The 246518-nt window shown below is 44.1% G+C and overlaps 1 protein-coding gene across 4 annotated transcripts; it reads right to left on the bottom strand.

Moving 5' to 3' along the window:
• Positions 1-10391: 10391 nt before the first annotated feature.
• LOC106609413 (synaptotagmin-1) lies at positions 10392-241350 on the bottom strand. 4 transcript variants are annotated; one of them, XM_014208212.2, is made up of 11 exons: positions 241254-241350; positions 167011-167061; positions 145159-145250; positions 64241-64423; positions 49940-50112; positions 46599-46724; positions 37939-38106; positions 36297-36464; positions 31220-31337; positions 17893-18026; positions 10392-14629 (listed from the first exon to the last, which is right to left on the bottom strand). In XM_014208212.2, exons 4-11 carry the CDS (start codon positions 64395-64397, stop codon positions 14423-14425), a joined length of 1251 nt encoding a protein of 416 aa, XP_014063687.1. In that variant the 5' UTR covers positions 64398-64423; positions 145159-145250; positions 167011-167061; positions 241254-241350; the 3' UTR covers positions 10392-14422. The 4 variants fall into 4 exon arrangements, with proteins under 4 accessions (XP_014063687.1, XP_014063690.1, XP_014063688.1 ...); XM_014208215.2 differs by having other exon boundaries at positions 46599-46715; XM_014208213.2 differs by lacking the exon at positions 241254-241350 and adding an exon at positions 168701-168980.
• Positions 241351-246518: the final 5168 nt, after the last annotated feature.

Genomic DNA, 246518 nt, shown 5'->3' with positions numbered 1-246518 from the left:
CTCAAACACAGTAATGTTATCTGATTAATTTCAGTTACTTCTGGATTATTTTACCCTTAAGAGGCATTAGAAGAAAACAAATGCATGTGTCATCATAGTGGTCGCTGACTTGTGATCAGACTCGCTCAGGTGGAACAAACTTAAACGTGTGCCTTTTTTCAATGTTGAATTGAATGTCATTGAGAAAACAGAAAGGTTTCAGAATGTTTTTTTTTCTCTAGTAAACATCCTTTCTGAATTTAAAAGTAATCCAAGAAGTAATCTAGTTTTTCTAAAGTATCTCTAATCTCAGAGCAAATCAAACTTTATTTGCCACATGCGCCGAATACAACAAGTGTAGACTTTACCAAGTAGGCTAAAATAAAAAGTAATAATAAAAAGTAACACAATAAGAATAAGAATAACAAGGCTATATACAGGGGACACCGGTACTGAGTCAATGTGCAGGGGTACAGGCTAGTTGAGGTAATCTGTACATGTAGGTGAGGGCGAAGTGACTATGCAGGTAGGTAATAAACAAACAGCGAGTAGCAGCAGTGTACGGGGGGGGCGATTGTTATGAATTGTTCAGCTGTGTAATGGCTTGGGGGTAGAAGCTGTTGAGGAGCCTTTTGGTCCTAGACTTGGCGCTCCGGTACCGCTTGCCGTGCGGTAGCAGAGAAAACAGTCTATAACTTGTGTGACTGGAGTCTCTGACAATTTTATGGGTTTTCCTCTGACACCGCCTATTATGTAGGCCCTGGATGGCAGGAAGCTTGGTCCCAGTGATGTACTGGGCCGTTCGCACTACCCTCTGTAGCGCCTTACGGTCAGATGCCGATCTGATTACAATATTTTAGCTGGTAACCTAACTGATTACAGTTATATTTTTATGTAATCAGATTAAATGTAACATGTAAATTACTCCCCAACCCTGATCTTCTGTGACCATGCTAAACGGCATGCGCCAAGAATATACTCTGCATTTTTGCCAACTACAGAGGAGTAGACTAGAGTGGCTCAGAGTTTAAGGCTGGTGTCCCAGGTTCTCCAATGCTTCCCCTCTTGGAAACTAGGCGAATTGCAACAACACTTGAATTCAACACTGGGTGAACAGGGAGTACAGGAGGGTGCTGGGTACACACCCCTGGGGGGGCCCCGTGTAGAGGATCAGAGTGGCGGAGGGATTGTTGCCTACCCTCACCACCTGGGGTCGGCCCGTCAGGAAATCTAGGATCCATTTGCACAGAGAGGAGTTCAGACCTTGAGCTTAGTGATGAACTCACATAGGTATTCCTCTTGTCCAGGTGGGATAGGGCGGTGTGCAGTCCAACAAAGATTGTGTAGTCCGTGGGTCTGTTGGGGTGGAATGCAAATTGTACTGCGTCAAGGGTGTAGGGTATGGTGGAGAGGATATGGTCCTTGACTAGCCTTTCAAAGCACTACATGATGACAAAGTGAGTGCTACAGGGTGATAGTCATTTAGTTCAGTTATCTTAGCTTGCTTGGGTACAGGAACGATGGTGATCATCTTGAAACAAGTGGGGATGACAGACTGGGTTAGGGAGAGTATGAAAATGTCAATAAACACTAGAGCCAGCTGGTCTGCGCACGCTCTGAACTAGGCTATATGATTTGAGCCTTCGCTAGAATGGCAATGGTTGTTAAGAATTGTTCTTGAACCTTCAACATAGAAATGCTACCAAAAATAATTTACAGAAACTCGTTATAAATGATGGAGTCATCCATGATTCACCAAATTATATTTTGAAAGAGGAAGCAAAATATTTTAAGCGTATGTTGTCTTTTCAGTCTCCTCCATTTCCACTGAATGATGCTAACTGTAAGGATTTCTTTCATAATAACAATAATAATAATGTAAAATTATCAAATTTACAGAAAGACCAGTGTGAAGGCCAACTTACAGAAGATTAACTTTTTGAGGCAGTTAAATCTTTTCATTCTGGAAAAACACCAGGGCTTGATGGTATACCGGTAGAGGTATATCAGACCTTTTTTGATGTACTCAAAGATCCATAATTAGCATGTTTTAATTACTCCTATTCAAATGGTAGACTTTCACGTACTCAACAAGAAGGTCTGATTTCCTTATTACTAAAACAAGACCCAGGTGGTAAGTATAAAGATCTAGTCCATTTAAAAAACTGGAGGCCTCTTACACTTCAATGTTGTGATGCAAAAATCCTGGCGAAATGCATAGCACATAGAATAAAAAAGGTTTTACCAGATATTGTTCATCCTGATCAGACAGGGTTTTTACATGGATGATATATTGGAGATAATATACGACAATTACTTGAAACAATTGAACATTATGAAACATCAAGATACCAGTCCTGGTCTTCATAGCAGATTTTTAAAAGGCATTTGATAAAGTATGACTAGAATTTATATATAAATGCCTGGATTACTTTAATTTAGGTGAATCTCTTATATAATGGGTTAAAGTTGTGTACAGCAACCCCAGATGTAAAATAGAAAATAATTGTTGCTTCTCAGAAAGTACTGAGCTTTTAAGAGGAGTAAAACAAGGCTGTCCGTTGTCTCCATATCTATTTATTATGGCCATTGAAATGCTAGCTATTCAAATTAGATCCAACAAGAACATCAAGGGGTAAGAAATCCAGGGGATAAAAACAAATGTGTCAATGTATGCCGATGACTCAAGTTTTTTCTTAAGTCCGCAATCTGGATCCCAGCACCGTCTTATTGAAGATCTTGATCACTTTTCTTGCCTCTCTGGACTAAAACCTAATTATGACAAGTGTACCACATTACGCATTGGATCGTTAAAAGACACAGTGTTTACACTACCCTGTAGTTTACAATAAAATGGGCGGATAGTGAAGTAGACATACTTGGTATTCACATCTCAAAAAAGATAAATTAACTTACCACAATCAATTTCAATAGAAAGTTTTCAAAAATAGACAAGATTCTGCAACCATGGAGAGGTAAATACTTGTCTAATTATGGAAAAATCACATTGATTAACTCTTTGGTCCTACCAGAGTTTACTTACTTACTAATGGCACTGCCTACTTCAGATGAATCATTTTTAAAATCATAATTATGATCAAAACATATTTATTTTTATTTGGAATTCTAAGCCAGACAAAATGAAACGTGCCTATTTATATAATGAATATGAGTTTGGGGGGCTAAAATGATGAAATATTAAAGCTTTAAACCTCTCACTAAAGCTTCACTCATACATAAATTATGCTTAAATCCAAAATGGTTCTCCAGTAGATTATTAAGAAAGGCTCATCCTTTGTTAAAAAAATGGCCTTTTGCATTTACATTTACATTTAAGTCATTTAGCAGACGCTCTTATCCAGAGCGACTTACAAATTGGTGCATTCACCTTATAATATCCAGTGGAACAACCACTTTACAATAGTGCATCTAAATCTTTTAAGGGGGGGGGTAGAAGGATTACTTTATCCTATCCTAGGTATTCCTTAAAGAGGTGGGGTTTCAGGTGTCTCCGGAAGGTGGTGATTGACTCCGCTGTCCTGGCGTCGTGAGGGAGCTTGTTCCACCATTGGGGTGCCAGAGCAGCGAACAGTTTTGACTGGGCTGAGCGGGAACTGTGCTTCCTCAGAGGTAGGGAGGCGAGCAGGCCAGAGGTGGATGAACGCAGTGCCCTTGTTTGGGTGTAGGGCCTGATCAGAGCCTTAAGGTACGGAGGTGCTGTTCCCCTCACAGCTCCGTAGGCAAGCACCATGGTCTTGTAGCGGATGCGAGCTTCGACTGGAAGCCAGTGGAGAGAGCGGAGGAGCGGGGTGACGTGAGAGAACTTGGGAAGGTTGAACACCAGACGGGCTGCGGCGTTCTGGATGAGTTGGAGGGGTTTAATGGCACAGGCAGGGACTTTATTTTTTTTAAATGGAACCTTTATTTAACTAGGCAAGTCAGTTAAGAACAAATTGTTATTTACAGCCTACCAGGGACGGCCAACCAGGGATTTCAGTCCAGCAACCTTTCGGTTACTGGCCCAACGCTCTAACCACTAGGCTATCTGCCACCCCTTTATACATATTACAACTTCTTATTTCCGACTAATTGAAAATTACATTTTGTTTAAAGTATCACCCTTTCTTAAACAAGCCATACAAAGATGGTTACAATTTCAATTTTATCCTCTAGAATAGGTAGAACATATATTACAACAAATGTTATTGTTAAACTCAAATATACTGATTAATTAAAAAACATTGTTTATGGAAAATTGTACATTTTTTAAAATGATGTTCATTAATGATATTATGAATAGAAATGGAGGGGTTATGTCACATACGCAGCTATCAAAAATATATGGGAATGTCTGCTCAATCAAAACTTACAACCAACTGATTGCAGCATTACCACAAAACTGGAAGAGGCAAGTGGAAAAGGGAGAAGGTAGGGAACTTATTTGCCTGCCAAATATTAAAGATACAAATTGGCTGAAAGGAATTGGCATAAATAGAGAAATATACGTTTCATTTGAGGACAAACATTTTGACAGCTGCACCATACAGGTTGAAATATAAATGGGAAGATAATTTTGATGTATTGATTCCATGGCACATGAACTGGAACAAATAACAACACTTGAGTCAACACTTTGAGTTTTTCAATTAAAATTATTATATACAATTCTTGCCTGCAACAGAATGCTATATATATCAGGAAATATAGGTTCGATCTCCATTGTCCCGGCAATAAACATATGAACGGCTACTAATGTTAATATCCAAGATGGCATAGCAGTCAGACGTCTTTTGTCCTCGTCTTGTCGTGTCCCGTGTATATATCTTTTTTTTTATTCTTTGCATATCTTTTAATATTTTTTTCTAAAACTCAACTTCAAAACACTCTCCTGCAACCCCCCTCACCCAATGTGGTGCGGATCAGTTTTTTTCTAAAGTATTATTCACCTCAAATCCGGAATCCCCCCAACAGAAGCTAGCCAGCTCACTAGCTAGTAGTCAGCTAACCATTGCTAGCGGTCATCAGCTAACCTTTAGCCCAGAAAGCTCTTGCCAGTTTGTACAAGGTGACTCAAAGCAGAGCATACCGGACCTATTTTCTCTCCATATCCCCGGATTCCTACCGCAAGCTCTGGACATTTTCACCTGGATCTTCGCAGCTAGCTAGCTGCTATCCGAGTACTGGCTAACATCGGTCCCGGAGCAAGCACCAATTAGCCTGGAGCTAGCCCATGCTAGGCCCTTTCTCCCGGCTAGCTAAAGACGCCCATCAGCCACTCCTGGGCTACGTATCCAACCCTTCTACTGCCGGTACGGGGCACGGAACCCCGTCGATCCTTCACGACTGGACTACGATGTAATTCTGCTTGAGGGGGTACTCAACTGGCCTCTACATCATGAACACCCCTGAATGCCCATCCGCTAACCACGGCCTGCTAGCTGCTAGCTGTCTAGAGGATATTGGACTGTTAGCTGTATAGATCCATCAGCCAATTTCTTGGGCCACTATACCTATTTTACCAATTGGACTTGGACCCCCCTGCTACTCGGAACCCTACTAATCCATCACGACTGGTCTATCGACGTCACTGCACGTGGAGACCAAAACAGACTTTCCTCCGTCGAGACGTCCCTCTAAGGCCCTTCTGCTAGCTTGCTAGCCCCGGCCTGCTAGCTGTCTGAATCGCCGTGTCTCCAGCCAGCCCAACCACTCACTGAACCCCTATTGATCACACGGTTACACATGCCTCTCCCTAATATCAATATGCCTTGTCCATTACTGTCCTGGTTAGTGATTATTGTCTTATTTCACTGTAGAGCCTCTAGCCCTGCTCAATATGCCTTAACCTACCATTTAGTTCCACCTCCCACATATGCGGTGACATCACCTGGTTTAAACGTCTCTAGAGACAATATCTTTCTTATCACTACTCAATGCCTAGGTTTACCTCCAATGTACTCACATCCTACCATACCTCTGTCTGTACATTATGCCTTGAATCTATTCTCTCACACCCAGAAACCCGCTCCTTTTACTCTCTGCTCTGAATGCACTAAACGACCAGTCCCGATAGCCTTTAGCCATACCCTTATTCTACTCCTCCTCTGTTCCTCTGATGATGTAGATGTTAATCCAGGCCCTGCAGTGCCTAGCTCCACTCCTACTCCCCAGGTGCTCTCATTTGTTGACTTCTGTAACCGTAAAAGCCTTGGTTTCATACATGTTAACATTAGAAGCCTCCTCCCTAAGTTTGTTTTATTCACTGCTTTAGCACACTCTGCCAACCCGGATGTCCTAGCCGTGTCGGAATCCTGGCTTAAGAAGTCCACAAAAACCCTGAAATTTCCATCCCTAACTATAACATTTTCCGACAAGATAGAACTGCCAAAGGGGGCGGTGTTGCAATCTACTGCAGAGATAGCCTGCAGAGTTCTGTCTTACTATCCAGGTCTGTACCCAAACAATTTAACTTCTACTTTTAAAAATCCATCTTTCCAGAAACAAGTCTCTCACTGTTGCCGCTTGCTATAGACCACCCTCTGCCCCCAGCTGTGCCCAGGACACCATATGTGAATTGATTGCCCCCAATCTAGCTTCAGAGCTTGTGCTGCTAGGTGACCTAAACTGTGACATGCTTAACACCCCGGGCATCCAACAATCTAAGATTGATGCCCTCAATCTCACACCAATTTGGGGTCATCCCTGTGGCTCAGTGTGTAGAGCATGGTGTTTGCAACGCCAGCATGGTATGTGCAACGCCAGGGTTGTGGGTTTGATTCCCACGGGGGGCCAGTACAAAAAAAAAAAATTTATGAAATGTATGTATTCACTACTGTAAGTTGCTCTGGATAAGGGTGTCTGCTAAATGACTAAAATGTAAAAATGTAAATGATCAATGAACCCACCAGGTACAACCCCAAATTTGTAAACACGGGCACCCTCATAGATATCATCCTAACCAACTTGCCCTCCAAATACACCTCTGCTGTTTTCAAACAAGATCTCAGCAATCACTACCTCATTGCCTGCATCCGTAATGGGACTGCGGTCAAACTTCAGTCAGCAGGACTTTCTAATTGACCTGGCCCGGATATCCTGGAAGGATATTGACCCCATTCTGTCTGTAGAGGGTGCCTGGTTATTCTTTAAAAGTGCCTTCCTCACCATCTTAAATAAGCATGCCCCATTCAAGAAATGTAGAACCAGGAACAGATATAGCCCTTGGTTCTCTCCAGACCTGACTGCCCTTGACCAGCACAAAAACATCCTCTGGCATTCTGCATTAGCATCGGACAGCCCCCGTGATATGCAACTTTTCAGTTAGGAACAAATATACATACACAGGCAGTTAGGAGGCTAAGGCTAGCTTTTTCAAGCAGAAATTTGCATCCTGTAGCACAAACTCAAAAAGGTTCTGGGACACTGTAAAGCCAACGGAGAATAAGAGCACCTCCTCCCAACTGCCCACTGCACTGAGGCTAGGAAACACTGTTACCACCGATAAATCCACTATAATTGACAATTTCAATAAGCATTTTTTTACGGCTGGCCATGCTTTGCACCTGGCTATCCCTACCCCGGTCAACAGCCCTGCGCCCCCCACAGCAACTCGCCCAAACCTCCCCCACTCCTCCTTCACCCAAATCCAGATAGCTGATGTTCTGAAAGAGCTGCAAAATCTGGACCTCGACAAATCAGCCGGGCTAGACAATCTCTTTCTAAAATTATCTGCAGAAATTTTTGCAACCCCTATTACTAGCCTGTTCAACCTCTCTTTCGTATCATCTGAGATTCCCATAGATTGGAAAGCTGCCGCGGTCATCCACCTCTTCAAAGGGGCAGACACTCTAGACCCAAACTGCTACAGACCTATATCTATTCTACCCTGCCTTTCTAAGGTCTTCGAAAGCCAAGTTAACAAACAGATTACCGACCATTTCGAATCCCACCGTACCTTCTCCGCTATGCGATCTGGTTTCAGAGCTGGTCATGGGTGCACCTCAGCCACGCTCAAGGTCCTAAACGATATCATAACCGCCATCGATAAGAGACATTACTGTGCAGCCGTATTCATCGACCTGGCTAAGGCTTTCGACACTGTCAATCACAACATTCTTATTGGCAGACTCAACAGCCTTGGTTTCTCAAATGATTGCCTCACCTGGTTCACCAACTTCTTCTCTGATAGAGTTCAGTATGTCAAATCGGAGGGCTTGTTGTCCGGACCTCTGGCAGTCTCTATGGGGGTGCCACAGGGTTCAATTCTCGGGCCGACTCTCTTCTCTTTTTACATCAATGATGTTGCTCTTGCTGCTGGTGATTCTTTGATCCACCTCTACGCAGACGACACCATTCTGTATACCTCTGGCCCTTCTTTGGACACTGTGTTAACTAACCTCCAGATGAGCTTCAATGCCATACAACTCTCCTTCCGTGGCCTCCAACTGCTCATAAATGCATGTAAAACTAAATGCATGCTCTTCAACCAATCGCTGCCTGCAGCTGCCCGCCCGTCCAGCATCACTACTCTTGATTGTTCTGACTTATGAGGACAACTACAAATACCTAGGTGTCTGGTTAGACTGTAAACTCTCCTTCCAGACTCACATTAAACATCTCCAATCCAAAATTAAATCTAGAATCGGCTTCATATTTTGCAACAAAGCATCCTACACTCATGCTGCCAAACATACCCTCGTAAAACTGACCATCCTACCAATCCTCGACTTCGGCAATGTCATTTACAAAATAGCCTCCAACACTCTACTCAACAAATTGGATGCAGTCTACCACTGTGCCATCCGTTTTGTCACCAAAGCCCCATATACTACCCACCACTGCGACCTGTATGCTCTCGTTGGCTGGCCCTCACTTCATACTCGTCGCCAAACCCACTGGCACTCGGTCATCTACATTTCTCTGCTAGGTAAAGCCCCGCCTTAGCCCTGCAGGTATATCTCAAAGGTCACCCCCAAAGCCAATTCTTCCTTTGGCCGCCGTTCCTTCCAGTTGTCTGCTGCCAATGACTGGAACGAACTGCAAAAAACACTAAAGCTGGAGACTCTTACCTCCCTCTCTAGCTTTAAGCACCAGCTGTCAGAGCAGATCACAGATCACTGCACCTGTACATAGCTCATCTGTAAATAGCCCATCCAATCAACCTCATCCCCATACTGTATTTATTTATCTTGCTCCTTTGCACCCTAGTATTTCTACTTGCACATTCATCTTCTGCACTTTCTACCATTCCAGTGTTGAATTGCTATATTGTAACTACTTCGGCACCATGGCCTATTTATTGCTTTACCTCTCTTATCCTACCTCATTTGCACATGCTGTAGATAGATTTTTCTACTGTATTATTGATTGTATGTTTGTTTATTCCATGTTTAACTCTGTGTTGTTGTATGTGTCGAACTGCTTTGCTTTATCTTGGCCAGGTCGCAGTTGCAAATGAGAACTTGTTCTCAACTAGCCTACCTGGTTAAATAAAGGGGAAATAAAATAAAAAATAAAAATGTTACTAATGTATCAAGTATACTGGATGAAGACTCAGAAGGTATGTGTTACTTCCTTTCACACTGTGTGTTCCCATTCACTTTCCCTTTGTTAGTCATTTGATAATGTCTGAATGATTGTAGGGTCATTCCATCTCAGAAAGCAAAATAAAGGATTTTGACACCCACCATCTCAGATTATTCTGAAATAATTTATGTTGTTAGAAACAGATAAGATTACCATTCATGCAACATTATTTTGTTGAAATATAATTGGATCACTGGGAAATTACGCTAATTGATTGCATCCAAATGTACCATTAAAATATATAGGGTTCATATAATATTCACTAAATATAGTAGCTAACATCCTTTCTAGCAATGAGTTAGAGATGAGGAATCCAAACGAATGGTCAAAAAGCCACACACAGACCCCCCATACCCCACACTGCTGCTACCCCAACAACCAGTATACATGATCAGTTCTCTATGTCTGACAAGTAGTATGAAGCTGTGGCTTGTAGTATTGCTTATCCATACTATGTAATGTATTCCCTGTGAATCTGAAGAGGTTTTTTTCCCCCCCTCATACATTGTTTTGTAATTTAAATCACTTGGATTATTTAGTGTGAATTTACCAGGTTTTGACCACTAGATGCTACTGTTGCTGCTATACTGCCACACTCTTTTACATGTTTCTGGTCTCGTGTTTATCAAATAGATCACAGCAATTCCTAGATTTGGCTCATAATGAAAATAAATCTAGGCTTCATAAGCACTCAATGTTTATTATTAATGATGAAGGCATGTGGTCTAAAATGTGAATGTCAGTATTATCTGCTCACACATCAAAATTCACATAAAACGTTGGTAAGTGAACCAAACCATCCGGAAAAAAAGAAGCACTTGAAAAGGTTCTGTATCAACAGGAAATAAAACATTTTTATTGATCATTTGTGTATATGAAGTTATATAACAACAGTCAAAAAACTCCACAGAGTGAATCACCACACAAAGTGAAACAAAACTGTAAAACACCTCATCAAAAATGAAGGTATACACAGCAATATACAGTAACTGTCAGCTCGCTGTCACCGCGAGCGATATGGCAGGAAAAACAGCCCAAACAGTTCTACAAGATTACAGAGAAAATGTCAACACAGAAAATACTCAAGCAGGCAGTTGATATACACAAAGGCAACTAGGATATTTCTACAGCATCAGACTCTAATACTTTACACAGCTTCATCTTGAAAGGTTAGAGTGGCTTTTTGTTGTCGTCATTTTAGAGAATCTTGTATGTTTCCGGTCACACAGTGAGATGTATGGGCTTTTCTTGAATAGGATGTGAGGGGTTTTGCTTCCATGATTTAGTAGGGGGGACCAGTAAGAGTAGCATGACATTGCAGCTAGTGGCTTTTCTTGTGGTACAGTAAGTTACACACCTCACAATCTGATCCTGTAATGCTGCTTCTTTCTGTAATGTCCGCCCCTCAAGCGTTTGACGCTTTCCTTTTCTTTTGTTGAAGCATTTTGATTTCCTTCCCCTTTAAATTGTGATTACAGCCTTTCTTTAGTGATTTAGTCATACCCCTATGGATCTGCTCATTCCGTTCAAATACTGAGCCTACGTTTTATCGTTTTTTGTAATTCATGATTTAAGGGATGCATAATAAATATGTTAAATGAAAAAATATATAGTTCAAGAGGGAATGTAATTCATTAGGGCACATACTGCTGTGACTAAATGTATGTTCAACGTTTCTGGAATGTATTATTTATCTGGGGAAGGTCTACCCAAAAGGGTATTTAAATAAATAAATTAAAACACACACAAATCAACATATTTTTGCAACAATGAAAGAAAAGTACCAACTACTAATCTCACAGTTAATCACCACAAACACACATACTGTACATTCAGAGTTTCCATTTCAAATATAAAAGTATTTTCAACAGGGTTGTAAACATAACTTATTCATAAAAAATAATCATAATTAGATATAGTATAGTAGATCAGGTTGATACAATGATGGATGAAGTTATCATGACAGGATGTGATACGTTTCAGTAATAATCATGACCATTTCAATATGATAAATAAATTACTTTTTGGAAAATGATGAAAATATGTACATATGTACTTTCAGAGGGTGAGGGGTCATTTAAAAATGTTTACGTGTGTGTGTGTGTGTGTGTGTGTGTGTGTGTGTGTGTGTGTGTGTGTGTGTGTGTGTGTGTGTGTGTGTGTGTGTGTGTGTGTGTGTGTGACATTTTGGTATTTCCCAATCCCAATATGTCCTGAAATTTCTGATGCTGGATCTGTGTGCAAGAAAAAACTTAACTGGATAGAAGGGAACCCTTAACAGAAGGATTTTAGATGTCAGACTCCAACCACCACAGAATCTACATGTGCTGTGTCCTAACCATCTCACTGGAGAGGAATACGTCTGACTTGATAGGAGTCAACTTTAAATATTCATTTTTTCTTGGGCAAACACAACCCACACAACACTATGGGATGGACATACAAGTATTGCACAGTGCTCAATGAAATGCTGTGTGAATCCCACCACTCTCGCTCTCCCATAAAACGTTCTATAACTCCTGTGTGTAGCCCTGTCAATCAACCAACCAGCCACTGCACAGTTATTAGAACTGACGATGCCACGCACTCTCTCAGCATGTGGAAGGGAAATATGGCAGTACAACGTCACTACAGAACAAACTTGTCGCTATTGATAAAGTCTACACCTCTAAGCACGCACGGCAGTCACAGTGATACACAAAGCTGTCCTCAGAGACGCCTATGGAATGACAAATAGCTTTTTCATAATAGTGCTATCAACTACACAATAACATTGAAAACATTTAGAAACTACTCCTGAAGCTAGCATCCAGTATATGCATGGAGATTCCTCCAAGATAAGAGACTTCATGGATTTCATGGATCCAAACGTCTTACTTATTCCTCTTATTGGACCCGTAGTAAAGGACATATAAACAAATATTATCACCTATGCAGACCATTAACTTTTACAGTTATTGTTTATATCCCATTGTTCTCTTGGTGTTGTACTAAGAGCCAACAATAGAAAACTGGCTAACTACGGTTTACTCAACGAAGAGATACAGTATATGGTTGTTGCTTTCATGTACTGTTCCTTTAAGTAAATACCAAGAACCAGTCGGACTCCTGGACAGAAGCTCCCCTGCGCATTGAGCGTCCTTAAATAAGGCCCGTCAACATAGTGTAAAGAAGTCAACAAGCTATTGCCGGTTAAAAGACATACAGTGCAAAACAGTAGCCGTATAGAAAGTAAGATTGGCAGTATAACATGGCTAGCTCTATTGCCACTGTGAGAAGGCAACACAAAGCAAAGACTGCTATTTAGGGCACCATGTGGAGCCAAATACATTGTTCCCGATAAACCAAAGCTACGACCACTACCTAGTGGGAGTGTGCATGGAGAGAAGGTTAGTATAGAAGGTTAGTATACATGTGTCACCTCCCTGAAAATGGCAGTGTTTAGAAACTCACTTTACCTCCAGTCAATATGTAAATCATATACTGACCCATCAAATCACTCACTTCAGCTTTAATCTAGATTAAATAGATTGAAGGCAAGGGAATGCTATCATAAGAGACAGCCCCATGGTGTTGGTAGATCTCCCCCCCATCCCAGCCTTTAGCAAATATTGTTTAAAAAATCATGCAGTTTACAAAAAAATCCGCTGAATTTATCTAAAAAATAGTCATCTAAAAGCTTAGAGTCTAAACTCTTTATTCCATCTATGGAGAACTTGAGACTCCAATGTCCTGAACATAATCCATTTCCAACAATAAGGCTATTGAAAGTAGGCTATAGAAAGTAAATATTGTTCAACAAGCTTAAGGACACAATGGCTACTGCTTGATTCTATTTCATATGGGGTCAGTTTCCGAGGGGGTTTGGCGGAATAGTCATTTGGGTTTAAGAGGACCGGTCTGTAAAAAGTAAGTAAATAAATAATTGAATGAAAAAAATGGCCTATCAAATGAGGACCTAGTTCACTTAAAAGTAACTGACTGTGTCACAAGGTGATGTCCTGCTTGAGGAAAAGGAAAAAGGCTAACCGGTTTGCATCGATTTGAGAGATCCTCCAAAACATTGTGTTTCAAGCAAAACAAATAGGTCCTCTGATGGAGAAATGTGTATAAAAAGGCGTATAAGAAACTATGTGCTTGTATACTATCCAGCAGCATATATTTTCCCATGAAACCATAGTAGTTAACGGCCTAGTTTTCTGTGTATTTCAACTTTTTTCTGCAATGGTTCATTAGTAAACATAAAGCCAGACACCGTCCTTTACAATGTGACTATACTTCCACTAGCATCTTACAGGTTGGAATTGCTTTCTTCTTCCTCTGGAATGCAATAAGGTCAAAATGTTTTATCCTGTAATATATAATATTGTCTCTCCTATATCTGCATTTACATAATTTAAAATAGAACATCTTATTAAAAACATCCAGATATACATAGATTAGGAAACAGGTAACAACATACCAACATAAACTAGAAATAATTTTTGTCTGCAGACTGATATATACAACTGTGGTACAATAAATGTCTTTCAGTCATGCGCTATCTATACAGATCATATTGCTTAAAAGAAGGGGGAATTTGGTTAGGGGGAATCAGGGCATAGAGATGAACAACATAGTCAGGGGCGGGGACTCCCAACCTGACAAATAGAAACACAAATCTGAACGTCAGGGCCTAGGGGTTTTGAAAGAACCATTGACAATTACAAAAGAAGGCGATAAGACAAGTAGTATGGAGTTGGTGGGAAGGATGGGTGTTGGCTGGATTGGTTTGACGGTGGATGGACCCATATATCACTGAGGTATTTACACATACTGGCTAAAGAGCACTATGGGGCAGGTGCTGAAAGGGCCCTGCCTATTTTTTTGTGGAGAGCTGAGCATCCACCTCCTCCTCCACCTTCAGCACGTGCCACTGGGCGATGGGTCTCCTGGGGTTGGCCAGCATATCCGACCAGTGGCGCAGCTCCGTCCCCGAGCTGTTGAGGCCCACAAAGACCTTGCCGATGGCATCGTTCTTGCCGATCTTGTCATAGTCCAGAACAGTTACAACAACTTGAACTTTCTGTAAGGGGAAAAGTAGGGAGGAAGACATTGGAAGAAATGATGAGTTTGTGGGATACACACACTGTACAGGTAACTAAAGTAATGTACTGGTAACATTTAAAGCTCACAGATTATAGTCATGGAAGTTTTATGATTTGTGTAGTGCTGAGAAGTTCTTGAGCACCCAGTATTCACCCAAAGTAACAGAGAATAATAATATTGTCTCAAGTCCCCAGACACCCTACTTCCTCTATTGAGCACAACGATGAAGGCTCTGCTCGGCGACCTACAGAACAACCTTGGCTAATTTCTCATATACCAAAAGCAGTACAATTAGAAGACAAGTGGGTGTAACCTCCACTCTGTCAAATGCTCCTGACTAACAGAGTGGCCTATTAGAGTGAAGAGTGATATGCTCCCTCGAAGAGCCAGTCCTAAGTGCTTATTAGCAGTATATACCATTTGAAGACTGGGCCTGAATCTTTCCAGAGCCAAACGCACAACAGATTGTAAGCTTACTCAGAGGTCAACCTTTCTGCCTCAGCATGTGTTTATTCAAAGTGTCTCAGCAATGAGGGGTGATCCGTGCATCATCTGCTGTAAGGGAATATGAATCGGCACACTAAGAGCTCTGATTAAGTTTCGATCCACATGAGAGAGGAGCTGTTCTACCTGTGTAGATGCCGAGTCACTGTTCTCCCAAAGCATGTAATGAAACGTTGCACCAAGTCCCTCAGCCTGTCAGTCAAGTGGCTTTTAAAGAGATAGTTGACCCCCTCAAATCACTTTTGAGGAATAACAACGACAGAGACACTTGTATTTGGGTTGTTCTATCCCTTTAAAGAGAAGGACCCTCTGTGGAGGCGGGAGTGTACTTAGCAGTATAGGCTTCCTCCACTGTCACCCCTCTGTCTCTCCAATGGGTATGGGATGTTCTGATTGGCATCCTCACAGGCTAGGCGGGGTTAGGCTGCGAATTGAAACGGAGGCACGTGGAACCCAACTCGTGGTTTGTGAGCTGTGAAGTGCTAAATCAATTTGAGGCAATTACTTTTTTATGCCTGGCGTTTTGACGCCCGCTCACAGATAATTCCCCCTTGGCCCAATTTGCATGCACTTTATCTTCTTTAATTCTCTGGGTCTAGTAGCTTTAAAGTGCTTTCTCATGAAGCCATTTGTTCTCAAACAGTGCGAGCGCCATACTAAACCGTACTCTATATACATTTCATTGCACTGGATAAAAAAAAGGTACTGACTTGCACCGTGAAGAAGAGATATTTTAATGTTCAAATGTAATCATACGCCAAAGGCATGTAATCAGTGATGTGTTGAGAATTGCATTACTTCTCACCACTCCCCTGTGCAGTTGTCTTGTAAACTTGTGACATTAAGGCATTTCATGAGAATGCAAATGGGGGGGGGAATTCCGACTCGAATTAAGCATGTGTAAATGGAAACATAATTCCTTTTTATGCACTTTTCTCTCTATGAGTATTCTGACCTTGAACTTAAGTATAAGAACAGCATTCTATTCACACACTATTCGTTTGGGGTGGAGATCAATGAAATGAAGGTGTGACGGAGGTGTGTCTACAAATACATTGCATTCTGAACTTGATTTAACTCCCTCATAATTCTACCACCTTTACGTGTGAAGAAACCATGAATAAGGTCGCGCGAACCTGCTGGTTCCAAGTGGGAAAAGCATCTACTTTCTTTTTTCTGATAGAAATAACAGCATTCTCCATGAACAGTAATTTATAAATTGATAAGAGCTATTGATGGGAACTAGGTAAATGAGTAATCCATTTGGAGAAGAGAATTGTAAATACACCATAGCAATTGTTTTAGATGATTTTTCCTTATGATCCATGGAGACAAATGTTAAACCAGTCATATGTTTTAGATGATTTTTCCTTGGATCCATGGAGACAAATGTTAAACCAGTCATATGGAAACAAACTGAAAATCATATCAACATGATATGTATTGTAGCCCCTTTCCCACAGTGAAGTAAGCTGTAAATAGCTGTGCCGTTAATCTGATTTCATTGTATGCCCTCATAATTTGCATAGATTAAATTTGGAGACCCAAGCTATAGGCTTTCTGTAGGGCCGAATCTGCCAAATTGTGCTTTAGAATGTTTTAATTCTATACCCAGGCATTTTGCAGTTTTATTTCACAATTTGTATTGTTAAATATTAGCCACTATCGGGAGCCACCGTCAGTAATAGCCACATACAGTTATAAATGTATGTTATAAATTTAAGGAAACTAAGGTGTTAGTTTCCTTAAATTTGTTGCCTACATTTTGAATGATTCCATTCCATTCCGTTTACTTTTCTTTCCTCTGTCATGTCCGTGTAGTTGTTCCTGAGGGTTGCTAGCATTAGTGGATCATATTAGGCTAACATTGTGCAATAATTTGGGACATGTAGCCTACATTATTGTACTCAGACCACACGTAGCAGTTTAAACCTGGAGCCTGGTGCATGGTTCACGATGACTGGACCGTTGTCATACAGTTCCATGATTAATGAAGATCAGGGTAGATTTCTAGGACTATTGTTCAACCCCTATAGTACACCTATTTCCACCTTCAAATATTTAATGGAATGAATTTGAGTATCTCAACTTTCATGTTGAATCAAATCACTATATTTTTGATTCATCAATATATTTTGTGTGTAAATGTGCTCCAAACCTGTTTAATATGATTTATATATACTTTCCTAACCATACATTTTGCTTAAATAATCTACAAGATCAGAGTATTTTTTTATCTACCAGTTGGTGCTGAAACTGAGACGAATATGCATATATATACAGTAGATGGCTTTCTTTCATTGATCCCTATATTCTGAACCCGTTCCTTCGATGTATTTTAGTCTATCGACAAAATAAAAATGTAAGGTATGCATTATGCGCCTGCATTAGGTAAGCCTGAATACCAACTACTGAGAAGTGCATAGGAAAGGCGTACATTTACTAAGTCTGAATCGGGCCGATGATGAATAGAGCCTGAGACTGATTATCCTGTACAGGCCAAAGAGCACACATTCACATGCTAATTTTAAGCCAGCAAATCACTCTTAGTAGCCACAAGCTTTGAACACAATCTCCTTGTCATTTGTCTCGGTGTTGGCTCTAAGTCTTATTTGAAGTATCCTTTAAAAAAACTTGACTTGCTGGTTTATGACTGAGCTCAATTAAATCCAGTCTTAATGCTTCAACAACATGGAGAGCTCCCAAGATGTGCATGGGGATGTACAACACCATTACCTGGATTTGTTCGAATGGCACTTCAAAGCTGAAGGACTCGTTGTAATAAGGGTTGAGGGTGTTCTTCTTGATTGTCGTCTTCTTCTTCTTCAGCCTCTTCCCATTCTGCATCAGGTGGATCTTCACGTAGGGATCTGAGGAAAGAAGAGAGGCCCAGGTTAGAACCTACTGCCACAAGGCATATACACCCTCCCTTTCTAGTGTATATACACTCATATGTTTTAGTCACACCTTGTCTGTCCCTTTATTTGGATATATCAACACGGACATGAATCACACAGTCTGATAATATTCACCGTACTTATATCTCTCTGGTCACCCCCAAAGCCAATTCCTCCTTTGGCCGTCTCTCCTTCCAGTTCTCTGCTGCCAATGACTGGAACGAACTACAAAAATCTCTGAAACTGGAAACACTTATCTCCCTGTCACAGTTGTTGTCGGTGAATGAGGACCAAAACGCAGCAGGTACGTGAATGCTCATCTTGATTTTTAATTACTCTCAAAATGAACATACAAAATAACAAACACGAAAAACGAACGAACGACAATAACAGTCTGACTAGGCACACGGCTAAGCACAGAACAATCACCCACCAATCACACACAAACACACCCTAATATATGGGACTCTCAATCAAAGGCAGATAGACAACACCTGCCTTCAACTGAGAGTCCCAACCCCAATTAACCAAACATAGAAACACACACACCAGACTAACCATAAAATACAAACACATAGACCATCCACCAAAAACCCGGAAATACTAAATCAAACACCCTTTACACAAACACACCACCCCGAACCACATAAAACAAATACCCCCTGCCACGCCCTGACCAACTACAAAACAATTAACCTTATATACTGGCCAGGACGTGACAGTACCCCCCCCTTAAAGGTGCTACCCCAGAAGAACCTTAACAAAAAATAACCCCAAGCAACACCAACAAAAAGTCCCCTTTTCTAAAGGGAGGGAAGGGAGGGTGGCTGCCGTCAACGACGGCACTGTGCTACACCCCCCTCCCCAACCCACCTATTTCTGGAGGTGGCTCTGGTTCCGGCCGTTCCAGGCTGTCGGGCCACTCTGGCATCGCCGAGGGGCAGTCGGGCCAGTCTGGCATCGCCGGGGGGCAGTCGGGGCAGTCTGGCAGTTCGGGACAGTCTGGGCAGTCTGGCAACTCGGGACAGTCTGGGCAGTCTGGCAACTCGGGACAGTCTGGGCAGTCTGGCCACTCGGGACAGTCTGGGCAGTCTGGCCACTCGGGACAGTCTGGCCACTCGGGACAGTCTGGGCAGTCTGGCCACTCGGGACAGTCTGGCAACTCGGGACAGTCTGGGCAGTCTGGCCACTCGGGACAGTCTGGCCACTCGGGACAGTCTGGGCAGTCTGGCCACTCGGGACAGTCTGGGCAGTCTGGCCACTCGGGACAGTCTGGGCAGTCTGGGCACTCGGGACAGTCTGGGCAGTCTGGCCACTCGGGACAGTCTGGGCACTCGGGACAGTCTGGGCAGTCTGGGCAGTCTGGCCACTCGGGGCAGTCGGGACAGTCTGGGCAGTCTGGGCAGTCTGGGCAGTTCAGGGCAGTCTGGCCACTCCGGCAGTTCAGGGCAGTCTGGCCGCTCCGGCAGTTCAGGGCAGTCTGGCCGCTCCGGCAGTTCAGGGCAGTCTGGCCGCTCCGGCAGTTCAGGGCAGTCTGGCCGCTCCGGCAGTTCAGGGCAGTCTGGCCGCTCCGGCAGTTCAGGGCAGTCTGGCCGCTCCGGCAGTTCAGGGCAGTCTGGCCGCTCCGGCAGTTCAGCGCAGTCTGGCCGCTCCGGCAGTTCAGCGCAGTCTGGCCGCTCCGGCAGTTCAGCGCAGTCTGGCCGCTCCGGCAGTTCAGCGCAGTCTGGCCGCTCCGGCAGTTCAGCGCAGTCTGGCCGCTCCGACGACTGTTGACTGGCGGGCAGCTCCGACGACTGTTGACTGGCGGGCAGCTCCGACGACTGTTGACTGGCGGGCAGCTCCGACGACTGACTGGCGGGCAGCTCCGACGACTGTTGACTGGCGGGCAGCTCCGACGACTGTTGACTGGCGGGCAGCTCCGACGACTGTTGACTGGCGGGCAGCTCCGACGACTGTTGACTGGCGGGCAGCTCCGACGACTGTTGACTGGCGGGCAGCTCCGACGACTGTTGACTGGCGGGCAGCTCTGACGACTGTTGACTGGTGAGGCTGGGTTTACGCACTTGCAGTTTAGTGCGGGGAGCGGGAACAGGACGAGTCGGACTGGGTGGACGCACTTCCGGGTCCGCACGAGAGACAGGAGCTGGAAACCCAGGGCTATGGAGGCGCACAGCCGGTCTAGATCTTACCTCCTGCACAACCCGCCTTGGCTGGATGGAACTAGTAGCCCTGTACGAGCGGGGTGCTCGTACAGGGCAGACTGGGCTGTGCAGGGGCCTGATGGTAGCCGTGCGTAGAGCGGGAGTTGGGTAGCCTGGTCCTCGGAGGCGTACCGGCGACCAGATGCGCTGCGCAGGCGTCCTCCTACCAGGCTGGATGCCCGCTCTAGCACGGCACCTGCGAGGGGCTGGAATAACGCGCACCGGACTGTGCGTGCGTATGGGTGAGATAGTGCGCTCCTCAGCGAAACATAGCGCTCTCCACCCCATACGCTCCTCCATATAACCACGGGTAGCTGGCTTCCGGCTCTTCCTTCGCCTAGCCAAACTACCCGTGTGCCCCCCCCAAAAAAATTATTGGGGGTGCCTCTTGTGCTTCTCCTTCAGCGCGTCCACTCTGGCCTCGTACCACCGCCTCTCTGCCTTGGCTGCCTCAATTTCCCACTGCGGGCGGCGATAATCCCCAGCCTGATGCCAGGGTCCGGCCCCGTCCAGAACTTCCTCCCAAGTCCACTTCTCCCGCCAGTCCAACTCGAACTCCGTCTGCTCCTTCCTCTGCTGCTTGGTCCTTTGGTGGTGGGTGATTCTGTCACGGTTGTTGTCGGTGAAGGAGGACCAAAACGCAGCAGGTACGTGAATGCTCATCTTGATTTTTAATTACTCTCAAAATGAACATACAAAATAACAAACACGAAAAACGAACGAACGACAATAACAGTCTGACTAGGCACACGGCTAAGCACAGAACAATCACCCACCAATCACACACACACAAACACACCCTAATATATGGGACTCTCAATCAAAGGCAGATAGACAACACCTGCCTTCAACTGAGAGTCCCAACCCCAATTAACCAAACATAGAAACACACACACCAGACTAACCATAAAATACAAACACATAGACCATCCACCAAAAACCCGGAAATACTAAATCAAACACCCTTTACACAAACACACCACCCCGAACCACATAAAACAAATACCCCCTGCCACGCCCTGACCAACTACAAAACAATTAACCTTATATACTGGCCAGGACGTGACACTCCCTCACTAGCTTTAAGCACCAGCTGTCAGAGCAGCTCACAGATCATTGCACCTGTACATAGCCCATCTATAATTTAGCCCAAACAACTACCCCTTCCCCTACTGTATTTATTTATTTTGCTCCTTTGCACCCCATTATTTCTATTCTACTTTGCACTTTCTTCTACTACAAATCTACCATTCCAGTGTTTTCCTTGCTATATTGTATTTACTTTGCCATCATGGCCTTTTTGCCTTTACCTCCCTTATCTCACCTCCTTTGCTCACATTGTATATAGACTTATTTTTCTACTGTATTATTGACTGTATGTTTGTTTTTACTCCATGTGTAACTCTGTGTTGTTGTATGTTGTCGAACTGCTTTGCTTTATCTTGGCCAGGTCACAATTGTAAATGAGAACTTGTTCTCAACTTGCCTACCTGGTTAAATAAAGGTGAAATAAAAAAAATAAAAAACTTACAAACCCATTTCAAATCATATGCAAGAGAAACAGAGTTGCACACAATTTCTATAAATAGAATTTCGCTGCTTTTTCAAGTGGCTCATGTTTTCACCACTTTCACTGGAGGGCCTCATTTCCGTTCCCCAATAATGAAGATTGAAGCCTCTCCAGAGTGGGCCTGCTGTGGCCGTCCCTGTGGATCCCCTCTCTCTGGTAATTAGGTCAAAAGGACCAGTAAAAGATGCGGACTCACCCATCAGCCTTCTTGCTTTATCATTGGCAATCAAGACGTTGGACTACCATGGCTAGCAATCCTGCTTTTTTTTTACTCCTTTCTGAATGCTAATGACAAGCGGGAAGTGGAGGGGGGAGAGGAGGGTGTGGAGTGGTACCCTGTTTGAGACAAGACACTTGGGTTTTGGAGAGCTAATGAGCCTTGGTAATGGACTGCCATTGAAACCAATTCGAGCTAGATAGTAGACACAGACTTATCTTAATGAAAACAGGTCACGCCATTTATCTTTGAAGATGAGACAGCGTTGTTGGTTCTAGGATCAACAAACACAAATAAATAGGATAGGATATGGCATGGTAATTGGGCTAAACGACCAATCACATTAAGGGAAACGGTGGCAGTTACAATTGAGCACCAGCATGGTAACGCATCAATGAAGCAAGGCATCAGTATCAATCCTCATAATGCTCTCTTGTTATAAAATACTGCTGGTCCTCATAATCTAGATGTATCTGTGGCTCCCAGATGACTTTATTAGGCTGTCTTTGATGCTCATGGAGTAGGGCTTTGTAGGTATTTGTTCCACAGTTTTGACTGTGGAACATCGGTGGGATTCCTAGCAATGGCAAACATCTGTTATCCAACTTAGAGGGAAAGGAGGGTACCTTGTCAGTTGTCCAACTGAATGTATTCAACTGAAATGTGTCTTCCGCATTTAACCCAACCCCTCTGAATCAGAGAGGTGCGGGGGGGCTGCAATAATTGACATCCATGTCTTCGGCGCCCGTGGAATAGTGGGTTAACTGCCTTGCTCAGGGGAAGAACAACAGATTGTTATCGGGGATTCAATCCAGCAACCTTCCGGTTACTGGCCCAACGCTCTAACCACTAGGCTAGGCTACCTGTGAATTTTCAGACTTGATTTGCCTTAATGAAAAATGTATCAACCCCTACAAGAATGTTAATTCACATAATAATTTACATTTCCTGTTGTTGCAGGCACATTTTCCTGCTGTAGAAAACTGTCTCAAATGAAGACCCTACATCTGTAAGAGCTGATTGCTCACTGGCAGGTTCATCCCATAGCTGTGTGCGCAGTGTACATCGAGAGACAGAGAAAAATAGAAGCAGAACCGAGAGAAAGAAAAAGAGATAAAGAAAGGCAATGGACAGAGGGAAAGAGAGAAAAAGAAAGGACGGTGACAAAGTGTGATAGCGAGAGAAAGACAGAGAGAACTGAGTGAACGAAGAGAGAGAGGGTGAATGAACAGAATGGAGAGAACAGCCAGAACAAAAAGAGAAAAATAGAGAGAGAGAAAGAGAATGCAGCCTCGAGAGCGGGTGTCCATTGTGACGTTTATTACTCTCCTGCGGTGCGGTGAGGGCTGTGCGATGATAAAAGAGACAGTGGATGAGAGGTGTGTGTTAGTGAATAGGCCCAGCAGTATCTAAATGGGAATCTTCTCCAGTGTCGGACTGTGAGCATCACACGGCCGTATCACCACTTTCTATCAGACTCTTCCATCAACAACCCCTTTGTTGGTTTTTTTCTCTTTCTTTTTTGTTGTGCGCAGTGAATTCTCTTCAACTGAGTTCCCTTCTTTATAGGTTCTACTAATGTCCCTGTAGGAAACTAAAGACGTGGCACGAGAGAGCCGATTACAAACAATCAGACTTCTACACCTTTGCTGTTGACGCTGATAGGAAGCTTTTCTAATAGGTAATGATTGGAGGTTAATGGAGGGAAGTTTGTGAACGAACTAAGTATGGTCCCCAAGGTCTCTGCGGAGGTTAGGCTCAATCCCCTTGGTTGGAACTGTCACAGCAGATTGATAACAGAGGCTGCTTCCGCTCCTGATCCATGGCTGTGACAGCTGTAACTCACACAGGCATTCACACGTGTACGCAATTCCGTTTAATGGCTAAGTATTTCTTCATCCCTGCTCCCGATCATCAGTTGCAACAGTCTTAAACCTGTGCAGAAATATTTTATCTCTGTATAAAAAAAGACCTCACATTCACAACCGAATGAATACATTCCAACTCCTTCCCATTCCAACCCTGTATCTGGCTACCTCTGCCTCATCTTGACCATCCACACAGGCCTGGGCCTGAATGACCAGCACTGGATAAATGAATCCCCCAATCCACAGAGACTGAGGCTGAATACACACAACAACAACATCCAGACAGGGTTATCACAGATAACCTATCCCTCCACCGTTAGAAAAACACCTGTGGTGTCCCTTGGCTTTCAGCCCTATTCTATCCAGACTCTACTTATCTCACCGCCAGGATTATTGGGTTTTGGACGGGCGACGCACCCCAACTCATATCCGGCTCATTTCGGCGTCTCGTCCCAGACAGCTCTAATCTCTGCCCATTTTGTGGATGAGTGGCCGCGGCAGCTGATGTGATGCGCCTGTCGCAAATAGAGAGAGAGAGAGAGAGAGAGAGAGAAAGAGCGCCGTCACCGTTCCTTGTGTCTGTCTACACTTTAGTATACGGAGGCAGATCCTTGCTGCAAGCGTGACAGTCACTCATCTGGATCACTGGCAATGGGCCGGGTTATAATGAAAAGATGCTGTGCCCATTTATAAAGAGTCCCCCTCCCTTTCCAGTGAACAGGAAGCAGCAGGTGTGTGAAGAAGTGGCTAACGGGGAGGACATGAGCAACGTCGGCTGCAGGTGTTTGTGGAGGAGACGATGCAGGCACCTGTCCCATGCGATCTGTCAGCGCAGCAGCCATAAAAGGACCTTTTCTATCCCAGCTGGCTCTGTGTCAAACAGATGACAGAGGACCTTTTAACATGACAGTGTGTACATCCAAAACAAACACATTATATTAATTCCCTACCGTTACAAGCCTATTTCAGCGTTACTGTGTGTTTACCCGTCGGTTTCAACAGAATCGCTTAGATTTAGGCTTTAAGCTTGTCGATAACTAGTCATTGCTGTATATTTTGGATTATAGGCCTAAGTGAAAGATAATAGCTATCAATGCCAATCATAATTAGTCTACTGAACGTGTGAAGACCAAACGGTAAAAACAGAAAGCTACTAGTAAACATGCACATTGGCTGCTTACTCGAGTGTGCTGTGTGTTGGCTTGCGGGGTCTGTGTACGAGATGCTGAACGAACGTCAACACAAGCAGGTTAAATATAGCTCAGCTGTCATCTTAGTTTCCCTCCCATCGTTCTGGATGGGCCATGGAGGAGGGGCACGCAGGGCCCCACTGTCATCTCGGTTTTACACACTTGGAGTTGACATGAATCATTCACATGCAACTAAGCTACGTCGCACACACACCACTGACCACGGAAAAACCCACACATGCCGCACACACACACACACACACACACACACACACACACTTCCAAACTTCTGCATTTCCCTAATCACCACCAAATTGGTTTTCCATTCGTTCATCATTATAATAACACCTGGCCTCATTGCTTTCCACACCTTGGCAGTGTAAATGACTGGAGTGGGGCTGCGAACCTGGAGCTCCCTTAAACAGCCGGGAAGTATGCATGAGAAACAAAACAAATAATATGGTCTCCAGCCGAGAGGCTTGATGGCATGCTGTGTGGTGAGGTGTGGGAGCACTGGGTGAGGGCAGTAAAGGTTCATTAATACTACAGGACTGGTTGATGTGATAACCTCCTCACTGAGGAGGTCCATTAACCTGTTATGAACAGCCTCACTATCCCCTGTGACAGAGAGAGAGAGAGAGGTGGAGAGAGAGGTAGAGAGAGAGAGAGAGAGAGAGAGAGAGAGAGAGAGAGAGAGAGAGAGATATGTAGAGAGAAAGAAAGAGAGAGAAAGAAAGAAAGAGATGGACATAGAGAGGGAGAAAGAGATAGACGTAGAGAGGGAGAGAGGGAGAGAGGGAGAGAGGGAGAGAGGTGGCACAGTGCAGACAGTACATCCATTATCTTAACAAGCATGTACTCATCCTCCAGTAACATCCACTGTGCTTCTGTATGTAACACACTGATACTATTCTATAGCACTATATTATTTACCACAACTGATTTGATTGGCTCTTGATAGTGCCTTTGGCTTTACACACTTTACACACTTCAGTGTACGTAGGTTGTCAGCATTGGTGCTGAGTTCTCTTTATTTGCTCACCTTTTATGTGTGGGGACATGGTCTATGTGCCCCGCAAACATACTTCACCCATAGAAATAGGCCGTTATCACATTGCTGCACACAGCCAGTGAAGAGCCCTGCGGCCTTGAGAAGTGACAACTACAGTTGAAGTCAGAAGTTTTATACACCTTAGCCAAATACATTTAAATTCCTGACATTTAATCCTAGTAAAAATTCCCTGTCTTAGGTCAGTTAGGATCACCACTTTATTTTAAGACTGTGAAATGTCAGAATAATAGTAGCGACAATGATTATTTTCAGCTTCTTTTTCTTTCATCACATTCCCAGTGGGTCAGAAGTTTACATACACTCAATTAGTATTTGGTAGCATTGCCTTTACATTGTTAAACTTGGGTCAAATGTTTCGGGTAGCCTTCCACAAGCTTCCCACAATAAGTTGGGTGAATTTTGGCCCATTCCTCCTGACAGAGTCAGGTTTGTAGGCCTCCTTACTCACACACACTTTTTCAGTTCTGCCCACAAATGTTATATAGGATTGAGGTCAGGGCATTGCAATGGCCACTCCCAAAACCTTGACTTTGTTGTCCTTAAGCCATTTTGCCACAACTTTGGAAGTATGCTTGGGGTCATTGTCCATTTGGAAGACCCATTTGCGACCAAGCTTTAACTTCCTGACTGATGTCTTGAGATGTTGCTTGCAAGCTTCCCCCTTTTTCCTCCAAACATAACGATGGTCATTATGGCCAAACAGTTCTATTTATGTTTCATCAGACTAGAGGACATTTCTCCAAAAGTACGATCCTTGTCCCCATGTGCAGTTGCAAACCGTAGTCGGACTTTTTTATGGCGTTTTGGAGCAGTGGCTTCTTCCTTGCTGAGCGGCCTTTCAAGTTATGTCCATATAGGACTCGTTTTACTGTGGATATAGATACTTTTGTACCTGTTTTCCTCCAGCATCTTTACAAGGTCATTTGATGTTGTTCTGGGATTGATTTGCACTTTACGCACCAAAGTACGTTCATCTCTAGGAGACAGAACTTCCTGAGCGGTATGACGGCTGCGTAGTCCCATGGTGTTTATCATTGCGTACTATTCTTTGTACAGATAAACGTGGTACCTTCAGGCGTTTGGAAATTGCTCCCAAGGACTTGTGGAGGTATACCATTTTTTTCTGAGGTCTTGGCTGATTTCTTTTGATTTTCCCATGATGTCAAGCAAAGAGGCACAGAGTTTGAAGGTAGGCCTTGAAATACATCCACAGGTACACCCCCAATTGACTCAAATGATGTCAATTAGCCTATCAGAAGCTTCTAAAGCCATGACATCATTTTCTGGAATTTTCCAAGCGGTTTAAACGCACAGGCAACTTAGTGTATGTAAACTTCTGACCCACTGGAAATGTGATACAGTGAAATAATATAAGTGAAATAATCTGTCTGTAAACAATTGTTGGAAAAATGACTTGTGTCATGCATAAAGTAGATGTCCTAACCGACTTGCCAAAACTGTAGTTTGTTTTCAAGAAATTTGTGGAATGGTTGAAAACGAGTTTTAATGACTCCAACCTAAGTGTATGTAAACTTCCGGCTTCAATTGTATTTTAATTCCACAGGTACTGGAGCTCTCTCCTGTAGTGAGTCATACTAGTGAGAGTTGTCACAATATATACTGTACTTAAATATAGGAACTCACCTTGAGTCTATAAGGTTACCTGTACATTTTCAGCAAAGATTATGAGAAAGACACAAGTATCTTGCCTACGATGGATTGTATGGTATATACTGCATTATAAGAGTCCCTCCAGGGATATAGTTCTGTTATGATAAGAAGAGGTTGTTGACAAAAAATAAACCTTCCACTGTGATTCAGGAGTGGCTCAGCTGAGAACTTTTAACGATGATTAGATTAGGTGCTCTTTTAAAACAAGTTTTGCTGCATAGCATGATACAGCGATTCTGGCTGTTACGATTTTTTGGGCAATCAGAAGAATTATGAATAATTATACATATTTTAATGAAAATAGCGGTGTCTCGTTTGCTGAGCAGTAATTAGGCTCGATAAACAGGACAGCAGTGGAGAAAAGGACCAATCCCAGACCATCAATTACTTGTCATCCTCCTCTAGTTCTGGCTGTGTCACGACGTGAGATAGTCACTAATTATTGTTATTATATACACGCGTGTTATTTAATTTATCTGGCAGACTTTGACGTCTATTCTCCTGGCAAAAAGACACTTCTGGAGAAGTTGACTCTTCAAACAATGGGCTAACTGAGATATAGTACTCTGGGATACCTTGTTAGATAAACTAAATTGGAACAAAATTTTGTTAGCTACAGGGGTCCAAAACAATATTTTCTTCCCTAAAGCGTGTATGGGAATTATGCTTGTTTGCTATTTGTTTATTTGGTTAGTCAAACCCAGAGGCGGAGCGAGGGAGAGATACCAGAGTATTGTCTCCTTTCAAAAGGAATGACAATGCTCTCTTTCAAAACTTGAACAAAACAAGCCAAGCACAAGCTATTCTTCAATTCAATTTTCTGATAACATTTAAAAAAGGTAAAATTGCTGTCATTGTGTTCAGCTTCACTACCTTGTTCATTGTTCGGTTGACATCAAAAACATGAGCGTCGAAATACGCTGTGTGAGTGGGAACAAGATGCCTGTTATCTAGCCTACTGTTTGGGACTTCAATAGGTGACATGAAAGTCGAACAATTGCTCCTATAATTCTCATTCCAGTAAAAACCCAGGTGAGAGTGTTTAGTACTTTACCGGTTGGATAGATTGGATAGACAGTGATGTGCCAATATGATTCTCAATAGGGTCTTGGCTAGAAATGATGTTATCCCCTTACAGATTTTATGATACAGTATGCTCATTTGAGTATACAATGAAAGATATATCCATACACACACTGACTGACACACTCTGACACACGCAACACACACACTAACACAGACCCACCTACAACAGTGTAGACAGTCTAATGTGCTATTAAAATGGAAATCATAGTTCGGAGCCTGAATCCAATGGCAACTGAGATGAAAACATGCTATTACCATACGTTAATAATTCAACCAGAAATCCCCAGACTTGGTTCCACTTTGACCTTTAAAACACACTAGATAAACCATGCACCAATTACCCTTGGCATATTGCATGTCAAGCCCAGCCAACCTTACTAACCACTTTCCTTCGGAATAAGTTTAAACTGCCTCCCTTCTATTACCTCATCAGCTTGATTGACAGCTTAGGATGTGGCCAATCCCATGATGCAAATGGCGACAGATGAGAGCTAATACTACGAGTGGAAAATGCAAGCGGGGGGGCATGGGTTCTGCCTTATGGCTACCAGGCACACTACTCTGACAGATGACGGAAGGTCCTGGGCTAGTGTGAGGTAGCGGTTCTGTTAGGCAAGTCAGGCACTGATGGCCTGCTAGGCTGTGAGGCACAGGGAGGGAGAATGGACTAGATGCATGGTAACTGAAGCCTGGAGAGGGTTAAGGTGAGGAGGAAGGACAGGGAGGAAGAGGAGGATAGGGGATTAGAAATGTTCCAAGGAATGGATAGGAGAGACCCAGGGAGAAGGGAGGGGTGGGGTGGACCCAGCTGTGGAAGGGGGGATTTGGGGGCTGGCGGGGGCTCTTTGTGGGGTGGAGTGATGAATGGTTCAGGTGGGCTCCTATTTCTAGCTCCTGAATGGCCCATATCACCAGGACCATACAGGAAATGTACACAGCTGGCTCTGCTTGCTAGAAGGGGCTCGCGCCCACATAGCCCTCCTTCCCAGAGGAAAGGTTTAGAAAATTAGATTTCTTTGCTTATCTCTGAGCGGTGCAGCAGCGAAAACTTTCTCCTGTCCACTTTCTCCTGTCCACCTTTCTGTGTAGAACAGTATTGGTGGTTTGATGGTGTGATGTTCCGAGGGAAGCATCATGGGAGAGTATCTGGTATCCATCATGGTGTTCTCTGGCCCTCAGGGAGAGTTCTGCCCCATGCTCACTGATGGATGGGAAGCTGCTCAACACTAGATGGATTACTCTCTGCAGTACACACACACCTGCACATGCTCAGGAGTATGTGCCATGTGTTGTGCGTGTGTGCTTGTGTGTGCGTGGAATGCGTGGTCACTATCGCAAATGGAACATTCTGTTAACGTGGCGTCAGGCTCGCTTTTCAGATTTGGTCAATTCATTAGAAATGTGTCTATGAGCCTCTACAGGTGCATTACTGAACCATGGCCGCAATGGCCAGGTGACTTTCCAAAGCTTTACTTCAGTCTAGTCCCTATGGGATCTCCTGCCAACATAAAGCAGGGTGTTCATTAGTGCCCACTGCAATCATTACTGTCCATGTGTATTTTCTCCCACGCAACAGCAGGTCTGCACAGTGGAGCCCAGTAACCACCACCCACACCCCTGATCCCTGGAGTACCTGGGTCTAACCACATGTTCTGTTGGCATCACATTGGCATTGTTCTGGAGGACAAAATGCAATTTCTATTGCTGTCCACATTTTGAAGGTAGAGTTTAGACATACATTAGTCACTTCAGATGCTATCTGTTATATCCTGCTAATATAATGGTGGGCAATGATTGGTAGAGGACTGTTGTTGTTTGAGAGAAATAGCTGCAGGAAAATAGGAGACACTGAAGTGATTGCTGCCGAAGATTTTCTCAGACAAAAGATGAGTCTGTCGCGTAGAAAGCCAGCGGGGAGTGAAAGCGCGGCACAATCAGAGCTCAAAGTCTCCAACAGACACCAATTTCCCAAAGTCCAACCTGACAAAACACTGGGCCCCACAATGACTCACCAAGCCTTCAGCAAAACCCCTAGAACAGCACAGAGAGGGGAGAGGGGAAAACAATGGTTTCTAATACATACTGTAACACCCTGAGAGCATTCATTACCAGAGAGAGAGAGAGTGGCTTTGACTGAGGGTTTCAAAATGACAGCCCCTCCTCTTGAGTGGACATGACACAGGTGAGAGCAGGTCTGGAGGTAAAATTCCTTACTACCATCTTAGGCCCCCTGGCTGTCAATCCTCTTGCCTGGCCATCCTTGTTGTGGCCCTCAGCTCTGCTCTGCTCACCTGACAAGCCTCCCACGTCCATCTTCTTCAGGTTCTTGGCCTCCAGGATGACCACGGTCAGCTTGCCGGCGGTGGGCACGTATCGCAGGGAGAAGCAGATATCACCCAGCTTCTCTTGCTGTGAGAGGAGAGAGAGAAAGGAGTCATGACCATAGCTAGGAATAAGGACGAAGGTGTCTGCTGACGTGACACATGGTTTGGGTGTGTAGTCTTGTCTGTATTAAAGCTTGAATGCTTTCACACGGATTCTGTTTTCCCATTTGGGTTTTCTTGGATCTATTTAGGACAGGGTTTCCCAACTGGTGGCCCGCGGGCCGAATTTGGCCCTTGGGTGAATTTTCTCCGCCCCCCCAAGTTCTGAGCAATTTTGTTTTGGGGGGGGACATAAAATAATGTAACAAAACACCAGGAATTCAGCTCCAAGAGATTTGAATTGAGTAAATCTGTCCCCAAGTATTCCCACACATAATAGAGATACATATGTTACCATATCCAAATATAATCAAGGTTTGAAATTCTTATGTTTTAGTCAAATATTATATATGTTTGAGCATCTTTTGGTCAATTTGACAAATTATTTGCAATTATGTTCCAGGACCCCCGACCATCCGCTCAAGAAAAAAACATCCCGCTGCTGAATGCAGTTGGAGGAACCCCTGTTGTAGAGGTTATTGGTTGAGGTTACAGCTGCTGAGAGACAGAACGTCATCAACCGTTCTCTTGTGTCATACACATCAACATAGATATAAACAATCGTAGTCACAGAGCGAACAGACTCAAAATGGGATTTATATTTCTGGAATTACGCATATTAACAAGTAGAACAGACTGACGCTCAGTAAGTGTCCCAGGTCCAACTTGAATTACACATGATTGGGCACAGCCACTATGAATAGACCTCATAAATCAAGGGACAAGGAGGCCTGAACATTGCTTTTTCTTTTATATACCAGAGGTCTTTTATCAAATTACAATCAAGACCGATTCCCTAATACAAAATATATGTGATGAGAATATAATACGGTTGCCAGATGTGAGTTGTATATGGGGCAGGTTAATTCTCAGCCTGGGTTGCCATTACTCAGTCAGTGTATCTAGCTGTGCCTGGCCTGTACACTCAGCCCAGAGCCGACGGGACTAAATAGACTCACTTTAATAACTGAGGCTCCAGCTTCATCAACATAAATACACACTCCTCCCGGGGAGATGTGGGCAGAGAGACTGAGAGAAAAAAAACACTGAAATAAATGATGCTTGTCTGAAGCCATCACAGTCTAATATATTCCAGGAATATCTGAGAAAGGCCAGCGCTGCCTTTTGAGCTGCTAGATCCTCTCCTGCCGAGAGCGCTCCATGTTTGACCCGCCAGGTTGAGGAGGATGTTTTCTCTATGTAAACACTGTTACACCACCGACGAGGAAGAGTCTAACATTTTGTAGTTAATAAAATGCATGGTCCGTTGTTCCCTCAGTCAACACGGGTGTGTTATTTCAAAGCAGGTAAATCCAATTGTCACCGCATCACTTTTCTTCTCGACAACAGACGCCGTTGTAAGTAACCTTTGTTTCTAGAAGAATACACAGTGGAAACAAACAAATTATGAAACCCCCTGATATGTTGATCATGCGTCGCTTAAAAAAGATTGGATTCCTTTTGAATTCATCTGGAATCCATCTGTTATTCTGGCAGTGTTTGACTTCATTTTAAAGTTATATGAACAGAATGCCGCCATGTTATCTTTACCACAGACCTACTGTATATGTAAGGGATAATCAACAAGGGTCTATGCATTCTGTAGAAAATAATGAACGATGTGGAACTTTCCACGGACTTGTATTCTTTTCCAGAGAACGGATAGAGCCCAGAGTTGATTATCCATTTTATACCATGGCTATAATTGAACACCTTTACTGCTACAAATGTGTTCATTTGCAGGTAGAAATGTGTTCAACATCCACTGTTTACTAGATAGCAAGTTTACTAGATAGATACAGTTGTTGCCTTGATAACCAAACAAACAGACTTGCTAGTTTAGTCCTAGCTTGCTATTATGAAAATCTAATTAAACAATGGCAATAATGTTTTCAATTCAAGTTTTGCTTTCAAAAGCAGCTCAAACATAGAACATATAAGAATGAACTATGGCCATTGAATTCTACAGTGCTGATATACCGTACATTATAGGGAAATAATCCATGCTCTAGAATGCCCATCAAGCCAATCATAAACGAGTATTCAACAATACCATGGTATAATTAAGCAATATGGCACGAGGGGGTGTGGTATATGGCCAATATACCAGGGCTAAGGTCTGTTTTTATGTTTTTACTGTTCTAATTCCGTGTGTAACCAGTATACCAATCAGCATTCAAGGCTCAAATCACCCAGTTTATAATTAAGCAATTAGGAACCTTGGGGGTTTGTGGTATATGGCCAATATACCATGGCTAAGGGCTGTGTCCAGGCAATTCGCGTTGCGTCGTGCATAAGAACAGCCCTTAGCCGTTGTATATTGGCCATATACCACACATCCTCAGGCCTTATTGCTTAAATGATACCCCGGAGGAAATATCTGGTTCAACATCCCTCTCACTCTGTGTGGATGCATATATTTGCATAGTTATGGGTAATGTGTCCATACATTTTTCTGAGTGGATATTGCAATTATTCTGAAGGACCAATTTTGCCCTTAGTCTAGTGTGGTCGTGCCAAACGTAGAAGCATGGGGAGAAATAGGAGTTGGCTATAGAGCACAAACAGATCTGGGACCAGACTAGTGGTTGGGCTGTTCAGAGCATCTCTTTAGCTAGCCGCTAGGACCTCGTTGGGTGTCATTTGCAGCCACTGGGGCACGGCTGATGTGTGAAAGATTCCTTTCAGCCACTGTTACACAAATTCAATGAGGACAGGAACTTCTTCTTGACCCTATTGTCTCTTATACACCCACAGAAGTTGCTTGGTGTGTCACATTATCCTTAAAGTCTTCGCATGATGATCACATTCCAACATTTGTATAATCATATAGTGTTTAACCTCTTGAGGATACCCTAGGATAGGGGGCGCTACAGCGCATTTTGAAAAAAAATCGTTCCCATTTTCAACGGCCTACTAATCAAACTCAGAAGCTAGGGCATGCATATACTTATTATATATGGATAGAAAACACTCTAAAGTTTCTAAAACTGTTTGAATGGTGTCTGTGAGTATAACAGAACTCAAATGGCAGTCAAAACCCCGAGACCGATTGAAACAGGAAGTGGAATTCCGAATTGTGGACTCGACTTCTCATCTTTCCCTATAAATCACACCGTTAACCATGGTTCAGTGAGCACTTCCTATTGCTTCCACTAGATGTCGCCAGTCTTTTCACAGTGGTTTGAGCCTTATACAGTCGAAACTCAGTGAATGAGACTCATTGGAAATTGGTCACAGGGGATGGGCCATCACCATTATGACGCCGGCGGCCATGTCTACCCCCACCTTTGGAAACGGTTTGAAAGGCAATGAAATCATCCCCCTCGAATCTTATTGGCTCTCTTGGTGTTACAGGCCCTGAAGATTAATGTTTTACAACGTTTGACATGTTTGAACGAACCTACAGGCGGGAGAATCTCATTTTATCCGGAACTTCAGCCCTGCGCTTGGAGAGAGCCCTAGGACGCGCTACCAACAGCAGGCTAATGGAACGTGAAGTATGGACTTTTTCGACCGAAAATACATCTGTTGTGGACCTGGGATGCTTTCTGATGAAGACAACTAAAGGTAGGCGATTATTGACAATATTATACAAGATGAGATGTGACATGCGATTGTTCCAAGATGGCGCCGAGCTCTGTATATTAGCTCATTTTCTGAGTATCGCATCTCCTTTTATCGCAAAGTGTGATTACCCAGTAAAGTTAATTTAAAATCTGGTATGACAGGTGTTCTCAAGAGATATTCATCTATAAATGTTAGATTGACAATATAAATTTAAAAAATCGTTATCGGATAGTAATTTAGGGAATTGTAGCATTGTTTACCGGGACGCATTTGAGGGGAAATTATTTAGTCAACGTCAGACGCCGATGTAAAATGCTGTTTTTATATATAAATATGACCTTTATTGAACAAAAGAATGCATGCATTGTATAACATGATGTCCTAGGTGTGTCATCTGATGAAGTTTGTAAAAGGTTAGTGCTGCATTTAGCTGTTTTTTTGATTATTTGTGATGCAAGTGGTTGGTCGGAAAATGGCTATGTTGCTGCTTTTTACGATGGACTCATCTAACATAATCTAATGATTTGCTTTTCCTGTAAAACCTTTTTGAAATCGGACGACGTGGGTCGATTCAGAAGAGGTGTATCTATAAAAAAATGATTTTTTTTAATGCTAATTGGCGATATGATTTTTCGCTGGATTTTGATCCCGCTGACGGGATGAGACGCTGATTAAGATGGTGCTCACAATGGTGAAAGTGGCCATTTCAAATCAAATCAAAACCTTCAGCGAAAGCCCACTCAAGTGAGCGACTACCACTTTAAGGGCATTAAGACAGTGTCTCAAACCTTGTGTGAAATGATCAGGTGTAGGTTGTCTGGTTCTGGAACAACGCTGCAGATTGAGATGTCCTTCCACTCTCTGGCACCACAGGTGTGAAAATGAACCTTTACATGAACCTAGCGTGCTGCTAAAAACACGGTTCCCCTAGCAACCCACGCTTAAATGCTGCACGGCGTAACATTTACCTTGAGCATTGTATCTCCTGCACACTTTAATTAATAGAATGAGAAGCATGGAGAGATGATTAAGTGACATTTTCTATGAGAGATGGAATACCCCCAACTACTGTTTGGCACTGAGCTCACTCTTCAATCCCAGGTAAAACGTTTTTAACATAGTCATACGATTGTTGTGTGATAAAATGTGTCATTTAACATGACTGATCGTGGATTTTCTAGAAATGAACTGTTACCTTGGTGACAACACTCCATACTGGTAGTCAACTGTCGTAACTTTGGGGAAGAAAATATTAGGAGTTTCTGATGTGTTGTTGTTATATTATATATATATATATATATGTTATATTATTTACCTCCTCCTTCTCGGCGCTCACAAGATCCCGCCACTCCTCTGTCACGTGACTAAAGTCAATCTTGTTCATGGGCAGCTTCACGTCTCCGATGGCATCGTGCTTGGAGAAGCGGTCAAAGTCATACACCGTCATCATCAGCGTCTTGCCTCCCAGCTCGACGTAGGGCACCTGGGGAGAACCATGAGGACTGAAGTTGTGCATATAATCACTAGAAGAGAGTCTGTCCGAACTTGAAACCTCTCTGTGTCTTCTGGTGGAACTTACTTATCTCAAACTAAGGATAAATTGAAGTAGTCTATTGTTGACAACTCTTGTAGCACAGTGGTGATAGTGGTGCTTTACAAAATGGCCGCCAGATTGGCACGCTGCATCAAAGCTACTTCCAGGCACTGGTATTACTTGTCAAGGAATAGAGGAGTTGTCGTGAGTTGGGGAAGTTCTGGTTCTAAAGCATTACAAATCAATCAACCCGCCTCCTCCTCCCTTCTCCTCCTCTCCTTCCTTCTCCAGTCCTGTCTGCGACGGACAGGCGGCAGGCAGTCTTATCTGCCAGAGATCCGGGGCGAATTCTTGATTGCCTCCAATTGAGGCAGACAAAGCTCATTATACACGGGGTCTTGTTACAACATGGTGACAAACTGCCTGATTGGCTAGAAAAGAGATAAGACTTCCGAAGTTTGTCCTTGACACCATCACCACCACGACCAAAGAACACTACTAGCTCCTTCATTTCTATAATGGAGCCACTTGTGATTACAAGTAGGTGCCGGTGGGATAAATAAAGCTTCACAGATCTACCATGTTTTCTGAATTACAAAATAAATATGCTACTGGTATTTAACCAATCTGGCAACCGGCATCCCCCCAGCCCCCCACATATGCTACATATTTATCGCTGCAGACAAACACCTGTTATCTTTTTACTGCTGGGTGAATACCACAACTCTTCCTCCACAGCTGAGATACTGTAGCTACAATCACATTTTCAAAACGGATGATTTCTTTGCTCAAATTTAGGCCAAATCAAAACAAGGAAGAGAGAGAGAATACGGAGAGATGGAAGTTTGCATCTGCCTGTGTGAATCCTGATCATACAGAGGCTGTGTGGACCAGGAGGCACTCTGTCAGCAGCTTGTTACTGGGCCAGCTGTGTGGACCAGGAGGTAGACTGTCAGCAGTTTGTTACTGGGACAGTTGTGTGGACCAGGAGGCAGTCTGTCAGCAGCTTGTTACTGGGCCAGCTATGGGGACCAGGAGGCTGTCTGTCAGCAGCTTGTTACGGGGGCCAGCTGCTTCATGTCTACACACCTTACCCGAGCGAACCCCACAGCATGCAAATGACTTTGTCATAGAATGAACAAACACAACCTGCTTAAACTACTGTGTGGTTTGTGTATTGTGTATTTGTCCTATTCCTTTAGAAATGTCTATTATTGCTATTATGGAATGCAAAATTTACTACTTCTACTACTACTACTACTACAACAACTAATACTACTACTAATACAACAACAGCAACTACTACTACTACTACTACTACTACTATGACTACTACTACTAATACTACTGCTGCACAAGACAAGGTTTGAGAGTTGCATGGGTGAAGTATTGTCTAGTCTACTCTTATACCTTGAATAAGTACCTTGAATTGGAACTGCTCGTTGAAGGTGGGGTTTAGGGTCTTCCTGTGGACCTTGGTCTCAAACTTCTTCTTCTTGTCAGGTAGCAGGTAGACCTTGACATAAGGGTCCGAGGTACCGCCCATGTCCATGGCTGGAAGGTCCGCTGCTTGGATGATCCCTACTATGAGCTGTGGAGAGGAAGGGTGGAGGGGAGACAATAGAGACTAGTCAGCACTACAGTCCTACCCACAGCAATACCAGAGCCTTGATATGACTGTCATCCCACCACCATTCTAACAGAGCACCAAGCTGTGGTTCAATTGGAATAACCCCCGGTCTCATCACTGGTGCAAAACACTAGGATGGAGAGACGCTACATGGCATGGGTTTAAAACGATCACCAGCAGAATTGAAGTCAAGAGCCTCTATAGTTTAGATTGAATTATAAGAAAGAGGCCCATCGGTAATCTCTTACAAAGGGACTCATCCATACCTTCTCATCTGTAACTCTTTACATTTCAAATCATGGAGGCAGGCCATAGGTGATATTAAAAGTAACGCTCATGTGAAAGCCACGGTGGTTTAAGCCAAAGCAGGACCTGTCAGAACTCTGCAGTGAGAGGCCTGTTCTCCACCACATCAGGCTGATAATTGATAACCATGCTGGGGGGCAGGGGAGGCTGATTGACCTGCCAGTCACAGCTGCTTCCTCCAAGGCCTATTGGGGCCGCCTAGTCAGTCAATCAACTTCCTGTCAGGCAGCCATCAACCGGCAATCTGGAGGGGGACCAGGGCACTCAACCATGGAGCTCTCCAGCAGTTGTCAGAGCCAGCCAGCATTGATTATTGGAGCTTGAGAAATAAGGCTAACCTCTGCCATCAAAACGCATGGATCGGTATAGCAACGAATGCTGGATCTCATCATAATTTGTGACCCGTGCTTTCGCAGTTCAGATCAGTGCTAAAGCAAGGCTCAGGGGAGATGGTGATGGGACTCCAGCTGTAGGAAGGGCTCCTGAGTGGCGCAGTGGTCTAAGGCACTGCATCTCAGTGCTAGAGGCATCACTACAGACCCTGGTTTGATTCCAGGCTGAATCACAACCGGCCATGATTGGGAGTCCCATAGGGCAGTGCACAATTGGCCTGCATTGGCTGTCATTGTAAATAAGAATTTGTTCTTAACTGACTTGCCTAGTTAAATAAAGGTTAAAAAAATGATGGGAGTGGGGGATGACTGTATGATGACACAATACAGAGGCCAAAGCAAATACTCCACGTACACTGCACAGGAACACAACATGGAAGGAACATAGATGGAACCCCCTCTGTCAATGGGGGTGATATTGTGCCAAAATGCACCCATGCTGATGCATAACATTCTCACAACATTGTTATTGTCACGCCCTGACCTGAGAGAGAGGGTTTGTTTCTCTATGTGGTTAGGTCAGGGTGTGGGGTGGGCATTCTATGTTTTGTATTTCTTTGTGTTGGGCCGAGTATGGTTCCTAACCAGAGGCAGCTGTCTATCGTTGTCTCTGATTAGGAACCATACTTAGGCAGCCTTTTTTCCCACCTGTGTTTGTGGGATCTTATTTTTGTATTGCTTGTGTGCCTACAGAATGTGACGGTTGTATTTTCTTTGTTCATTACTTTTTATCGTGTTCTGAGTAAATAAATCACAAGATGAACATATTCCACGCTGCACCTTGGTCGACTCCTTTTGACGAATGTGACAGTTATACACACAAAAAAGTTATATTCTTGTTATATACACTGAGCAGAGGTTAGAAACGGTTCAGGGAACAGAACCAAAATCCGGAAAATAATTACATTTTTCGAGGAACAGAACCAGAACCGAGAACGAAAGTGATCTACTGTATACTGTTCCGGAACAGAACATTATTTTAAAAGCATGGTAAGCGGTAAATAACGTTATTTTACATTCCAGGATTTTTTTCCAGTCCGACAAAAAATGCAACACGGTGCCCTCACTGTCACTCAGAAACGTATTCCAGTGCCTGCCAGAACATATTTTCCACTGTGTGTGTAGGCTACAGTACATGTCCCTCCCTCCCTCTAAACTATGCATAGTCTACTGTAGCTACTGGCGTTACAGGCGTGTTTCAGAAATTAGGGAGAGAGATGTTTAATTAGAGAACAATGGATTTGCCTTTTCAGTGCTAGTTAAGGATAGGTATCAAGTTTCACGTTGGATTTATTAACTACAAAAAGGTAAGAAGCGTTTTTATTATATTTCTGGTGCTGCTCTGCACACACAAGCTTGTTAGCCAGCTAGCTTGTTAGATAGCTCTGGTCTAGCTCTCGAAAACTCTAGGCAGCATTATGTGTAATGTAATGGAACTGAGAGTCATGCTCAAGGGCTAGCTCTGGTCCAATGTTAGTTAAGTCAACTGTCTGAAGTTCAACGTTCCTTCATAGAAGTCGCTCCTCCATAGGTATAATTCTGTGGGCCAAATTCAGATAACGCATGTCATAACAACAAGTTATCCAGCACTTCATGCCCAGCACTCCACAGCCTACACTACACTAGTCTGTCCAATGCAAGGCTAGGGTTGTATAGGAATGGATCCACTATACATTGGTGAAGTAATTTAATGTTGAGCTAAATGTGGATTTCAGAGGTCTAAAAAGGCACAAAAAGGAAAGATATCAAATGTTACTTTTTTTGGTTCGAACCGGTTCAGAACTTTATTTTGCTGGACGGAAGCAATGGATTGGAACAAAAGAAATGATGGTTCTGTTCAAAACGAAACGATTGGAAAATAACTGAGATTCCAACTCCTGAAACTGAGTGTACAAAACATTAGGAGCACCTTTGTAATATTGAGTTGCACCCCACTTTGCCCTCAAAACAGCCTCAATTTGTTGGGGCATGGACTCTACAAGGTGTCGAAAGCGTTCCACAGCGATGCTGGCCCATGTTGACTCCAAATGCTTTCCACAGTTGTGTCAAGTTGGCTGGTAGTGGATCTCTACCTCGAATAGCTTTTCCATCTCATCCCACAGATGCTCAAATGGATTGAGATCTGGTGACTGGGCAAGCCACTGCAGTCAGCTGAATTCACTGTCATGTCCGTGGATCCATTCCTATACAATGCTAGCTTTGTGGCATGGGGCATTCTCCTGCAGAAAAAAAAAATATTTGCAGATGGATACACTGATGCCATGAAGGGATGCACCTGATTGGCAATGATGTTCAGATATCCTGTGGAATTCAAATGTTGCTCCACTTTTATCAAGGGGCCCGATATGTGCCATGAAAACACACCCCACACTATCACACCACCATCCTGCAATGTTGACAGGTGGCATGATGGATGCATGTACCCATACCCTAGTCCTCCCATCAGCGTGAAACAGCAGGAACTGGGATTCATCAGACCAATGACTTTCAATGATTTTCCAATTCTCCAGTGTCCAGTGTTTTCATTCCTTAGCCCACTGCAACCTCAGTAAAGTCGTCGGCTGCCATACCCCATTCGTGTCAAGGTGCGATGAGTTTTGCATTCTTTTATGGGTCTTTGGGAACCAATGTTGTACTAGTCTGTCAGCTGACTAACTGTAGCCCGTCTGTTGCTCTGCACAATTCATGTCAGCCTCCTTTGTCCTCTTTCATCAATGACCAGTTTTTGACCAGTGGCCTGCTGTTGGCTGGATGTCCTTTGGGTGGTGTACCATTCTTGATACACACGGGAAACTGTTGAGCGTGAAAAACCCAGCAGTGTTGCAGTTCTTGACACACTCAAACCAGTGCACCTGACACTTACTACCATACCCCATTCAAAGGCACTTAAATATTTTGTCTTGCCCATTCACCCTCTGAATGGCACACATACACAATCCATGTCGCAATAGTCTCAAGGCTTAAAAATCCTTCTTAAACCTGTCTCCTCCCCTCCATCTATACTGATTGAAGTGAATTTAGCTGGTAACATCAATAAGGGATCATAACTTTCAGCTGGATACACCTGGTCAGTTTATGTCATGGAAAGAGCAGGTGTTCCTAATATGTTATACACTCAGTGTAGTTTGAACATAAAGCTAAAGCAACCCAAAGGGAACGACTAAGATACTGTACATGTATGTTCTTCAAAATGGATAAAAAATATTTTTGTTCTCTCACCCATCTACACACAATACCCCATAATGACAAAGTGAAAACATGTTTTTAGAAAAGTTAGCAAATGTATGAAAATTAAATACATTAATACGTAATTTACATAAGTATTCACACCCCTGAGGGAATACATGCTAGAATCACCTTTGTCAGTGTTTACAGCTGTGAGTCACTCTAGGTACGCCTCTAAGAGCTTTGCACACCTAGATTGTAAAAATCTTCAAGCTCTGTCAAATTAGTTCTTGATCATTGCTAGACAGCCATTTTCAAGTCTTGCCATAGATTTTCAAGCCAATTTAAGTCAAAACTGTAACTGGACCACTCAGAAACAATTAATGTCGTCTTGGTAAGCAGCTCCAGTGTACATTTGGCCTTGTGTTTTAGGTTATTGTCCTGCTGAAAGATGAAGTTCTCCCAGTGTCTGTTGGAAAGCAGACTGAACCAGGTTTTCCCTCTAGGATTTTGCCTGTGCTTGGCTCTATTCCGTTTCTTTTCATCCTAAAAAACTCCCTAGTCCTTGACGATGACAAGCATACCCATAACATGATGCAGCCACCACCATGGTTGAATATATGAGGAGTGGTACTCAGTGATGTGTTGGATGATTTGCCCCAAACATAACACTTTGTATTCAGGACATTAAGTTAATTTTTAGCAGTTTAACTTTTTGCAAACAGGATGCATGTTTTGGAATATTTTTTATTTTGTACAGGCTTCTTTCTTTTCACACTTTCATTTAGGTTAAATAATGTTGTTCATCTATCCTCAGTTTTGTCTTATTACAGCCATTAAACTCTGTAACTGGTGTGTGAATACTTTCTGAAGGCACTGTATGTACAATTATCCTGCCTGTCATTTACCAAAGACCTCACTGTGATGATATTGTAGCTTTTAAAAAAAATTCTGCAGAGCTCAAAATATTAACCAGCAGTCATCTCTATGCAAGTGTGTCGATTAATCATGACATGCTGTCCATTAGATTTCCCTACAGTTGTCCAGAGAGAAGCAGTGTCAGGTGTCCTGCTACACGGTGTCACACTGCATTTACTGTGAGCCTCCACCCACCTGGACTCATCTCCATCATCTCTAAGAGGATGATGGGACTGGAGGTCTGTGACGAAGACCGTTTACTTACTAGGTTTTACCTATTACAAAACTCAAATCAGATGTTCTGCTGTGAAACCACCTCTATTGTTTAATACAACACGTACAGAACACATGTCCACAGTCAAGAGTCAAACAGTCAGAATATTGCTGAATATTTCATAATATTTTAATGTTCTCAGAGGGACCAGTTGAGTCAAGTGTAGAAATGGGCCAACAGCTACACTAAACTGGATTATTAAAGGGTACTACTAAAGTGGATTATTAAAGGGTACTACGAAACTGGACAGTGGCATAAAGTTCTTAAGTAAAAATACTTTAAATTACTACTTAAGTAATATTTATATTTTTGACAACTTTTACTCCACCACATTCCTAAAGAAAAGTATGTACATTTTCCTACATACATTTTCCCTGACACCACAAAAGTAGTCGTTACATTTTGAATGCTTAATAAGACAGGAAAATGGTCCAATTCACACACTTATCAAGAGAACATCCCTGGTCATCCTACTGCCTCTGATCTGACAGACTTACTAAACACAAATGCTTCATTTGTAAATTAGTGCTGGAGTTTGCCTTTGACTATCCGTAAATTAAAAGAAACAAGAAATTGTGCCATTTAGATTGCCTAATAGAAGTAATTTTAAATGATTTACACTTTTACTTTTACTCTTGACACTGAAGTATATGTTTGCAATTACATTTACTTTTGATACTTAAGTATATTTAAACCCAAATACTTTGGGACTTTTACTCAAGTGGTATTTTACTGGGTGACTTTCACTTTAACTTGAGTCATTTCCTATTAAAGTATATTTACTTTTACTCAAGTATGACAATTAGGTAGTTTTTCCACCACTGAAACTTGATTATTAAAAGGTACTACTAAACTCGATTATTATAAGGTACTACTAAACTCGATTATTATAAGGGTACTACTAAACTGGTATATTAAAGGGTACTACTAAACTGGTTTATTAAAGGGTACTACTAAACTGGATTATTAAAAGGGTACTACTAAACTGGATTATTAAAAGGGTACTACTAATCTGGTTTATTAAAAGGGTACTATTCCAATCTGTGTTTGTGTTATATGATCCTCACGATACTGAAATCTGATCTGGCTTCTTTCACATTCCCCAGGTCTGTAAACCTGTGTGTGTGTTTAACGGAGGGGCAGCGTCCTGTCACAGAGAAGGGCCTGCTGGGTCGTAACCCTTCCCTGTGTGTGTGATATTGGCCGCTGATGGGAGGCTGGAGAACGGTATGCACCTGCAATTGTGACTAAGCCCCGGGCAGCACGTCCTGAAAGGAGTTGTTCCGATACTTCCTCCCTGGTCCCTCCCTACCATCACGGCTCCACATAGCCACACAAACACTGCACACTTCAAAGGAGAAAGTGAAAGCCCCAAGGGGATGGGAAAGGAGCTGTCATATTCCTCCTGTCTTCTCTTGCTTTTTGCTGGAGCCTCTGAGAATGTATTCTCTTTCAGAGGTCAATGGTAGAAGTACATTTGGAGAGACAGAGAAAGGTAATGGGGAAAAACTGTGGTTTTAATTATTCCTACCCAATATAAGGGAGACGGTAGACTCTCTTTTATGAATGCAGAGGGTCTCCTTTCGACCCATTAAAAGGGACATTACTATGATGTTGAAAGTGGGAAATAGCATATTATGTTTCCCATTATGGCTCTTTTGTGGATCATTTGTGGTGGAGCTGCTTTATACGGCCACCGTACTCTGGGTACCAAATCCTTTACTAACTTGTGCTCTCATTAAACCCCCACACCCCCATTCTAATAGAGGCCTGGGCCAGTAGCCATCACTGGTGCTTAACTAACAGAAACAGGCGGAGACATTTGACCATACTGGTCTTTCTCTTTCCTCCAGTCAGAGAGAGTCCCTGCTCTACTGAGCTGAGAAGGGCAGATTACCTTAAAACAAAACGAGAGTTTATCCTTCCTGTCCCCCCTGCTCCCCCCACTCCCTCTCCAAAGTCCTCAGCAGAGGACAAGAGAACAACTAGTGGAACAATTACCTGTGCCAGCCACTCTTCCTCAGACTAGGGCAGTCTTTTCACCGTGATTGCTTCTACTCTGTGGACCTGATCTGAAGACACAGGAGCTGAGTGAGTAGGGGGCTCTGTGGCTCTCTGCTGTAGCTGCTGCTGAACTGAAAGTGGGTCAGACTTACAATAGTCCCTGGTTCACTGGCTTTGTCCCTCAGCCTCAGAGCTGGGTACTGTCAGTGAGCGCCGGGCCCAATGATCCAGGTTTCTGTCACACACACAGTGACAACTGCCATCCATTCATTATGGATCCATTATGGAATTACAGTGCTTATTATTAATGGACCACTGTAATCACAGAGTCTCACAGAACAGAACAGACTGGTATGGTTTTACACTGCATGACAGCTCAGTAAACTACTGGGAATGGAGAAAGCTATATTGGACCCATTATATAAAATAAGTAATGTGACTAGTATTCAGTTAGTGCATTCGTCTTAAATGGTAATAAGGCTCTTTATCAGAATACATTTGACTGATATTATGATAATGACCATGACTATTATGGCCATAACAACTGAGTGCGTGAGGGATTATTGTGATTATTAATCCTCATGATTAGCATCATTACAGTCTGTTACCATCACTACATTCGCTAAAGCATTTTCATTTAAGGACAAACAGAGTGCTTGAGGGTCTTTCAGGGGAAAGTTGTGAAGCATGTGGAGAATCTCTAATGTTCCGAACGTGTGGATAATATAATATGGCGGTTGAGTGAACACTTTCACCCAACGTGACAAAGCAATCCACAGAGAACTGTCAACATACTATCCATTCAGCTCATGTGGGAATTGAACCCACACTAATCTCAGGCTGTCCGTCAGCTCTGTTAAAGACAGGGCGTTAGCAGGGCGCCAGTGAAGGACAGCAGAGCTTCCTCTTCACGCTGCCTTCCACCCTCCTCTATGATCTGTCACACAACATCTGGAAGTTGGTCTGCTCCTCAAGTCGCTCTGCTTTTTAAAACCCAGACGGAGGGCAAAAAAACAGAAGATGGATTCCATAGGGGACTGTGTTCCCAGAAATACCGAAATCCCAAGACGGGATTGTTTGCGAGCGGAGGAGTGATTCATTCACAAACCAACCCAACCACCGTGATCCTCTGGTGAGGTGTAGTTGATAAGCTCCGGTGAGCATGCTGCAGTTATAGGCATTCATTATAAACAGTGGTTATACAACAATGAACAGTAGGAGTATGTTCTGCATTACCTGGGTAGGCAACATTTTCTCAGTGTTTTTTTAAATGGATTGATGAGTCAATGGACCAACCACAGAGGAAGATGGGGGTGACCATACTTACGAAGGAGAGACGTTTCGGACAACAACGACAACGACAGAGAGAGTGGATATCAGAGGCGGACCCTTACCGTATTCTCGGTGAAATTGTAATCCAGGCTGAACTGTAATTTTCCCAGTTTCTCTTCCTCCTTGGGCTCGGGCTCTTTCTCTGTATCGGTCAGGCCTGTCTCAGCGTCATCCTCATCCTTCAAGGCCTGAAGGAGACACCCACCAACAGTCAGTGCCCTCCGTGTGCCGCCTGTGCCAGCCCCTTAGACGGCTGTCGCCCTGCCCCGCCCCGGGCCTGCCAGCGGGTGTGCCAGCGGGCCCATCTCCTGAAAAAAGCTGCCTCTCTTTGGGGGGATTATAATGGGGGGACAAGCACTAAAATACCACAGCGGTTAACACCAGGACATGCTCGTTGATGTGCTAGCCTCGGGCCGGGACCCCTGATGCAGTTCAATCAATATGTGGGTGTTTTGGTCTGAGGAGGCGAGGGGGGAGAGAGATCAAATGATAGAGCCAAAAGATGAGAGTAATGGGCAGGCAGAGGAGGGAGGAGGAGGGAGGGAGGGAGGGAGGGAGGGAGGAGGGAGAAAGAGAGCGAGAGAGAAAAGGAGAGGGGGAGAGGGAGAGAACGCTTCTGCAAACCACAAACGACAATACCCTTGATGTTATTTCAAGAAGATCAGTCTGTGGTGCTCAACAAATCAACAGGGAAATGTCAAGAGATGGCGAGAGTGAAGAAGAAGATGATGAAGAAGAAGAAGAGTGAGTTTTCCTTCGCTAGCCTGGTTCTGAGGGGATGCTGGTAGTGGTGGGGGAGAGGCGGGTTCGAGGCAGGGGGGGCAGTCAGTTTGTTATCGATAAGCATGCGATTAAAGAGGCAAAAACTAGCTCTCAAGTACATTCAGTGTCAAAGTTGCCTTCCAAAGGTCAGACATTGTCAGACTGTCATTGTTGCATGCAGGGCATTCTCAGTAAACAGAACAGTACTCTGGTTGTGACCCCCACATTCTCAGTTTACTTATCATTCACCCATCAGGAGACACAATCGCATTGTCAGAACCCTCAGCTGCATGTGTTACCCCCACGCCGATGGAAGCTATAAGCATCATGCCAGCAGTAGGTAGGTAGGTGTTGGTAAGAGATGTTGTCATGGTGATGGGGGGCCTGCCCTATTAGTGGTCAGGTTGCTGGTGTGAAAGCATCAAGGCTGAACAACATTGATTTGTTTGGAATTTGTACGGCCCATCTGAGTCCCCTCCTGGTGCAAGCCAACCTATTGTCAATTTTTCCCTAAGCAAAACTATAAATGTTTTTATTGTTTGTTCATTATTGCTTGCACACAGAGAGGAGAGGAGTATAGCTATTGACAGCCATGTTCAACACCCACAATGTGTATTAGCTATTAGACTGGGTTAAGTCAATGTCAAGTCAATCTGCCTGTTGGCTTCAGGTGAATGTATGTGAAACGTAAAGCTACTGTATGTCTAAACCTTACTACAGGTTTCAAAAGCAGTAACCGAGTAACTTAACCATTCTACTTTAGCTCATGGGCACATCTTCGTTTTAAAATGCAAAACAAAGATTGAAAAGGCGCCAGATGGAGAATCAATGTGGTTCAACCTTGTTAAAGCGCGCCCAGGGCTTCTTTCATACATATATATGTGCATGTGCAAGACTACGCACATATATAGAGCAGATATACATGTACTGTATGCATAGTTACATATATTTGGTTCTACAGGAGTAAGTTGTTGTCAAGAGGCTATCAAAACATCAGAGCAGCAGGCTTAAGGAGGATCCAACAACAATTGGGAACCTACCGCCAGTGACAATCCCGCACAGTCATCAGACACAACACAGATAAGGAGGACATAGAAGGAAGAAACACACATTAAAACAACCACACACAGGAGTTAACACAAGAGTCTGGGCACACCAGGAGAAATGACCGCTCGGGAGCCCATGGCCCCGCCTCTAGAATATCTAACCAATAGGTGTGTTGCATAAGTAACCGACAGGGGTGTTGTATTGGCAGTGTGTAGCCTAATTGCTTGACGTGTAGTCATAGCAGCTCCTAAATCAGTACAGGAAAAGTGGTCTATCCAAATAGAATTCATTCTAGATTGAAGTCATTTTAATTCTATGGGTGTATCTTACTAAAGCTTAAGATAAATCAGTGCTATTATAAAGCTTACCAACTGTAACCAGGAACAAGGACACAAGGCAGAGGCCTCTACAAATCAAAGAATTGTAAGCATTTCAACAATAAGCTCTTTGGTATGAATCAGATGAAACTTGTGCTCACTCCTTATCAGACTGTGTAACAGCTCTGCGTCTCTGGCCTGTGTAGCTATTCAATTCCCTACTCCTACATCATCTCACAGGGCTTTGTCCTCTACCCCAATTCAATGTCCCTGATTGATGATGTGAGCGGCGTTGGCGTGGACAGACTGCAAATTAAACAGACTTCGACAGAGAGGGGGGGGGTTGTTGGATTGAGAACCTTCGCTAATGCAATTAGTATTCTAACTGGGGTTAAAGAGCTGTGTGTTCCCTATTCTCTCTGTGTGCGTTGGAGAGGGAGGGCGGAATTAATTCACTCCCCTCGCTCGTAATTAGCTTATGTCATTTCTCTGGGTTGATACCACTGGCAATACAGCATACCGTACTCAGCGCTCATTGTTCTTAACACATTAAAATACTGAGAGGAACAGAAAGAGAGATTGAATTCTCTCTCTGAGGCGATAATAAATGGCAGGCTTCCTTAACAGTCCTGCAATCCGAGTGGATGGGGAGGAGTCATCGCAGACGCAACAATGTCAACACAGTCGTGTGTCATGTGTGTCCACTGGTCTTCATGGGGGAGAGTTTGGCCTAAACCAGGGGCAGGGCAAACTACGGCACGTGGGCCCTTTCAATTATTTTGGGTTAAAAAAAAAACACTCCAGGCCACACTTGAACCTTTAAAATTAGATAGAAACTATTAAAAAAAATCTGTGCGGCCCTCCGTTGAATTTTGGCCCACGAGCCAAAAAGATTGCCCACCCCTGGCCTAAACTATATGTATGTCCGATAAATTGTATAGTGAAATCGCTTTGTTATGTGAAGATTATTATTTTGAAATATACTGTATATGCATTTATTTATAGGTTTCAATCATCAATGAATGTCAGGTGCCGGGTAAGTGTAATAAAAGTCAATGATGTCATTTCTGGCTACAGTCAATCACAGATAATATGAAACTCGCAATGTATAAAAATGTATATAACTAAAATGTTTTACCTTGAAGTAAAAGGTATATACAGTATGTATAATGCAGTATAAAATACAGAACAACTTGGCATTATCAAATACTACTGTTGACTAACAAACTATTAACTCTAATCAATAACGTTCAATGGCAGTAGTACAAAGTCTTTACCTCGGTTTTTGCACCGTCGTTCACGTCCATCATGTTGATGGCATTCTTGCCCTTGTCTTTGCCCTTCTTTTTGTTCTTCTTCTTGAATATCCACTTCTTGCAGATGCAGAAGCAGCAGGAGAGGACCAGGACCACGGCCACGAAGGCGATGGAGACGATGGCCCAATTTGGCACTGGAGAGGGACACACAGGGACACAGGTTAGACGAGCTTATGTCAAAGATGAGGCCAAACCTGGATGAAGAAAACTGAACCATTGCTCCCACATTTTTCTCAAACAACCAAAAGTGCCTCGTTGAGAATATGGCACCATTGTCTGTTTCAAACAAGGCACGAGCTGACCAGAAATGCCTGGTCACCATCTCCCTGCATCTAACGAATGACTCTGATGGCGGGATGTGGAGCCTACTTGTTGAAGAAAGCGGCTGCAGCAGCAGCTGGAGTGAATGAGGACATAGAGGAAGACATAAGGATGTTGTCACGACTTCCGCCGAAGTCGATGCCCCTCCTTGTTCGGGCGGTGCTCGGGCGGTCGACGTCACCGGTCTTCTAGCCATCATTGATCCATTTTTCATTTTCCATTTGTTTTGTCTTGTCTTCCTACACACCTGGTTCCAATCCCATTCATTACATGTTGTGTATTTAACCCTCTGTTTCCCCTCATGTCCTTGTCAGAGATTGTTTGTTGTTATGTGCTCGTGTTGTTGGATTGGTACACGACGGGTTATTGTACCCATGTTTATTTTATTATGTACGTTGGTTTTAGAGTTTGTTTTTACTTTATTAAACTACTCCAGTTACACCAAGTTTGTTTCTCCTGCACCTGACTTCCCTGCCACCTCCACACACGACGTGGCAGATGTGGGATGGCAGGTCGCCTAGATGTTAAGAGCGTTGGGTCAGTAACCGTAAGGTCGCTGATTTGAATCCCAAGCCGACTAGGTGAAAAATCTGCTGATGTGCCCTTGAGCAAGGCACTTTGTTTTAATTGCTCCTGTAAGTCACTCTGGATAAGAGCGTCTGCTAAATGACTCAAATGTAAAGGTAATGTGCAGACGGAAGACTTTGCTCAACAGTGGTGGGTGGCAGCGTCCCCGATCTGCAGTCGAGACATGGACTCCTAACGATTGCCCTTGAATAGAGACGTTTTAAGCGTCCCGACGCTTCACTGAGCATCCTCGGCCAATTTAGTGGAAATAACAGAGGTTGGCATTTTCCACTTGCCATTTAAACAAAACATTTCTCTCTGACAACTGATACTTTCACACCAATCACGGGCACACAGGTCAGGGTGTAGAGGTAATTTGCAGGGCCTGTTGGAGAGCGACTTATCAACTGTAGCGTGACCGTGTCGAGTCAGTGGTTGCATGACCACTCATCACGTTCATGGGTTTTGACACTTCTCTCTCTCAAAGAGAGTTCCTATTCAGACGTTTGTCTTAGATTCAGCTCATACTAGCCAATTTCTGAGAACTTTCTTTGAGAGCTTTTGTCAAGTCAATTTCTTAGTATTGCTCGTGGATGTGACCTACTCGGCAAAGGGTACTAAAACAGCCATGGTCCGTTATGTTACTTTAATTGAGAATGTAATGACGTGTTTTTTTCCTCCCCACTGTAGGCCCTATTATATATAAGGCCGAATGGACTAAACAGTCCAGCTGAAAGCTCCAGTCAGTGCTGTCACAGGCAGACAGGGAGCCGCTCAGCTCCACAGCACAGTGATCACTCTAACAGCCTGCTGACAAACAGGGACGCCTATCTAAACAACAGGAGTCAGGCAGTTCTCCCCGACAGAACACTCACGCACACACAGCCACCAGCTATGCACGGCACAAAAGTGGGTTGGTAAATGTATCAGAGGAATGGTAGAGTGGCCAGACGTGCTGTAAATAATGAGGACAGAAACACAGTGTCAGACTGCTCCATTCTGGAGGGATAATTAAACATCAAACACCTTGCAACCCACACCTTTCAACAGAGAGGGCCACCAACAGCCCCATCAGCAAACAAAATATGTTTTTGTCAATATTTACCATGCACAAGATGGAGACCATATGGTAGATTCAGGCTGGTTTGATTTACTTTACCAACGAAGGATCTGATAATTAAACAGTTTTCCCACCTGTATAAATTCAAGCAAGCTACACTGAACAAAAATATAAACACAACATGAAAAGTGTTGTTCCAGTGTTTCATGAGATGAAATACATGTTTACATCCATGTTAGTGAGCATTTTCCTTTGCCAAGATAATCCATCCACCTGACAGGTGTGGCATATCAAGAAGCTGATTAAACAGCATGATCATTACACAGGTGCACCTTGTGCTGGGGACAATAAAAAGCCACTCTAAAATGTGCAGTTTTGTCAAACCAGTTTTGAGGGAGTGTGCAATTGGCATGCTGACTGCAGGAATGTCTACAAGAGCTGTTGCCAGAGAATTGAATGTTAATTTCCCTACCATAAGCCGCCTCCAACGTCATTTTAGAGAATTTGGCAGTATGTCCAACCGGCCTCACAACCGCAGACCATGTGTAACCACGCCAGCTCAGGACCTCCACATCTGGCTTCTTTACCTGGGGGATCGTCTGAGACCAGCCACCCAGACAGCTGATGAAACTGAGGAGTATTTCTGTCTGTAAAAATGCCTTTTTGTGTTGAAAAACTCATTCTAATTGGCTGGATCTAGCTCCCCAGTGGGTGGGCCTGGCTCCCAAGTGGGTGGGCCTATTCCCTCTCAGTCCACCCATGGCTGTGCCCCTGCCCAGTCATGTGAAATCCATAGATTAGGGCCTAATTCATTTATTTCAATTGACTGATTTCCTTATATGAACTGCATTTATATTTTTGTTCAGTATAATTACAGAATAATTACGACCATAGTAAAGATTACATGGTACATTTCCTCTCTGTACACTACTCAGAAACCTGTTGTGGTACTACTAACTCAATTCGTATGGAACACTGGGAGCCAATTGGCTTCATTGTAAATCCAACGTTTGTCACCTTTCAGTGCTACTTTGAAGACTCTATGTCTGCGGGCTACTAGAAAGAACCATCACAGGAGAAATATATGACGGTCTATTCTCCCTGGGGCTTTGGCTCGCCAGCACTTCACTGAATTTCCCTCACCGCCTCGCTGTCAGAGAGGAGGGAGGGGGAGAGAACAAAATCGATAAGCACTCTCCTTTAAGGAAAAACATTGAGTGATGCTCTAAAATAACTTTGGGATCTACAGCCTTGGCCTTGCCACAGTGGTGTGCTAATGGCAGTGGCAATCTTCCACCATTTTGAATTCGCTGTAGTCTCTCGAAAAACTGGTTTGCTGCTGCTCACAAAGTTGTTGAACGGTAAACAAGAAAACATTTGAAAAATAGAAAATATTGTTTTGAAATTTGTTTGTTATAATTGTTTTAGCGGTTAAACTATGTCACTTTGCGTTAGTATAGTAATTATCAATACCCATACATAATATAACACCTCGCTCTCCATCACTGACTCCATTTCCTCTTGCATCCTCGGTTGACCCTAAAGTCACAGGTTTAGGGCTGAGTTAAAACCTCTCCTCTGCTCCTTGGCCAAAGCAGGGGCAGCGGTCTGAGACTGATACCTTTGGGATACCACCACATGTTCCAGTGTTTGACTGGTCATTTTTTTCCCACACAGCCTGGCAGACTATCTTTTAATGGAAATGTCGGAGATATGGCAGGATCCTATTTCAGGCCTGAAAGCTGGGATGGAAAGTCATATTCCCACTGAAGGAACCGCAAAGCTGTGACACTTTTTGAAATGGGAGGTCTGATAAAATAATTTCTAACATCAATGACACAGCAGGAGTGTAAATAAATGAACTGATATAACAGTGGAATTTGGCATTATATTGACGAGGCAGACTGCACTGCAATTGGATTCCGTTGTGCATCATGAAATATAATGTTTTTAAATGGTACTGCAATCCTCTGTAGTTATTTACAATGTGTTGACATCAGCGGTACGTGAACGTTATAATGCACAGCCCACTGGTGTGAAATTCAATGCAATAACCCAGGCCTTGTTTTCTATACTTTTTTCTGCATGTATCTAATACTGCAAGACACTTTTGTGTTGCTTAATTAAAATAACCTGAGTCCCCGAAAGCAATAAAAGCTTTCCCTAATTAACTACATGGTGTGTCTATTCCCCCTTGAGACCGTGACGCCTGCGGGTGCACCGCACTTCAACTTTAAGCAGTAGTTATCTCTCGTTCCGCCACACACAACGGCGAACGGAAAACGATGGAGGCTCTGGATGATGGAATGCGTGTTCAGTGTTCACAGCTCCCGAGAAGAGGTGCAAATCACATTTATGCCGCCGTAGTCAAAAACCATCCAGCGAGCGGCAGCCAATACGCCACACAATGAGACGCCTCCTTGGCTTTCAGCTGTGAATATCAACGGCCAACTGATAAGTCTACCATCTTTCCTCCTCCAGATGCCTTCAAGGACACAGCAGGGCCTTTTGGCTCATTCGCTCCGAACCAGGAGGCTCCAGCTGCATTTGTCTGGCGCTCCGAGTCCCCAGCTTTCTTATCAAACCCATGTTTTTTTTCTTCCAGACAGAATTGATCTGATAACCGTCTGGAATGGGGACCATTGAAATATGACAGCTGAGTTATCAGACAGGGTTTTTTTAACAAAACCTTGCAGACTGCCAATGGCTATGGAACTCTTGACACACTGAACAATGCAAACAGGATGAGGGACTTTTGGTTGTAACACATCTTTTCAGACATACACTCTGGGATGAAGAAGAAAAGGTTACAGTAACTGAAAGGTATTCCTCTCACAAAGTCCGCCATTTTACTGAGCTTCTGTAAGAGTCTATTGGCTCTATTTAACAACAGCTTTTAAAGGAGTCGGTCATGACTTTAATTACATAGCAGAAAACAAATCATTCAGTCCACATTCATTCCGGTTATAGAATATGGGGATATTGTCTATATCGCTGGTTCCCAAACTTTTTATAGTCCCGTACCCTTCAAACATTCAACCTCCAGCTGCATACCCCTTCTAGCACCAGGGTCAGCGCACTCTCAAATGTTTTTTTTTTCCATCATTGTAGGCCTGCCACACACACACTATACGATACATTTATTAAACATAAGAGTGTGAGTTTTTGTCACAACCCGGCACGTGGGAAGTGACAAAGAGCTCTTATAGGGCTAGGGCACAAATAATAATATAATAATAATCAATCTTTTTGCTCTTTATTTAGCCATCTTACATATAAAACTTTATTTGTTCATCGAAAATTGTGCATAACTCACTCATAACCACAGGTTAATGAGAAGGGTGTGCTTGAAAGGATGCACATAACCTTGCAATGTTGGGTTGTATTGGAGAGAGTCTCAGTCTTAAATCATTTTCCACACACAGTCTGTGCCTGTATTTAGTTTTCATGCTAGTGAGGGCCGAGAATCCACTCTCACACAGGTACGTAGTTGCAAAGGGCATCAGTGTCTTAACAGCGAGATTTGCCAAGGCAGGATACTCTGAGCGTAGCCCAATCCAGAAATCTGGCAGTGGTTTCGGATTAAATTACATTTTCACAGAACCGCTTGTTGCAATTTCGATGAGGCTCTTTTGATCAGATATCGGTAAGTGGACTGGAGGCAGGGCATGAAAGGGATAACGAATCCAGTTGTTTGTGCCATTTGTTTCGGGAAAGTACCTGCGTAATTGCGCACCCAACTCACTCAGGTGCTTCGCTTTATCACATTTGACATTGTCCATAAGCTTGAGTTCATTTGCACACAAAAAATCATACAATGATGGAAATACCTGTGTGTTGTCCTTTTTAATGCAGACAGAGAAGAGCTCCAACTTCTTAATCATAGCCTCAATTTTGCCTCTGAATATAGTTGTGGAGAGTCCCTGTAATCCTAGATTCAGATCATTCAGGCGAGAAAAAACATCACCCAGATAGGCCAGTCGTGTGAGAAACTCATGATCACGCAAGCGGTACGACAAGTGAAAATTATGGTCAGTAAAGAAAACTTTAAGCTCGTCTTTCAATTTAAAAAAATGTGTCAATACTTTGCCCCTTGATAACCAGCACAATTCTGTATGTTGTAAAAGCGTTACATGGTCGCTGCCCATATCATTGCATAGTGCAGAAAATACACGAGAGTTCAGGGGCTTTGCTTTAACAAAGTGAACCATTTTCACTGTAGTGACCAAGACATCTTTCAAGCTGTCAGGCATTCCTTTGGCAGTATCTCGGTGTACCCAAGTGGCGTCGGGAGCAACTGCTTGCACACGCGTTACCACTCCACTTTGTCTCCCTGTCATGGCTTTTGCGCCAACAGTACAGATACCATCACATCTTGACTACCAAAGTCCATTTGATGTCACAAAGCTGTCCAGTACTTTAAAAATATCCTCTCCTGTTGTCCTGGTTTCCAGTGGTTTGCAGAAGAGGATGACTTCCTTAATTGACCCCCCCATAAACGTAACGGACATATACCAAGGGCTGTGTCAGGCCCGCCACGTCTGTTGACTCATCCAGCTGTAACACATAGAATTCACTGGAATGTATGAGAAGCAGTAATTGTTTCAAAACCTCTCCTGCCATCCCAGCTAGCACAGTGGACCTGGGCCGATTCCGGCTGAGAGTCGGGGCACTCGGCTGAGAGTGAGACTCGGCTGACGTAATGTGACCCGAGTCTGGGCCGCCTTCGGCAGTATTACTTATGGCTAGGATGTGGGGATTGAGCTCGGTCCAATTCCGGTGTGAGTTATCTGGCCCAAATGTATTACTTGGGGCTCGGGCCGATTGGGGCTACTCTGGCAGATGATTACACGGGCTGCTTTAAATAATTAACATTTCATTATTTATTTTTCCATATTTTCTCATTGTTTCTATGATTAAAAATATACAATTAACATTTTAAAGGAAATTCTTTAAGAATCCTGTGTAGTATTTTTGTATTTTCATACTTTGTGCAAGGCAATTGATAACCATTAAAAACTTTGTGGATGGAGCCTCCCCAGTGGCGCAGCAGTCTAAGACAGTGCGTCGCATTGCAAACTGCGTTACTACAGATGCTGGTTTGAGACCCATGCCGGCCGCGACCGGGAGACCCATGAGGCGACGCACAATTGGCCCAGCATCGTCTGAGTTAGGAGAGGGTTTGGCCGGCCAGGATGTCCTTGTCCCATCGCACTGTAGTGACTTCTGTGGGGGGCCAGGCGCATGCATGCTGACATGGTCACCAGGTGTATGGTGTTTCCTCCGACACAACCTGTTTTTTTTTTGTGGATCGGTAAAATTTGTATGTATAAAATAATAATATTTAAAATGACTAAATCGGAAGATGCTGGCAAAATCGGCTGAATTCCGGTAGACGGAAATGGCCCGATGTACTTGGGCCGATTCTGGGCAGTCATTCCTTTTGATTCTGGGTCGAGTCCGACACCCGATTCCGGGCTGATTCAATCAGTTCTGGCCCCCAGGAAGAGGGCCGGTTCTGGGCTGATTCCTCATTGCTAGCTGGGATGTCACTGATGCTTCGTGAAACAGTGTTGTTTGATGAAGCCATTGTCTGTATAGTTTTTTTGGCCTTATCCCCCAGCATTGTTCCAGCCATACCCGCGGCAGCTGGAAGTATTAAGTCCTCCACAATAGTATGGGGCTTCCTGTCCTAGCCACTCGGTAGCTCACCATATAAGACGCTTCTAGCCCCTTCTTATTAATGGTATCTGTTACTTTTATACATGTCTTACTACTCGAAAGTCGTTTTAATTCTCGCTCAAAAAACTCCCATGGCTTATTTTTCTAATTGCCATGTTTTGTTTCTAAACGTCTGCACAAGAGTGAAGGTTTCATCGAGTTGTGAGATAGTACTTTTGCACATATAACACACTGTGGGTGAACCCCAAATCAACGTAATTCTCATCATATTTGCACCTATTTGATGGGTCAACGTCCCTATCTGTTGTTTGGTGCTTTCCCAGACAAGGGGGCAGTAGCTCTTTGGCTGCATCAGATTATATAAATGGACTGTTGTGTGAAACACATTTTTATTTGGCGTACCCCCGACGGCATTGCGTATACCCCTAGGGGTTTGGGAATACCTGGTCTATATGAATGCCGTGCAGTGGCAGAGAGAACAGTCTATGACTAGGGTGGCTGGAGTCTTTGACAATTTTTAGGACCTACCTCTGACACCGCCTGGTATAAAGGTCCTGGATGGCAGGAAGCTTGGCCCCAGTGATGTACTGGGCCGTACACATCACCCTCTGTAGTGCCTTGCGGTTGGAGGCCGAGCAGTTTCCAAACCGGGCAGTGTTGCAACCAGTCAAGATGCTCTCGATGGCGCAGCTGTAGAATCTTTTGAGGATCTGAGGACCCAGGCCAAATCTTTTCAGTCTCCTGAGGGGAAATAGGTTTTGTTGTGCCCTCTTCATGACTGTCTTGGTGTGCTTGAACCATGTTAGTTTGTTGGTGATGGGGACACCAATGAACTTGAAGCTCTCAACCTGCTCCACTACAGCCCCATCGATGAGAATGGGGGCGTGCTCGGTCCTCCTTTTCCTTTCGTCCACAATCATCTCCTTTGTCTTGATCACGTTGAGAGAGAGGTTGTTGTCCTGGCACCACACGGCGAGGTCTCTGACCTCCTCCTTATAGGCTGTCTCGTCATTGTCGGTGATCAGGCTTACCACTGTTGTGTCATCGGCAAACTTAATGATAGTGTTGGAGTCGTGCCTGGCCGTGCAGTCATGAGTGAACATGGAGGACAGGAGCGGACTGAGCACGCACCCCTGAGGGGCCCCTGTGTTGAGGATCAGCGTGGCGGATGTGTTGTTACCTAGCCTTACCACTCGGGGAGCGGCCAGTCAGGAAGTATTATAGACGATTGGTTTAGTACACATCACTGTATTTTGTAACTTCACTGTTAACTTCATTGTTACTTAATTGTTAACTTATAGACGTACGAGATACCAGACCTGGTCTTAGGGTTGGCTAACTCTGGAGATCCCTACAATCTCCACTGAGTTACAGGTAGGTAAATCTGGTGGAATAATCTCCAAGGCTCTCTAAAATTGGACGAATTGGTGCCTCTGGGACAATTTAAAAGGCTGATTGAGGACCATTTTACTGAATGTTTGTTTTCTATGATTGTCACGTCCTGGCCAGTATAAGGGTTAATTGTTATTGTAGTTTGGTCAGGACGTGGCAGAGGGTATTTGGTTTATGTGGTTCGGGGTGGTGTTTTTTCTAAAAGGGGCATTTGATTTAAGTATTCCGGGGTTGTTGGGCACTGTTCCTTGTTTACGTATTTCTATGTTGATCTAGTTAGTTGTATGTCTATGTTTGGTTAATTGGGGTGGACTTCCAATTGAAGGCAGCTGTGTGGTGTTGCCTTTGATTGGAAGTCCTATATTAGTTGGGTGTGTTTGTTTGTGTAATTGTGGGAGATTGTTTCTTGTTTTGCCGAGTGAGCCTTTCAAGACTGTTTCGTTGTTCGTGTTGTTTTGGTGTGTTCATTCTGAGTTAATAAATGTCAAGATGAGCGTACACATACCTGCTGCGTTTTGGTCCTCCATTACCAACGACAACCGTGACAATGATTGTGTTTTGCTTTCAGTGTTTTGATATTAATATTCATGTAATATTGATGGGCATTATTGATGTGTATAGTGTATATTGATGGGTATTGTTCAAATCAAATTGTATTTGTCACATGAGCTGACAATAGCAGGTGTAGACTTTACCGTGAAACTCTTACTTATGAGCCCTTACTTACGAGCCCTAACCCAACAATGCAGAGTTAAAAAGTAACATTGATGTACAGTATATAGTGTATATTATTGTGTATAGTGTACATTGATGTGTATTGATGTCTATTGAAGTGATGCTCAACTGAGAGACACAACCACTTTCAGGTGTGGCAATAGATAGTGCAGGATCAGTCAAATCGGTGAGACAGAATAGGAATCATGGAAGCTAAAGGGCTCTATTTCATTGTCTAGTTTTGGAGCAGATTTCCATACTATCTCAATGGTACCGGTCACGGGGCAGAGGCAGTCTGAGGGAGTTGGAGCGGTTAGATGTTCCACGACGGGTGAGGTTGATGAGACGGGAGCATAGTAATCAGTCACTTGCGGACTGCCTCGGGGCATGTGGGGAGCTTCCTGCTTGTTATCACATTACCCATGGTCCTCTGAGGAGATACCGGCCTCCTTACATCTTTATATAGAGGATCCAATAGACTGGCAACAGTAGTGGGTAGGGGGGTGGGTGGTGTGTGATGATGTATCATGGTAATAGGCATGGCAACACAAACTAATATATTATGACAGCACACTGTTGGTCAATTAACCTTGACATTACATGTTGTTATGCCAACAAGAGCAGCACCCCCGGTCCTTGCCCTTTCCCACTGTGGGAACAACAACAACGACAGTGCAACAATAGCTGCAAACGGGGGTGATGAATATGTAACAGAACAAATAACCAGCTACACAAACTGGTATTTGTGGTAGGATGTACAGTATGTAAAACTAATGAGGAAGAAAGTGATTGAGTTTCGGACCAGGCCTCTGATTCCCTTCTTTGAAAGGCTACTCTGGGGGTGGGTGAGGTGGGAGGTAGTGTACTGGGCATGTCATTTTATTTGTTTGAACGCAAAATGGTCAAGCATCACACTGTTGATGAGGGGAGATCTCAACCTGCGCTCCATGGAGCACCCTCCTGACATGGGCCCAGGTGTGCGGGGGGGGCAAGCAGTTTGGTCCGAGGAGGGCTGTTCTTCCCTTCTGTAAGCTGCGAGCACTAAGTTTTGGTACCCCAGCCCCATCCTGCTGCCTCATGGCAGGCCTACTGGCTCAGTCCAAGGCCCGGGAGAGGACCGGGACTAGAGCCAGACAGAGAGGGACAGAGAAGTTTGTCTTTGCTGATCTACCTCCAGTCTAATCCTCAGGGGTGCTGTCATTTCTGAGCAGAATCTAAATGAAATAAACTACTCAGTAATTATTGTAAATCATTTTTTGAAATGTTAGCTTTCAGTCACCTGTACATCTAATTTTCTTTTAAAATACAAAACAGTCAATTTCGTAATGAGTAGGAATAGCTTTTAGTGTAATACCCACAGAAACAGGTGTGAAAAAAACCCACTAACCAGAAATGTCATTTTTGATACGTTTGTCTGTGTTATTTAGAGTAATGGCGGCGAGTGTGGAGACAGCAGTTATGGATCAAAGCATTTCTAACACTGAGAGGTTCATTATTGTCACTGAAAACAAAAACCTTTTGGTGTTTAGAGGGAGTGCTGGAAAATTCATTCCAGCGCCTCCCTCTGAGGTCACAAGGCCCTGAGCATGGTGTGGTGCGGCCCAACACAGATCCAGCTGCAGCAGATACACCCCTCTGAGTGTGGCCATGAGCTTTATGTGGTGCTCGCTACGGCATGACATGGTGTTCTCCATACAAGCCAATAATATCAGTATTCTGACCACAAACCTTTAGTGGTAAACTTGAAAGAGAGAAAAGTGGGACAGTCTGCATTCATCTCTACAAACATCCTGGTGGTGGCAATGCATGCTGGGATTGCAGATGGAACTACAGCAGGTAATGGAGGAAGTAACGCTTTTAATAACATCCTCTTTGTTGTAGGTACTCCTTGGTGGGAAATAGTTATGAGACAGCGAATGAGAAATTATTTGATTTGATTTATTAGGATCCCCATTAGCCGACGCAAATGGCAACAGATAGTCTTACTGGGCACGTATCAAAAAAGACATTACAGACAAAAGACTATACAATTTCCATACACTACATGTTAATGTTTTGAAATGTATGTGTGTGTGCATCTATCAGTTACACATACATGACAGTACTTACACACAACAAGTAGGTCACATGGGGGAGAGGCTTTGTGCATTGTGGGGTTGCTTTATTTATTTTTTTAAACCAGGTGTCACGCCCTGACCAGGTGAACTCTTCTATTTTGGTCAGGGTGTGGCATTTCTATAGTTTATTTTCTATGTTTTGGTATAGCCTTGCTTTGGGGCGTATTTCTATGTTGGGTTCTGTAGATTCCCAATCAGAGACAGCTGTCGCTAGTTGCCTCTGATTGGGGAATCATATTTAAGTTCCTTTTCCCCCCACGATGTTTGTGGGTTGTTGTCTCTTTTTGTTGGAGCAGTAGCGATACGTGTATTCTCTGTTTTGACCGTGTTATTTCAGTCTGTAATAAATAACATGAGTTCGCTCCCAGCTGCGCCTTGGTCCACTTCTTCCTTCCTGCACGACGATCGTTACACCAGGTTTGGTGGTTTAAAATACTTTTGAAAATGTATGAAGAAAACACTGAAGATTTTTGTAGAGATGCAATTCAACTCCATTTGAAAAACAGCCACTTCTAGCAGCATCAGCCAACAAGTGGGGCTGAAGAGGAGCTTCTGGCTCGGAGATTAATCCATGGATCTTTGTTAATGTCACAAGGCATTCCTCTGAGTTATACCAGATACAGCACAAGATGCCCAACTCTGACAACACCATGCATTCAGCTTTACCTCCAGGAATCAAGTCTTATAGATAACCATCTATTTCTATGTAGAGATACCCACAAGGAAAAATTTGCTATGGCAATGGATTAATTCTGTTTTATTCACGCTGCCTTCTCCCCTTGAATATTCCTTATTAATGCCCTGTCCCCATCCTGGGAGTAGCTGTATTGATATTCCCTGGCACAAACACGTCGCTGGACATTTATCAGGCTGGCAGCGCTCGGCGCGGAGCCCCTCGTTTTCTAGTTCTGACTGAGTGCTGGAGAAAAAACTGTAATTTAAACTCTACTATAATGGAGTGGCTTTTTTGGGGACTGCTTGCAGATAGCATCTCTGTCTGAGGTGCACCCAACAACCCCTTATTTAGTCGTTGTCCACATCACACAATGTGATAATTAGGGAGAGAGGTGGTACATGGGTTGTTCCAAAGCCTAATGGGCTGGTTGCCACCGTGTCATTGCCAAATACAGACAGTGAAATGAAGGAAAGACAGGGTGTTTTGGAAGGGTAACGCAACTCCATTGTGAGAGTGCTGAGGCACCAGGTTAGCTGTGCTGGCTAGGATTGGGGGGTGTAGTTTAGTAGCTAGATGTGGCAGGTAGCGTATCTTCAAGCCCTCTCACGGTGAAACAGTTCTGATATGAGGGACCATTACTCTGAGGCACAGGGGACATCAGAGTCACCCCCCTCCACAGTGTCTTCATTATGGCTTCCATATGCTCCTCAGTGGTGCTAATTTCATTGGAACACCCAATGGCTCCAACACACTTCTATGAGGAGACCAGAAAGTGTTTGTCGCTTGTCATTTGTCAATCAATGAAAGTCTATCTCTGGTCTGGTGGGGTAAAGGCAGCACATACTGTCCACGGACTACTGTCTAAAGCTTCTTCGGCTTTATTTCCCAAAGCAAATATGTTGTTGGTTTTAAATTAGCCTCCCCAGACGCAGGAGAAATCTCTCATCACTATCAGGCTCCCTGCGCTATGAATCTAGGACAGCATAATATGACAAGTGGCGTCATTCACGTTGGAGCTAAAGCAATAGAACCTCTCTTTTTCACGGGAGCCATTTCCTGACACAAGAATTACTTCCACATGAGCCGGTGGATATGTCTATGTTTAGGACTTGGGAGGCTGAATGCAACAACATCCACTGGATAAGTAGGTTGGGGTTTGGGATAAACAAAGGATTCTGCTGTCCCAGACTAACTGCTACTGTTCCACAGACATTACAGGCAAAGACAAGTGTCTCCTCCGAAATCACTGGGTGGAACATTTTTATATAGGAGTGATGGGTTGACAGTTGGTCAGGATTCCAATATGCTGTAGTCGTGTGTCTCCTGTCGGGGGAGGGTATTGATGGAGGGAAGAAACAGAGGGTGCCCAGCAATACAGACAACCTTGGAGATTGAAAAAGTGAATTTGCTTTGAGAAAACCAAAAATTTTGGAAATTAGACATACTTTCCAAACAAAACTCTAAAATCAACGCTGTTTGTTTTCTTGTCACCTCAAATGCCAAATGGGTTTCTAAAAGTAGTCACAGTACTTCTGAGTAATACCATCAGTCCCTATCCACAATCAGTGATAATGACCACTTGTACTTTGTTGATTGCAATTAGTCGCTAAAGAACAGATCCAAGGGTGCTGTAAGGCATTTATTTGTGAGATGTCTACAGGAAGTAACTACTCAACCAATCACCATCCTGTCACCGGGCAGGTTAGGGGACACCAACCACTAACATGACTCACGTGGGATTTTGTTGAGCTCATTCATGAACTTGTCCTTGAGCTTGGAGAAGTCCTCGCTGGATCCAGTGCCAGAGATGTCGGTAGCGTTGGCACCGACCGTGGAGGCAGTGGTGGACATCGGGGCCGCTGCCAGGGCTTCCCTTCGACTCTCAGCCATGGTGGTGGTGGGCAGCCAGGCAGAAGCTGGAGGAGAGATGGAGAAAGAATTGAGTTTAACACACCTAATTTAATATAGCTTTCACTGTACATATAATAAATAGATACAGAGAGAGAGGCAGATCGAAGATAGAACGAGAGAGAAAGAGAGACAGAGACAGAGTGAGAAAGAAAGACAAAGCAAGAGAGAGTCAGGTAAGATTAGCTGATTGTGACAGATGCCTTCCAGGGACAGTTTTCTCTGGCCCTGCTATAGATGAGTGAGTGGATGCTCCCTCTGTATGACTAGTTGCTGGCTCAGCCTGAGTAAACACACCTGGAAACCACAATGATCCTGCAGGGTTCAACCAGCAGTCCCAGGCAGATGAAGCTGGCTTCCACACCACACAAAGTCTGTGTCCCAAATGTAGGGAATAGGGTGGCATTTGGGACGTACACAAAGCCTCTAACACTTTCTACTTTAAGTGTGGACTTTTACGCCGTTGTCTATTCTAGTCATGCAAATGGACTCCCAGGCATGTGATTGGATTGAGAACAAATATAGTATTGCTAACCTTGATCCGATTGCCTTGTAGGTTTACTAAGTGTGCAGCGTATTCACAGGATTAGATTGTTAGCTGTTGCTCACTCACTTTGCAGGCATTGACAAGCCTGTTAGCATGAGGCAGTGTTGCTCACTCACTTTGCAGGCATTGACAAGCCTGTTAGCATGAGGCAGTGTTGTTCACACACTTTGGGTTTGCCTGCTGTTGTATGGGAACACGCTGTGAACGCACGAGAGGACTGTGTTCTCCAGCTGTGTTGTCAACACATATTTAATGACCCTGGCAGATTTGAAAAAGACATGCTTCAGGGTGTTGAACACAAATCAAATCAAATCAAATTGCATTTGTCACATGCGCCGAATACAACAGGTGTAGACCTTACAGTGAAATGCTTACTTGCAAGCCCTTAACCAACAATGCAGTTTTAAGAAAATACCTAAGAAGAAAAACAACTATTTAAAGACCAGCAGTTAATAGCGGGGCTATATACAGAGGGTACCGGTACAGAGTCAGTGTGCGGGGGCACCGGTATCGAGGTAATTAAGGTAATATGTACATGTAGGTAGAGTTATTAAAGTGGCTATGCATAGATAATAACAGAGAGTAAGAGCAGCGTGGTCCTGGATGGCAGGAAGCTTGGCCCTGGAGATGTACTGGGCCGTACGCACTACCCTCTGTAGTGCCTTGCGGTCAGAGGCCGAGCAGTTGCCATACCAGGCAGTAATACAACCAGTCAGGATGCTCTCGATGGTGCAGCTGTAAAACCTTTTGAGGATCTGAGGACCCATGATAAATCTTTTCAGTCTCCTGAGGGGGAATAGGTTTTGTCGTGCCCTCTTCACAACTCTCTTGGTGTACTTGGACCATGTTAGTTTGTTGGGGATGTGGACACCAAGGAATTTGAAGCTCTCAACCTGCTCTACTACAGCCACGTTGATGAGAATGGGGGCGTGCTCGGTCCTCCTTTTCCTGTAGTCCACGATAATCTCCTTTTGTTTTGATCATGTTGAGGGAGAGGTTGTTGTCCTTGCACCACACGGTCAGGTCTCTGACCTCGTTGTCAGTGATCAGGCCTACCACTGTTGTGTCATCAGCAAACTTAATGATGGTGTTGCAGTTGTGTCTGGCCATGCAGTCATGTGTGAACAGGGAGTACAGGAGGGAACTGAGCACGCACCCCTGAGAGGCCCCCGTGTTGAGGATCAGCGTGGCGGACGTGTCGTTACCTACCCTTACCACCTGGGGGCAGCCCGTTAGGAAGTCCAGGATCCAGTTGCAGAGGGAGGTGTTTAATCCCAGGGTCCTTAGCTTAGTGATGAGCTTTGAGGGCACTATGGTGTTGAACGCTGAGCTGCAGTCAATGAATATCATTCTCACATAGGTGTTCCTTTTGTCCAGGTGGGAAAGGGCAGTGTGGAGTGCAATAGAGATTGCATCATCTGTGGATCTGTTGGTGCGGTATGCAAATTGGAGTGGGTCTAGGGTTTCTGGGATAACGGTGTTGATGTGAGCCATGACCAGCCTTTCAAAGCATTTCATGGCTACAGACGTGAGTGCTATGGGTCAGTAGTCATTTAGGCAGGTTACCTTAGTGTTCTTGGGCACAGGGATTATGGTGGTCTGCTTGAAATATGTTGGTATTACAGATTCGGACAGGGAGAGTTTGAAAATGTCAGTGAAGACACTTCCCAGTTGGTCAGCGCATGCTCAGAGTACACGTCCTGGTAATCCATCTGGCCCTGCGGCCTTGTGAATGTTGACCTGTTTAAAGGTCTTACTCACATCGGCTGTGGAGAGCATGATCACACAGTCATCTGGAACAGTTGATGCTCTTATGCATGTTTCAGTGTTACTTTCCTCAAAGCGAGCATGGAAGTTATTTAGCTCGTCTGGTAGCCTCGTGTCACTGGGCAGCTCTCGGCTGTGCTTCCGTTTGTAGTCTGTAATAGTTAGCAAGCCCTGCCACATCCGACGAGGGTCGGAGCCGGTGTAGTACGATTCGATCTTTGTCCTGTATTGATGCTTTGCCTGTTTGATGGTTTGTCAGAGGGCATAGCGGGATTTCTTCTAAGCTTCCCGGATTAGAGTCCCGCACCTTGAAAGCGGCAGCTCTACCCTTTAGCTCAGTGCGAATGTTCCCTGTAATCCTTGGCTTCTGGTTGGGCTATGAACATACAGTCACTGTGGGGACGACTTCCTCAATGCACTTATTGATAAAGCCAGTGACTGATGTGGTGTACTCCTCAATGCCATCGGAAGAATCCCAGAACATATTCCAGTCTGTGCTAGCAAAATAGTCCTGTAGTTTAGCATCTGCTTCATCTGACCACTTTTTTATTAACCGAGTCACTGGTGGTTCATGCTTAAATTGTTCTTGTAAACTGGAATAAGGAGGATAGAATTATGGTCAGATTTGCCAAATGGTTGGCGAGGGAGAGCTTTGTACATGTCTCTGTATGTGGAGTAAAGGTTGTCTAGAATTTGTTTCCCTCTGGTTGCACATTTACAATGCTGATATTAATTAGGTAAAACTGATTTAAGTTTCCCTGCATTAAAGTTCCCGGCCACTAGGAGCGCCGCAATTGGATGAGCGTTTTTCTGTATGCTTATGGTGGTACACAGCTCATTGAGTGCGGTTTTAGTGCCAGCATCGGTCAATGGTGGTATGTAGACAGCTACGAAAAATACAGATGAAAACTCTCTAGGTAGATAGTGTGGTCTACAGCTTATCATGAGATACTCTACCTCTGGCGAACAAAATCTCGAGACTTCCTTAGATATCGTGAACCAGCTGTTGTTTACATATATGCATAGGCCCCCGCACTGTTTCTTACCAGAGGCTGCTGTTCTATCCTGCCGATAGAGTGTATACCCCGCCAGCTCTATGTTCTTAATGTCGTCGGTCAGCCATTACTTGGTGAAACATAAGATATTACAGTTTTTAATGTGCCGTTGGTAGGATGTACGTGCTTTCAGTTCATCCCATTTATTTTCCAGTGGTTGAACGTTAGCTAGCAGGACGGAAGGCAAAGGCAGATTAGCCATTCGGCGCCTAATCCTCACAAGGCATCCTGATCTCTTCCCGCAAAATCTCTGTTTCCTTCTTCAGCGAATGACAGGGATCTGGGCCTGTTCGGGTGTCTGTAAAACTCTTTGTCTAATCTGAGGTGAGTAATCGCAGTTCTGATGTCCAGAAGCTCTTTTCGGTCATGAGAGATGGTAGCAGCAACATTATGTTCAAAACAAGTCACGAACAATGCAAAAAAACTAACAAAATAGCATGGTTGGTTAAGAGCCGATAAGACGGCAGCCATCCCCTCCGGCGCCATCGTAGACAAGCAACGGTAATGACAATTTCTCATAATATACACCTACGGTTGAAGTCGGAAGTTTACATACAGCTTAGCAAAATGCATTTAAACTACATTTTTCACAATTCCTGACATTTAATCTTAGTAAAAATCCCCTGTCTTAGGTCAGTTAGGATCACCACTTTATTTTAAGAATGTGAAATGTCAGAATAAAAGTAGAGAATGATTTATTTCAACTTTTGTTTCATTCATCATATTCCCAGTGGGTCAGAAGTTTACATACACTCAATTAATATTTGGTAGCATTGCCTTTACATTGTTTATCTTGGGTCAAATGTTTCGGGTAGCCTTCCACAAGCTTCCCACAATAAGTTGGGTGAATTTTGGCCCATTCCTCCTGACAGAGCTGGTGTAACTGAGTCAGGTTTGTAGGCCTCCTTGCTCGCACACGCTTTTTCAGCTCTGCCCACACATTTTCTATAGGATGAGGTCAGGGATTTGTGATGACCACTCCAATGCCTTGACTTTGTTGCCCTTAAGCCATTTTCCACAAATTTGGAAGTATGCTTGGGTCCATTTGGAAGACCCATTTGTGACTAAGCTTTAACTTCCTGACTGATGTCTTGAGATGTTGCTTCAATATATCCACATCATTTTCCGTCCTCATGATGCCATCTATTTTGTGAAGTGCACCAGCCCCTCCTGCAGCAAAGCACCCCCACAACATGATGCTGCCATCTCCGTGCTTCATGGTTGGGATGGTATTCTTTGGCTTGCAAGCCTCCCCCTTTTTCCTCCAAACATAACGATGGTCATTATGGCCAAACAGTTCTATTTTTGTTTCATTAGACCATTTCTCCAAAAAGTACGATCTTTCTCCCCATGTGCAGTTGCAAACCGTAGTCTGACTTTTTTATGGCAGTTTTGAAGCAGTGGCTTCTTCCTTGCTGAGCGGCATTTTAAGGTTATGTCAATATAGGATATAAATACTTTTGTACCTGTTTCATCCAGCATCTTCACAAGGTCATTTGCTGTTGTTCTGGGATTGATTTTCACTTTTTGCACCAAAGTACATTAATCTCTAGGAGACAGAACGCGTCTCTCTCCTGAGTGGTGTGACGGCTGCGTGGTCCCATGGTGTTTATAATTGCATACTATTGTTTGTACAGATGAACGTGGTACCTTCAGGTGTTTGGAAATTGCTCCCAAGGATGAACCAGACTTGTGGAGGTTTACAAAAAATGTTCTGAGATCTTGGCTGATTTCTTTTGATTTTCCCATGATGTCAAGCAAAGAGGCACTGAGTTTGAAGGTAGGCCTTGAAATACATCCACAGGTACACCTCCAATTGACTCAAATGATGTCAATTAGCCTATCAGAAGATTCTAAAGCCATGACATAATTTTCTGGAATTTTCCAAGCTTTAAAGGCACAGTCAACTTAGTGTATGTAAACTTCTGAACCACTGGAATTGTGATACAGTGAATTATAAGTTAAATAATCTGTCTGTAAACAATTGTTGTAAAAATGACTTGTGTCATGCACAAAGTAGATGTCCTAACCGACTTGCCAAAACTATAGTTTGTTAACAAGAAATTTGTGGAGTGGTTGAAAAACGAGTTTTAATGACTCCAACCTAAGTGTATGTAAACTTCTGACTTCAACTATATAGGCTATTTTATAAAGGGTATACAATTGCATTGATGTTTTCTAACGCATATTCTAGCTTGGCTTGAAACCCCTCCCTGAAATCTTTGCTAATTTCTATGAATGAACACAGCAATGAGTGTTTCTGTGAGCCCTTTGAATCTCCCCTCTAGTTCAAAGTTCCGCCTACACCTTCATGTTCTCCCTGCCTTCCCTTGTCTCCCTTTGAAAGGCAGCATCGAGGTGAGTGTGGGGGCTGAGCCATGGAGAGGCACGACGGGCCACGACAGAGACACTTCAGTGCAGGCAGGGAGAGGACTTTCGGAATATAATGCTGCTCTCAGGAGAGAGTAGGGTATGTGGGAGGAGGCATCTTCTCTTCTATTGCAGATAGGATTGATCCCGTGGGAAGGGAATGGAAGGCATGTATTGTATTGTAGGCTTCAGGCGTGATGTTTTCATGTTCGTCCACGTCAAACTCCAATCCAAAGGGCGCTAATGCACACCTGCTAAAGTTTCCCGCTCTCCTAACAGGCGTGAGTGAGTCATAGGCTGAACAAAGGAGCTCCATCAAAGGGCTGTAATTACAAGAAACCCTGAGCAGAAAACAGCCACATTTAGGGGCACATTTGCATTGTGGGAACAAGAGAGACAATCTATCCACTTAGAGGCCAGATCAGGGTGGCGGGGCTGTCATTAAAGAGAACATCCGACACTTTGGGGCATTAGGGAGATCTTTGTGACACGCCCTGATGTTTGGTTGGCACCCCCCTTTCGGGCCCCTGTGAAGAGTACAGACCCACCTACCAGGCGAATGACCCATATAGCCACTTTGTCCTCAGCACAAAGGACGAAGGCCTAGATGCTAAACTGAAGTGACAGAGCTGAAATAAGTCATTTATCTATTTGCTCTCAGTCCATTTCTTATTCATATGCCCAGTTAATCAAAGAGAGGTAGTGGCTGATGTCGAGACAGAGACGTGATCAGATCATTTTGTTCCTCTGTTCTCTCTCAAGGTCAAAGCACCAAGTGATGGATGCTATTGGCTCTTTGCCTATAAACAGGCTCTTGGAGAATGAGTGGCTATAGGCTACATGATGTGGTAACTATGTAGTTGATATCGCTGTTGTATTAATGCATCACCACTGATGCGTTATAGAAAGACGTTCATAAACAAATTATCATCAAATGCTTAAAGGATTTAGTAACTTGGGCATAGCTCAAGGCAGCCATTTTAATGTTCTCTATGAGCAGGTGGTCACATAGGATGTGTAAAACACCTTGGATCATTGTGACATTACTGTCAAATGCATTATGCTTGGAGAGAGAATGTTCTCAGGCCTACTGTGAGTTTGAGACCATCCACAGAGACAGTGATGCTTCTCATCCCAGGATCATCCCAGAGTAATTGGGTTATTCTGTCTCAAATTCTATGTATACTTGTATAAACAAGTCTCATATAGAGGCTGAAGACCCTTGTGTGGCAGGTGACCGACTTGAACATGGAGTAGCATTCTGTTCTGGCTGGATGGCAGCTCATTTGCCTCTATGACCTTTTCCCCTTTCCATGGGCTATCATCGCCATAGCGATCTCCATTTCAACAGTAAGTCAATACCTGCCCTTTCAATTGCCTTTATTATAAACCAACTTCAAGCCAAAGCTAAATAATACATCACAGAGAGCATGTTAAATGATGCATGCCGATAAAATTCAGAAATGCCCTTTTAACACATAGCGTCAATTTTGTTATAATGAGAGCACTTCCTCTCACAGTCATGCACCAGCATGCCCACTCTGTTCCACTGCTGAGGCAACACGTCAAATGTACCTAGTCTGTCAGATACAAGGCCAGCTAAAATATCAGTACACCAAAGCCTGGAAATCTCTCAAATCAACATGCCATACAAAGATGGAGGATAATGGATTCAGGATAGTGGACAGATTAAAACACGACCAACTGCTTTTCGCTTTCAGTCGTTTTCCTCTAAGCACTTGAGGAAGCACAGCGAGTCTGAGTTTCTACTTCCCTTCTTCCATCTCAAAAGCTCATCCCTCTCGAGGTGTGCCATGCAGGTGTAAAAGCCCTACCCAATTACAGGATGGCCAGATGGCTTAGCAGGGCCCCCATCGCACCCTGCGCCTGGATGGCGGCGCCCCCAGACCAGACCAACTCCTCCCCACTACCCAGCCCGACTCTCTCTAACTGGGTCAGCTCCCTCCCTCCATGCTCAAAACCCCCACTCGGCCCTCTCCCAGGTGCAACACTGGCAATGCTGTTTATCTCTTCCTCTTTCTCTCTCCCTCTTTCTCTCTCCCTGTTTATTGCTTGAGAAAGATAGATATAGAGATACTGTAGAATTATTACTACTAGAAACATGTTCTTTAAGCTACCATCAAGGTTTAGGTTTGGAAAGAGTGCTGCTTTCATTCTGAGCCTGTTCTCCTGCAGGTTTCCCAATTTTTGCCAGGACTCTCAGCAGGCAGAGTGTTTTGGACTGTGCTGTTTGAGAAAATTACAAGGCTGCCAAATCGGCCGGGCTCTAAATCCATTTGAGATGAGAAGGAAAGCTGAAGCCAGGGAAGCCAGAGCGATGAGTATTGCAGTCAATTTCATCAGAGAAGAATCAAAAAGTTTACTTTCATGTGAAGGACATGAAAAAGAATGGGAGTGTCACATTTGTGTGTAGGAACGGACCAAGGCGCAGCGGGAGTATCATTCCACATATTTATTTATAATGTGAAACTATGCAAGACATACAATAAACCATAAACAAAACAACAAACCGTGACGAAGCACTAACTCAAAATAATCTCCCACAAAAGAAAGGTGGGAAAAACAACTACTTAAATATGATCCCCAATTAGAGACAACGATGACCAGCTGCCTCTAATTGGGGATCATCCAAAAACCCCAACATAGAAAAACAGAAACTAGACCCAAACAACATAGAAACATTAAACTAGAATAAACCCCCCCAGTCACGCCCTGACATACTCTACCATAGAAAATAAGAGCACACAATGGTCAGGACGTGACAGGGAGGAATATCCAATGACAGTGAGCCTTATGTGTAGACTCCATGAGTTAACTAGCCAGTTAATGTTTAATTATGTCCATTTAGCGAAGAGTTAAATGTTAGGGCTAGGCCCATTTTTTTCTAAATTTCTGCCTGAATGACATGCCCAAAGTAAACTGCCTGTTCCTCAGGCCCTGAAGCCAGGATATGCATATAATTGCTACCATTGGAAAGAAAACACTTTGAAGTTTGTATAAATGTTAAAATAGTGTAGGAGAGTATAACACAATAGATATGGTAGGAGAAAATCCAAAGAAAAACCGACCAGATTTTTTTTGAGAGAGATCAAGCTCTTCCAATGGCAAGTATAAGGGCATACTCAATTCTAGCTCCCAGGATGCAATTCCTATGGCTTCCACTGAGTGTCAGTAGTCTATGTTCAAGGTTTCAGGCTTGTAACTTCCAAAACAAATAAGAAATAACAGTTTTAGTACAGGGACACAGTCTTGGAAATTCATATTTTTGTGCGCCATGAAGACAAGACACACCTGCTAAAATCGGTTTCCTATTGAACATACTTCTTTACTTAAGAAATCTTATAGTTTGATTACATTTTAGGGTATCTGAGGAATAAATAGAAACTTATTTTGACTTGTTGAAACAAAGTTTAGGAGTAGATTTTCGGATTCCTTTCTCTGCATGTTGAACGAGTGGATTGGCGATAGAGAGAGCACTTGATCGAAATGACTGCTTTGCTTAGGTTGTAAATGAAATCAAATGTTATTTTTCACATGCGCCGAATACAACTGGTGTAGACTTTACCGGGAAATTCTTGTTTACGAGCCTTTCCCTATGATTCAGAGTTTAAAAATAATAATCCAAATAAAATAGTAACACAAGGAGTAAAATAAAATACACAAGAATGGAGCTATATACAGGGACTACCAGTACCAGATCAATGTGAAGCTATATACAGGGAGTACCAGTACCAGATCAATGTGGAGCTATATACAGGAAGTACCAGTACCAGATCAATGTGGAGCTATATACAGGGAGTACCAGTACCAGATCAATGTGAAGCTATATACAGGAAGTACCAGTACCAGATCAATGTGGAGCTATATACAGAGAGTACCAGTACCAGATCAATGTGAAGCTATATACAGGGAGTACCAGATCAATGTGAAGCTATATACAGGGAGTGCCAGTACCAGATCAATGTGGAGCTATATACAGGGAGTACCAGTACCAGATCAATGTGGATCTATGTACAGGGAGTACCAGTACCAGATCAATGTACAGAGGTATGGGGTATTTGAGGTAGATACATGAAGGCAGGGGGAAATGACTAGGCATCAGTATAGATAATAACACGGTATTTGAGGTAGATATGTACATGAAGGCAGGGCAAAGTGACTAGGCATCAGGATAGATAATAATAAGGTATTTGAGGTAGATATGTACATGAAGGCAGGGTAGTGACTAGGCATCAGGATAGATAATAATAAGGTATTTGAGGTAGATATGTACATGAAGGCAGGGTAGTGACTAGGCATCAGGATAGATAATAATAAGGTATTTGAGGTAGATATGTACATGAAGGCAGGGTAAAGTGACTAGGCATCAGGATAGATAATAATAAGGTATTTGAGGTAGATATGTACATGAAGGCAGGGTAGTGACTAGGCATCAGGATAGATAATAATAAGGTATTTGAGGTAGATATGTACATAAAGGCAGGGTAAAGTGACTAGGGCATCAGGATAGATAATAACAAGGTATTTGAGGTAGATATGTACATGAAGTAAAGTGACTAGGCATCAGGATAGATAATAGTAAGAGTAAATAAAGAACAGAGTAACAGCAGAAAAAGATGAGTGTAAAAGTGTTTGTCTGTAAGTGTGCATGTGTGTGTGTAATGTGTATGTATGTATGTATGTGTGTTTATGGTGTGTCAGTCTGCGTGTGTGTGTTACGTGTGTGTGTGTGCGTATGTAGAGTATGTGAATGTGTGTGGATTTTTTGTGGGATTGTCAATATAGTTTGTGTGTGTGAGTGAGTGTGTATATGGTGTGTATATATCAAGGGTTCACAAACATTTTCTGCACACAACCCCAAATTGACACTAGAAAATGCAGGGGACACCAATTAAAGAAAATGATATTCCCTAAATAAATGCTGTTTGATCATATTCACTCAATTTTGGGTCTGTTATGCTGTCCTAAATCAAAGTAATGACATGAAAGCGCATTAGAGGCCCTTAGTTGACACTAAAAGGTTGTATTTTATACTCATTTGAAGAAATATTTTGTAATTTGTTTGATAAGATTACAGATTTTCTCAGTGGACCCCATTTAAATTTCAGGGGACCCCGACCACAAGTTTGGGAAACACTGGTATATATAGTTTAGTCAGTGTGTATATGGTTTGTATATGTAGTCTAGTGAGTGTATATGGTGTGTATATATAGTCTAGTGAGTGTGTATATGGTGTGTATATATAGTCTAGTGAGTGTGTATATGGTGTGTATATATAGTCTAGTGAGTGTGTATATGGTGTGTATATATAGTCTAGTGAGTGTGTATATGGTGTGTATATATAGTCTAGTGAGTGTGTATATGGTTTGTATATGTAGTCTAGTGAGTGTGTATGGTGTATATATAGTCTAGTGAGTGTGTATATGGTGTGTATATATAGTCTAGTGAGTGTGTATATGGTGTGTATATATAGTCTAGTGAGTGTGTATATGGTGTGTATATATAGTCTAGTGAGTGTGTATATGGTGTGTATATATAGTCTAGTGAGTGTGTATGGTGTGTATATGTAGTCTAGTGAGTGTGTATGGTGTGTATATGTAGTCTAGTGAGTGTGTATATGGTGTGTATATATAGTCTAGTGAGTGTGTATGGTGTGTATATATAGTCTAGTGAGTGTGTATGGTGTGTATATATAGTCTAGTGAGTGTGTATATGGTGTGTATATGTAGTCTAGTGAGTGTGTATATGGTGTGTATATATAGTCTAGTGAGTGTGTATGGTGTGTATATATAGTCTAGTGAGTGTGTATATGGTGTGTATATATAGTCTAGTGAGTGTGTATATGGTGTGTATATATAGTCTAGTGAGTGTGTATATAGTGTGTATATATAGTCTAGTGAGTGTGTATGGTGTGTATATGTAGTCTAGTGAGTGTGTATATGGTGTGTATATATAGTCTAGTGAGTGTGTATATGGTGTGTATATATAGTCTAGTGAGTGTGTATATGGTGTGTATATATAGTCTAGTGAGTGTGTATGGTGTGTATATGTAGTCTAGTGAGTGTGTATATGGTGTGTATATGTAGTCTAGTGAGTGTGTATGGTGTGTATATGTAGTCTAGTGAGTGTGTATATGGTGTGTATATGTAGTCTAGTGAGTGTGTATGGTGTGTATATATAGTCTAGTGAGTGTGTATATGGTGTGTATATGTAGTCTAGTGAGTGTGTATGGTGTGTATATGTAGTCTAGTGAGTGTGTATGGTGTGTATATGTAGTCTAGTGAGTGTATATGGTGTGTATATGTTGTCTAGTGAGTGTGTATGGTGTGTATATGTAGTCTAGTGAGTGTGTATGGTGTGTATATATAGTCTAGTGAGTGTGTGTATGGTGTGTATATATAGTCTAGTGAGTGTGTATATGGTGTGTATATGTAGTCTAGTGAGTGTGTATATGGTGTGTATATGTAGTCTAGTGAGTGTGTATGGTGTGTATATGTAGTCTAGTGAGTGTGTATATGGTGTGTATATATAGTCTAGTGAGTGTGCGTAGGGTCGGTGCAAGACAGAGTCAGTGCAGATAGTTCAGGTACCATTAATTGACTATTTAGCAGTCTGGCTATTTAGCAGTCTTATGGCGTAGGGGTAGAAGCTGTCTAGGAGCCTGTTGGTAAGCAGGAAGGCAATAATAGTGTTGTAATTGTTTTGTCAAAGAACAGATGAGAGAAAGAGAGAGAGAAAGAGAGAAAGAGAGAGAAAGAGAGAGAGCGAGAGCGAGTGTTTGGGATAAATGCTCCAGCCGGGATCGATAGTCTGAATCAATGGGAGAAAGTGCATTTACTACACACCAATACAGAGGAGGGGCCCAAGGCTCTTCAGTCTGATGCCTGTCTGTTATGGTGGAGGAAGGTAGTAACAAAAAGAGTAGCTCCAACAGACTCACTTTATATAACTACTGTATGAATTCACTTTATCATCTATTGCAGCGCTTCTTAACACCCATTAACTACAGTCCAACTGTGACTGTGCAGCCGTCCATAATTTCTCTGCTCTCAACAGGTGCTTGTTGGTTTCAAATTCATTCCCGTTTTGATTACAGTTGAAAGCTCAGGACATTCCAACCATTTAAAGTAATCCTTGGCGAGACACTTGCAATTGCTTTATAGACACGGATAAACGATTAATCAGAGTGAGAACACTGGTTTTGATCTGAAGGGAACACTAACAGAACACTAACAGTGTAATTACAATAAATTCTATGAAATGAAATAAACCAAATTAAAGCCTGTGTTTGCGTGCATAAATAGGCTTGAGACAGGTGGCGCCACATCAAACAATTAAGTTCACTATATTAAATCGGGAGAAGTTCATCTGGAACATACCAATTAAAAATATTAAAGTAATGCCCCCGCTTCAAAACCCATTCCATTACTGTGAGGATAGCTTGCCTGCATGATCAAACAACAAAATGGTTTCAGTGCTATCTTCAAGGAAACAGGGGGACGTAACAAAATGTTGTGTATTTCAGAGTTCTACATCATCCAAGGCTTCATTACCACCTAGAGAGGAAGCTTTGAAAATACAATAAATTATAAACAACAGATTACTGCTCACTTTGATTCAATGTGCTGTACATTTTCCCCCTTCATTCTTTAGATACATGTACTGTATTCACTATCACTTGAGCTGAGTGAACGGGAAACATAACATGGCCATGTACTAAATATTGATGGTGAATATCCCTACTGGCGTTTCATCGTTAGAGAATTGCATGAAAAGTGTGTATCTTGGATTATGCTATTTGCCTTTAAAACAGTTTCAGACATTAGGAGACCAGTTTGGACAGCTGACATGCAGTGCAGACAGAGAGGCACTTGATGGGGCCAGGGCCTTGGAGCGCTCTGAACTCTGATCCCTTTGAACAGGTCCATTGGAGTGATCTGAACTCTGATTCCTTTGAACAGAGCCATTGTAGTGCTCTGAACTCTGATTCCTTTGAACAGGGCCATTGGAATGCTCTGAACTCTGATTCCTTTGAACAGGGCCATTGGAGTGATCTGAACTCTGATTCCTTTGAACAGGGCCATTGGAATGCTCTGAACTCTGATTCCTTTGAACAGGGCCATTGGAGTGATCTGAACTCTGATTCCTTTGAACAGGGCCATTGGAATGCTCTGAACTCTGATTCCTTTGAACAGGGCCATTGGAATGCTCTGAACTCTGATTCCTTTGAACAGGGCCATTGGAGTGGCACATTAGTTGCCAATTGCTATTTTTTCCAGAGTGGTGGACAAGCTGCCAGTCAAAAACTGGAAGGATACTCATTTATTAGAGGATGGTGTGATGACACCCGCCCACACACTTGCGCACACACACACTTGCGCACACACACACACACACACACACACACACACACACACACACACACACACACACACACACACACACACACACACACACACAGACATACCCAGGTGCACACGCACACACACACATACTTGCGCACACACAGACATACACAGGTGCACACGCACACACACACACACAAGTATGCGCAGACACACACACACACACACACACACACACACACACACACACACAGGTATGCGCGCACAGACACACACACACACAGGTATGCGTGCACACACACACACACACACAGGCACGCACACACACACACACACACACACACACACACACACACACACACACACACACAGGTAGGCGCACACACACACACAGTTTCTTGTGTACTGTATGTAATAAGCGGTGCAAATGATTCAGCCTGCTGCAAGGGGAGATACGAGCAGTGTGAGTAGAAAACCCAGAGCCCAGCTCCCTCCCTGTCCAGCATGGGTCTTTACTCATCTGCAGGCAATCTCTAGGGGTAATGGAACTGGAAAAAGTGATTAACCCCGCTTTGCGGCGAGGCAGGGACGGCTCTATTAAGCCAATGCAGAAAGATCCACCGTTTTCAATTACTGCTCGCAAAGGAGCGGAGGAAAGGTCTATGAAGGAGAAATAAGGCCTTAAATACAGGCAGCCATGTTGGTCAGAACCTGATGGAGAAGGGTTTTAGTTGGCCTCAAAACCTCCCACTGTTATCTTCCAATCCAGTTCCTCCCAGTCACCCCCCTGGTCCTATTCATCTCACTAATATTGGAATGTCTGTGTCTCGTGCACCCTGAAACATGAGCCTGTCAGCTAGGGGCTAAACAGGGCTCTGAGTCCTCCTGGAGTTGGAGTGAGGCCAAGCTTGGATGGACTTAGGTGTTTGGGTAAAGCCTCCAGAGGTCAATGTGAGCCCTTTACGATGTTGGTTTTCGGGGACAATCTGGAGGTTTCCAGGGCTAATTGGCTAATGATAAGACCACTCCAGCTTGCACATATCTCCCTGTGCTGACCTTGGTCACAGAGCAGCAGTGACGTTAGTGGTTACCACCCCTAGGGTCTCATTACCTTCCTTCCTCTCCAGCTGTGAGAGTAGAGCTCTAAGAACTGAGGGATTCACACCTCTCCTCTGTCCTTTCTCTACAGTTGTGAGAGTAGAGCTCTAAGAACTGGGGGATTCACACCTCTCCTCTGTCCTTTCTCCACAGCCAGATTACTTTTTTTTAAACCTTCCCAGTTCCCTTCTAGTGGTCTACCAACCCATTAGTTGTATGTTTTCGCAGGAAGTTGTACAGTGAGGAAAAAAGTATTTGATCCCCTGCTGATTTTGTACGTTTGCCCACTGACAAAGAAAGGCTCAGTCTATAATTTTAATGGTAGGTTTATTTGAACAGTGAGAGACAGAATAACAACAAAATAATCCAGAAAAACGCATGTCAAAAATGTTAGAAATTGATTTGCATTTTAATGAGGGAAATAAGTATTTGACCCCTCTGCAAAACATGACTAAGTACTTGGTGACAAAACCCTTGTTGGCAATCACAGAGGTCAGACGTTTCTTGTAGTTGGCCACCAGGCTTGCACACATCTCAGGAGGGATTTTGTCCCACTCCTCTTTGCAGATCTTCTCCAAGTCATTAACCTGTTAGGGCTAGGGGGCAGTATTGACACGGCCGGATAAAAAACGTACCCGATTTAATCTGGTTACTACTCCTGCCCAGTAACTAGAATATGCATATAATTATTGGCTTTGGATAGAAAACATCCTAAAGTTTCTAAAACTGTTTGAATGGTGTCTGTGAGTATAACAGAACTCATATGGCAGGCCAAAACCTGAGAAGATTCCATGCAGGAAGTGGCCTGTCTGACAAGTTGTGTTTCGGATAGTGTCTTGAACGCACGAACAAAACGGATATAACTATGGATATAACTATGGATTATTTTGAACCAAACCAACATTTGTTATTGAAGTAGAAGTCCTGGGAGTGCATTCTGACGAAGACAGCAAAGGTAATAACATTTTTCTTATAGTAAATGTGACTTTTCTGAGTGCTAAACTTGCTGGGTGTCTAAATAGCTAGCCCTGTGATGCCGGGCTATCTACTGAGAATATTGCAAAATGTGCTTTCACCGAAAAGCTATTTTAAAATCGGACATATCGAGTGCATAGAGGAGTTCTGTATCTATAATTCTTAAAATAATTGTTATGCTTTTTGTGAACGTTTAGCGTGAGTAATTTAGTAAATTCACCGGCAGTGTTCGGTGGGAATGCTAGTCACATGCTAGTCACATGCTAATGTAAAAAGCTGGTTTTTGATATAAATATGAACTTGATTGAACAAAACATGCATGTATTGTATAACATAATGTTCTAGGGTTGTCATCTGATGAAGATCATCAAAGGTTAGTGCTGCATTTAGCTGTGGTTTGGGTTTATGTGACATTATATGCTAGCTTGAAAAATGGGTGTCTGATTATTTCTGGCTGGGTACTCTGCTGACATAATCTAATGTTTTGCTTTCGTTGTAAAGCCTTTTTGAAATCGGACAGTGTGGTTAGATTAACGAGAGTCTTGTCTTTAAAATGGTGTAAAATAGTCAAAATAGTGAAAGCACATTTTGCAATATTCTCAGTAGATAGCCCGGCATCACAGGGCTAGCTATTTAGACACCCAGCAAGTTTAGCACTCATCAAAGTCAGATTTACTATGAGAAAAATGTTATTACCTTTGTTGTCTTCGTCAGAATGCACTCCCAGGACTTCTACTTCAATAACAAATGTTGATTTGGTCCAAAATAATCCATCGTTATATCCAAATAGCGGCGTTTTGTTCGTGCGTTCTAGACACTATCCTAAAGGGTAAATAAGGGTGGCGAGCATGGCGCAATTCGTGACAAAAAAATTCTAAATATTCCATTACCGTACTTCGAAGCATGTCAACCGCTGTTTAAAATCAATTTTTATGCCATTTTTCTCATAAAAAAGCGATAATATTCCGACCGGGAATCTGCTCTTAGGTAAACAGACAAAGGAAAAGAAAGCATTCGGTCGAAGCGGGCACGCGCCTAAGCCCATAGTACTCTGAGTGGCCACTTGCCAAAAGCGATAAAGTGTTTCAGCCAGAGCCTGCCTCGATATCGTTCAACTTTTTCCCGGGCTCTGAGACCCTATGGAAGCCGTAGGAAGTGTCACGTTATTGCACAGATCCTGAGTCTTTAATAAAAAGAGCCAAGATGAAACAGTACTTCTCAGACAGGCCACTTCCTGCTTGAAATCTTCTCAGGTTTTGGCCTGCCATATGAGTTCTGTTATACTCACAGACACCATTCAAACAGTTTTAGAAACTTTAGGGTGTTTTCTATCCAAAGCCAATAATTATATGCATATTCTAGTTACTGGGCAGGAGTAGTAACCAGATTAAATCGGGTACGTTTTTTATCCAGCCGTGTCAATACTGCCCCCTAGCCCTAACAGGTTAAGGTTTTGAGGCTGACGTTTGGCAACTCGAACCTTCAGGTCCCTCCACAGATTTTCTATGGGATTAAGGTTGGGAGACTGGCTATGCCACTCCAGGACCTTAATGTGCTTCTTCTTGAGCCACTCCTTCGTTGCCTTGGCTGTGTGTTTTGGGTCATTGTCATGCTGGAATACCCCTCCACGACTCATTTTCAATGCCCTGGCTGAGGGAAGGAGGTTCTCACCCAAGATTTGACGGCACATGGCCCCGTCCATCGTCCGTTTGATGCGGTGAAGTTTTCCTGTCCCCTTAGCAGAAAAACACCCCCAAAGCATAATGTTTCCACCTTCATGTTTGACGGTAGGAATGGTGTTCTGGGGTCATAGGCAGCATTCCTCCTCCTCCAAACACGGCAAGTTGAGTTGATGCCAAAGAGCTCCATTATGGTCTCATCTGACCACAACACTTTCACCCAGTTGTCCTCTGAATCATTCAGATGTTCATTGGCAAACTTCAGACGGGCATGTATATGTGCTTTCTTAAGCAGGGGGACCTTGCGGGCACTGCAGGGTTTCAGTCCTTCACGGCGTAGTGTGATACCAATTGTTTTCTTGGTGACTATGGTCCCAGCTGCCTTGAGATCATTGACAAGATCCTCCCGTGTAGTTTTGGGCTGATTCCTCATCGTTCTCATGATCATTGCAACTCCATGAGGTGAGATCTTGCATGGAGTCCCAGGCCGAGGGAGATTGACAGTTCTTTTGTGTTTCAAGCTGCTTGGCGATGGTCTTGTAGCCCATTCCAGCCTTGTGTAGGTCTACAATCTTGTCCCTGACATCCTTGGAGAGATCTTTGATCTTGGCCATGGTGGAGAGTTTGGAATCTGATTGATTGATTGTTTCTGTGGACAGGTGTCTTTTATACAGGTAACAAACTGAGATTAGGAGCACTCCCTTTAAGAGTGTGCTCCTAATCTCAGCTAGTTACCTGTATAAAAGACATCTGCGAGCCAGAAATCTTTCAGATTGAGAGGGGGTCAAATACTTATTTCCCTCATTAAAATGCAAATCAATTTATAACATTTTTGACATGCGTTTTTCTGGATTTTTTTGTTGTTATTCTGTCTCTCACTGTTCAAATAAACCTACCATTAAAATGATAGACTGATCATTTCTTTGTCAGTGGGCAAACGTACAAAATCAGCAGGGGATTAAATACTTTTTTCCCTCACTGTATGCTTAGTAGTATGCTTTCATAGGAATAATGGCCCCATACAGCAACATAGCATGGTGTATTACGCTGTAATACTCCTAAATACACAACAGTGTTAGAGCGTGTGTCTGGTGTATCAGTCATCCTGGGATGATCTCATTTTGGACCATTAGGCTCCATTACTCACACTCTGCTTTAAAAACCGTGACAGTCCATTGTTTTTGGGTTGTCCACCCCCGCTACCACGCTTTCATACAGAACAGAAGGAAGAGATGATGAGTAGTCTGGATGGCTGAATAACTCTCCTCTCTATAGGAGACACAGGACAGACCCGGTCTCCTACCAGCCCCTCAATGCTACTCTCTACTACCCCTGGTTGCATGCGAGGCTTGCTGGGCGGTGGGAGGAGGCGGCTGGGGGTTTTGGGGACACGGATTAATACAGACAGCCCTTGTGGAGAACGGTGTCTGTTGGAATCAGGCTGATATGGGAGGAAGGGAGGGGAGAGGGACAGGGGGTAAGGGACTGCATGCAAATAGGTGAGTCATACGGTCAAGTGGGGGCTATTTGCTCAGAACACTGCCCGGGCCGAGAGCACCCCACTGGGAAATCTGCCCGGCGACCGACGACCACTGGAGGCGTGACACGGTGAGAGAATAGAATTGAAGTGGGGAGTGATTGACAGGACTCTAATGGTCAAGGAGTTAGACTGACCCCTCTGGGGGAGTTCCAGCCAGAGGTTTGAGAGTGGGGGCAGGCGTAATGGACTTCATGGGGTGTCTGAGAGGGCATGACCTGGAGGAGGATTTTCTATTTTCATCGTTCACTTTTGTTTACTCTCTATTTTTGGACTACAATATTGCAAAAACAGGGTATTTTTTCTGTGCAGACAGATTCCTCCTGTCAAGTTATGTTCTATTTTTGCAGGTGGACGGAAGTGACTGAATCTGGATGTGAAGTGTTACTTCACACAGAAAGAGAAAAAAGAGAGACAGAGAGAGAAAAGAAAGTGAGAGAGGGAAGCAATAGCTAACAAAATTCCCTCCTCTTCTCCCTCCCTCTCCTCCCTCTCACTTCCCCCACCGTACCCAGACTCCCACAAGGCTCAGCCACAGAGATCACAAGTGACAAGGTCTAGCAAAGCGTGATCAGGAAGAACATGTTACATAATAAAACACAGAGATCAAACATACTTGTAGGTAGAGGGAACCCAATGACCCAAACACCAACTCAAGCATGGTATAAGAAGCTCAACAGTGTTACATTTGTGACAGGATGTCACGTCACGGTTGTCATAGGATGAAGGAGCGGACCAGAGCGCAGCGTGTGTATCGTTCCACATTTTCTTTATTCAATTGTGAAACTATGCAATACATACAAATAAACTGAAATAAACAAAACAACAAACCGCCGCCAGAGGTTCTGGACTGCAGACTGCCGCCAGAGGTTCTGGACTGCGGACCGTCGCCGGAGGTTCTGGACTGCGGACTGCCGCCGGAGACTCTGGACTGCAGACCGCCGCCGGAGACTCAGGACTGCGGACCGCCGCCGGAGACTCTGGACTGCGGACCGCCGCCGGAGACTCTGGACTGCGGACCGCCGCCGGAGACTCTGGACTGCGGACCGCCGCCGGAGACTCTGGACTGCGGACCGTCGCCGAACACTCTGGACTGCGGACCGTCGTCGAAGACTCTGGACTGGGGAACGTCGCCGGAGGTTCCGGACTGTGGGCCGTCTCAGGAGGTTCCGGACTGGGAACCGTCACTGCAGGCTCCATGCCATGGATCATCACTGCAGGCTCCGCGCCATGGATCACCACTGGAGGCTCCATGCCATGGATCATCACTGCAGGCTCCGCGCCATGGATTATCACTGGAGGCTTCGTGCCATGGATCATCACTACAGGCTCCGGGCCATGGATCATCACTACAGGCTCCGGGCCATGGATCATCACTGGAGGCTTCGTGCCATGGATCATCACTGGAGGTTTCACACCATGGATCATCACTGGAGGCTTCTTTTGTGGAGCCGGAACAGGTCTCACCGGACTAGGGAATATCACTGGAAGCTCTGGACTGGGAACTGTCGCCGGAAGCTGTGGACTGGGAATGCGCACTGGAGGCCTGATGCGTGGGGCTGGCACAGGTGGCGCCAGACTGGTGACACGCACCTCAGGGCGAGTGCGGGGAGCATAAACAGGGAGTAACAGGCTGGATAGACTCACTGGAGGTACGTGAAGCAGGCACAGGATATACTGGGCCGTGGAGATGCACTGGAGGTCTTGAGCGTAGAGCTGGCACAACCCGTCCTGGCTGGATGCTTACTTTCGCCTGGAAAATGTGGGGCACTGTCACAGGACGCACTGGGCTGTGAATACATACTGGCGACACAGTGTGCAGAGCCAGCGCAGGATATCCTGGACCGAGAAGATGAACTGGAGACCAGGAGCGCTGAGCTGGCACCACCCTTCCTGGCTGAATGCTCAACCTAGCTCGGCACAGATCGCACCGGGCTGTGAATGCGCACTGGCGACACAGTGCGCATCACCGCATAACACGGTGCTTGCTTAGTCACTCGCTCCCCACGGTAAGCACGGGGAGTTGGCTCAGGTCTCCACCCTGACTCTGGGGGGGCACATGGGGAGATTTCCCCATGTGCCCCCCCAAATTTTGCACTTGCCTCGTGGTTAGTATAGTGCCTCGTAATATCGCCTCTCCGCTTTTGCTGCCTCAATCTCCTCTTTAGGACGGCGATACTCCCCAGCCTGCCTCCAGGGTCCTTTCCCGTCCAGTATCTCCTCCCAAGTCCACTAGTCCATTCCATGCTGCTTGGTCTTATTGTGGTGGGAGATTCTGTCACGGTTGTCGTAGGATGAAGGAGCGGACCAAAGCGCAGCGTGTGTATCGTTCCACATTTTCTTTATTAAATTGTGAAACTATGCAATACATACAAAATCAACTGAATGAAAAAAAGAAAAAACGTGATGAAGAGTTACAACATACACTTACACAAAATCAATCTCCTACAAACCCAGGTGGGAAAAACACCTACTTAAGTATGATCTCCAATTAGAGACAACGATGATCAGCTGCCTCTAATTGGAAATCATCCCAAAACAAAGCCCAACATAGAAATACAAAACTAGAACATAACAACATAGAAAATCTAAACTAGAAGAAAAAAAATGTCACGCCCTGACCTACTCTACCATAGAAAATAACAGCATTCTATGGTCAGGACGTGACACAGGAACACTTCCTTCGCACGCACGCACGCACACACACACGCCTGCACGCACGCACACACACACACAAATACACACACACACACACACCATTGGGGGATTTCAGACTTGTTAGTTGCAATCAGGTCAGGGCATGTATCCACAAAGCATCTCAGGATAGGAGTGCTGATCTAGGATCAGTTTAGCCTTTTAGATAATAATGAATAATATTATATGGACTTACTCTAAATCTCCACACCTACTGTGAGATGCTGTGTGACTTCGGCTTACACAAGCAGTGACGCAGGACAGAAACTCCACACCCATGGTACTGCACCCAGTCATGGATACTGTCAACAAATCCGGCGTTTACAGGAAGTTACCCACAGCACATTGTTCCATATGCTACAAATCAGGCATCAAGTGGAACGAACGGTTCCCCAAAAGTTACTTTGAGACACGGCAGGCCTGGCCGCCAGTGGCGAGAACTTGTTGACAGTGCGCTGTTTGTCATTTTCCGTGGTGCCCGTGTCGAGAGAGATGTCATCCGAGCTGTTGATTTTGCTCACAAACAGACACCCCTCTAAGCTCTCTGCCTCACCTACACTCGGTACACACACACTGTAACGGCTGTCGTCGGAATGAGACCAAAGTGCAGCGTGGAAAGTGTTCATGATGTTAATTATCACAAAAAAAACACTAAAACAAAAATACCAAAAATCAAACGAAAACGCACAGTTCTGTCAGGTACAGAAAACGAAACAGAAAACAACTACCCACAAAACACAGATGGGAAAAGGCTGCCTAAGTATGATTCCCAGTCAGAGACAATGATAGACAGGTGCCTCTGATTGGGAACCACACTCGGCCAAAACAAAGAAATAGATAACATAGAATGCCCACCCCACATCACACCCTGACCTAACCAAAAAGAGAAATAAAACGGCTCTCTCAGGTCAGGGCGACACACACACGTAATTGTTTGTACATGTGCCTGTGTGTGTGCGCCCATAGTGTGTGTGAGCATGCAAATCTGTGTGTGCCTGTGTGTGCTTATGTGTGTGTGTGTGTGTGTGTGTGCGTGCGTGCGTGCGTGTATGCCTGCATGTGTGTGTGTGTATGTGCATGTCTGTATGTATGTGCATGGTTGCTAAACATCATCTGTCCAAGGCCGTTAGATACAAATTTAGGGGGACCTTGTTTTTTTCCTGTCCTCCCACGGTCCCTGAATCTAATTGGCACTTATGAAGAGGCTGGCTTGACGGACTGCCGCTCTGAATTGACGTCCATCCCCCACCAGACCTTCCAAACATATGCCCCCCCTTCCTCCCACCTTACTTCCTCCACGGTGCCGCATCATTTCCTCCATGGAAACTGTGAGCGTCATACAGCTGTCCTGTCACTGTGCATGCCTTTGACAGCCTGTCCACCCATCATCAACAGAGCTACAGTGCGAACGGTATGATTAGGTGGTGACAAATAACACCCTGATCTGATCCTCAAATGTGTCACTGATCTGACATTTTGTCGCAGGCTTTCTCATGAAGGATGGGTTAGATTAGCGATGAGGGAGGGAAGGAGGGAGAGAGGCAGCGGGAGGGAGAGAGAAGGGGGAGAAAGAGACAAGATAATAGAAACAAGGAGAGAAAGGTAAAGAAGGTGAAAGACAGATGAGGGAAGGTACGATATAAGAAAGGAACAGAAGGTGAGAGGAAGATGGCTGGATTGGTCATTGGCATTCCTTCTGGTGGCTCTCTCTCCAGTCCTCTAACGTTTATGGGCGCATGTCAGGAGTGATGCAGTGTGCTGCTGGACTGCCTGTGGATTCAATGTTCCTCTTATCAGCCGGTGTGACACTCTTTCACTCAATCTCTACCTGCATCTGTCTTCACCTTACCCTGTCTTTCTATCCCTAACGCACTCCCTCTCTTTCCCTCTCTTTAAATCTCCCTCTCTCTTTCTCTCAATCACCATCTCTCTCTTCCTCTCAATCTCCCGGTCTCTTTCTCTCAATCTCCCGGACTCTTTCTCTCAATCTCCCGGTCTCTTTCTCTCAATATCCCTGTCTCTTTCTCTCAATCTCCCGGTCTCTTTCTCTCAATCTCCCTCTCTCTTTCTCTCAGTCTCCCTGTCTCTTTCTCTCAATCTCCCGGTCTCTTTCTCTCAATATCCCTCTCTCTTCCTCTCAATCCCCCTCTCTCTTCCTCTCAATCCCCATCTCTCTCTTCCTCTCAATCTCCCGGTCTCTTTCTCTCAATCTCCCGGACTCTTTCTCTCAATCTCCCGGTCTCTTTCTCTCAATCTCCCGGTCTCTTTCTCTCAATATCCCTCTCTCTTTCTCTCAGTCTCCCTCTCTCTTTCTCTCAATCTCCCGGTCTCTTTCTCTCAATCTCCCGGTCTCTTTCTCTCAATATCCCTCTCTCTTTCTCTCAGTCTCCCTCTCTCTTTCTCTCAATCAACCATCTCTCTTTCTCTCAGTCTCCCTGTCTCTTTCTCTCAATCTCCCTGTCTCTTTCTCTCAATCTCCCTGTCTCTTTCTCTCAATCTCCCTGTCTCTTTCTCTCAGTCTCCCTGTCTCTTTCTCTCAATCTCCCTGTCTCTTTCTCTCAATATCCCTCTCTCTTCCTCTCAATCCCCATCTCTCTCTTCCTCTCAATCTCCCGGTCTCTTTCTCTCAATCTCCAAGTCTCTTTCTCTCAATCTCCCGGTCTCTTTCTCTCAAGCTCCCGGTCTCTTTCTCTCAATATCCCTCTCTCTTTCTCTCAGTCTCCCTCTCTCTTTCTCTCAATCAAACATCTCTCTTTCTCTCAGTCTCCCTGTCTCTTTCTCTCAGTCTCCCTGTCTCTTTCTCTCAATCTCCCTGTCTCTTTCTCTCAATCTCCCTGTCTGTTTCTCTCAGTCTCCCTGTCTCTTTCTCTCAATCTCCCTGTCTCTTTCTCTCAGTCTCCCTGTCTCTTTCTCTCAGTCTCCCTGTCTCTTTCTCTCAATCTCCCTGTCTCTTTCTCTCAATCTCCCTGTCTCTTTCTCTCAATCTCCCTGTCTCTTTCTCTCAATCTCCCTGTCTCTTTCGCTCAATCTCCCTGTCTCTTTCTCTCAATCTCCCTATCTCTTTCTCTCAATCTCCCTCTCTCTTTCTCTCAATCTCTCTGTCTCTTTCTCTCAATCTCCCTGTCTCTTTCTCTCAATCTCCCTGTCTCTTTCTCTCAATCTCCCTGTCTTTCTCTCAATCTCCGTCTTTCTCTCAATCTCCCTGTCTTTCTCTCAATATCCCTCTCTCTTTCTCTCAATCGCCCTCTCTCTTTCTCTCTCTCTCTCTCAATCTCCCTCTCTCAACATACTGAGGTATCTAACATGCTATATGATGTTACATGATGTTTCTCCTACTGTATACTGAGGATCTAACATGCTATATGATGTTACATGATGTTTCTCCTACTGTATACTGAGGTATCTAACATGTTACATGATGTTACATGATGTTTATCCTACTGTATACTGAGGATCTAACATGCTATATGATGTTTATCCTACTGTATACTGAGGATCTAACATGTTACATGATGTTTCTCCTACTGTATACTGAGGTATCTAACATGTTACATGATGTTACATGATGTTTATCCTACTGTATACTGAGGATCTAACATACTATATGATGTTTCTCCTACTGTATACTGAGGTATCTAACATGCTATATGATGTTACATGATGTTTCTCCTACTGTATACTGAGGTATCTAACATGTTACATGATGTTTCTCCTACTGTATACTGAGGTATTTAAGATGTTACATGATGTTTCTCCTACTGTATACTGAGGTATCTAACATGTTACATGATGTTTCTCCTACTGTATACTGTGGTATCTAACATGTTACATGATGTTTCTCCTACTGTATACTGAGGATCTAACATGCTACATGATGTTTCTCCTACTGTATACTGAGGTATCTAACATGCTATATGATGTTACATGATGTTTCTCCTACTGTATACTGAGGATCTAACATGTTACATGATGTTTCTTCTACTGTATACTGAGGATCTAACATGTTACATGATGTTTCTCCTACTGTATACTGAGGTATCTAACATGCTATATGATGTTTCTCCTACTGTATACTGAGGATCTAACATGTTACATGATGTTTCTCCTACTGTATACTGAGGTATCTAACATGCTATATGATGTTTCTCCTACTGTATACTGAGGTATCTAACATGTTACATGATGTTTCTCCTACTGTATACTGAGGTATCTAACATGCTATATGATGTTTCTCCTACTGTATACTGAGGATCTAACATGCTATATGATGTTACATGATGTTTCTCCTACTGTATACTGAAGTATCTAACATGTTACATGATGTTTCTCCTACTGTATACTGAGGATCTAACATGCTATATGATGTTACATGATGTTTCTCCTACTGTATACTGAGGATCTAACATGTTACATGATGTTACATGATGTTTCTCCTACTGTATACTGAGGTATCTAACATGTTACATGATGTTTCTCCTACTGTATACTGAGGATCTAACATGCTATATGATGTTACATGATGTTTCTCCTACTGTATACTGACGATCTAACATGTTACATGATGTTTCTCCTACTGTATACTGAGGTATCTAACATGTTACATGATGTTTCTCCTTCTGTATACTGAGGTATCTAACATGTTACATGATGTTTCTCCTACTGTATACTGAGGTATCTAACATGCTATATGATGTTTCTCCTACTGTATACTGAGGTATCTAACATGCTATATGATGTTTCTTCTACTGTATACTGAGGATCTAACATGCTATATGATGTTTCTCCTACTGTATACTGAGGGATCTAACATGCTACATGATGTTTCTCCTACTGTATACTGAGGTATCTAACATGTTACATGATGTTTCTCCTACTGTATACTGAGGTATCTAACATGCTATATGATGTTTCTCCTACTGTATACTGAGGTATCTAACATGTTACATGATGTTTCTCCTACTGTATACTGAGGTATCTAACATGCTATATGATGTTACATGATGTTTCTCCTACTGAATACTGAGGATCTAACATGCTATATGATGTTACATGATGTTTCTCCTACTGTATACTGACGATCTAACATGTTACATGATGTTTCTCCTACTGTATACTGAGGTATCTAACATGTTACATGATGTTTCTCCTACTGTATACTGAGGTATCTAACATGCTATATGATGTTACATGATGTTTCTCCTACTGAATACTGAGGATCTAACATGCTATATGATGTTACATGATGTTTCTCCTACTGTATACTGACGATCTAACATGTTACATGATGTTTCTCCTACTGTATACTGAGGTATCTAACATGCTATATGATGTTTCTCCTACTGTATACTGAGGATCTAACATGCTATATGATGTTTACAAACATCCTCATCATCCACAGTAAATCCACAGACTCATCATGCTATTGCATTGAATTCCCATCTTCATAACTGTTCGATTATAGACTATCCTTTTTTTCCAAGCAGGGACACTGAAGTTTTCAGAACACCCTGACTCCAGAGGTAAGAGATATTGGCAATACTGTAGTACATGTAGATGACACAGATGCCAATAAGAAGGTCTGCTTTCCCTGAGTGCTGTGGCATCGTAACCCGATGGGAACAACACTGTGTAACTCTAAACTCACAGTGTGCCCATTCTGTAGTAGATGACACAGATGCCAGTAAGACGGTATTTTTTCTCCCCGAGTGCTGTGGCATCGCCTCCCGATGGGAGCAACACTGTGCAGCTCTAAACTCACAGTGTGTGGCAGCGGCTGGGTAGATAGCATTGTGGGTGACATTGAAATAAAGTAGCGCGGAGAGCGACAATCGTTCAGCTGCTTATCGGGCACCATCAGGCGTCCCTGACACTGTATTAATATGAGTTTAGATGTTCTCATACGGGGGAGGTTTTTCTAATTTGCAAAGCGAGCTGCTGTTATCACCGCAGCCCTAAGGTTAGACAAATCTCCGGAGCAGGAGAGAGAGGGAGACAGAAAGAGAGAGACAGAGAGAGAGAGAGAAAGAGAGATATAGAGAAAGAGAGATAGAGAGCGAGGGGAAATATTTGACAAATGACATGGCGTCTGTGACAAAAAGAAGCAGTACACAGTACTTTCCATAGATACTCAACACAACCAAAGTAGAAAGCATCAGGGGTGAAAGTAAGACGGTATGGTCCTGTATGGCGTCCCGGAAAAAATAAATAGTGGGGATAAACCGTACCTGTGGAACATGAACCTTTCATAATAATTCAAACAAAATGTCAATAAAACTGTAGGCTTTTACACAATTATTTATCATTACCGCATGTCAGAGGCATGAAAAATTTGCAAATGGACATGAAAACAGGTGGTATAGCCTACGCTCCAAAATGCCATGTGGTTAGACAAGAACACTGACATTTTGCCAATGCAGAGATGAGTGGCGAACACCGACAGCAGAGGATGCATAAATTCTGTCTCTTTTCCGCCTGTTTGGAGGCTGGAAATACTAAATGTTGCGAGTGGATGAACGTGAGCGGGTAGCCTAGTAAAGGAGACCTTTGAAGTGATTGACAATCAGATGATAAAGGTAATACATTTTACAAGTTAAATGACAAATCTTTAGGTCTAGGCCCACAGAGATCCATTTGAATTAATAGGGGTTCTATGTGTAATTCTATGATTAGGCATGCGGTCCTCTACCGGGAACCAATGGAACCTACTTTCACCCTTGAAAGCATCGAAAGGTATTCAAGTTACCGCTACTACTACCAACACAAAATAGTACCATCAGATTGTCAGATCAAACAGTGGGCTGTACCCACTGGGCACAGACATCAATTCAACGTCTATTCCACGTTGGTTCAGTGTCATTTCACTGAAATGACGTGAAAACAATGTTGATTCAACCAGTGTGTGCCCAGATAGTAGGCACAGCGGGGACTTGGGCTGAAATTGCTGTTGAATAACTTACTCCATATTGTAATGGTGAGATAGAGACGTAGAACCAAGATGGGTTTGGTTGATGAGTTTCAAAGTGGGACATTGCAGTGGGCCTATCCATACAGACAGGTAGATGGTATAGTCTAGTCTAGTCTATAACACCATGATGAATATTATTTGGCTCAGATCCTCTTCTTCCCTGATCTGAACGGACAGCAAAAGAACACATTGAGTGAAGTCTTCTATCCTCTCCTGGCTGCATGTCTGAATAAGCTGTAACAGCTCTCTCCCTCTCTTACTACTCCCTCATTCACTTTCTCCCTTCCAGCTCCCTTTACCCCTCTCTCAGTCTCTCTCTCTCTCTCCCTTCCAGCTCCTTCGCTCCCCTCTCTTTCTCTCTCACAATTTCCTTCTCTTTCGCTCTCTTTCTGTCTCCCGACCTATGAGCAATGTGTTCTGCTGGCCAAGAAACAAAACTACAAATACAACAACAGTTGTGACTAATCATGTTGTTGCATCCTGGGAGGTGTCCAGGTCTAAATCAGGGTAAATTATCATCCCCGTCACCCCACCGCCCCTCTCACCACACCGCCCCCTCACCTCACCGCCCACTCTCACCACACCGCCCCCTCACCTCACCGTCCCCCACCATCACCCCACCGCCCCTCTCACCTCACCGCCCCTCTCACCACACACCGCCCCTTACCCCACCGTCACCCCACCGCCCCTCACCCCACCGCCTCTCACCACACCGCCCCCACCTCTCACCACACCGCCCCTCACCTCACCGCCCACCACACCCTACCCACCGCCCCTCTCACCCCACCGCCACCCCACCGCCCCCTCACCTCACCGCCCACCATCACCCCACCGCCCCCTTACCCCACCGTCACCCCACCGCCCCTCTCACCTCACCGCCCCTCTCACCACACCGCCCCCTTACCCCCACCGTCACCCCACAGCCCCTCTCACCACACCGCCCCTCACCTCACCGCCCCTCTCACCACACCGCCCCCTTACCCCACCGTCACCCCACCGCCCCCCCTCACCCCACTGTCATCCTCACCCAACCAATCCCCACTCACCCCACCGTCCCCACTCACCCCACCGCTCACCTCACCCCACCGCCCCTGTCATAACACAGCCCTCCTCAGCCTCACTACAGTTACTTGACTGGCCCTGACACAGGTCCTATTAATTGGTGTCAGGATAATAATAATGATTACATTAACGCCAGACCCTGGGAGAGGGAAAACAGTTCCAAACCTTGACATCTGCTTCTGTGGCACCTCAGGCACAACACAGAGGCAACGCTCCCACCCCTGCCTCAACACTGTTAATGACAGGCTTTGGCTGTGACAGAGCCAGTGGTGGAGCAGCATCAATGCTGGCATAGCTAAGGCTGTAGCACATTGATAGCTGTGATAAGCTGCAGCACCACTTGGAAGCGATATGTTCAGGCTGTATTTTTGAGAGAAGTAGAGTTAGACATTATCAGTGGTATACCGATGTACACTGAGTGTACAAAACATTATGAACACCTGCTCTTTCCATGACAAGGCACTACAGAGGGTAGTGCGAACGGCCCAGTATATCACTGGGGCCAAGCTTCCTGCCATTCAGGACCTCTATACCAGGCGGTGTCAGAGGAAGGCCCTATAAATTGTCAAAGACACCCTAGTCATAGAAGGTTCTCTCTGCTACCGCACGGCAAGCGGTACCGGAGCGCCAAGTCTAGGACCAAGAGGCTTCTAAACAGCTTCTACCCCCAAGCCATAAGACTCCTGAACATCTAATCAAATGGCCACCCAAACTATTTGCATAGGCCCCCCCACCCTCTTTTACACCGCTGCTACTCTCTGTCATTCTCAACTATGCATAGTCACTTTAATAACTCTACCTACATGTACATATTACCTTAACTAACCGGTTCCACCACATACTTTTATTTCTTATTCTTATCCATATTGTTTTGAGCTGCATTGTTGGTTAGAGGCTCGTAAGTAAGCAGGCCTACACCTGTTCTTTTCGGCGCATGTCACTAATAAAATTTGATTTGAAAAATGTGATTTGACATAGACTGATCAGGTGAAATCTATGACCCCTTGTTAAATCCACTTCAATCAAGTTTCAAGTTTTTGAACGTCACATGCACAAGTAGAGTGAAAGGCCTTTATTTCCCGTTCATAAATCAGAGTAGAAGGGGAGGAGACAGGTTAAATAAATATTGTTAAGCCTTGAGAGAATTGAGACATGGATTGTGTAGGTTTGCCATTCAGAGGGTGAATGGGCAAGATAAAATACTTAAGAGCCTGTCACGCCCTGACCTGAGAGAGACGTTTTTCTCTGTTTGGTTAGGTCAGGGTGTGACATGGGGTGGTCATTCTATGTGTTATATGTCTATGTTGTCTTTTTCTTTGATTGGCCTAGTATGGTTTCCAATCAGAGGCAGCTGTCTATCGTTGTCTCTGATTGGGAATCATACTTAGGCAGCCCTTTTGCCCTCCTTCAGTGTGGGATCTTGTCTTTGTGTTGCATGCATAGCTTTTTGTTCGTTGTATTGTTGAGTGTGTTTGCTGGTTCACGTCACAGTGCCTTTGTACTGGGTATGGTGATAGGTGCCAGGCGCACTGGTTTATGCAAAGAACTGCAACTCTGCTGGGTTTTTCAAGCTCAACCGTTTCCCTTATGCAAGGTTTGAAATGATGTTTTAGTCAAATATTATGTGTTCGGCTTCTTACTGTCAATTTGCTGTCTACAAATTAAATGTAATTATATTCCAGCCCGCCACACATCCCCGCAAAAATCGTCCGTCGGCTTACTCAACTTAATGATCCCTAGGCTACAGTATGCCACAGTGGCTCAAACATAGGCTCCAACACATCCACTTTTACTGGATGTCTTCATTCTAAGAGGGCTCCTAAACTCCTCTCCTATAAGCCACTTTGTCATGGCCACTTATGATTTAGTAGTAGGCTTCCTGATGTACTGCTTCAGACTGCCTCGATAAGCAGCTTTATCAAGACTTAAGTACAAGCATACAGTAGGTGTCGGATCAAGCGTTCGCTCGTACGGATGCAGAACGTCTGGTTGGCAACGAAGGCCTTCATCATGTTGATGAATAATACTACACTCTTAGAAATAAAAGTTGCTAAGTAGAACCATACAGGGTTCTTCAGATTGTCGCCATAGGGGAACTCTTTTTGGTACTGGGTAGAACCCTTTGCAGAGGGTTCTTCAGGTTGTTTGCAGAGGGTTCCCTCTATATAGGGTTCTTCAAAGAAGCCCCTGTATATGGTCATACCTAATGAAGGGTTCTAGGTAATAATAATTCTGTCATCTAAACTGGAACAACCGTCTCAGTAACGGCGCAATAAATACAAATACTAACAGATTAGATTAGTTTAGAAAACTGTATGTTATTTATCTTTCTGTAACATTAAATTAAATCAACCTATCAATGTACTTGCAAAAAGAAATATTACAGTAAAACAAACAATTCTGAAAATCTCCATGCAATAGAGCATGCTGGGAAATATTATATATGGTTCTATGTGGAATCGTTCTTGCGTTCCAAAGAATCATCTAAGGACCCTGTCTTCCAAAAACGGTTCTTATGATAATTAAGGTTCTAGGTAGAACCCTTAACCTTACAAAGAACGCTTGTCTTCCAAAAAGGGTTCTTCTGAGCAAAACGGTTCTTGGTAGAACCCTGTCCCTCCGCAAAGAACCCTTTTGGAACTCTTTTTTGTAAGAGTGTATGCCTGATGAGAGCTGACTGATGTTGCTTATGCTCCCTCCTTTGGGAAGGAAGGAGGAGGAAAGAGATGAGAAATAGAAGCATTACATTTTGTTCATGGTTGGTGGCCACATCACAGGGTCTGACACTGAGGTTGAAGATTGGGGCCACATCACAGGGTCTGAAACTGAGCAAGGGGATGGGGTCACGATGGTGAGAGACGTCTTACAGGGCAATTAGGGGGACAATTACTCACCCCTTATGGAGGATAGTGTGTCTGGGGTGGGCAGTACCACTAGCAGAAAATGCCACTGACTTTAGTCTCCCACACTGATGCTGTTAACCTCCTCAGGCTCTCAGCATTGACCTCCACACCTGGCAACCCCATGCACAGTAGAGCAGGGCCAGATGAGGAGACTCAAACCTGATATGGAATGAATGTCCATTGGCAACCCACCCGGGTGTGAATGAATGTCCATTGGCAACCCACCCGGGTGTGAATGAATGTTAAGTGTTTTCAACGTGTCACTCTTCTGAATAGATCCGCACACTAATGCTAAACAAATGAATCATAAGAAAAGGAGGCTTAAGCACCTCTCTCTCCCTCTTTTTACAGTCTGCACGTTAGCAGCTTTCCGCTCTGATATTTCTAAATGTCTTCCACCAAGCCAGACAGTGGGAAATTTAAATTAGTATTTTAATTAATTAAGCATGCCTTAGTGCCATTCAGTAATCTGAATAATTGGATATGACAATGTGAGGCAGGATGGACTGCTATGATAATGCTCCTCTATGGTAAACAGTGGGAGGGAGGGGGGCCATTTATCCACAGCAGGCCATTTTGGATTTAATAGAATCCTATTTAGACTCTTTGGAGCTCCGGCTTTGGTCGTGTCCAGTTATGGTCAAATCACATCACACAGACAGACAGGACACCCGCTGACGACAGGCAGACAGAATACACTCCCAGTCTCACCCAGACCCAGGGGAGTTCACACTACTCTGCAACCTGCCCATGGTCATGTTCCACTTCACAGGACACAGGAAGGCGGGTGTACAAACATGGGCGGATTGGCCGTCTGGCAATTCTGGCAAATGCCGGAGGACCAGACCATATTTTATCATGGTGGGCTGGTCCAAATGGATAAAAAAATATTGATATGAATACAAAAACAATTAATGGACACTTCTGCAGCCCATGAGCCTGTTTTTGACTTTTGCGCTATTAGATTGGCTTTTATAACCCATAGGTAAGGCAATAGCCATCTACCACACATTTATACCGTGCTTTTTACTAAACACAAGTCATCATCCATTACAGTGGTTCCTAACGTTTTCAGTTACTGTACCACAAACTGAATTTTGCTCTGCCCAGAGTACCCCTGAAGTACCCCCTCATTTGCATTTTACTAGTAGACCAATGGTCTCATGAGGCTTCTCAAGTACCCCCTGTGGATAGGCCAGGTACTGTACTCCCGAGGTCCTAGTACGCCTGGTTGGGAACCACTGGTGTATTACCATAAAGGTCATTTTGGGGACTGTGTATTTTAACTGTTTAATCAATGTTTATTCGTTTCTGAATCTCAGCCCAGCGAGTGAGTTTATGAGCTGTAGTAACAAGTGACACCGGTGTCAGATTATATCTCCTGCTTATTTCATTCACTGAGAGGCCCGTCACTTCTTGGCAGAAAGATACAAGCATACGCACGTAGCACTGTCAAATGAAACACATCGCAGGAAGTGTATCCGCATCCACATAAACTAGTCCCGGCATCGTTCTTTCACAAACACAGAAGGTTGTATATTGAATTCAATAGAAGAAAACAGAGAGAGAGAGAGAGAGGGAGAGAGAGAGACTGCCAGTTCCTTAATGTAGCCATTGGTTACAGCCAAAACATTAAAGAACTGGCAGTCTCTCTCTCTCCTTCTTTGTTTTCTTCTATTTAATAAATTACATGTAGCCTAATATTTAAACACTTATCTAAAGTGGGCAGGGGGAACACTTGAAATGCACTCATTTGAAATATGTAGTTAATTAGTCATAAGGTATTATATAAGCCAATGGTCATCTATAAGAGATTTATTCAGGGATTTACTTGTTTGTCTAATATATGTGTTTATTCATTCACAATGAGGATCAGTAACATTTTATTTTAAGGGGCCGTAATAAACCATTTATAAGGCATTTAAAAATTGTATGTTGAATATTTATTAATAATTATTACTCCCACATCAATAAACCAGTTACTAATCATTAGTAATGTATTTTGCAGTCCCTAATCTAAAGTGAGTGCTATTTATACTCTGTAAATACTTTAGAAATGTTTTGAGGGACCAGTGTAATTTCTCACAAAAAGATGGTGGACATTCCTGCTGTACCTAGTAAAAGAATAAACACACAACACAAGATGTTTAAGGAAATATATATACATGTGTGTGAATAACTAGCGTACTAACATTTACAAATGTGGGAGTAATGATTAAATGCCTTATAAATAGTTTATTATGGACCCTTAAAATAAAGTGTTATCCCAGTGGGTATCTGAGCCCAGCACAGGCAGTGTGGACATCTCAGCTACTGCTACAGCAGTCAAGTGAAGTGGATGTCGGTAGAAAACACAGACAGACAGACAGACAGACAGACAGACAGACAGACAGACAGACAGACAGACAGACAGACAGACAGACAGACAGACAGACAGACAGACAGACAGTAGTATCAAGTAGTATCAAGAATGGCACTTTTGATCTAAGAAATGCACCAAAGCGACTGAGAAAAACTGTAAGGAACTGGCAGTACATCAGTCTCTCTCTCTCTCTCTCTCTCTCTCTCTCTCTCTCTCTCTCTCTCTCTCTCTCTCTCTCTCTCTCTCTCTCTCTCTCTCTCTCTCTCAGACAGACAGACAGACAGACAGACAGACAGACAGACAGACAGACAGACAGACAGACAGACAGACAGACAGACAGACAGACAGACAGACACTTGTGCACATCATTAAAGCAATTTCTTATTCCTTTGAACAAATTGCAATTGCTTTTGTACATGTTGCAATTGATAAGGTACAAGTGTCAGCTTTTTTCCACATTTTCAATTGCTCATGTCATGTTGATCAAAATATAGTAGATGGTTCTCTGTTGAATAGTCTTACCCCTCAAAACATCTAGGCATTAGTTCCTTGCATAAGCCATTACATCCAAAATTGTTGAACTATTTGTCATAAACTGTCAAGCATAGTTTTACACAGGTGAAATTGACCCTCACTCATGAAGGAATGTAAAGTGTTAGTTCACCAACAATCAACCAGTTGTCTAAATTGCTCAAAGGTGCATCTCATGAAGAATCAATTGGCAAGCATATATAGACAGACCACAACACAGAGTTGCAATTTTCCAATAATGGATGGACCAGGAAACGTACAGGGTCAACAGCCAAGAGGAGGAGGAAGACGAGCAAGGATGCGTGGTGGAAGGCAAAACAGAGGAAGAGGCAGAAGAGGACATAGGCGCATATATGATGACATAAGGGCCACTATTGTAGACCATGTTGTCAATCATGGCCTTACAATGGCTGAGGCGGGTCGAAGGGTGCAGCCGAATATTGGGAGATCAACCGTGTCCTCAATAGTTCAAACGTTTCGAAGAGAGAACAGGTATGTCCACCAATGTACAGTGCACAGTTACTGTATATAAGCAGTATACTGTATACTTCCTACAATGCTTCATATTACAGTAGTCCACTTGTATTTCACAGCATACAGAAATATACTCTATACAGATACATACTGCACCTTACATGCACCCACCTGTATGTTTTACAGTAAAATGTGTGTTCGCATAGTTTTTGTCTATGTGAAAGTGTGCGATGCATCACTGCATTTTTCCCCACATAGGACTGCAAGATTACCTCAAACCGGTGGCAGAGGACGCCTTTTCACACCTCAACAGGAGGAGGCTATTTGCACCATGGTCCGAGCAAACAATGCCATGAGACTCAGGGAAATACAAAGGACCATTATAGAAGACAACGATGTCTTTGAAAACATCCATACGGTTAGCATCTCAACCATCGACAGGGTGCTGCATAGAAACCAGATGAGTATGAAACAGCTGTACCGTGTACATTCCAAAGGAATGAGGACAGAGTTAAGGAGCTACGGTACCAGTATGTACAGGTAAAACATATATCTATGTAACTACTTTACAGCAACATTTTATAGTGATACATAGTACAGTAAGCATAAACTGCACACATTTCCATTGCTGTGGAAGGAACATGCAATATATGTACATTTTATGTCACTCTTCCTTACCAAAACAAATTCAACTGTGTGTTCTGGGATATAGCGTATAATGGAGTTGGAATCAAGTGAACCCTCTCACAACTTTGTATACGTGGATGAGGCTGGCTTCAACCTGACCAAATGCAGGAGGCGGGGTCGGAATATCATCGGTCACAGAGCTACTGTGGATTTGCCAGGCCAACGGGGAGGAAATATCACCATGTGTGCTGCTATTTCGGAGCATGGTGTCCTGACCCATATCCCCCTTATAGGGCCATACAACACCCAGCATCTACTCAACTTTTTAGAGACTCTCTACAGGGCTCTCATCCCTGATGATGAGAGGGGTCTGTTTAGAGAGGATTTGCCAAAGTATGTGGTCATTTGTGATAATGTGAGTTTCCATCGATCGAACATCATAAGGCAATGGTTTGTGACCCACCCGAGGATGCTCATAGAATTCCTCCCACCTTATTCACCATTCCTTGGAGGTGGAAGGTGTACGATCGTCAGCCACACACACAGATGACCCTGCTGGCTGCAATGGATGCAGCATGTGAGGACATCACAGTAGACGCCTGCAGAGGATGGATAAGGCATTCCAAAAGATTCTTTCCACGTTGCATTGGAAGGGAAAATATCCGGTGTGATGTGGATGAGAATATGTGGGCCGACAGACAGGAACGTCTGGATGTGTAGAGACAGCACTAGAACAGCGCTGCGGGCAAAGTTGTGCCTTAGTGGGGGTTTCCTGTGTTTCTTTCTAATTTAGTTTTGTTTCCTTTGTGGCTCTTGGGTTGTCCGGTCTCTTTCAATCAATAACCCACATACAGTAATATGTAAATAGTACTGTTGAAATTGATATATGCCATAGAAGTGCAGCCTTGTGCATTTTCAATACAGTAACTGTCATCCAAACTGTAGCCTAAGTTTACATCAGGTAATACTGTCAAAGTACACAGTTCCATTGACAACATGCCTAAACATTTTGACGACCTTGTTCGTGAACAATGACTCAATGACTTATCATTCTGATGACACTGACATGATCATTGGCATGAATATTTACTTTTGAGAGATGTACTAAGGATTTTTAGTGACTGACTAGCTTTAGAAACACATCTATTGTATATTGCAGTTTGTACAAATTTGCCCTTATTATTTTGCACATGTTAGGGATGATGTGAAAAATGCACCAAAGCGACTGAGAAAAACTGTAATATGTTGACTCTACTGTATATGTAATAGCAATTAACACTTAGGAGTGACAGACAGAGTGACAGACACAGGCAGGCATACAGAGTGAAGACAGATGAGCACAAGCAGAAGCAAAGTCAAAGTGACAACAAAGGAGAACAAGGAGAATCACAGACAGACAGACAAAGTGACAGAGAAGATGCAGAGACAGACTGCACAACAGGGAGGCAACAGAGGCACAGTTATATTGTTGAGTTGTAACTCCAGTGTTGTTTTTACATGTTGCATTTGTCTTAAACATGAGCTGGAAAGAGCTGGTTAAAAAATAAGGACTATGTTCCACCGGTCACTGGTACAGTAAAAGTTGTACTATAGTTGCCTACATTATGTGTCAGTAGCATTACTGCTTGTGTGTGTAAGTAGTGGTGATGTGGGCTGGTGTGACTGAAATGCCAGGGCTGAATTCATTTTTGTCCCAGTCCGCCCCTGCATACAGCATACAACAATTTGTAATGTGTTAGTGGTGAATGTTCCCTGTCCCGGCCACCCCATGGCTCATGGGCGTTCATTGCGCCCCACCAGGGAGGCGTCTTCCCACTCGTCTCAGTGTGAAGCGGGCAAGCTCACTGTGCGGGAAAAGGCCCGAATACATGAATAAAGGGATTGGTTTGCTCCAGGCAGAGCTGAAATTGGTCTATTACTGTGCCCCGTTTGAGGTTTTGTGAGGGAAAGAGACAGGAGAGCGAGAAAGAGGGAGAGAGAGAGAGAGAGAGAAAGAGAGAGAGGTGATAGAAAGAGAGAAAAAACAAGAGAGAGAGATACAGCGAGAGAGAGAGAGAGTGATAGTAAGAGAGAGAAAATGAGAGCGAGAGAGAGAGGAGTGACAGAAAAGAGAGAGCCCTGGGGCAGAGTGCTCAGGGTTTCCCCCCCATCGCTTTGTTTTATCTGGTCCCTCAGGGACTGTATGCATTGTTCCAGGGAGGGTTATGTGCAAAGGCAAATAGTCCTGTCTTCACTCAGACAGACCATGCAGAGAAAGCTGTACAGTGGTGCTATCACTCATCACACACAGTAGTCGTTCTGCTACCTCTTGTACTGTTAGTAAACACAACTATATGTGACCCCAGTGTCCCTGACAAAAATCAACTCGTTATTCTATGACAGTAAATATTCAGTACATACATTGCCTTCGGAAAGTATTCAGACCCCTTGACTTTTTCCACATTTTGTTACGTTACAGCCTTATTCTAAAATGGATTAAATAAAAAAAAACTGTCCTCAGTAATCTACATGCAATACCGCATAATGACAAAGCAAAAACAGGTTTTAAGAATTTTTACAAATAAATATGAGACTGGAAATTTTGCTCAGTGCATCCTGTTTCCATCGATCATCCTTGAGATGTTTCTACAACATGATTGGAGTCCACCTGTGGGCAATTCAATTGATTGGACATGATTTGGAAAGGCACACACCTGTCTAAGGTCCCACAGTTGACAGTGCATGTCAGAGCAAAAACAAAGCCATGAGGACAAAATAATTGTCCGTAGAGCTCCGAGACAGAATTGTGTCTGCAGCATTGCAGGTCCCCAAGAACACAGTGGCCTCCATCATTCTTAAATGGAAGAATTTTGGAATCACCAGGACTCTTCCTAGAGCTGGCCGCCCGGCCAAACTGAGCAATTGGGGGAGAAGGGACTTGGTCAGGGAGGTGACAGAGCTCTGGAGTTCCTCTGTGGAGATGGGAGAACCTTCCAGAAGGACAACCATCTCTGCAGCCCTCCACCAATCAGGCCTTTATGGTAGAGTGGCCAGATGGAAGCCACTCCTCAGTAAAAGGCACATGAAAGCCCACTTGGAGTTTGCCAAAAGGCACCTAAAGAATCTCAGACCACGAGAAACAAGATTCTCTGGTCTGAAAATAAAGATTGAACTGGCACCATCCCTACAGTGAAGCATGATGGTGGCAGCATCATGCTGTGGGGATGTTTTTCAGCGGCAGGGACTGGGAGACTAGTCAGGATGGGGTATTGTGTGTAGATTGATGATGATTTCTTTAAATATGCATTTTAGAATAAGGCTGTATGTAACCTAACAAAATGTGGAAAAAGTCAAGGGTTCTGAATACTTTCCGAAGGCACTGTACATACAGTCAATTCAAATGTTTCAATATTCTATTATAATATTCTATTCTCAGATTCTCTATTTTTGGTTTTCAGCTGTACTGAAATACAACCTTTAACACCTGTGTCCATGGACACCTCTGCATTATGTCTTTGTAATAATAGCAGTAAAAAAGTCATAAAGACTGCCAATTGCAATATACATTGAAACATCCCCATTTGTTTTATTGAGTCTGGGAAAGAGATGGCATGGGAAGAATGTGATTAAGTCAAATTGGAAATGTGGTACTGCTGCTAAAAGGACAATCAGCGGTGACCAGCTCAGTGATTACAAAGCCAGATCATTTCCTATTGAGTCATAACTATCTTGTCTCATTGAACCAGGGCTGATATATACCACTGTACCTGTTCCCTATGCAGTATTCATACAGAGATGTTCATACAGAGATGTTCGACTGCTTCAACATGATGATTACTCTGGAAACTAACTACCTAATTTTCCTTTCACTGTGTTCAGTGTTTGTGCTGAGATGGAGATACCTTCACAATAGCTAATCAGGAGACTTTACAAAACCTTTCTCTCAATGCACAAAATGAAACATGAGCCGATTTATTTTGTTTTCCCTCCTTTTTCCTATAGGAGATCTTTAGGAGGAGCACCATGGAGACAACAGAGATGATACAGGGGAAACACTCCCTCTTTAGACATCATCTAGGAACATAAGATTTCCAATTGACCTGACCATTGTGACTGGGCTCCAGAAGATGATTCGATACTGATCTAGATACTTGGGCTCCGATATAGGAACGATAAGGTTTCGATTGAAACGATTCAGTGCGATTCGGTTTGCTTAAAGAACGGAACGATGTGACTTCTGTCTGAGCTGACTTCTGTCTGTCTCTCTGTCTGTCTCTCTGTCTGAGCTGACTTCTGTCTGTCTGTCTCTCTGTCTGAGCTGACTTCTGTCTGAGCTGACTGCTGTCTGAGCAGACTTCTGTCTGTCTCTCTGTCTGAGCTGACTGCTGTCTGTCTCTCTGTCTAAGCTGACTTCTGTCTGTCTGTCTGTCTGTCTGTCTGTCTGTCTGTCTGTCTGTCTGTCTGTCTGTCTCTCTGAGCTGACTTCTGTCTGTCTCTCTGTCTGAGCTGACTTCTGTCTGTCTGAGCTGACTTCTGTCTGTCTCTCTGTCTGAGCTGACTTCTGTCTGTCTGAGCTGACTTCTGTCTGTCTCTCTGTCTAAGCTGACTTCTGTCTGTCTGTCTGAGCTGACTTCTGCTGTCTCTCTGTCTAAGCTGACTTCTGTCTGTCTGTCTAAGCTGACTTCTGTCTGTCTGTCTGTCTGTCTGTCTGTCTGTCTGTCTGTCTGTCTGTCTGTCTGTCTGTCTGTCTGTCTGTCTGTCTGTCTGTCTGTCTGTCTGTCTCTCTGAGCTGACTTCTGTCTGTCTCTCTGTCTGAGCTGACTTCTGTCTGTCTAAGCTGACTTCTGTCTGTCTGTCTGTCTGAGCTGACTTCTGTCTGTCTGTCTGTCTGTCTCTCTGTCTGAGCTGACTTCTGTCTGTCTGTCTGTCTGTCTGTCTGTCTGTCTGTCTGTCTGTCTGTCTGTCTGTCTGTCTGTCTGTCTGTCTGAGCTGACTTCTGTCTGTCTGTCTCTCTGTCTGAGCTGACTTCTGTCTGTCTGTCTGTCTGTCTGTCTGTCTGTCTGTCTGTCTGTCTGTCTGTCTGTCTGTCTCTCTGTCTGAGCTGACTTCAGTCTGTCTGTCTGTCTGTCTCTCTGTCTGAGCTGACTTCTGTCTGTCTGTCTGTCTGTCTGTCTGTCTGTCTGTCTGTCTGTCTGTCTGTCTGTCTGTCTGTCTGTCTGTCTGTCTGTCTCTCTCTCTGTCTGAGCTGACTTCAGTCTGTCTGTCTGTCTGAGCTGACTTCTGTCTGTCTCTCTGTCTAAGCTGACTTCTCTCTGTCTGTCTGAGCTGACTTCTGTCTGTCTCTCTGTCTAAGCTGACTTCTGTCTGTCTGTCTAAGCTGACTTCTGTCTGTCTGTCTGTCTGTCTGTCTGTCTGTCTGTCTGTCTGTCTGTCTGTCTGTCTGAGCTGACTTCTGTCTGTCTGTCTCTCTGTCTGAGCTGACTTCTGTCTGTCTGTCTGTCTGTCTGTCTGTCTGTCTGTCTGTCTGTCTGTCTGTCTGTCTGTCTGTCTCTCTGTCTGAGCTGACTTCTGTCTGTCTGTCTGTCTGTCTCTCTGTCTGAGCTGACTTCTGTCTGTCTGTCTGTCTGTCTGTCTGTCTGTCTGTCTGTCTGTCTGTCTGTCTGTCTGTCTGTCTGTCTGTCTGTCTGTCTGTCTGTCTGAGCTGACTTCTGTCTGTCTGTCTCTCTGTCTGAGCTGACTTCTGTCTGTCTGTCTGTCTGTCTGTCTGTCTGTCTGTCTGTCTGTCTGTCTGTCTGTCTGTCTGTCTGAGCTGACTTCTGTCTGTCTGTCTCTCTGTCTGAGCTGACTTCTGTCTGTCTGTCTGTCTGTCTGTCTGTCTGTCTGTCTGTCTGTCTGTCTGTCTGTCTGTCTGTCTGTCTGTCTGTCTCTCTGTCTGAGCTGACTTCTGTCTGTCTGTCTGTCTCTCTGAGCTGTCTGTCTGTCTGTCTGTCTGTCTGTCTGTCTGTCTGTCTGTCTGTCTGTCTGTCTGTCTGTCTGTCTGTCTCTCTGTCTGAGCTGACTTCTGTCTGTCTGTCTGTCTGTCTGTCTGTCTGTCTGTCTGTCTGTCTGTCTGTCTGTCTGTCTGTCTGTCTGTCTGTCTCTCTGTCTGAGCTGACTTCTGTCTGTCTGTCTCTCTGTCTGAGCTGACTTCTGTCTGTCTGTCTGTCTGTCTGTCTGTCTGTCTGTCTGTCTGTCTGTCTGTCTGTCTGTCTGTCTGTCTGTCTCTCTGTCTGAGCTGACTTCTGTCTGTCTGTCTGTCTCTCTGAGCTGTCTGTCTGTCTGTCTGTCTGTCTGTCTGTCTGTCTGTCTGTCTGTCTGTCTGTCTGTCTGTCTGTCTCTCTGTCTGAGCTGACTTCTGTCTGTCTCTCTGTCTGAGCTGACTTCTGTCTGTCTCTCTGTCTGAGCTGACTTCTGTCTGTCTGAGCTGACTTCTGTCTGTCTCTCTGTCTAAGCTGACTTCTGTCTGTCTGTCTGAGCTGACTTCTGTCTGTCTCTCTGTCTAAGCTGACTTCTGTCTGTCTGTCTAAGCTGACTTCTGTCTGTCTGTCTGTCTGTCTGTCTGTCTGTCTGTCTGTCTGTCTGTCTGTCTGTCTGTCTGTCTGTCTGTCTGTCTGAGCTGACTTCTGTCTGTCTGTCTGTCTCTCTGTCTGAGCTGACTTCTGTCTGTCTGTCTGTCTGTCTGTCTCTCTGAGCTGACTTCTGTCTGTCTCTCTGTCTGAGCTGACTTCAGTCAGTCAGTCAGTCAGTCAGTCAGTCAGTCAGTCAGTCAGTCAGTCAGTCAGTCAGTCAGTCAGTCGTCAGTCAGTCAGTCTGTCTGTCTGTCTGTCTGTCTGTCTGTCTGTCTGTCTGTCTGTCTGTCTGTCTGTCTGTCTGTCTGTCTGTCTGTCTGTCTGTCTGTCTGTCTGTCTGTCTGAGCTGACGTCTGTCTGTCTGTCTGAGCTGACGTCTGTCTGTCTGTCTGAGCTGACGTCTGTCTGTCTGTCTGAGCTGACGTCTGTCTGTCTGTGTGTGTGTGTGTGTGTGTGTGTGTGTGTGTGTGTGTGTGTGTGTGTGTGTGTGTGTGTGTGTGTGTGTGTGTGTGTGTGTGTGTGTGTGTCTGTGTGTGTGTGTGTGTGTGTGCATGTACTGTAATATTACAACCAACACTGCAAACATGGTGGTTGAAGAAGACTATTAGGCCAATCAGATACGTGCCATTAGATAGTATATGGTTTCTTCTTATGTGAAATGTCGCTGACCTCTTGGAGAAGAGGCACTAGAGTTTCAAGATGGAGTTTTCTTTCTGCCAACTCTGGAATACTGTCCTCTGCAATTACAGGTGCCATTCTCTATGCTGATTGGCGAAGGGGTAAACAAAATGAATCATGATTACTGTGAAATGGGTTAGAGGTGATTCACTCGGGGAGGAGAGAGGCTGCACCCCACTGTTAGACTCTGACCTGTTGCTAAGCATTGCTCCTCTGTAGCTCCTCAACAGGCGATTGATTGAACCCATTACATGTTCAGGGGCAAGGCCCAGCTGTCATTGGTTGGACTGTTAATGATCCGGATGGAGGGTTAGAAATTACAGTAAGTTACTGTAGTTTACCCTCGTGTCAGAGTGAATTGATCTGGGGGAATTCTGATGGAAATGTCCTCAGTGGAAATGTACTATGGATCTTTAATAAAACACACTAAGGCTGTCAACATCACCTCAGTGAGTTCCTGACACTATTCCTCTACGTAAAAATGCCACTGTAATTAAACGCTCATGTCAAAGACCATATTTCATCAGAAGACACTTGAATATTAAACGAGGCGCAAAGCTAAAGGTGAAATGCATACGTAATTGTAATTTATATTCAATAATAATGCTATTTGTCATCTAGAGCAGTTAAAGCGCTTGAGGGCACAAATAATCAACGTTTCAAAGATAATGCACTCTCTAAGGAATAAAGCGATGGGAAATATAATGAAGAAGGAACAGATAGGAAGAGAAGGAATAATTAAGATACGAGTTGTACGATGAGAAGTTACGCTGAGAAGTTAGTGCTTCAGGCCTAGTGCCTCTAAAAACTCCACCCCCATATTTGATTGTGTTTATTGTCTCAAACCATCTGCGGCTGATAACCCTTGACTGAACAAGCTGTTAGTCAGCCCAAGTGGGAGTATGGAGGAAAATCAGCCATGCTTTCAAATGGCCTTCCTGTCACAGCTAACTACTACTCCCTCTACGAGATCACTACATCCCCAAACTGCTGCTGGGTTGAAACTGGACGGGAAAAAGATCCATCACACAACACCCAGACATGTAATGGCTCCTGTCACCAAGGTAAAAGTGTCCAAAAAGCTTGCAGAATACCGATTACTAACCGGAATGTTACTCTATGTTCAGTTATACTATGCCCGCTTTGGAAAATTCCATTCCGACGGCTTCAGGAGTGTTTACAGGAGTGGCTCGGGCAAATATGCATCCAAATAGGTGTTTATTGCCAGGAGGCCAGGCCATTTAACAAACTAGGGAGGGAGCGAGCAAGGGAAAGAGGGAGGGAGAGAGAGAGGGAGAGAGAGAGAGAGATGATCACCTCTTCCCAACCTCATTGATATTAGATGTATTTTTGGAGCAAGGGAGGACAGTGTGTCTCACTTGGAGCATACTGACACTAATTTACTGCTGTATTCATTTTTACTACCTCCTTCAATGTGGATCAAATGGTGCATTTATACACAGTATAACATGTCATGATACACAGCACAAGCACAGCAGGTATCACTCAAATCAACTTCCTGTAAATTGAAAGATTGAGGTCATTCACATTGTTCCTAATCAAATCCCCCTGTCTCCTGCCTTGACTGGCCACCTGACCATGCCCATCCTGGTTGTCTGCATCAGTCATCTCCCTCCAGATGTCTGTTGAGTCCTCCGTAAATATCCCTCCTGATTGGCCCCATAACTCAACACACAGGGATGCGCTTCGGTTCGACCCTTGCCTGACTTTCCAGTGTGCAGCGGAGACAGATCCCAGACTGACCCCAGGGGAACTGAAGTCAGCGCTGCTCACTGGATGTCAGGTGCTTACAAGTTGCATAAACACCAAGTGAGGAGTGGGTCTCATCTGAAGGGCAAAGATAAAAGTAAGAGTCAGAAAGATGAACGGCTAAACCTGGCCAGGGTTGTCACAGGGAGGAGCCAAATAAACTGATGTTAACAAGAGGAGAATGCGCTACTGTACATTACAAAAACTGGTTTGAAACTGGATTTAACCAGATTAAGAATATTACTATGGTCAGGCTTGAACTGATCATCAGTCTGAAGTTATTCTATGGGTGATAATGACGATCTTTGACAATTATTATAATTATTATTATCGTTCTGCTTCATTAATGCAAAACTAGCTCTAGTTAATTTGATTAAAGAACAAAACATGGTGGTCTTGAATAACATTCAACCCTTTCAACACAACAATTACAATTAAAATACCTATCCTCAACTGACTCCCATTTAATGAACCTGCTACAGCAGTGAGCATTGGCTCGTGAAACTACCTCTAACTTCCTTCATAATGGAACCAGAGACATACAAATGGTATCGAGGATGTCATCTGACTCTGTGGAAGTAGATAAAGGGCCTCATTGGCAAAATCCCGAAGTTTCCCTTTAAGCTAAACAAGTGTGTCATCAACAGCCAACTGACCTGGGTTTACGGTGTTCATTTAAGCAAACTGTCTAGATGACATTGACATTCATAGACACACATAGAACACTATGGAGTTTAGATGATACTTTAGACGTGACCAGATAGTCCATGTATCCAGCACTTTCTCTCATTTGTGTTTGACAAGGTCATCTTGGGGAGCTGTGATATACCCCAGGCGATGTCTGGCAGGTCTGTATATTCCTGAGGAAAGGCATTTGCCATGCTTGTCATGATCCTATTTTGAATGGCTCTGTGCAGTAATAAGTTCATTTATCTTGGGCCAGGGGGAGAAGATCTGTAGTTGTCATACCGGGGCGCAGATGATAGATGTAATAGACGAAGCCTGGCTACACTTCGGCCAAAATTTCTTCCCGCCTTTTTCCAATCTCAACCAAATCAGGGTCATTTTGCAGTCTAAAAGGGTCTGAAAAAGCAATAATGTCACATCTTATGAGTGGGAGCCGGGGTGAAATGAAACAAATGAAAATCTTCTGGCCTCTGGCTTGGTGAAACACTATTACATGTGGTTGTTTTGTTCACTCAGGGTTTTGATATTTCACAGACACTATACAACAGCCATTAAGAATGATAAGGAAGACGGCCATAATGTTGTGTCCGCTCGCTGTGTTCTTCCAGATAAACAGTGTCTGAAGAAAACTCCAGCAGCGCCTTATCAGATCAAATCCCATCTGGGTTTCTTCAACCTAGACAGCATCTAATTAAATATGAGAGGATCATGATTCAGAAAAGGTACAGGGCATATTTCTGGCTCTATCCTTAACCATCCTACCACTCTATTTCCATCTTCTTCTAATAATAACATAGTGTCAAAGACAACAGAGAGCTGGTGTGTGCAGAGCTCATCATCCATCCTATTGCCATAGTAGCATAGTAGTCATTCTTCAATAGTCTTTCATTCTGCTTCCCACTGGTACCCTCCCTCGATAGGGCAGATATAAATAGCGGGTCATGGGGTCAAATTCCTTGGGGTGAATGAATAGTGTAGTTCTGAGGATCAACCAGAAAGACTGGAATGAGTGTGTTTTTACAGCTATAGTGGGAATCCGATTATCCCACACAGATGACGGGCGTCATGGCAACCCAGGATCTTGCATGGTGTGAATACCTTTTTTTTCTCTCAGTGTCCCATTACACATGTCTGAAATGTGGAGAAATCTGAGAGAAAAGTCAGCGCTCAAAAATAGATGTTTGACTAATTTCCTCTTTCACTTTCATTGGTACAACAAGTACTGGTCTGCTTCTGGTTCTAAGAAGCTGATATTTCCTCATTGACTAAAAACACATATAGTAATGGGTGTATTACTCAAAGTAAAGAACAGTCATAGGAAGATATAGCCTGGTGTTCATTACCATCCCTATTGTCAAATGCCCTTGGCTGAGTCTCCTGTGTCAGTACTGCTGCCACCTTGCCAAGACCAATTGACACCTTCTCCTGAAAAGACATAACCTGAACCACACACTGTCAGAGCCATAACACCTGCTTAACACCTGTCTTAGTCCTCCAGCCATGGTCTTTTCAATTAAAACATCTTGACGGACAGAATATTCACTTAAATAACTGTCATACAGTAAGTACAATAGAACCTGTCCTTGTCACCTTGGGATCAAGAAGCTGTCCTTGTCACCTTGGGAACCAGAACCTATCCTTGTCACCTTGGGATCCAGAACCTGTCCTTGTCACCTTGGGATCCAGAACCTGTCCTTGTCACCTTGGGATCCAGAACTTGTCCTTGTCACCTTGGTATCAAGAACCGGTCCTTGTCACCTTGGGATCCAGAACCTGTCCTTGTCACCTTGGGATCCATAACTTGTCCTTGTCACCATGGGATCAAGAACCTGTCCTTGTCACCTTGGGATCCAGAACCTGTCCTTGTCACCTTGGGATCCATAACCTGTCCTTGTCACCATGGGATCAAGAACCTGTCCTTGTCACCTTGGGATCCAGAACCTGTCCTTGTCACCTTGGGATCCAGAACCTGTCCTTGTCACCTTGGGATCCATAACCTGTCCTTGTCACCATGGGATCAAGAACCTGTCCTTGTCACCTTGGGATCCAGAACCTTTCCTTGTCACCTTGGGATCCAGAACCTGTCCTTGTCACCTTGGGATCCAGAACCTGTCCTTGTCACCTTGGGATCCAAAACCTGTCCTTGTCACCATGGGATCAAGAACCTGTCCTTGTCACCTTGGGATCCAGAACCTGTCCTTGTCACCTTGGGATCCAGAACCTGTCCTTGTCACCTTGGGATCCAGAACCTGTCCTTGTCAACTTGGGATCCAGAACCTGTCCTTGTCACCTTGGGATCCAGAACCTGTCTTCCCAGGCGGAGGAGTAGCTGGCTGGGGCTAGCAGGGGACACGGCTCCACTTCTCCCAGGGGATGGAGGGAGGGAGGATAGAGAGGGGGAGGCAGCGCCGGCTCCCTGTGGCATGGCTGTGAGGAGGAGATAAATGAAGCTGGGAGCGGTTGGAACGTTTTCCACTAGGCGGAGACGGTGGAGAGGAGGACGGCCATCTGTGAGCACACTGAACACACACTGCTGTAGAGCTTATCTTATTACCGCCCCTCCTGGAGGGTGGCCACTTTGTTTCCTTCCAGCCTCTTTGTTTCTGTGTCCTTTCCACCTCTCCCTCCCTCGTTCTTTTGTTCTCTCTCTTCCTTTCAGCAAATCCCAAACAAAACAATGTTACTTTTAATTTAAAAGTGGCTGGGGACTTCATTAAGTGCTGTTAAAAATCTCTAATTAGAAGTACCGGCATGTGTCTGACTGGCCAAGCTGTTCCATTCTACGTCCCTGTCCTCTCAACAACCTTAGAAAGCTTTCATTAATTTAAACAGACAATGTGGAGCTCCTCAGTTTTAGCGTGCATTTAACAGTACTCTACTGAAGGCAAATTAAAACATCCATTACAGGACGTACACACTGCTCTCCGAATCACACACATTCCAAGGGAAACATGGTAACACCCGCAAATGGACTTAATGGCATAATATATTCTAATTGTGTACAACCATCATCAACTTCAACAGCTCCTACAAAAAGCACCCCATGCACTGTTGTGACTGGGCTGGGGAGACGGCTGGTTCGATAATTCAGTGGTGGTTTGTAGAGGGCGGTCTGACACTCCTTTGAGTACTATGTTGTGTGGCGGTGGAACGTGACTCCCCCTGTCTACTTGGGACATGACTGAGGTCCTACAGCATACTACACACTCACACACCGGCACACAATACGCCCACTGCAAGCAGACAAGACCCTCAAAATAAACATGTAGTGCCATAATTCATACTACAGCTGGATCACATTGATAAAGAGGGTGCATGTACAGTTGTGTGTGACCGGAAGCAGTGGTGCACTTCGTACATAACGTCCGTATCAATACAGTGTTGTTAAAGCCAATGAGTCATTGCGGACATTCATGATTTACATCTTAAAAGCTCAGGAGCTACAGCTCAATAACCCTGTAACACTGGCAGGGTGAGTCATGTACTTAATAGAAATGCCATCCATAAATCTACATAGACTCTTATCCTCTCCCTCATCCACAATAACAGCACAATACTACAGCTAATTGCTTGTGGCAATGTAACATGCAACTGCTATCACTGTAGCGTTTGTGTTACACTATCTACTGATACACACACACACACACACACACACACACACACACACACACACACACACACACACACACACACACACACACACACACACACACACACACACACACACACACACACACACACACACACCAGGGGTTGAGTTAGCGGGTAGGTTTGGGTGGAGAGGTTGGATGTTGTGCTGGAAGGAGTGGGGGGAGAAGGGAGGGGTGCTGTCCTCTTTAGTGCCACTCAGGCTTAACATGGATAGCTGGATTGACGGCTGGGGGGGATGGATGGTGGAGGAAGTGGGGCCCAGAGAGTCTCACTGAGCTGGGTGGACCTGGGCCAGTCAAGGGGGGTCCAAGCAGGTCCCTAGGGTGCCATTCATCTCACAGACAAGGAGCTAAGCCTGTGTGTGTGTGTGTGTGTGTGTGAGTGTGTGTGTGTGTGTGTGTGTGTGTGTGTGTGTGTGTGTGTGTGTGTGTGTGTGTGTGTGTGTGTGTGTGTGTGTGTGTGTGTGTGTGTGTGTGTGTGCAACACCAGACAACCTCTCATACAGAGAAAAGGTTTAAGAACAACGTGAATGACATCTAATTTTGTTTCCAATTACAGAGTGATGTACCAGGGTGACCTCATAGTTATTCTGAATGGCTCGGGTGTACTGGTTTAATATATCAACTCATGTTGCAATGATGGGTCGCAAAATGGTATGAAGGAGTTTTTGTAAATGATTCATGTAACTCCATATATCTAGTCCACAGGAGGTTGGTGGCACCTTAATTGGGGAGGACGGGCTTGTGGTAATGGCTGGAGCGGAATAGGTGGAATGGTATCAAATACATCAAACACATGGTTTCTATGATGCCATTCCGTGTGCTCCGTTTCAGCCATTATTATGAGCCGTCCTCCCCTCAGCAGCCTCCTGTGATCTATTCGTATTGTTGTGTCACTGATTCTAATCTAGAGACAGCATGTCAACTTACTGCGTCTGCTTCATGGTTTCAAAAGATCCATAGCAAACCTCTCACATAGTGAAATGTCTTATTATAAAGCCTGCCTACCGTGAATGAACATACTCTACATTACGTTTATTCATTGGGAATCTGATCTGGGATTGGCCATTACATTAACACAACAAACTCCTGAGTGATATTTCATTCAACAGGTGAAGATGGATGCCCGTCTATGACCTGTGACCTTGAGGTTATGTAACACCCATTAGCCATTCAAGGACACAGGCATCTATTCATGACTCTGAATGCGTGGGTCAGACCATTAGCAACTGATTTAAGGGATTTGGAAAAAATGCAAATGTTGAATATAAATCAACATAATTAAATAATAAGTGTGGGTGGCAGATGTAGTTTGCATAGAGATCATTCAAGAAGGAGAACCGGGCCATCATAATCCAATATCTTATTTTTAGTGTGTGTTTGCCACTCCCTGTGCATCCTGGGTAATTCATTTCTCCTAAGGGTTTATCATATCAAGAGGTAGAGGAGTTATTTATACTGACAGCTATGGCAGAGAGACAGAGAAAGAGGCTATTATCAGCTGTGGAGTTAAAACAATACTGGTTATTTTCCAAAGGGGTCTGGGATTGAATTTCAACTGACCAGGGTGATGTGTGTGTGTGTGCGTGCGTGCACTAATCTTTGTATTACTCAAACAGTGTACTTAGAATGAGTTAACCATAAAGAAACGCCATAGAAAAGAGATTCACTCAGTTGTCCCACACCACCTTGAATAGGTTGGTGTCAATGGAAATAGTCCAGTTATTGAACTTATTAGGGTTGCTTAGCCATAGTAAAATGAGCTCCCTCATGTTTGTAACAAGGCTTCCTGGCAGCTACGTCTTCATCTTTACTATCTGTTCACAAACAGTCCCGGGGGCGTTGGAGGCTTTTCACAACCTGCGAGGAGTTCCTTCACCACATTTGAAGGAATAGGAGAGAGAGCCTTCGCCTGAGAGTTAATGTTATCGATGCGTTTATTTGGCTTACGTTTTCAGGAACAATGTGCCCCAAAGATTTGCCAGCCTCCATTTTGCGGAGGTGACGAAAGATGAATAATACATGAAATGTATCTCCTGGCGTTAATCATGAAGATCGCACGCGCACCCCTCCACACCCCTCCGCACCCCTCCACCACCCCCCTCTCGACCCTCCTCTCCCCAGCTCCAAGCAGCCGTCCTAGCAGGGAGGAGGTGAGAGAGAGAAGTCAATGTAATTCAGTTCTGCTCGTTTAATAAAAGTGTTACAATGGGGCACCGAAAGTTCCCCCTGATGCCGGATTTACCTTTGATGCTGAGTTTTTTCCTTGACAGCCTTGCAAATGAGGAAAATATGAGCCGCAACGTCAAACGATTAGACGGAAAGACTGTGTGTGTGCATCTGTGTAGTGTGTGTGTGTCTCTGTATGTTGTGTGTGTGTGTGTGTGTGTGTGTGTGTGTGTGTGTGTGTGTGTGTGTGTGTGTGTGTGTGTGTGTGTGTGTGTGTGTGTGTGTGTGTGTGTGTGTGTTTGTGTGTACAAGATAGAGAGAGGTAAGGGTAGAGATTAAAAAAAAGAGAGAGACTGTGTGCTGCTGCATTTGTCATGCAAGGCACACCTCTAATGGGGATCTGTGTCTCCAGGATCGGGCCTTGCTGATGGGCTGATAAGGCCTCTCAAATGGACGGCTAAGAGAAGTAATTGCTCTCCATTTAACACAATCTACCCTGCTCCTGGTGGAAAGAAAATGTGTAACATTTCCAGATAACACCTCTGTTTTCCCCTCTAAAAACCAATACTGGACATCCACGTTAAGATCTCAATCCCTCAGAATCTTTTAAGACAGAACGGCACGGTCGTGATATTAATTAAGCTGCTTTTTACTGGGAGAGGATACAGGCCTGAGTGTGATTTCTGTCTGGGAGAGGATACAGGCCTGAGTGGGATTTCTGTCTGGGAGAGGATACAGGCCTGAGTGGGATTTCTGTCTGGGAGAGGATACAGGCCTGAGTGGGATTTCTGACTGGGAGAGGATACAGGCCTGAGTGGGATTTCTGTCTGGGAGAGGATACAGGCCTGAGTGGGATTTCTGTCTGGGAGAGGATACAGGCCTGAGTGGGATTTCTGACTGGGAGAGAATATAGGCCTGAGTGAGATTTCTGTCTGGGAGAGAATATAGGCCTGAGTGGGATTTCTGTCTGGGAGAGAATATAGGCCTGAGTGGGATTTCTGTCTGGGAGAGAATATAGGCCTGAGTGGGATTTCTGTCTGGGAGAGGATACAGGCCTGAGTGGGATTTCTGTCTGGGAGAGGATACAGGCCTGAGTGGGATTTCTGACTGGGAGAGGATACAGGCCTGAGTGGGATTTCTGACAGGGAGAGGATACAGGCCTGAGTGGGATTTCTGTCTGGGAGAGGATACAGGCCTGAGTGGGATTTCTGTCTGGGAGAGGATACAGGCCTGAGTGGGATTTCTGACTGGGAGAGGATACAGGCCTGAGTGGGATTTCTGACTGGGAGAGGATACAGGCCTGGGTTAGTTGTCTATCACCCTTGTGAATGTAAAGCATCACTGTAGGGAAATGTCGAACCTCCATCATTATCTAGTGGCAAGAAGGGGCCTCAGTCAAGGTGTCATCAATACCCCCATCTCATAGGAGGAGGGAGCAGAGAAGAGCTAAGAAAATTGACCTTGGTTTCTGGAGGAAGCTAATCAATTAAAGTGACAGTGTCAAACAGAAGGGCCTCAGTTGTATGGGATGAATGACCTTAAACACACAAATGGTGCTGTTCAAAGGAGAGTATATTTAGCAGTAGTATCCCAAATATACTGTAGCAATAAGGTGATCCATACTATCCCCCTAATCAAGCATTACTACTATTACAACTACTACTACTACAACTACTAACTAATACTACTACTATTACAACTACTACTACTGCTACTACCACTACAGCAACAACTACTGCTACACCTACAACTACTACAACTACTACTATAACTACTACTACAACTAAACAACAACTACAACTACTACTACTGCAACAACTACTACAACCATGACAACAAGTACCACTAATACAACAACTACTACAACTACAACTACTTCTAAAACTTCTACTACTATCACGACAAACACCACCACTACAACTACCAGTGGAGGCTCCTCAGAGGAGGAAGGGGAGGACCATCCTCCTTATTGAATTTAATACAAATAAAAACGGTAAAACATTGAAAAGATATACTAAATATATTCAAATGTCACCAAAAATGTGATTAAAACAAACTGTTTTGCAATGAAGATCTACAGTAGCCTCAACAGCACTCTGTAGGGTAGCAACATGGTGTAGCTGGAGGACAGCTAGCATCCGTCCTCCTCTGGGTACATTGACTTCAATACAAAACCTAGGAGGCTCTTGGTTCTCACCCCCTTCCATAGACTTACACAGTAATTATGACAACTTCCAGAGGAAGTCCTCCAACATATCAGGACATGCTGTCCACACAATCAAAGGATCAGAGAATGAATATAGTACTGAAAGCATAAGCTACAGCTAGCTAGCACTGCAGTGCATAACATGTGGTGAGTAGTTGACTCAAAGAGAGAGAAAGACAATAGTTAAACCGTTTTCAACAAATTAATTTCTTCAAAAATTAAGGAGAAGCAAAAGAGAGAGAGAGATTGTCATTTTTTTCTCACTTTCAGTTTCACTCACATAGCTAGCAAATGCAGCTGGCTAGTTTAGTTACTCAAACTACAGGCTCAAACAGAGGGATGCTATGTTAGCTAGCTGGCTATGATTATCCGACACAACACTGGAATTCTTCCACATCAAGGTTTTATTAATTTATTGCCACCGGAGCGCACCGGTGCAACTGCTTACTGACTATACACTTCAACTTTACTGCACAATTGTAGCGGGTTTAGTAACACATTAGTTCTATTAGCTATGTTGACTAGGATGTTACTTTAGCTAATATGGTGACAACGATGTAGACTGTGTGTAGCGTTTATGATATGGTCTGGCTTGGAAAGGTTTTTTCACCTGGTCACATACAGCTGATGTGTTGTTCATTGAAGTCCACAAACGAAGTGAAACGTGAGAGGAGGAGAGTGCACAGAGGCTAGAATGAATACAACGTGGCTGCTATGATCAGGGGTGTATTCATTCCGCCGATTCTGTTGAAAAACATTTCTTAAACAGAAGCAAACAAAACAGGGATAAAAATACCTGAATTTATCCAATAAACTGTCGTTTGCAACTGTTGGACTAATGATTACACCCTAGATAAGCTAGATGCAGGCAAGAGTGTGCAAGGCGGTATTGAATGTGTCACTGTCTGTCATCTCCAATATTTTTCTCGACCTGTGTGCACCTGCGTTATAAACTTTAATTCATCGGCTAGGTTGCAGCAGCCTCATGGTATAGTGGACATGTGAGTATCATGTAGTAGCCTAAACCCATCAATGTTACATTGAACTGGGTAAATGGAATGTAAATGACAGTCATCCAACATGCTGTAATAGAAATAAGGCCATGCTCATGAACAAAGAAAATTGTCCTCCCTCATCATAAACGGCACTGACCGCCACTGACTACTACTACTACTACTACTACTACTACTACTGCTGCTGCTGGTCTGAGTGTTGTCTTAAGGCCGGAGAGCTGTCCCTACTGTGCAGAATCAGACAGGGTTGTTCCGCCCAGGGTGGAACCTGATCACTCAGACACAGAGGGAGAGGAAACAGGCGAGCAGCAGCAGTCAGACCTCTGATTCACACAAACCCAGTAACAAGGACGACAGCTGGGACGGAAAAATCCACCCGCCCATCCTACCATCATCCTCTCTCTTTCTCTCTCTCGCTCTCTCCCCTTCCTTCCCTCCCTCCCTCTCCCATCATACCCTCGCTTTCACTCCAGTTCACCTCCCTGCCCCCTCTGACTTTCTTCTGCTTTTGTGCAGCTGTCTGACATACAGTACATACACTGGCTATAGCTGCACCTGAGTGGGGGTTTACCAGTGGACTCTGGGTAGAAAGACACTACAAAGACAGAAGCTTTTAAAATGAAAGATGAGCTTTGGTCAGAGCTGGGAGATGGGGCTACTAGGTAAGGCAATAGGGCCAGGATGTTGCTTCTCACCATGCACATCTGTGTGACACACAGGGGAAATGAACCACTGGCTGGAGTCCAGCGACTGTCTGTCTGAATCCCTGGGGCAGTCGGTCCCCACACGGGGCGCCAAGTCCACACGGCAGCGCTGCGAGCCTGGACGTTAACACACAGGCCCAGTTCTCTGGCTTCACCCAGCTAGCTACCACAAACAAGGGCGTCCTCGGTAGAGTGAAAAATTACCCCATTCACCTCCACTGCACAGGGACAGCAGGAGGGATAGAGGGAGGAAAGGAGAGGGAGAGAGAAAAGAGAGGGAAAGAGAGAGAGAAAGAGTGAACGGATGGATGCTCCTACTGGAGCAGCGTTGAGCTGAACAAACACAGTGACATGTGTTTGCCTGCCTCAGTTGCCCTGACCATGTTATTAACACACCACTGGAACACACTTAACTCATGCCTATTCAATTATGCTAATTCCAACATACAAATGACCCTGGTTGGCTACCCCATGTTGTCTCAATTATGGGACATGTGTAGAAGGGGTAAAGCCCAGAGAGAGGGGTATGGTGCTGGTAGTGTGTGATAACCCCTCTGGGATATTGGGATGATATTCATTGGTCAGAAGAATTCCGTGCGGCTGCTATCTACAATAGTTCCATGCGCGGTCCCACCGACCATATCACCAAAGCTTAGGGCGACGGATCAAAGCATCTTTCATCTATTAGGGCAAATAGAAATAATCTGTTTTTATGTAATGTTGCCTTTTTTTCACAGAGTCATGACGTTCACACTGATCCAAATGCACAGCTGTCAAATACTTTTAACAGAAGTTACAAGACCCGCTAAAGACTCAAACAACCCACACATTGAATGAGTGAAAACATATTAATAGTACTGGTAGGCTTTAACTGGCTCTATAAATCAGAATCATATGGCCGCTGTGGCTTGCATGTGTCGTAGGTAGGGGCATTGTAAAAAATATGCATTAAAATCAATAAGGTGAATCGACAAAGCGATGCTGAGTTGTACATCACCTTTAATACGGATAGCAAGGATGAATTACATTGGTTGGGACTGTGAAATGAGGCATTTGTGTGTGTGTGCACGTGTATTTGCGTGCGTGCGTGCGTGCGTGCGTGAGGATCTCCTTCTATTATCCTGGGTTGGGCTCTGGGATGACACACTAACATGTGGAAAGCATGTGGTTAACTTCTTCCTGATAGAACATCCACTGCCCAGAGAAACGAAAAAGCTCCGTATCAAATCCATAATCTCACTGTAGCCAAACATACCAGCAGCTGAAGCCATTACCTAGTGTTTGGATGGCCTCATATCCCAGACATGAATCCAACGTTCAGGAACAAGGGATTCTCCTAATTCTCAGGATTAAAACATTAACTGACGAGGCTTCCAGTTCGTCAGAGGGTCAAAACCTAATCTGTGGGGTAACTGCGAAAGCGCCAGCACTGGAAAAAGATTAGCTGATACTGCCACTCTAAGAATAGATTTGCGAAATGGATTTTGTTATCTTATCAAAGGTGGAATGCATTATGGCTTGCTATATATGACCCATTTTAGTGAAGCAGCTTCAGGTCATTCACGCACGCACACACACACTCAGTTCAGCCCACTGGCATGGGGGTAATTGTGCGTCTCTTTAGCACCTCTCTCCTGACAATCCACTGTCACCTAGCAGTCCACTGACTGGCTGGCGCTGTTTAGAGAAGGTGGTGCTGAAATCTTTCAGCCCTCTTTCTCACCTCTATGATGTGCAGCTGAACTGATTGGCCCTGTCCAGGAGAGCAGGGGTGCTGAAACCCCCAGCACTGCTGTATCTGAGCTGGCAGCGCTGTCAGATGACATAGGTGCTGAAACCTCCCGCACTGCTGTGCCGAACCCAAAAGGAACTGTCCGGAGAGAGGGGGTGCTGAATTGAACTGGCTGCTGGCTACAGGGAGCTGTTTGGCCATGCTGCTTGGATGTGTCTAAATGAGCCCAGCTCTCGGCAGGCAGGCGCCTTCAAGCCTTGTTTGCTTTGGAGCTGTCATGTGACAACATCATCTGCACCAGAGGGACGCTGGGGGCCTGAGCTGGATATGAATATGACTTGGGTCCTCGTATGAGAACATTCTGATTGACATAAGAAAATATATATATAATTTGCATTTTGCACAACCTATAACTTTTTAAATATTGGATACAGAACCCAGGAGTAAGATGATGCAAAATAAGGAGACCACCACCAAACACCAAAAACCAAATGAATTCCCAATTCTCAAACTACCATTAGTTACCCCAGTCATTTCACTTATTGAAAACCACACAATCAATCTCTATTCATATCCAATTCCATTCTAAGAATACAGTAATGTATTCTGTGAATAAAGCTTCTGGTCACTGCTTCATGAGAGACCACCACCAATATGACCGCAGACATCACCCTGGACATTTGGCAAAGTTGAGTTCTGTTCTCCATCTCCCTGCAGTAAGGATGGATAGACAATCAGAGTGGGCGTTGAGGTGGTGAGTCACGGAGGAAGGACAGAGTCCAGCAGAGTGGAAAGTAAGAGGCCCTGGCTGTCGCTCAGAGCGAAACATGTAGCAGCCAGGGAGAGTAGTACACGGGTCAGAGCGCACGCACACAAACACACACACACAAACACACGTCTATTGTCTAAACATGCATCTTCCGTGCCACTCTCTCTGATTCACCTTCAATTTTCCTCCCTTCTTTCTCTGATTCACCTGGTTTCTTCCTCCCTTCTCTCTCCGATTCACCTGGTTTCTTCCTCCCTTCTCTCTCTGATTCACCTGGTTTCTTCCTCCCTTCTCTCTCTGATTCACCTTGTTTCTTCCTCCCTTCTCTCTCTGATTCACCTGGTTTCTTCCTCCCTTCTCTCTCTGATTCACCTTGTTTCTTCCTCCCTTCTCTCTCTGATTCACCTGGTTTCTTCCTCCCTTCTCTCTCTGATTCACCTTCAATTTTCCTCCCTTCTTTCTCTGATTCACCTGGTTTCTTCCTCCCTTCTCTCTCCGATTCACCTGGTTTCTTCCTCCCTTCTCTCTCTGATTCACCTGGTTTCTTCCTCCCTTCTCTCTCTGATTCACCTGGTTTCTTCCTCCCTTCTCTCTCTGATTCACCTGGTTTCTTCCTCCCTTCTCTCTCTGATTCACCTTGTTTCTTCCTCCCTTCTCTCTCTGATTCACCTGGTTTCTTCCTCCCTTCTCTCTCTGATTCACCTGGTTTCTTCCTCCCTTCTCTCTCTGATTCACCTGGTTTCTTCCTCCCTTCTCTCTCTGATTTACCTTGTTTCTTCCTCCCTTCTCTCTCTGATTCACCTTGTTTCTTCCTCCCTTCTCTCTCTGATTCACCTGGTTTCTTCCTCCCTTCTCTCTCTGATTCACCTGGTTTCTTCCTCCCTTCTCTCTCTGATTCACCTTGTTTCTTCCTCCCTTCTCTCTCTGATTCACCTGGTTTCTTCCTCCCTTCTCTCTCTGATTCACCTTGTTTCTTCCTCCCTTCTCTCTCTTTCTCTGGAATTGTCATTCTCTCTTTCTCTGTATCTCTGTATCTCTCTTTCTCTGTTTCTCTCGTTCTGTCTTTCTCTCCTTTTTCTATCGCCCTGGTTTCTATATTTATGACACTAGATATCCAATATACTCTTCTGCCACCACTAAATAACCCCAAAACATCCCAACATCACTACAAGGTTGCATGAAGGTCACACGCTGCTCCAACTTTACCCTTTGCTTGTCAGAGGCAAACATATTTACTTAACTGAAAGAGCTGCGAGATAAACAACAACACTGTTTGAACTGAGTGAGAGCGCCAGATAGAAGCCCATTAGTTATTGATGCAAAGAAATGAACACACATGCGAGCGTGCACACAAACACGCGCACACCATACACACCATACACACCATACACACCACACACACCATACACACCACACACACCACACACAGCTTGTCTGTCTGTTTACTTTTCAGCCTTGAGACTATAGCATGAGTCCTGATTTCATTGTCGTGCTCATACATGCTGAAACTACAGTTCTGGTCAAAATCCCCAAAAAGTTCCACACTAACCAAGGAATCTATTGTACAAACAGCAAGTGTCCACCAGTCTATCAATAAACATTGTCCCATTCAAAATGAACCAGATGAAAGCTGAGTATCTCTTCATTTAACATTTCTATGAATATGAACGGTAACAATAACTCTGAACAAGACCCGATTGTAGAGCCATGGTCCATTGTTCAGCCTACCTTGACCCCTGTTGGAAGTGCAAATCCATTTTCCAAAGGCCAGATTGTTACAGTGGATGTGAATACGCTAGATATGCCGCCAGGAGAGAGAAAAAAAGACCTGGCGCAAAGAGGTGAAATGAAATTGAAATCCGACAGGTTCGATTCATGTGTAAAAAAAAGAACTGGCCGTGCATTGGCTTTCATGGATTACACCAGCTGAGGACAATGGAAGGAAATGGAGAGGAGGCGTTTGAAGCTCCACAATAAGACAACCTTCCACTCTTTCATGTTTCTAAATGAGGGAACAACTGTGAATGTTAATCACCGTTCCACTGGATCCGTGCTCTGGGTTTGACCTATTTATAGTAGAGGGAAAGGATTGGAGGGATAGAAAGAGGACTGGATCAATTCATCTCAAATAAAGACTTGGGAGAAGGATGGAGAGGGAGAGAGAGAGGGGAGAGAGAGAGAGGAGAGAGGGAAGAGAGAGGGGAGAGAGAGGGAGAAAGAGAGAGAGGAGCCACAATGATTTCAATACGACTGTCTCCATCCGACTATCTTCCATCAGTCCGTGGGAAGGGGGGATACCTATGTGGAGGGTAGGCTAGATGATAATAACTCTACTCATCCATCTTGCCTGTAAAAAATAGGCCCTACTCTTTAATATCAGGAAAGCTGATTCTCACTGAGAAGCTATTTTATTCTGGTGTATGCTGTGGGTTTGTAATGTCCCTGTTTGTATTTTATGTTGGTGACAACCCCATTTTCCTCTTTGGTGATTGATAATCATTCATCATTCAGTCAGCAGAATCCAGTCTTTTGTCTCATATGGAGACGGAGGCTCTGCTGCTCCACACTGAATATCCAGCCCTCCCTCCCTCCCTCCCTCCCTCCCTCCCTCCCTCCCTCCCTCCCTCCCTCCCTCCCTCCCTCCCAGTTCCAGCGCTGCATCTGGAGCCCAGCCCAACACCAGCGGGACTCCGCTCATCCCAGCCGTTCACTAATGCCACGGATGCTTTCAACTCTGCCGCCATGTCCAGCCGGGTCACACACAACCACGCACACACACAGATGCGTATACACACACAAACACGAACACACAGACACACATGCAGGCGTTCACACACACACACATATCGTGCATTCACAAACACACAGCTGTTTGCTGTCAGCTTTCGTGGAACGGGTGAAAGACGGCATGCCAGTCTTTCAGCAGGAGAGAGGCGAGAAAATATATACAGTAATCCTTTATTCATGCTCTGAGTCAAACTCCTGCGATGATGACAATATCTAACAGCACTTCGCCACAAAAGAGAGCAATGAAATACATCAGAAAACAACGGAAACAACAGCTATTAAGGCCAATTTACTAAACGGATCCAAATCAAAGCCGCCTTTTCCTATTTTGTTTTTTTCTTCTGTAAATGGCAGTATTGATGTCCCTTGACATCTGCCATTAAAGAGGAGCTAGAGTCAGAAACAAACTGACTGCTGTCACATACAAGCTGACCTGTTCCAATCAGGTTACATATGCCCTGGGACCCGCGTCAGCTGACGTGCACAAACACACACTGACACACTCACTGACACACTCACAGACACAGACACAGACACAGATGAGAAACAACACCTTTCACCTTGCTCCTTGCAAGCCACATCCATTCCAATAAGATCATCATGTCTGAGGAATCACCTCCCGATACACAGGCACCGCTAAGCGCTTTCACGATCTGTTCTCTGTACAGTAAGCTCTCTCAGCGGAGAGCCTCCATGCTCTCTGTGTCTTACCTGGCAGCACGTGCTCAAGCCTGGGTCCTCCTTACAGCCTGGGGGGGGGGGGGGGGGTTCTGGAAGGGCTCTGGGGGGTTGAGGGAGATCGAGGATGGGGCTGAACGCTCAGCGAGGTCCCTTTCACACAGTGATGGATCAGCTAGCGCTCACTTACGCTCACACACCAAACACAACACAGCTCCGGCAGGCAAGCTCTGATTCCCTTGCTTGCTTGTTTCATCTCTCTTTTCCTCTCTCTGACACTCCCTCCCACTCTTCCCGCCCACCTACTCCAGCCCTCTCCCCTTCTCTCTCTCCCTGTCACACTCACACCGTCTCTCTCTCTCTCTCTCTCTCTCTCTCCTTCTCTCTTTGATAGAGTCGCTCTTTGACATGTAACCACCCACGGCCTCCTTCTCTGCTCTTAAAAACAATAGTCTCTCTCTTCCTTGTACTAAACCATACATTCACAGAGAGTACACAGACCCTCTATCTGTAGCTTAGAAAGTCTCTCTCTCTCTTTCAAGGTGCTGCCTCACAACACCGCTCCACACAGCCAGATGTAAAGCTGAGGGGAAATACAGCACACACAGAGAGAGGCAGCAACAGCCAAGGGAAATAAACTAGGCCATCCAATCAACAGAGCATAAGGTAGTTGCAGTGCATTTGGAAAGTATTCAGACCCTAAGCACACAGCCAAGTCAACGCAGCTGTGACTCCGGGACAAGTCTCTGAATGTCCTTGAGTGGCCCAGCCAGAGCCCGGATTTGAACCCAATCGAACATCTCTGGAGAGGCCTGAAAATAGCTGTGCAGCGACACTCCCCATCCAACCTGACAGAGCTTGAAAGGATCTGCAGTGAAGAATGGTAGAAACTCCCCAAATACAGGTGTGCCAAGCTTGTAGCATCATACCCAAGAAGAGTTGAGGCTGTAATTGCTGCCAAAGGTCCTTCAACAAAGTACTGAGTAAAGGGTCTGAAAACGTATGTAAATGTGATATTTCAGTACATTCATACATTTGCAAACATTTCTAAAAACTGTTTTTGCTTTGTCATTATGTGATATTGTTTGTAGATTGATGAGGGGAAAAAAACTATTTAACCATTTTAGAATAAGGCTGTAATGTAACAAAATGTGGAAAAAGTCAAGGGGTCTGAATACTTTCCCAATGAACTGTAAATGTATGGTTTATACATTATATTTATTTTTTTATTTTATTTTTTTAGTTCACCTTTATTTAACCAGGTAAGCTAGTTGAGAACAACTTCTCATTTGCAACTGCGACCTGGCCAAAGGTCATCCAAAGGTCATCCACCATATACAGTGGAGGACTGTATTAGCATGGGCTTGTGTACCTCAAAAGAGTCCCCCTGGCAGTAGAGGCTTGGTTTGGTGTGGTTCAATTCCATTATTCAAGAACCACTAAGGTTCTGACCCTGAACCGCCCCGCCCCCCACACGCTGGAGGTCCTGAAACTCCCAACTCATGCAATCTCCTCAACTGATCTTCAACCAGTATTCACACAAGTCTTACAATGGAGCTCTGTCAACTTTTCCTATTTCAATAACAATGGGCGTCTTTCGGTGGGCTGAAGTAGAAGAAGGGAGCCTCAGGCTTAGAGCTATGTGGTGTATCATAACCCTCTACAGCCTCCCCTTTACACCTGTGAGGCCTACATGATGGAAATAGGCCTTGTTAAGCTGATAAACCATGTGGAGTGGGAGGCGCATTGGTGTTTGTGATGACACACAGGACTGTCGGATACTGTAGCCAGCCCAGCGGCAAGGCAACGAAAAGCAAACAGACAAGCCAGGCAGGCTGTGTTAATGATTACCTTCACCTGGTTTAAGCTTCCTTACAAGTTGGCTTGTTTGGCTAAAAGCTTGAGTCTCGGTCAGAAAACTGTGGTTGTTAAGCCCACCAATCTGTGGCCGTGTATGTGTGTATTGCGTGGGGATGGATAGGCACGACGCTGCAGGAAAGGGAGGAAAAAAGGGGGGTTGGGCTGGACATCCATGTCTGTGTATGTGGAGATTATCTTCCATCTCCCTGACGAGCTCACCCCACAGCTTCTCAAACAAACACACACACACACACACACACACCCCAACACCTCAGCTCCACAGAGGCTGTTCTAACAACACAGCTGTAGACTGCAAACTGCAGTCCAGTTAACACCTCCAGTGTCTGATTAGCTATAGCATGCAGTCTGTCAGTGATAGATCTCACTGAGTTCTCAGAGAGGAGGGAACTAAGGGAAAGAGGACAACAGTGAAAAGCCACGGATCGTCGTCTAGGTGAGATTCAAGCTAGCTGACCGTAATGGCTCTGTGAACATTAAATGCAGGCAGCTGTAAAATGGTTAGTGACTAAACAGGGCCCTGGGGTAATAATTACTGACCCTAGGGGTTGGAGGGTAAAGAGCTGTTCCCGTCTCAGCAGGCGGACGAAACGTCTTGCATGAAACGGCTCAATCAGAGAGAATATTTCCTCATGGAATGGCAATGTGAGCCGTCATGCTCTCGGACTTCCATAGGGTATGTTACTAGACGATGGACTTAGAGGGAAAAACGTGGAAATCCAAACAGTACTATGAGCTAATGACAGGTGCAAACACACTGTACGCATTCACTTCTTATCTCAATCCTATCTCTCATCTGGTCTCTATGGGGGTACCACAGGGTTCAATTCTCGGGCCAATTCTTTTCTCTGTATATACCAATGATGTCGCTCTTGCTGCGGGTGATTCCTTGATCCACCCATACGCAGGCAACAGCATTCCATATACATCTGGCCCTTCTATGGACACTGTGTGAACAAACCTCCAAATGAGCTTCAATGCCATACAACACTCCTTCCGTGGCCTCCAACTGCTCTTAAACGCTACTAAAACTAAATGCATGCTCTTCAACCGATCGCTGCCCGCACCCGCCCGCCCGACTAGCATCACTACTCTGGACGGTTCTGACTTAGAATATGTGGACAACTACAAATACCTAGGTGTCTGGCTAGACTGTAAACTCTCCTTCCAGACTCACATTAAGCATCTCTTATCCAAAATTAAATCTAGAATCTGCATCCTATTTCGCAACAAAGCCCCCTTCCCTCACGTTGCCAAACATACCCTCGTAAAACTGACTATCTTACCGATCCTCGACTTCGGCGATGTCATTTTACAAAATAGCCTCCAACATTCTACTCAGCAAACTGGACGCAGTCTATAACAGTGTCATCCGTTTTATCACCAAAGCCCCATATACCACCCACCACTGTGACTTGTATGCTCTCATCGGCTGGCCCTCGCTACATATTAGTCACCAAACCCACTGGCTCCAGGTCATCTATAAGTCTTTGCTAGGTAAAGCTCTGCCTTATCTCAGCTCACTGGTCACCATAACAACACCCACCCGTAGCACTCGCTCCAGCAGGTATATCTCACTGGTCATCCCCAAAGTCAACACCTCATTTGGCCGCCTTTCCTTCCAGTTCTCTGCTGCCAATGACTGGAACGACTTGCAAAAATTGCTGAAGTTGGAGACTTATATCTCCCTCACTAACTTTAAGCATCAGCTATCTGAGCAGCTTACCGATCGCTGCAGCTGTACATAACCCATCTGTAAATAGCCTATCCAACTACCTACAGTGAGGAAAAAAGTATTTGATCCCCTGCTGATTTTGTATGTTTGCCCACTGACAAAGAAATGATCAGTCTATAATTTTAATGGTAGGTTTACTTGAACAGTGAGAGACAGAATAACAACAAAAAAATCCAGAAAAACGCATGTCAAAAATGTTATAAAATGATTTGCATTTTAATGAGGGAAATAAGTATTTGACCCCCTCTCAATCAGAAAGATTTATGGCTCCCAGGTGTCTTTTATACAAGTAATGAGCTGAGATTAGGAGCACACTCTTAAAGGTAGTGCTCCTAATCTCAGTTTGTTACCTGTATAAAAGACACCTGTCCACAGAAGCAATCAATTAATCAGATTCCAAACTTTCCACCATGGCCAAGACCAAAGAGCTCTCCAAGGATGTCAGGGACAAGACTGTAGACCTACACAAGGCTGGAATGGGCTACAAGACCATTGCCAAGCAGCTTGGTGAGAAGGTGACAACAGTTGGTGCGATTATTCGCAAATGGAAGAAACACAAAATAACTGTCAATCTCGCTCAGCCTGGGGCTCCATGCAAGATCTCACCTCGTGGAGTTGCAATGATCAAGAGAACGGTGAGGAATCAGCCCAGAACTACACGGGGGGATCTTGTCAATGATCTCAAGGCAGCTGGAACCATAGTCACCAAGAAAACAATTGGTAACACACTACTTCTGTGAAGGACTGAAATCCTGCAGTGCCCGCTAGGTCCCCCTGCTCAAGAAAGCACCTATACATGCCCGTCTGAAGTTTGCCAATGAACATCTGATTCAGAGGACAACTGGGTGAAAGTGTTGTGGTCAGATGAGACCAAAATGGAGCTCTTTGGCATCAACTCAACTCGCCGTGTTTGGAGGAGGAGGAATGCTGCCTATGACCCCAAGAATATCATCCCCACCTTCAAACATGGAGGTGGAAACATTATGCTTTGGGGGTGTTTTTCTGCTAAGGGGACAGGACAACTTCACCGCATCAAAGCGACGATGGACGGGGCCATGTACCGTCAAATCTTGGGTGAGAACCTCCTTCCCTCAGCCAGGGCATTGAAAATGGGTCGTGGATGGGTATTCCAGCATGACAATGACCCAAAACACACGGCCAAGGCAACAAAGGAGTGGCTCAAGAAGAAGCACATTAAGGTCCTGGAGTGGCCTAGCCCGTCTCCAGACCTTAATCCCATAGAAAATCTGTGGAGGGAGCTGAAGGTTCGAGTTGCCAAAAGTCAGCCTCGAAACCTTAATGACTTGGAGAAGATCTGCAAAGAAGAGTGGGACAAAATCCCTCCTGAGATGTGTGCAAACCTGGTGGCCAACTACAAGAAACGTCTGACCTCTGTGATTGCCAACAAGGGTTTTGCCACCAAGTACTAAGGCATGTTTTGCAGAGGGGTCAAATACTTATTTCCCTCATTTTGACATGCGTTTTTCTGGATTTTTTTGTTGTTATTCTGTCTCTCACTGTTCAAATAAACCTAACATTAAAATTATAGACTGATCATTTCTTTGTCAGTGGGCAAACGTACATTAATCAGCAGGCGATCAAATTATTTTTTCCCTCACTGTACCTCATCCACATATTGTTTTTTTTACTTTTTTTGCTTTTTCGCACACCAGTATTTTCTACTTGCACATCATCATCTGCACATCTATCACTCCAGTGTTAATTTGCTAAATTGTAATTACTTCGCTACTATTGGCCTATTTATTGCCTTACCTCCTTACTCCATTTGCACACACTTTATAAAGATTTTTCTATTGTGTTATTGACTGTACTTTTGTTTATGCCATGTGTAACTCTGTGTTGTTGTTTTTTGTCGCACTGCTTTGCTTTATCTAGGCCAGTTGTAAATGAGAACTTGTTCTCAACTGGCCTACCTGGATAAATAAAAGTGAAATAAAAAATAAATAATAATAAATCTCGACAACACCTTGGCAACAGTGAGCTGTTTGCTGATTGGCTGGAAGGCTTTCTCCTCTGTGGTCCGGTGATGTAATGCCTTCTGTTGTCCCGGGGTGGGTCTGTCCCCATGGCAACATTTTATTACATTTACATAACATTACATTTAAGTCATTTAGCAGACGCTCTTATCCAGAGCGACTTACAAAATGGTACATTCACCTTATGATATCCAGTGGAACAACCACTTTACAATAGTGCATCTAAATATTTTAAGGGGGGGGTTAGAAGGATTACTTTATCCTATCCTAGGTATTCCTTAAAGAGGTGGGGTTTCAGGTGTCTCCGGAAGGTGGTGATTGACTCCGCTGTCCTGGCGTCGTGAGGGAGCTTGTTCCACCATTGGGGTGCCAGAGCAGCGAACAGTTTTGACTGGGCTGAGCGGGAACTGTGCTTCCTCAGAGGTAGGGGGGCCAGCAGGCCAGTGGTGGATGAACGCAGTGCCCTTGTTTGGGCCTGATCAGAGCCTGAAGGTATGGAGGTGCCGTTCCCTTCACAGCTCCGTAGGCAATCACCATGTTCTTGTAGCGGATGTGAGCTTCAACTGGAAGCCAGTGGAGAGAGCGGAGGAGCGGGGTGACGTGAGAGAACTTGGGAAGGTTGAACACCAGACGGGCTGCGGCGTTCTGGATGAGTTGTAGGGGTTTAATGGCACAGGCAGGGAGCCCAGCCAACAGCGAGTTGCAGTAAACCAGACGGGAGATGACAAGTGCCTGGATTAGGACCTGCGCCGCTTCCTGTGTGAGGCAGGGTCGTACTCTGCGAATGTTGTAGAGCATGAACCTACAGGATCGGGTCACCGCCTTGATGTTAGTGGAGAACGACAGGGTGTTGTCCAGGATCACGCCAAGGTTCTTAGCACTCTGGGAGGAGGACACAAGGGAGTTGTCAACCGTGATGGCGAGATCATGGAACGGGCAGTCCTTCCCCGGGAGGAAGAGCAGCTCCGTCTTGCCGAGGTTCAGCTTGAGCTGGTGATCCGTCATCCACATTGATATGTCTGACAGACATGCAGAGATGCGATTCGCCGCCTGGTTATCAGAAGGGGGAAAGGAGAAGATTAATTGTGTGTCGTCTGCATAGCAATGATAGGAGAGACCATGTGAGGATATGACAGAGCCAAGTGACTTGGTGTATAGCGAGAATAGGAGAGGGCCTAGAACAGAGCCCTGGGGGACACCAGTGGTGAGAGCGCATGGTGCGGAGACAGATTCTCGCCACGCCACCTGGTAGGAGCGACATGTCAGGTAGGACGCAATCCAAGCGTGGGCCGCGCCGGAGATGCCCAACTCGGAGAGGGTGGAGAGGAGGATCTGATGGTTCACAGTATCAAAGGCAGCAGATAGGTCTAGAAGTATGAGAGCAGAGGAGAGAGAGTTAGCTTTAGCAGTGCGGAGAGCCTCCGTGACACAGAGAAGAGCAGTCTCAGTTGAATGCCCAGTCTTGAAACCTGACTGATTAGGATCAAGAAGGTCATTCTGAGAGAGATAGCAGGAGAGCTGGCCAAGGACGGCACGTTCAAGAGTTTTGGAGAGAAAAGAAAGAAGGGATACTGGTCTGTAGTTGTTGACATCGGAGGGATCGAGTGTAGGTTTTTTTCAGAAGGGGTGCAACTCTCGCTCTCTTGAAGACGGAAGGGACGTAGCCAGCGGTCAAGGATGAGTTGATGAGCGAGGTGAGGAAGGGGAGAAGGTCTCCGGAAATGGTCTGGAGAAGAGAGGAGGGGATAGGGTCAAGTGGGCAGGTTGTTGGGCGGCCGGCCATCACAAGACGCGAGATTTCATCTGGAGAGAGAGGGGAGAAAGAGGTCAAAGCACAGGGTAGGGCAGTGTGAGCAGGACCAGCGGTGTCGTTTGACTTAGCAAACGAGGATCGGATATCGTCAACCTTCTTTTCAAAATGGTTGACGAAGTCATCCGCAGAGAGGGAGGAGGGGGGGAGGGGGAGGAGGATTCAGGAGGGAGGAGAAGGTAGCAAAGAGCTTCCTAGGGTTAGAGGCAGATGCTTGGAATTTAGAGTGGTAGAAAGTGGCTTTAGCAGCAGAGACAGAAGAGGAGAATGTAGAGAGGAGTGAGTGAAAGGATGCCAGGTCCGCAGGGAGGCGAGTTTTCCTCCATTTCCGCTCGGCTGCCCGGAGCCCTGTTCTGTGAGCTCGTAGTGAGTCGTCGAGCCACGGAGCAGGAGGGGAGGACCGAGCCGGCCTGGAGGATAGGGGACAGAGAAAATCAAAGGATGCAGAAAGGGAGGAGAGGAGGGTTGAGGAGGCAGAATCAGGAGATAGGTTGGAGAAGGTTTGAGCAGAGGGAAGAGATGATAGGATGGAAGAGGAGAGAGTAGCGGGAGAGAGAGAGCGAAGGTTGGGACGGCGCAATACCATCCGAGTAGGGGCAGAGTGAGAAGTGTTGGATGAGAGCAAGAGGGAAAAGGATACAAGGTAGTGGTCGGAGATTTGGAGGGGAGTTGCAATGAGATTAGTGGAAGAACAGCATCTAGTAAAGATGAGGTCAAGCGTATTGCCTGCCTTGTGAGTAGGGGGGGAAGGTGAGAGGGTGAGGTCAAAAGAGGAGAGGAGTGGAAAGAAGGAGGCAGAGAGGAATGAGTCAAAGGTAGACGTGGGGAGGTTAAAGTCACCCAGAACTGTGAGAGGTGAGCCATCCTCAGGAAAGGAACTTATCAAGGCGTCAAGCTCATTGATGAACTCTCCAAGGGAACCTGGAGGGCGATAAATGATAAGGATGTTAAGCTTGAAAGGGCTGGTAACTGTGACAGCATGGAATTCAAATGAGGAGATAGACAGATGGGTCAGGGGAGAAAGAGAGAATGTCCACTTGGGAGAGATGAGGATTCCAGTGCCACCACCCCGCTGGCTCGATGCTCTAGGGGTATGCGAGAACACGTGGGCAGACGAAGAGAGAGCAGTAGGAGTAGCAGTGTTATCTGTGGTAATCCATGTTTCCGTCAGCGCCAGGAAGTCTAGGGACTGGAGGGTAGCATAGGCTGAGATGAACTCAGCCTTGTTGGCTGCAGACCGGCAGTTCCAGAGGCTGCCGGAGACCTGGAACTCCACGTGGGTCGTGCGCGCTGGGACCACCAGGTTGGAGTGGCAGCGGCCACGCGGTGTGAAGCGTTTGTATGGCCTGTGCAGAGAGGAGAGAACAGGGATAGACAGACACATAGTTGACAAGCTACAGAAGTGTTGTTTCTTGTATTATTGTCTCCTGTGTCTTTAGAGAACTGTTTCACTTTGATATCCTTTTTCTTCTGTCCTGATTTTCTCTTTCTTTTCTTCTGTTAACTAGATATTCTTTGTTGTTCTTCGTTAGCTAGCTAGCTTCTTCCAAAAGAGTCCCTAGCAACTGCTTAGCAACTGGTAAACAATTCAGCTAGCTAAGATAACTACAATTTTATGAAAAATAGTTATTTTTCAAAAGCCTATCTTCTTTGTTTGTTGCTTGTTTTTTCTCCTATTCAGTCTTGCAGTTTTCTTTTGCTTTTTTCCGATGTACTTCACTCTAAAAACCATGTAAATTTCAATATTTGTAGGAGCTCATTTTTCAGCTGCTGCTGCTCAAATTGGAGTTCCGGAACTTACTTACTTAACTTACTTTTTATGTCCTGTTATCGTAAATATGCAGTGAATGGTAAAACAACAACAACACAACAACAACAACGGAGAGAAAACAAGGCCACAGTACACCACTGCATGATTAGATGTAATGAGCCTTGAAGTCAGGAGTCACAGAAAAACGTTTCCCTTTTTCAGATGAAACGTCACAAGAGACTAGAACCCAAAAATGAATCCATGCAATCAAACAAATCAAACTAACAAACAGACTACGTTAGCTAGCTAGATCAAGGCAGTGAGACACAACATAACAGCAAATGGCTGCCACACAGCCAGTTGGCAAAATAAATATTTCATCCTGGTCTCCTTTCTCTCCTAGACTTTGTCATCCACCACTTGGCTGATACAGTCAACAGGCTTTGTTCTGGAAGCTTTGGGGACTACGAGGCTCCAGCCCATCAGACTGAGATGAACACAAAGTTTTGCCAATTCCAAAAAGAAAGAGAGAGGAGGTCTATTCCAAAAAAGTTGAAAAAAAACTGGGGAAAAAACAATTAAAAAACATTTCAAGAAATAATCTTGGCCTGACTTCTGTCTAGTGGCCAATGAGGAGTAGAATTATTCTCTTGGAGGGGGAAATAAATGAACAACCTAGCTCTCGGCTGCCAAGTTCATGAAGAGAGCCTGAAGTGGAGAGTTTGTCTTCCCGAAGAATGCTAGCTGTGAGGAGTGGGGAGTCAGAGGGTCAGCAGGGACAGGAAGAGAGAGACAGAGAAAGAAAGGTGGAGAGACAGAGAAGAAGAGAGGGCAGGAGAAAGAGATGAGTGGGAAGAGAAAAAGGCAGCCAATCTCCAAAAGGTCAACATTTTAAGATATACTTTGACCGTCCTAGCCCTTCCTGTACCCCTGTAAATTGAGATATTATATGTCATAGTCGATTTCAACTCAGCCTGTCTGCCACTTGCATTGTCTTCCATCCCAGGAATAGTCCAGTCTGTATGGTTATCATGCCCCTGTCATAGTCAGCTCATTTCCACACTACCCATGGGTGTTATAGTGTTCAAAGAATTCTTAGTGAGTCAGACATATTTCAGAGTATTCTGACTTTCTTACAGAGAAGAGACACTTGCTTTAATTACATCTGATAGCCTCGTTACACTCTCTTGTTACACTCCCTCGTTGCACTCTCTCGTTACACTCTCTCTCTCTGTTCCGCAGGCAGGAAGCTGCCTTAAAGCTCTATCAATCCAGACTGGAGGATGTGGTGCTGTTCATAACGTAGGACCAGCAGGCTCTTTTCAACACGCACAGGTGCTCCTTTCACTCTCTGTTGGCGCACACACACACGCACGCACACGCACACACACACACACACACACACACACACACACACACACACACACACACACACACACACACACACACACACACACACACACACACACACACACACCCTGTTGGGGTCATTAGCACATGCCAACACCATTGACTCTGCACAGATGCTTGGATAGGAGAGAGGAGAGAAGAGGGGGGGAAGGGAGAGGAGGGTGGAGGGAGGGGGGATAGAGGGATGGAGGGGAGGGGGAGGGGGAGGGAGGGAGGGGAGAGGGAGGGGGGATAGAGGGATGGAGGGGAGGGGAGGGGAGGGGAGGGGAGGGGAGGGGAGGGGAGGGGAGGGGAGGGGAGGAGGGATGGGGGCTAGAGGGAGGGGAGAGGGAGTGAGCTTATCCATCACCAACACTCTGTTCTAACTGAATCTCCATGGAATTGGGCTGATAAAACAGAGAGGTTCATTTCAGCTGGATAACAGACAGAGGCACACCACTCACACCCAGGGGTTTCTTCATCTAAAATAACCACTTTTCACAGTGCCTATCTAATCACGTCATCTTCACAACTCACTATACTATATTATAGGATATTACTTGACTGGAGGTGGAAGTGAACAGCTACTTTGTGTCTGACTAATCACCAAAAATTGAAAGCAGAGACGTAGACCGAGCAAGCAAGCTAACTCTCCTCCGCCCACAAGATGGTGTGGCTCCCCTGCAATGTGTGTAGTGGGTATTTTTGGCTCTCCAGGGGTTTGACTGAGAGGAGACAGTCCCCACAGCCAGTCACCAGGTCTAGGGTCCGGGGCCTCTGAGAGGGTCAGTGGTCACCTCCTATCTCTCTCAGGAAGGGTAATTAATAAAGATGTTTTCATGGAGAGAGGACCTTTAGACCTCAAGAACCATCCTGGACTCAGAGTACACTGACGTGAGAGGAATGAAGATTTCTACTTTTCTACTATTTCTACTATTTCTACTGTGCACTTTCTTCCACTACAAATCTACCATTCCAGTGCTTTACTTGCTATATTGTATTTACTTTGCCACCATGGCCTTTTTTTTGCCTTTACCTCCCTTGTCTCACCTCATTTGCTCACATTGTATATAGACTTATTTTTCTACTGTATTATTGACTGTATGTTTGTTTTTACTCCATGTGTAACTCTGTGTTGTTGTATGTGTCGAACTGCTTTGCTTTATCTTGGCCAGGTCGCAATTGTAAATGAGAACTTGTTCTCAACTTGCCTACCTGGTTAAATAAAGGTGAAATAAAATAAATAAATAAAAATATTAACACACACACACACACACACAATGCACTACATGGAAGTGTATTTTGGTACTTTACTCACCAAACACGTCGCTCCTATCGAAATAGTGAAATAAAGTATTCAGACCCCTTGAGTTTTTACCCATTTTGTTACGTTACAGTCTTATTCTAAAATTGATTACATCGTTTTTTCCCACATCAATCTACACACAATACCCCATAATCACAAAGCAAAGACCGTTTTTTTTTACATTTTTGCAAATGTATTACAAATAAAAACTAAAATATCACATTTACATAAGTATTCAGACCCCTTACTCAGTACTTTGTTGAAGCACCTTTGGCAGCAATTACAGCATCAAGTCTTCTTGGGTATGACGCTACAAGCTTGGCACATCTGTATTTGGAGAGTTTCTTCCATTTTTCTCTGCAGATCCTCTCAAGCTCTCTCAGGTTGGATGGGGAGTATTGCTCCACAGCTATTTTCAGGTCTCTCCAGAGATGTTCGAATGGGTTGAAGTCCAGGCTCTGGCTGGGCCACTCAAGGGCATTCAGACTTGTCCCAAAGCCACTCCTGGGTTGTCTTGGTTGTGTGCTTAGGGTCGTTGTCCTGTTGGAAGGTGAACCTTTGCCCCAGTCTGAGGTATTGAGCATTCTGGAGACGGTTTTCATCAAGGATCTCTCTGTACTTTGCTGGAGCAGATTTTCATCAAGGATCTCTCTGTACTTTGCTCCGTTCATCTTGGCCTCGATCCTGACTAGTCTCCCAGTCCCTACCACTGAAAAATATCCCCACTGCATGATGCTGCCACCACCATGCTTCACCGTAGGGATCGTGCCATGTTTCCTCCAGAGGTGACGCTTGGCATTCAGGCCAAATAGTTTAATCTTGTTTCTCATGGTCTGAGAGTCTTTCGGTGCCTTTTAGCAAACTCCAAACTCATGTGCCTTTTTAAAAAATGCTTTATTTAATTTTAACTGAGGAGTGGCTTCCGTCTGGCCACTCTGGCATAAAGGCCTGATTGGTGGAGTGCTGCAGACATGGTTGTCCTTCTAGAAGGTTCACCCATCTCCACAGAGGAACTCTAGAGCTCTGTCAGAGTGACCATATGGTTCTTGGTCACCTCCCTGACCAAGACCCTTCTCCCCCGATTGCTCAATTTGGCCGGGCGGCCAGCTCTAGGAAGAGCCTTGGTGGTTCCAAACTTCTTCCATTTAAGAATGATGGAGGCCACTGTGTTCTTGGGGACATTTAATGCTGCAGATACGTTTTGGTACCCTTCCCCAGATCTGTGCTTTGACACAATCCTGTCTCGGAGCTCTACAGACAATTATTTCAACATAATGGCTTTGTTTTTGCTCTGACATGCACTGTCAACTGCGGGACCTTATATAGTCAGGTATGTGCCTTTCCAAATCATGTCCAATAAATTGAATTTACCACAGGTGGACTCCAATCAAGTTGTAGAAACATCTCAAGGATGATCGATGGAAACAGGATGCACTGAGCAAAATTTCGAGTCTCATAGCAAAGGGTCTGAATACTTATGCAAATAAGGTATTTCTGTTTATTTATTTATTTGTAAAAATAAAAAATAAACTGTTTTTGCTTTTGTCATTATGGGGTATTGTATGTAGATTGCTGAGGATATTTTTTTTATTTAAGCAATTTTAGAATAAGGCTGTAACGTAACAAAAATGTGTAAAAGCTCAAGGGGTCTAAATACTTTCCGAAGGCACTGTATATTACAGTATTGTATGCCAGCAGGCTGGGTCTACAGACAGAGTCAGGGTATAGGAGTCAGTGCTGCCTGTGTCAGACAGTTAGTGCCCCCCGGGCAGGGCCTGATTGTGTATAGGACTGGGATAGGGGATTAGGGAGGATTTGGAGAGCAGTCATTACCCTAGCCTGTGGAGGGTCTGATAATTAAATTACCTCAGCAGCCATTCCGCTGCCTTCCCATCTATCTACTATACACAGACCAGGGCTTTCAAGGTCACTCTGGTCATATCTGAAATGAGCTGCATGGTCACCATCCTGACTCAAGATCCTGAATGACACAGTTGACTTGAAACTTGATCCGTGGCATGAACAACACATTGATGGTGGAGTGCAACTTAAGTCAGGACTTGTTTATGCCTTTGCAGTTCACATTGAGACTGACACATACATTCAAATGTCTGACTGTCTCAGACCTCTGATTCTCTCCCTCTCTTATTTAAAAATCCTGAGCATCAGCTCTCATGTTTCCAACTACTCTCTGCCCTTCCCGATAGCATGTGGATTGGCTCATTGCCATGCAGTGGCTGAGATCTGCAGGTGGTCCTCTGGTGGTGCTGTGGTTGGTGGAGTGAACAGTGTGTGTGGTTGGAGTGGGGAGTCTGACAGGAGATGGGCCCAGCGTGATGGTGGTGAAGTGGCCCAGTGTGGGAATACTGCAGCTGGCCACATCACACCGTTCCCCCCTGGTGTCTATGCTCAGACCAGGAGGGGCTGTGACCTGCTGGGAGAGAGATGGGGAGAGCGCTTGGAGAGAGAGAGAGAGAGAGGGAGAGAGAATGGATGAGTGGAGGAACAAGGGAGAGAAAGCAGGGACGAGAAGCTAGAGGAAGAGAGAGTTAGATAGAGGTGATGAGGAGAGTGAGCAAAAGAATGAGGGAAAGAGAGAGAGAGAGAGAGAGAGAGAGAGAGAGAGAGAGAGAGAGAGAGAGAGAGAGAGAGAAAGTGGGGGTGCAGAAGAGGGAGATGTGGATGTATGGTCGTGGTTGAACAGTAGCAGCTCCCACATAGAGATTGAGGGTTTGTCACGATCTGCCAGTGACCACCCCCACCTCGTGCACACACACACACACACACACAAAAACATACCCACCCTACCAGAAAAAATTCATTGACCTACACACTCTACATGACATTGAGACTTGTAAACAGCCGCAATAGCCAATTTAAATAAAGGTTAGAAGAATCACTAACGCTGATTAAATACATTTCTCCTCTTCTTAATTAATATCACTCACACATTAACATGAATCCACGCATGAGCAGCCACGCACAGTGACAACGTACATGAACCTGCTCAACTGTAGTAAATGGAGCCAAAGGTCACCCATGTTGAGGCAATTCCCAATGACCAATGTAACTTCATGCTTATGAGATTCCATTCTCCATGTTCTGGAGTTGACAGCCTTGACAATAAGCTGTTTTTACCTTCACGACCATATACCAGCGTTATCATAAACTGAGGGCTGATGTGCTTTTTAATCCAGCCCACACATTCCCAGGGATGACAGAGGCATTGAAACACACACCACGTTCCTTAATTGCCTGTCACTCCGTCACGATTAAAGCAAATTAATAGACATCCCTTCCTATAAGATGTGATCGTATTCACTAGTCAGTTTTTTAAGGACCATTAAGGCTTGTTGATGAAAGCAGCAGACGGAAAGTACACCCAAATAATGATCCTACTCCACTGCTGTGCGAGGGCAATAGATCAGCTGCGTGCCTGAACTGATTGCGGTTAGCCTAGCAAAGAGTCACCGATAGATCTGCTGGGGAAAGACAGGGTGATGCGCGTGCTGTTGAGGGTGATTTGCGGCGACACACGTCTGTAACGGGGGTTTAGCTGGGCTTCGTCTTTGGAGAATTAGAACATCGGTCCTGAACAGCCAATGAAGCTTATCACGGAGGCAGATGATTTCTCGGTGGGGAATCATTCCCAAGAGAGACCATCTGCCCGCAACTTTCCATATCACAACCGTAACTCACAATTTCACCACCGTTACTCTCAATGTCACCACCGATAACTGTCAATGTCACCACCGTAACTCTCAATGTCACCACGGTAACTCAATGTCACCGCCATTACGCTCAACGTCACCACCATAACTCTCAGTGTCATCACTGTAACGTTCAATGGCACAACCATAACAGCAGTTCGCTAGTGACGATACTGCTTGCTTGAACATGAATCACCTGAAAATCAAAAACTGTTCTGCCCATTTTTCTCCTGTAATGCATATACTATATGACATATCGCACACCTGTGAAGGTTTCTGAATGTATGCATATTGTCCCGTTAATTGGTGTTCTCTCATACCCTTACATTACTGCTCCTCACGGTTAAAGATGGCTGCTCATTGGGCAGAGCTGAATGTGCGTGTCAAACACCTGTGTTTGGATGGGAGGCGGTCCAGGCTCCCGGTGTGTCTAAGACAGATGTTTCATGGGACTGTGGTGGCGGATAAGTGATGCTGTACGCAGTACGTCAGGTGGCAAAAATCCCAGACACCTCAGGGTTTTTAGCTTTTGCGTGTGATTTCCCCCCCCCCCCTTATTTTTTCCTATAATGTGGTTAGTGAAGTAGAGCGAATCTGGAGACAGACGGGGGATTGGCAGAAGCCAGCGAAGTCAGTCGATCAACAGACATGTATCACAAAACAATGCCGTTCGGAACACACAGAGGACGACAGCAGCTGGTTGCCAGATCCCCTCTGAAGCACCTGACTGGTGTGATGCTATCTCCTTGGCAGAATTAGGCTGCCTCAAGGAGCAATAATTACAACAAGCGATCTTAATCTCCGCCGTGGGAAGGAGAGCAGAGGAGAAGAGGGGGTTTTCTTCAGTGAAGAAAACCACCTCCAATCATGTCACGTGGCTGAAGGCAAGACACCCACCCCGTCCAACTACCTCTTCTTCCATATGGAAGTCACCTTGTAGATGCCCTTGACTAGAACCCCATTGCCATTCCAGGGTTAAGTAACTTCTTCATTTAGCCTCGTCGTTGAGATAGCTAGACAGAGTAAAAGAGCGAGCTTCATGCTCTGTTCGTCGTCCCCCTTCGCAGCAGAGCTACTGAGACAAGTGAGTTAGACTGGAGAGAGAGAGGTGGGAACCCGGCCGGGACTCCTTTACTTTAGCCTCGTCTGCCCTAATCACCGACATTGTATTGCATTGTTTTATCCAGGCAGATTGGGGCCCTGCTCAGAGGTTCATGGGGGGGAGGGGGGATAGGAGACAGACTTCCTGGTTCATCTGAGGTGCCCACCTCTATCTTTTCCCCTCTCTCCCTCTTTCTCTTTCTCTCTATATCTCCATGGGCCGCACTCTGCCACTTTGGATATGTCATGGGTAATAAGGATGAAAAATTGGGACCGCTCCCCTCGGTCCCCAGTCGGTGCGGTGGCTTCGGAGTCTGCCCTTATACGCCCAGAGGAGGCCACGCTCAGCACCGCTCACAAACAAAATGGAATTTAACAAGGCCTGAATCAGCCACAACGCCTCAGCAAATGGCTACTCAACCCACTGCACCTGTCTCGCCAGCTGGATGTACATGTTGTTATAGTAGAGTGGTATTGGGTAGTGTAGTGCGAGGGAGGGAGGGAGAAAATACGGTTTGTGAACAGAGGACCAGGACAGAGTTCCCTATTGGTTAAACTTACACCAGGGTAAGACTCCATATAATCTGCCTGGCTTATATTAACACTGGTTTAATCAGAATTCATTAATTCCTTCCAAAGCCATATTTGAAACCTTGTGTGAGATGATAAAACTCCCTTAATCCTTCATCTTAATTGTTTTTTTCACTCTTCATTTGTTTTCCTGCAATTTATTCAAATACGACGTGAATCAACAGTGTGTGGTATCCTCATATTTGTGTTTGCCGTTTATGATGACCTTGGTTGCCATGTTGTGCCCTTGGCCACTCAAGCTCAGTCTCCCCTAGCTTGAGAGAGAGGATTATCACGTATGTTGTTGGATCTGAAAATGTGGCTCTGGTTGTTATTGTTTGCCACAGCATGACATTCAAATGTGTGCAGTAGTGTGCAGGAATTAATATAAACAACATGAGATCAACAGAACCCCTGAACCCCCCCCCACCCCCGCACCCCACCCCCCACCCCCCACTTACATTCAAGATAAGGACTACAGTGTTTGCCATTGGATTCCCACACGATAACATGATTCATCTTCCTATTTGGAGCTCTTTACATTATAGCCTAATGTATATAGTATGTTTGTGCCTTTCCTGCTCTAATAGGTCAAATCAATAGTTTATTAGTCCAAGTCTTTAATCCATGAATGAGCTATGGTGGCCAGAGACTGTAGCATCACATATCTTACTCTACAGTACTAATGAGGCTTTCAGTGCTGCGTACCACTGTTTGATGTGTCTTTTCTATTAGAAGTGTTTCTTGGTGGCCTCTATGAGTTGTTTAATGCATGTATACACAAAATGTGCGGAATACAAATTAGCATTAGTCATTGTACATTGTGAAACAAATCTCTGTGGAATTCTTCTTCTTTTTGGGATTGCCCCCTGTGGTCATTGGCATTTAAGGATAAGGAACCAGGGGACTTAGGTTATTTGCCCATGGGGGTTGGAGATCCTTGGGGTCTGAGACAGTGAATAGCCAGAGTGGCTCTGTGGACCTGTGGCATTTCCACTGAGACAGGGTGTCTGTTTTGTTTGCCTGTCTTGGAGGACGAGGGAAACAGAGACTAACCTTTAACTCAACGGTGTCTGCTGCTAGGGGGTCTTCCAATGCTGCTTCTTCTTCTTTACACAGGAGTTGCACGCAGTCGAGATAGTTCACAGCTGAGGAAGAGACAGACGGAGCATGTTAATGTGGAACAACAAAAAGTATGCAAAGTTCATAGAACTGAATTGAGACTAGTTACTGCAGGTCGGTTACTGTTTTCAAGAGACATTTTAAACTAGCCCAGTCAGATATTTTGCTATTCTATGTATCGATTCATAACATATTGTGTTCTTGAGAGTAGCCATTTTCTTTTAAGAGTACTTTATAAGCCAGGCGCACAAGACCAATAGCATTTGCATTTCAATTCTTCCAGCCAATCAATGTGTACTGCAATGGGCTCAAATGGCAGTATCCAGAACCAAGGCAAGGTGAAGTGAACCAATGTCATTTCACCCAGTTGATTTTTCCATCAGCTCAGTTGTGTTTGTGTGCGTGTGTGTGTGTCAATGTGGGGGGTGGCAGGGATCCATTATCGATGGAGCGCTTGCACAGCTGATTGGTCGTGTTCATTTAGAAGCCGGTGGAACCAAGTCATGAGCTGGAGACCAGGGACGGGGACCAGCTGGGGATCTCCTCCCCACAGATGCTGCCTGCCACTACAGTGTGAAAGGCACTCCAGCGTGGAGGAGGAGGAGGATGTGGAGGAGTGCGGACCATCTCTAGTTAGGGTCACAGCAGAGGATTTTCAATACTACTTCAATGTCTCATTTCATTGTAAATAATGTTTGAAACGAAACTAATGTGATCGGTTGACTGTATTTTGGTTTTAAAATGTATCCAAAACCAATATCCAATAAACACCTGGATGGAGATTCACAGAATCACAGAATATATTACTTCAAAATGGATAAATAAAAAATGCAAATAAGATCTGTCCTTGCAGCATACGTCTCAAGGTTCTGCTGTGATGGAGAGCTATCTGCACCATCTTGACGGCGTGGGGATGTGGAGATGGAGTTTGTGATTCCCTATTCGTTCCCCCATTATTATTGAGGAGCTATTTGCCGGGCCTTTAAAAGCTATTTCCTCCGGCTGGCACTGGCAGGTACACAAAGGCACAAAAATTCAGAGGCAGTTTGTGTCTCGTTTCAGGAAACTAGGGTAAAATTACGAGCCTAGTTGGTTTAGGCATGGAAAAAGACAGGAACCTTCCTACTAGCCGTGATTGGCTGAGATAATGTATGGGTTGGACATGCCGAGAGATGAGTTTTGGTTGGTCTGCCATGTAGAACGCTTCTGTCTATAACATGAGCTGGTCAGTACGTAGATAATCCTTTCTAACACAGCTTTTTTTCTAAGATCACCTAGTAGAACTGCATAAATGTTGCTTTCCACTTTCTGGAGGAACGAGTTTTGAAATCAGTGGAATGCCCGGTGGAATTAGAGTATGAATTAGAAAATTCTGGAGTTTGATTGCAAATAAATATGCAGACGGAGACAAAAAGAGAACACACAGAAGGCTGTTGTATAAAACACCTGTCTCCGGATTACATCTTCAAACTAAGGGCAACCATGGAATCCATGACAGAGAAGCATCCATCCATAGTCATAAAATAGTCTGGCTAGTTACATTTTCAGATATTACACGTTTCTAATTTTGTCAGAAAGTCATTTTCATTTCAAGTTAAAGCGTACTGTTAGTTATATATAAACAACATGTCATCAAGAGATCCCCTGAACCCCCCCCCATCATCCCCTGCTTAACATTCAAGAGAAGGGTAAGTTGCCATTGAATTCCCACACGATAACATTATTCATCTCCCTACTTGGAGCTCAATGGAGCTATATCCCATTATAGCCTTATGTATTACCATAGATGTAGCCAGTGCCATGAAATACATTTTTCAGCTGTAAGTTCCTGCTATAGAATGAATCACGTGCTCTTGTTAACATATCCATGAATTACATTTGCCTAACAATTGGTGCCACTCTGTCAACAACACTTGATATTAACCCCAGCACAGCCATCCTCAGTCAGTGTGTCATACAGCACGCTAAGAACGTGGAAGGAGACAATGATATGGTGATGCTTGGTATAATACATGGACATGAATGAAATCTCCACACCTCATCACAAGTCATTTATCTCTTCAGTATTCGAGAGTGTGTACTTTTTCCTTTTTCAATGTTATATATTGTCACATACACCAGATAGGTGCAGTGTGTGTGTGTGTGTGTGTGTGTGTGTGTGTGTGTGTGTGTGTGTGTGTGTGTGTGTGTGTGTGTGTGTGTGTGTGTGTGCACTTGTTTGAGTGTCTATGCTACAGTAAGTAACTAGTGGGATTGCTTTGAACCTTACCACACACATTAGATTTAGCACTGCCAACGTTTCCAGCTGTTCTCCTGTGTATATTACTCAATGTACACACAGAGCACAGTAGCGTTGTGACAAGTAATCACAGAACAATGGTTTTGAGCAAATCAATGGGCTCGCTACCACTTCCACCGCTCGGCTAGATGCGTGTGAAAATAACTGCCATCATAGGAACACAATGTCATTGTCGTTATGATATCCAAACCGCCGCTTTCGTGGAAATGAGCGTTGGCTTTCGTGACTCCTACAATTTGTCAGCTACAGTATCTGCAACAGCCAACCACCCTTTCACCGTGTTATTCCTCCATCCTGCATTTCCATTTAGGGTATCCACCACTCTCCACCTCCCTCGCTCCCTCCACCTCTCTGCTTGCCTGAACACGTGAGTCCATCTCCATCATCCTCATATCAGATGCCTCTGCTAGAACTCCTCTGTATTCTGACCAGGTAGCCCTTTATTGCTTATTCGCTCTTAACGCTGGCCATTTTGAATGGGTCTCGGGCGGCAGCCGGTTGAATGATGCGATCCGTCTCGTTGCCCTGTGATGAATGTAAGGCCCCATGCGGCCTTGGCCGGTTCCTGAGAGCTATGGTCTGCAATCACGACCAAGCACAACCCTCAGCTCAGTGCGATGCCAAAGGGAGAGATTACATTTCCATCTCTTACATTTCCATGTCTTAGAGACAAAACATACATACAAGGTTTGTGTTCTGGTCTGTTTCCCTGGCTTGGGTTACAACATGAAGGAGACAAGTGGTGGAAACCATATGTAGATGTGTGTTCTGGTTTAAGGACCAGTGCTGGGGGGATGGGTGACAGGAGATATATTACCCCAGTAATCTACAGTGAGGGGTGAGCGGTAAAAACAAACATGACCTTGAGGACTTGGCCGTGCCAATCACCAGAGCCTTGCTCCCCTTGACAGGCACTGAGGCAGAAACCCAACGCTCTAGATATGTCAGCTGGTGTAATGACCTGACCATTGGCTCATACCATCCCATCGTTTCTGAAGGGGGATCCAATATGCAATACGATGGCAAAGCATCTCATGAGAAGTCATATTTGTTGGTGAAGACAATGAGATGTTTGTGAAAATGTCATCAGATGGAGAAAACAAGGAGGGTGTCACACCATGATCTGTTTCACCTGTCCTTGTGCTTGTCTCCACCCCCATCCAGGTGTCACCCATCTTCCCCATTATTCCCTGTGTATTTATACCTGTGTTTTCTGTCTGTCTGTTGCCAGTTCGTCTTGTTTGTTCAAGCCTACCAGCATTTTGTCTCAGCTTCTGGTTTCCCCTAGTCTCTCTTTTTCTCGTCCTCCTGGTTTTTGACCTTTGCCTGTCCTGACCATGTACCCGCTCGCCTGACCACTGCCTGACGCTGAGCCTGCCTGCCGTCCTGTACCTTGGCCTCTGCTCTGGATTATCGACCCTTGCCTGCCTTGACCTGTCGTTTGCCTGCCCCTGTGGTTACAATAAACATTGTTGCTTAACACAGTCTGCACTTGGGTCTTACCTTGATTCCTGATAGAGGGAAGAACCAACACGTTTTCGCTCAGTTTTAATCATTTAGATTCTGACAATAGCCAAGCCATTGTCTTTTACAAATATGAATCTAGCTTTTAGTATGTATTTTCATCATGCGCTGGGACACCATACAACGCCTCAACAAAACAGGCATATAAACATCGTAGCCCATCTCCTCTTTCCCCTTAAAGAAGGACAGGATACTGGTGTTCTCTGCCTCAGAGTCTACCCACTGAGATGATTGGTGTTGACAGAAAGCCTGGAGTGAAAGAAACAGCCTTCCTGACAGCTAGAGAAGTCTCATCACACAATCCTGTCTGAGCACATTCTGTGAAACCAGGCAGTTCTGTGGAAAGCAGCAACGTCCAATCACTAGAACACTTGGGGTAATGGATTTCTATAGAGTGATACCTGTAGTTGGCTCTGTACTGTACTGTAGATTGGAGAAGGTACTTAAGTATTTACTGTATAATTACAGTTGAAGTCGGAAGTTTACATACAACTTAGCAAAATACATTTAAACTCAGTTTTTCACAATTCCTGACATTTAATCCTAGTAAAAATTCCCTGTCTTAAGTCAGTTAGGATCACCACTTTATTTTAAGAATGTGAAATAATAGTAGAGAGAATGATTTATTTCAGCTTTTATTTCTTTCATCACATTCCCAGTGGGTCAGAAGTTTACATACACTCAATTAGTATTTGGTAGAATTGCCTTTCAATTGTTTAACATGGGTCAAACGTTTCGAGTAGCCTTCAACAAGCTTCCCACAATATGTTGGATGAATTTTGGCCCATTCCTCCTGACAGAGCTGGTGTAACTGAGTCAGGTTTGTAGGCCTCCTTGCTTGCACATGCTTTTTCAGTTCTGCCCACACATTTTCTATAGGATTGAGGTCAGGGCTTTGTGATGGCCACTCTAATACCTTGACTTTGTTGTCCTTAAGGCATTTTGCCACAACTTCCCACAGCTAATGCTATAAGGACGTTGTTAAGTTGTCTGTTTTGGCGGGCTTTGTGTGCAACACCACAAGCATATTACCCTGGGTCTGTTAGTTGACAGAGGTAGGTATATAGGACATATAGTTAGCCAGCTAGGACAAAGATAAGAACAATCTCACCCCCTCATACTTTACATTTGCATAAGTTTTTTTGGTCATTTAGCAGACGCTCTTATCCAGAGCGACTTAACAGTTAGTGCATTCATCTAATACTTTCTACTGAAGCTCTGAAACCTTCCATACGTTGAAGAACGAAGGCGGAACAACACTTTCTCCAGCATACTGATTTCCATCTGCTTTCTCTCATTTCAACCTTACACTCACTCATAAAGACTGAGCACGTTGTCACTCCTCCATACTTTTCCTTAACTATTTCAGGAGGAGACTGGACTGCCTGTCTGTCTGCCTTGCGCTGGCTGTTTGTAAGGGCTGTCAGCCACAAGCAACCTACGGTGCTCATAATGTTCTTTCGTTCCCCGCTTGTACTCTGTCTGATTGTAGACACGAACACCGGTGAAATATCAAGATGGAAATAAGAGTGCTACGAGGCTTAAAGGAGATGCAGCGACGACGGAGGAACAGGTGACAAACAAAAGCCAGCGAGAAGGCTTTTGTTATTGTTTCGAGTCTTGTCTCTCCGAATAGTATTTTTTCATAATTTTTTTGACAACTCTCTCAGTTCTCCCCGACTGACTCTTATTCCCACCAACCTCTCTCGGCATGCCCACAAAGCTTGAATCATAAGTCTTGGGTGGAGACATGCCACCCCGTGTTAACAGGCTATTTCTGTGGATTAGCTATCCCGTTGTGACACACTTGCAATCCGCTCCTTCTGCTGGCTGATGGCGGCTCGTGGTGAGAGTAATTACAGTACAAACCCAGGCAATCAATTTAAATTGTAAACTCCCAGGACTCTGGCAGACATTTTTCTACACTTACATTTTGTTACTGTTTAGATTTTTTAGGCTCATGTCCTGTGGACATGTGTTGATCAACATGTATTTTTCTCCCATGTTCCATGTCAAAGCACATGGAAACTATTCGAACAGCTGCCATCAATAGTGAATTTACAATATCTGGATATTTAAGACCTTGTATTTCTTTACAATATTGTGATCAACACTCTTCAATGCGGTCATTTGTACTGAATAGTACTATTGGTCCACTTGAGTGATTGTAAATATTTTAGTGGTCCTTGATCCGCAGCGACACCACATACAGAAGCTCTTTATGTGTACACACAAACACAAACACAGCTCCAACGCTGTTCAGCCTCGTCTCCTTTAAAGAACAAGAAGGTAGCTAGCGATCACATCGTCCCTAAGGTAGACCCTTATCCCTGTGACAGTGAGTGTGGCTGTGCTCCGTCCTCTATAGACACTGCCCTCTGAGCAAACAAGATTACTGTGATGAAGACGAGCTTCCGTGTTTAATCCCTGTCTCAAGGTACTTTGGGGGTGACTCACTCTCTCTGACAACAACAGAAACTTTGGAGACAGAGTCTTTAGTGGGGACGCAGCCCTCAGATACCCGCTGCAATCGCAACAACGCCCTGATCAAAAGATCCCTTGTAAGTGCAGTCGTTTTCACAAATACAAAGGCCTGTGGCTTTTCGAATTGGTCTGTGAAAATGGCTGATTGTAAGTGTTTTAATAAGATGAGGGTAGAGAGGTTAGTCATTGTCCATTGAGGGTGCTGAAATACACCTCCACATCTGAGTTAACAAAGCAAACAAAGACAAAAAAACACTGTTTGAATTGCACTGGCTGGTGAAAGTTCCTCTTCTCTGCCTCCCCTCCAGCTTCCTTCTGTTGGTTCACAGAGTAACTGGCTGTCACATAGAGCTCCATCTCTAACCTGCCTGTGGACCATAGTAAGCAGAGAGCAAGGGGAGGGGAGGTGGGGATGGATGGGGTCCACCAGCTGGCAGTGGAGAGGAAATTGTTCCTGGGCCGCAGGACTCTGGCTTATTTCCTTATTCATCCTCCAGTGGTCCAAGCCAGGGCTCGATGGGAACACAGTCATTGAACAATACAGCCCTCCTGTTTCCCATGGTCTGGCAGTCACCTGCTCATACACCGTGGGATGGCTCGGTCCGGCGCACATTTTGTCATTGCAGGACTCTAGGTCCAGCTTAATCAGCCCTGTCCAGAGATAGGGCCTGTTAGGGCACCGATGACCATGATGGAGGTTGACAGGTGTCGTGTCTGATATACGAGTGCCATAGGAGTGGAAAGAGAGTGAGAGTGAGAGAGAAAGAGAGAGAGAGAGAGAGAGAGAGAGAGCAGTACGCCTGGCTGACAGAGGGCCATTTGAGCGTGGGCTCCTCCATCTTTTCCAAGGATGGCTGATTCCGATTTCTTCCTCTCCCCCCACTAATGTGGCCAATGCGCTCGGGGTTATCCAAGGTAAAGTGATTGTTATTCTCTCACAGACCAGAGGCTTTCTTACAGTATCCAGGCTGCCCCCTGGGGCAGGAGAGCATGGTAGATCTCTAAGATCTCTAAGAGAGATGGATGCCACTGAGAGAGAGGGGCAAGACAAAAGCAGGGAGAAAGAAGGGGGGGGGATTCCCTCAGTCGTGACTGCATTGCTTCACACAAAACTTCCTCAGCCTGCACTGACATTAGTTGTGAAACACAACTTTGAAATGCCTGGCCTTGAAGTCTGAGACAGAGATGACCAACTCTCTCTCTCATAATCATGTCCCTTTTATGGAAACTATGTAAATGATGTGTAAGGCTCCTTTAACAATTATTCTCCCCCAAGTTATCTTTACTGGTCATTATCCATTAACCGTAATGGAATTCAACGATAAAACCTAATGCAAAATGTGTCAAATGCTTTCCACGTTCAATTACTTGGAGATCACATTGGACTACCGGTGGAAAATCATTGAGGCCTCTCAGAACAATTTCATGGACCGCCGTATCTGGGCATTGGAAAAGAGTCCACGTGTGTTTGGGGGGTAAAGTTAACTTGTATTGGTCTGCATTGATCTTTCCGGAGGAGAATGGGTTGTTTTATAGAGTCAAGAGAGACACTCTCTGACCCAATCGGGTTTTGTAAGGATGGGTCTTCGATTGGGCTGATTTCTCTGGTGGCGTTTTCATTCGAAGGCAGGAACATAGACACACAGGTGTGGTCAGGAATACAGGAGAAACAGACCAATGTTGCTCTCTAGAATAACCTGTTTACCATGGAGCTGTAATCCCAAAGCTTTTTACAACAAACCTTCTAACCGTGACTAACTAACCACAGTACGCACAGGGTGTGTGTGTGTGTGTGTGTGTGTGTGTGTGTGTGTGTGTGTGTGGGGGGGGGGGGTGTGTGTGTGTTTGTGTGCGTGCGTGCGTGCAGTGCGCACCTGGGTTCGCGTGTGTGTAGCCTGCAAACTAAACCGATGGGAAATCATCTAGGAGGACGGAATTAACTGTATCCTGAGTTTTGGCAGTGTGGAACATAGCAGCAGGTCCATAATGAACAGCTGAGACGGACAGTGAGGAGAGTTGCTGCTGCTGCTGCTGTGTGCCGGCCCTCCTCCACTCATTAAACCTCCTGAGGCTGTGCACTGTGAACTGCATGTGATCGGTCCACTGGATGGATTCACTGCTCTCCCTCCACAGGGCAATGGCAGAACAGCTGCCTGTGTGCATCACGGGAACAAACCTGAAGCTGTGTGCACATACTGTGTGTAGGCTGTGTGTATGTAGATGCATATGTGTGAAGGACAGGCGATTAAAATGGGGACAGAAGGGGTGGAGCCAATGGCACCTGGGGAATGCAGTGTGTATGGTAGTTTAGTATCTGACCCCTGACTAGAGAAGAGAGACCGTTGTGACGGTTAAATCATACAGCACGATGACAGACGTATCGCATCAGGATCTGTCATCCATGGATGATTTGCATATCTGGATGACTACCTGAGTGAACCTTTTCCCTGTAATAGAAGGGAACAGAAGGAAACAGTGGAACCTACGTGCAGCGGGGAGACGTCTCATGAGTCTTGTTTTTAGCGCTATTTGACCTACATTGAGATGAACACCATTCAATGCAGTACCAGCACAAGCCTGAGTTATTGATGACATCTACAGCTTGAACCATAACCAATTATGCAAGCCCTTACATGTCGGAGTAAAAGGGTGATGCAACCTGGCTTCATCAACACTGTATTAATAGCAGATGCATAGCATGCTGAGATGGTGGCCACATGAGAATACACACAGAATCAGTCTTTTCTTACAGCTCCATCTTCTCTCTCTGTTGATTATCTAGAGCCATTCACTTCCATATCCCTCCATTTCAGTCTACAGGTCTCCATTTTGACTGTAATAGCCGCTGTGATTATGTTACATGGCAACAGTATTGGGATAGTTATCAAAGTGCACTTTCCTGGCACTGTCTTTCATCAGAGGCCAATTCACAATACCGAGGGCACAAAATGGATGCCGGCGCATTACTGTGACTTTACAAAGACCCTCAGATCGCTGCCCCGTCCGTCTCTCTGTCTCTGTCTCTGTCTCTGTCTCTGTCTCTGTCTCTGTCTCTGTCTCTCTCTCTGTCTCTCTGTCTCTCTGTCTCTCTGTCTCTCTCTCTCTCTCTCTCTCTCTCTCTCACACACTTACCCACACTGCCTCTTACCCCTGGATGATCAAAGCTGGCCTTGTCCCTGTAAAAGCCTCTGCTCTGGGGGCCTGGGGGGGTCAATGACTCTCTCTCCCCTCTACCCTGGCCTCTTTGTGCACCAGGCCTAGACTTTCATGTGCTCCCTCAGTCCTCCTGTTATTACCCAGAGTGGGTGCCCCAACAGATGCCTGCATTCTATTTTCCTCTTTAAATGCAGATTAAATGCGGTGGAGGGGGCTACTGCCTGGATCAGGATGAAAACGTCCACTATGTTCTGTGGAGTTAAAGGAGAGACAGAGGATACTCACAGCCAAATAGTACATGGTTAGTCTGCTGGGGTAAACAAAATGTAGATTGAGGTCAGGGTTCGGAGTGGGCCCATCTGAGAGAGAAATGGGACACAGTGGTGTCAAGCTGTCACCCACTTCCAGCACCACTCCGGCAGGACATGAGAGGTTTTTTGTGCTTATCTTTGCTGTTACTCTGTGAGAAGCCCTTTACTGCTTGTTAAGAGCCTGACTAAGCTTCCAAGCCCCTGTGACAGAGTACTTGGTGGCCCACCCTTGCCTTTGTAAACAGTGCTGAATCTTTCTAAACTTTGTTACTGCTATTCGACACAATACATTGTGTCTATTTATCCAAGATGGCTGCCAAGCCATGTATAATGAAACCTCGCTCTAATTGGTTTCAACCCATTCCAATTCCACAGGCTGCCCACTGTCATCAGCCTTGTTTGTTGTGTCAGACTGTCAGCCATTACAGTCGGGCTGACTCGGATCTACTCTCCTCTACATTCTGTGGTGCTCTGTATGTGTTGTGTCCATCTGCCCCGCGTCTCTGAGGAGAGAGGCAGATACACAGGGAGGAGGATGATGAGGTAACGCCAGCCGTATGGTAATCATACCGCAGCCCTCAGCAAAACTGACGACACTAAGAGGAGCTGACATTTCAATGTGCTACATCTCACTCTTCAGTGAGCGGAGGGTGACATGGGGGTTAAGCTAGCTCCCAACACATTTTTAGAACACATTCTAAAAATGGCTTATCTGCCTATGTCTGTGTTGTTGTGCGAGGTTTAATGAAAAACAACCCCAAAAGCTGATAGAGCGCAACGATGCATGCTCATCTTTCAAAATTCTCAAATCTACTCGAGACAGAATGATTTTCCATCCTTGGGAGAACTACTCTGTCTTCCTTCAGTCTCCTTGCCTTTAAAGTCTAGGCTGCTGTACTTATTCTCGGAGGTGTGAAAGCCGTGACGTGGTTATCAGAAATAACAGCACATTCTGGGGAAGCTCTGTGGTTTCTTAGCAACTCTACTGCAAACCTATTCTCTATGCGATGCTAATAAGACATTTAACACTCACCAAATACAGAGTGAACGGGCAAATGACATCAACGAGGAGCAGAGTGTGATAAACTAGGTAGAAAATAAAAAATAAAACCGATACAGGATGTAACAGAGTATATTTAAGCAATAAGGCCTGAGAGGGTGTGGTATATGGCCAATATACCATGGCTAAGGGCTGTTCTTATGTACGACGCAACGCAGAGTGCCTGGATACAGCCCTTAGCCGTGGTATATTGGCCACATACCACAAACCCCCAAGGTGACTTATTGCTATTTTAAACTGATTCCCAACGTTATTAGAACAGTAAAAAGTACTTTTTTCCCCCATACTTGTCAGCCAATCAGCATTCAGGGCTTCAAACACCCAGTTTATAACTCACTTTCACTCACCCCCTGAGATTATGGATAATCCTAATTACAAGCAATCGGAGGCTCAAATCTGCCACCGCTTCTTATGTTTGCCATCAGAGAGCACAAGTCCGACATAAAGAGGAATTGAAGTACTATGACAGAAAGGGTTGCCAATGACCTATATTTTGCATTACAGTAAGTCACCTGTTAAATTGCAGTTACATGTGGCATCTCGTTACCAAAATAGCATGCAGGTTACACTCCTACAGTACGCAGTCAGTAAGATCCCAATGGACAAAGGGTGTATCCTTGTTGCGTCATTCTGAGAAGGCATGGAGTGGGGAGATTGAGTGGGGGCAATTCCAAGAAAGAAGGACAGATGCCTCGAACAACTCTGCATTGTGAACATTGACTCATTATTAGTGGTTCCACCGAACATACAAAGGCATGTTTAAATGAATAACCAAGACAAGTTCTTACAAGCCCACAATGGTTTCCTTCACATCTGGCACCCACTGGGTTGGTAACTGTGCCATGTCCGACATCGTCGTGACCACCGCTATCGTGACTCGTTGGAGAGGAAAAGGGACGGCACCGTTGTGTCTTTGTGTGGAGGGGAGGCCGAGTGCCCTGATACAATGGCTGGCTACAAAACCCCTCGCTGTGTGCACAGGCCTCAATAGGACATTCCCCTGAGAAATCACTTCTGTTTTTCATAACTTTTGACTCAGAGAGCGGTGCAAAATTAACACTGTTTCTTCAGAGCTGGGACATTTTTCAGTTCCTGAATCCTTTCATTAACAGAAAAAGATGCAATCTTCTTTTCAGTTTACACTCTCTTTCTCCTTAGCAGGTGTTCTGGGCTGGTTTCGGTTCCTCTCCTGCTCCACACACCTCTGCAGCGGGGAGGGGCGGAGATCCGCCCAGAAGTCGGGGGGACGGCTGATGAAGCGACGCCGACAGACGGCTCGCCAGTGTTTAAACACAACAAACAGACACCCAGAATTATGCTCCCATGTTCAATTTACAGCCCACTGTGAGCCAGCGCAGAATTAAATAAGCATCTGGGTGTTTTGGCATCGGGCTGCTCTGCTGTCCGTGGGCTTAGAAATCTCTCTCCCTCTTCCTCTCTGAAGCAGGAGCTAGAGCAGAGCAATGATGCAGCCCCCAGTCTGTAGAGTCTGCAGGGACCTAGTCATTCAACTCACAATCAGCAGACACACTCCTCCTATTCCTCTGTGTGAACAAGACTTCATTGGAGTTGGGACATTTGTGATGGTGTGGTGTTGGTTTTTCATTGGCCTTTGCCATTCATATATGGATGGTAGTTATCGGAAGTTATACAATGGTTTGGTCTAATCCTGAATGCTGATTGGTTAAAACCGCATTCCATCCGGTGTCTATTCCACAAGTTACCACCGGCTAAATCTATGACATTAAAATGCCTATTTACTCTGTTCCATCTGACTGCACAATCCACTGTCTCATCAGCCCAGCCAGACAATTTATGAACTTGATCTCCACTATAAAAAGCATCTAGACATTATCTCACATTTCTTTTAGACTAACATTTAGTTTTCACCACGGAGATTTGTATAAACCTAACTGTCTGTCTCTCTTACATTTGCAACATTGTTTCAATATTCAAATTCGATATCCAGCTGTCGCATAGTAATGAAGGTGTCGTGAGTCGGGACGAGACAGACAGACAGACAGGCAGCTTTTCTCAGCCAGTCGAAATCATGAATCAGCATAATGTTATGATATATACACAGAAATATCAATAGAAAACAGGTAAAACTAAATGAAGTGCAGCCTTTCCAGCTTCCATTTAAAGTGATTGTTATTAGCTGTGTTGTTGCCTAGCTCCTCTGAACGACAGTGTCCTGATGAGAGAGCACATTTTCTATGGCAGGTGATATCATGACTTATTAGCTCATTGTTATGGATGTATCCAAGTAAATGTCACTAGAAAACAGCTTAAATAAATGCAAATGCAGCTAATTTGTTGTTATTCTGGCTGCACTGTTTGACGTGACTGTAAGTTAACTGTAGTTGACTAGCTAGCAAGCAATGGATAAGTACGTTGCCAGCCACAACGGCAATGGAACATTTAGAACAAATGACTGGGTTGCAACCATAGAAACAGAACAAAAAGACTGAACGACTGGGTCTCGTCTCTGGCAACCGAACCAATAGAACGAACGACCAGCCGGCTTGGGTAGCAACCCTAGATTTGTGTTGGGACTATATCTTGGGGAAGGATGAAATAGTATAATTAAATTCAATAAAATACAATTTTTTAATGAAAATATGTAAATCAATATTTTTATATTTTGCTAACATTTTGTATAAAAGTGATAATACCCTCAAAGCCGGTTTATAGAGGACTTGGCAATTTTTCGCATGGAATAGCCTTCATGTCTCAGAACAAGAATAGATTGATGAGTTTCAGAAGAGTTCTTTGTTTCTGGCCATTTTGAGCCTGTAATAAAACCCACAAATGCTGACGCTCCAGATAGTCTAGTCTAATCAGAACAACAGTTTTCAGCTGTGCTAACATAATTCCAAAAGGGTTTTCTAATTTTATTTATTTCACCTTTATTTAACTAGGCAAGTCAGTTAAGAACAAATTCTTATTTTCAATGACGGCCCAGGAACAGTGGGTTAACTGCCTTGTTCAGGGGCAGCACGACAGATTTATACCTTGTCAGCTTGGGGATTTGAACTTGCAACCTTTCCAATGCTCTAACCATTAGGCTACGCTGCCGCAAATGCAAAGCATGGTGAACGACGACACTTGTCAGCATTAAGCAGTGTCTAAATGATGCAAGGTCACGCAACGAGGTGGACACTGAGGTCAGTGACTGACGAGTGAGAAAGGCATGTATGGCATTAGCCCTGGTGGACCTTAGCCTACTCTGTCAGGGAGTTAGACCCAGAGCGCTGCTACGCTGCTTAATGAGAACCGACCAATCACATCTAATCACTACTAAAGCCTGCATCTCCGCTGGCTTGGTCGGGGTGCACACATGATTGTGGAACTATACGAGGTCTAATGGCATAAGCCTTTTATTTCATAGTAGCAATGAAGGATTAGCCCAGGATTTTGTATTTCTATCCACGTTCATTTACAGCAGCATGTTGAATGTACTGGGTTTTACAGATACGTGTGCACTACACTGGGGGTTGGGCTGTGATGCTGTTGGCTGTGTGGCCTCTTCTTCTGGCTAGCACACCATGCTCAGTAACCAGTAGGCTGATGGGCATGTTTCTGTCAGCACAGCCTCTTGATCCTTATCCAGGGAGCAGTGAAACCACCCTCCGGTGAGCCTCAGGACAACGCTGATGGGTAAAAAGTAACATCACTGTGTTCAAAATAGCTGCGGGGTTGGCATTTTCCAGAATGTGCCACTTCCCATGGCGTTCGCCGTGTCCTTTGTGAGCCAAAGCGTCTCGGTGTAATGGCTGTCGTAGAGAGGGGACCAAAGCGCAGCGTGTTGATTGCTCATGATGAATATTTATTTTTACTCAGAACACTAAAGAAAAAAATAACAAAGAGAAAACAAAAGCGCACAGTTCTGTCAGGTACAGAAAACTAAACAGAAGACAACTACCCACAAACACAGGTGGAAAAAAAACCTACTTAAGTATGATCTCCAATTAGAGACAATGAGGACCAGCTGCCTCTAATTGGAGATCATCCCTCCCCCCCAAAAAAACATAGAAATAGAAAACTAGAAACTAAACATAGAAATACAAAACATTGAAAAACACAAAACACCCCCTGTCACGCCCTGACCTACTCTACCATAGAAAATAACATCTTACTATGGTCAGGACGTGACACTCGGACACAGTGCAGTCACCATGCAGCTGGAGGAGATCTGAAAAATGCAGAGATGAAGCCTGCGAATGTCCCGTGAGAAAAGTGTGTTCCTTGAGAATATTGTCTAAGCTGTCCAGGACATGTTTTTGACTCATTAGCCTTGTTACAGAGGAGTACAGTATATCCTTTACCAACCGAGGACAGGTGACCACTGCATTGTAGGTATTTATGTACCCAAAGACCAATGGAACCATGTCAGATTCAGAGGCTGTGATGTTTTGAGGAACTCCCTGAACATCCAAAGTTTTCTCAGTGTCTGAAGCTGAACTTCTCACAGGAGAACCCAACACATCTCCGAGATGGATTCCTTTTCATGTTTCTGGGCAGGCTTCATGTGCCTGGTCTGGCCTTCTATCAGTGGTGTCCCACTCCCAACCAAACAGTTTTTTAAGCCAGGTGCATTTCCTGATCTACAGGCTTCTCTTTCCTCAGCGGGAGAGACTCACTTCAAAGGTGTGGCCAGTAAATCCAGGGCATCTTCGTGCTCAACCGCAAGGTCTTCTGCTGAATGTTTTACGGTCAGTGGGAATCTCCAAACTTTCTTCCCTGGGTGTCAGATATTGGAATTGTGTTATGATTCACCTGCAGATACCACTGTCACAGCATGTCTTCTCTCACATGTCTTGCTTATAGCTGAACTCTCTCATGACAACTCGTATTGATAGACTTTGCCCTCTGCGTTGACCTCCATTACTCAGTGTAGGTAAAGAGCTACCACCTTCACATGATACCTCCAACGACTTCAATTTCCTAGGCAAAAACAGCAGGAGAGCGAAAGAGCCAGCAAAAGAGACATAAAGAGGGAGAGGCAGAGAGAGCGAATGAGAGCTAGGGAGAGAGAGAGCAGTCCCTCGCATTAAGCAAATCATTTCATGCACGGTGGCAGCGTTATGAAGAGAAAAAATGTCACTGAGGATCCTATCAGTGGGATCAAATTGAGGATCGTATTAGTGGGATCAAAGTGAGAACTATGTAAAATATCTGGGGCAGGTTTCTTAAACTGTTCTGACATCAGCCAGCGGTGATTCATCCGGATGCCTCGTTGTGCCCAAAGCAGCTCCGTAGATCTACTAATGCTAAGTAACATTTGGTTTGTTGAAAATGTTATAAATCACATTAGGAGGGAGTTTGAAATAGCTCTATTTGTGGGATGGGGAAATCTTTGTGTGTGTGTGTGTGTGTGTGTGGCAGGGGGATATGCAGCCTTAGTCCCTCTTTCCACACTTTCAGGGAGTGTTGTGGTGTTTTCTCCCCAGGATTAGGCCCACTGACTACAAGTGGGTCCACATTCACTACCGGGAGAACAAACAGACTATGCAGCTCCACAACACTGTCAGACACACAATGTCTGTCTGGGACTTTCTTCTCTTCTCTTTCTTATCCCTCTCTTCCTGTGTGGAATAATGGCTTCCTCCATTCATTCTCTCCCTCCTCTCCAGGAAATCAATAGCGATGATAACAAACTGAAGAGAGGTCCTCAGTCAAAACAGCCCATTGAGCCTAAATGTCACCGTTTGGAGTCCAAGATTGATTTATTCTGGCAAAATACTGGTTGCTATCTTGAAATTGCCTCCTTTCCTCATTCCCTCTCTCCTTTCTTTCATTCTCGTCACGATTCAGGAGAGTGTGCTTTTACTTCTCTGTACTTTCAAAGTCTCGTCCAAAGTTCAAGTAAGCAAACATTTTACTTCCTCAATCTCGGCCTGCAGGGGGCTTTAAACGGGAAACCCTAATGGACGGCCTGATTTAAGGCATCACAGCGCGACAACTTTAGACTCATAAAGACACGCTCTGATGGCTTGGTTAATTACGCTGAATTGTGTGTTTAGCAAACGTAATCTGTCTGGGAAATATTTAAACAGACTCAATCACAGTGATAATGCCTCTTCCACTTCAGACTTTGCAATCAGCAGTGCTCAGGGGCCAACTCTTGGATGGTTCGACATGGCTATTCAGAACTTTCTGTAGGTGACGGTGAAACAATGCTTTTAACCTCTGACACAGCTATGGGATTTCAACGGTGTGACGGTGTGTTGCCAATTTCATATGCAACTCACTGCACAAAATAAACTTCCATAACTTAATCTCACTCTGCCTCTGTGAGAGCCTGCTAGGCTAATGGAGTCCGTAGTGGTTTTAAGAGGTAGTCCTTTTAGTGTTTTTTCACACATTAATATAATGTTCTATGTTTAATGTGCTTTCTTGGGCTCCTTTGGTATACAGCTCCATATCCATTCTCTCAGAATGAAGGTTGAATTTACTTTTGTGTTTAAGGAACACATGCATTTGGGCGCTGTCAGTCACATGAATTTGTGGGAGAGTAAACTCATCTCCAGGCAGGGCCAGATTAATATACTGTAGGGGTTTACCGGGCCTGACACTCCTGGGCCCAGGCCTGTGGGGGGGCCAAGAGGGAGAACATTTTTATTTATTTTTTAAATATATATTATTCACAAAACATATACTGTATATATTAAATATACTACCGTTCAAAAGTTTGGGGTCACTTAGAAATGTCTTTGTTTTTGAAAGAAAAGCAAATTTTCTTTGTCACTTTAAAATCAATTTGATCAGAAATACAGTTTAGACATTGTTAATGTTGTAAATGACTATTGTAGCTGGAAACGGCAATTTGTTTTATGGAATATCTACATAGGCGTACAGAGGCCCATCATCAGCAACCATCTCTCCTGTGTTCCAGTGGCACGCTGTGTTAGCTAATCCAAGTTTATTATTTTAAAAGGCTAATTAATCATTGTCACCCCCAAAGCCAATTCCTCCTTTGGCCGCCTCTCCTTCCAGTTCTCTGCTGCCAATGACTGGAACGAACTACAAAAATCTCTGAAACTGGAAACACTTATCTCCCTCACTAGCTTTAAGCACCAGCTGTCAGAGCAGCTCACAGATCACTGCACCTGTACATAGCCCATCTATAAATAGCCCAAACAACTACCTCTTCCCCTACTGTATTTATTTATTTATTTATTTTACTCCTTTGCACCCCAGTATTTCTACTTTGCACACTCATCTACTGTCAAATCTACCATTCCAGTGTTTTAATTGCTATATTGTATTTACTTCGCCACCATGGCCTATTTATTGCCTTTACCTCCCTTATCTCACCTCATTTGCTCACATTGTATATAGACTTATTTTTCTACTGTATTATTGACTGTATGTTTGTTTACTCCATGTGTAACTCTGTGTTGTTATACGTGTCGAACTGCTTTGCTTTATCTTGGCCAGGTCGCAGTTGTAAATGAGAACTTGTTCTCAACTTGCCTACCTGGTTAAATAAAGGTAAAATAAAATGTGCATCTCATTCAGTCATCCATTTTGCTGAGGCAACGTAATGCTCCTTGGGAAGAAGGTTGAGGAGAGAAGTTGACTTGGCAACCTACACCAAGATAAAGAATGACTGTAGAATTTGAATTGCCAAAGTTAAACTGATTATCAATTGAACTGCTAATGTTCTACTCTGTTTGATTAAAAGCTGTACGGCCCTATTCTCAGTGAAACAGTATCCATGCAAGACCTCATTCCGAAGCGAGCCCTCAATTTCCCTGTAATTTCCTCAAAGGGACAACATTAGGTATTAAATTACGTCCCCACAATGGTAACCTGGATACATCCACACTCTGTTATTAAAGAACAATCACAGAGTTTTGCATGGCGCAGAAACCGAGGACAAAGAAGGAGATGTGAATTGCGTTTGGTGTCACCCCGGCCCTATCTGAGGAGCGGGACCCAGCGGCTGATTAAACGAATTAGGGAGGAAATGAAATAGTATAATGGCTGAGATTCAAAGACGAACATGGAGCATAGCCTGTCCCGTTAGATAAGGGAACGCAGGTGAACACTAACCTTGTCTGAGGAGAAAGAGGAGCTCATTTTGGTTGCTATAATACCCTGGCCAAAGAGGGAGAGAGAACTATGTCTAAAATGGGTCTGGTCTGAAAGCCCACTCTGAGAGACCTTAATGTACTCTGGAGGGGGAGTAGTCAGTCTGGTTATAGACAGCTAGGGCGATGGATACACCCTGTAAAATATCCCCATAAAACCTCCTTACACCTCATCCTCACAGCTCCTCATGTCAATTATTACAGTCGGTGAACCAACGTTTTTCTGTCAACTTTATAATTAAGCAATAAGGCCCTGGGGAGTGTGGTATATGGCCAATATACCACGGCAGAGGGCTGTTCTAAAGTACGATGCAACGTGGAGTGCCTGGATACAGCTCTTAGCCATATACCACAAACCCCTGAGGTGCCTTATTGCTATTATAAACTGGTTACCAACGTAATTAGAGCAGTAAATATATATATTTTGTCATACCCGTGGTATACGGTCTGATATACCACGGCTGTCAACCAGCATTCAGGGCTCGAACCACCCAGTTTATAATTGTCGCTAATCACTGTGCTATATTGACACCAAAACAGTACTATGACACTCAAGAGTGAATTCAAAGTTGTTTGTATCAATCTGTGTGACCGTGAATGTTTTCTGTTGCATGTCTATCTGCTTTGCATTAAATGAAGGGGCTCCATCTTGCAGCACTTATCTCCATCCCACTCACTTCTCTCTCCCTGGGAGATATGACTGACTGAGCACTGAGTGAATGAGATGGTTGTCTGTCTCTCCAAGCAGCTGGGAGCTGAGAGCAAGATGACATCCACCAGCAGATTGATGACTCTCAGTGAGCCGGTAAACTGTAAAGTTATTACCAAGTATCAGAGGAAAACATTAAATCATAACAAGTGTTCCCTGGTTCAACTCGTCGCCTGGCTCAAACTCAATACTTCATGGCTTTGTTGCAAATCTGTGATTGTGACAATATCTTACACTGATACCATTTAGCATAATCTATGTGGGCGCAAGCACTCTAAACGCTGTCATCTCCCAGACTAAAGTGGGAGACTGGGTAGAGGCAGGTGATGGGAGAGGCAGGTGATGGGAACCCTCAAAGGGCTTCCCCCAGATAGAGGGTGAGATTGTCAGAATCAGGCCAGGATCAGTGTTGTGGAACAGGGCCAGGCTACTGCCTCAAAGCCCAAAGCCTATGGAAGGTGTTATAAGACACTGACACATTGACAGGCTCGACCTTGGTGGTGAGAGAGCCTATAAACCTGCTACTGTCCTCCCATCAGATCTGGCCCATCTCCCACAACAACATGTCAGGTGTGAATATGCATTTAATGCCAGGAAACACTGTCCGGATTATGTCCTGGATCTAAATGGATTAAGGGGGTGTGATTGTTGCCAGTACACCCCTGTCCCTGCCTCAAAGGTGGGGAGGCTATGTGGAGAAGAGGAGGGACTCACTTGGCAAAGAGTAAACACAAGGATGGTAGCAAGGAGACTTGTCTTACTAGAATGACAGACCACCATGACAAGGTGGGATTATGTCCCGATCATAAAACATGGGTGGTGGTTAATATGCCTGCTAATAGGATGAGGCTGGGAGATGGGGATCAGGGTGGTGGTGAGGGGGGGGAGACAGCAGCGAAGAGCCTTGAAGATGTATTGGGACACATGGAGTTCATCAATCACAGGTGACAGTTGGGACAGATGCAGGGAGCTCCATTCACCACAGGAGACAACTTGGTGCTCCATCATGTAAAATGAGGCAGCGTTAATTACTCGTCTATACTGTCACTGCCTGTCCTTCCAACCCAGCCACCAGCAAAAACGAGCAAACATACATACTCTACTGTAAAGACGAGGGGTCGTATGTGTCAAGTGACTCAGAGTAAGAGTGCTTATCTCAGATCAGCTTCCCCTGTTCATGTAATCATATTCATTGTGATCTAAAAGAAAAAACTGATCCTAAATCAGAACTTGTGGAGAGAAAATGTCATGTTTCACTGCCATCTATTGGTAATATGACACACACTACAGATCCCTTACAGAACATTCTCCTCTGGAGTGTGGCTCTATTCTATTGCCTCTCTAGTTCTTCTTGATCACAGATGACTCCACTCCATTGGATTAACATACAGTCCTCAGAGTCACTGACTTGGGGGCCATGTTGTAGCCTCGGTGGTGAATATTAGATTCTCCCGCCAAGAGATCTCATTAGAGCAGGCAGCAGGACAACGTCTGCATCCCAAACGAGACCAGAGGACATCAGGCATTCTGGTTCCCTGGTCAATTCACTAACTTGATACGGTAAGTTGAGTGACAGTATGTGCGTCAGCTGCTTTTAAAATGTTTCAATAAGATGTCCCATGGAGTAACTCACTGTGTGTGTACTGCTCAGGTGCTATAGGCTAAATGCATGTAGATACAGTAAGAGCATATAAGCCACATTTTTGCATAAGTCTCCCATTGACATCAACCTGTGATTCACGCAAAAGGTCGAGCAACATGTGGTATTCCTAAATCGGGGAATTGCAGTGGGGTCGGCAAAATGTTAATATAATAATAAGAACAATAATAGTGATTATTAAGAGTACAGATTATTGTATGAGACAATATATAAAGGCTTTTGAGAAAAATAATTTGAAAAATACTACTTTATTGAGTAGGCTTATACATGTATTTATCTGTTCTCTTAAGTTTGATAAGAGAGATGAAAATCGAATGAATTTAAGGTTATTTGTTGATCTTAAAATCGAAATTGACAGATTTGAAGGTTGTTTCATTAGATTTGGGATGGGATGGTGTTGCCAGAAATATATACCACTGCAAGCGCAACACAATTTGTGAAATGTTACATGTTGAATCAAGGAAAAATGTAATCAGACACTTACAACGTCTTCAGTCGGTGTAGATTCCTTGTTGTTCTTCCTATGACTGGTTCACTGCAGAAGAGACAGACACTGGTATTAGATCTGGCATGCGTGTCCAAACACATTCAATATAAAGGCAGAACTGCCTAGGGCCATCCAAGAGAAAGAGATGAGGGTCACCAGAGAGCAGCAGTCACAGAGAGGAGAGAGAGAATCATACTGTACAAGAGTGAAAGTAGGCCAAAGCAACATAAAACAAACATATGGTTCAGTGAACTCCAACATGACTATGAGTGTGTTTTCTCACAAAGGAAGAAGCCTCCCTCTTGCCTGAATAGAAGCTTCTGCTTCAAGTCTAATACTGTATAGCGGGAAGTAGGTGAGCATGGTAAAACAGCAATGACAGCAGACGAACCTAGACTCCCAGTAGCCCTCACAACTGTTACCTTAATTTGAACATTTGATTCATTATGTTTTGAATAACAGTTTTGCTATAGCCCAAATGCATGAGTTTTACATTGAGGCAATATGATACCTGTTAATTAAGATACTGGGGTACCAAGTCAGATCTGAAAAGGGAAGATTCAATTATTATGATCTGAATGACCAAATAAGGACCTGTGTATAGAAGTGCACACAAATTAAAAGTGAGAAAGAAGTAGGTTTGTACTCCAGAGAGGTTTGGTAATAGAAATGGATTCTGGTAATTAAGAAAAGCTAGATAGTTGGAGGTTGCTGATGCCGACACACAAACCTACTGAGAGAAGCATTTTGACCTGTAGAGCACGGATCATCAACTAAATTCAGCTGCGGGACGATTTCTTCTTGGATGGTCAAGGGGACAGCACATAATAATTCATTTGTAAATTGACCGCAAGAAGCCCAAAACAGACATAATATTTTACTAAAACATAATAAGTATAAACATTTCTTACATTTGTATAGGTCACATATTTGTATTATGCGTGGGAATACTTTGGAACAGATTTCCAAAATTCAAATCACTTGGAGCGGATTTGCGCGTCAAATAAAATCGCCAGTTGGGGAACGCTGCAGTAGAGTATATATGGCATAGACTATGTATGCCTCTATTTGCAACCATAAGCTATCATCAAGGAAATGCACTAAATGTAAAAGAAACCATCATCACGGTTTCAACCTTTGTGTTAAGGCTTCTTAAGATTCGAATGTAAATATCTCTAAACTACGCAATATTTAGAAAGCGAACCAAGGAAACAAGCAAATTTCATTGTTCTTACTACGGAACAGGGCAGGCTATAAATTTTTTACCTAAAGAATTGTCAGATTGTTGCCAATAAACGAACAACTAATTCGCTCAAATTGACTTTCTATTTTGATTAAATTACCCTTTACACCACCAACCAACTTCCAATAAGAGATTGGCTCATTGCCATGTTAATCAAAGACGCTTCCTTTACAGAAAAAAACGTATTCTGTCTCGAAAACGAAGGATATTTCATGTTAAGTGTGCTACTGACAATGTACGAATGTATAGTCTTTTTATGTATATGCAATAATCGCTCTAACCATGAACAAAATAACACCCACAGATCAAGCGGCTACACACAGCAGCGTGCGAGACAAATAAGCACGTTTCCTTCCAAATGAATGGGCAAAACATCTATTTCATTTCCTCACAATGTTGCTAGATTTAGTTTCAACTAACACATCAAAAGGATGAGCTACTCACCTACTAAATCCACGGATGCAACTGATAATCGCATCCAGCCATAAGATCCATAGACTAGTGTAGTGACTATGCCCACGTCTGGCAACAGACCGCCGAATAGTATTCAACCAATGATCATGTGCGTCTCTTTCTCCCTCTCTATGTGAATCGCGTAATTCCACTAGTCATATGGTAGCCTATATGTTATGACTCCTATTACTGTACCTTAATGAACAAAAGTCAGTTGTTTGTATGCTTATAGAGGTAGCCCAGTAAAGTTACCCTGTTCCGATTTGTTTACATCGTTTTTCCCGACAACTAGGCTGTATGCGACTTATCTGAATCCAGCACCATGGACAGCGACATGGTGTTTCAGGACGTGAACAGCTAATTTGACATGGAAATGCACTCCCATGTCAGTAACTGAATTTAAATGTGGAGAAGAAGTGAGATTAACACGCGTATATGTTGGGTATGTTGTGAAAAATAGAACGGTTTTCCCTTTGTTTTACTGTCCTGTCAATCTGACAGACAGTGGAGTTGAAAAGGTGGTGACTTGTAAGGATGCTGTCAAAAATGACGCTTAGAACTGATCTTTTTCACATTGTCAGACTAAAGTTCCTCTCCCTACTCCTTCATCTTACTATTGCATAATGCAAAAGGTACATCATCTTGCCCTAGATTCATTATGTGGCAGTTGCAAAAACAAGTTGCCAGTTTTGAAAAGTTGACACATTTCCATTTTAGTCATGTATTGCTTTTTTAAGAGTCTGTAAAACGTACATATTTAGGAGCTCTGAATATGATCAAGTGGCTTTTAAAGTCATTGAAGATGCACACGAATATGCATACACTGAGACAAGATAACTACCTTATAAAGGCTTTATACAGCATTCATAATGTCTTCATATGCCTTACACATGCTTCTCAAATCACATATAAGCAACATCATACATCATAATGGGTTATGTAATAGACAGCACTGATTTAAACAAAAATCTTCCCGTGCATGATGTGTCACAGATCACTTGATCACACAAGCTTGGCTCTGTGGAAGATCCAATTTGTGCCGTGACTTGGCTGAGTCAACAATACTTTTGAAAATAGAGTTGTAACTGTGCCACTGTGGTTCTGCTTGTACTCTCAAAATGCACCTTGCCCACGGCCTTCAACCAGAAGCTGTACAGTGTATCACAACTATTAGCCAATAAATCCAGTTTAGCTTCTGTCAGACATGTAACTTCTTTTACTGGGGTTGGTTTTAAATTGGATGTGGATTGATGAAAGACAAACAATGATCAGTGAATTGAAGAAAAGGTCATTCAACCATCGAGATCCTGTTCATGGCAAAATGTATGACATCACTATTGACCTCATACTTGTTTCCATCTTTGTACTTTTTTCAAACTTGGCAACAGCACTAATGGCACCCTGGTATGATTGAATTGCCAAAAGCTGTACGTGATAGCAAACAACCTTTGTGATTAATTCGGGTTCTGTTTTTGGAAAGCATTGACGACAACGTACTTCCACTTAAGAGGCCCCTCTCCATCCTGTTCCTGTGGAGGTGACATTTTCCTTTCACAGCCTAGTGATGATGCGCTCACATGACTCAAACTCCAGTGAGTGATAACTAAGAGCTGTGAATACACTCCTGATTCAGTAAGTGATGGATAAAGCCACAGATAGCTGAAGGGACAGCATTGAAGCATCTTACTGAAGGCATTTTACTGGGTTTTACTTCACAATGTTGACATAGAGGTGACCCTATTCATTTAGAAGTTCTGACAGATTCGGAGCCATGAAAATGGACAGATGGGAGGCTTTTTAAAAGAACATTACCTTTCTACCTCTTTGTCATTCGGTTGTTTTTCACAAAATCCATTTTTCCTCCCTTAATGGCATGGCTGCAGCCAGAACATGATTCCATTTGGCTTAGCACTCAGTGCATCAAAATGGAACACATTTATTTTGCAAAGTTGACTACAGCTACATATTCTTATAACAATACCACCCTCTTAGATACCAACATAAAATACATTTAATTATTTTCAAAACCTCACGCAGTCCTAAACATGTAAGTCACATCCATTTCCCATTTCAGGGTGGGCGCGAGTGATCCGTGCCAGAACAAAAGGACACAGAAATTGACATTGTGGGTTCATTTGCAGTAGGCAGATGGCAGACAATGAAGCACACACAAAGCAACAAAATGGATCCCAGCCACTCAACCAGGTTCAGATGATAACAACAACCAGGGCTGCCACGGACTACAGAGAGGAATAGAAAACAACCAGAAGTCAATAAACAGATCTCGAAGCATTCACTCAGGCTCTATGGCGCCACTCACGCTGCTCGGTCTCTCTGTGTTTCAAAGAGAAAAGACCTCCATGCATAAACCATGAGCATCATCCTCATCGGTGAAGAAACACAATAACCCACCGACGGTGTGCTGCCTCACGGCCTTGGAAAGGAGTTGGGTTCTCCTCCACCTGAGGAAAAAGAATTGGCATCCTTTGCTGCGGGATTTCATTGGGCACAGCAAACACTTGATGAGAAACATGGCTTGAGGGGTAACCATCCTGAAAAAGTTGTTTGTTACCTTTGGTAGAGGGTGTCAAGCGATTACATTCCGTGCTTCAATAGAAACGGAGCTTTTTGATCATCCGGGTGTGCAGAAGTTGGACTTGGTCGGTCATTGTGGCTGTGGTTGTTCTTAGGCTGACTAATGTCACCAGGGAAAGGCCATGTGTCTCATTACACCTTGTCATTGGTCATACTTCTGACATAGCTGGGGCTTATGGACAGAAATCTCCTCTAATTGGCTGTCCATGGTGTGTGGAAGAGTGTGGAAAGGTGGAAACATGGCATCTAACAGGACAGAGACCTGGCACATCTTCAAGCTTCTTTTAAACCTCACTGACAGCACCTTCTCTTCAGACAGGGGTGTCTCGGGGTGATTAACATTTTAAAAAGTTTCCAACAATCTCAGAAACTCCTTTAAGATTCACTTTACTGAACTTTTCTTTTTTTTTAAGTTTCTCCTCCTTAGAACTTCCCCAAGTACTGCCACTCGAATGCTTAAGCAGACTACCAAGGTGGAATATCAATTTCTCTCCAAAACAAAAATGAATATGTCTCTCTGTTTCCATGTAGATGAAGGAGAAAAAACATTTATTGATTCATAATTCTATATGGCTGAGCATAAATAGCATAGGGGGTCCATTCTGCTACAGGAGACTGATATGTAAATAGCCATTAATTAGCCAATGATATTTGGGAGTGGCCAGCAGGAAGGCTTTGAGCGTCGCCACCGCCGTTCCTCCACTAAAAATTTATTTCATGAGAGATTAGACAAATCAATCTCCGGCATAGGAGAAAATAACGGGCCTGGAAATAAACATGAGGTTGCTCGCTCTCCCCCTTGGAGGCTGCCCATAGTTAGTTATCATCCCAGAATAGAGCTCAAATGCTCAGGGAGATCAGCCTCATTGGCATTCACTGACTCTTTGATTTTCCAAATAAGGACCTGGCTAAGCAGAGCACAAGATATGGCTCATTTGAGGGTGTCAAGCCAGGTCTAAAAATAGCTATTCTATCTGTGTGTGTGTGTGTGTGTGTGTGTGTGTGTGTGTGTGTGTGTGTGTGTGTGTGTGTGTGTGTGTGTGTGTGTGTGTGTGTGTGTGTGTGTGTGTGTGTGTGTGTGTGTGTGTGTGTGTGTGTGTGTGTGATTTCTGGGGACCAGGCACCAACTTCCCCAATGGCCTATCCATTTCAATGTTTTAAAGGTGCTTTACCCCCTCAAACGCAAAACAGTGGTGTTGATCCACAGCTGAGGGCTATACACTTCACAGTGGAGGATTGTTCTTTCTTTGCATGTTGCATGTTCAGATTTTCAAAGCACAGCTTAGATTTTGCCACCTCTGTGTAACGGCACTATGTAATTCACTATAGAGCCAACTGGATGACAAACTCGACACGAACAACAACAGAAGCTCTTCAATAGTTTTGGTTACAGTTGGGGGGAGCAATAGACTAACAGCATGGTTGTGCTGAGGGAGGTCCATTAGCAAGTCTGTCACCCCCTAGTAGAAGAGACCTCTTTCATTGGGGAATTAATGGGCCTTCCTCAGTTTCATCAGTAATCTACTGGTGCTTAGTTATCTAATGGATTCAGAGGTTCATCACATGATCGGCTCAATTATCAGCCATTTGCATTCCCCTCACAACCCCCAGCCCAAATCCTAATCGACAAGGGGTCTCTAATCTACTACAGATGCAATGTGGATGGCACTGATTGGCGATGGAGGCCATTTACAAAATAACATTAATTGGAAAACACATTTTAGCATTTAAACGCAGAAGTGTTGTTCCTCCTGATTCCCCGTTGAACTCCTTTTGTACATCAAGCAGAGGGACCGACCTCTGTCCAAGAGGAGTTCCCACTCCTCAGGCCTGCCTCCCCACTCTCCAGGCCTGCCTCCCCACTCCCCAGGCCTGCCTCCCCACTTGCAGACAGAAGGCATTTAGAAGTCAATACTGCCTAAATGTAACAAGCAGCAGTTAGTTTGACCTACACACTTAGTTTCTCACTGGAACCAGAAATCAAGAGAGAGAAAATGACTCTGGCATGATGGGATTCTGTAATGGCTGTCGGGGGAGAGAGTGTTCCCTGACGCAAGGCCAAGCCAATCAGACGATGCCCACAGGGCGCCATGATTGGCTGGATCAGAGTTTGGTATTTACGCTTGACACATACAGCACCTTCCCTCTGGCTCCCTCTGTTAGTTGGACTGGTTCTGTCAGACTAACTGGCTCTGTGGCATGCTGGTACTCTCTGGAGCACACACTGATAGTACAGCAAGCCAGAGAAAGCCAGGGGTAACCTTTTCCATAAGGCCAAAGTTTGGCTATATACAACTCAGTCGAACTGTGGAGCAGGCAGATCAGTATTCATTTAGAAGGTTAAATGCATTTTAATATTAAGCTTGTATGGTCCTTCATCCAAGTATTTCAGAAGTTTGACAGAGGCACTGAATGAGGTATGTGGCAAATTCAGCCCTTGGAGGCATAGCATTGAACTGGGGAATATGAGCTGAAATGAGAGAAAAGGATCTGTTGACAGGGTTAAGAGTTACAGTACCACAGTGGAAGTGTTAACAGGATTAAATGAATAGAAACGACAAAGTACTCGATTTAATGGATAGATTTGCGCCTTTCATAATTGATATCAACAGGTTTGCCCTTTTACGCAAGATTGCACTCCTCAGCCAAATGAACTCCGCCATTATTAATTGTGAACCTTTTCGAAACACATTTTCAACCCAATTTTGTTGATTGTCTATGTCGTTCATAGTCCTCTCTTGCACTCTGAGGTAATGCTGCAGGTAAATAATCACTTCCTGAATTCCCATCTACTCTGTCCCTTCATGCCATTTGATTCCACTGGTTTGGCCTTTGATTACCAGCTAGGTTATATATATGTCACTTTGAGCTCACCTCACAAAATGTTACTCCACCTTTCATGTCTCTAATTCATTGCCGCTGCTGAGCACAGAGGGAGCCGGCTCTATGACGGGCGTTAAAGTAGCATGTGACAATGACCAACCCACAATGCATCCTACGTTAATGCAGATGCAGCCAGGCAGGGTGCGTCGCTGTCATAGAGGTGGACTGCAAGGAGATGAGGAAGAACGAGATTTACTGTCTAAGAAAACTCAGAAACTGGACAAAAAAGAGGTAGAGGCATGTTATTCTTAACCTACCTGAAAAATTCCGGAAAGCAAGAATTGTCGGCATCAGAGACAATCCATGGCTGTCTGTGACTGTCCAGGGAGCAGACGCACTACCACTAGCCCACTCTGCTGCCCTGACAGGGCAGGTTCATCACATATGTCTTCTGTAGTGTTTTCCATACAAAGGCAAAGAAGCCCATTTGATCTCAATGGAGACATCTTGCTTTAATGTGACACGGCCTTGCGTGGTCTATCGATTGAACGAGCTCAAGCGAGTGACAACTAAAAGCTCAGTTAGGTGGTAGGTTAAACTGTTGAGTTGAAGTGTGTGTGTGGGTTAGCTAAACAATGGTCTGATGCAAAGAGGTCAAAATACTGTGTTACATTGTTTCCGTGATGTCACAGTTCATTGCACTTTAGAATAATGGTCAGGGAACAGCATTTCTTCACGGCAGAGCAGAAGAAACCAGGTGATATCGGAATCATTCTCATAAATTGTGGTTTATTTAACCCCCCTGTCTTTTGCTCAGTGAGGGAAAAGTACAAGGTTGTACAAGGTTGTACAATTTATTATGTGTGACCCTACGGAACATCTCACAATTCTTCTTCCCCCCCCTCAAAACAAATGAAGGACCATCTTAACGTCTTTACATTACACTGAATCCCATAGCAGGCATTTCATATACAAGTTTGTCAGAGGTGTGGACTGACATTGGCACGGTGCAGAGGCTTTATTGCCATTCTGGCATGCAGCAACAAGATTCATAAAATCAATGGGGGAGAGGTATTACATTGCCCCCCTTTGTGTAAAGATGGCTTTTTAATCAAAGTAAGTGGGGGTAATGACAATGTACATCTGCCATAAAGAACAAGCATTACAAATTAAGCATTACTACTGTAAGGCACCATGGAGCAATATCATTCAGCAATGAGTTACATACAGTGCAATGTACCATTGCTGGATTATTAGCCATTTTTTAAAATAAAAACAGCCTCTATTTGTGGGCACATAATTTGTGTACCCAATTTTCTCTTGCCAAAATGGTGCTCGCAAATCAAATTGAGCCACAGCGAGGAAGAATCAACATCCGAAAGAATTTGCCTTTGACCTTTCTCAGGTCAGTCTTGTGAGGAGGAGATAGCAAGGAGGCTAATAAAATCCTGCAGGTAGGTATCTCTCCTGTCGGGCCGTCCCGCTGTGGAGGTCTTGGCCTCAGGTTTCGCCACATTTGATAGGCAATGCGCTGGAACGTTGCCTGGAAGAAACTATCATCATTACCAGGAAAAATGGAGTGCTGCAGGGAGGTGCCCTGGTTCCCCTCTCTACTTCACAGGTGATGGCTAATTACTCCAGATATCAAAGACATGGGGACGGGGTTGGGCTGGGGCAGAGAGGGGAGGTGAGAGGGAGTGCTGGTGGGAGGCCACTCAGGTAGGACTTCATTTGGATTTCTGAGCCACGACACTGGTAACCATGATTTTGATTGGGCATGGAGAAGGTGAGGAAGTGTAGGCAATAACCAATACTTGAAAACCTCCACCGAAGAAATTATTTTCAATTCCAAAAGTCAATGATAGTTCATTATTAGTTATGTGTAAATGCACATTCAATAAACCTTATTTAAAACAAACACGTCATTTGCCGGCAAACAACTAGTAAAATAATTAAAAATCATTACTCCATTAAGATTATTTAGGATTAAACCACTTTACTGCCTCACACTCCTCCAATGTGCCATATGACGCTAGTGTCTCTGCACAAACAAACCCAATATATCAAGTGATTATCCCAGTTTCTCCTCAAAGTTAAACGGCTGTTATGGAAGGGAACAGCTGTCCATCCTGCTGTTCATGGCAACAATGTCTTTAGGATCCTGTAAGGTTCTGTATTTATTTTCTTAGTCAACCTCTGTTTCGTTGTGTTCTTGAACGTAGCCCTGTTTTTTTGTGTTCTTGAACGTATCCCTGTCTTTCATTTTTGTTCATTGATTTCACCTGTGTTAGATACTCACCTGGTCTCATCAGCTCCTTATTTAGTTCAGTTCATTCTGTTTGTACCTTTGTGAGGTACAGTGGGGGAAAAAAGTATTTGAGCCCCTGCTGATTTTGTACGTTTGCCCACTTACAAAGAAATGATCAGTCTATAATTTTAATGGTAGGGTTATATGAACAGTGAGAGACAGAATAACAACAAAAAAATCCAGAAAAACCCATGTCAAAAATGTTATAAAATGATTTGCATTTTAATGAGGGAAATAAATATTTGACCCCTCTGCAAAACATGACTTAGTACTTGGTGGCAAAACCCTTGTTGGCAATCACAGAGGTCAGACGTTTCTTGTAGTTGGCCATCAGGTTTGCACACATCTCAGGAGGGATTTTGTCCCACTCCTCTTTGCAGATCTTCTCCAAGTCATTAAGGTTTCGAGGGTGACGTTTGGCAACTTGAACCTTCAGCTCCCTCCACAGATTTTCTATGGGATTATGGTCTGGAGACTGGCTAGGCCACTCCAGGACCTTAATGTGCTTCTTCTTGAGCCACTCCTTTGTTGCCTTGGCCGTGTGTTTTGGGTAATTGTCATGCTGGAATACCCATCCACGACCCATTTTCAATGCCCTGGCTGAGGGAAGGAGGTTTTCACCCAAGATTTGACAGTACATGGCCCCGTCAAATGATGCGGTGAAGTTGTCCTGTCCCCTTAGCAGAAAAACACCCCCAAAGCATAATGTTTCCACCTCCATGTTTGACGGTGGAGATGGTGTTCTTGGGGTCATAGGCAGCATTCCTCCTCTTCCAAACACGGCGAGTTGAGTTGATGCCAAAGAGCTCCATTTTGGTCTCGTCTGACCACAACACTTTCACCAGTTGTACTCTGAATCATTCAGATGTTCATTGGCAAACTTCAGACGGGCATGTATATGTATTCTTGAGCAGGGGGACCTTGCGGGCGCTGCAGGATTTCAGTCCTTCACGGCGTAGTGTGTTACCAATTGTTTTCTTGGTGACTATGGTCCCAGCTGCCTTGAGATCATTGACAAGATCCTCCCGTGTAGTTCTGGGCTGATTCCTCACCGTTCTCATGATCATTGCAACTCCACAAGGTGAGATCTTGCATGGAGCCCCAGGCTGAGGGAGATTGTCAGTTCTTTTGTGTTTCTTCCATTTGCGAATAATCGCACAAAATGTTGTCACCTTCTCACTAAGCTGCTTGGCGATGGTCTTGTAGCCCATTCCAGCCTTGTGCAGGTCTACAATCTTGTCCCTGACATCCTTGGAGAGCTCTTTGGTCTTGGCCATGGTGGAGAGTTTGGAATCTGATTGATTGATTGCTTCTGTGGACAGGTGTCTTTTATACAGGTAACAAGCTGCGGTAGGGAGCACTCCCTTTAAGAGTGTGCTCCTAATCTCAGCTTGTTACCTGTATAAAAGACACCTGGGAGCCAGAAATCTTTCTGATTGAGAGGGGGTCAAATACTTATTTCCCTCATTAAAATGTAAATCAATTTATAACATTTTTGACATGTGTTTTTCTGGATTTTTTGTTGTTGTTATTCTGTCTCTCACTGTTCAAATAAACCTACCATTAAAATTATAGACTGATCATTTCTTTGTCAGTGGGCAAACGTACAAAATCAGCAGGGGATGAAATACTTTTTTCCCCCCACTGTATTGTTCATTTTGACTCTACTAAGCCTTTTCCTAGCTTGTTCGTGAGAACCAGTGCTAGCCTTTAGTCCTAGTTTTTATTCTTCTGCCTGTTTGCCTACCTGTGTATGACCATTGCTTGCCTGTGACCACGATTCCTGCCTTCTGCGAAGGCGAAATAAACACCTGCCGCGCTCTGCTGGTGAATCTACACCTTTTTCTCCCTGAGCATTCATTACAGATCCATTCATCTTCTGCCACAGGCTTACACATTTAACGGTTATTAACACAACCGCAACATGTACACATGCAATTATGAGAGAACATTAACACACAATGGACGACCAGACGACATAGATTTTATTTGACAATATGTATTTAATAGAAACCAGTGAAGAGGGCTAGTGGAGGAGGCATAATGTTTAGTGGTAACAACACAGAGCCAATATCCGGCATGGAGATATTGCCCCTGACAGGGAAAGGAGGCGAGCTTTCATTAATCTGAAAGTCTCAGTCTTACTCCATAGAGAATCCATGCAGGCAGAATGGAGTCTTTCCATTGCTTCCCTCCTCCCTGAAGCCAGCAGCATCATCACACCACGCAGCCTTGAGAACAAGCTGATCGAAGACAGATTTGGATTGGAAGAATAGATTTGGCAGAGGAAATCTGCCCGGGCCCTCGTGAACTAGGCAATTATGATCAACCTCTATTCTGCCAATCCCTTTCACACGGGGCAACTTTCATTTTGATGTGGGTATAATGGATGGCGTCGTACCACTCAACAGGTTTCGGATGGAAATTATCCTCTCTGCAATCAAGGCCGTTTGCACATTTGTTGTTGATCTGCTGTTGACAAAGATTGTCTGGGGCTGGTTTAGTACGCAGTGTGAAGCGTTGCATTAATACTTACACATGGAGATGTGTGATTACAGAGACAGACTCTTTTTATTTAGCTGACTACTTGTTTTGGAGGGAGCTGAAAGAGGCCTCCGGACCGATAGTTGTTGCTACAGTAGTTCAACGAGAAAACCAGAGGAAACGTCCAAGTCAATTTGGCTCTGAGACATTGTCCCCAATCGGAGTCAGGTTCATTTCAGCCTCTGGTACGTGGAACTTCCATCTCATGGTCCCCTCGTTCCTCTCAAAATATCCCAAAATGCTAAATCTTCACCGACACAGCCTCCACGGACAAACTCTATGGTAGTCCTCCCAACACTACAAACAATAGTCATTGTCCTCCAATAACTCATTGCTGCCTGAAAATAACCTAATTACTTTCACTCTGTTGAATGGCTTCTTTGTTTGCCAGGCAGGCTGAATAGAGAACTGTAAAAAAAACAAAAAGAAACATTTATTAATACGGAGGCAAGGCGAGCCACAGAGAGTTTGGCCAAATTCGATTCAACAGTCTATTGAAGCTGGTAGGATAATTAAATGCTACTGCAACACGTTCTTTTTATTTTCCTTAGTTCTTGTCTTTCTCTCTCCCACAGAAGCTGGCCGTCAGCTATGATCTGGTAGCGCGAGCATTGGCCAGACCTGTCAGTCAACATCTCTCTCTCTCTCCCTTGATATCAAAACACCATTGATAATCATGCAGCTACAGACTCTGAGAAGAAAAAAGCGTCCCAAATTGCCATGTCTGGAAGCTCCCTTTGTCAACCGATTTAATTGACATCTCACAATAAATTGAATTTCTATCCATTTACTTAGGTGAGTGGATGAGACAGACAGACAATCGTAAATCAATGTAGGCAAATGTTATGTGGATAGAGGACAGGAATGTAAAGGACACAAGGAGACTGGGGGACTTTATTGGTGTCTGGTTGGTTGATTGGACCTAAAAGAGCATACATTGATGGACCAGGCCTAGTATCATCCAGCATCCTTCAGTTCCAAGTCTTACACGTCCACTGACCCATGCCCATGCTGGAGGGCGGGATTTTTTGCTGTTGCTAATAAGCAAAACTCAAAAGCCTTTACCAGTAAATCTAAAATCGAACAGGAAGCACCTTTAAAATATCTTTAGTTGTGAACTGGGGGTTGAAGACTTGTTTCAAAGCCAGGCTGGGGGAGTGAATCCTGACTGATCAGGACAAAGCCTGATGAGGATGCAGCGCTGAAACATCAAACCTACAGCTGTTTTCTCCTGACAGAGCCAGCAGGTAGCAATCACAGCAGACAGCCCACCTTCACACGTTATTGCGGCTCCACAAAACTAAACTGAAGGAGCGTGGGCGCCTCGTATGAACGTAGTTAAGCAGAACTAATGAGGTAGAAGGAACCGAGGCGGAAGATAAAGTATTGTCCCAGGTTATCATTCTGGTGGCTCATTTGGGCTTTCTCCTCACATCAGCATGTAGAAAAGTGGACAGTATTGGATCCATTCGAGAATCTATTAGATTATCAATCACTGTTCAATCTAACAGAGAATAATAGCAGCAAACGTCCATATTGCCACAGGCAGACCAATGTAAGACATGGTGGCACAGTGGGATGAGGAGTGCATGAGCATGAATTTTGGGAAGAACTAGGTCTATAAAAAGAGAGTATCTCTACGTTTAGAGCAGGGTAGCGTGTACGCGCCTCTGGAGCCGGCACTGAGCACTTGAATCATCAGGCGGTGTAATTACATTCAGTTGGACGCCCCTCATGATGACACAGCATTGGCAGGCTGGCAGGTCTTGCCCACCTCTCCTGTGGTCTGACCTTGACAGAGACAGCTAAACTCAGATTCGGCCTGTGAATAGCAAACCTCCAACAATGGCCTTTCTGTTCGGTACAGAATACAGTAAACACCATGATATTGGATGTACAGGAGAGAATTTCAAGGGTATTGGAGGTCATGGCACCTAGAGGAACCGTAAGCAGACTTAACATATTGTGAAGTCTTGGTCAATTTATTGGAGACTTGCAATTTATTGGAGACTTGTATGACCGAGTGGACGAAATGGCCGTACACACAGTGTTCACCACTGCTCACCACAACCTACTTAGGCTGAACATCACGCCAACACAGTCTCATTCAAAAGAAACAAAGATAAGCTAGAATCATACAGTAAATTCTATAACAATACACTTGTCGTACAGTAAGACCCACCCACCGCCTTAGATACATAGTACATCATCTATCTATTGGCCAGTCTACTAAACTGGTGCCAAGCTAGGACTGATGGCTACTGGGAATCTACTTTTGGAAAGATTAAGGAACTTGTGTAGAAATGACCCTCTCCACTGAGTGGATTACTTTTGGATTCTCTCTCTCTCTCTCTCTCTCTCTCTCTCATGAGCACAGTTTAAATGAACCCCTTAAAACGAGTGTCAGATCACAATGTCTGCTCTATATTTTGACTTTTGTTTTTTTGTACGAGCTTTCACTCCTCACTGTATATTTGACAGTTTAGTGTGACTTTTATTTTGACAGCAGGTTTTTTGCCTTCTCTGTTTTACGCGCAAAGGTTATATGAGATACGGGCGTAAGAGAAAAATTAAAATAACTTTTTGTTAAGGTTATTCAAGTATCCAAGCAACAACGTCGAACTTAACACCTAGATAGAAAGAGAACAAGGTATTTACTGTCTTTAAATATTGGTCTTGTTTCAAATCTTTCTAATTCTTTTGAACGTGTACTGAACGGATATTTGTGTTATCGATGTTCTGACGTCTGCTAGCAATATGACGTGATTAGCCGTAGCCTAGCTCCACTGTTTGTGCTGGCTAATATTAGTCCATCTTGCGCCACATTAGCAATCTATTAGAACGTAATCAACTATTTGGGGAGAAATTCTCATGATTATTGATGCATTTGATATATGAAACACGCTAATGTAAAAGTGTATTGTTTGTGGACTGTATTGTTCATATTGTAAGAGCATTTTTTTTTTCTTCCATCAGCTCTTACGGTGTTTGTGGGAAGGGTTCCGCATTAAACTTTCAGGAACCATCAGTTTGAGAGTTGACCATTCATTCAGCTGAGAATGCTACACACAGCGTTGATCTAACCTCAATAGAATCCTCTGGGTGAGCAATTTTGAGCTGAATGACAGCACTCTGAATCCACACGCTGGATAATCATGCAATCAAAAAGCATTATTTGGGTTTTGCAGGTGCAAGATAATCGCCTGCAGAATAATCACGGACGACACATTCTGCATTGCTTCTAATTTGACTCATATTTGGCTCCTTCTCTCTACAGGTCTCAACGGAAATCATTATTTCATGATGGGAGAGCATACAGGGTATTTAAATGTGTGATAATATGATGTTACGGGCTATGATTTGGGTAATGGTAATTCCATTTCAAGCTTCTCTTCACACTGGAGAGCTTTTGTCCAGCCGCCCCTATGGACATATTTAGGCTTGTCTGACAGAATATGAAATGCTAATCCGACTACAACCATATGCTCTGAAACTACGCAAGTTATGTTTATATGGATTACGTGGAGCTGTACATTTGTTCAGGTAATTTAGGTTGACAGGGCAGCCATAGAAGTGAGTAGGAATATACATTTACTAAATGTATGCGTGTGTCTAAATGTCATAATGTAAATCACATCAAACCTCAATTGATTTCCACTTCAATAGCTAATCAAATTCAATCAAAAAGAAAGCATCAACAACAAGAGCAGATGTGGCCAAAGCAGGTAAAAGATGGAGCAACGGCTGGATACATTTTTTTTACAGCAAGCCCAGAGCCTAATGACTAACCTGCCTTCTGGACAGATATGGATACAGTCATCTGAGTTGTTATTGCATTAAAAATCTCAAATGATTGGTAATTACGCCCTATAATTGTTTTTCAAGCAGAGGATGACCTTTCTGATGTTAATGTGGATACAGATGGCACATGGAAAGCAAAAACAAATCCCGTCAAGCGTGACTCTTTGAAAAGCTAACTTCATGAGAGCTGCTTCACTGGTTACTAGGCAACACTCATTAGTGTACTAGAGTGATAAGGGGTGAAATGAGGTATGAGGTGTGAACCTCAGCTCTGCTTCAGCTTCACCCAGATTGAGTCTGCCTCAGGAGTTCACCACTACATATGGTGAAAAGCTAAAGTAACAGCAAATTAGACAAATGAATCCATTCAGATATGGCATGCATCCAGACGTTAAACATAATTAGTTGTATATTTGTTCACTTGAAATTAGATTAATAAGGTCATACGTATGTTAGATGTATCAGCAATCATTTAGTCTCTTAGTAGTTGTCACGCTAAGACATTGTCAACAGTTGGGAAAGCGTAGTGTAGTGTTCTATAGAGCATAACACCTACAGAAGAACAACATGTTCACAATGCCACTAACAAACTATCCATCTGATTACTGTAGTAAGAAGAATAGAACCAAGGTAACAGAAAGCTGTTACGCCTCTATGGAGTCAGTCACAGGAGGATGGTGGCACCTTAATTGGGGAGGATGGGCTTGTGGTAATGGCTGGAGCGGGAATAGGTGGAATGCTACCAACCACATCAAACACATGCTTTCTATGTGTTTGATGCCATTCCATTCGCTCCGTTCCAGCCATTATTATGAGCCGTCCTCCCTTTTAGCAGCCTCCGTTGGAGTCAGTCCACACAAGAACTAACTGCACGGCATAAGGCCACGGTCCTATGAAGTGGCAGCTGAATACTGAGTTGGGATATCAAAAGAGCAAGATTGGTCTATATCTAAAATATATGAAGTGATAGTTCAATTTGGCACCGCTGGAGAAGTGCTTTGGCATTTAGATGCCTAGTGCAGTTGATTCGTTCGTTCACACTATCTCTGCTATTTTACTGACAGAAATGCTTTTTACAGTTCATCACTTATACAAAGAGGAGGAGAATGTGGAAGATTGCTGATATGACACAATAAACTGAGGGACATTGGGGGAGAAAATAAGCTACTTCACATAACTGTTTCAAATTAGGAAAGTGTGTTCTTGCCATGACAAGCTCTGACCCCACTCCCTAATAAATGTAATATATATATTTTTTTAACACACAATTCCAAAACACTGCCTCTTAACACATCATTTAGTTGAAATGAAACGGAAAATAAATGACCTCCAACCGGTTTCTTTGAATTGCAGGTAGAGTATGTACACAGACACAGCCATTAGTATGTATGTCATCCAGATAAAAGCCACCTAATCACTATGACATTTGGGACCTCCTTTTGATCTCAATGGAACTCAACTTAATTATCTCTTCCAGCACCACACACGCACACACACTCACACAAGCAAACACCTCTGGCGGTGAAATTATTTGAAGCCCCTGAACCTGTCAAAAGCAAGTATTTATATAACCATTTCAACCATATCACCATTCCAGACACCAGTTGTTTTGAGTGAATTTTCATACAATATCGTGATGCGGAAAATCGGTCTCAGGTATTCAAAATATGTTAAATTCCTTCATTTCAGAGGCATGACTTTGCATTAAGGTAACGCCTCATCAATAGCAGCTGTCTACAACCTCCATGCCTTCCTTATTAACTTCCATTCTTATTTCTGGCATGCTCTCAGTAATGAGATGGATAGGACAAAGTCCTCTTGGACGCAGGGACACACGTACACACCGCATCATCCTCGAGCCCCGTAGATTAGGCTGTTTTAATCGGGTTTATTTGATGCAGGCATGGACAGAATCAGGCCTGCGGCTGGCACCAGAGGGCTGGGGATTAAATTAGCCCAACAGACTGGAGGAGGATCACGGTGATGATGAGGATGATGAGAAGAGAAGGAGTCAGTCCACTCCTCAACTCCCTACACTGTACTGTCTGTCTCACAGGCTACTGGGCTGGGAGAGAAGGGCCCTGGGGTGGAGCCTGGTGTGGGTACTGTAGGTGGGTCTACCTGCCCTGTATCTACAGTCGTATGGTACCAAGCTTGTAACCAACTTACTTTGTACCATTGTATTTCTTTGGATTATTGTGAATAAAAGAACACAATCGTTTCGAGATTTAGAACACAATACAACCCGAGGTTAGGCTATTGTGGAGAATTTGAAATAGGTTGTCATTGTATCGGAGCAAGATCATTAGCACATGTCAAAGTCCTGGAGATGGCATCATTTTCACAGCAGAGATCTTGTAACTGCCTGAAGGCCAGCTTTTCCTTTCTATTATGTGTGGTTACATTTTCCATCCTTGTTATGTATGCTTACTGTTACTGATAGGCCTATTTCATTCTCCATTTAGTTCGGTTTGGAGAACCATCAGGGTGCGTGCAGACCTCTTGCTGCGGACAGGCGCTGTGGAGAATTCAGTATTCTAAGGAGCGCGACTCGTCTGTACGGGGTGCAGTTTGACATTTTGTTTCATTTCCAAATGATCCTACTGGCTGTGTGTCGATCAACCCTGACAGAACGGAGAGGTGGAAGTTTGTTCATATTTTGACAATTCTCTGGTTCCATCTCTGCCTCTTCTCTTCAAAAAATGTCTTGAAGATGAAAGATTTTAGAGTGGAACGGAACTAATTGCCGTATTGTAGCACTATTAGCCCCAGCCAGGCTGGGCATGGTTTGAATAACTGAATGTGTTTTGATGTCTGAAAATACATTGTGGTCATTTTTTGGCCCTCCGGACGACCACTCAAAGCCACACAGACACAACCGTCTGCATTTATAGTACACCTGATACAATTGCAGGGCTGATGGGAAAACGGCACACAGTGAGTGAGGCTGTAATCTTTCACGCCGGTTTCAATGGCGGGGAAAGGGTGGTGACGTCAGATACGAGATTCGTGCCGATGCTTAACACTCCTGTTGTGTTCGTTTCATGTTAATTAATTCCGTGTTCCCGGTCCAAAATGACCGCCCCATTATAGCTGATTATAAATACATATATTATCACCTAATGTTGTGTTAGATCTTTTTATCAACTTAAGTTCTTGTGAACATTACAAGTTTTGAACTACTATTTGCTATTCATGGCCTGTAGGCCTCATTGACCAGAGCTCATAAAACTTGTTTTTGAGTTAAAAAAAAGCATAATGTATGGATTATTTTGACTATAACAAATTGTCAGATGAAACATATTGTGCTATTTATCACAGACTACTTTGTGTCAAAGTTTAACAAGGACTCTCTCCTCCTCACCAGTGTCATGATCAAAGATATGATCAAGAGCCTCACATACAGTATATCGTTTAGGGAATTGTGAGCAAGGCCTCAAAAAATATTTATATACCGGAGCTGCGAGAAAAGTTATATACACTGCTCAAAAAAATAAAGGGAACACTAAAATAACACATCCTAGATCAGAATGAATGAAATAATCTTATTAAATACTTTTTTCTTTACATAGTTGAATGTGCTGACAACAAAATCACACAAAAATAATCAATGGAAATCCAATTTATCAACCCATGGAGGTCTGGATTTGGAGTCACACTCAAAATTAAAGTGGAAAACCACACTACAGGCTGATCCAACTTTGATGTAATGTCCTTAAAACAAGTCAAAATGAGGCTCAGTAGTGTGTGTGGCCTCCACGTGCCTGTATGACCTCCCTACAACGTCTGGGCATGCTCCTGATGAGGTGGTGGATGGTCTCCTGAGGGATCTCCTCCCAGACCTGGAGTAAAGCATCCGCCAACTCCTGGACAGTCTGTGGTGCAACGTGGCATTGGTGGATGGAGCGAGACATGATGTCCCAGATGTGCTCAATTGGATTCAGGTCTGGGCAACGGGCGGGCCAGTCCATAGCATCAATGCCTTCCTCTTGCAGGAACTGCTGACACACTCCAGCCACATGAGGTCTAGCACTGTCTTGCATTAGGAGGAACCCAGGGCCAACCGCACCAGCATATGGTCTCACAAGGGGTCTGAGGATCTCATCTCGGTACCTAATGGCAGTCAGGCTACCTCTGGCGAGCACATGGAGGGCTGTGCGGCCCCTCAAAGAAATGCCACCCCACACCATGACTGACCCACCGCCAAACCGGTCATGCTGGAGGATGTTGCAGGCAGCAGAACGTTCTCCACGGCGTCTCCAGACTGTCACGTCTGTCACATGCTCAGTGTGAACCTGCTTTCATCTGTGAAGAGCACAGGGCACCAGTGGCGAATTTTCCAATCTTGGTGTTCTTTGGCAAATGCCAAACGTCCTGCACGGTGTTGGGCTGTAAGCACAACCCCCACCTGTGGATGTCGGGCCCTCATACCACCCTCATGGAGTCTGTTTCTGACCGTTTGAGCAGACACATGCACATTTGTGGCCTGCTGGAGGTCATTTTGCAGGGCTCTGGCAGTGCTTCTCCTGCTCCTCCTTGCACCTGCAGAACCACTCCTTTATTGGGGGTGTCTTGCTAATTGCCTATAATTTCCACCTATTGTCTATTCCATTTGCACAACAGCATGTGACATTTATTGTCAATCAGTGTTGCTTCCTAACTGGACAGTTTGATTTCACAGAAGTGTGATTGACTTGGAGTTACATTGTGTTGTTTAAGTGTTCCCTTTATTTTTTTGAGCAGTGTATGATTGTTTATATGAATGGAAGCCATGTAGTGATATATTTGAAGCAAAATGTCTGTCATGCCATGGCTAGATGTGAAAAACACACTATTCTCTTTCAAAAGTTCTTAAAAAAAAAAACGAACTTGTCAAAATTTCTGAAAATGTGTGTATATATATATATATATATATATATGGTTTAAGAATTTGAATGAAACTCTTTGTATGAACATTGAAAAATAATGATTGAAAATAACATATTATTATGATCCATGAAAGCCATTGGTATAATGAAAGTCACAGTGCTGAACTATGACTAATGGTACTTACAGTCGGTGAATACACCACGGAGACCTAATGTTGGCTTTGTAATACCTGCTAGGCTGCCATTAAGTTCTATGTGGTGGACCAAAAAATAGTACCATTACAGCAACGGTCATAGAACCCTTTCTCAGAACATTACACATAGCACTGGCCTTGAACATTACAATACATGTATAAAGTGCTTCCCCAGTTCGAAACCTTCAAAACAGAGATGGTTTCTCAGATGCTGTATATAGTCAAAACAAAGTCGATCCTCCTAAAACCCACAGTAACAGCATTATGATGAACTTCACAGGGTGATGAAAGTGCAAGGTGATACGCTTGATGCTCCTTTCCAATGAATATCAAGGGTCTTATTCTGGTGACATGATAACCGATGCTTGGCTACCGTTCGACAAATACAAATAATCTCGCTCTTTCGTACATAATAATCTCATCCCTTGTAGGCTATATCCCCACTGTGTCTGAGAGCACACATGACAATACCAGAGTGGGCACACTTGCTATATAACGCAACATTCTTTGTGAGAAAACCATCAGTAGAGTTGAAAATGTGATTCAATTGTATTTTTTATTTGGTACATGGAAATTTAACTGCAAAAGGTATTTTTATTTGCACAATGTCATCGCTCACAGACTTATCTGCAACAAGTCAATTTATTGGAAACACTTCCCTGGTGGGAAGATGTGCATATTGTCTTTATGCGGATTTCAGAATATTCGCATGAAAATCTGTCGCCAATTGGACGGAATTCAAGCTAGTGGTCAAGAAACACACAGCAGGGCCAAATACGAACCAGCTGTGGCTGATGATGATGAGAACGACCTTACAAGTGTGTCTGTGGAGTTGGGGAGGTCATGGATGAGCCGTGGTGACACTGGAGTGCTGATTTCAGGGGAAACTCACTCAGTCACTCTGTCTCTGATGAATGATCCCATCTTCCTCTCAGCGTTTCCCGTGACGCAGCTCCCTCAGGCTTAATCAGCTTGTTTTTGTTCAGGCAGAAGTGCCTCTGCCTCACGCCCCACCACCCACCTCTTGTCATGGTCATAATCCATAATTAACAACAGAGCACAGGCCTGGAGGAAGAGACAGCTAGAAGCAGTCTTGAGACAGAGAGGAGTGTGGGTTGCCTCAGCGAGGCTGCCGTGTCATACAAAGGCCAGGTTTACAGACTGTCAACACCCGTTCAAGGAACTGTGGGACAAATCAATGATATTGGGTTGTGATAATGTGTTTTGAAAAGAAAACATTTCAACTGGACAGGCAATTTCATCATACTCAAGATATGTATGCCTTGTTTATTGCCCCGTTTTCACTCAAGGTTGATATGCGCAGTAATGGTGAGTGTGTGTGATTTGTGACTTCGTTAAGCCCTAATATTAAAGCCAATCTAACCTATTAGGGGCTGTGAAATTAGCAAAGAAAAGTGATTTCTCTCATCCGCAGTATTAATTTTGGCATTTCAATCAGCCAGTCATTCAGAAGTGAAATGGCATCAAGCATTGTAGAGTAGACAAATCCACTCCTCAAACAGCAGACCAATTACTCAGTTGGTGTTGTCCCTCTCCCTTCTGTCTCCAGAACCAGAGACATCTTGCCTGAGGTTTTGCTCTCCATAGACAGAATGAAACAGGAAGGAGAAAGTGAACATCCTGCACAACCTATAGGTTAGCTTCCAGTTGACATCTCACTTTAATTGCATTTAAAGGTTAGCTGTGTTTTGCTTTAATCAGCCCGCAAAGTCCCAAGGTGTGACTCTTGACAGGAATTAAATGTCCCTCCCTCACTGCATTCAATTAATGCTCTTACAGCATGGGCTTCAAGACAGAAACCATAGAACAGTGTGAATGTATGCTTGCATGTGTACATACAGTATACTGTGATTCTAGAACTATATGACTAGTGTACATGCATGTGATTGCATCAAACATGCTCTCTTGCACTGATAGGAGGTTATGTATTAGCCTGTGTGTTTACTGACATGATGAGTCACCTACTAGCCCATCTAAACAGTCATTATGAGCTGACCTCTGGACCTGGATGGGACCCAGCATACTGTACTGTATAGACATGACTCTTGAAGAAGCTATGGAGACGCTCTGTCTCTAGGGAACGCCAGATAATTACCCTATGCAGCCATCACACACAGCTCAACCTGTACGTTCCACTGGGTTGCCAAGGGACTGCCATAGAAGAGATTCTACAGTATGTTTCTTGACTTATCTCTCTCTCTCTCTCTCTCTCTCTCTCTCTCTCTCTCTCTCTCTCATATTGTTTTGTTACTCCTGGAGTGTTCATTTTCATACTTGACTTCTTCTATTGAGACCCTCCTGTGATTGATGTCATAGCGCTACTAAAAACAAACATAGGGTGTATGTTTCTGTTTCTCCCCTCTAGGAAGTGTGAATTAGACATTTGTGTAAGAGTTGACACATTTTTCAGACAGGAAAATGAAGTCTGAAATTTCAAAGTGGAAATCACAAACTTCAGAAGCGATTTTAACCTCAAATGCACTACAAGTTTTGCATTTGCTGGATAGCAGGAATGTTCTCCTGCAACAGGGTGATCAAATTAAGATCCTACATCTGTAGGAGCCTAAGTGGCTCTTTAAAAATGGCCCTGGCAGAAGGCCGTGGTGGGACTGTACACTCGCTTGTGTCGTGTTCCACTCCAATGAGCCCAACAGCACATCACAAGTTAGAATGAGTAAGTCCTCTGTTACCCGAGCTGAGGTTTCATACAGTAACAATGGGGGTTGGTGCACTCGATTGGGTCTAGAAGACATGGGGAATAAAGAACTGGAAGTTTGTGATGTACATTACAGTGTTTTATGAACATTTTAGATTATTATAATGGTAAATCATATTTAAGACGCCATTCATCACACCCAGTGTAACTGTACATAGAAAACCACATTAACACACTCTAGGCTAACTTGTACAGTCAGTGCATTCACTACTGAGGGAACAGACAACGAGTTCTGTTGGGCTTTATATGCAAAATGCTTTAATTGCTCGGATTATCAGTAATTGATTTGGGCAGAAGCTCACCGGAACGGAGTACCGGCAACTCAAATTATCTTCTGCTTGAGTTCCTGCACCTCTTATAGAATATTAGCTCAAAAGTATTGAGGAGTTCCTGCACCTAAACAGTACCGGCACCCAAAATGAGTACCGGCACCTATTTCAGTCCAAGTCAAGCACTGCTGATTATTATGCCTGGCATGTTCACATGTTCATTCGGCAATTGGAATATCTGATTGGTTCAGCTGCAGTGTTCTATCATGCATATAATCAATGTCAGACGAGTCCTTTCATTTCACAATGCTCAATTCCAAGTCTTAATTGGGACTTAATGTCCATTGGAAATGGCAAAATTAAGACTATAATTTCCCATTGCCACATTACATTAATTATCAATGCTTGGTAAACAATGGCTTCAGTTCGGGCCATGCTCAGCCACAGCCCAATAGGCCTAGTGTTGCTGATCTTATCTCCATTTGCATCTACTGTATGCAAGTTAGAAAATAACGTAATTAGCAGTGCTACGGCGGGCGGACGTCTCTTCAGAAAAATCACATTGATTGCTCATTAGTGTCTAATGAAAATGTAACCAGCCATAGACTCGTGTTAGAAGTTCTCATCATGGTTCACGCTTATACACAGGTCGCAGTTCTTTGACATTTCCAAATGTAGAATAAAAAGATGTAAGCGTGCGTTGTGCTCATGTGATTTAATGTCAATACGTATTGAGCGGGCTTGGCAGAAAGAGAGAGCGAGAGAGATAGAGACAGAGAAATAGAACGAGATGAAGCGAGAGAGAAAAAAAGAGAGTGAGAGAAAGAGAGAGGGGGAGAGAGAAGAGAGAAGGAGAGAGAAATAAAGACATAGAGAGACATAGAGATAGACAGAGAGAGAGAGACTCCAGTGTTGCTAAGTCTCACATGCTCTTCTGCTCCAGTTCCAGGAGGGATACATGCTATAATGTTACATAAGCCGTCTAGTTGCGTCATGTGAACTACTCTGTGCTGGACGGGGCTGTTGATGGTGTACGGTTCACTGCCTGTGTACGTGTTAGTGTGTGTATGTGTGCATCTGTGTGTAGGAAGGGTAGCACACAAACTGGCTGACTATAATGCAATTCAAGTTTTTAATAGTCGTATGTACGAGATGTGAATGGTATACATCGTCCAACTAAATGCTTACTTGCAGGTTCCTTCTTGGCAATGCAACAACAATAAGGAATAATTCAATATAGGAATATGATGTGATATTCCTGTCCGTGTTGGTGCTCCCTCCTTGGGTTTGTGCCGTGGGGGAGATCTTCGTGGGCTATACTCAGCCTTGTCTCAGGATGGTAAGTTGGTGGTTGAAGATATCTCTCTAGTGGTGTGGGGGCTGTGCTTTGGCGAAGTGGGTGGGGTTATATCCTGCCTGTTTGGCCCTGTCCTGGGGGTATCGTCGGACGGGGCCACAGTGTCTCCCGACCCCTCCTGTCTCAGCCTCCAGTATTTATGCTGCAATAGTTTATGTGTCGGGGGGCTAGGGTCAGTCTGTTATCTGGAGCTGTCTTATCCAGTGTAATGTGAGAATTTAAGTATTCTCTCTCTCTCTCTCTCACTCTCTCTCTCTCTCAGAGGACCTGAACCCTAGGACCATGCCTCAGGACTACCTGGTCATGCTGCTGCGGCAGTTTCAACTGTTCTGCCTGCGGCTATGGAACCCTGACCTGTTCACTGGACGTGCTACCTGTCTCAGACCTGCTGTTTTCAACTCTCTAGAGACAGCAGGAGTGGTAGAGATACTCTGAATGATCGGCTATGAAAAGCCAACTGACATTTACTCCTGAGGTGCTGACCTGTTGCACCCTCTACAACCACTGTGATTATTATTATTTGACCCTGCTGGTCATCTATGGACATTTGAACATCTTGTCCATGTTCTGTTATAATCTCCACCCGGCACAGCCAGAAGAGGACTGGTTTCTTCCTAGGTTCAGGCCTTTCTAGGGAGTTTTTCCTAGCCACCATGCTTTGTAAAGAAGGGCTTTATAAATACATTTGATTGATTGATATGAACATATTGTAAATGGCAGTAGAATAGAATATGCTAAAATCTTTAAGTATAACACAGGAAGTCATAATTTATAGTCCAATGAGGCAGCACTTATCACCTCTGAATCTTTTCTGAAGCCTGGTTATAAACATGACATGCATTGACTTATTGACTTTATTTAGAAAGGAGGATACATTAAACAGGAATCCATTGTCAAACAAAAAGGCAAAGAGCCCACTCTGAAACATAGGATTTGGATACAGTGGAGGCTTTAAGAGAGAGCTTTAATGCCTTAATATTTAAGTTTTAACCTTCCAAACTCCTTTTCGTTATATAAATATGCTTGTTTAACTTTATCTGGTTTTCCATTCCAAATAAAGTGGAATATTTGTTTTGTCATATGATTTGAAAAAGGATTCTCCTAAGTCGTAGTAAATATGTGAACTGCGATATCATTAAATAATTAGTCAGGGTAATCTTCCAGTAAATTGATAGGTGTTTCCTTCTCCATGGTTTCAAAATTCAATTTTGCAAAGTTTTCCATCAAAGTTAATAGTTGCAAGATTACTCAACTTTTCTGGGATATGTACACCATTTCAAACAGCTATTATCATTTTCACAATTTCACAGTATTATTCCAACCTCATAGTGTATACAAAACACAGAAAAATCACGTTTTTGACTGCACTGGGCCTTTAAGCGATGTAAGTAGCCAGTTGATTTAATTTCTCTCCTAATAATGGTCTATCATAAAGTGTTCATTGACACTTTCACCTCATTACAGTTCACCTTTCCAAAACTTCTGATAGAATTTTCCACTGTATTTTCTATCAAAATGCACACCATGGGCACTTCAGGTAGTTTAGACCAATAACAAGTCATACTCATATCAAGACATAAAATACCCATGTCACAACCACAATACTGTACTTCACAACCATACCAGAGGCTGTGTTACCCGCTGAGTTATCCTGCAATTGCAGTGTCAGAAGTTAACTCCAGTGGGTGACAGCTCAGAGACGGCCCTAAAAAGATGGCGGCGCCGCCCCCCTCGCAGGCAGAGAGGGAGGCTGTAATTTTGAGTGCTTTGAAGTGCACCAGGGAAGTGTGCAATCATGACCCTCTCTGACTGTCCTTATTTACTGTGATGCGGTCCTACTGGGAACCCGGTCCTCCTCAATCACATGCAAATGTAATTTCTGTTCCCGGGTCTGACACAGCAACAGCCCACCCACAGACTGGGGCATTTGCATGTGAAGATTGCACTGGGGGGTGGGGGGTGTAAAGGGTAGCTAAGTGGGAGGTGGGAGAGCGCTGTGTATGCATATTCAACAACCACTTCTTGCAGTTGTGTAACCGTCTTATGTCACGATGCAGGTTTCCTCAAGTTTTCACACAAACTTGCAAACCTCGTACATATACTGTACACTAATCCTGTACAGACACACACACCAATCCTCAACATCCACACATACATTTAGTCTGTGTCTTGTACTGTATTGATGAACTCTATGCTGTTTTGTTCACTGAACAGTCAACTTATATATTCCCACAAGGCAGTAGGCACAACCAGCCATGGTCTTAAAGCCACAGTTAAAGAAGGATGTTGTAGGATTGGTCAGGGCTCTGTTGTGTTTGTAAGTGGCTCAGTGGTCCTTGTGGAAAGACTTCAATCGTGCCTAAATGGAGAGATAAAATCAAGGCCTTACCACGGCAGGCATGTCCTCCCCTGAGTGCTATACCACTGAGCGTTTTCCCAATGAAACAACACCTCAATCTATTTCTTGGACTGTTCCGATTTACAGAGACGGTTCAGGTTGAGAGACCATTTTCTTCAAAGGGTTAACACCTCTTGAGATAGATGCGCAAACACAGGCCGAAATAAATGGTTGTGATTGGCTAATCACAAACGCGCTGACTGGCCCTGACGCCCACCAGGAAGCAACCAAAATGGCTTGTAATGGAGAAAAATAGGAACTTTCATCACCTACTCTATCCTCAACATCATCGTTGTGAGTTAGTACTAGAGTTAGTACTGGTCATAGACTGTTCTCTCTACTACTGCATGGCAAGTGGTACCGGAGCGCCAAGTCTAGGACCAAAAGGCTTCTCAACAGTTTTTACCCCCAAGCCATAAGACTCCTGAACAGGTAATCAAATGGCTACCCGGACTATTTGCATTGTTTGCCCCCCCAACCCCTCTTTTACGCTAATGCTACTCTCTGTTTATCATGTTTATCTATATGCATAGTCACTTTAACTATACATTCATGTACATACTACCTCAATTAGCCCGACTAACCGGTGCACTCGCACATTGGCAACCCGGACAATATGCATTGTGTCCACCACCCACCAACCTCTCTTTTGCCCTACTGCTACTCTCTGTTTATCATATATGCATAGTCACTTTAACCATACCTACAGTTGAAGTTTACATACACTTAGGTTGGAGTCATTAAAACTCGTTTTTCAACCACTCCATACATTTCTTGTTAACAAACTGTAGTTTTGGCAAGTCGGTTAGGACATCTACTTTGTGCATGACACAAGTCATTTTTCCAACAATTGTTTACAGACAGATTATTTCACTTATCATTCACTGTATCACAATTCCAGTGGTTCAGAAGTTTACATACACTAAGTTGACTGTGCCTTTTAAACAGCATGGAAAATTCAAGAAAATGATGTCATGGCTTTAGAAGCTTCTGATAGGCTAATTGACATAATTTGAGTCAATTGGAGGTGTACCTGCGGATGTATTTCAAGGCTTACCTTCAAACTCAGTGCCTCTTTGCTTGACATCGTGGGAAAATCTAAATAAATCAGCCAAGACCTTTGAAAAAAAAATCCAAACGCCTGAAGGTACCACGCTTTTCTGTACAAACAATAGTACGCAAGTATAAACACCATGGGACCACGCAGCTGTCATACCGCTCAGGAAGGAGAATCGTTCAATGACCCCAAGCATACTTCCAAAGTTGTGTAAAGACAACAATGTCAAGGTATTGGAGTGGTCATCACAAAGCCCTGACCTCAATCTTATAGAAAATTTGTGGGCAGAACTGAAAGAGCGTCTGCTAAATTACCCCCAAAAATTATGCAAATGTAAAGTATGAGGGGGTGAGATTGTTCTTATCTTTGTCCTAGCTGGCTAACTATATGTCCTATATACCTACCTCTGTCAACTAACAGACCCAGGGTAATATGCTTGTGGTGTTGCACACAAAGCCCGCCAAAACAGACAACTTAACAACGTCCTTATAGCATTAGCTGTGGGAAGTTGTGGCAAAATGCCTTAAGGACAACAAAGTCAAGGTATTAGAGTTGCCATCACAAAGCCTTGACCTCAATCCTATAGAAAATGTGTGGGCAGAACTGAAAAAGCATGTGCAAGCAAGGAGGCCTACAAACCTGACTCAGTTACACCAGCTCTGTCAGGAGGAATGGGCCAAAATTCATCCAACATATTGTGGGAAGCTTGTTGAAGGCTACTCGAAACGTTTGACCCATGTTAAACAATTTAAAGGCAATTCTACCAAATACTAATTGAGTGTATGTAAACTTCTGACCCACTGGGAATGTGATGAAAGAAATAAAAGCTGAAATAAATCATTCTCTCTACTATTATTCTGACATTTCACATTCTTAAAATAAAGTGGTGACTTAAGACAGGGCATTTTTACTGGGATTAAATGTCAGGAATTGTGAAAAACTGAGTTTAAATGTATTTGGCTAAGGTGTATGTAAACTTCCGACTTCAACTGTACATCAATCAGCCTGACTAACCAGTGCCTGTATATAGCCTCGCTACTGTATATAGCCTCGTTACTGTTATTCTTCACTGTCTTTTTTACAGTTGTTTTTATTTCTTTACTTATCTATTGTTCACCTATTCCTTTTTTTTTACTTAAAAATTGCACTGTTGGTTAGAGCCTGTAAGTAAGCATTTCACTGTAAGGTCTACACCTGTTGGATTTGGCGCACGTGACAAAAAAACTGATTTTATTTACTAGCTACTGGGTTGATTTTCCCATCTGATCCAGGTCAGGGCTTTTAACTTGCATTTGTTGACACATTTGATATCTGCAGACTGTGACCTTGATTGAACCGACAGAAAATAAGACAGAAAGAATTTAATTCTACACGAGAAGAGCAGCCAATATCCGCAATATAAACTGTAATATTGTAGATATCTAGTTTTCGCAGCTTGATAAGCCCAAAGTAAAGTTGTATTTTTTCATTAAGATCTGAAATCAATAACCAATTGAAGTTGCGCCCAGAGAGCCCTAAGCGCTTATATCCCCCGCAGGCTCCTCCATTGAAGCCCCACTACGTTAACAGTAAAGTAAGCTCTTAAAACCCAAAGTGACAGGGGACACTGAGGCTTTTTCTCGCCCTGTTTCGATCGTCCCTTCAGGGGCCGATTCCCTCTGCCAGGACAGGAAATAAGCACACCTCACCCCAGAGAGAGACGAGAGGGGAGGTAGAGAGATGAACAACATATTGCTTCTACCTGAATCGCCTTACTAAAAGTGACAAGAGTCCATTCCCCATGTGTGTTGAGGAAAACTCCATTTAAGTGATCAAAGTAGTTAACACTTGGACTCCCAATGGGGCGAGAAAGAGCGCAAAAGTGAAAAACAAAGACAGCCTACAGTACGAAAAAATATAAAAGAGAGAATTATACAGAAGTATGGAGAAGTAGTGAAAGAGAAGTTCCTTTTATCTTCTCTGTAGGTGGAGAGGAGGAGGAGAGGAGGAGGAAAGCTCATCTGAGTGTGATGGATGGTGGTCATGAAGACGGCAAGAAAAAAATCTCAACGTTGAAACAATGACCGATGAGGCGGCTGCGGCAGAGGTGGGATGATTGATACGGGTGACAAACGCCGTTAGCCGTGGTGACAGGGAAGGTCGTGATGAGCCCGGGCCGGATGACACTTCAGCGCTCGGCGGGAATGCCATGTACTCATCTCTAGGAAGACGTTCCTAATATTGTCCCTGGTACCTAAAATAATATGGTCACGTTAGGGATTAGGCGGAGGTCACATTCAGTATGTTTATGACAAACAGGAAGTGATTTATCATACACTGTAGTGTGGAGTCACTAAAGCCTGTTTTACACCTACTGCTTTCTGCTGTGAGTCTTGGCTTGTTTCAGTATTGTTATTGAAATTCAATTACAGATGGTGTATTAACACATTGTAGGTAAATGTGGTTTCATCCTATTCAACTGTCATCATTTGATTTTATGCTAAATTACTCACAACTGCTCTTGCTAGTTTTCTAAAGAGAGAACAAGCATGAGTCAACAGTCATTAGCTACACTCGGTGGTACAGGTGATTACCAGAATGCCCACAATAATTACAATGAGAAGGAGTATGTGAGTAGAATGTATAGGTCTATGTGAGAAAACCTGATGAGAAATACAAAGCAATGCTGCCTTTCCATGGCACATACGCAGTGCTTGAATTGCCTAATACACTACATGAGTCCAAATTCTATTTTCCCCAGTCATTTGTCATATTGATCTCGACTACAAGGTAATAGACATTTTGGCTGCCGTGATGTGTACGCCCAACGTTACATAGATTATAGTTCACCTCTGGTCTGTTGCCTTTGTGCGATCTCGTGTATGAGGACAGAGGGACAGAGGGACAGAGGGACAGAGGGACAGAGAGAGGGGGGCGGGTGGGGGCCATGCCAAGCTCTAGTCTGGCAACGTAGGCAGCCGCCAGGCGAGCACCCACCTGACAGGTTCCCCTGGGGGCACTGAAAGAGGCAAACGATAGCTGGCAGCTCCACGTTTATTACCTATGCATTATTGGCAGAGAGACACAAAAAGCTCAGGTGTAAATGGGACTTGGTGCTTTACACACTGCACTGATTAATGACAGTTAGAAAACAACATGGATCTAGCAAATGAAAAACAGCCCTGCTAGGCCGTGTGAGGGACTGCTGAAGGGGGGGGGGTCGCCATCTTGACTGAGGGTGAGCGCTATCGTCACGCCGTTAGTCCCGTTTATATTTAGATGGGGAGGAAGAGGAGCATCGAGGTGAGAAATATACGCTTTGTTCGTGTGTGTGTGTGTGTGTGTGTGTGTGTGTGTGTGTGTGTGTGTGTGTGTGTGTGTGTGTGTGTGTGTGTGTGTGTGTGTGCGTGTGTGTGTGTGTGTGAGCTCTGTCTGACCCAGAAAAACAGTTGTGGCAATCAGGCAATACATCATGGCAGTGGGGCGACACACTACAAAATATAAATAACTCACTTTGTGCCAGTTACATGCATAATCGCGGAGCAGAGAGAGAGGGAAACTGCTCCTTTATGACCACCAGCGATTGCAACACACTATTTTCATAGCTGAATTGTTTTCTTTTCTAGATTTTTCATAACAATTTGGTTTAAGTACAAAAAACACTTTTGCAAACTAATTGGTTCAAGCCGCATGATTACATTAGTAAGAAAGTAACACATGTATGCCTGGAGAGAGGTGATTACAGACTAATCTATGTAACCATTCTTTCACATTGTGAATAACTCTGTTATTGTTTTGACTGTTAACATGGATTAATTTTCAATAAATGTGCATTCAGACAAAGGAGCCGTGAACAGTTACAGTCTCTTACTGTGCTGTCATTTTGTGTCTAGTGACTATTGGTGCTAAACTATGGACTGCAAGTAATTAATCAGACTTAATCTTGCCAAATATTTGTACCGCTGCCAAAAACATGGATAGGACATTCAGTGCCTGGAAGCCTGTCGTGTTGTGTTCTGTGTGGTAGCTAGACACGTCCTGATCACTGTAAGCCTTTGGCAGCACCAGTGTGATAATACTTCAATAACTGATCACCAGAAAACTGGAGGGAGCGAGAGAGGGGGGGGATAGAGAGAGAGCGATAATGGTGGGGGGGGGGGGGGGGGGGGGTAATAAAACGGAAGGTAAGAAAAGAGGTGAGAAAGAGAGATACAAAGAGAGCCAAAGTCCTTGCATTGAGACAAATAGAGGATGCCAACCTGGAAGTAATTAAAGTATTTTCCATGGTCCAACACTGCTAATCAGGCTCAGTGGTAATTAGAGAAGCTCCATGTTTGTTTAAAATGGGAAATTATAACCAGAGAGAGAAGGACAGTGTGCAGACAAACAGGGTTTAATCTCATCTCTGCCTGGTGGAGGCTGTGTAGTGCAGAGCACAGAGAGACAGAAGGATGGACAGTAGGACAGTGTGCAGAGAGACAGTGTTTAATCTCATCTCTGCCTGGTGGAGGCTGTGTAGTGCAGAGCACAGAGAGACAGAAGGACGGACAGTAGGACAGTGTGCAGAGAGACAGTGTTTAATCTCATCTCTGCCTGGTGGAGGCTGTGTGGTGCAGAGCACAGAGAGACAGAAGGATGGACAGTGGGACAGTGTGCAGAGAGACAGATAGTGTTTAATCTCATCTCTGCCTGGAAGAGGCTGTGTGGTGCAGAGCACAAAGAGGCAGAGAGACAAAGAGACCAAAGGATGGACGGACAGACAGACAGACAGACAGACAGACAGACAGACAGACAGACAGACAGACAGACAGACAGACAGACAGACAGACAGACAGACAGACAGACAGACAGACAGACAGACAGACAGACAGACAGACAGACAGACAGACAGACAGACAGACAGACAGACAGACAGACAGACAGACAGACAGTGTTTTAATCTCATGTCTGACTGGTGGAGGCTGTGTGGTGCGGGGCACAGAGAGGCAGTACGGCAGAAGGATGGACAGAGTGCAGACAGACAGGCAGACCGACAGACAGTTTTTAATCTCATGTCTGACTGGTGGAGGCTGTGTGGTGCGGGGCACAGAGAGGCAGTACAGCAGAAGGATGGACAGCGTGCAGACAGACAGGCAGACCGACAGACAGTTTTTAATCTCATGTCTGACTGGTGGAGGCTGTGTGGTGCAGGGCACAGAGAGGCACAGAGACAGCAGGCTGGAGAGCAGTGGGGGATCTTGGCTGAACAGAAAGGGCAGATAATACAGGACAGCAGAGGATGACCTTTCACTACTCACACTGGAGCCAATGGCAGAGCAGGGGGATGGAGGGAGGAGGGTAGAGGGGTTCTGGACAGACCCCAGACCCTACCTCCTGCACCCCTGTCTTCCGTCACAACCCTAACCTCTGCGTCAGGAAGGCCACGCCACCACCCTGAGATATGAATGCTGACAGGTCAGGGTAACTGTCATAAGAATGACTCTGGGCGACCATCGCATCGACCCAGGCCTCTTAGTATAGGGCCACGTGGTTCAACTTTGCTGGATAATTTCTTATCGCTTAACAAGAGTACAGGACAGTACAGAGGATCTCATCATGTCAAAGATGATTATGCTTGGGTGAACAACCTCATATACTATCTGGGACTCTTCATAGGTTGAGTCTAACCTACAGCGACTAAATGACACGCGTTTACATTCAATTATCGTGTCATTCATCCACAATGATTTTCTATGGCATTGCAATCTATTACTCACCGCATCCCATATTCCATAGTGCATCCATCAGTATGTTTATGTTGAAGCCTGTGCCCTTTTTCATTATTCATGTTTTATTTTTTTTAATTTTTTTCACCTTTATTTAACCAGGTAGGCCAGTTGAGAACAAGTTCTCATTTACAACTGTGACCTGGCCAAGATAAAGCAAAGCAGTGTGACACAAACAACAACACAGAGTTACACAAAAAACAAATGTACAGTCAATAACACAATAGAAAACTCTATGTACAGTGTGTGCAAATGTAGAAGAGTACGGAGGTAAGGCAATAAATAGGCCATAGAGGCGAAATAATTACCATTTAGCATTAACACTGGAGTGATAGATGTGCAGATGATGATGTGCAAGTAGAGATACTGGGGTGCAAAGGAGCAAAATAAATAAAATAAATAACAGTATGGGGATGAGGTAGTTGGATGGGCTATTTACAGATGGGCTATGTACAGGTGCAGTGATCTGTGAGCTGCTCTGACAGCTGGTGCTTAAAGTTAGTGAGGGAGATATGAGTCTCCAGCTTCAGTGATTTTTGCAATCCGTTCCAGTCATTGGCAGCAGAGAACTGGAAGGAAAGGCGGCCAAAGTAAGTGTTGGCTTTGGGGATGACCAGTAAAATATACCTGCTGGAGCGTGTGCTACGGGTGGGTGTTGCTATGGTGACCAGTGAGCTGAGATAAGGTGAGGCTTTACCTAGCAAAGACTTATAGATGACCTGGAGCCAGTGTGTTTGGCGACGAATATGTAGTGAGGGCCAGCCAACGAGAGCATTCAGGTCGAAGTGGTGGGTAGTATATGGGGCTTTGGTGACAAAACGGATGGCACTGTGATAGACTACATCCAGTTTGCTGAGTAGAGTGTTGGAGTCTATTTTGTAAATGACATCGCCGAAGTCAAGGATCGGTAGGATAGTCAGTTTTACGAAGGTATGTTTGGCAGCAAGAGCATTGTTGCAAAATAGGAAGCCGATTCTAGATTTAATTTTGGATTGGGGATGCTTCATGTGAGTCTGGAAGGAAAGTTTACAGTCTAACCAGACACCTAGGTATTTGTACAGTCGTTGCCAAAAGTTTTGAGAATGACATTAATATTAATTTTCACAAAGTCTGCTGCCTCAGTTTGTATGACGGCAATTTGCATATACTCCAGAATGTTATGAAAAGTGATCAGATGAATTGCAATAATTGCAAAGTCCCTCCTTGCAATGCAAATTACCTAAATACCCCAAAAAACTTTTCCACTGCATTTCAGCCCTGCCACAAAAGGACCAGCTGACGTCATGTCAGTGATTCTCTCGTTAACACAGGTGTGAGTGTTGACGAGGACAAGGCTGGAGATCACTCTGTCATGCTGACTGAGTTCGAATAACAGACTGGACGCTTCAAAAGGAGGTTGGTGCTTGGAATCACTGTTCTTCCTCTGTTAATCATGGTTACCTCCAAGGAAACACGTGCCGTCATCATTGCTTTGCACAAAAAGGGCTTCACAGGCAAGGATATTGCTGCCAGTGAGATTGCACCTAAATCAACCATTTATCGGATCATCAAGAACTTCAAGGAGAGCGGTTCAATTGTTGTGAAGAAGGCTTCAGGGCGCCCAAGAAAGTCCAGCAAGCGCCAGGACCATCTCCTAAAGTTGATTCAGCTGCGGGATCGGGGCACCACCAGTACAGAGCTTGCTCAGGAATGGCAGCAGGCAGGTGTGAGTGCATCTGCACACACAGTGAGGCGAAGACTTTTGGAGGATGGCCTGGTGTCAAGAAGGGCAGCAAAGAAGCCACTTCTCTCCAGGAAAAACATCAGGGACAGACTGATATTCTGCAACAGGTACAGGGATTGGACTGCTGAGGACTGGGGTAAAGTCATTTTCTCTGATGAATCCCCTTTCCGATTGTTTGGGGCATCCAGAAAAAGCTTGTCTGGAGAAGACAAGGTGAGCGCTACCATCAGTCCTGTGTCATGCCAACAGTAAAGCATCCTGAGACCATTCATGTGTGGGGTTGCTTCTCAGACAAGGGAGTGGGCTCACTCATAATTTTGCCTAAGAACACAGCTATGAATAAAGAATGGTACCAACACATCCTCCGAGAGCAACTTCTCCCAACCATCCAGGAACAGTTTGGTGACTAACAATGCCTTTTCCAGCATGATGGAGCACCTTGCCATAAGGCAAAAGTGAGAACTAAGTGGCTCGGGGAACAAAACATCGATATTTTGGGTCCATGGCCAGGAAACTCCCCAGACCTTAATCCCATTGAGAACTTGTGGTCAATCCTCAAGATGCGGGTGGACAAGCAAAAACCAACAAATTCTGACAAACTCCAAGCATTGATTATGCAAGAATGGGCTGCCATCAGTCAGGATGTGGCCCAGAAGTTAATTGACAGCATGCCAGGGCGGATTGCAGAGGACTTGAAAAAGGGTTAAGGGTTAACACTGCAAATATTGACTCTTTTCATCAACCTCATGTCAATAAAAGCCTTTGACACGTATGAAATGATTGTAATTATACTTCAGTATTCCATAGTAACATCTGACAAAAATATCTAAAGACACTGAAGCAGCAAACTTTGTGAAAATGTATATTTGTGTCATTCTCAAAACTTTTGGCCACGACTGTAGTTGTCCACATATTCTAAGTCAGAACCATCCAGAGTAGTGATGCTAGTCGGGCCAGATGTATACAGAAGGGCCAGATGTATACAGAATGGTGTTGTCTGCGTAGAGGTGGATCAGAGAATCACCAGCAGCAAGAGCGAAATCATTAATATATACAGAGAATAGAGTCGGCCCGAGAATTGAACCCTGTGACATCCCGATAGAGACTGCCAGAGGTCCGGACAACAGGCACTCCGATTTGACACGCTGAACTCTGTCTGAGAAGTAGTTGGTGAACCAGGTGAGGCAGTCATTTCAGAAACCAAGGCTATTGAGTCTGCCGACAAGAATGTGGTGATTGACAGAGTCGAAAGCCTTGGACAGGTCGATGAAGAAGGCTGCACAGTACTGTCTTTTATCAATGGCGGTTATGATATCGTTTAGGACCTTGGGCGTGGCTGAGGTGCACCCATGACCAGCTCGGAAACCACATTGCATAGTGGAGAAGGTACGGTGGCATTAGAAATATTCGGTGATCTGTTTGTTAACTTGACTTTCAAAGATTTTAGAAAGGCAGGGCAGGATGGATATAGGTCTGTAACAGTTTGGGTCTAGAGTGTCTCCCCCTTTGAAGAGGGGGATGACCGCGGCAGCTTTCCAACCTTCGGGGATCTCAGACGATACGAAAGAGAGGTTGAACAGGCTAGTAATAGGGGTTGCAACAATTTCGGCGGATAATTTTAGAAAGAGAGGGTCTAGAATGTCTTGCCCAGCTGATTTGTAGGGATCTAGATTTTGCAGCTCTTTCAGAACATAGGCTGTCTGGATTTGGGTGAAGGAGAAGGAGAAGCAGGGGGAGGGGGCTTGGGCATGTTTCTGCAGGGGGTGCTGAGATGTTGACCAGGGTAGGGGTAGCCAGGTGGAAAGCATGGCCAGCCGTAGAAAAAATGCTTGTTGAAATTCTCAATTATCATAGATTTATTGGTGGCGACAGTGTTTCCTAGCCTCAGTGCAGTGGGCAGCTGGGAGGAGGTGCTGTTATTCTTCATGGACTTTAGAGATGGCAAGGAAAGCACTTTTAAAGAGCAACCAGGCATCCTCTACTGACGGGATGAGGTCAATATCCTTCCTGTCACGGTTCTCTAAAGCTGAACCCAGAAGCAGAACAGGACAAGGTGAGTAAAATGACCGGTGAGTATTTATTTACAGACTCGAGGTGAAAATAGAATAATCCAGGAGGCGGAGCGGCAGTGGAGGTGAGTTGATGAGAGTGAATAGGCAGATCCAATGATGTCATTGAAACCACCGACGACCAGGCAAGGGGGGTGAATGTTCCGGGAGGATGACTGTAGACAGAGTAAACAGGGGTGAGTAACCGGCAAAAAGTACAGAAAAACAAAACTAACTCTGGTAACATGAGGCTGATACGCTGACACAACATACTGTACATTGCTAACGATCCGGCAGGGAATGGATGTCAGGTCAGAGCTTATGAAGAGAAGAGGTGATGATCAGGACCAGGTGTGCAGATGGCTGATGAGATGCAGCTGCGGGTAATCAAGAGACCACCTGCCTAGCTTCGTTGCCCGGCAACCAGACAGGGTGTGTTCAGAAACCTTAGGAAACAACTCCAAAACATAAAACAGGCAGCTCAGGCAGAAAACAGACTCAGGAAGCGGGATTCATGATACTTCCAGGATACCCGGGACAGGTCGATTAGAAAGGCCTGCTCGCTGAAGTGTTTTAGGGAGCATTTGACAGTGATGAGGGGTGGTCGTTTGTCCGCAGACCCATCACGTACGCAAGCAATGAGGCAGTGATTGCTGAGATCCTGGTTGGAGACAGCAGAGGTGTATTTGGAGGGCAAGTTGGTAAAGGATGATATCTAAGAGGGTCCCCATGGTTACGGATTTAGGGTTGTACCTGGTAGGTTCCTTGATAATTTGTGTGAGATTGAGGGCATCTAGCTTAGATTCACATATGGTGTCCAGGGCACAGCTGGGGGCTGAAGGGGGTCTATAACTAGCGGGAACGGTGAGAGACCTGTTTCTGGAAAGGTGGATTTTTAAAAGTAGAAGCTCAAATTGTTTGGGCACAGACCTGGATAGTATGACAGAACTCTGCAGGCTATCTCTGCAGTAGATTGCAACTCCGCCCCCTTTGGCAGTTCTATCTTGTTGGAAGATGTTATAGTTAGGGATGGAAATTTCAGGATTTTTGTTGGCCTTCCTAAGCCATGATTCAGACAGGGCTAGGACGTCAGGGTTGGTGGAGTGTGCTAAAGCAGTGAATAAAACACACTTCAGGAGGAGACTTCTAATGTTAACATGCATGAACCAAGGCTTTTACGGTTACAGAAGTCAACAAATGAGATCACCTGGGGAATGGGAGTGGTGCTGGGGGCTGCAGGGCCTGGGTTAACCTCTACATCACCAGAGGAACAGAGGAGGAGTAGGATAAGGGTACGGCTAAAGGCTATAAGAACTGGTCGTCTAGTGCATTCAGAACAGAGAATAAAAGGAGTAGATTTCTGGGCGTGGAAGAATAGATTCAAGGCATAATGTACACACAAAGGTATGGTAGGTTTCGAGTACAGTGGAGGTAAACCTAGGCAGTGAATGATGATGAGAGAGGTTTGGTCTCTAGAGGCACCAGTTAAGCCAGGTCAGGTCACCGCATGTGTGGGGGATGGAACAAAAGGGCTATCTAAAGCATATTGGTTAGGGCTGGGGGCTCTACGGTGAAATAAGACAATAATCACTAACCAAAACAGCAATAGACAAGGCATTTTGACATTAGGTAGAGGCATGTGTTGCCGAGTGATCATATGGTCCAATGAGTAGCACTAGATGAGTCAGGGAGACAATTCCGTAGTCGCTGCTAAGCTAGGCAAGCTGGAGACACGATGATTCTGACAGCTAGCGGGCCAGGGCTAGCAGATGGGCATCCGGCAACATTGCAATGGAAGAGCCTGTTGAGAACACCTCGGACGGTTACGTCGGCAGACCTGTCGTGATGGATCGGCGGGGCTCCGTGTCGGCAGTAAAGGGCCCAGGCCAATTGGAAAAATAGGTATTGTAGCCCAAGAATTGGCTGGGGGACCTCTTTGGCTAGCCGGCAGATGGGCCTAGTTGCAGACTAGCTCATGGCTAACTGGTGCTTGCTTTGGGACAGATATATTAGCCAGGAGTAGCCACTCGGATAGCAGCTAGCTAGCTGCGATGATCCGGTGTAAAGGTTCAGAGCTTGCGGTAGGAATCCGGAGATGTGGTAGAAAAAAAGCAGTCCGATATGCTCTGGGTTGATATTGCGCTGTCCAGACTTGCAGGAATTGACCGGGTTGAGGCTGGCTGATGTCCGAGTTAACGGTGAGGACCGCTAGCAGTGGCTAACTGACTACTAGCTAGTAGCTAGGTAGCTGGCTAGCTTCTGAAGGGGGTTCAGGTTCTAAAGTATAAAAATAGCAGATCCGTACCACATTGGGTGAGGCGGGTTGCAGGAGAGTATATTCAGTCCATAGATGAAAAGTGAGATTAAAATATATACGAAATATATACGAACAAAACGATATATACATGGACAGGATGGGACAAGACAAAGACACACATCAGACTGCTATGTCATCTTGTTGTGACTTGGATATGCAAGTGTCAGAGGCATGTTATTCTGATGAATGTTACATTTCCAGGCGTCCAGTCTCTGGACAATATACAACAGCAAATTGAAAATCACCATTAAAAGTTGCTTAGGATTGAGCTGCAGGTAGCCTAGTGGTTAGAGTGTTGGGCCAGTAACTGAAAGGTTGGTGGATCGAATCCCCGAGCTGACAAGGTAAACATCTGTTGTTCTGCCCCTGAATAAGGCAGTTAACCCACTGTTTCTAAGCCGTCGTTGTAAATAAGAATTTGTTCTTAACTGACTCGCCTAGTTAAATACATTTTTTGTTGAAGGATGGCTTTTATTGTACGGCAGTGAGTCACCTAAGTGGTTGGTTGCTGGTAAATTGGTTGTGATGACCTGCAGTGATGAACCCTATTTCATGTGCAGCCCCATGCTTCAGTCCTGCCACTCATCTTGGACCTTTTCATTCTTACGTCTACTGCTGAGGTAGAAAGCTTCAGGGCACCAAAAGTGGGCTACCGACAGGAAACGTGTCTCCTGAATATTCTTTATTTTATTTCACTTTTATTTAACTAGGCAAGTCAGTTAAGAAAAAAATCTTATTTACAATGACGGCCTACCAAAAGGCAAAAGGCCTCCTGTGGGGATGGGGGCTGGGATTAAATCTATCTATCTATCTATCTATCTATCTATCTATCTATCTATCTATCTATCTATCTATCTATCTATCTATCTATCTATCTATCTATCTATCTATCTATCTATCTATCTATCTATCTATCTATCTATCTATCTATATATATATATATATATATATATATATATATATATATATATATATATATATATTTGACAAAACACACATCACGACAAGAGAGACAACACAGCACTACATAAAGAGAGACCTAAGACAACAACATAGCAAGACAGCAACACATGACAACACAGCATGGTAGCAACACAACATAACAACAACATGGTACACAACATGGTACAAACATTATTGGGCACAGACAACAGCACAAAGGGCAAGAAGGTAGAGACAACAATACATCACACAAAGCAGCCACAACTGTCAGTAAGAGTGTCCATGATTTAGTCTTCGAATGAAGAGATGGAGGTAAAACTGTTCAGTTTAAGTGTTTTTGCTGCTCGTTCCAGTCGCTAGCTGCAGCGAACTGAAAAGAGGAGCGACCCAGGGATGTGTGTGCTTTGGGGACCTTCAACAGAATGTGACTAGCAGAACGGGTGTTGTGGAGGATGAGGGCTGCAGTAGGTATCTCAGATAGAGGGGAGTGAGGCCTAAGAGGATTTAATAAATAAGCATCAACCAGTGGGTCTTGCGTCGGGTATACAGAGATGACCAGAGACTAGAGTGCAGTGATGTGTCCTACAGTATAAGAAGCATTGGTGGCAAATCTGATGGCCAAATGGTAAAGAGCATTTAGCCGCTCTAGAGCACCATTACCTGCCGATCTATAAATTACTTCTCCGTAATCTAAAATGGGTAGAATGTTCATCTGAATCAGGGTTCGTTTGGCAGCTGGGGTAAAAGAGGAGCGATTACGATAGAGGAAACCAAGTCTAGATTTAACCTTAGCCTGCAGATTTGAAATGTGCTGAGAGAAGGACAGTGTACCATCTATCTAGACAAACTCACAAGTGGACGGACTATGTTGTCAAAGGAGAAATGCTTACTGACAGGGTAGTAAACAAAAAATATGCACAGCATTTGAGAGAAATACACTTTTTGTGGGATCTTTTATTTGAACATTTTATATGTTGCCTTTATATTTTTGTTCAGTATAAATTGAGAAGAGTGTGGGGCCTAGGATGGAGCCTTGGGGTACCCCCTTGGTGACAGGCAGTGGCTGAGACAGCAGATGTTCTAGCTTTATACACTGCACTCTTTGAGAGAGGTAGTAAGCAAACCAAGCCAAAGACCCCTCAGAGACACCAATACTCCTTAGCCGACCTACAAGAATGGAATGGTTTATCGTATCAAAAGCTTTGGCCAAGTCAATAGCAGCACAACATTGCTTAAAATCAAGGGCAATGGTGATATAATTTAGGACCGCAGTGTCACATCTAGCCTATATAGCTAGTTGCTTGAAGAAAATATAAGCAGATGTACATATCCTATTTGCTGGGACTGAGGATGAACGGCTTAAATACCCAATGACATAAGGTGCACCAATGGTAGATTGTCTTACAGCTGCCTCCAAACTGGAGGGCCGTTTCCCCTTTGTTTATTTAGAGTGACCGAGAAGGGCTGTAACATTTTGACACACAGCCTTCAGGGACAGGGTAGCTTCACATGCCCTAAAGAGGCTAGCATGAGCTTGCACTCTGATGATTCCCAATGCTAAAGTCAAGTACGGCTCTAGTGGCGGCGCCAGATGCCAAGGTCATTTTTGTTATAAAAGCAACACGATTTGCAATAATAACAGCAAGGAGAGTAATTGAGGCCATTGTGTGAAGAGACTTGGCCCATAAAGCCAATTTATTCAATTTGTCAAAGCAAATCAAATGGAAACTACAGACCATTTAAAGTGTAATTTCTCCCTCCTGGGGTAGTAAGTGTGTGGTACGGTAAATGTTTACTTCATGTTGTCTAAGGACAGCATGAGGGAACTAGTGTGAATGTGATATTGTTATTGTTATTTGACGCAAGACTCACCCTTAAACCTAGTCATCTAGATATGAACATGAAATCCTGGTTATTCAACATTTCTCAATCTCTCCTGTATGGGTTGAAACCCGAGGCAGACACCTTGAAAATGTGTCTGATAAGTGCAGACAGGTTGAGGGCTCATGTCTTTTCTAGGAAACTCACCACTGTTTTCAGAGAGAGCGTGAAAAGTGTAGTCTGTCAAAACAGAGTCAAACCAACACCCTGTGAATTATACCTTGAACACTCACCACTCCGCTGCTTGCGACACAGAATTGATTGCTTCCCAGGAATTATAAATACCTCTATAACCCATGGTTGCGATCACAGATTAATACACCTCTCCTCTGCTCTGTCTCTGCATTAGAACCCCAGTCTGAATATACAGCATCAATCCATATCCACTTTGCCTACATAAAATCCTGTGCCTCTCCATCCTTTAAATCTATGTGGGTGGGGAGACGGCCCAGGCATTGACTTTCATCAAGTCCTATTAGCACAACAGCAGCAGACACTCTGCCAAAGCTTAGGCCCACTTTGGAAACATTGGGATGTATTAGCCACGGTAATTCAGCTCTGGTCTTTGTTTTGTGCGTGCCTGCTTGTCGAACAAGACAGCTTTTTAGTTCTAAGTGAGGGGAATGCACCACAAAACACAGACCCCTTTCTGGCATTATTTCCTCCAATATCTTGTCTCTATCTCCACTGTTTCCTATCTTAATCTCTGCCGGGTCTTGCTGTGTTTTATCGCATGACTTCACTGGGGCAGAAAACAAAACAAGCATCTTCGGTCAAAAACAAAACAAAAGAGGAAAATTGAGAGATGAGAGTACAATGATGTGAGATAAGGGTGGATTAGCAAGGGACAGATGGAGGGACTTGAAAGCCATCTCTGAAATCACTCGGCTGTTTTGGGAAAGATGAGTCAGATGTGTCTCTGTACGTCTGTAATGGCTACTAGAAACTACACTCCTTCTCTCTACCTAGGAGCTACTGGAGGAGTCATTTTCAGGTCAAAGGACATCATGTTGTCATGTTATGCCCTGCCAGTAGCTTCTGAAACCAAACTAAAGTACACTGCCAAATTTGGAGGAGTAAAGATATTGACATCATGTCATACACAGTATAGCTGCTGGCTGAGAATTGTAGATGCTGGTACTGGACCCTCAAGGTGACCTTGGCATGTAGAGAAAATCTTTAGCTTAGTTTGTATGCTTACCTTCATGCTAGCAAAGATAGCATTTGTACATTTTTACAGTGAAACACAGATTTGTCCAAAGGTTATAGTTTATGGAGAAAAATCGATATATTTCCCAGGTGTAAATGGATTGATTTGCGGGATTATAATTTCTCATCATGAGTATCTCACTAGGACCCGGAGGCAGCCTGTCTGCCTTGTCTGGGTCAGTTGACTGACAGACTCACCTCTGATTTTAGGAGAAGCCAATACAGAAGGTCAGGAAATTCAACACAGACCAGAAATCGGACCTCAAAAGAGAAAAAGAAAAAAACGTTTCTCCACTCGCTGTCCCGTAAGAGACCTCTGGGCCCTGGCAACGGCTCATTTGGAATGCATAAATATCAATAATGTTCCAAGTACCGGGAGGGGCTGGGGGGGTCCAAGGGCCATTAAGGAGGGGTGAGGAGTGAGTCTGCTGCTCACCTGATCTGAGATGCGTCTGCGTCGGTGCCTGACACGTTCTTCCACCGGAGCACACCGACCAAATAAACAACGTCAGTCCTCATCAGCCCATCCATCTCCACGCAGCATCCTGGAGAGCCCCGCCAGTAGATAAAAAGCTAATCAAACCCTCCACCGTGTAATTTAACTGGCACATGTTGTCAATCAGGCCAGTGCAACAGTAGGAAGCAAACAGCCACCACTCCCAGAACTATACACACAGAACATTACAAGGAATGCACTCCAGGTCTTCAACGACAACACCCACACACTGTACGCATCCTTCCGTATGCTGCCTGCCATCCAGCCGGAGACTAAAGGTGCCACCCGGCACAGAGGGAACGTTTGAAGAAATCCTTCATCCCCTCTGCAGTGACAATCCTTAATAAGATGGATGAATTGACATGGAAATGCTCAATGTGTGTAATGACTATGTTTTTATGTCTGTTCTTTTGTCTGTTTGTAAGACAGAGCGCCAAAGACATTTTCCCACTCTGTGTAAACTTAATGGACAAAAACGTTTTCTAATCTAATCTAATCATAGATTCCTCATAAACACTCTTCTGTTCCCCCACCACCTGCCATTCCGCTCCCCCCTTTGGGCAGGGCCCCTTTTTGCCAACGACTGGACCAATGAATTCAATCAGACTACCAAGACACTGCCAATGTGATGCTTAAAGACACGTTGGTATTTGATTCTTAATTACAAGAATGAATGATGATCAGAATCGGTTGACGATGATACTTATTGCTACACAGATTTCTACAGATGCTCTTTAATTACTACCATAAGATGATATTTGATGCTGCATAACATATGGCAACCTTGGGTGCCTTTGCGTGTGTTATCACATTAAATCAAAGGAAGACAATCTACTGTTAGGGTAAGAAATGTAGTTGTCAACATGATCAAACTTAGAACTGCAACACTATGCTCCACACCATCTTCATGACCTATCCTTTAAGCAGGTAAGAAAAATACACTGATTTGTTTGAAATAGAATGTGTACGGTAAAAGTGTGAGACAGTATTTTATTTTCATGAGTCTTTAATGCTAGAATCCTCATTTGCTATGTGCATTTTTGGACATAAAAATGTATGACATATACCCATTGATTCTTGAAGAATAGAACTTAGAAATGCTTTGTGAGCTTAGTAAGATTGTCGTACCCCATCAGAACACAAAATATAAGCTTGTTTTATTCCAATGTAAATGAACTAAAACTGTATACTGTAGCCTCAAAACATGGTTAAAACTATAACTTTGATATCAGGAATGGTCAGTCTTTGCATCCATTCTCAGTCTATGAATTCAGATTTTTTTACCTAAAACAGAGGTGTGGTCCTTACTTTGTTATTGTTTCAACAGCGGATTATAGCTTTAATGAGCGCAGGAACATTTCCATGATATAGAGGGAAAGTCATTAACATGGCTGTAGGTGAGGAACTACATAAAGTAAAGCCACAGTCCATGATATAGAAGGATGGGGGTGAATAGGGCTGGTGGGGAGGTGACTAATATAACACTAGTAGAATTCCATTACCGTAGATGGATGAATGATGTTTATGCCATGCATTCAAATTGACGAGGCTAAAGGTGCCAAATGCCATTAAACTGCTCTGATTTCATATTAAATGCTCAATGCACCCTTAATACCTGTAAAGCCAGATGGCTAACCTTAGCAGCTACCGCAGACACTAAGGGAGGAAGTCATTTTACAGCACATTATTAGGAAGACAGGGGTCCGTTTGTGCCTTTGCACGACCGTGGACGTGATCGGTGTGTTCTCTGGTCTATTTGTAAAAAATGGTCTTAAAAAACATTGACTTTGAACCTCTTGAGGATACCCTAGGATAGGGGGCGCCACAGCGCATTTTGAAAAAAAATCGTTCCCATTTTCAACGGCCTACAAATCAAACTCAGAAGCTAGGGCATGCATATACTTATTATATATGGATAGAAAACACCCTAAAGCTTCTAAAACTGTTTGAATGGTGTCTGTGAGTATAACAGAACTCAAATGGCAGTCAAAACCCCGAGACCGATTGAAACAGGAAGTGGAATTCAGAATTGTGGACTCGACTTCTCATCTTTCCCTATAAATCACACCGTTAACCATGGTTCAGTGAGCACTTCCTATTGCTTCCACTAGATGTCGCCAGTCTTTTCACAGTGGTTTGAGCCTTATACAGTCGAAACTCAGTGAATGAGACTCATTGGAAATTGGTCACAGGGGATGGGCCATCACCATTATGACGCCGGCAGCCATGTCTACCCCCACCTTTGGAAACGGTTTGAAAGGCAATGAAATCATCCCCCTCGAATCTTATTGGCTCTCTTGGTGTTACAGGCCCTGAAGATTAATGTTTTACAACGTTTGACATGTTTGAACGAACCTACAGGCGGGAGAATCTCATTTTATCCGGAACTTCAGCCCTGCGCTTGGAGAGAGCCCTAGGACGCGCTACCAACAGCAGGCTAATGGAACGTGAAGTATGGACTTTTTCGACCGAAAATACATCTGTTGTGGACCTGGGATTCCTGGAAGTGCTTTCTGATGAAGACAACTAAAGGTAGGCGATTATTGACAATATTATACAAGATGAGATGTGACATGCGATTGTTCCAAGATGGCGCCGAGCTCTGTATATTAGCTCATTTTCTGAGTATTGCATCTCCTTTTATCGCAAAGTGTGATTACCCAGTAAAGTTAATTTAAAATCTGGTATGACAGGTGTTCTCAAGAGATATTCATCTATAAATGTTAGATTGACAATATAAATTTAAAAAATCGTTATCGGATAGTAATTTAGGGAATTGTAGCATTGTTTACCGGGACGCATTTGAGGGGAAATTATTTAGTCACCGTCAGACGCCGATGTAAAATGCTGTTTTATATATAAATATGACCTTTATTGAACAAAAGAATGCATGCATTGTATAACATGATGTCCTAGGTGTGTCATCTGATGAAGTTTGTAAAAGGTTAGTGCTGCATTTAGCTGTTTTTTGATTATTTGTGATGCAAGTGGTTGGTCGGAAAATGGCTATGTTGCTTCTTTTTACGATGGACTCATCTAACATAATCTAATGATTTGCTTTTCCTGTAAAACCTTTTTGAAATCGGACGACGTGGGTCGATTCAGAAGAGGTGTATCTATAAAAAAAAAATATATATATATATATATATATTTTTTTTAAATTATGATTTTTTTTAATGCTAATTGGCGATATGATTTTTCGCTGGATTTTGATCCCGCTGACGGGATGAGACGCTGAAGAGGTTTTAAACAAAAACTGATTGTCAACGTCCAGTAAAGTCCTTGATGTCTGCTTCTTTTGAACACTTTTCCCCCAATACTTTATAGGCTCAGCAGATAGGCTTGTTATGCAAATGTTTATTTGTATACCTCCACAATTCTTTATAGGGAACAGAGAGTGATTCTCTGGACGGTCCCTCTTTTCGGTCTGCTTCTTTCGAGGAGTTCTGATTTGGAGGTTTAATTATCTTCAAAAGGAGGAGCTTGGTTTTATTAAAAGTCACAAATTATCCTCGGTAGCAAGAACAAGTGGGGTTAATCTACATTGAGGGTTTACCCTTTCCGCAGGCTTATCTAACTCAAAGGTTCACTCGAAACTAATATGCTTGACATGGGTACACACACACACACACACACACACACGTGCACATGTAAGAACACATGCACACACATGCTTGACTAAATTGTCATACGCCAAGCTAACTTATCACCTGTCTAGTTGGTGGTATTTTTGAGATGTATGGTGGCATTCTGTATTGAACAGACTTGAGCATGTCTAGTTTTGTGACAGTCCTTTACCCATGACATTGTAAGACTGTAAATATACACACCCTGCTCTCCCTCCTCTCCTTGCTGCCATGCTGTCCCCTAAAGTCAAGAAGGAAATGAGAGGAAGAGGAGCACCCTGCTCTGGGGGGACATGCTGTACTTCAAACTCTGACATGGCTCTCACATTTACCCAGCCCCTCTCTCACATGGACATTGTGACATTTCTATCATAATATTCTGGGTAAGAGTATCCTGCATCTTTGGAATATTGGGCCAAGTGCCTTTGTGCAGCATTGATTCTCCTCTGAGGTTAAGTCCCCAAAGACGTGGCATTGAAGTGATGGATGTAATGACGGGGCATTATTCACAGTATGTATACCACATTAAGGTTATTTGTCAGCGTAATGATGTGCATAAAGTGTTTTTATGCTACAGTGTTAATTTGTTTCTAGGTCACAACATGATCTGACTACCATGAGACAGATGATTTTCTCTGTTGTTGCCACTGTGATCAAAAGGATGCAACAGGACAGAAGGCGTCCTGATGAGCTCCCAGTCTCCGCACATCAACCACTTGATTTAAAAAGGAACGTTAGACTTTGAATGGCGCGGGGAAACAGCCATTCACAGCCAAATCCCATTAAGTCAAGTGAAATCTCAAAGCACAATTTGCTTTGAACAGTGGACATTAAAAAAGATGTGCGGATCTAAAAAACACCAAGTGTGTGGAATCGTCCCCACGGACTCAACTGTAGAAAGAGAGAGGGCCATTATCAACTGAGAGGTCTTAAGATTTTCACTGCCCATCAGTTTACGGCTTCTCCACTTCGTGTCACCGACACTAAAGACAGATAGCCAGAGAGACGAGGCCTGATGTATCTTTTGACGTTTGTCTAGATGGACCTGTCAGTTCTGTGGCAGTTGAGTTGAATGCTGCCATTGGCAAGGACAATGGAAGAACAGACAACGGCGGCTAAATAGACAGATACATCTTTTGGTCCAAAAGGGAAGGCAAAACGAGTGATTTGATCAACGCAAATGACCCACAAAGAGATATCATGCTTTGAAGTAAACTTTGGATCTCAGCCAATGTTCCCCTGGTTGAAAGTTTCCCTTTCCTTTGATCTGATCAGACCGGGGGGGAGGGGCAGATAAACAGCCCAGTGTCTTTGTAGAACAGGTGTCTGGGCTGTTTGATGTGGGTCAGATGGACCAGCCAGGTGCCAAAAATACACCCAGATGTCTTGAATAAAACATCTGACACAATGACTTCCTGACTGATGGCGGGACATACGGAAGCCGCCTCGGGACAAACAGGACAGGGACGGCTGCATCTTTCCATTCACCTCATTTCACAAGTTAATGAGAAACAAAATGTCCCACTGTATTTGGAAAATAGCAGGACAAGTAAGGAAACCACTCTTAAAAATTGTGTATACATACCATTGTTCTGAACAGAATAACTGTATGGTATAGTAGTACTATGTTAGGTACATGCCATGGCATAGAAAGTGGTCTCTGAGACCTCACTGTAGCTTGTTGCTGTGAGGAGCTGTCCGCTAGGCTGCTGCTGAAATCTGCTATACTGCAAGCTGGTGAACTCAGCAAATTGCCCTTCTGTGTTTGTGTTTAACCCACAATGCTTAATAATCAGAGAGGACAGCACATCCTTAACTTGCAGAATTCAGACAAGATCAGAGAGTCCAGTATTCTGTCAGCCAAACCTTCAAAGGACAAACATAATAATATGGTATTTAATACTTGTCAATGATGACGCTAGTGATACATGTCAAAGGCACATGTGTCTCACAGTCACACATCCACATATATACTGTAGGTTTGTGACTGTGTGGGGGCTGAGGTGTGAGGGAGAACAGATGATGCACTGGAGGAGTCATGTGGTTGGCACTGTTCTGTTAACGTCAGCCCCTTCATTAAGTCCACACACCTCGGTGTCACCTCCTCACGGAGGCGTTCTGCCCTGTGGAGGACGTGCCTGTCAGCCAGGCAGAGAGGGAGGAAGAGGTGCTGGTGTGGTGTGAAACTAACACATGAGACCCTGATAGGGCTTGTGTCCAGGCTAGCCGAGCAGAACAGGGACTGGGTCCAGGGTCCCACATGGAATCCGGGGAAACATTGGGAGAGCACCCTGGAACTAGAGGTGTTATCTGGCTGGCATGAAAGGCCCAACACAGACTCAGCTTCAACCATCAACCCTGTACTAGCTAACACACCTAACCAATCATTCCTCCTCAACATTTAATGGTAAAACGTTACAGAGTAAATAAATACGGCCTTTTATAGAGAGATAACAAGATGACATGGGATTTCACTGTTCTCTGTCTATGAATAGAAGTCAAATGTAGTTATGAATGGGGTGGCAGGTAACCTAGTGGTTAGAGCATTGCACTTGTAACCGAAAGGTTGCAAGATCGAATCCCCAAGCTGACAAGGTAAAAATCTGTTGTTCTGCTCATTTAGCTGCACATGTGAGAAATCCATGAGACTTTGGAGACACATTGGCATCGACTCAGTGTTTAAACCACTAGTTCACTGGCTGTATCAAATTACCAGAGTCACTACTCAAATACATTCCCCCTAACTTCAAATAACATTACCTGACAAACTGGGCAGAAATTTGGTTAAATAATGTGGAGGAAATCGGAGGGATTTAAGAGAGCATTAGTGTGATTCACAAGGCTCAGTTATTGAACAGACCCCCTGATGATCACTTTGGAGATTTCCGGTAGTTAGATGTCCTATGAAAATACATCCGGCTCTGATTCCTTTGATAGAAGCCAAGTAAAGTCATTGATCAAGGCAAAGGTAAAATCGTTGTTCTGCAAATGGTGCCCTGGGGCCAAAGGACTCAGTGCATCTGGAACACAAACAATTTGTCAAATCAACGTCAAAGGATGTTTGCTGAAGCAGACCAACACCAGGCGCCGGGCGGAAACAATACTTTTGCATCCAGGGGCAACTATAAAGGACAGGAAATTAATGGAGATAAACAAGAGAGGACAATGTACGGCCATGCACACACATATTCATTTTGTGAATGTCCCGCAAGCCTAATGAATGGTAAATGTTGCCTATGGCTGTGTGTCTAGTGAAGAGCGGCATCTATTGAGAGTGTGAAAAGGATGTATAGCGCGAAAGAGATGGAGATAAGGAGGGAGAGAGACGGAGTGAGAGGGGGGAGAAATAGAGGCAAACAAGGAAGTGATAGCAAGTGGATGAATAGTAAACAGAGAGCCACTCAGTGTACTGTGATCTGTGGCATGATATAGAGTTGGCTGTTGAGTGTATTTACTGTTCCGACACCGCACAGACAGGGGTCAATCAAGAGCCAACACTTTGCAACAGTGGATGACAGAAGAGAAGGGATTTTTTTGTCCAATTCTGGGAACAAAAGCAAACCACTTTGCTAACCTCCATTGCCAATGCCACACATCATAACAGTAAGCTCTGAGATTAGCATGTCCAAATACAGTTTAACAACACTGTTAGCTTGAGGATAACATATGATAAAATCTGAACGTCCCATAAAAGTTTCCTTCCTGTCTGACCAGTCAATGGTGAATTATTCATGAGGATTTTACACCATTTCTTCCACAGGGGATTCCGCATTTCACAAATCATTCCCCCCCACCCCCAAAAAAATGTATAAATATGTTGACTCAATGACATTGCCCTGAGACAAGGGCAAACACCAGGTTACTAAGGACAAACTGACAGTTACAGGGTGTCTTAATGCCCCCATGAAAAAATACTACTGAATTCCTTAACAAAACCTATTCGTGCAGTAGTGATTATGTAGAGACTGGTATAGATTGTGTAGTGAAGATGTATCTTATGCACAACTCAAGATACACAAGTAGAGTTGTGTAGTGTTCAGTAAGAAAACAGTAGTTTCCAGTAATAATCAGGTAGAGACTTGTACTACTTGAAGTTGGTAGTAATTAAGTTGTCACAACACTGAAGCCAGACTACACCGGTTTTTCATGACCACAGAAGAAGACAAAACAGGAAGCGGTTGGTTGTTGTCAGCTAGCTACTGTTTTTGACAATGCAATCATCTTCCATCCTTTGTCATCCTCTTTCATAGCCCTTATGCTGGCGCCATCTATAAGTTTTAACTTTCCTTTATGTTTTGTGAATACTTTCATGTCGTTGTTTAGTTGTTTATATAACTTTTTAACCACATTAAAAAGTTTGCTATCGAAAACGCTCGTGTTTAGCCTAGCTGTTTGCTAGCCACATTGACATTTTATTTTATTTTTTATTTCACCTTTATTTAACCAGGTAGGCTAGTTGAGAACAAGTTCTCATTTACAACTGCGACCTGGCCAAGATAAAGCAAAGCAGTGCGACACAAACAACAACACCGTGTTACACATGGAATAAACAAACATACAGTTAATAATACAATAGAAAAAGGCTATATACAGTGTGTGCAAATGAGGCAGGATAAGGGAGGTAAGGCAATAAATAGGCCATAGTGGTGAAATAATTACAATATAGCAATTAAACACTGGAGTGACAGATGTGCAGAAGATGAGTGTGCAAGTAGAGATACTGGGTGTCACGTCCTGACCAGTAAAGGGGTCTTTTGTCATTGTAGTTGGTCAGGGCGTGACAGGGGGTGTTTGTTATGTGTGTTTTGGGGTTTTTGGTCTAGGGGATTTTGGTTCTAGTTTTCATTTTCTATGTTTCGTTTTCCAGGTTTGGCCGAGTGTGGTTTCCAATCAGAGGCAGGTGTCTTTCGTTGTCTCTGATTGGAAGCCATACTTAGGCAGCCTGTTTTCCTTTGGGTTTTGTGGGTGGTTGTTTTCCGTTTGTGTAAGTACCTGACGGAACTGTCAGTTGTCGGTTTTGTTATTTTTTTGTAAAAGTGTTATCTCTAAATAAAGTAAAGAAGATGAGCACAATACCCGCTGCACCTTGGTCTGTCCTTTACGACGCCCCTGACACTGGGGTGCAAAGGAGCAAAATAAATAAAATAAATAACAGTATGGGGATGAGGTAGTTGGATGGGCTATTTACAGATGGGCTATGTACAGGTGCAGTGATCTGTGAGCTGCTCTGACAGCTGGTGCTTAAAGTTAGTGAGGGAGATATGAGTCTCCACCTTCAGTGATTTTTGCAGTTCGTTCCAGTCATTACCAGCAGAGAACTGGAAGGAAAGGCGGCCAAAGGAGGAATTGGCTTTGGGGGTGACCAGTAAAATATACCTGCTGGAGCGCGTGCTACGGGTGGTTGCTGCGATGGTGACCAGTGAGCTGAGATAAGGCGGGGTTTTACCTAGCAAAGACTTATAGATGACCTGGAGCCAGTGGGTTTGGCGACGAATATGTAGTGAGGGCCAGCCAATGAGAGCATACAGGTCGCAGTGGTGGGTAGTATACGGGGCTTTGGTGACAAAACGGATGGCACTGTGATAGACTGCATCCAATTTGCTGAATAGAGTGTTGGAGTCTATTTTGTAAATGACATCGCCGAAGTCAAGGATCAGTAGGATAGTCAGTTTTACGAGGGTATGTTTAGCAGCAAGAGTGAAGGATGCTTTATTGCGAAATAGGAAGCCGATTCTAGATTACATTTTGGATTGGAGATGCTTCATGTGAGTGGAAGGAGAGTTTACAGTCTAACCAGACACCTAGGTATTTGTAGTCGTCCACATATTCCAAGTCGGAACCGTCCAGAGTAGTGATGCTAGACGAGTGGGCAGGTGCGGGCAGTGATCGGTTGAAGAGCATGCATTTAGTTTTACTTGCATTTAAGAGCAGTTGGAGGCCATGGAAGGAGAGTTGTATGGCATTGAAGTTCGTCTGGAGGTTAGTTAACACAGTGTCCAAAGAAGGGCCAGAAGTATACAGAATGGTGTTGTCTGCGTAGAGGTGGATCAGAGAATCACCAGCAGCAAGAGCGACATCATTGATGTATACAAAGAAAAGAGTCAGCCCGAGAATTGAACCCTGTGACTGCCAGAGGTCCGGACAACAGGCCCTCCAATTTGACACACTGAACTCTGTCTGAGAAGTGGTTGGTGAACCAGGCGAGGCAGTCATTTGAGAAACCAAGGCTGTTGAGTCTGCCGATAAGAATGTGGTGATTGACAGAGTCGAAAGCCTTGGCCAGGTCGATGAATACAGCTGCACAGTAATGTCTCTTATCGATGGCGGTTATGATATCGTTTAGGACCTTGAGCGTGGCTGAGGTGCACCCATGACCAGCTCAGAAACCAGATTGCATAGCGGAGAAGGTACGATGGGATTCGAAATGGTGGGTGATCTGTTTGTTAACTTGGCTTTCGAAGACCTTAAAAAGGCAGGGTAGGATAGATATAGGTCTATAACAGTTTGGGTCTAAAGTGTCTCCCCCTTTGAAGAGGGGGATGACTGTGGCAGCTTTCCAATCTTTGGGGATCTCAGATGATACGAAAGAGAGGTTGAACAGGCTAGTAATATGGGTTGCAAAAATTTTGGCGGATAATTTTAGAAAGAGAGGGTCCAGATTGTCTAGCCCGGCTGATTTGTAAGTGTCCAGATTTTGCAGCTCTTTCAGAACATCAGCTATCTGGATGTGAATGTGGGGGAAGCTTGGGCAAGTTGCTGTGGGGGGTGCAGGGCTGTTGACCGGGGTAGGGGTAGGGGTAGCCAGGTGGAAAGCATGTCGTGGATTTATCGGTGGTGACAGTGTTTCCTAGCCTCAGTGCAGCGGGCAGCTGGGAGGAGGTGCTCTTATTCTCTATGGACTTTACAGTGTCTCAGAACTTTTTGGAGTTTGTGCTACAGGATGGAAATTTCTGTTTGAAAAAGATAGCCTTTGCTTTCCTAACTGCCTGTGTATCCTGGTTGAAGACAGCAGAGGTGTATTTGGAGGGCAGGTTGGTTAGGATGATATCTATTAGGGTGCCCGTGTTTACGGATGTGGGGTTGTACCTGGTTGGTTCATTGATAATTTGTGTGAGATTGAGGGCATCAAGCTTAGACTGTAGGATGGCTGGGGTGTTAAGCATATCCCAGTTTAGGTCACCTAACAGCACGAGCTCTGAAGATAGATGGCGGCAATCAATTAACATATGGTGTCCTGGGCACAGCTGAGGGCAGAAGGTGGTCTATAGCAAGCGGCAACGGTGAGAGACTTTTTTCTGGAAAGGTGGATTTTTAAAAGTAGAAGCTCAACTTGCTTGGGCACAGACCTGGATAGTAAGACAGAACTCCGCAGGCTATCTCTGCAGTAGATTGCAACTCCGCCCCCTTTGGCAGTTCTATCTTATCGGAAAATGTTATAGTTAGGGATGGACATTTCAGGGTTTTTGGTGGTCTTCCTAAGCCATGATTCAGACACGGCTAGGACATCCGGGTTGGCAGAGTGTGCTAAATCAGTGAATAAAACAGACTTAGGGAGGAGGCTTCTAATGTTAACATGAATGTAACCAAGGCTTTTACGGTTACAGAAGTCAACAAATGAGATCGCCTGGGGAATTGGAGTGGAGCTAGGCACTGCAGGACCTGGATTAACCTCTACATCACCAGAGGAACAGAGGAGGAGTAGGGTAAGGGTACAGCTACAGGCTTTAAGAACTGGTCGTCTAGTATGTTCAGAACAGAGAGTAAAAGGAGCAGGTTTCTGGGCACGGTAGAATAGATTAAAGGCATAATGTACAGACAAAGGTATGGTAGGATGTGAATACAGCGGAGGTAAACCTATGCATTGAGTGACAATGAGAGAGAAATGTAGCTATATAGCCTCTATTTTCGTCATGCTAGCTAATAAGTACTGTGTGTGTGTGTTTGAATGGAAATGTGCAGTACGTTCATATTGATAAACATACACATTCCACTTACCTCTTTTGACCTGCCACCAAGGAGGCCCTCGACATAAGAAGACTGGAGGCCATTGTTGGTAAGATTGACATTGTTTATCAAATGTTTTTCTGTGTTGTCTTATTGGACCTCTGTTAGCAGATTAATGATAATGGCTTATAATTGGTTGTCTCTTGTGCTTGTCTTTATTTTCTAAAAGTTTACATGGCGGAGAAATATGGCTGCAAGAAAAAGAGGATCTGAAGATAGCTAAGTCAATGCTGAATGAAGACAAGCACGGTGGGTGTAGCTGGTGCATGGAAGTCAGGCGCAGGAGAGCAGAGATGAGTGGACAAAGCACTTTACTGAGGCATTGAATAAACAGAACGCAACCGTGTCACAAAAACAAATGCCCAAAGAACAGGTGAGGCAGCACAATGTACAAATAACCAAGTACAAAGTACCGGCTGCCACAAAGCACAGGTGTAAAACAAAACCCGGCGCACACCAGCCGGAAGCATACCAACCTGACAATAAACAATACCCCACACAGACATGGAGGGAACAGAGGGCTAAATACACATAGTAATTAAGAGGAGATGTAAACCAGGTGTGCAGGAAAACAAGACAAAACAAATGGAATATGAAAGGTGGGCGATTGCTAGAAGACCGGTGACGTCGACCGCCGAACGTCGCCCGAACAAGGAGAGGAACCGACTTCGGCGGAAGTCGTGACACAGCTTCAAAGGGAATCTTTTTTTGTAAATATGTAATTTGATAAGTAGTTCATTTAACACGTTAAAAAAATTCTGTTACGTTTGTACAAGCGTATTATTTATTGTTTGATGACGTAACTACAGCTATAAACTTGAGGAAATAACATGTGTACTAGTCTAGTAGTGACACAATGGTGAAACAAGAAGATGCCAATAGTGATTTTGAATAGGTAAACAGTAGTAAATGTGTCTATTTTCAATAGCAATACAAATACAAAAGGATCAGGAGCTATTCAGTAGTGATCAGTAGTGACAACACTACACACACAAATGGCAGTAGTAATTCAATAGGGATTGAGTAGACCCACAGCAGTAATGTGGAGGCATTACTTAGTAATTCCGTAGTGAACATGTGTAGGTTTTAAGTTGTAGATTCCAAAAAGCTCTGTAATTACACAGTAGTCAAGTGCCTTGCAAAAGTATTCATCCCCCTTGGTGTTTTTCCTATTTTGTTGCATTACAACCTGTAATTTAAATTGATTTTTATTTGGATTTCATGTAATAGACATACACAAAATAGTCCAAACAATTTAAAAAATAGAAAACGGAAAAGTGATGCGTTCTTAATATATATTCACCCCCTTTGCTATGAAGCCCCTAAATATGATCTGGTGCAACCGATTACCTTCAGATGTCACATAATTAGTTAAATAAAGTCCACCTGTGTGCAATCTAAGTGTCACAAAATCTGTCACATGATCTCAGTATATATACACCTGTTCTGAAAGGCCCCAGAGTCTGCACCAAGCAAGCTGCACCATGAAGACCAAGGAGCTCTCCAAATAGCTCAGGGACAAAGTTGTGGAGAAGTACAGATCAGGGTTGGGTTAAAAAAAATATCAGAAACTTTGAATATCCCATGGAGCACTATTAAATCCATTATTCAAAAATGGAAAGACTATGGCACCACAACAAACCTGCCAAGGGAGGGCCGCCAACCGAAACTCACGGACCAGGCAAGGAGGGTATTAATCAGAGAGACAATAAAGAGACCAAAGAGTATCTGTCCAAAGGACCGCTTTAAGTGTACACTCCACAGAGCTGGGCTTTAGGGAAGACTGGCCAGAAAAAAGCCATTGCTTAAAAAAAAAGAAGCAAATGGTGCTCGCCAAAAGACAAGTACTCCCCAAAGGTACTCCCCAAACATATGGAAGAAGATACTCTGGTCAGATGAGACTAAAATTAAGCTTTTTGGCCATCAAGGAAAACGCTACGTCTGGCACAAACTCAACACCTCACATCACCCAGAGAACACCATCCCCACAGTGAAGCTTGGTGGTGGCAGCATCATGTTGTGGGGATGTTTTTCATCAGCAGGGACTGGGAAACTGGTCAGAATTGAAGGAATGATGGGTGGTGCTATATACAGGGAAATTCAGAGATTCACCTTCCAGCAGGACAATGACCCTAAGCATACTGCTAAAGCAACACTCAAGTGGTTTAAGGGAAAACATTTAAATGTCTTAGAATGGCCTAGTCAAAGCCCAGACCTCAATCCAATTGAGAATCTGTGGTATGACTTAAAGATTTCTGTACACCAGCGGAACCCATCCAACTTGAAGGAACTGGAGCAGTTTTGCCTTGAAGAATGGGCAAAAATCCAAGTGACTAGATGTGCCAAGCTTATAGAGACATACCCCAAGAGACTTGCAGCTGTAATTGCTGCAAAAGGTGACTCCGCAAAGTATTGACTTTGGGGTGGGGGGGTGAGTAGTTATGCACACTCAAGTTTTCAGTTTTTTTGTCTTATTTCCTGTTTGTTACACACAAAAAAATTGTGTGTTAGGCATGTTGTGTAAATCAAATGATACAACCCCCCCAAAAATCTACTTAATTCCAGGTTGTAAGGCAACAAAATAGGAAAAATGCCAAGGGGGTGAATACTTTCGCAAGCCACTGGATCTAGTGATTTGAATTGTAAATATGTAGTGTTCACCAGTAGTGAAACGTACCAATGTATCACTCATTACTACAAAAATGACGACTGGTGTACTAGACATCACAATAGTAATCAAGTAGTAAAACTAGCAGGTTTTGTGTATAGGGAAGCTCTTGTGAAGTAGTGATGAGTAGTAATTCAGTAATACTTTTTCATGAGGGTGTAGAAGCTTGGCAGAGGCATCGGCACAGGTGTAAGGTCTTGGTGCCCCGCGTGAGTTGCAGATGGCTGGTGAAATGGGGTGCTATTTCAGGGGCAGTACGGCTTCATTGTAGCTCACAGAAACGCCATTCAGCGCCATTGAAATGTAGCATACACACTCCACTCTTCCATCTTTTTCCCAAAATAGCTCCTGCCTCCCACGACATTTGAGCTCAGTTCCAATCTCCTTTATCCATGTTCCAATAATGGCATAATTTAATATTTACATATGAACAGATGCAGATGACATCACGTCACGAGAGTCAGTCTGTTGGTGGCCACTGATTCATCAAAAGGGGCCGTCACATTTCTGGTTGCAGCAGTATCTAGAGGCAGTAAACCTCACTACAGCCATCTCTCCATCATCCGAATAGGCAAATGAACCACTCTGCTTGAGTTATCATAAAGAGTGAACGACTCCAGCCTATATGGGTGGGAATACTAATGTGCAAATGAACCTCACATCTTTAAGAGCCTCTAATCCACTACAGTGATTCACGTACACCTTCTAGCAATGAACCCATGTGTGTTAATGGCCTGGATGCCTTTATGAATTCACAAAGCTGGAGTGACTGGTGCAGATCCACTGACCTTTCTTGTTTTATCCGCATGCTGTACAGGTCTGTGAATGCTGCACAAACACAGCCACTTTTAGTCACCGTCTGGAGGGTCGTGACTGTCTGTGCTTGGCTGTACCCCATGGCCTCCTGGGGGTTCTTAGCAGGGTTGGGAGGCCGCACGGGGAGGCTGGGTTGCCAGGTTATTGATTGAAGATTCTTGGAATATGTGAGTGGGGCCCCAGAGGGCTGGAGGAACTAAGCACGGTGGGTGAGAGCTCTGACATTGAGGCCGTCCTTGCCTCCTGCCGGCCACTAAAAAGAAACAGTTTTAAAAACCCTCCATGTAGCTAGGACCCGTGGTGTTTAGTGGCTACTGCTGCAGGCGTACAAGTTCCTGCTCTTTCATTTTCAAGAATATCTGGTATTTTGTATTTGTCTGCTGTTCTTTTGTGAGTACAACGTGAGTAAATACATCTATTCTAGTGTGATAGCCCTTTACACTCGTACCCGTATACAGGTTGAAAATGGCATATTTGGGCACTAATAAGCGCCTAAATTGGAATATAATGTCAGAGTTCTGGCTCTGCGATTCAGAGCTCTGAATGGGTTTTGACTGACAGACGTTCTGAAGTTGAACCACCACTCCCGCAAATCAGGCAACTTTTGCACATTTTTTGTTGTCCGAGTGAGAGAAATGCTGTAAATTAAGAGGACTCAATGTATATATTTTGAAAGATGAGACGTTGAGGATTATAATAAATACTGCATTATAATAAGTACTGCTTTGACGTCATACAAGCAAGCCAAACACCCGTGAGTCCAAATGTGCACATCACATCTCCAAATCATAAAACTCATGTCATATACAGTTTCAACATTTATGGTCTCTATGTTTGATGTACAGTTACAAGATGACATGTCGTCATACCCTGGGTTGTTTCTGAACAGAATGAGCATATGTTTGTTAATTGTGAAGTAAATTTGCAGCACGCACCTGGATGCGCACATGACTCCTTTCTATGCGCACAAAAATTACGCTCTGTTTCTCTGAATTGCCTTCTGAAAACCTAACACTGTAAGATCATATTTTATACCTTAGCTAGTCATGTTGGCAATAGAACAAGCCTTCAAATCATGCCCACCTGACCCAGATTCCGATTTATAATGGACCGTTTGTGTGATGACAGGGATGCGGGTTGTGTTCCAAACAAAACAACTACAAGTGTGCTTGCTGTAGTTCCTAAATGGCACAACTAGGAGAGCTAAAAAAAAAAAGCACCTTCTTTGGGTCATAAAGTGCATTGAAATTGCTTAGTAACTGTGCACACTTTGGAGAGGTTTGTGTCCACTTGGAGACACTCAAACCTTTGTCATTCTTTTGTCTTACATTATGTTGCACCTACAACACATTCTTATCATGTTACTGAACGTATCCAGAGTATTTTCAGATTTCATTATCAACAAATGCTGTGAAAAGTACAGTAAATGTAAAATGCACATAAACCAGTGTAATGTTTGGATTGACCTTTGGTCACCTTTTGTCTAATAACTTCCCCATTCCCTCCAAACTGTTTCCTTTCAATTGCTACCATGGTTATGCATATTGTCACGACCGTCATTTAAATAACTAGACCAAGGCGCAGCGTGAGTAGAGTTCCACATCTTTTATTACTCGTGAAACTTAAAAAAAAACACAAAGATCTAACGATCGTGCAAAACGTAGCGCACATAAGCATTCACACAAAACAATATCCCACAACGCAGGTGGGAAAAGGACCACACTAAGTATGATCCCCAATTAGAGGCAACGATCATCAGCTGCCTCCAATTGGGAACCATACTCACACCAACATAGAAATTAAAGACTAGAACACCCCCTAGTCATGCCCTGACCTAAAACACCATAGAGAACCCCGAGGGTTCTCTATGGTCAGGGCGTGACACATATACTTTTCATACTTCTTCAATGTAGCCCTATCCATACAGGCCAATTCCCATGTGTGTAAAGGGGTAACACAAAATGCCTATTCAATAAAACATTTTTTTATATTGACAAAATGTAAGGAAATCATGAATGACATTGATGCAACAACACTGATGCTGATGAGGAACATGTGAGGACCATTTCGACATATGATTGATCACCAGAGCAGTCTGTTTCCTCTCAAGGCAAGACTATTTCTATGGATAGATTTATGATCCTTAAATTAAGGTGAACAGACCACAGCATAGCCAACATTGGGCTAAGCAGAATGGCTTGGAGGTGAACAAGTCCAATCCTTCTCCATCGGCTTCTGTGCTGACCTAGGGTGGGGCACACTAACCAATCAGAGTGTGCTGTGCTACCCTAGGGTGGGGCACACTAACCAATCAGTGTGTTCTGTGCTGCCCTAGGGTGGGGCACACTATCCAATCAGAGTGTGCTGTGCTGCCCTAGGGTGGGGCACACTATCCAATCAGAGTGTGCTGTGCTGCCCTAGGGTGGGGCACACTAACCAATCAGTGTGTTCTGTGCTGGCCCTAGGGTGGGGCACACTATCCAATCAGAGTGTGCTGTGCTGCCCTAGGGTGGGGCACACTAACCAATCAGTGTGTTCTGTGCTGCCCTAGGGTGGGGCACATTAACCAATCAGTGTGTTCTGTGCTGCCCTAGGGTGGGGCACACTAACCAATCAGAGTGTTCTGTGCTGTCACAGGTGTCAGATTAGACAAGAAGACAGTAGACATGAGTCAAAGGGAATTAGTCAACAAGAGACTGGAATAAATGCTCTTTCAAATAACATCAAATAACATGCTCTTTTTGCATTGAATGCTATATTAATTATGAAAGGGTTTAACTCAAATATCTTGTCATAAGATAGTTAGGTACTGTATGAATCTGATTTCTGCAAAGATAATATTAACAGGTGAATATCAGAGAAACGTGTCACATCTTTTTTTTTGTCTCACAAAGAGCACACAAAGACCATATAAAGGAAAGCTGATAGAAGCTGAAAAATGTATCTAAGGTTCATTTGTTGGAGTTAACAAAGCCCTTTGAATAATTCAATGTATTACTGTATTAGCATAGTATTAGCAAGTTTTAGCATACACCTCTTGAAAGCACTGCTACAGTTGTGTGTGCAAGGTTGATTAGTTTAACCCATTTTACACTCCATGGAAGGAAGCTGATAAATCATTTACTGAGCAACATCTGTAACAATGCTGCATGTTCCACATGCATCTGGACTGGGGTGAAATACCTTGATTGTTTCCTACATTAGCATAATTGTCATTAATGCCAGCAGCCTCAAGAGTTTGTTTTACAATGCACAATGCATGCATAATCAACGTCTCTTAGTGACTGAGTATGTTTCTGAGATAAAAACATGGGGGAATCTGCCATTATCACATCTCTGCTATCATCCACCATATCTCAGGTGAGATCTATATCATCCTGCACCAATTTGCATATAATATGCAATTAAAATAAACCGCCAGGAAAAAAAGTAATTGACGTGAATAGAATGGTTTGGCACCTAAGGTTCTTGGTTCCCAGTAGCAAATGGGAAGAGTATAGGTTATCAACAGGGGAAGGAAATGGGTGTTACGCATGCTCCACGCCCCAGAAGACAGTTGTATCTCATCCATATAGTCCACCTTGTAGCAGTAATTTGCTGTTGGTTGTGCTAGGTGTTGCTAGGTGTTGGCCCCATGCTGGGGAGACCTAGCAGATGGACAAGGTCAGACGAGATCCAGCTGAGATCTATCTAAAAGCCTTCCCACCTCCTGGCCTGGACACACACTCCCATTCTCATCTCACTGCCCATTACAATCAATCAAACCGCAAGCCAAGGGGAAATTGCACACCCAATTTACGCCCACAACTGTTTGTTATCGACAGCTACCTCACTTTTGTAGTGGTGGAACAATGACAAGAAATCCCCTGAGTGGGGTCCTCTGTGCGCTGAGCAAACAGCTATTTGTTGAGATTGCTTTGGTGGTGTTGCAGGCAGCAGAGCGATGCTAGCAGAGCCTTGCTCGGGGTTTGATATACCTTCAGTTCAGAGGGGACATGGCCACAGGAAGTCTATATACTGTAGGAGGGAGTTCTATTTTTGCCTCAGATCTTATCTTACTTCATTTTCTTTCTCCTCAAGAGTATTCATCTGGCTGTAGAGTGAAGTCAAAATCAATGGCGAGAGCAGTGGCGAGAGTTAGAACCTGGGCTGGATATCCATCACCGTACATATAGGAGGGGACAGCCATGTTTCATTAGAAATTCAAGGCCAATCTGTGCAGTGGATGGAAGGCAGGATGTCAAGGTAATGAGTTAATTTAGGAGATAAGGAACAGCAAATGTATGCGCTGAGATTTCCCCACCAGCAACAATATGGACTCTCCAGCCACCGCCCACTGAAGAGAGGAGAAAATAGCCTCTATTAATGCTGCAATATGGGATTTCATCAAAGTCGTTCAATAGCTGCCAAATGTGATACAAATGGCCAAATATGCAAATGTTCTACATTCTCTACATTTATTCAATAGAAAACGTTAAATCTTATGCTTCAAGCTGTGCAATACAAAAGTCCCAAGGTTTAATAGAGAGGAATATTATCTGTTACTACACTCCAGACTTCAGACTAGACACAGAGCTAGTATTACAGTTTAGCAAATTTAACCAGATGCCTAGCTATTATCCCCAATGGGGCGAGTTGCCCTCTTGGCGCTGTGGTAATAAGTATTGTTTTCTGTCTGACTGGGTGGACATGTTTTGGGGAGGCCTCCTCTGTCTGGCTGTGGAGAAGCCTGGCTCTCTCTCTCGTGAAGATACATCCCACTGGACCCAGACGTCAATTCAACGTCTATTCCACGTCGGTTCCACATAATTTCTTTGAAATGACGTGAAAACAACGTTGATTCAACAGGTGTGTGCCCAGTGGGATGTGCCGTTCCGTAAGCATGCCTACTCATTTGTATTATCCTTCAGGGGATCCCCAAATCCGTCAGACTGTTCCATTGATGGAGGGAGGGGAGACCAAACAAACAAAATATGAAACTAGGCTAGTTGTCGTTATTTTTCACTTTTTTTTATTTTCATTCTGAGAGCAGCAGAGGCAGAGCTATGGGTTTATTTTGCTGTTATTATTATAGCAATTGACACGAGCTCTGCTCGCGGGCAATTTCATCTTTCAGCCGCAAGAGAGAAAAATTGAAGAGCCATGACTGGGGGTGTAATGTAAACGCAGCACCCTGAAGACAGTGGCCTGAAGAGGGAGAGGCTCATTTTACAGATTAGGGAGATAACTAGATGGAGCACGTTGTGGCTTGTAACAGGGAACTGCTTGTGTTCATCTACAGCGCTCACAAGGGAGGAAGAGGGAGGGGTGAGGGAGGAAGAGGCGGCATGACAACCCACGGCAGGCGGGAGACTTGGTTGCCATGGTGACAAACAAGGATGTTTGTATCAGAGGCTAATCTCGTCAGGCGGCCATGAAAGGCACACACACCTTCCACCGGCAGTAATGGAGAATCACCGGAGCTCGACAGTGGCTATTCATTCCAAAGAGGGTGGGTGGGGGGGGGGTGAAACAGGTGTGGGAAAGGTATACCTTTTCTTATCATTCGGCATTCCTCCTCAATCAGGGTCGAGTCGAGCCGTGACCAGAAGGGGGGTTCCATTCTAATATGAGACGGGCTGGGGCTGCCATTGGTCTAGCAGCTCCAATGTTTACTACCGCCTTGCTCTTCGGAAGGGAGGGACACTAGCATCCACATACCAGATTTCACTGTTTACTACACATTATGGCCACACTGACTGTATTTGTATATTCAATAACAGTAGGATATCACATTTCATTCCTCCTTAGTAAATTATCAACAAGGATCAACAATGACCTTGGCTGGTAGTAAAACAATAGAGGAATGTTATTGGCTAGTGTGGGATTCATCCAACCAAATCTCCTCCTACCGAATCACATCAGGGCAGAGGGAGGTCAAGAACCAGAAATTAAATACACTGTTTATAATCAATGTTAGGGCTATAGGATGTATGGGCAAAAGGAAGCTATGATCTGTACACAAAAAAAGACCGTCCATACCCACATGTACGGATGTCATTCGTTTCAACTAGGCTAATCAAGTTAGTATGTCCACACAAACTCAACGAAGGATGTTTTCTGACATGGATGCAGCAGTAAGACATTGATTGTAATTGCTTTTATGTCTTGATGGTGGCGCTGTGTCTTGTACATTGCTGTCTGTCCTGTCCTTTATGACTCATGCATCTTCCAAGGGCACCAGAGGCACTTGCTGTTATTGTTGCTGTGCAATAGCTCAGAGGCCAATCTCTTGGAAGTAGTTTCTCTCATTTCGAAGCTGTCATGCTGGCCCTATTTGAGGGATTTCAACAGAGGGACAGGAGATAAGTAACTGAATGCGCTTTTATAGTAAAATGCAATATAACAACATAAAGAAGCTCTTCAATAACCCGCAACGTGGATCTTCTGTACTCAGACTAGGCTGCTTTGTCCAAATATATACTGTATTAAGAAGCTATTCAGTCTAGCTGTCATGTCTTTTCACCCTAAATGTAATATAACGGCATGAGCCAATTTCCCGATCCTGTTTTTATTGTTAACCTTATAAAGCAGTGAAAGGGGTTTTTCTCTGTGGTCATGGCTCTGATGAATGAGGGTCACAATATGACTCACCACCACAGTGCCCACTGAAACAAGCCTTATTGCTCTGACGAGACTGTCCAAACCACGTTAGCCAAAAACCATTGTACAACTCAGACAGTCATTACAGATACTAGACATAGTGAAATGAAACAGCATCCTCTGTCGTAGGAGCTTTTTTTAATCAACTCATTGCATGCTGACCACAGATGCATCTTGGGATGCCACGGAGTGGCTGAGTGTGTGCATTTTAGGAAAGTGGGAGAGGGGAGAAGAGGGGGGGTAAACAGCACTCCTTTGAATGCCCTTATTGCCTTCATAAAACAGTCAAAATGTCCTCCAACCCACCTCTGTGGCTCGGCTTTGTAATTATTAATATGCTCAGAAACCTGGCGTTGAGCGTTTCTCCTCCAGGGCAGGTCTCTCTGAGAAGTTTTGCCCATACAGATGGTATTAAACTCTAATAACTTGTCTCCGCACCACCTTCAGGGTAGCAACAGCAAAATGCAGCTGGGTATTAGATGCGTTTCACTTGGCTCAGTAAAAATCTGGATATTAAAAAATTGTAGAAAGCGAAAAGCAATTTCCTCTTAAAGGGATTTTGAAATTACAGCTTTGAGGGAGTAGTACAGTAAGTTTGTTGGCTGACAATTATTATATATTTTTTGGCCCACCATGTTCTACTTCTCCCCTGTTTATACCTCTCCCATCCCTTATAAATGACAATACCTATCTTTGATGTGGCCATAAACTAAAGGCTGCTTGAACAGGTGAAGAGATGTCGGAAGTTCAAATGTCCGGCTGAATGGCTTGACAAAAAAGGAATTTGTACTCTAGCATACACTCTTAGAAAAAAGGGTTCCAAAAATGTTCTTCGGGCTGTCCTCATAGGAGAACCCTTTTTGGTTCCATGTAGAACTCTCTGCGGAAAGGGCTCTACATGGAACCCAAAAAGGTTCTACCTGGAACCAAAAAGGGTTAATCTATGGATTCTAGATAGCACCTATTATGCTCTCTTCCATACTTACAGTTGAAGTCAGAAGTTTACATACACTTAGGTTGGTGTCATTAAAACTCTTAAAACTCGTTTTTCAACCTCTCCACAAATTTCTTGTTAACAAACTATAGTTTTGGCAAGTCGGTTAGGATATCTACTTTGTGCATGACACTAGTAATTTTTCCAACAATTAGTTACAGACAGATTATTTCACTTATGATTCACTGTATCACAATTCCGGTGGGTCAGAAGTTTACACACACTAAGTTGACTGTGCCTTTAAACAGCTTGGAAACTTCTAGAAAATGATGTCATGGCTTTAGAAACTTCTGATAGGCTAATTGACATCATTTGAGTCAATTGGAGGTGTACCTGTGGATGTATTTCAAGGCTTACCTTCAAACTCGTTGCCTCTTTGCTTGACATCATGGGAAAATCAAAAGAAATCAGCCAAGACCTCAGAAAAATAATTGTAGACCTCCACAAGTCTGGTTCATCCTTGGGAGCAATTTCCAAATGCCTGAAGGTACCACGTTCATCTGTACAAACAATAGTATGCAAGTATAAACACCATGGGACCACGCAGCCATCATACCGCTCAGGAAGGAGACACGTTCTGTCTCCTAGAGACAAACGTACTTTGGTGCAAACAATGCAAATCAATCCCAGAACAACAGCAAAGGACATTGCGAAGACCCTGGAGGAAGCAGGTACAAAAGTATCTATATCCACAGTAAAACAAGTGCTGTATCGACATAATCTGAAAGGCCGCTCAGCAAGGGAGAAGTCACTGCTCCAAAACCGCCATAAAAAAGCTAGACTACGGTTTGCAACTGCACACGGAGACAAAGATCGTACTTTTTGGAGAAATGTCCTCTGGTCTGATGAAACAAAAATAGAACTGTTTGGCCATAATGACCATTGTTATGTTTGGAGGAAAAAGGGGGAGGCTTGCAAGCCAAAGAACACCATCACAACCGTGAAGCATGGGGGTGGCAGCATCATGTTGTGGGGGTGCTTTGCTGCAGGAGGGACTGGTGCACTTCACTAAATAGATGGCATAATTATGTGAATATATTGAAGCAACATCTCAAGACATCAGTCAGGAAGTTAAAGCTTGGTCACAAATGGGTCTTCCAAATGGACAATGACCCCAAGCATACTTCCAAAGTTGTGGCAAAATGGCTTAAGGACAACAACGTCAAGGTATTGGAGTGGCCATCACAAAGCCCTGACCTCAATCCTATAGAAAATGTGTGGGCAGAACTGTAAAAGCGTGTGCGAGCAAGGAGGCCTACAAACCTGACTCAGTTACACCAGCTCTGTCAGGAGGAATGGGCCAAAATTCACCCAACTTATTGTGGGAAGCTTGTGGAAGGCTACCTGAAACGTTTGACCAAAGTTAAACAATTTAAAGGCAATGCTACCAAATACTAATTGAGTGTATGTAAACTTCTGACACACTGGGAATGTGATAAAAGCTGAAATAAATCATTCTCTCTACTATTATTCTGACATTTCACATTCTTAAAATAAAGTGGTGATCCTAACTGGCCTAAGACAGGGAATTTTTACTCTGAATAAATGTCAGGGATTTTGAAAAACTGAGTTTAAATGTATTTGGCTAAAGTGTATGTAAACTTCCGACTTCAACTGTATCTCATTTGCCAGTTAGTTTGGATTCCTCCTCAATAAAATAAGATTGTATGCAGGATGATGAAATGTTGGTGTTCATTAGTTTTGACTACTGTGAATCCATTCAATTGTTTTGAATTGTCACTTCATGCGCTTCTTCATTCCATTGTTGCGGCTCAAATAGGAAACAGACATATCCAATATAGACTGTGCACTTCCACAGGCCTCATTAAACACACTGTTTCCAGCCTGTCTACTGTCATTGGGTCCACAGGACTAACTGCAATGGAACTGCAATTGTTTTCAGCACAGCGCACTCTGTAAATATGAATAGAAATGTTGGACAACAACATTTGTTGGCTAAACAGATTGAGCCTCGTTAAAAAGAGCTGTTTGTTTTTTTGTTTTGCTATTGCACCAATGGCAATGGCCTGAAAAACTTCCACATGAAGGGAAGGATCTTAACCCTCACCCAGTTGAGTTCAGTGTCAGTGAGTCACTTTCAAACTCATCACAATATCCTTCGTACATACAGTACATTCAGGGTCTGAGACAGAACTGGAGCAATACCACAAAACAAAGATGTCCATGCCTCTCATCCACCCTTTCTCTCTGCAATTACAACCCAGCATCAGCAGTGCCAGTGATTGCATTGTCAGGAAATGTTGAGTGTGGTGTACACTGGTTCTGTATTATAGTAAAGGCCTCATTGATCATGTAATCTCTGCCTTATCTCCCCAGGTCTAACAGAGATCAAGGAGCCCTGAGTCCCGTAGACCTTGTTAAACACTGAGCCTTGTATCAGGATTTAGTCTTAAACCAGCCTAATTAGATTAGCAGAGCCAGACCTTATAACAGAGTAATACCACAGGACCAAGCCCAGCAAAGCCAGAAATAAGCCATCACAAACAAAACAGAGGAGATCGATAGGCTAGAATTCAATGCTAACAAATAGTGTTTCAAAGTGCAACAAGCCATTTGAGTTTCATGCTCACCAGTGAGCCAGTTGTTTGAATGAGGATCTTACATTACATTGGTTGACTGTGGGCATACTGTACTGAGTGTAGCACCATGGTAACACAGCTAGTCAAATGAGAGCTCCTCCCTCCACCAATCCCTCCTTGCCTGAAACCAACCCCCAACGTGCCATTGAGTTCACTCTCTCCCCTACAACAAACTCTTTTAAACAGCAATGTTCTAGTGGTGGTGGTAGCCAAATACATTACTGATACAAATGTACTGGAATTCAATGCTTGACTTTCAACGTGCCACCTTTCCAACAAGTCAGTTCGTCAAATTTCTGCTCTTCTAGAGCTGCCCTGGTCAACTGTAAGTGCTGTTATTGTGAAGTGGAAACGTCTAGGAGGAACAACGGCTCAGCCAAGAAGTGGTAGACCACACAAGCTCACAGAACGGGAGCGCCGAGTGCTGAAGCGCATAGTGTCCTCGGTTGCACCAATCACTACCGAGTTCAAAACTGCCTCTGGAATGTCAGCACAAGAACTGTTTGTCGGGAGCTTCATGAAATGGGGTTTCCATGGCCGAGCAGCTGCACACAAGCCTAAGATCACCATGCGTAATGCCAAGTGTCGGATGGACTGGTGTAAAGCTTGCCGCTGTTGGACTCTGAAGCAGTGGAAACGCGTTCTCTGGAGTGATGAATCATGCTTCACCATCTGGCAGTCTGACGGACTAATCTGGGTTTGGCAGATGCCAGGAGAACGCTACCTGCCCCAATGCAGAGTTTCAACAGTAGAGTTTGGCGGAGGAGGAATAATGGTGGGGCTGTGTTTCATGGTTAGTTTCAGTGAAGGGAAATCTTAATTTTTAGACGATTCAGCATGACAATACCCCCGTGCTCAAATCGAAGTTCATACAGAAATGGTTTATCGAGATTGGTGATTCCACATATATACACTGTTGCACTAGATATGTCATCACTATTCTCCCACTCTCCTCCACTGTGAATCTGATCTTGGGACGACTTGCTGCCTGAACACAACATGATTTATCCGGCTACACTACACATCCCTGGGGGCCTCTATCCCTCATGATGTATCTGGTCCATGCAGAATGGTTAGCCAACTACAACCTGCTCTGTGATCATCTGTCTTTGTCATTGGTTTGGATGTTAAAAGGTGCTCTATGATTCTTCACACTCAAGGAATCTAAAATGCATTGCTTTTTATAGGTGGCTATAAAAGCTTTTTTAGATGAAAATAACAGCCCATTCCACCTCTCGACAGACACACTCAGACTCTCTCATATCTGTACAGGGCCGGCTGTACAGTGGTCCCACCTCTTGACAGCTGAGAGAAAAATATATGTTTTAAAGTGAATTTCTGCAATTCTACTAATTTTGCCATGGGGTGGAGAGAACAGTTTTTAGTTTTAAAGCTACTGTAATTTCATGCAATTCGACACATTTTGCCATGACTTACTGCTCATGTCGCTTATGCCTGGAGCCGGTCCTGTATCTGTACCATCTAGCCAGCAGACGTGACTGTTTCTGAGGCTACTTTCAAATTGCTTTTGCCTTTGACATGGACAGCCTGATCAGCTGCAGACAGTGAAAGGTGAGAGGGACGTCAGGTCCTGATATTGGAAGCATTCATCATTGGCCAACGCTGAGACACAGGCCACTTCATGAGCATGTCATTGATCGGTGCACTTCCTTTCAGAGCAACCTGCTGCCAAACGGCCGCACAATGTCGAATCATAATAGAGACTATTTTTAACCGCCTGTTTTGCTCCGACAACAGCGCCCTCCCCCTCCTCCCTCTCACCTCCTCTTCCCCCTTCTCCTCCTCAATCCTCAGCTCTCATTAACAACAGTTGTTTAAAATAACGAGCTCTGAGCAAACACCAAGTCATCCTGCCAGCTGCCCTTTATGACCCAGAAGCCTTGGGTTTTGAAAAGGCAAGCCCAAAATAACCAGGGCTGAAACGAAAGGTTAGGGCTGGTTGCACATCAGGCTCGGGGCAGCAGCCTCCTAGTCCTCCTCATTATTGACGATTTAACAAGGATGATAAAACATGATGCTACCTTCGGCGACAGAGGGGATGCTTGAATTATTTAAGGTCAACATCTGTCCCTCCCTCTCTGGTTGGGTGGTTGTTCCTCTCACAGACATTGTCTTGTTAGGGTTTCTCGAGGCCTTATTGGATTATTGGCCTAGTTGGCCTTATTGTGGCGGCAGGAAGCAAAGCGTTTAGCCAGTAACTGAAAGGTTGCTGGTTTGAATCCCAGAGCAGACTAGGTGAAACAAATCTTTCAATAACCATAATTGCTCCTGTAAGTTGCTCTGGGTAAGAGTGTCTGCTAAATGACTCAAATATAAATGTAAATGGATGGGAAAACCATGTCACACAGATCTACCACAACAATGTTTCCTGTATTCCCATGTGACCGATGAATGACAGAAGTATTCTCTGCCTGTTGTGTTTCAATAAGTCATTACAATAACACAGTGCACATGGCATCCATCAGCTAGAGATAAGCCCCATCTTCCCCTATCACATCTGATTCAGTTAGTGGTTATGAAACGAAGTGTCTGCAGACAGTATGTATACAACAAGCTGCTGTCTGGGGAAATGAGCTGGGGAGGTTTTTGTGATTTGGGAGAGGTGGAAGGGTGGGTTGCGGGAGGGAGGGAGGGCAAGAGGGAGGGGGAGGGCAGGAGGGAGAGTTGCTTCCCTTCTCGCTACTATCACCTGGCAACAGTTTGACATGGGCGCCTCCCGGCTAATGTATTCACAGCGACCGAGGGAGGCTGGGGCTGAGAGGCTCAATTGCATGAGCCCAGGGCTACAGCTGAGCAAACCCGCTCGGTAGTCTCTCTCAGGTGGACTCTCATAGCAACGGGCTTATCCATACCACCTGAGATACGAGGTAATAATGGGCGGGCGGGGAAACAGGCGACCTGTGCCCATGCCTTGTTTGTCAGCGAGAGAGAGCAACAGTACAATAACTAGGGATATGCTTGACATGTTTCACAATGGGCTCAGTACATGGGGATATCACAGTACGTGTGTTCACTGTGGCAAAGGCCCCATGTTAGTGGACCTGGCGCCACCTGAGAGTGGTGATAAGAAGCTATCCTATTGGGGGTTTCCAACAATCACGACAATGACAGATGTTTGCAGCTCGAGGGCTCGCAGCGGCTTTTCAATCATATCAACAGCTATAGACTGCTGTGCAAAGAAGATACTGAATGTATATTATGTTTGTCCCACACACCTGTGCAGAAACAGGAAGCAGCACAACTAAGGGGTTAAAGATTGAGAGCAACGTCTGGCTCCCTATTCCAAATGGCATTATAGCTCTTTTCCGAATCAATAGTGTGCTCCGTTCCTCCCTAAGCAAGTCATGCCAAAGATAAACCATCACGTGACGGATGGAGGAGGAAAAGACGGAGCCACAGCCGGGCCATTTTATCTGATGGTGAGAGGGATTAGCTTCCCCAGGATGAAAGCAGCTGCTCGTCTTCCGCCCCCTTCCCTCCTCCTCATCCCTCCATCCATCCACCCAGACATCAACACAGTGGTCTCTGTTTCCCAACCGGAGCCGTGCCTCCAGCTACCCACCTCTCTGCTTATATCACCTCATCTCAACCTGTACACACTGCCATCTCCTAATAACCACGGCAACACCTCGCCCGCTGGGGCGCAGCCACACAGAAATGGGCGCCAAAAATGGTGCCACGGCAAAGCGGTGGGAGTTGTCAGAGAGTAGACTTCCCCTGCCCCTCTCCCTCCACTCCTCTTCTCAATATCAATCCGATAGCAATCACACTCAACCCAAACAAACACAGCCCCTCCTCCACCTCCACGCTACTCATCCCCATAACTTTTGCGGTACCCCAGAGAGGGAATGTCTCATTTTACCTGGCACAGCATGCTGTCAGCTCCCGATCTGTCCGTCCGGATGTGGAGAAGATCTCATCTGGAGGGAACGAGGGAGTCTCTGGGGAGAGAGAGAGAGAGAGAGAGAGAGAGAGAGAGAGAGAGAGAGAGAGAGAGAGAGAGAGAGAGAGGAGGAGGAGTCTCAGACAAGAGGAGAGGAGGAGGAGAGCAGAGAGGAGCCTCCTGCTGCTTATGCTGATGCTGTCACCGTCTGCCGCCTTTATTTTGTGGCCAGAGTTGAGGGAGCAGTACGGGTGACGCTCTATTATCCCCCGTTAGAAACAACAGTGGATGCACCGAGCGCTGGGCTGAGAGAGAGAGAGAGAGAGAGAGAGAGAGAGAGAGAAGGGAGAGTGGGCTGTTTAAGCGAGCCGTCGTCACGCGGCAGTTCCTTCGGAATCCCTCAAGTGAGAGGGGCGCTACATCACAGAGTCCTTGGCTGTGATTGGTTGAGCCGAGGGGAGATGCTAGGGACGGGGAATCTGTCGTGCTCTGCTCTGGCAGCGGTGAAGTAAGATGACCCTTTCAGCACACATAACATCCCCTCCTGTGTCTGAGCCCACCATCGCAGGGCACACCATCAATGACAAGCAAGGACACTCCCAAAAATCCCCCCTTTGGGAGCTGTGTGAGTGTGTGTCTGTGTGTGTGCTTGCGAGTGTGTGAAGGGTGAGTGTTTTCTGTATGCATGGAAAACCCTGTCTTGCCTCTGCACACACACACTAAGACATACTGTACATTCGCACACACACACACACACACACACACACACACACACACACACACACACACACACACACACACACACACACACACACACACACACACACACACACAGGTCCCATCAGATCATACCCATGAAGGAGACATGATTTCCCCAGAGAGGAAGGGAGGGCTCATCCATAGAGGAGCTTGAAAAACACTGCAAGGCAATCTTTCATTAAAATGATGAATGGGTCATGACTCTGACCCAGACAGTAGGAGGGGGATGCTTAACACTCCATGTTATACCAGCCTGCCTTCATTCATTTTGAAACAGCCTGGAAGGAGATCAGCAACACCATCTAATAAGTGCTATCCTCTGGCCTGCTCTGTATCCTTCAGGAAAGTTATTTGATGAGGATGTGTAACACCGGGCACCATGATAACATTGCTGAAAGTATATATTTTTACAGGAAATTGCGTACAATACCTCATTATGCAACATACACATTATTCCCTAGTGGAACTTTACGTTTATAAGGAGATGGAATTCACGAAGGAAATATACAGTAGTTCACCGTTCAAGAAAGTGTTCCTCTGTGCCTCAAATCAAAATCTCTGAAATACCAGGAAGGAATCAATAGGGGATTGAATGAGGAGCAGGGCTGGCTGGGCTGAAAGGTCATGATGGAGGGCGCTCAGACTCCTTTCATGCTCCCACACACACAGTGTCAAACACAGCCTTGGGGCATTCTGGGAGTGAAAAGGGGCTAATCTCAATCTGGAGATGTCATATTGAGCGGCAGCCGTCTGGCTTCCACCTCATCTCTCCTGTATAGTTTTGTGTGTGTGTGTGTGTGTGTGTGTGTGTGTGTGTGTGTGTGTGTGTGTGTGTGTGTGTGTGTGTGTGTGTGTGTGTGTGTGTGTGTGTGTGTGTGTGTGTTCGACATGATTTAAAGGCATAATCTGTTGAAAACAAAATAACAATCGCTATGAACAGCACGAGTCTAATAAAATATAGCTTTTCTATGCATTATCAAAAGGGCTCTAGTTTAAATTCAAAAGACAGAGGGGCACACCAAGTTGTCATTTCTTCACCTCAGAGTGAGAACCACAAAATCACCTCACCAGTCCTGAGTGGATGGGGTTCAACACGATTCTTTAAACAATTTGGAAAACTTAAATGTTCCGGTATAATTAGAAAATTCTCACCGCACCAGAAAAGTGGTGGTGTTTTGAGAGAAATACATTTAGCCTATGGTTATGCTATGATGAGGATTTACAATTTAAGCATGTTGACAAGATCAACCACTCCACCAGGTGCTCTATCAATTCCTCCCTATTGATATAATGACATCATTCCCTCATCACAGAGTAACATAGTTCATTGATCATTCTCATGGTTCCGGCAGGGTGTGCAGACACAGAAACAACATGCATCAAGAGGTGTTAGTCATTTCCACCTGGCGGTGTGCTGATCAGAAGTAGCTTCTGTCTGTGTCTTTGTGTGTCCCCTCTGGCGTGGCGTGGGGGAGAGTGAGTCATCCAGGAGGAGAGGAAAACAAAATAACTGAATCACTATGAACAGCACGAGTAAAATAATTTCACTTCTATTACTTTGCCATGCTTTATTCATTCAAAACGGCTATAGTTGAAATTCAAAATACAGTGGGGCAAACCACGTAGTATTTTCTGAACAGAACTAGCCTGAGTGGGTGAATGGGGGTCATGTTTAATAACGTAGCTGACCCTTTTAGGATTTACTTTGACATCGGCCCCTGCCAACAAATATGTTACATACAGTATACATGTAGATACGCTGTGCATCTGCAGTTAGGCGCAGTTAGACGCCTGGTGGTGTCTCTGAACAACTGCTTACCTCATACAGATAGTCATCACAAATCCCTACAGTACACTCTTGGTAAACAGTCTCTGTGAACTCTGGGATGGGGGAGTACCAATGGAAATCCTCTCTAACTAACTTTGGTGTGTAGCACTAACAGCTGCCTGGTCAGCGGCTATAATAACATGATGACAAAAGCTAGTCCTTCAGAATGGTAAAGATCAGTCGCCATTTTAGCCAGGAAGATTATTGGTATGGATGACATTGGAAATGACAGCTTGAACCCCCCTCCATACAAATGTCATTCTGATTTCCTTTGCCTTTCAGTCTATATCTTTACTCTACATAATAAGGTCATTTACATGAATACAGGCACATGACTATATCTACTAGATTTTACAATGCACATCAACATAACTGATGTATGAATTCAACTAGAAATCAAGCTTCCCCTGGTCTAATTCATTCACAAAAGGCAATGAACATTTTCATATGCAAGCCCCATTACATCCAGTAAATGCCCAATGTCCAATTTCCTCAAAAGATACCCTTTCGAGAATCACGATTTACAACCACGATTCACAAATTCCAAAGCTTCTCTTTATAGGTGAGTCACCAAGCTCCCTGCTGAGCTTTCCCCGCCTCCCACACTCCAAGGTCATCTTCCTACCGCACACCACAGTTACACAGAGCCATTAGTAGAGAAACATTAGAATATTCATACTTACATGTAATTGCCTTGGAACTTTGCGGCCATTGAAATTCCACATCTCAAACTGAGTTTACTGAACTGTGTATTGGACAAATCCACAGTAACAAAGTGACACAGACTCAGATTGTTCACTTTTTTTGTCAAACAAAAAAACAATGATTGCAAAGTTAAACAAATCATACAGCGCCACGCACAAGGACTACTTTTAACAATTTCCACAGAAGATTTAACAAAAACAAATTTACTTGAAGAACGGTGATTTGTGCTGTTTGTGCCGTCATTCTCTTACAAAACGTTGCGTCTGCACTGTTCTTCAAGTAAATGTATTTTTGTAAAACAAATATGTAGCAATTGTTCCAAGTAGTCCTAGAGTAGTGCATAGAGTTGTAGTTTAAAGTGAAGAATCTAAGTCTCTGTGTTGCTCTGTTAACGTGGAATTGCCCTACTATACTTTTGGCTTTGGCCATAGATCTCTGTGCTGATTGTAGAGGGGGGTCTCGGACCCATCCCCTTTGGAGGCCATACGGCAGCTCAGTGGCTCTGGGCTGAATCCCTGTCAGCAGAGATGGCCTGGCTGTGCGCTCCACAGTGGGGACACCAGCTGTACCCTCCCCGCTGGCCTTCACACATAGCCTGGCCCAGCGGCAGTCTGCCCAAGCCCCAGCCAACACCTCAACCCACTACGCTCCAACAGGCCCTGGCTGGCCCGACAGTAACATTAGATTTTCTGGAGGTTAGACTTCAGAGACTAAGAGACTAAGAGGGAAGGGGTGGGGGGGGGGGCAATATGAAGTTGGCACAGGGGATTGACATAATGTCATTCACCCCTAGTTGTGATTCCACGGTCTGCAGTCACATGGTCTCTAATTTAATGTCCTGACGAGAAAATCAAAGTGACAATATTAATCATGTGGTGAGGGAAAAAACGACAGACTAATAAAAAAGCAAATGAATCCCCCCTTCAGCCATCTGCACGGACAGATTACTGTTTGGCCGAGTGGGTAATGAAAGTGTGCATGCCTGTTTCTGCATGTAGTCATCAACAGCCAATCCGTCCGTAGACACCTGAAGTCTTTCTGCCCTAATAGAGAAAATATACAACCCAATAAAACTGTCACAGTCTTCATGTCATCACCTCAGAGTGACAACCACAAAATCACCTCGTCAGTCCTGAGTTGATCACGATTTTTTAATAATTTGGACAACTCAAATGTTCCGGTATAATTAAAAAAAAATGTAATCCTTCTCGCCATGAGTTCTTATGTGCATCACCGCTCCAGAAAAGTGGTGATGTTTTGAGATAAATACATTTTTCCTATGGTTATGCTATAATGAGGATTTAGATTGCTGTTGCCAGACAGCCTTAGAAGAATCCTTTCAACATCTCAATTTAAGCATGTTGACAAGATCGACCACTCCGCCAGGTGCTCTATCAATTCCTCCCTATTGATATAATGACATCATTCCCTCATCACAGAGTAACATAGTTCATTGATCATTCTCATGGTTCCGGCAGGGTGTGCAGACACAGAAACAACATGCATCAAGAGGTGTTAGTCATTTCCACCTGGCGGTGTGCTGATCAGAAGTAGCTTCTGTCTGTGTCTTTGTGTGTCCCCTCTGGCGTGGCGTGGGGGAGAGTGAGTCATCCAGGAGGAAAGGCCTGCTTGGCCTGCTGCACGGGACCCAGGGACGGATGCGTCTCTCACTCCGTTGTTTACAGATCCGTGGCATTCCTGGTCCGGTCGACAGCCTCTGACAGCCTGATGGATGATGTGACACGGCAGAGCGCCATGTCACCCCCGAATCTACCCGGGGTGGAGATGGGGGGATGGGAGAGTTAGGGGTGTAGGTGGATCAGGATGTGTTACGGCACAGCATAGACGGCGGGGCCGAGTGGGCGGCTGTCAGCTCGTGTGGTTGTCAATGGCTGGATGACAAGGCCAGACCTGCCCCAGATGATGCTGCGAGGGAAGCGAGGGAGACGAGA

This window comes from Salmo salar, chromosome ssa07, assembly GCF_905237065.1.
Source record: "Salmo salar chromosome ssa07, Ssal_v3.1, whole genome shotgun sequence".
Taxonomy (NCBI): Eukaryota; Metazoa; Chordata; class Actinopteri; order Salmoniformes; family Salmonidae; genus Salmo; species Salmo salar.
The sequence above is the reverse complement of the archived record's forward strand: the minus strand, read 5'-3'. Positions and strand labels throughout refer to the sequence as shown.

Bases quoted from the DNA above. Each gene is read 5' to 3' on its own strand.
- LOC106609413 (XM_014208212.2), bottom strand. From the start codon at position 64,397: ATGGCTGAGAGTCGAAGGGAAGCCCTGGCAGCGGCCCCGATGTCCACC. The intron at 36,465-37,938 runs GTACTTATTCAA...GGTTCTCCCCAG, and splicing joins ACGAGCAGTTCCAATTCAAG to GTGCCCTACGTCGAGCTGGG. The intron at 31,338-36,296 runs GTAAATAATATA...CTCCTCTCACAG, and splicing joins TGAGCGCCGAGAAGGAGGAG to CAAGAGAAGCTGGGTGATAT.